Source organism: Tenrec ecaudatus, chromosome 3, assembly GCF_050624435.1.
Source record: "Tenrec ecaudatus isolate mTenEca1 chromosome 3, mTenEca1.hap1, whole genome shotgun sequence".
Lineage (NCBI taxonomy): Eukaryota > Metazoa > Chordata > Mammalia > Afrosoricida > Tenrecidae > Tenrec > Tenrec ecaudatus.
The window spans coordinates 3612504-3900861 of NC_134532.1; the positions used below are offsets into that span (position 1 = coordinate 3612504).

The window sequence follows — 288358 nt, forward strand, 5'->3', positions numbered from 1 at the left end:
GCGGCGCCAGGCTGCGGGGGACGCGGGGGCTGCGGGGATGCAGAAGGCCAAGGCCATCGGGGATGCGGAGGGCTGTGGTCCTCCTTTTGAAAAGGCTGGGCATGGAGGCAGAGCGGAGCCTTGGACGTCTTGGGCCCCGCCAACCTTCAGGACGACCGCCTGTGTCCTTGGGGAAGGAGGTGGAGGCGGGAGATGTCCCCGCCCGCCGCGATGGACTGGGGGGTGTGCACACAAGTGTCTGCACGCGGTGGGGGAGGGGAGCGTGCCAGGTTGTAAGAGAGACCCTCCTGCTATTACTGGGGTGTGCTGAGTCCACTCCCTGGGTCCCTCAGCACCCTCCCCCAGACAACTTTTACATTAAAGAGCTCAGGAAGAAGCCCTTCTTTCTGACCTGTCTTCCCTGTACAAAAGCTAAGAAGGAGGAAAAAGAAATCCCAGTAAAACGACCCCCGGAGACGCAAATTTATAAAGAAGGGTGAAGTGGGAATTAAGTTAGTATTGAGGAATATGACCGATGACTTGTTCTGCGGTAAACAAACGAGGAGAAACAATTCATAGGTTAGCAATGAGGGATGCAGAAGTGGTTAACTATTCCGTGGGCAGTAGACACATAAAGTTATTTTTTTCAATATTGTTTTGTTCTTTTGACGCTGGAGATTGTGGAAAGAATATAATTCTCCTTTGAGCATGAGCGATGTTATTAAAATGGGGCTAAGAAGATTATTTCAGAGTATGGCCACACTTGCTGATTATTTCACATAATGTTACCTTGGGTTTCTGGAGTAATCTTTTTGATGATAAATGGTCACATCACATACATAGGGAAACTAAAAATTACTCTTCATCCCCTTTGAGCAAAAGATAGTTTGCAAATTTAATACGTGCAACGGAAAACATGATGAATTTTGTGTTTGGAAGTCTATGATGCTGATATTTTCCTGTTATCTTTCATTACTTGAACGCTTATTTTTCCTTAAAGCAATTTAATTTCATTCGAAACATATGCATACAAAACTTAAACAGAAGAGAATTAAAAATAAAGCACACAAAAATATTCAAATGTGCTCGCCAGAGATAACCATTTGGAAACTATTTTAAACATTCTTCTAGGCAGGTTGGCTGATTGCAGTTCTATGTCGGTTTGCAGTTTTAGATGTCAGAAATGTTGTCTAGTTGCCTTTCGTACTCCTTTGGATCCTAATTTTTACGAAGCACTGTTTAAACTAACTTTCATTTCTATTCTAGTATAGGCAAACAAAAACAGGAACAAAAACCACCTTGCATTGTAGACATGTAACCATGTAGTGTTGAGCGATGAAGATTTGATACACCTGTACTTCCCTGATGGGTTGTAGTGATCCTGTTTCTAAAAGGAATAATCATAATTATCAATTGTCTCATGGATGTAATTAATTTTTCTCTCTTTTAGATCCATTTACTTTATCAAGATGAAGTTCATCTTGGCGATGGTCTTTTTCATTTTGCTTTCCTTGTGGGTTGAAGAAGCCTGTTCTAAAGAGAAGTCTTCGAAGAAAGGGAAGGGGAAAAAGAAGCATTATCTATGTCCATCGTATGTTCTTTGTGTCTTTTATTCTTATATGGAAAAAGATATTGTTGCATTTTAATCAATAGAGTAAGGTGCTTTTTACTGAACAGAGCAGTAAGACTTTTCACATTAAAATAAGCTCCCATTTGTTTGGTAAGTAGAAAAGGACAGGATAAAGGATAGTGTCGAGTCAGACAGTTACTAGTTTTAAAGGTCAAGTTTTATAAAGTTTTGTTCATATTGTGGGCTAAAGTAATTTTTACCATTCATTTGTAAACTTATAAGCAAAGTTACTATTTTTGTTTGTTATATGTGTGCAACTTTATTTGGATAGCAAGATTCCATGTTTTGAATAAAAACTGATAGTTCAAAGAATTGACCTTTAACAACTGAGCACTGAAAATATGGATCCCTAAAAAGTAAGATAGGCACACTATGACCTAGATCTAGTTAGCTAATATTAATGTATGCCAAAAGACAATTCACATAGTGGATAAAATTTCCACATATATGGAAATATATATATTATATATATTCCAAGGGTTTGTTGTGGGAAATTATGACGTCTCATTTTCCCACATCACACCAAAAATGAAAACAAAAAAGCAAATAAGGAAAAAAGTTTGTTACTGGGATGCTATATTTTTTATAGGAAAGTTTGATATCACTGGTGAATAATATAGTAAATAATATCCTATAAGTAGAGTAATTGTCTAGTATGTAAATAATAACTTTCACAAAATATAAGGGGCTCTTGCTTAATAATACAACAAATGCGGTGACTATGTAACAAAAGTTAAGTTGCTGCTATACAACATTTTGTTACTAAAATGTATATAAATGTCATATTGGCCGTGAGTTGGATATTATTCCAAATATCACCGTAATTTGAATGTAGGTTCTCCCACTTGTAAAGCTGTCTTGAGAAGTCTATCTTGTAAAAAAAGTTCATTTTGGAATTGGAATTTTGGACTGGGTATTTGTATGAAAATGGGAAGCTGCACATTGATACATATAAAGTCTAGCATTAAATGAAACCCAATAGTAAAGGATAGCTCCTGATTTCCAGCTTCCATGATCTTACATCTCCCTGTGTTTCACAATCCAAGGTCAAAGCCAAATTTCTGAGTGCTTGACGTGCTTTCCCTGAATGATATTCATGTGGCCTTGTTGGCCGTTGTCCCATTAGGCTATCTATCATCTGACTGGGGCCAGTTCAGGAATAACCACAATCCGCAACTACCACTAATCTGCTATGTTGCAGCTTTTGTAGGAGACCAACATTTTTAGTAACACAGATAGTGTGAAGCCAACTCTTCCCTAGAAAACAGACGCATTTTCATGTTTTAATTATACCCAGTATCTATATTTTATAATTACGGTGATCATTCTATCTGAGAAAGTCAAGCCATCTGCAGTCAGCCAGGTTTCTCTGCAGAGGGATGCCCAGAGCGCTCATGCGCTGCTGCTTCTTCTTATTTTCCTTATCAACTTTCATGAATTAAAGTATTCTGAAAATGAGAAAAGCAAATCTGATAACTACTATATAGATAAGGGTCTTTTCAAGAACTCTTCTGTCCTTTTCAAAGAACCCTGGTGGCATAGTGATTACACATTAGGCTGTGATCCACAGGGTCGGAAGTTCAAAACTGCTTTGTGGGGGGAAACGATGAGGCTTTCTACTCCCTTACAGGCTTAGAAACCCACAGGGGGCAGTTCTACCCTGTCCTGTATGGTTGCCATGAGTCAGAATCAACTTGTTGGCAGTGAGTGTGGTGTTTTAGGGGATTTTCTATTGCTTTTCAGAACATTCTAAGATTGTCTTATATACAAGCGGTTTCTGACATGCAGTGAATACATGAAACAGAATATAGTGAATATGTAAGACACTTGAGTATCTTTAGTTACCTAAGACTATTTTTAGTGAAATTTAATAGGTAACAAGTGAAACAATAAGGTTTTCTTGGTGACTAAGAAAATCTTGATGACAGAAAATGCATATATTGCTTAAGAGTATATAGCAGTTTAGATATGCAGAGTAGTTTATTACAATTTTATTAATAAAATTACCTATGGCAGCTTATCAATTTTATTTTTATATTTATGTATGTGACCTAAACTTACACAATTCTCCTTTCAAAATAGTAATATTTTCCATCATCCATTTCAAAACCTGTTCTTTCTACATAACCCCTTGGTATTAGCTCCTCATTTTGCCCCTCCTTCCCCACCCTCCCTCCCTCATGTACCCTTGATAAGTTATAAATTATTTTTTTTATATCTTCCATAGCCCACTGTCTCCTTTCACCCACGTTTCATTAGTTTGTCCCCTTGGGAGGGGGCGGGGAACGGCTATACATAGATCATTGTGATTGATTCTCCCTTTCCCCCCATACCTCTCCCTCCCCTCATGGTGTCTCTACTCCCATTATTGTTCCTGAGGGTTTTTCTGTTCTGGATTCCTTGTGTTGAGTGCTCTTATCCGTTCCAGCATCCATGCTCTGGTCTGGAATTGCGGTCATGATACTGGGGGGAGGAAGCATTAAAGAACTAGAGGAAAGTTGTATGTATATATTTATCGATATTCTTTTTACTCATATTATTGGGGACTCATAAAACTATTATCACAATCTATAATACATCAGTTATGAAAATATAAAGTACACCTGCACACTTGCTACCCTCATCATTCTCAAAACATTCACTCTCCACAAAAGCCCCTGGCATCAGCTCCTCACTTTTTCCCCTCCTGCCCCGCTCCCCCCTCCCTCATGAACCCTTGATAATATATAAATTATTACTTTGTCACATCTTATACCATCCAACGTCTCTTTTCACCCACTTTTCTAATGTAGATCCTTGTAATCAGTCCCCCATTTTTACCCCACCCTCCACCCACCCTTTTAGTATTGCCACTCTCACCACTGGGCCTGAAGGGATCATCTGTACTGGATTACCTGTGCTTCCAGTTCCTCTCTGTACCAGTGTACACCCTCCGGTCCAGCTAGATTTATAAGGTAGAATTGGGATCATAATAGTGGGGTAGGGGTAGGGGTGGGAAGGAAGTATTTAGGAACTAGTGGAAAGTTATATGTTTCATCATTGCTCCTGAAGAGTTGTATATTTTGTCGGTGCTATACTGCACCCTGACTGGCTTGTCTCTTCCTTGTGACCCTTCTGTGAGGGGATGTCCAATTATCTACAGGACTTTGGGTCTACATTCTACCTACCCCACTCATTCACATATATATGATTGTTTGTTCTGGGTCTCCTGATGCCTGGCACCTGATCAATATTAATATTTTCAATGGTAATGTTGCAAAAATTTATATTTATATATCTAATTTTATTTTCACAAGTAATATTAATAAATCTGCCATATTATAAATATTAATAAAAGCAGCATTTTATGAATAATTTTAATGATCATCGCTGAGTTATGAACTAAGTTTGTCCATGTCTGAAATTGGACCCTTGTATCAATTCTTCTTGGGATAATACTAAGTAATGTACTGCTATCATAGGTACTGTGAATGAATATGCAAATTATTTGCATCCTGGAAAATAACCCAGATGGTTTATCCTTATTATTATTATTATTATTAAATACTTTTATTGGGGGCTCTTACATCTCTTATCAAAATCAATACATTCATCCGTTGTGTCAAGCACATTTGCATATATACTGCCATCATCATTTTCAAAGCATTCTCTTCCCAATTGAGCCCCAGATACCAGCTTCCCATTTCTTCTCCCTCCCTCTCCCACCCACCCTCCCTCTTCAAACCTTGATAAGTTATAGATTATTATTTTCATATCTTACATCATCTTCCGTTGCCCCTCACCCACTTTTCCATTGATTGTCCCCCGAGAGGGGGTTATAGGTTGATCCTTGTGATTGATTACCCCTTTATCCCCCCACCCTCCTCTAATCCTCCTAGTATTTCTACTCTCATTGTTGGCCCTGGGGGGTTTATCTATACTGGATTCCTTGTGTTTGGGGCTCTAGTGTATAGCAGTGTGCATGTTCTGGTGTGATCCCATTTGTAAGGCAAGATTGAGGTCATGAGAGTGGGGTTAAGGAAGCATCAAAGAACTAGAGGAAAGTTGTGTGTTTCATCGGTGTGCTATACTGCACTCTGCCTCATCCCTGCTCTGTGACCCTTCTGTGAGGGGATGTCCTATTGTCTACAGATGGGCATTGGGTCTCCACTCCATGCCCCACTGCCCCATTAACCTTGGGAATAATTTTGTTCTGGATCTTAGATGCCTGGTACCTGATCCCATTGATAATTCATGATCACACAGGATGTTGTGCTTCTTCCATGTGGGCTTTGTTGCTGCTCAGCTAGATGGTCACTTGTTTATCTTCAAGCCTTTAAGACTCCAGACACTATATATTTTGATAGCTGGGCACCATCAGCTTTCTTCACTACATTTGCTATGCACCCATTTTGTCTTTAGCGATTGTGTCGGGTAGGTGAGCATCACAGAATACTGGATTGTTAGAATAAAGTGTTCTGTGTTGAGGGAGTACTTGAGTTGAGGCCCAGCATCTATCTGCAACCTTAATTCTTAACATACAGATATGAGTACATAGTTCTATCCCTCTCTCGTTCGTTATATATATATTCAATTCAGGAATATCATCCTCGAAGCTTGGTGGGACAGGATGTCCTCCCCTCCCTCTCCATCCTGTTTCATTTCTCCCATGTGCTCGGATAAGATGCACCACTCTCCCCAAGGTGTCTTCCCAGTACAGCCCTCTGAAGCGCATCTTCTCCGCGGGTAAGGGGTATCCATATATTTGGGATTAGGCCAGCCCCACAAACCTCTCTATTGGTTCCCTTGTACATGCTGGTATGCTTTATTAATGTCTTGCTGCATCGAGTTGAAGCTTGGTCTCTCTCCCTCGCCTATGGAGAAATAAACAATACTCTCCCCTAGGGTGGATTAGTGTCCTGCTCCCCACCCCCGCTACCCATGACATTTCTTCTCTTACTTTCCCCTTCCTATTTAGTTGGCTGTCATATATACCCTGGATTGGGTTTGGCCCCTGCCACAGTTGCTGGACCTCACCCCAGGGATATATGTATATAGTAGCTTTTCCCCAATGCCTCGCTTTTTGTTGTTGTTGCTGTGTTTTTAAAAGCTTACATCAGTGGACTCAGGTTTTATTTGTCCTTTTGTTATTGCTTACTTCACTAAGCATGATTTCCTCCAGTTCTTCCCATGTGGCAATGTGTATCATGCATTCATCGCGGCTTTTTTAGGGATGCGTAGCACTCCATTGCATGTATGTACCAAAGTTTTTGATTCATCCATCAGTTGATTTTTGGGTTGTTTCCAACTCCTTGCAATTGTGACCTATGCTGCAATGAACATTGGAGCACAGATGTTTGGCCGTCGTTTATTTCTTGCCTCTTCTGGGTATGTGTCCATTAGGGGGATTGTTGGGTTGTATGGTAGCCCAATCTCTATCTGTTGTAGATATCACCAAATCGATTTTCATAGTGGTTGCACACACCTACAGGTCCGCCAGCAGTGGACCAGTGTCCTACCTCTCCATATCCCTTCCAACACTTGTTACTTTCTGATTTTTTGAATTGGGCTACCGTTGAGGGTGTTAGGTAATATCTCATAATTTATTTTCATTTGCATTTCTCTTATGGATAATGATCGGGAACATTTTTTCATATGTTTATTGGACATTTGGATTTCAGCCTCTGTGAAACTTTTATTCAGGTCCTTTGCCAACTTAACTTAGTGGGCAGTTAGTTTTTTCTTATTGTAAGCTTGCAAAGTATTGTAGATTTTAGTAATAAGGCCTTTGTCTGATGTGTCATTGCTAAAAATGTTTTCCCAGTTTGTGGATCTCTTATTACTCTCTGGTGAATTCTTTGAATGTACACAGATGTTTTACCTTCAGTATATCCCACTTGTCAATTTGTGACTCTCCTGATTTTGTATCCTTCCCTATTTCTGATCACCTACGTTCTTATTAATGGCCCTAATAGTTTGGAGTTTTACCTCAAGATCTGTGATTCACCTTGAGTTTATTGTTGTGTGTGGAGTAAAAGTAAGGGTCTTGCTTCATTTTTCTTCAGGTAGATAATCAATTTTTTCCAAAACACCATATATTGAAGAAGGCATCTGCTTCCCATTTGGCATTTTTGGGACCCTTTCAAATATCTGTTGACTGTATGCTGATGTTTTTATTTCTGGGTTTTCAGTTGGTTTCCATTGGTCTGCATATCTATTGTTATACCAGTACCACACTGTTTTGACTACTGTGGCTGTATAATAGGTGCTAAAGTTAGGTAGAGAAAGCCCTCCCACTTTGTCATTCTTCTTGAGTAGTCCTCTGCTAATTCTGGACTTCTTCCCTCTCCATATAAAGTTTTAATCAGTTTTTCCAATTCATTGAAGAAGGATGATGTTATTAGTATCAGGATAGCATTAAAATCATATTGTAACTTTGGGAAGAACTGATATCTTCACTATATTGAGTCTTCCAATCCACGAGCATGGGATATTATTCCATTAGTTGAGGTCACTCTTGATTTCTTTTAATAGTGTTCTGTAGTTTTTCTCATAAAATTTTTTTTAAAGTCAGGTATATCCCTAGATATTTCCACGTGTGCTTGGCTATTGTATGGGGTACTACCTTTTTAATTGCCCCTTCTGTGATCTTGTCTGATGTGTAGAGCAGTATGATAGGCTTCTGTTTGTTGATATTGTATTCTGCCACTCTGCAATATCCCTCTATCACTTCCAACACTCCACTTGTGGAGTTTAGGGGATTTTAAATATATGAAAACATTGTCTCTGAATAACGATAGTTTTGCATTTTCCTTTCCCAGACGAATACCTTTGATGTCTTTTCTATGTCTTATGTTGTTAGCTAGGATCTCAAGTACGATGTTAAATAGGAGTGGGGATAAGGGGCATTCTTGTCTGGTCCCCTTTTTCAGTGAGATTGTTTTCATTTTTTCTCCATTGATTACCATGTTTGCTGTTGGTTTTTCATATATAGCTTGTATAGTATTGAGGAATTTTCCTTCCATTCCTATCTTCTTAAGAGTCTTAAACAAAAACGGTTGTTGGATTTTGTGGAATGCTTTTTCGGCATATATCGATATTATCATATGGTTCTTATAATTTTTCATGTCAATGTGGTGAAAATACTAATGGTCTTTCGTATGTTGAACCATCCCTGCATCCCTGGTATGAATTCCACTTGGTAATGATGAATTATTTTTTTTATATGCTTTTGTATTCTATTTGCCAGTATTTTGTGATGGATTTTTGCATTGATATTCAATAGGATAATGAATTGTGGTCCTTAATTCTTGTGGGATCGTTGCTTGATTTAGGTATCAGAATTACACTGGCTTCATAGAAAGAGATTGGGAGTTTGCCATCTTTTTCTATGTTCTGGAAGAGTGTGTGTAGGATAGATGTCAGCTCTTCCCTGAATACTTGATATAATTCTCCTGTGAAGCCATCTGGACTGGAGATTTTTTTGTTGGTAATCCCTTCATAACCTTTTCTATTTCTTCTATTGCTATGGGTCTGTTGAAGTTCTTGATATCCATCTGGGATAGTTTAGGGATGGATTCTTTTTCCAAGGATTTGTCCATGTGTCCCAAGTTGTTTAATTTGTTAGAGTATGGGTATTCATAGCACTGTGTAATAATCCTTTTGATTTAATAAAGGTCTGTTGAATTTGTCCCCTGTTCCATTCCTCATCTTTGGTATTGAAATTCATTCCTTTCTTTCTTAGCTGCATTAAAATTTCCCATAGTTTTCTTGTTATATAGTGCTCCTCCTTATCTCTTATTGTGGCCTATACCTTGAGATCAATTTTGTCAGAGATCAAGATTGATACCCTCCTTTTTTGCTTTGATATTTGCTTAGTATTCTTGTCTCCAGGCTTTAATTCTCAACCAGTTTCTGTCTGTAAGCTTGAGATGTGTGTCCTATAGGCAGCAGATCGATGAGTTGTTTTCCAAGTCAGTTTGTTAGCCTCTGACTTTTAATGCCTGAGTTTAGTCAATTGATATTCAGTGTTATTACATCCATCTGTGGACTCTGTGATGTCATCTTGTACCGTTCTTGGTGCGTGTTTTCCTATTTAGTGACCGTATCTTTTTGTGGTGTGTGTGTGTGTGTGTGTGTGTGTTATTTCTCCCGCTTCTCTGATTTTCCTATTTGATTGCTTTTTCCATTTGTTGCCTGGTTATCCTCTAGGTCACTGGTGCAATTCTCTGCCTCCTCAAGTCAGTTGGCCTAGTCCATTCTTTTTCTACTAGATTTTGTTATTTCATCCCTTAGATCTTTTATTTCCATTTGGTGTAATGCTTTTATCTCCTCTGTCATTTCATCCCTTTTCTGTATTGTTTCCCTCATATCCTGTATGACTCCAAGCAGCATTCTGAAGATTTCTTTCCGTGGTAGGTCAATGTTGTTTTCTTCTATTTATGTCGTTAGGTTCATGACTTCTTCCATCATCATTATCTTCATTTTATCCTGCTTTTTTGTTGGGGCTGGTTGTTGTTTTAAAGGAGCCCAACACCGTCTTCCAAAGTCAAAGAGAAGTGGGCTCTCTCTTGAAGGACTCATATTCATGCTTCTTCAAACTACCTGCAGGTAGCTGCCCTGGTTGGTCAGGCTACCGCTGTATCTTTCTATGGTTTCACTCTTACCCTAGCCATCCAGTATTCCATTCTTTGGAATGTAAGTTGGATAGTCCTCTCATGGGACATTGGTTGTGTGGTTTTGGGGCCCAGGAGGGTGGCGTTTCACTGGCTGATCTCTCAGCAAGCCATAGTTGTGTGTCTCAAGGGGCTTGGAGTGCCTCAGATACCCTGTAGTGTTTCCTTCTGTAACTGCAGGGTCATGGAGGGCGGGTAGGTATACTTCCTTGGTGTAGACTGCCATAGATCACAGGTGATATTACCCTAGTCAGAGAAATCACCATGGAGTTTGGGCAGATGTTCCCGCAGTAGCATGGAGCATCACAAACAGCAGGCAAGAGTTCCCCCAGTCACTTGTAGGGCCTTGGGTTGTAGGCAGGAGTTTCCCCCGCTGTTTGAAGGGGAGACAAGACAGCTACTTTGGAGAGCGGGCTAGATTTTCCCAGCTGCCTGTAAAGCCAACAAGTGCAGGCGGCAGCTTCCCAACTGGGCCATCAGACTACACTAGGAGGAGGGGAGAAGCCTCGAGGCCAATAGTGGTGTGTGAAGGGAAAGTGAGGCAGAAGAGTAGAAAAAGAGAGAAAGGAGAAACCGAAGACAAGAAGAAAATTTTTTTTAAAAAAACAAAATAATAAATACACACACACGCAAAGAAAAATAATAAAACCAAAGAGTAAAAAAGCAACAACTGAATCTGCTGAGACTGTGCCTGGAAAGCAAGAAGAGACAGAAAAGGAAAATTGAAGTAAATGAAAAAGAAGAAGAAAAGAAAGAAAAAAATAGAGACAATTGAGCCCCGTGCTGTACCATGTGTAGAAGTGCCACAGGAAGCAGGCTGGAGCTTCTCCTGGAGGTGGTTGTGTGGGGTTTCCCGAGGTAGCGGATAGTGGGCTGGAAGCTAGTAGTGACATGTGAAAGGAAAGAGAGGGAGAGGAAACAGAAAAGAAGGGGAAAAGAGGGTGAAAAAGAGAGAGAAAAAAGAGAAAGAAGTGGGGGAGACCACAACTATGCTCATCAAGACTTAATGTGGTGGCAAAAGAGAGAAGAAAAAAATAAAGAGTAAAGAAATAGCTCATCCCTGGTCCCCTTAATGTTGTGCTTGCATGGGTTTAAACCCTGCCCCATGGTCGCAGGCAGGTGTGCCTTTTTGGTGTAGGGTTCCACGCATGCTGGCCAGAATTGCCCTAGTCGACAAGATTACTGTAGAGTCCAGATGGAGCTTTCCTCAGCAGTGTGAAGTGCTGTAGAGGGCTGTCACGGCTGCCTGGTGTGGTGTGTAGCACTCCTACAGAGGGACAGCTGGAGTTCCCCCTTTCGTTTGGGCAGTTTCCCCAGGCAGAAGGTAGCGGTCTGGAAGCCAGCAGTAGCGATTTAAAGGAATGAGAGGGACAGAAGAGGAAAAAGAAAGACAAAGAAGAAAAAAGAATGAAAAAGAGAAAAATCCAGAACAGACCTGGGCCCACTGAGACCACCTGCAGTGGGAAAGATAGAAGGGAGAGGGAATAAAGTGGGAAGAAAAAGAGTAGTAATAAGGAGATAGCTGAGGCATGATCACCTGACCGTGGGGCTGGAGGAGTTCCAGCCCTGTCTCAAGGTAGTAGGATGGTGTGCCTGCTTGGTGTAGGGTCCCTCAGATGCTGGGTGAAATTAACCTCTAAGGTAAGATCACAGTGGAGGCTAGGCAGCAGTTCCTGCAGCGGTGTTGAGCACTGGAGATCTGTGGTATAGTCGCCTTGTGCTGTATGCAGCACTGCATGGGTGGGGGAGTTCCTTTAGCCACACGTAGGGCCACAGGACCAGCAGGGTATCCCAAGCCTCATGAGGACAGGCTGGACCACACCTGCTGCATGTGGGATGACTGAGGGCAGATAGTAGCTCTCCCCATTTCAGCTTGTGGAGTTGGCCCAGCTTGTGCCAAGACTGTAGATGTCCCAACAGCTCAGAGCGGGCCCCCGCCAGCTTGAATTGAATTAAATTGAAATCCTCTGGGCTCTGTAGCTAACTTCTAGCATTCCTTAGCATTGGATCCCTTATTGCGCCAATGCATGTTAAAAGACTCTTTATGCCAGTTTATCTTGGAGTTAAACAATGAGCCTGGGATTTTGAGGGTTTTTTTGTTTTTAAAAATTTTATTAGGGGCTCATAGAACTCTTATCACAATCCATACATATACATACATCAATTATATAAAGCACATCCGTACATTCTTTGCCCTAATCATTTTCAAAGCTTTGCTCCCCACTTAAGCCCTTTGCATCAGGTTCTCTTTTTTTCCCCCTCCCTCCCCGCTCCCCCCTCCCTCATGAGCCCTTGATAATTTATAGATTGTTATTTTGTCCTATCTTGCCCAATCTGGAGGCTCCCTTCCCCCCTTCTCTGCCATCCATCTCTAGGGAGGAGGTTACATGTGGATCCTTGTAATCAGTACCCCCTTTTCAACCCACTCACCCTACACTCTCCCAGCATCGCCCCTCACACCCCTGGTCCCAAAGGTATCGTCCACCCTGGATTCCCTGTGCCTCCAGCTCCCATAAGCACCAGTGTACAACCTCTTCCCTATCCAGTCCTGCAAGGTAGAATTCGGATCATGGTAGTTGGGGGAGGAAGCATCCAGGATCTGGGGGAAAGCTGTGTTCTTCATCGGTACTACATCGCACACTGACTGACCCATCTCCTCTCCTAAACCCCTCTATGAGGGGATCTCCAGTGGCCAACAAATGGGCCTTGGGTCTCCACTCTGCACCTCCCCCTTCATTCACTATGGTATATATATATTTTGCATGATGCCTTATACCTGGTCCCTTTGGCACCTCGTGATCGCACAGGCTGGTGTGCTTCTTCCTTCAAGCCTTTAACACCCCAGACACTATCTCTTTCGATAGCTGGGCACCATCCGCTTTCTTTGCCACATTTGCTTATGAACCCATTTGTCTTCAGCGATCCTATCATGGAGGTGTGCTGCTAATGATATGATTTTTGTTCTTTGATGCCTGATAACTGATCCCTTCGGATGCCTGATAACTGATCACACAGGCTGGTGTGTTCTTCCATGTGGGCTTTGTTGCTTCTGAGCTAGATGGCCGCTTGTTTATCTTCAAGCCTTTAAGACCCCAGACACTATCTCTTTTAATAGCCGGGCACCATCAGCTTTCTTCACCACATTTACTTGTTTACCCGCTTTGGTTTCAGCAGTTGTGTCGGGAGGGTGAGCATTGTAGAGTGCCAATTGAATAAAAGAAAGTATTCATGCATTGTGGAAGTGCTTGCGTAGACGCCCAAGGTCCTTCCGCCACCTTAATACTAGACCTATAAATATAGACACATAGATCTATTTCCCCATCCTCATATATATATTTGCATGTACATGTCTTTGTCTAGACCTCTATAAATGCCCTTTGACTCCTAGCTCTTTCCTCCATCTCCCTTGACTTTCCTCCTACCCTACTATCATGCTCCGCCCCGACCTGGGTTACAGCTATACCTCTTCTTTACGTAACCTTACCCTTGATCATTCCCTACCAGGCCTGCCACTCCCACCTCACTACCATTTTGGGTTCTATGTTGTTCCCTTGTCCCTGTGTTTGCTAACACCATTTCCTTACCACCCCCTCCACATTCCCCATTCCATGTTCCCCCGGAACTGTCGGTCCCGTTGTTTTTCCTCCAGATAGTTCATCCAACCTGTCCTATTCAGACAGACCTGTGGAGACAATAACATGCACAAAAACAAGGCAGAGTAAAACAAAGCAACAGTATACAACCAGACAACAAAACAACAAAAACAAACCACTGACAAAGAACAAAACAAAATGCATCACGAAACTAACTACAAGCTTTTCTTTCGGGATTTTCAGTTTTTACTGAGAAAATGTTTTCCCTTTTTCATATTGGGATTGTGGGGTGCCCTGATTTCCGGGCTGTCATGCTGACCCCTAGAGGAGGAGCTCTAGCTTATCGGAGAGGTTATTTTTCTTCTTGGCCAACTGGAACTGAATTCCACCCCCAGGCTATGGCTACCCCGTTATGCCCTGGCACTGCCACACCACGATCTCGCTCAGGTAAATTTCCAGACATCTTTTCAATTGCTCCAAATCTGTGGTTGCCAGCTCCGACCCTGCCTCACAGGCTATGAGGGCAAAGCAGCTAACAGAGCGGGGGCTCTGGTGAGGCGCCCTGCGACTAGCTTTCATTGGTTCTCCTCCAGTCTGGACTTATGAACCCTTTTGGATGTGAACCTGGGGAAATCGCTACTTGCTGCTGGAATAGAGCGCTGGTAGCTGCTCTGACTGGAGCCCAGACCCTGCTCAATGAACCTAGAGCATTTCAGTGCATCCTCGGTTCACTTTTTGATTGAGATTTTTTTTTAAAAAAGTAGGGCTCAAGTCAGACCCTACTACCCTGATTCTAATTTTAGGACTCTGCCTCCCAGTCTCCTTCACCTTACCTCTCAGCTTTCTGGTCTGGCAGCAGGAGCTCAGGGAGGGTAAATCTAACTGGACTCTATCTTCTTACCTCTTCTAGATTGTTTATGCTGTATAAGCTGATTAAGCATAACATTTTTTCACTAAGAGGTATAATTGATATTTTCAAATATTATAAAAATCTAAATTAGTGGTATTTTGATGTTTAAGCTTTTTTATTTTTTGGTAGCCTGGAGAGGTCAGTGGGGGTTATATAGTCATGTGAGGTTATTATGCAGCAAATACAAATAAAACCATCAAATTTTACTGTTATAATATTTCCCGGCCCACCCCCTTAAATATTATGGATTTAATGCTATTTTAAGACTTTTTATTGTGATTTGGGTGGTTTACTGAGCAAATCAATTTTCCATTCAATAGTGTGTACATATTTTGTTTCTTGTCTCTTTTGCAATCCCCACAATATTGCTCTACCTCTTCTACTTCCTTCATGTAGTTCCAATTCTCCTGCATTCCTAACCCTTTTCCATTTCGTCTAGGAATAAATGTAGTCCTTTTGATCGTATGTGGTTGATGATGCTGGAGTTGGTACCTCTTTTGTGTTATTGTTGTCTTTAAAGGCCTGTGTCTTTGCCTGAAAATTAGTCCACAGAGTGAGTTCATTTTAGATCTGAAGGGTGACTAAGAGCTGTAATCTCATGGGTTTCACCAGCCTCACACTGATTTTTTTGCACATTTCAAACCTAATCTATCCAGAATTTTCTGTGAACCTATTCAAAGCTGTTGGTCAAATCTCCACACTCAAACTCACTGCATTAAGTTGACTCCAATTCATAGTGACCCTATAGGACTGAATAGAACTGTCCCTGTAAGATGCCAAGCTTGTAAATGTGTTTAGGAGTAGAAAGCCTCATCTTTCTCCTGCATATGGATAATGGTTCTGAAATGATGACCTTATGATTATCAACCTAACAATGAGTGGATCACAGTGGTAACCAAACGCCATCTTGTTCTTTTAGTCTGAGGATCATCAACATTGATGCTCATATGGCCTGTTAGTCCACTGGACTCTGTTTCTACATACAGTTACGTTTCTTCACTTTTCTTTGCTGTGGGTAGAGAGAGACTAATAGTTGCTCAGCAGCTTCTAAGACCCAGTGGCTACTCACTAGTGTAGGATGTAGGACATTGTCTTTGTGGCTGATGTTGTGGACATTGACCTTGGTGTCTTTTGAGACTGTGGTCTGGAGTCCCATCCACCAGTGACTTATTCCCTCAGTCTGAGAACATATAAGAAGTTTTAAATGATTTTAAAAGTAAGAGGGGGAAAAAACTTACTATTCAAGGGTATAATTTTTATGTTCAATTTCAGTCATATCGTAACAGTTTCTGGCTTATACTTTTATTTTAAAATCCACATTGTTTTGACATTCTGGAAAATTATAAATTTGAAATTGGTTGTATTTATAGTATTTTAGTGGCATTTGTATGAAGCTGTGATAACAAGCTGATAAGCTATACAAAATTTATTCGTAAAATTTAACATGCATTAATAACTAAGAAATAATATTTAAATTAGGAGAAGTATCATTAAAAAGGCCATGGATATAGTTATCTCTTTTTTGTAGCTTGAATTTAGCTTTGACCTTAATTTGTGAGTCATTTACATAGTATTGTATATATTCTATTTGAGTGCTCTGGTCAAAACCCACAGCTGCCACACTTGCTCTTGATGCTGTTTTTGGGTGTCAACCTGCTTGTTCTGACTCTCAATGAATCCAGGTGACAGAGGAGAATGGCTCTCCTTATAGGATATTTTTGGCTTTAATATTTAGGGAAACAGCTTGCCAGAGTTTTTCCATGTTTTGCTTTACACAAAGCTACCGAGTTGGCTCAAAACTCCAACGTTCCTGTTAGCAGCTGAACACTTAACCATCTGTGCCTCCTGGGCATTTGCTCACTGCAAACTCTTAGATTTTATGTCCATTCCAAATCTTGTTAAAGAGCTTCAGAGCCAGACATTTAATATTCCAACCAGGCTGCTAACCACAAGTTGGACAGTTCAAACACATCACCATCTGTGCAGGAAAGAGGTGAGCTTATCTCTTCCTATAAAGGGTCGCAGCCTCAGAAACCCCAAGAAATGGTTCTTAGAGGATTTATGAGTCAGAATCAACTCAATGGTAGTGGGTTGGTTCCCATGATGACCTAAATTCCCACGATTATAAAACCTCAATTCAGAACTTGCCTCCCCAAAGACTGTTTCCTGCCTTTGAAAAGGCCAGCATCTAATTTGCTAGGCAAGCTGCAAACAGAGGCAGCAAGAGCCTCATATAGATTTCTTTCCTCGTGAGCTTGTGTAATTCAGGAATGACTGAGACATGTCACTTCAGAGTCTTTACTCTCTCTGGGACCTCTGAGCTAGGACCGCCTGCTCCTTGACATTCTTCCTTGAATTTATAGTTCACACTGACCTGAGAATGCATTTTGTTAATTGTAAGCCTAGTTAATCATTACAATGCCTTTGCTTTTTAGGGAACTCCATAGCTTTCTGAATAATATTCTAATTTTTTGGCTCAGCACACAAGACATGTGCTAAATTTGTCTTTGAAGCCTCTAGCGCAGTGGTTCTCAACTTAGGGTTCCATTCTTAACAGTAGCAAAATTATGGTTATGAAGTAGCAATGAAAATAATTCTGTGGTTGGGGGGGGGTCACCACAACATGAGGAACTGTATTAAAGGGTCACGGAATTAGGAAGGTTGAAAACCCCTTCTCCAGCAGTATCTTTCCCATCCCAGCCCCCACCTGAATTCAATCCACACCTAGGTGAAAACCAAATCAAACTCACTTCCACTGAGTTAGTTCTGACTCATAGTGACCCTATAGAACACTTTTTGTGGGTTTCCAAAGCTGTAACTCTTTCAGGAATAGATGGCCTCATCTTTCCCCTGCAGAGTGGCTGGTGGTTTCAAACTGCTAACCGTACAGCCCAGCATGTAACTACTACAACACCAGGCTCCTATATACGTAGGAGAAGCGCTCACATATTGCTCTTTTATACCACTGCATGTGTTTTTATATAAAACAGTAATTTGGAGTAGTCTGGTACAAAACCCTGGCTTTATCTACCATTTCATCGTTATGAAGTCCAGCCCAGGCAACCTTAAAACTCGCCACAGCCAACATTTCAGCCTAGCTGTTTTATAACAACCCAAAATGCAACTTAAACTTTATTACAATAAAACCTGCAAAAGTCAGAACTTGTTTAAGTTGGAAACCTCTCAGAAAAGGAAAATGAATGCATTTTCCATTAAAATAAGTGATAGAAAAATGTGAGACCACACCCTGTCAAAAGCAGAAAATGTGTGATATCTGAAAAACAACGCAACCCCGTTGAATTCTGGCTCTCACCGATTTCACTCTATGTTCTCTCCGCTGAGAAATTTCTCCTGATTACGGCTATCTCACTTAAGCAATGCTGTTCTGTGCCCTCAGCCCAGTTTTCGTTCATGATTACACCATAGACTAATCCTCAATGGTAATGGCTTCTTATACTTAATGGATTGTAAACTCTTTAAAAGAAATGTCTTATTTGACTCAATCACCAAGGTTCAGCATAGTGCTTAGTGTAATATAGCCATATGATACAAATTTGTATAAATAATAAAACCCAAGAATCGGGGGCTCCTAGAAGTCATACTGTGTGGAGTTTAAAATGAAAAGTAGCTTCCCTGGTCTCTATGGGGAGTATTCAGAAATAATGATTGCCGTAAAAGGAAAACTAAGCTAATAACTACGGGGTCATTATCAGAATATTTTTGACTCATGATGATTCTTTTGAGATTTTGGCCTCATCATGTCTGACATTCTGTCAATAACTAAGGTAAGACAGAACAGTCAGGAGCCCAACTTGTGTGCGATGTGATATTGTGAACATAGATGAGTAGATGAGACAGACTTAGGACCCAATATCACCTTGAAGAGCTACCATGACTGATAGAATCTAACAAAGTTAAATCTTAAATTGCGCTTTGTTCCAGAAATCAAGTGTGCAAGTCATTACTAGCTAAAAGGTGTATAACTTGTTAGAAGCACATTTATAAAATGTTAGACAGTAAATATAATGAGGAATATTAGAGGGTATTATACTCATGCTAGGGTTAAATATAGATATGACAATTATCTAAGAACAAAATGAGTATTTTTATTTATTTATTATCTGTCAACTCTATTATTTAAGGCAAGGGCTACAGGGATTTTTGTACTCTGCTACACTACGCAGTACTGTTTCAGCAAGAGGATAAGGACAGTCGAGGGAACTGAGATCATGTTCTGTCAGGAAGAGGTGAAGGAACCGAGGTATTTGAGAGCTATCTTAACATTTGTGAATAACTGTGATGTAGATGAGAAAGTATACATTGTTACTGGGCATGTCTCCATTATTGTTGGTTTTGCCTACCTATATAAGATAGGCATAGGAAGCCAGCTTGAAGAGAAAACAACTGGACCGATGGCTAAGTGGGGAGGATGAGGCAGGGGAAGGGAGCAGTTAGCAAACAATGCATCGACAGGGACACAGCTAGGGAATTAAAACCAACAACAAGGAGAACATAGATATCCTGGGGGGTGTTAGAACAACAGCGATCTAGCTGTGAGGAATTACTAAGAGCCAAAAGAAGGGCAAGTGTGATGGTGGGGCAGGAGGAAGGTAAAGGGAAACAGAGGAAAGATTTAGGAAGCAAAGCTATGGACAGAAGTATAAACATAGGTATGTACATATGCAAATTCATTAAATCAAACTAAGAGAGGTATTGTGCTATGTACATATATTTATATGGCAATACACTAGGTAGTGGATGATGGTCTTTGGGCCTCTGCTCAAACTCTGCCTCAATGCAATAATACTTTGTTCTAACAACCTTGCATTCTGTGAACCTGGAATGATTGCTGAAGACAAAATAGGTGCATGAGCAAATGTGGTGAAGAAAGCAGATGGTATCTGGCTTTCAAAAGATTTAGTGCCTGGGGTCTTAAGAACTTGAAGTTAAACAGGTGGCCATCTAGCAGAGAAGTAACAAATCCACTTGGAAGAAGCACAGCAGCCTGTGCAATTACGAGATGTCACTGGATCGGATAACAGGCATCAAAGACCCAACACAAACAAACAAAACATATTGTTGAAAATGAGGGAGGTCAGAGCAGAAACTCCAAATTCACCTTTAGACAATGGGACATCCCCTTACAGAAATGTCACAAGGAAGGGATGAGTCAACCAGGGTACAATATAGCACCAATGAAACACACAACATTCCTCTGGTTTCTTGAGGCTACTCACACCCCACTATCATGACCCCAGTCCTGCCTTTCACTTTGGGCTGGACCAGAGCATGTACACAGGTACAGATAAGAGATAAGAGCTAATGGCACATGGAATCCAGGAACAGGAATGAAAGTAGTGATACCAGGAGAGTAGAGGGAAGGTGGGGGAAAGAGAAGAGGAGGGGGGAACCCATTCCAATCATCTGCACAGAACCACCCCCACCCCCAGGGGGATGGACAACAGAAATCATAGGGGAAGGGAGACAGTGGTCGGTGTAAGGTAAAAAAATAGTTATAATTTATCAAGTGGACACGAGAATGGGAGGAGGGGATAGAGGGTAAAAAGAGGAGCTGATACCAAGGGCTCAAATAGATTGTGATAAGAATTGTACCATCCCCCAATAAAAAGATTTGAAACAATAATTAAAATCAAGACTAATGAGTAGCAGCTTTGGAGAGGAATCTTTTTTATTCCAAGTTGGGAAAAACTTTGTAATAGCATCTGCCTGTGTATAACTGGTTGAAGAAGGGTAGTGGAGTTCTCTAACTGGAGGCATTCAGGCATGCAGTATAATTGCTTGGCAGACGTATGTTAGAAAATTTTTGAGCATAGGATATGTGGTTAGACCAGATGGTGATATTAATGGTCATTTTAAGCTATGAGGTTTCTTGGAGTTTTTAATTCTAATTCATTACATATGATTATAATTTTCTGAGTGTCTAGTAGCAGAACAACCCAGAGAATGAATTTTTCAAACAAAATCTTCTCAGTGTGACTTCTTTTTATTAGTTGTTTTGTTAATATCAAAACTTATGTGTGTGTATATGAACGTGCTTGTTATGTTTTATGAAAAAAATCATTTTGTCTTCTTGAGAGAGAGATCATCCTGTTTGATGATAGCATTTCTGCATGTCATTTAGTATCGTAAGAGGAGTTGCAATACTACTAATAACCTATTGTAACGTAATAATTTTATAATGTAATAATTCAATATTCACAAGAACATCTTTAATTATTATTCTAAACATCTTATTCCAATTCTATTTCTTCTACCTACTTATAACTAATGGAGTAGATTGATTTTAGTTCCATACCTGTAACTTTCTTCCTTGTGAAAATATTCATGACAATGCTAAACCAAAGATGAATGGTTTATTGGAAAAGGATATGGATAATCTATAAAAGGGATACAATTGAAAGTTGTCCCTATTATTAATGTAACATATTCAGAACTAACATTGATCTTTAGTCTGGTATTTTCTAATTAAAATTTCATTGACAATTTGCCTTTAATGACATGCTTTTATTTTACAATGTATTGAATTCATGATATCTCCTCTCCAAATAATTTCACAGTTTTGAAATTGACAACCTCATTATTCCAGTTACTCAGGCATACAACTTAAATGGAATCTGCCTTTCTCTCTGTTAAAATGATCTCCTCTACCTGTCATATTCAAGTTTCTCTTCATTTGCATTCCCTTTTACCATCACTTCCAACATTCCTGTAATAATCGTTTCCTAATTATTGACGATTTTCCTGGAGTCATTAAAATCCATTTTAACATGCAGTTTCCAGTCATTTCACATACTTATGTTGAAGAATCTGCAATGACTCATTGAAAACTCTTTGCCCTAAATTTCAAGGTTCTCCCTAATTAGGTTCTATTTCTTATTTCAAACTTTATTTGACACGATTCCTTTTGTTTAGAAATGCTGATCTGTCCTTTGCTTAAATGTCTACTTCTATTGTTCATGCTTCCAGAAACCAAGCCAAATCACGGCCCTCGAGTTAATTCTGACTCATAGCAACCCAAAAGGACAGGGTACAACTGTACTTGTGGATTTCCAAGACTATAACTTTTTATGTTAATAATCTATGCAGATTTTGCCTGACCTTCGGGTTTCATTTTATGAACTTAAAAAAATAGAAATATCAGTTGAGAATCAGAGCAATAAGAATAAGTAATGTTTAAAACATTAAGGCCTTGGACATTGGTAACAATACTACGTCCAGATAGCCAAAAAGACTTGGTCTCCTGTAGGGGATACTATAATTGGAGTATCTTGTTAAATTTTGGCAGTTCTAGTTTATGACAGAGCTACCTCAGAGTTTGGTCAGAGAATCATGAACATGATTTAAAGGAAATTAAAAAGCAGTCATTATTGTTTGATTGATGGCATTGTGGTTGTTTTCTTTGAAGAATAGAAAAGCAATCAGCTGAGGGTTGTAACATAAGGTGGATTAGCCTTTCTCTGTCTAAAGTAGCCTATAAACTCCAAAGCATAGAACCAAGACCAAGAAATGTTGAGTAAGGCAGGTTCAAATATACAGACTATGATAGAATATTTCAGATAAAACACATTTTCTTGATAAATTATCTGTCTCCAAACTGTTTGAACTGGTTTGAGTAGACACATTTAGAAAGAATGGAAGCATCCATGGGAAACTGGCAAATTTAAAAATCCTTTGTACCCCAAGATTTTATTAGTATGTGTTTAGTTAACATCTTTTTGGGTTTCCCAAAATCCTTTATGGTTCATATGGGATGTTTTGCTACTTGATGTCTTTTGCTTTCCAGTTAAACCATATAGGAAATGATAACTCTAGAAAATAATGTAAATATTTCAGATGAATTAAGCATGCATACATCTATATCCTTCTTTTAAACCCTTTGAATAAGGATGAGCTCCACTTATGCTTGCTAAATCAAATAGAATTAAATGAGAGATTTATTACAAAGGAAAATTTTCTTTTTGTAGGTCGGTGGCCTAAATTCCTCCTGACATACTGTTTGAAATTTACTCTGTATTTCTTCTGAATCACAAACAAACAACTGGAATGGGAGAAAGAAACAGATACTTTGCTGTTGTTAGGCACTGTCAAATGGCTTTAGACTCTCAGAGACCCTAAGTCAGAGGTTCTCAACCTATGGGTCGTGACCCCTTTCGTAACAGTTGTGAAATTACAGTGATGTAGTAGCAAGGGAAATAATTTTATGGTTGGGAGTCACTACAGCATGAGGACCTTTATTAAAGGGTCACGGCATTAGGAAGGTTGAGAACCACTGCCCTAAGTAGAAAGGAATGAAAGTCTACCCAGTCCTGCATCAGCCTCCCAATCATTTTCCTCATTTATATAAAGTATAGTAAATATACCTTTAATGCCAAATAAAGATTTGTTTAGGATTATTTTCATATGTCTTCTATTTAGTGTTACTTTTAATCAAAGGAACCTAGTGGTGCCGTGAGTTAAGTGTTGGACTGCTAATAGCATATTTGGTAGTTCAAACCCATGAGCCATTCCCTGGGAGAAAGATGAGGCTGACTATACCATATTGATAACCTTGAAAACTCCGCATAGGTTGTTCCTAGTGGCATTGACTTGGTAGCGGTCAATTTTGTTTTTCATTTCTTATATTTTCACGGATCTTATTTGTGTTGTTTTTAATCAATCAGGCCTCCCATCCCAATACAAAATTCTTTTCATAACCAAATAAATTATGGGAAATCTAATTTCAGCGTTCACTTATAAAATATAGATACTTAACTGTATACAATAGAGGAGACAAAATTTAAGGAAAGTTATTTTTCCTATATTCTCAACAAATCTTCAAGATAAAGGAATTTGAAAGTAGAAAGTGAAGAAGTTAAGGGATGTAGCACACAGGAAGGTGCCTTTCTTCTCTTTGGGAGATGAATGCCACCTAGATTCTCTCCTTGCATTGCTATTTGAAATAGGCATATTATTGCTCTCACCCAGATATCAGAGAGACCAGCAGAAATATTTTTTGTAATTTAGTGTCTTTAGCAGGGACTTTTAATTGAAATTTATACTTAGAATTCATATATTTAGTTAGTCAAATTTATGCACATATTAATAAATCCTCTGAAAAATGATGTCAATATGAAAAAATATTTCTAGAGCTCTGATTAGAATAATAGCAAAACACTGATTAAATCACTAATAGAATTTGTTGAATAACTTGGAAAGCCTGACCTTTATTAATCTCCATGTGAGAAGACAATAAAAGAAATGCATGATTATTCTGACAAGCTTACTACTCAGATTTTTGAGAATAATCTACTAGTAACTCAATGGGTATGTAGGGTTCTTTGCATTAATCCTTAACTCACATGGAACTGTAGATATGTCTGATAAGATGACTCAAGTGTCTTATTATTGCAGCACTATTTAATATCATCTTTAATCTATAATGAAAATTCAATTTTCATTGGTTCAGACATCAGTGGTGTTTTTTTGTAGATGATTTCAATTATTCTGAATTTTGGTTAATTTAGTTTGTTGATCCATCCTCAACTGGACCTTCAAGGTGTCTCCTCAATTTGTTTACCTGCTCATTGTTGTGTGCCATTGAGTCAATTCCAACTCAAAGTAACCTTATAAGATAAATAGGGATTCATACACTGTCATGCTTTTTAAAATCATTTTATTGGGGGCTCGTACAATTCTTATCACAATCCATACATATATGCATTGTGTCAAGCACATATGTACATTTGTTGCCATCATCATTCTCAAAACATTTGCCTTCTACTTGAGCCCTTAATATCGGCTGCTCATATTCCCCCTCCCTCCCCACTCTCCCCTACCTCATGAACCCTTCATCATTCATAAATTATTATTATTTTGTCATATGTTACACTGTCCGAGATCTCCTCCGGCCCTCTTCTCTGCTGTCTATCCCTCAGGAAGGAGATTATACATAGATTCTTGTAATTGGTACCCCCTTTCTACCCCACATGCCCTCCACCCTCCAGACATCGCCACTTTCACCACTGGTCCCAGAGGGGTTATCTGTCTTGAATTCCATGTGTTTCCAGTTGCTATCTGTACCAATATACATCTCTGGTATAGCCAGATTTATAAGGTAGAATGGGATCATGATAGTGGGGGTGGGAGGGGTGGGAGGAAGCATTTTAGAACTAGAGGAAAGTTATATGTTTCATTGTTGCTACCCTGCACCCTGACTGGCTGGTCTCCTCCCCACAACCCTTCAGGGAGGGGGTGTCCATTTGCTCATCGATGGGCTTTGAGTTTCTGCTCTGCACTCACCCACATTTACAATGATATGTTTTTTTGTTCTTTGATGCTTGATACCTAATCCCTTCAACGGCTCATGGTCACACAGGCTGGTGTGTTTCTTCCATGTGGGCTTTGTTGCTTCTGAGCTAGATGGCCGCTTGCTTATCTTCAAGCCTTTAAGACCCCAGATGGTATATCTTTTGGCTGGGCACCATCAGCTTTCTTCACCACATTTGCTTATGCACATGTTTGTCTTCATTGATCATATCAGGGAGGTGCACACCCACTGATATAATTTTTAATTCTTTGATGTCTGATAACTGGTCCCTTCCACATCTTGTGGTCAGACAGGCTGGTGTGCTTCCTCCATGTGGGCTTTGATGTGTCATGTTTACAGAAGCAGATATGTAGGTCTTCGCTCCCACCGAGTGGCTGCTGGATTGAAAATACTAAATGTCCATTTAGTGACCAGGTATTTAAGCATTTCACTATGATGGATTCTTCTTTTTAGCAGATGTTTTACTCTTTCCCAAATAACCAATTCAGTCCTCTACTCTTTTCATTTTTGGCATAAAATTTTAAATTTCACTTTATAGAATAAAATAAAGGTCACTGAAAAGAGATCTCCCCAATATCTCTGTTTCTTCACACTAAGATGACCTATCACATCATTCATTCTTTTCTTCCCTTTTCCTGTGGTAGAGGTACAGAGTCTCCTTTGTTGAGGCCATGCATCCCATCTCCTCCGTTGTCCACTGAGAATATGTCTATCACTGTACTTCAGCTTTGCCATATTTTTAGTTTCTTTTTCTTTGGCTCAATTTTTCCCCGTAGAATTCTCAAACATACCGAAAATATCCCACTTGATAAAAAATCCCTATTGTGTTACATTTATCTTTTCCTTTCTGCTAATTGTCATATATTTTAAACTAAAACTTACTTACAATGGCCTACACCACCTTAGTTCTGATTCACAATTTTTTCCTTTCCTTCACATGAATTTCTTTCAGTTACACAACTAAGACATTATTGTTGTTGTTAGTTGCTATTGAGTGATTTTAATCAGAATGACCCTCAGGGAACAACAGGACAACAAAACTGCCCTGTCCAGTCCCAATCTCACAATCATTGCTATACAGTAGCTCTTTGTTGTGTCAATTTATATACTTTTTATCAGTGAAATTATTTTTTTAAACTGCGGCAAAAATATATACAACAAAATATTCTCCAAGTCAGCAACTTCTTCTCCATGTAGAATTCAGTACCGTTGATTATCATCTTCGTGTTGTGCAACTGTTATTGATATCATTTCCCAAATTATTTCACTGCCATTAACATAAACTCAAGGCCCCCTATGCAAAAATTCTTTCTCTTTTAACCATGGTTACTGTTGGTCAGCTTTGATTTCTTTCTCATTTTTTTAGTAGTTTCTTGATACAAAATTCATCTTTTTTGAGGTCTTCCTCTTCTTTATTGACCTTCTACTTTACTGAGCATGATGTCCTCCTCCAGGGACTGGCCCCTTCCTGATAACATGCCCAAAGTAAGCGAGATGAAATATCTTACTTCTTAGGGACATACTAAGCGTACATCTTCTTATACCGATTTGTTCATTCTTCTGTAGCCCAGGGAATATTCAACATTCTTCACCAACTCCATAATTCAAAGGCATTGTTTATTCTTCTGTATTTCTTATTCATTGTCCAGCTGTCCTGTGCATAAGAGACATAAGAATGCAAATAATTGAACTGCTATGGCTAAAGTCAAGAGGTACAGTAGAATTATGGTGGTGGCAAAGAATATTGAAAATGAATAAGCATATGTCTTTGATAACGTAGAGTCAGAATGTTCCTTGAGAAATAGGATAGAAACATTTTGACATAATTTGGACATGATCAGGAAAGTCCATTCCCTGAAAACAGACATTATGATTGGTAAAGAAGAAGATCAGTGAGATAGAGGAAAACTCAATGAGATGGGTTGACACAGTGACTGACACAATGGGCTCACAGCTTAGGAACGTGGAGGAAAGTCAGATGCGAATGTAGCTTTTTGGAATTTGAAACATAATACAAAAAGGGAAATTATGGTAAACAAAAGGAGTGGATGGGAATGTACTACAGCTAAATCATCCATGCAAATAACTATGGGCCTTGAAAGCCAACTCTGGTGGAGGAATACTCTCATGGTGATGAGATATAAATAAATCTTAGTACACATTCTCATGACTGGACACAATCCCCCAATTGACCCCCCATAAAAGAACTGTCATAAAGGAGCTACCATATAAGATGAATCATTTCTGTGTCTGGCTAAAGGTTATCTGTAGATAATGCCAAAAGGTTATCTGGAGATAAAAGCAATCAGGTTCTTTAGCCAACCCACCTGTAGAATGTAGCAAACTGTGTTTTAATATCTCTTGTTGACACTGATCAGAGATTAGTCCCCCTGGGAAGGGCTAAGGGGAGTTTGAGGTCAACTAGCACTAGGTAAAGACACTGACTCATATTATTGTTTATTATGTTACCTGATTATGATATTACCTGTTGATTATGTCTGGTGTTAGCTGTATGAGGTGCATGATTTATGAAAGATTTGTATGTCCCATTATGTGTACCCATTGGAAAATACATTTATTCTCTCAGTCCTGACATGGGACGAGCAGCCCCTGTGCCTGCTGTCTGTCTGTCTTTAATGTTTTCCACAATTGTAAAGTTGCTCCTGGGAGCATGTTAAAGTCTTGAGGACCCCTTAACCTCGGCATAAGACCTGTTGTGAGGATGGCGCAGGACAAGGTAATATACAGTTATACTGGACAGAGGGTCACTGTGAATTGGAACCAACTCAACAGCTCTGACACTAATAATTGTCAAGTGAATTAATAATAGAGCCGTGCGACATCTTTGCTCTTCAACACCCTGATGAGGTCTTTTGGCAACAAATTTTCCCAGTCAAATATATTTGATTTCTTCACTGCTGTCTCCATAGCCGTTCATTGTGAATGCAAGTGAATCGAAAGCCTTGAAAAGTTCGCCCTTTTCTCCACTTAGCATCATAATGCTTTTTGGTCTACTGGTGAGAAATCATTTTTCTTTATAAGGATGTGTAAACCATACCGATTAATTGTCATCAGTCAGTGCTCCAAGTTTTCTTTGCTTTTGTGTCGTCTCCATTAACCTTCCTTCAGTTCTGATGCCCAGTTCTAATGCATTATTTTATTAAAAAAGAAACAATGTGTGCCATTTACTCATGTTTGAGATTGACTTGTTTTGTCACTATCTACTAAAATATATCTTGAAATACATGTATTATATTCATTTTAGTGATTTAAGTATATTTTCTTGAAAATAAACTACTGGCCTCCTTCTATATCCTAAAGTAGTGGTTCTCAATCTTCCTCATGCCGTGACACTTTAATACAGTTCTTCATGTTGTGGTGACCCCCCGCCCCCCCACCATAAAATGGATACTTCATAACTGTAATTTTGCTACGGTTATGAATTGGGCAACCCCTGTGAAAGGGTCGTTCGATCCCCAAAGGGGTCGTAACCGTCAAGTTGAGAACCGCTGTCCTAAAGTAACCTCCTCCAAAGATCTCCCCACATGACTACCTTTGGGATCCAGAACTTTACTAATATTTGGGTCTTTTGCTTTTCTTTTTGACCTCTTTTGATTACAGCTTGTGAACCACTTTCACTGTTCCATTTTTATCTTACCTGAAATTTTAGGATTTAACAGGTAATATATTTTACCCAATATTCATCCTTGTGTTTGCAAGCTTCTTACTCATTAGTTTTCCTTGAGCAATTTCTTCTTATTATACTAATAGATACTCACACATCTTCATTTCTAGATATCAGTACTATCATAAACTCCAGGTAACTCCTTTCAACTTCTTCCAAGACATTATAGACCAGGTGGTCCATTTAATCCTCAAAAGTAGCTTGTCTAATGTATTAAGCTAGCTTTACCATGTGACCTTCCTGAACTCTGCATCCAACTTTATAAATGTGAGGAGTCATAAAGCTTTTTCATTCCTGACCTGAAACCGGTTGATTTTTGCTCAGAAATGACCCTTGGATATAGCTGTTTCGCCTGATCACTGCTGATCTGATCTTTGCCAGCTTATGATCATTTCTCTTTAACTTGTTAATTACAATTAATTATTGACATGCTTGCACTCAGTTGTCCTTTATCCTTAAGGTGGCCCTAGTGGCTCAAATAGGTAAACAAAAGATCACTATTCTGAAGGTTGGTGGTTCAAAACCATCTAGAGGTACCTTGAGGACAAGCCTACCAAATTGCTTCCAAACACTCAGCCTTGAAAACCCTGTGGAGTAGTCTTACTCTGTACACATGAGTTGCCATGAATTTCAAGTGACTCGATGGCAGCTAATAAGTTTAGTACATACCATTCATTGCACAATGATTCTCAACCAGTTGGCCTCTGGGACCCCTTTACAACCCTAACATGTTGAAGAACCCAAAGAGCTTTAGTTTATGTGAGGCTGCATCCTTTATGCAAGACATATATGAATGGAACTGGTCCATAATCCCTAGCTTACAAACAAACTACATTCCTAAATCTTTAAATAAATTACATAAGTTACAACAGTTAGGTACGGTATGTTTGTACCTAAGATTAGTTAATCAAATATTTGCTTTAGTATGTAGTACATTATAAGCTTTCTATATCTTTAAACTCTTAGGGAACCATTTCTAGATACACCAAAATGTCTTTACCATACTGTAACAATGATAAGAGTATTGTGATGCATGTCACAGAGTAGCACCTGTTTGATAATACAAACCACTGTATCTTTCCTGTAATGGTCTTTAGAGGACTTGATCTGTAACTATGGAGTGTACTGAGGAACTGCCATTTTCTATATAAAATATTACTAGAAATTAAAATAAAAAAATTTGAAGAACTAAAAAATGCCCATTGTATGTTAATAAAAACCTCATATCTTATGAAAATTAACTCTAGTTCTCAACAAAAAATAGAATGCATGCTTTATTTATTGAAAGATTTCCTTTTCCTTTTCTTTAAAATAGTTTTATTGGCATATAATTCATATAGAATACAATTTAATCATTTAACCTTACTTAGAAGAGTTGCCCAACCACCACCACAATTTATTTTGGAACATTTTCTTCTACTTCTATTCATTGTTGTTAAGCCCCTCATTTCCCCGCAACCTTCCCTGCTATGCCTCTGGACAATTATTAATCCAGTTACTATGTCTATAGATTAACTTATCCTTGATTTAATATGCAGAAAATCATACAGAACAAAATGAAAAAACAAATAAACAGCAAGACAAATGACAATGACAAAACAAAACAGGAGAAAAACCCCAATAGAAAAGAAAGCAGAAGTATTAAAAACCGAAACAACCGTAAAATAGGTCAAAAAGGAGATCATATGATAAAGTGTTGTATTTTAACATAATTACCTCTGCTGTAATCGACTTTACACTACTCTTTGGTAGCAAAACTGTTCCCATTCTTGGACGATGGTCTGAGGGGATTCACTCGGGCCTTAATTTATATGGGGACCCCGAAATTTGATTTGGAGCTTCCTCTGTCTTCCCTAGCCTTCTGCAAACTGGGTATTCAGAATTTAAGCTCTGATACCATTTCCGTCTCCAGATGATGATTTTATTATTAGCGATCCTTGGATCATACAGGCTGATGTACTTCTTCTTTGGGAACTTAATGAAGGCCTCACTTAGAGGCTTAAGAATGGCATGTTCTACATATCAGCTAGGTTCTAACATCTGCATGTTTTCAGTATCTTGTCATTTATTGTTCGGGTTGCAGTATATGAAGAACGCACAATCCCACACAGACATATTATTGGAAAAAGTAATAGTGTTTTAATAACCTTTACATATAATTGTGAATTTCCTTTAATGTCATGCCAAAACCATACAAATAGTAAATAGTTTCTTAAAATTTATTTGCAACCACTGTGAAATCTGACAACCACTGTTCCAATCAGTGAACATTTTGTTCTCTATTGCATAGAGTCTATTTGTCTGTCTTGTATGTTGCATGGATCTTTTGCCCAAATGTAATTTTGTAATGACTTGCACTGATAACTTGGATAATATTGGTTATATTCATATGTGCATATAACTCTTCATCCATGAACATTATTTCCAATCTCATCATAACATTCAAGTATTCAGAAGCTGTCACTCTGTGGTGGTGACTGCAATTTTTGTAAAGTCAAAATATCCATTAGAAAGTTCAAGTTTTATATTGGCAATAAATATTGCCAATAATTTTTTCAAGAAGTTACATGATTACTTCATTGATTTTTATTTTTAAAATCTGCCTAATATTGTATTCTGAATTCTTGTAGTTGCTTCAGCCATTATTCCTCTTAAATGCAAATAATGATCCATGGAAAGCATCCAGTTTAGTTGGATGTTAGACAATCACCTAGTATTTTTTCTAGATACAGCAATCATAGTTTGCGGTCATAGTAGCGAAAGAGTGTTTGGCATAGATCCCCCTTTGTCTTAATAAGTTTCAAATTTTGAAATTGAATAACATTATTTTTTAGTCCTTGTTTTGAGTACATTCCTAAAGAAACCATCTTATTATCCTTCTGTTCCCTGTCTCCCTCCCTTCTTCCTTCTCCCTCATTCTTTCTGCTAGACCAGAGTAGTGAGGCATTCAGTGCCTATTAATGCAGTTTAATATTTCTGCTAGATTTGCACTAGGACACCAGCAGTCTTACTTTTGCATCATTAGTGCAACTATCAGCACAGGGACATAGGAACTAATATTTCCTAACGTTTATAAAAATAACTTTAATTCTGTGGGCTTAATGACAGAATTTATGGACTATACTTTGAAAACTGCTGGTCTATCATGTCAACACATTCATGGTCCTCAGGATGGGTCCAACGTTTCCTTCTGTGCTGTGGCTAACCTCTGATCTTTTCAGTGCTGCTTGCTACTTTTCAGCTTCTTTAGCCAATTTGCACAATTCCTCAGAGCGCTTGGGTGCCCAAATCCGTTTATGAGTCTGTTCTGTTCTGTAGGCTGCAAGCTCTTCCTTCAGTTTTCCCTCTTCTTTTTCCCTATACCTGTGTTGGAGTCCAGAATCAATGCTCATGAAAGCATGGGCCAAGAAAGAAAATGACTTATTTCATTAGACAAATATGCTGTGTAAGTGTCCTTTAAAATGTCGAAGAGCAAGGATGTCACTTTAAAGACTAAGGTGGGCCTATCCCACGCCGTGGTATTTTCTATTACCTTATAGCTGGACAATGAATAAGACTGAAAAATAAATGATGCATATGGCTTAGTTTTGGCAAAGAATATTGAAAGTACCGTGGATGTCCATAAGAACAAACAGACCTACCTTCAAAAATGTACAACCAGAATGATCATTAGAAGCAAGAATGGCAAGGATTCGTTTCACATGCTTTAAGGGAAATAATTCCCTGAAAAAGGACATCATACTTGGTAAAGCAGAAGGGCAATGAAAAGGAGACAGTCCAGATGCATTGACTCAGTGTTTGCAAAGGGTTGTAGGGTGATGCGGGACCAGGCAGTATTTCTTTCTGTTGTACATAGCGACACTGTGAGTCAGAACCAATTCCATGACACCCAACAGCGCACAGCTGACATCCTCTCTTTTCTTCTGTTCCCAGTCTGAAAGTCACCTACCCCATGATTCCTAGTCTGTGGACAATTAAGTAAATGTAATATATTCAAGACACTGAGAAATAAAATAATAAGAAAATTTAAATGAAATTCTGTAGATTGATACCAAAACAAACCACAAAACACACCGCCGTTTAGTCAATTCTCACTCACAGTGACGCTGTAGGACACAGTACAACTACCTTTTGGGTTTCCTAGGCTGTAAATTTTTATGGAAGCAGAAGTCTCATCTTCATGGAGTAGCTGGTGGGTTTGAACTGTGGAACTTGTGGTTAGCAGCCCCATACATAGCCCACTATGCCACCGGGGTTACTTGAATTAAGAAACATAGTGTTAGATTGAAAATTAGGAGAGAAACTTGGTTCTAATTTACTCTGTTTCTAACCCATTGTGGGTCCTCAGCAAAGCGCCTCCAGACTGCCCTGTTCTGCCCTGGAAAGTAAAGGCACCAACAGTAATATTTTATTAATATGTCAGAGTAATTAAGGGGAAATGTCATGTTAGAATATATAGAAACAGACTTTCTTGGGCCATAAGACTCGTTTTAATCTAGTATCCAAACTCAAAACCATACTCACTGCCATTGAGTCGAAGTTGACTGATAGTTGCTGTGACTCTAGCATCCATTACCAACTAAATATGTGTCTTGAATAAGCCATCACATTATCTCTGTAGACCTCAATGGGTTTATCTGTAATGTGAAAATAAGCTCTATTTCATTTTTTTCCAACTTGAAATTTAATATAAAAACATGTTTTGAAATTTAATGTAAAAGTGTTTTCTCAACTGTAAAAATTCTGCAAAGTGGATGGTACATACGTGTTGTATCACAGTTTCCTTATAAGATTTCAAAGGCATTTCACATATGAGGGGTCTCTAAAAAGTTCATGGAAAATTGAACCAAAAGATAATGGAGTTTTTCTTAAATAATCTGAAGTCCTTTTGTATTTAAAAAATTTATCCAAAGGCTACAATTGATCTAACACACATAATATGTGCGAAATGATATTATTTACTGAGGGGATGCATATAATATTGAAAAACTACAAGCAACCTAAATATTTAACAAAATTATTTATCTAGATAAATTATGCTACATGTATGAATATGTAATTATCTTTAGCTATCAAAACCAATGTTCTATAAATAGGCAACTAATGGAAAAAAGCCAAAGGCCCAGATTTATATCTAAATATATGTAAGAATCTGGAGTAATATAAATATCAAGTCAGTAAGGCAATGACAAACTTTTTAGTAACTGGTGTTTGACTAGATAGAAAAAGACAGAAATGTAGACAGACCTACACTTAATATAGCACACTAGAATTAACTTCAATAGACCAAAGACTTCAAGGTAGAAATTAAAACCATAAAATTACCATAACGAAAATAATGAAATGCTATAAACTTGGAATGATGAAAATATTTTTGATCCTTTGTGAAATGAGTTGCAAAATTTATTTCTAATTAGTCATTTGTATCTGTATTTTTTTTGTCATACAGGTATTAACCATTTTGTATGTCATAGTCTTTTCTCTCATGAATTCTGTATTTTGAACCAGCCCTTTTATTTGGTATCCTTCTTTTTGTCTTGCAAAATTATTACATAAGCTAATTTGTATAGATTGAGGCTCAAATTCTGAGCATCATTTCTAAATCACCGGAATATACACAGCAACTCTCTTCACAGATCCCGGATGCTAGTGCGTCCCTTTTCTGCATGAGGGAACCTAACAGGTACTCCACACAGAGGACCTCATTCCGTTTTCACAGTGAGTCTGTGCAGAAGGAAGACGTATTCACTCCTTCTATATTAGGGATTTGGGGAGTGGAGGGTTTTTATGTAGCTTCTCTCAGATTATAAATTTAGTCAGTAATAGCTAGTTATTTCACGTAGGTATTGTAGGCTAACCATGGCCGCATAAGGAGGCCTGGTTTTATAGTGGTTGGCCTGCATCCACAGGTTAGCAGTTTCAAATTACCAGCCGTTCAGTGAGAGAAAGGCTGAGCTTTCTTCTCCCGTGAACAATTACAGTCTCTGAAACTTACCAGGGGCAGTTCTACTCTGTCCTATAGATCACTATGAGACAGCATCCACTGAGTGGTCATGTAGTACCTGCCACACCCCCTCCTGTTCATTTGGAAGATTAAAAAATGTATGACACAAGTGGGAAAGGTGCTGTCAAGAGTACCCAGTTGACTAGTGACAGCTGCAAGTAAATCTTAGAACTATGGATTACCAACCCCAAATCTTTACTTTTTGCTGTTATTATTTACAGATCACTCAATATTTGCCAATTCAGCATTTTTTTGTGTACAATTCTTTGACAGTAATCACATCAATCTCATTTATTAACAATCTGGCCACTGGGTTTTTCCAGTTACTATCCTCCGTAGTAAGAACACATTTTTTCTTTGTCATTCACTCTTAGTGTATGTTTATTGTCTCCCAGCACCATATTCAGTGTAAGCCTTACTAGAGAAGACTTCTGTTGAAATCCAAAACTCATTGAAATTCCTTCCTAATTAATAATACCTGGTGTTATTTTTCATAATACATGTCTGTCTCTTGTTTGACTGAAAATTGAACCCAGAACTCTACTCTGGAGGAGTTTTAAGGGTCCCAGTCTGGGAAGTCCCCCCAGTCGCTTTCAGCCTGGCACAGCCACGGAGTCAATTCCAACTCATGATGATGCTGCAGCATATCCCGTATCTTTCTCCCACGGAGGGATGGCTGGGTTTGAACAACCAGTCTTGTGATGAGTAGCCTAACTCTTAATCCACACTGCCAACACGGCTACTTTTCAGATCTAAAAACCTGGGGATTTTGTGTTTTGTTGTTCAATTCTTCCCCCAACTCTGTTTAGAAAGTGTTGTGATCCTTAATAGAGTGAGTGATAGTAGTAGCCAGGCATGATCTAATTCTTCTTGTCTTAGGTTCGTGGAGGCCCGGGTGGCATAGTCGTTACAGCTGGGCTGATAACTTCAAGGTCAGTAGTTCCAAACCGCCCACTGCTCTGTGGAGGAAAGACAGTACATTCTACGGCAGTAAAGAGTTATACTCTCAGAAACCCACAGGGGCATCGTACCCTTAACCATAGGGTTACTATGAGTTAGCATCAACTCCATGGCAATAAGCTTGATTTTTAATTTTTATTAGTTTTATGGTTCACATGGTTCATTGGCCCTTTGGACCATTTGTGTCCTTGAATCTTTTAAAAAATGTTCACTCTTTGATACGGATGGAAAGAGACCAAAAGTTGCATGATGGGTAGCTACTCACCAAAGTATGGTGTAGAACACTGTCATTGTGGATTAATATCTATTGATCTAGATGTCTTGAGACTGTGATCTTAAGCTCTAATATTAATGACTCATTCCCTGAAGCGGTTTGGTTGTTATTAACGATTTCTCAGAACTTTATCTACTGCATATGCTTCTACATGTGGTTATATTTGCAACAGGTACAAATAGATACGTAAAACTATACACTGCCATTCTTACATATACTCATGGATATGTGCTTTCTCACATCGGTCCAGCGTTCACATTTACTTATATATCTACTCATGGATCACTGCTTGTTATTGCTGATATTACAGATGCATATATGTAATAATAAATTAAGTTGTTTGGATTTTGCTCTTGTGGAACTACAAATGTCTTCTTTTGCTTTATTCATGCTGTACTGACCCCCCCCTCCCCCGGCCGATTACATATTACCTCTGACTTCACCCAAATTATTATGGGTCTATTATTTACTTAGAGATTTTCTTTCACATCTTCTTCCATCCTTAGTACCCATCAAAGCACATTTTTTGTTTAAATCTTTCCTTTGCTTTTTACAACTATGATTTCCTTGTAATGTTAGTCCTTTTGTGAGTATATTTCACTCACCATAATGCCTTCTATTTTTATCCATATTATGTGTTATGTTGCAGATTATTATTCTTTAATATTGCATAGCATTCCATTGTTTCTATGTATTATACTTTGCCCACTCATTGTTGAGGCTCACTTACATTGTTTCTACCTTTTGCTATTATGAATATGGCTGTAATAAATATAGGTGTGCATAAATCTATAAATCCACTTCATGGTTCTTATTTCTAAAGGATACCTAGTAATATTATTGCTAGATCAAATAAGATTTCTAGTTTCAAGTTTATTTATTTATCTAAAACTTAATCATTTTATTGAGAGCTCTTACTGATAGCATAACATTCCATAGTTCAGTCACATCAAGCACTAATGTGCAATTGCTACCACAGTACAATTAGTTTCTATTTTCAACTTTTAAAAGCAGCAACATATGCTTTTTCACAGTGGCTGTACCCTTTTAAAGGCCAATGATGTATGAGAGTTTTAATCTTTCCATGTCTCTAATACTATATTTTAGTAATTTTTCCTGTTATTGATCTTTTCTGTTATTGCTGAGGTTAGATAGTATCTCTTTGCTGCTTTAATTTGCATCTCTATAGTGGCTAACAATACTACCTTTCTGTCTGTGTGTCCAACTGTGGAGACCTGTGGGTTTCTGTGAGGATGGACAGTAATCCATCAATCTTTGACATACCAACAGGGTCACCCATGGTGGAAAGTTATTGATGGAGCTTTCAGAATAAGGCAAATTAAGAAGAAGGAAATGGTCTAATATTGAAGCAATGTTATCAGACCACCTTATGAGTAACTGTGGAGCGTTGTCTGCAGAGTGCGGGAAGATAAGCCCTGGGGCAGGAAGGCACTCACAACATGACTGGGAAAGAGCTGCCTCCTCAAAGGGGAGTAGGCCTTCATGACCTGGCCAGGGCCAAGCTCTGGGGATCTTCATTTGCTCATACGGCACCATTCAACTGCGAAGAAATAGCTGTAAATACCTGCTAATAATTGGAATGTGGATATACAAATTTACTAACCTAGGAAATTTGTAAGTCATAGAAAATGAAATGAAGTATGTAAAGATCAATATACAGGACATTAGTGAGCTGAAATAGGTTGGTATTGGCCAATTTGAATCTGATAATCAAATGATCTAAGTATCCTGATAATGACACATTGTGTAGCAATTATATTCCATTTATCATTATAAAGAATGATTCATGATCACTATGACTCAATACTGTCAGTGATAGGATAATATTCATATTCTTAGAAGGAAGACCAGTTTATATATGACTATTATTTAAATACAGGCACTAATGTTAATAAAACTATGATTAAATTGGAGATTTTCTCAACTTTTGTAGTCTGAAATTTATCAAATATGCAATCAAGGTGCTAGTGATTAGATCACACTTTTGAAATCACAGTGAATCTTTGTTTCAAATTTTTGAAATCTAATCACTAGCAATTGTCAATGCATCTTGATTACATATCGATAAATTTCAGACTGAAGAGGACCTGATGCCAAGGGCTTAAATGGAGAGCAAATGCCTTGAAAATGATGAGGGAAATGAATGTACAGATGTGCTTTACACAATTGATGTGTTTATGGATTGTGATAAGAGTTGCATGAGCCCATAATAAAATGTTTTTTTAAAAAGGCGATCTAACAGAATGTAAGAGTACCAAGCAAAATCATTAGTATAATGAGCAAGTAAAATTTTACGTCACATAATTCATAAATGTTTGCAGCATCATATCAAGACAGAGCTGCCAGAAATTCAAGCAGGATTCTGAAGGAGACCTGGGACGAGGAATATCATTGCTGAGCTCAGAGATAAGAATGAGTGTGAGGAGGGTGCACTACTGGGCAGTGTGTAGTCAGAGCCAACTGGAGGGCCACCCAACAACAATAGGTGATGATCACTGGCATTTCTTCATGTGTCTTTTAGCCACCGAAATGTTACCTGTCCATAACTTCTGCCCATTTCTGACTTTGGTTGTTTGCCTTTTTGTTGAGGTGTTGAGTTTTGTTATTGAGGTGCTAACATAGTTATCATTGTAGACGTTAATCCTTTGTCAATATTTTATCTCAATAGTTGGTTTTCAGTGTGTAGGTTCTCCTGTTCTTTGGAGAATTCTATTCATGTACATAAGTGCTACATTTTTAGAAGTCCCAGTAATCATATTTATCTTCTACTGTTTGTGCACTTTATTGATTTTTGATATTATTGTAAAAATATGATTTATTCCTGTTCAAGTACATGTAATATCCAGTAGACTCTACAGAGACAAATAAAAATGAAATAAAATATAAACACTGATTATCCTTGGCTCTGCTTCCAAAGGATAAACAGCTACCTTCAGCCCTCCACCACGGGGTTATTTTTTGTTTTGTTTTCTAGAGATAGAAAAGAAAGTTAAGTGGTCCTGGTGGCATCGCGGGCCATGCTTTGGGTGACAAAATGCAAGGTCAGCTGTTTGGAACCAACAGCTGCTCCTAGGGAGAAAGATAGAGCTTCTATTCTACTCTAAAGATGTACAGTATTGGAAATCCACAGGGGCAGTTCGAGTCTGTCTTATAGGGCCTCTGTACGTTAAAACGGACTCTTTGCCAGTGAATGAGAAGATAAAATTATATTTTAAACAATCATAACTCATGTAGATACTTGCATAACACATGTAGATACTTCCTCTCTGATATAGGACATTAGATATCATAGTCTTGACTGTCGGAGCTGCATCGTTCATGCTTCTGCAAGCTTGTGTGTGCACGTGTATATATAAACATGTATATATGTGCATATAACTTTATGTAAGAATTGTTCTTGTTTGTATGTGCTTTTAAATATTTTTAGTATGGTATGCATAAAACAGTGCACAGATCATAAAGACATAGCTCTTTTAAGAGTGTACCTGTAACATGTAAAGTGTACCCAGATCTAGATCTAGAAGAGCATAAGAAGTCACTTTAGGTGCCCTACCAGTTACTTTTTGCTTTCTCTCAAAGTTAGTATAAGGTAAATTAGTATAGGATAAATTAAATTTTCCATTGATGAAGTGCATCGACTCATCTCAACTCACTGCCAGGGAGTCAGTGCTGACTCATAGCGACCTTATCAGGCAGGGTCTGCCCCTGTGGGCTTCTGAGTCTGTAACTCTTTACAGGATAGAAAATGTCATGTTTCTCCCACAGAGCAGATTACAACTGCTGACCTTGCAGTTAGCAGCAAGTAACCACTACCATGTAGTAACCCCTACTATGCCGGGGTTTATGAAGTACATATATACTAAAAAAAATCCCATATATGGGTTTTATGATTGACTTCTTTGTATTTACAAAATTTATCCACATGGTCAGATACAACATTAGCTCCTTCATGGTCATTGCTGTATGTTGTTATGTACAACAGAACGGAGCACTACCGTCCTCACAATTGTCAGGTTCAAGTCCAGCATTGCAGCCACGGTGTTAGTTGATTTTGTCGAGTCTTCCTCTTTTCCTCTACTTTACCAAGCATGATGCCCGTTTCAAGGGACGGTCTCTCCTGATAACATACCCAATGTACTTGAGACAGAGTCTTGTGATTCTTGCTTCCAAGGAGCATTCTGGTCGCACTTCTCTCAAGATAGATTTGTTTGTTCTCTTGAAGGCCATGGTACTTCTTCACCAGCACCCTAATTCAAGCACATTGATTCTTCTTCACTCTTCCTCATTCAGTGTCCAACTTTCATATGCATACGAGGCCATTGAAAATGTCATAGCTTGGGTCAGGCTCACCTTACTACTCAAAGTAATAGCCTTGCTCTTTGGCATTTTTTTTTTAGTTTAAATGCATCTTATTTTAGACAACCTACACGACTTTTTTTTCCTTAAAAAAAGCCTCCGCTCCAAATAAATCAAGGTCAAACTTAAATGAAGAGCTCACGATGGTATCAGTTCCGTCTGTCTAAGTCCTGGTGTCGTGTGGATGAACAGCAGCCAGTCGGGATGAGGCATCGGTCGTGAGTTGCCCATGGTGTTAACATGTCTCCATCTCTAAGCCATCCTTAAAGAAGATCATATATAGGGTGACACCATCTTCATGGCAGTCCAGCAGAGCAACCATGCCCTCTGGATTCATGTTCTCACCAATGAAGAACTGGTAGTTTTTGAAATTTGCAAGGATGTTCTTGATTTGTTTTGCAGCACCTGTCATAAAAGGCTTTACTCTTTCTGGTTTCTGTTCTTCAAGTTTGCCTTTGATTGATTTCATGTAGTCTTTGATGTACTTCTTGTAGGCTTCTTTTGTGAAGCTGGTTTCCTGCAAGTGAGGGTTCATGACAATATCAACACCAGTGACCACGGTGCTTTCTGCTGCATCACCATCGGGGCCTTCAGCTGAGGCGTTACCCCCAATGAGGGAGTCATCGATGGCACCTTCGGTCCTACTGACCATCTTCCCCTCCACTTCCAGACACAGCCCGTCTGCGATCTCCCGGATCTTGTAGCTGTCAGAGAACATCTCATCATGGCTGATGAGGTCCCGGTAGATGATCATGATGGCGGCTGAAGGGAGACAGCGGCGGAGGCGGTGCTAGCTTAGCAGGAGCCCGGAGCTCTGAGCGAGCGGTGCGGCCGGAGAGGCACTCGGGGAATTGGGGGGAGTGGGGAGCGCGCGGAAAGGGCTCTCTTTGGCATTTTATAGAAGTCTTGAGCAGCAGCCTTATCCAGTGTTATGTGCCCTTTGGTCTCTCCACTGCTCCTTCCAAGAGCATTGCTCCAAGCAAGGTGACATTCTCAACAACCTCAATCTTATCATGATGTTGCCTATTGGACCAGTTGTGAGGATTTTTGTTTTCTTTACATTAAATTATAATCCTAGATGGTAGGCTGCAATGCTAGATCTTCAAGTCGTCTTTACTTTCAGCAAGTTAGGCTGTGTTGTTTGCAGTCTTCATATATATATATATATATATATATATGCCACACTTTATTTTTCTATTACATAGTTGCTAGATATTTGAGGTGTTTCTAAATAAATATATGACTACACAAGTACTTGTAGAACAAAATCTCATATGCAGATTGTATAAAGAATTTTTAGAAATCATTAAGCAAATATATGCACTTGCAAAAAGAAGAAAGCTATAGGCCAATAGATATCTGAAAAGGTGATTAGCTATATTATTACTAATGAAATCATTAGTGTTTAGAATTATTATAACTTAAAGTTCTGTGATTTAATAACCTTTAAGCAAAATTTCTGCTTAAAAGTAATAGAAAATGGTTTTTCTGGCCCTGAACCATTTTGTTGTTAGCTGCTGGCAATGAATGACAAGTTCGTGCAAAGACTGAACTGTTGTGATCCATGGGATTTGAGTAGATTGCCCAGTCTTTTTTCTTGAAATGTTTAGTCTGTTTTCGTCTAGAATCTCTGCAGCAACTTGTCCAGCTCTCATAACAATCCATACATCAATTGCATCAGGCATATTTGTACATATGTTGCCATCATTCTTTTCTTTTTCTTTTTAGTAAAGGGGAAGAAATGTATGGGAACCTATATGGGAAACTCCAGAGGGGCCCAGCATACCCTACTGTGTAGGCATGCCCAAAAAGGGTCACACCATTCACTGTACCCCCATGTCCCAGAGGGACTCTCCTTGAGCCAAGCCCCAACGTCCCAGGAGTGGCCAGGGGTGGTGACGACCATCATTATTTTCTAAGTATTTACCCTCCCTCGCCCCTCCCACTCTTGTTACCCCTTGATATATCATACATTATTATTATTTTCATAACTTCACCAACCGCTGTCTCCCTTCCCTCAAGGCTTCTGTTGTTCATCCCACTGGGGGTGGAGGTGGTGCTTATGTGTCAGTCATTGCAATTGGTCCCCCCTTTCTCTCCTCCTCTCCCCACCTTCCCCCTACCCTCCGGGTATCATTACTCCAAATCCTATTCCTGGGTTATATGTGTTGTGAGCTCTTATCTCTCTCTCTTTTTAAAAATTATTTTATTGGGGGCTCTTACAGGTCTTATCACAATCTACACATCCATCCATTGAATTGAGCACATTTGTACATATGTTGCCATCATCATTTCAAAACATTTTTTTCTACTTGAACCCTTGGTATCAGCTCATTTTCCCTCCTCCCCTGCCTCCTTCCCTCATGCACCCTTGATAATATATATATATATATTCATGTCTTACATAATCTGCTGTCTTCCTTTACCCACTTTTCTGTTGTCGGTCCCCCTGGGAGTGGGTTATATGTAGATCATGTGATAGGTTCCCCCCGTTCTCCCTGCACCTTCCCCTTCCCCTCCTGGCATCACTACTCTCATTATTGGTCCTGAGGGGTTTATCTGTCCTGGATTCTCTGTGTTGCAAGCTATTGTCTGTATTAGTGTACATGCTCTGGTCTAGCCAGACTTGTAAGGTAGAATTTGGATCATGATAGTGGGAGGGTTGGGGGGGAGGAAGAAGCATTAAAGAACTAGAGGAAATTTGTATGTTTTATCAATGCTATATTGCACCCTGACTTGCTCGTCTCTTCCTTGTGACCCTTCTGTAAGAGGATGTCCAATTGTTTACAGATAAGCTTTGGGTCTCCATGCTGTGCTACCCCTCATTCATACTGATATGATTTTTTTGTTCTGGATCTTTGATGCCTGATAACCGATCCCATCTATACCTCATGATCACACAAGCTGGTGTGCTTCTTCCATGTGGACTCTGTTGCTTCTGAGCTAGATGGCCACCTGCTTACCTTCAAGCCTTTAAGACCAGATGCTATATCTTTTGAGAGCTGGGCACCATCAGCTTTGTTCACCACATTTGCTTATGCACCCATTTTGTCTTCAGCAATTGTGTCGGGAAGGTGAGCATCACAGAATGCCAGGTTATTAGAACAAAGTGTTCTTGCGTTGAGGGAGTACTTGAGTAAAGGCCCAATATCTGTCCGCTACCTTCATACTTTCCAGAGGTACATAGATCTATTCCCCTCTCATCATACATAAATATATTTACATATGTACATGCCGGTTTCAGACCTCTGTAAATGTCATTTGCCTCCTCGTTCCTTCCTTTATTCCCTTTACTTTCCTCTTATCCCACTAACATGTTTGACCTTCATTCAGCTTTCAGTAACTCCTCTCGGTTACATTGCCCTTCTCAAGCCCCACCAGGCTTCCTATGCCCTCCTTGCCTTCAACTTTATAGCACTTGTTGTTGCCTTCTCTCTGAGTTTGTTGGCACTCCTCTTCCTTTCCCCCTTTCCCATGTCCCGTGGAATGGTTGGTACTGTTGCTTTCTCCTCCAAATTGTTTATCCTGCCTATCTTATCTAGATCACAAACAAGACAGAGCACATTTTTAAAAAAAAAAAAAAGAAAAAACAAACAAAACAACAATAAGAAAACCCACGACAAAAAAAAGAAAAGCCTATAGATAGTTCCAGGTCTGGTTGTTGACCTTTAGGAGTGTTCTCTGGTTGAGTCTGATGTGGTGCCATGCCTGGCCCCATAGTCTGTTTTTGGTATTCCCTGGAGACTTCATTGCTTTGCCTCCCTTGCTGTTCTGTTGCACGCCCTTAGTGTTTTGCCATGGTGTGGTGGGGTCAGCTCGAACACTATTCTCACACTGTGTCTCCAGTGTTGTCCCCTGTAGCACTATGGGTCAGTGAGGGAGAATGCAAGCAATGCAAGCAATAGTCAAGTGATCAAAAGACACATTGCACTGAGTGAATCTACCACACAAGATCTCGTTAAAGTTCTGAAAAGCAAGTATGTTACTTTGAAGACTAAGCTGCTCCTTACTCAAACATGGCAGTTTTCATTGCTTCACACGCATGTGAAATTTGTACATTGAATAAGGAAAACTTATAGAGAATTCATGCACTTGTATTGTGGCGCTAGAGAAGAATATTTAAAGTACCATGGACTGCTAAACAGTCAAACCATCTGTCTTGGAATAAGTAGATCCAGAATGCTCTTCAATAGGCAAGGATGAGGAGACTTAGTCTCAAGTATTTGGGATATGTTAGCAGTCCCTGGGGGAGGTCATCACGCTGTGCAAAGCGGATGGAAATTGAAGGGGGAAAAATAGCAAATTCAGAGGAAGCCTTTGCAAGATGGATTGACACGGTGATTACAGCAATGAACTACAACATAAGAGTCCTTGTTGTGGGGGGGGGGCGGGTGTTAGGGGGTCAGGACCACACAGAGATTTATTCTTTTGTGGACAAGGTTGCTATGGATCGCAATCGAGAGTATGGCACCTAACAACAACAATCATCTTGGCTAAGGATCCCTGGTGGTATAGCGAGTTATGCATTGGGCTGATAACGGAAAGGTCAGTAGTTTGGACCTACCAACTGCTCTGTGGAAGAAAGATGAGACATTTTGCTCCTATAAAAATTTACAACATCGGTAAACTGACAGGGCCAGATCTACTCTGTTCTATACGGTCATCCTGAGTCAGAATCAGATCTACTCTGTTCTATACGGTCATCGGTCATCCTGAGTCAGAATCGGTCCAATGGAAGGGTGTTTGGTGTTTGGATTACTACGGCCAAGGTGTCTCGGTGACGCAGTAGTTACGTGCTCAGCTGCTATCAGAAAAGCTAGCTGTTTGAAACCACCGTCAGCTCCGTGAGAGAAAACTACCGAAAGCCGCTGTGGAAAAAGAGCAGGCCAGACCAGCCTCGTCCCTAACACAATAGAGCAATTCTACTCTGTACTCCGGGAGCTGCAGTACATCCACTCCCCAGTGCACGGTACCCGCAGTAGTCTACCATCGATTCTATTAGTCATGATTGGAATTGTTATATTGATCATGTATATTCATGGCTCGCATAATGTCTGATTGGACAATAGCTGACCACATACACAAAAGCGCTTCATAAAGTTCACCCCCCAAAATTCATTATCTTTTCATTCCATTTTCCCATGAACTTTATGAAGCTACATTTATGCCTTTGATCTCTACCTCTGTAAAGACAACTACATTAAAAGCTTAGGATACATACTCAATGGTTTGTAGTAAAAAAATGGGTAATGTTTTGTAAAATTTATCATAACATTATTATTATTATTATCAGTGTAATATTATGCTAAGGATGTTTTGTTTTCTCTGGAAATCTTCATGTCATGTATACTAACATGTAAGATCCTATTTCACAGAATGGATCATAAATGTTAAGTGATGCATGATTAAATATTTTAAAAATGGAGAAAAGCTTAGCAATGTTCCAGTTGCAGTGGGTAGCCGAGTCCCAGGTATTACTGAGTGGAATCTCAGTTCTGCATAGTACAGAAAGTAATTGTACAGTAAATATTATGAATGTATTGAAGTCTAAGCTTAAATTATTGCATCGTGTGCATTTTATTTCATTCATAAAATAAGAATGAGAATATGTGCTTTATCCTTTTTGAAAACAAGATAAAAAATAGCATACATTAGTAGTATGCAAAAAGAATAAATGTTCACACCTGTGATATAAAGTTAAAAGTGACCATTCTAAGTAAGGATTTAGAAATTATTGGCATATAAATTCCAGGACCTCTTCAAGTAGATGCTCCTACTTTGCGAAAAATATTTTTCTCTCAGTTATGAATGATGTAACCACATAGCTTGAAATAGACAAGATTTCAAATATTGCCGCAGACTCCAACAGTTCCTTATGTCCAATTGAGAGGCTAAATAAAGTGAATGTCTGGAACGTTGTTCTTAATTATGATTCTTGGCCCCTAATTACACGGCAGACTTTGCCACACACATACACAAATGCCTATGACCGCATTCTTTTCAAGTAAGTATAAACTAATTAATTTCAACTAATCATGCAAAAGGCAACACTGTGTTCACAAACCCTTTGCTCACAGATTCATCTGTAAAAACACAGATGGAAAATAAATACAGAAACTGTCAAAAGGTGATACTAAATTAAACTGTTGTTTAAAAATATGAAACAAATAAAAAGACCCCTTGCCCATTACTGTGGGTCGAATTTAACTCTTGGTGATCCACATATTGCAGTAGAACTAGGCTGTGCTTTTCTGAAGTAGACCAGCAGACCTTTCTTCAGAGGTACCTCTAGTTGGATTCAAACTAGCAAACTTTAGCTTAGTAGTCAAGTGTTTTAAGCAGTCACACTACCCAGGGACTCCTAAATAATCCATAAATCCCTCACAATTACCTGAATTTATAAATAACTTCTGATTTAATTTATTACTTTAATACAAACTGTATTTGTTTATCTGTTTCTCTCTCTGATCAGCCATCTGTATGATTACTTAGTTTTTCCACACACATGGAAATGGAGGCTTACATTTAATAAGTTGATAGGCACAGACTTGCAGCAGTGTTTTCTCACAAGCCACAGCCTTGGCATACAACCAAGGTGTGGATTTGGCATCATCATCTGCGACTTGTTTCTGGTTCAAGCAATGGGCTCTAGAGTGAGGAGAACGAGTCTCTCTTGTGATTCTTCAACCTTCTTTGCTCCTCCTCTCTGTTTCCAGAGGGAATATTTCATTTTGGAACAACTTTATTTTTACAGAAAAATGGCAGTGATAGTTGAGGGTTTCTCTACATACCGTACACCCAGTTTTCTTTGTCATTGTTGTTCATGTCGCTGTTACTCGCAATTGAGTCCATTCTGACCCATAGTCATTCTACGAACAGCCGAATGAAACACTTCAGGGTCCTGTGGCATCCTTGTAATTGTTCTTCTGCCTGATGTTGTAGCCACGGCATCAATATACATCCTCTTTCCTGCTGCTCCTCCACTTTACCAAGCATTATGTCCTTCTCCAGGATCTGGCCCCACCTGAAATGATGTCCAAAATATGCAATGCGAGTGTTGCCATTCTTGCCTCTAAGGAGCCCTCTGGCTGTTCTTCTTTCAAGACAGATCTGTTTGTCCTTGCAGCAGCCCACGGTCCTTTCAATATCCCCCCCACCCCCAGCACCATGCAAATGCATCACTTCTTTTTTGGTTTTCCTTCTTCAATGTGTAACTTTCACATGCATATGCATATGAGACAATTGAAAATATGATGGCTTGGCTCAGGCACAACTTATTCCTCAAATGAACGTTTCTGCTTTACAATACTCTATGAAGGGGTACCCTCCAAAGCCCCCATTTTTTTCCAAAGGTGTGTATTTAACTTTTTTTTTACAACCCAAGGAAATCCCTTTCAAATTAGTCTTCATTACATATTTGTCTGCAATTCCATTCTTGGAAACATTTTTCAAGCTCGTCTATTTGGATGGCTGACAGCATCTTCCTTGTTTTCCTCTTCACCTCTTCTATGCCATCAAATCACTGTCCTTTCATGACTCTCTTCATTGACAAAAACAAAAAGAAGTTACACGGAGCAAGGTCAGGTGAGTAAGGTGCATGGGATAAGACAGGCATTCAGTTTTGGGCCAAAAACTGGCACACTGAGATGGCTGTGTGAGAAGGTGCATTGTCGTGGTGGCAAAACCAGTCCCCCATCTGCCACAAAGCAGGCCTTTTTTGTTGCACACTGTAACACCATCTTTTAAGAACCTCTAAATAGAAAGCTTGATTAGCAGTCTGACCTGGTGGAACCAACTCCAAATGCACTACAAGTGGGCATTTACATCTGTTCTGGAAGTTGATGAATGTCCAGAACAGGCTATGTCCTCAATGGACATTTTACCTCTTTTGAAACGAGAAAACCACTCATACTCTCAGGATTTTTCCCATAGCGCTGCCCTTATAAGTTGTGTTCAACATCACAACAGTTTCTGCAGTGTTTTTCCTGAGCAGGAAACAAGATGTCGCAGCTTCATGCTGTTGTCTTAAATCGGCCATCATAAAAAAAAAAAACGAGGTTCAAGCAAAACTGCTCTCATGAAAAAATTCTCTGTGACCAGACTTCCCAAGCAATGGCACTTGGAGCACTTCCTCCGAGCAAGTTGCTTGCTGTTCACCTAGTAAGAAAATGCATTCTATGAAAGTTCTGCCCAGCAGTCTTTGCCCATCTTTGCGGGTGGTGGTTGTGGGGGTGCACCCCTTCATAAAGAGATCTGTGCAGCAGACTTAACCTCATGCAAGAACACATCTCTGATCGCTTGATCCATGAGCCTGGATTGTGGCTCCAAGCAAGACAACATCCTTATACCTTGGATTTTACAACTTCAACCTTTTCTCTATTTATCATGATGCTACCTGTTAGTTCAACTGTGAGGATTTGGGTCTTCCTTACATTGAGTTGTAATTCATACTAAAGACTGTAATCTTTGATATTCATTAGGAAGTGCTTCAAATCTTCCTCACTTTGAGCAAGCAAGGTTGTGTCTTCTGTATATCCCTGGTCGTTAATAAGCCTTCCTCTAAGCTTGATGCCACACTCTTCTTCATATAAGCCAGCTTTTCTGATTTTTCTCTCAGCATACAACTCAATCAAGTATGTTGACAAGGTACAGCCTTGAGGCAACTGTTCCTGATTGTGAACTATGCAGTATATCCTTTATCGTTAGCATCTCACATTCCTCTAGTTTGTCACATTTGAACTGGTAGTGGTGCATTGAGATGACCTAACGTTTGTTGGTTACTTGTGTTTCTATAGTTTCTGCCTCATGCCATTTTTCTTTTCCAGGATTCCTTTTAAGAGAACCCATTGCACAAACACTGGTCCTTTATTTAATTAAATTTTTCTTGTATCTTGGTTATATCTGTAAGGGAAAAGTATCCGTAATCAAAGCATTGCAGTGTCTAGGCATCTTTTTTCCTAGTATGAAGAATGTTTCCATTTGTTTTTATGAGGATACATTTCCTAACTTGGAGTGAACAGTTCCAGGAACACTCAAAATTATAAATGTGTACTTTTTAATGGAAGGATGTTCTATAATCGAAGGATGTTCTATAATCTTTACAGAGCTGACTGCCAGGTCTTTCTACCTCAGCGTGGTTGATAAATTTGGCCCGCTGATTTTTCATTTACCAGCAGAGTTCTTTACCCCTGTGTCCCCTAGAACTTTTTAAAGAATTGTTGCCATAGAGACAAGAGAAGTAAGGTAACCTACACATTTTCCACCCCTTGCTCTTCCATCGCGCCTGCTCCTTGATGTCTGCCTCCATTTGTGTAAAGCTCAATGCTGTACTGTGCCCACACCTGGATGACACATGTTGGCACGTAACAAATGACGTTCAGGTCTGAGAAGACTTCTGACCATTGTTCTTGCATTTTCAACCCTATGTGAAAAATAAACAATCCCTTTGGACACAGATTCCTGATTCAAAGCAGGAAAGTAAGACAATATTTTTAAATAGTTTTACAGTGGAACTCGCTGTGCTTATGCTGACAGTGTGGTCTCTGAAGGTTTATGTAAAAGTAAAAACTATATCTTACAATGAATGGAAACTGAGACATTGCTGGATTTTTCTTTTAGTGCTGAAAAACATTACATCATACAGCTATACAGACTGCTACATTCCTTGCATAACTTCACATATTAGTAATGACATTGGTTCAAGTTTAGGCAAGTGAACAAAAGAGAACTAGTTGTAAAAACCTTTTGATATAAAACATTATCATGTCATTAGATCACTAGGCCTAAGTTGAGTGAGTTATTTTCTTAATATCATATTTCCAAGAAATAAATCCCATTTTGTAGTGTATTTGAATTGTTGATAGCTTTCTGGAACCAAAAATAGTATAATAAAATATACAGAACCTTGAAGAGATTCAACATAGAACATATCTAGTATTGATCCTGACATTAAGTCCTCGACCTGATTAACACCATATAAACTTCCTGATCCTTACTTTGTGTAAATAATTGCCCTTCTAAATAGTAAAGTTATATACTATAAAGTACACTTATAGAAAATATGCTATATGTTAATTGTTTTAGTTATTTGAAACAAAGTGACTCTAAGTTTAAAATATATTTTAATGTGAATCAAATGAGCTCAACTATATATGTTTGGTGTGAAAATCTTCTAATTCTACCATATGAGCATAAACCATGTAGAGTGTTGTTAACATTTTTCATGTCTCTGCATCCCCAAAACAAAGAAACATAAACCATCAATCAAATACTGATATCAGGTCATCTGCCAGATTGACATAAAAATACACAGTGGAACAAATAAAACCTGAAATGAGACTAAAACATGTGTGGAGTCTTCCCCATCTTCTGTTTGCTTTTCCTGTGCGTTTTGTCACAATCACACAGTGTTTGTTATTGTTAACAAGGGAGTTTGGTTGTTTTTATTTATTTGGGGCTCTTACAGCTCTTATCACAATCCATACATATGTCCATGGTGTCGAACACATCTGTACATTTGTTGTCATCATCTTTTTCAAAACATTTTCTTTCTACTTGAGTCCTTGGTATCAGCTCCTCATTTTTCTGCCCCATGTCCCCTTGATAATTGATAAATACTTCTTCCTCTTTTTGCTTCATGTCTTACACTGAGCACTGTCTCCTTTCACCCACTTTTCTGCTGTCCGTCCCCTGGGAGGGGACCATATGTTTATTATTATGACCGGCTCCCCCTGACAGGGCCCCCCTTCCCTTACCCTCCTGGTATTGCTGCTATGCTTATTGGTCCTGAGGGGTTTATGTGTTCTGGATTCCCTGTGTTGCAAGCTCTTATCTGTACTAGTGTGTATGTTCTGGTCTAGCCAGATTTGCCTGGCAGAATTGGGATCATGATGGTGGAGCTGGCAGGGGGAGGGGAGGCAGGAAGCATTAAGAATTAGAGGAAAGTTGTGTGTTTTGTTGTTGCTTTACTGCTTCCTGACTGGCTAGTCTCTTCCTTGTGGCTCTTCTGACAGGGGGTGTCCAATTGACTACTGATGGGCTTTGGGTCTCCAATCTGCCCTCCCCCTTACTCCCATTGATATGATTTTTTCTTTGTTTATTTTGCTTTGGGTCTTTGATGTCTGGTACCTGATCCCAATGACACCTCATGATCACACAGGCTGGTGTGCTTCTTCCATGTGGGCTTTGTTTCTTCTCAGCTAGATCACTGCATATTTATCTTCAAGCTTTTAAGACCCCAGACACTATACCTGTTGAAAGCTGGGCACCAACTTCACCACATTTGTTTATGCACCCATTTTGTCCTCAGTGATCATGTTATGGAAGGTGAACATCACAAAGTGTCATGTGTTGAATTGAAGGAGTACTTGAGTGGAGGCCCAATGTCCATCTGCTGTGATAATACTTAGTAAATAAATATATGTACATAGATCTGTTTCCCTATCATTATATATACACATATTTACATATATACATGCCTGTATTTAGACCTCTATACTTTTTTTTAAACTACAGAAAGAAATAACAACGGGGAGATGGTTAGAGGACACTTGTTAATGCTTGGTGCTATTCATTCAGTTACAATTCATAGTAATCCTATGTACAACAGAATCAAACACTATCTGGCCGTACACTAACTTCACAGTCATTGCTCTATTGGAGTCAAGGTTGCAGCCAATTCATCTTAATGTCTTCCTGCTCTTTGATGACAGCCTACCTTACCAAGAATGATGTCATTTCCCAGGGACTGGTCCTTTCTAATAATATATCCAGAGTACATGGGATGAAGTCTCACCATCCTCACTTCTGAGGAGTATTCTGGCAATATGTTTTCCAAGACACAATGTTTGTTTTTTTGTTTTCTAGTGATTAGTGCTATAGTCGAAGGGTCAGCAAACTTTTTAGCCAATCATGTCCTTCGCAACAATTTAAAAATGATTTGAGAGCCATAAATATATTTTTACAAACAAATGACATCACAATTACTTGAAAAACATCCTTAAATTTTTTTCAATTTTACTTTAGAGCCACAGGTGTGCCTCAAAAGCGTGCATGTTGTTCAAGAGCTGCAGTTTGCCTCCCAGTGGTATAGTCAGTATTCTTTGCTAATGTCGTAATTCAAGTGTATTCATTGTTCTTTGATCTTCCTTTTCATTTTCCAAGTTTAATTCCAATCGTACAGTTGAAATTCCCATGACCTGGGTCAGGAGTATCTCAGCTTCAAAGTGACATCTGTGCTCTTTAACACTTGCAAAAGATTTTGTTGCAGTTGATTTGTCCAATGCGGTGATACATCCATTGATTTCTTGACTGCTGCTTCCATAATATTACATTAAGATGTGATATTAATGGATCCAAGTAAAATGAAATTTTTGATAACTTGAATATTTTCTACAGTTGTCATGTTGTTGCTTATTGAGCTATGAAATATACATTTTTCATTGTATTGAGGTGCAATTCATACTGAAAGCTCTAGTCTTGGATATTCTTTAATAAATCCTCAAGTCCTCCTTGTGTTCATCAAGCAAGTTTGTATCACCTCAAGTTGCAGATAAATAATAAGCCTTCTTACAACCCTGATGTTACATTTTTCTTCAAAAGTTCAATTTATCTGTCCAGCTTATAGGATATATCTAGAAAAACAGATATATCCCTGACACATTTCTGAGTTTGATCCTATGTTGGACTGCAAGCCACAAGATCAGCAGTTTGAACTCACCTGCCACTCCTTGGGAGAAAGATGATGTTCTCTGCTCCTGTAAAGATTTCGAACTCTGAAAACTCAGAGGGCTAGTTCGACTCTGTCCATAGCGTCCCTAGGAGTCCGAATTGACATGGGCAGTGAGAGGAATATCCACTTGTTCTGTTCAAATGATAGCCTTGTGGTCTATTGCCTTTAGTTTCTGCAGGAGCACAGGGAAGCGTTCTAAAGTTCTCATTCTTCTCAATGTTACCCATGGTGTTTTAGGATGCACACAGTCAGACACATCACAATCAACATCAACAATTTATTCTCTCTCGTACTTATTGTTGCTAGCTCCCCCTTTCCCCCAACCTCCCCTGTCATGCCTGTCGGTAATAGACAATAAAACACAAATGATCATCTTTCCAGTAGCCTCTGATTTTAGCAAGATCCATCCGAGTCAGTAATGATATTCCTTGTTCAACAACCACTTCAGAATCCAGCTTGAGTTTCTGGTAGTTCCCTGTTGATGTTCTGGTGCATTCATTTTTAAAAATTATCTTTAATAAAAATTTACTTACATGTGATACTAATTATATTGTTAGAAAATTTCCAAATTTTAGTGGATTACCTTTCTTTGGATTGGGTACATATGTGGTTGTTGGGTGGCCAATTTTCTGTGTCTCAAATTTCTTGGCATAAAATAGTAATTGTTTTCAGTGCAGTATCAGCTTGTTGAAACAAAAATTATTTTTTTCAACATTTTATTAGGGGCTCATACAACTCTTATCACAATCCATACATATACATACATCAATTGTATAAAGCACATCCGTACATTCTTTGCCCTAAACATTTTCAAAGCATTTGCTCTCCACTTAAGCCCTTTGTATCAGGTCCTCTTTTTCCCTCCTCCCTCCCCACTCCCCGCTCCCTCATGAGCCCTTGATAATTTATAGATTATTATTTGAAACAAATTATTTAAAACACAATTTTTCTTAATCTATGCTGTTCTTAATGTCATAACATAGTTTTATAGGTCTTCTGCATTCGATCTGTTCTTGAGTTCTTCTATAAATTTAGATGTGGTTTACTGAAACTTCAACCTTCATTGACATATGAGCAGTTGTTAGCCTGTCCCACAGTTACCCCCTGACCTTGCTTTTGGTGACGATAGTGAACTTCATCATCTCTTCACACAGATGTAGTTAATTTGATTTTTGTTTTTCTATCAGGTATCTCCACCTAGATACTCACCACTTATGCTGTTGAAAAGGGTGTAGTGATGAAGTTGTAGTCTTGCAAAGTGATACCCAACTGTTTTTCTATCATCTAGGATGCATTTTCTAATGATGGATCCTTCATCTTCTCTTCCAGCTCTCTAGTTCTAATCTCTCATAATTATCAGTGAATCGAAATTATGTGTTTGATATATTGCACTGAAGATATTGGTGTAATTATTCAATTTCTTCATCACTAACTTTTGTGGTTGGTATGAAACTTTGAATAATAGTTTCATTAACTAGACTTCCTTACTATAATAGTAGGATAGATATTATTCTATCACAGACAACATTATACTTAAAGATAGATATTGAAATGGTTTTTGACCACGAGTGTGATTCATTCCTTGTGAATTGTTCATTCCCAGAATAGTAAAGCTATGATTGTCTGGTTCCCAATGGCCAAAGCCAACCCATTTCAGTTCATTGATGCCTATGATATTGATTTTCATGCATTTTATTTCATTTTTGATGACTTCAAAAATTTCCCGGATGTATTCTTAGCCTATTCAATATCCTGATTATTGATAGATGTTTTCAGCTTTCCCCCCTGCCTTTGAGTAATGTCCACCAGCAAATGAATGTCCTGAAAGCTTTGCTCCATGTATCTGGGCTATTCAGGTGGGTTGCATTTTGAGGAGATGGCTCTCCTCTTGTTTGTTGAATGCATTCCACCCAGCAGGGCTCCTCCTTTGGCTCATATCTGCCAGTGTTCCACTGCTACTCATCATCTTCTCAATGGCTAATCCAGGCAAGATGGACAGTCTGTTCCTTCTTCCTACCCTGCTTTTATTTCTGGAAGCTCTGCTGGAATCTGTTCTCTGCAGGTGACACTGCTGGCTTTTGAAACAGGCAGGCCACTCTGGTACTACAAGCTGATTAGTCGGAGTTGGGAAAATAATGGTAGGTTATTTCCCCTTTCAAGTAATTTATTATGCAATTGCTAACACTGAGAAAATTTTGAGGGGCAAAAAAAATCTGAAATTCCCCTCATGTACTCTTTTTTTCCATTAGAAATGATTCATGGAACTGATGCCACCACAGCACAAGCGACACGAGACTATAATTCACTTGGACTAGCAGTCAAATGAAATATACTTGAAACAGTGTGCATTTGATTATACACAAGCAGTTATTAGGACCCTCAATAAGACAGAAGGTATTATTCCCTAAAGAATCCTGCCATCTACATGCAGTTTGGTTGGAAACATACACATAAATATAAATATGAAATAGTTTCTAAACTGTGTTTACTAGCTTGTGTTCAATAGAGCAAGGTGGGGTTTTTGAGACAATATTTTTGACAGAAGATAAGCTATAAATAAAAGTTTAAAGGACTGCTTGGGTTTCAAGTAGTCGAATGAGATGTGAACATTAGAAATTTCACTGGATGACGTTTTGAAAAAATTTGGTTTGAAATATAGAAGACTGGTTTGACGGACATATCTCATAGCTGAAAGAGAGAAATGACAATTAGTGTTAACTGTCATTGTGTTATCATTCTGTTACTTGTTGTTGTTGTGTCTCATCAAGTTGGTTCTGACTCATAGCAACCTTATATAGAACAGAACAAAACACTGCCTGATCCTCTGCTATTAACACAATTGTTATGTTAAAGCTCATTGTGGAAGCACCATGCCCATCCATCTTGCTGAAGTTCTTTTTTGCTGCCTTGCTGCATTATGAAGCATGATGCCCTTCTCCAGGAAGTGGTCTCTCCTGATGAGATTCCAAAGAATACGAGACAAAGTCTCGCCTTTATTGCTTCTAAGAAATGTTCGGGTTATAAATATTCAAGATATATTTGTGTGTTCTTTTTTCAGTCCATGTTACTTTCCATATTTTTCACCAGCACCATAATTCAAATGCATTAAAGAGAATATACTTGTAGTCTCTATCAAGAAACACAGCAATGGGAGTTCTTAATTGATCCAAGAAAGTGGATTTTCTAATCAGTCAATTCTACTTTCTTCACTTAGATGAACAATGCTGTGATAGGTTTGAACACGATTTTTCATCCTAGTAACTAAATTATCCCACTTCGGGGTAGTCATATTACTGATTTTCATCTTTTGGAAGGGATAAGGGTGGACTATCTGGAAGCCACAATTTCACCTGCAATGAAAGGGAAAGTCTCATGAGCATTCTGCAAAGTCTCTGCAGCTGTAGGAGCAGAGCTGATAGTATCAGGAGAAGCAATTTTAAAAATCTACACCATCGTCTGCACCTTAGGAAGATTCAACTAATTGATTTTCATTTTATTCTTCAATGTCTTGGACGTTGACTTATGTGTTAGTCCAGGTTGTCTAGAGAAACAAATTCATAGATCCTCATATGTGTATAAGAAAGAACTTTGTATACCATAACAATTGAATGCTGAGAAAACATTCCAGCCCAGTCCAGATCAAGTCCATAAGTCTGATATTAGCCCATATGTTAGATACCAATTTATAAATTCTTCTTCAGACCCATGAAACACATGCAATGATGCTGAGTCTTCGAAGATCACAGGCCCATAGGTGGAAAGGCTTATGGGTCCAGTGGCAGTGAAAACATCTCAACACTAGCAGGGGGCTCCACGTGGTTCCTCCAGCTGTATGACTCTGGCTGCATCCGTGTAGCTCCATCAGGCTAATCATCCCTCATGTCTGGCAAGGAGTCAGCTAGTATCCTGCCTCCAGCAAGCTATTTATCTCCTTAGGGCCTCCAAATGAGGTCATCAAGCTGTAACCTGATTGACAAGCTAAACCCACCCCTTCACTCTTAAATCTCAAATTGACAACAGTTTATGTAACTACCACAACTGATTTCTATTTGAAAGGGGTTCAGTATCCATTCAGACTATTTACTTTTTTTTCTTGAACTTCTCACTCTTGAACATACCTTACAGCTGTGTTCTATCAACGGTGTATGATGCTTAACGCAAAACACATTGACCAGTAGAGGAGGGTTGTGAGTGCACTGTGGTTCCTAGCCTGCTCCATCTAAATTTCCTGTGTATTCAATGAATATTGGTGAAATGGAGACTTTCCCTATATTGATGCATAATAGATAGTTTTTGACTAAGGGCTTATGTGTACTTTTAGTGTTCTTTATCATTGTGATGGACTTTTGTTTAATATTCCAGAAAACAATTCTTGATAAGGCTTTATGCGTAATAAAATAAACTAAGCCAAAGCAAGCAAACCAAAGATGAGAAAATGTGTTGATTCAACTTTCAAAAAAGTGTCTTTCAAGAAATAAAATAAACCTCTTAACCAACTACCACTTTATTCAAAATTCATTATTCAACATTAAATAAAATGAAACACGGCAGATTTTCATTTTGTTGATAAAAACTTACAACAAATATATATTTAAAAAAAAAAACTAAAAACAAATTCACTGCCACCAAGTAGAAGCCAACTCCTAGCAACCGTATAGGAATGGGTAGAATGCCCCTGTGAGTTTTCGAAACTGTAACTCTTTACAGGGGTAGCAAGCCGTGACTTTCTAGCATGGAGCATGTGCTGGTTTCGAACTGCTGAGCTTGGGTTGGCAGCCGAATGTCTAGCCATGATGCCCCCAGGGCTCCTTTAACAAAGATAAAATGGCTTTAACAATTTGTGGGAGAATGGAATGAAAAGATAAGGGTTTGGTTTTTTGTTTGTTTTTGTTCCCCGCGCCCTTTTGTGTCCGCTAAAGGTGTTCTGCTGGTACAGCAAATAACTCCAAGATCAGTGGTTCCAACGTGCCAATCTCTCTGCATCCGAAACATGAGGCTGTCAGCTCTCATACACATTTCAAAGGCTCAGAAACTCAGACAGGCGGTTCTACTTCTTCCCACAGGGTGACTATGAGTCAACTGATTCCATGCCAGTGAGTTTTTATATACTGAATATTTTTTATCTTTATTTTTTGCTAAGGAATTGTTTTTTGGTGTAATTCAGCTATTTAGAGAAATACTTTCTATTCCTTACTGCCACCCAGCAGCCCCTCCCCCTCATCTTAATTTTTCTTCTGAGTGACGAGAGAATTCAACTGTTTCTTGGGGGAGAAAATCATTCTATAAATATCACCCTAATGGTATGGATTTTTAGCCTCTCAGGCCACGTCATTTAGTGTCCACATACTCCTTTGCACAATGTTAACATCATACACACATCCATCATACAAACAATGATCTTAGCTTTTTCTGCAAATATATATATAAACAATTTTCCTTGAAATTAGGTGAAGGTTTAAATTGAATATAATTTATTTTGTATTCAACAGTTTAAAATACGGATCAAACTCTCTAATAGTTTAAGCTTCTAATGCAAGCTGTTTCAGGACAAGTTTGTTTTATTCAAAAGAAATAATAAATAATAAGTAGTTTTATTTATTCCTTAGTTTTATTTAAAAGAAATGTATGTGGACAATTTAGGACTATTTCTCTCTTCCATTTGGTAAAATTTAAGTGTTAAAGACCACTTTTGTGTGTCTGTATTTATTTTTTTAACAATAAATATCTCTTAGGCTTCAGACAGTGTCTGAAAAACATTAAACTTTTTTCACTTAATTCCATTTGGAAATACTCTTATGAAATTTTGTGTTTGTCTCAAAATACATAGTCTTTTCCAACAAGGGGATCCTGATGGCATCGTGGTTACACATTGGGCTGTGATCCCCAAGTCTGGCAGTTTAAGAACACCAGGTGTTGCATGGGAGAAAGACAGAGCTTTCTATTACCATACATGATTACAGCTTCAGAACTCAGAGGCAGTTCTACCTGGTCCTACTGAGTCACTCTGAGTCAGCACGGCCTTGATGGCAATGAGTTGGGCTTTTTTTCCTAACAATGGAAATGACTCATTTCTTTTCTATGTACTTCACAAGCTTTCCTTTTCTCTTATAGCCAGCAGTCAGCAGAGGATCTTGCTCGGGTACCTGCCAACTCCACCAGCAATATTTTGAATCGGCTATTGGTCAGTTATGATCCTAGGATAAGACCCAATTTCAAAGGTTGGTTTTCCTCTCCTCCCTAATAGCTTCATTCTCTGAGGTTTAAAAACAAATTTTATCTGTTTAAAATAATTTCTTATTGCTATTATAAACCGAAAGAGAGAAGTAGCAATGCAGATTGATATATGATCATATTATATTGCCCTTCAGTTTAAATTGCTGTGAATTAATCAAATGCCCAACATGCCAAAATACTAAATCCAAGACTTTGATATGGCTCCCAGTTTTAAAATTAAAATATCTTCTATGAATTAATGGGCTAAGTTCTGTGATGGGTGTTTTCCATACTGGGCATTCTTGAACTTAGTGGTTTAAAATGTAGGCATATCTGAATTTCATTCATAGGAAAAACATGTTACCATTTGCAGCTAAACAGCCATTTACTCATTTAAGGATAAAGAACTGTGGGGATATGTCCTAGATTCCCCCCCCCCCCCGCTTCATGTTAACATTTCACATGAAAAAACATTTCCTTCCACACACTGATTGAAAAAAAAAAAAAGAAAGAAACAAAACCAAGCCCATAGCCACATGGTTTTTAAAGCTATGTTAACTTTGAAAATAAAAGCAACCATGTTTTCTGTGATGTAGATTGTTTCTGCTCCAATAACACATTACCATTTATCATACCTTTCAGAACCCAAACCATACTTGCAATAAAATAAAAGCCACAAAGCAGGTTGTGCAGAGCCCCCTGCCCCCTTCCTTCTGGGTGAGTTAGAAAAGCTCTCTGAAAGCTCTCCTCTGGAAAGCGGTAATCCCCGCTGCATGGTTAAAAGACAGGTATTAATGTACATCAGATTAACAGGCAGGATTTTTTTTTTGCTTTACAGAAAAAAAGGTCTGCAGCTGCTTCTAGTCAACTAAAGTTATACAACGATGTTGTAAAAACAGAGGTTTTTGTTCATTACCAGAACCTATTCAGTTACTTTCAACAACAGCCGTCCTCTGGGCTGTCACATGTCGACCATATATTGATTCGCCACCTGTTTTCCATCAGTCAGTGGTTATGTGACTAAAAGGCTAACTTCACATTTTTTCCCTTTGTTGCCCAGCAAGCAGCCCACAATGAATTAAAGAAAGAAATTTGCAACACTATACATTCGTTCTCACTCCATGAACTTTCAAAATATTTTCCAAAGGGTCAGGCAAAACCTTTTTAATGATCCTCTTACATGTTTGATTAACTTGCATTTTCACGAAATCAAAATAAAAATCTAATGTTCTAGAGTACCGTTAAGTACAATTTACTGAATGCAGTTTTACCCACAAAAGAATGTAAAATCTGAACAGAGACATGTAAGGCAAAAAAAATTGTCTGAAGTTTCTTCTTAAAAGCATAGCTTACATTTTCTGATGAAGGTCGCAATAGACGCATCTGTACAACTAAACATTCTTTAAAAAGCAAACCTATGATTAGCAAGTTTCTACAGTTTAAAAACATTTTTGAATAGAGAAATATATCAATAGCAATTATTAAAATGGCATACTGATGCCGTAGTTAAGAATTTTACACTCAGTGTGTATAGTGGAAATCATATCAAATAAAACACATAAGGCATAGAAATGTGCATGCTTTGATCATGATTCTTTCTGCTACTGTAGATATTCTTTAATTTTTACTTTTAGGCATCCCGGTTGATGTTGTTGTCAACATATTTATTAACAGTTTTGGGTCTATTCAAGAGACAACAATGGTAAGATTGCAATTAATTTAATATTTTCAGTTTTCAAAATGGTTAAATGACAAGGTATCAAAGATAACATTAAAACTGAAAAATAATCATTATCTCGTGCTATCCACATACAAAATACCCCAATTTTAATATTGTATAAAATCAATACTCTCTAGTGTGTATATTTTTCAATTCAAATTTAATATTAATTCTACATTTAAACTTACAGTTTTCTAAGAAATAATGTACTACATTTGAACATCTAATTGGATATTACCCAAGGGAAATATATGTAGTGAGGACTCTTAAATGACTTTTTGTCCCTTAATATGTTCATGTATATGGGCATTCAAAATGTTCAAGTATTCACATTTTTTTCTCTTCCTTCAATTTTCCACGGCGATGCTTTATATTCTGCGTCATGCTAATTCTGTGATATGAGGAACAGAGAACTGCAAAAAGCAAGGGTTTTGTTTATTTGTTTGTTTTGTTTTGTTTTTTAACAAGGCTGTGTCCTTTAGGATGTCAATCACCAGGATTTCTTTCAAAGCATTTCTGATTGGGTTTGAACTGCGAACTTTTCAGTTAGTAATTGAATACTGTACAACTTGTGCCACTGAGGTAGTTACTTTACTGTGTCAACCTGGCCGATAAACACATGTGGGGTTAATTGAAGGGCTGAGGGATAAATCGCTCAGTGAGCCTCACCTTTCAAGTCCTCGGATCTCTTCTTTTGTAATGATTGGTCCAGGGTGCAGTTGCCTTGGTCAGTTCCCTGCTTCAGCTGGCAAGGCTCACTTCCTGCAAGACATCCCCAAGGAGAAGCTGCATGGACCTATCCTGATGCAGCCCTGTGTGCTGGAGCAGCCGTATGGAGACCCCCACCAGTGCTGAGAGGCTTACACGTTCACTGACTTGGCTTTTCTCCTGCAGTCGGCATCATTGCGTCTGTTTCATGAGGTGCAGGAGGACTTTGTGGATTGGTGTTGGACATATGGGTTAATGTTGGACTTGTGGGTTTGGGCAGCATTGGATTGGGATGTTTTCTTGATGTGCACTTAACTTTTATATAAAATTCTCTCTTATACATGAGTTGCTGTGGATTTGTTTCTCTAAAGCACCCAGACTAACACAGCCACTTAAGAGATCCTATGTATCATTTTATACACCTTATAAAATGTCAGTAGATTGCATGACTGACTTATGATCCTAATTACCTTTCTCAGCTTCTCCAAAAGATATTCAATAAAATCAACTTGCTATAATATTAGATTTGAACCCTTTTGGACAAGTCACATACTGAAATATTATTTCAAGTTGGAGAAAGAAGACCCAATTTAAAAATTTATTTGCTATATTGAAATACATTCTTATTAAGTAGATATTTAGATTTATATTTCAATACTAGTAAAAACTTTAATAGCACGGTATAATTTCTCAAAATATTTGTTGTTTGGTCTCTAGTAACAGCATAGTATATTATAAAAGCAACTGTAGAGCATATTTAATTTTTGACATGCTTCTTTATACCTAGGAGTCCTGGTGGTATAGTGGTTATGCATTAGTCTGCGATTCACATGGTTGCCAGTTTGAAACCATCAGCAGTTCCTTGGTACAAAGACTTGGCTTTCTCCTCCCGTAAACAGTTCCATTCTCGGAAAGTCACAGGGTCACTATGAGTCAGTATTGACTCAATGGCAACACGTTTGGTTTTGGTGTCTTCATATCTCATTGTGATGAAAATATTCTTGTATTCATTTGACCATGTATATAATCACATATATGTATGTGAGTGAGAAACCACTCTTGGCAAGGAGTTTCAATTTCTATTATATAGATGTATGTATGCTGTTGTTAGGCCATCAAGCCAGTTTTGACTCATAGTAACCATAGATACAACAAAATGGAATGTTATTCAGTCAGTGGCCATCCTCACAATCATTGCTATGCTCAAGTCCATTGTTAGAAGCCAACATGTCAGCCCATCCCATGGAAGCTTTTTCTTTCTTTTGGCTAATGCTATACTTTACCAAGCAGGATATCCTGGTCCCTCATGATAGCATGACCTAAGCATGTGAAATGAAATTTTGTCATGCTCATATCTAAGGACTATTCTGACTATACTTCTTCCAAGACAGACTTGCTAGTTCTTCTGGAAGTCCATGGTATTTTCCATATTCTTCACCAACACCGTAATTCAAATGCATCAATACTTTTGTGGTCCTCAAATTGAAATCTTTGTTTTTGGTTTTGTTTTTTTTTTTAACACTTTGAAAAGATCTCTGTAACAGGTTTGCTGAGTGCAGTGTCATTTGACTTTTCAATTGCTGCTTTGAGGGACCTTGACTGTGGATCCAATTAAAATGAAATCCTTGACAATTCCAATCTTTTCTTTACTTATCATATTGTGGCTTATTGATCCAGTTGTGATGATTTTTGCTTTCTTTATATTGAGTTGTCATCTACACTGAAAACTGTAGTCTTTGATCTAATCCTTATGGTGTTCAGTAATCAAGTATGTGCCATGTGTGTATATATATGTATATGTATATATGTATATGTGTGTGTGTGTGTGTAACAATACGAGTTTTTCCAGTCAGTATGCAGTCTTTTTAGTGAATTTTCTAAAGGAAGATTTGTGGCTTCCCATTGCTAATGACCTTTTAGTTTATCTACATGCTATTTATGTCACATAGATTACTACAAGCCTGCTCTTTAGTAGATATGTTGCTATTGCTAATTGCCATCATGTGAATTCCAACTCATGGTGAGCATATGTGTGCAAAATGCAGCTTTTCCATAGTGCTTTCAAGGTTGTGCCATTTTGGAAACCCCGGCACTCTCTCCCCAGGGTAGCTCTGGCTAGGTTTGAACCATTAACCTTTCGGCTAGTAGTTGAAAGCTAGTAGAGACAGACTACCATATATCACCCCAAGTGATACAAGTGTTGGTGTTGCTCTATGCAATTAAGTGCATGCTGTAGGCCGGTGTCGGGTTTCGTAGTCGGTATTTTCACAGGCGACGTGCCACATGTTTTATTTTGCTGAGCCTGTGGCAGGTTAGAACTGCTGACCTTTTCTTCAGCAGTCAACTGCTTAACCATTGTACCACCAGGGCTGCACTTAACTTGAACATGTGATTAGGCTTTAATAAAAGCCTAATAAAAGACATCATTTTCTAAGGTAAAACGTAAAGGAATCTAGGTGACTTCTATAGTCTTGTCTGTATCCAGTTTATTCTTCATAACACCACTAAATTAATTTATTTACCCTAAAAGCTCTCCGTCAAGAGGGTAGAAACACTGCAATTCTCTTTTTTGCATTCAATGCCCTCTGTTAACTGACCTAAACCTCAGAGAGTTTTGGGTCAACTAACACAATTTTCTTTTAGCTCTTTTATTTCCTTTGTTCAAATAAAGGAATCCTGATGGTGATATTGGTTTGCCATTGGGCCACTAAGTGCATGGTTAGTGATTCTAACCCACTTGCTATGCTCCAGGGAAAGCTTTCACCTATAAGCTGAAAGGTAAATGATTCAAACCTAGCCAGAGGTACCTTGGGGAGACAGTACTGGGGTTTCCGAAATGTCACAGCCTTGAAAATAAACTATGGAAAAGCTGTACTTTGCACACACATGCTCACCATGAGTTGGAATCCACATGATGGCAATTAGGAATAGCAACATATCTACTAAAGAGCAGTCTTCTGGTGTCTGCACCCTGAAAGATTTACAGCCTTTGAACCCCCGTGTAGGGTTGCTTTGAGTTAGACTCATCTTGATGGCAGAGTTTTTTTAAAAAATATTATTATTTCGTTTAAATAAAAGTCACACACATTTCCTAGCCTAGTTTAGTTAATATGAAATGCCTTCCAAATATGAGACACATAAATTTCTGTAGGTCTCACCAGTAGTTGCTTAATTGTATTGAGTTGAAAACACTGAGAAAAAGGATGTTTTATTATAAAGGGTAAAAAACCCAATAGATTATTCAAAGTTATGGTGAAATATTTAATCATTTTCAACTGTAACCAATTGTAATTCCCCTACACTAGCTTAATACTCAGCTTTCAAGTCAACGTACTGCCATCAAGTCAGTTCTGACTCACAGCAACCCTATTAGGACAGAGTAGAACTGTTCCTGTGGATTTCTGAGATGGAGATATATCTATCTCTATCTCTATCTACATCTACACCTATATCTACCTATATCTCTATCTATATCTACGTCTATATCTATCTATATCTATATCTCTATCTATCTCTATCTACATCTACATCTCTATCTAAATCTCTATCTAAATCTATATCTATCTATATCTCTATCTACATCTACATCTCTATCTAAATCTCTATCTAAATCTACATCTATATCTATCTCTGTCTCTATCTCTATCTACATCTACATCTCTATCTAAATCTCTATCTACATCTATATCCATATCTATATCTATCTATATCTCTATCTACATCTACATCTATATCTATATCTAATCTATCTATATACTTGCTTGGTAGTTAATACATATATCATGCCATAGTTTAATCACATCAAGGAAAATTGTACAATTGTTACCAGTTTCCAAACATTGTCTTTTTTCCTGGACTCATTTTCTGACATCATATGCCTTATAACTCCCACCACCACTGTACTCCCCTCCCCCTGAAGCCCTTATTCTACTTGCTATCCTTATAGGCTCCTCAATCCTGGGTTTCATATAATGAAATTCAGAAAACCATATAACACAACTTCATGAGGGTGACCTCCTGTGACATAACAGCTCTGAGATACACTATAACTTGAACAAACAAAAATAAACCAAACCAAAGATACAGCAAATGTTGCAAAACAAATCAGGTCCAGCAGGCATCAGAGGGGGAATGAAGTGACAAAGTTTAAACTGTTCAAGTCACATTTATGCCTTTGATGTTCTATACTCATCTTTCCGATGCACTCTGTTTGGCAACCACTTTCCTCCCACCCCTCAATTGTGGATAGAGGCAGTTCACCAGAAGTTTATTTCCTAGAAATGAAAACAACAACAACACAGATCCAGTGTGAGGTTTGGGCTCACACTAACTCCAGTTCCAACTTACGAACAATTAGTTCTTACATCACGGCCCTATTCGACACTCGCCCTCGGGAAGGGAACACAGAAGATCCGGGTGCCCTCGCAAAGTGTGGTGAAGAAATTGGATGGTGCCCGACTATCAGATAAACAAGTGTCTGGGGTCTTAAAGGCTTGTCTCCCAACGAGCAGCCATCTAAGTGAGATGTCAACCAAGTCCCCATGGAAGACGCCCATCATCCCCATTCACTGAAGGATTGTAAATCATATAATCAAAGTCTAAAGTATCAGAGCCTAAATTGTGAAAGTCTGGTAGCACAAGGCTGCGGATGACAGTGGGAACCCACAATATATTTGTGGAACTGCTTTGGAGACTGTAACTCTTTACAGGAGTAGAAAGTCTTTTCTTTCTCCATCAGAGCAGCTGGTGGTTTCAAACTACTGACACTGAGGTTAGCAGCCCAACACATAAAAATTCCTAGAATCTAATTCAATCAATTGTTTCCACTAGTTTTTGACATTGCTATCTCTTCCTTTTTCCTGGGACATAGGTAGGAGTATAGAAATCATCCAGCTCCCTTATTTTCTAATAGGAGGCACTTATGGGGACAGATTGGCTCTTTTCAGCCTGAGTCTTTCATCACTATCATTTGCTTGGCCCTTAATTCTAATAGCATCTATAATGTTGCTATGAGTCAGAACTGACTTGAGGGCAACAGGATGACATCTTCAGTGTAATTTATCTCTTTTTGTGTATATATATATATGTATTCCTTTTATTTGCTAATGGAATTTAAAGTCCTTAAAGTAAGGAGTGATATATTCTGCCTCCTAATCTTCCATAAAACACAAAAGAAAATAAGCACTCAATAAATAATTAATGTTTATTATATTAGCTAATATTGAATGAATAAATGAACAAATAACTCTATTAGCTTAGTTAATGATTAGGATCGGCAGAAGAAATGTAAAGAAACTAATGTAGAGTATTCATTTGTTTGGAAAACATATTGAAGCATGTTATTGGAGAGTGTTAATTTGGAACATTTTAGAGGACTTTGTTTAGAGGATCTAAATGATTTCTATTTGCCATTTCTTTTGATCAAGCAACCTGGATGAACCTATCTACACTTGATGTTTTGCCATGTTGACATAGCCTAAATGTTCAGACTACAAACCACACTCACCAACTTACTTATGTATTCTTTTTAAATTTTGTGTTGCATACACCGATGTTTATTTCCTATGCCCCTATAAAGAAGAAGCTTATCAACATGTCTTTGGAGGATATCATATTTTATAGATTTGATCAGCAATGTCATAGGCAAATACCAAAATACTTTGTTGTTTAATAGCTAAGAAAGACAAGAATCTATTAGAGACCTATAGATATCCTTAACATCAGATTTTGGAATGGCAAACAGCTCCCTAGGAGAAGAGACCTGGCAATCTGCTCCCATCAACAGTAGAGTTTCAGAAACCCTGCGGAGTAGTTCTGCTCTGTGTTATAAAGGTGCTGTGAACTCGAGTCCCCTTGAATGGCACACCACCACCACCACCACAACTAACCCTAGCATAAAAACTCAGTGATGGTTACTCTTTGGTTGCTGTGTATTTTCAGTCTAATATAATATCTGAAAGATGGACTTTTTTACATTAGAAAATCATGGTTAAAATGACACATTTGTAAGTTTATTAATATTATGCTTTTGTGGATTATGAGCTTCCTGGAAATTTACCCTACAGTAATTATGACAGTCTAAAAGTTTTAGAAGATTGAACAATATTCAACACTTTCTCCATGCCCCCCTTGCCTCCATTTGAGGCCCCTAAACTAGCAGCTGCCTATTCCAGAAAGCACAGAGCACAAAGTAGAACACAGAGCCGGAAGACAGATTTAACAGGACTAGCTGGGAGTCATGTGGCAGACAGATGTAAAGCGGTTCCTGAGGGAGCAGGCAATTCATTCTTTCAGTGTAAAACACTGATTATCAGATGGAGAAATGGTCCCAATTATTATCATTAGCATCATGACAATATTTAGTTATCAAGACACTAAACCTGTTCTATTTGGAAAACATTACTTCCTGCTTTTTCATGATGATAAATGCTGGTAGCTAAACTAAAAGTAATCTCATAGTTCCTGACGTCATAATTGCTTCATTGAAGAAAATGATAGCCGTATTAATATTCCCTAAGCTCCTCTGCATCTCTGTAGGTATGTGTCCACCCTTTCAGCTTGTCTTATAGCTTGATAGCCCCTTGCTGTCTTATCTGTGTACTCATTTGCATTCTGCTCTTATGTTTGTATAAGATGTTATTTTTTATAGGATAAGTGATATTTACTGACATTAATGGAAGTGTCACCAAAATTGCCAAATAAATACAGTCATCCTAATTTGAAGCTGCTAGACCGGTGCCTTCTAATTTTACCTTAAAAGTTTGGTAGTTTAAAGGCTACTGCGTGTGGCATCTGAAATAAGACATGGAACACAGTGAGAAAAATGACTGGAGGCCAGATGGCTTCAGCTTTTCCATGATGCTTATCTTTGTTGATATGTTTTCATGCACTGTCTGTCCTTGGCTTAAATCAAGTGGATTTTCGTAATTGAAAATGTGAAGTCTTACACTCAGGGAGGAAAGTAGATACTATGGTTTATTGTAGTGATGTAGACACAGTCATTTTGTCTCATGAGAATTACAGAAGAGCTCCCTTATGAAAATAAAAGCTTCCGTTATACAATCCATTTTTTCCCTTTGGTTCAGGCATGCTTTATAATTATATTGAATTACTATTTCATACAATTCAAGATCCTGTCTGTTATGCTATATGGCTTTCTGCTCCATGACCATTTGGCTGTCTTAATAATAGACATAAACTCCCTCTGGAGAATATATCTGTGCTTGGGTCAAAGATAATGAATTAACATTACTTATCAGCTAAAGAGCCCAATTCTAGTTCTTGAAAATTATGCATCTGTGCTGTTTTAAAGCAATCTTATCTATAGATTTGGAATCTCTTTATTAAAACTTAGCTTAGTTTATTAATCTTTGGATCTCCTTGTTTATGATATCAATGATTCCAAGTCATAGCAACATTATGTGAAGTAGTAGAATTGTTTCAGGATTTCTGATACTCTGAATCTTTATAGGAGCAGACAGCCTTATTTTCCTCCCATGGAGACGCTGGTGGATTTCAACAGCCCAAGATTTTGATTAACAGTCCAATGCTTAAATCGCAGCACTTCTATGGCTCCTTAGTGAAAGTAGATAGTTAAATAATTACTTAAAGTAATATTAAGATAAAATTGGATGGGAGGGTAGAGGAAAGGTGGGATAGAAAGAGGGAACCAATTACAAGGATCTACATATAACGTCCTCCCTGGGGGATGGACAACAGAAACGTGGGGGAAGGGAGACGTCGGACAGTGTAAGATATGACAAAATAATAATAATTATTAAATTACCAAGGGTTCACGAGGGAAGGGGGATCAGAGACGGAGGAGAAAATGAGGAGCTGATACCAAGGGCTCAAGTAGAAAGCAAATGTTTTGAGAATGATGAGCGCAACAAATGTACAAATGTGCTTGACACTCAATGGATATATGTATGGATTGTGATAAGAGTTGTACGAGCCCCCAATAAAATGATTTAAAAAATAGAATTTGCTAAGAACTACATGGTACTTCATAGCATATATTTTTAATAAAAAGGGATAGGTATGATAACATTTAAATATCCATAAAGTGTTCTTAATATTTAACTTAAAGTTTTATTGAATGACATATTGGTAAAAATATATAAAATACAACCCAGGAGCTTTTGTTGTGTTTTAGTTTTTTGCTTTTACTTTGGTTATTATTGTTAATTTACAATTCTTACAAAAATTTGCTAGCCTCACTGAAGGCTAAGTTATAAAATCTTTTACAGGCTTATATTAGCACTGCTGACAGAACCTTAATTGCCATGCTACCGCACGCTATGAGAACTGAAATATTTAGTTTCCCTGCATGCTAATTTTTTGAATAAACATCATGTAAAAACAAATAAACTAAATATTCCACAGGTGTAATTGTTAGGTAAAAATGACCACCAGTCAAGAGCTATCCTAACAACATTATACGGTATTAATATACAGCTCTTAATATGAAAATATCATGAATAGAACTTAACTGGTGGTAATGTCTTGTGAAATGCTTTATTGAATAATTAAATTTGAATCTTCCTTGTTACTGAAAGTTTTGGAGACCATCCATTTTACAAATAATGACTAATAGTGTGCTTTTGGAATGAATAATGAATAGTATTAGTCACTGAGTACGTTAAAGACAATTAAGTAATTTCCCACTGATAAAAATAAGTCTATCTGAGATAGGATTTGCTCATTGCAAAATAAAAGACAGGGTTATAATTACTGTAATTAAAATGAAAATAAATGGAGTTCAAAGATGGTAATCTTAATATAGAACATTTGAAAATCCAATAATTAGCTATTGCTTGGAAACACTCATAAAATCAGAGTGTGTTAATTAGTGGACTTTAATCTTTTAATGAATATTGAAATGGATGTATTAATTTGAATTGCAAAATTTTAAAAAATTCTTTAATTACAAGATGTATACGTTTGCTGCAATTTTATGACATCATCAAAATACATGAACATATATTGGCAAAGAAATAATAGAAAAGCAATCCTTGAAGCCTTAGCACTCATGAACTAATAAGACATAATGATCACTTTTGCACTGATACCCGAGTGAATTACAACTCATAGAGACTCGGTATATACTCATAATTCCGATTGAATTTCATTTTTAAGAAATACATCAGACTTTGGACACTTACGTGGTTCATTGAGCTTATGTAGTGCAAGAGAAATGGAAAGATGAGTAAATAAGAGATTAAAAATAAAAGTATGCTGGCACTGTTTCAAGATTTGTGACCTAGAAATGCATTGTTTAACATAATGCAAACCCAACAGAATGAACTATGGTGTATGCAGAATTTTTTTAAAAAGCAAAAGTCACATTAGTTTATATTATAATCATTTTAAAGAAATACAGGCCAATGACATAAAACTAAATACCTGCTTAGCATTTCTTATTACCTGGTATCGTTTGTGAATTTGACATATATCACCTCATTTATTTTTTTTCAGAAAAACTGTGTTTGAGATGTATTGTAGTATTCTTATTCTCAATATGTTACAAATAACAAAACTGTTGCTCTCTGTTCACTCCTAAATCTTTGGAGAGCTTGATTTTGATGTGTGCTTTTGCAACAAGAGTTTATGCTAACATCTTCCATGATTTCTGCACTCACCTAAAGCATTTTGGCCATACTCAATCCTGTGTGGCTATGGATTCTGTGACCATCTCAACACCTTTTTGGTCTGTGATTTGGGGAATCACCTCATTGGGACTTCACTTCCTTTTCTCAGCCTTCAGGTCACTACTTACCTTCTCTAGGATTCTGTCTTCCCTCTAATCTTCTCCAGTCCTAACTCTGGAGGACCTCCTTGGTGGTCTTGATTGAATTCCCATTTCCCCAGTTATCACTTCTAAGCATTTGTACCTTTCCGAGCCCTCCTTTTTAGTGATGACTTCAACTAACTATCACTGGCTTTATCCTGATATTGAATACAATTATTTTGCACTGTTGAGGAAAGTGCTTAAGAAACAATAGCTTCCTGTTTCTTTAAACCCGCCTTTCTCTTACATAGAGCCCTGGTGGCTAAGTGGGTGCTAACATACAGATCAGCAACTTGAACCTACCAGTCACTTACTGTGAGACAGCTGTGGCTTCCTGCGACAAAGCTGCGGCTGTCTCCTTCCTTGAGCAGCGCAAATCAACTCAGTTGTTGTGGGTTCTCTCACATCACTTGCTACCATTTGTCTAGATTCTCCTCAGACTCCAGTTCCACAGCCTTCCCTAATACTTGGAATAAGCCATCACTTATGCTTTCACAAATTTATCACTTTGTTTGTTCTTGTCTTCATAGTTCTTGTCAATTACATTCTTGCTTGAATTGCTCCCTGAAAGTCAGCCTGTTTCTTTCTCTGTTGCTGTTATTAGTTGCTGTCTAGAAGGTTTCAACACAGAGATGCAGAGCGACTCTGTGTACAACAAAATGAAACATTGCTGAATCCGTGCTTTCATAAGCCCTTAAGGAATAATTATAAATGAACAAATGAATACTTATCTACCCGAACCAATTGATAACTGAACCTCTTTGGTAGCCATTAAATTCAGTGTAGAACAATTACCTATTATATTGTTTGTCCATAGGAGAAGTTTGCCTTTATTAGTCAATGCATTTATCTATATACAATGGAATTTGTATAGCAATCTCAGATGTTTCTAATAACATAGTATGTTGATTTCTATATATCAAGATTGATATATAGTGCTCGATATCTAGTGAAACAAAGAAAATGTTTTAAAATATCTTTTGAAGGACTTGTAAAATTAGTGTTTTACATTAATTAATGTAACATTATTATGTTATTATTTAAAACTTCTAGGTAACATTGTTTTGTAGAAGCAGAAAATGAATGTCAATAGAAATTATTCATATTTTCAAAGTAATGATAATAGATATAACCAATAATAATATTCATAATGCACACAGTTAATTTTTTAGTATTCATTTTGTACCAGGTGTATTGCTTTAGTTGTTTAACTTTTATGAGTATCTTTAAAAATTAAATGTGTTTTGGCAAACATTTGACAATATGTCTAGCAATATGTCCTCAAGGAGATGGATTGACCCACTTGCTGAAACAATGGGTCAGAACAGACTCAATAGTACGTAACACAACTAGCATATCATAAATGGCTTCCTAACGATATGAAAATATATTAACAAATGAATGAGTGAATACAAAAGTTAAACAAGGACAATCTGTATTTAAATACACGGGTCACTGATTTAATGTGGGGCAATTGCTTCAACAGAAAAAGTGTTACGGATACATATGCATCTTCATGTGGTTATTTCCTATACTAATCCTTAAAAATGTGTATTATATCATTTTACTATGAATTCATATCTTAAAATAATACAGTCATATAAGACAGTAATTTTGGATGATCTAACTTGATGAATGTATAACACTGAATGAAAGTAATGAAATAAGTCTTAATTTTAGAAAGCGAATACTTCTCACAGATTATTTCCAGGGCTTTGGAGCAAATAATTTAAAACTAACTACTATTGAATTCTCAAAGAGATATCAAGTGTAAATCACTATGTGCTTTCCATAACCTGGATTAAGGGGTAAATTATCAGAAAATCATCTAACCTAATTTCAGGTCCTTCATAAGTGGCAGGATATGCATGCCTACATGAGATAGAAAAACAAAAAGCAACATGAAAATTAAAGCACAAAACCTTGTGATAGGGAGCAGCATTGTGTCCTGACAGCCTCAATGCTTTGTGTCAGAGTCGACAGACTTTTGTCATGGGTTTTGAATAGACAATAATATTTTATTATCAACCTGAAATATGTATATTGATATGAAGTTCATGGAATTATGTAATGTGAGTTTTCCTTTTTCTAGGAGCATAGCACTCCTTTGCTCTCTCCTCGATTGTAAATTCACGGATCAGGAACATGTGATCTTTCTTTTCATTGGTGCTACTCTGTTCTCCCCCATCGGTGCTATATTTTCCTTGATGGGGGTGGCAGATATGGACAGTGCCCGTAAATAAATTCTTAATGTATTTCCTGTGGAATTTTTAAACTGCGCACATATATGGTATCTAAAGCAATTAGTATTGTAGGTTAAAGTTTTGAAAAACATTTAATATAAAGAGGCTCCAAAATGTATGTAAATTAAATCAATTTTTGATGTAATTCAGTAACTTCAAATTGTTATTCTGTTTTCACATCTCTATTTATTATACAGAATCTGTGGGTAACCACAAGAATATGTGAGCAAGAGTAAATTTCTCAATTTTTGTACACTCATCGCTCATAGTTTCTGCTTATTTATATTTAATTCATAGACAAAGCATGTGTATGTATGTCCTCTCGAGAAGTACTGGGTCATACTACATGTTAGAGGAATCCCCGTGACACAGTAGTAAAACTGCTCACCGTTGAATCAGAGAGCAGCAGGGATGTGGCTGCAGTCTGATTCTGTGAAGATTGTCAGTCTAAGACACGAGAGGAGCAGGTCTTTCTTTGCCTCACTGTGAGTAAGCTCACTTCAACTACAGTGAGTAGTAAACAAAAGGTGATCTGTCCTCCTTGTCTAATTACTTAGATTTTGGTTAGACATTTGTGATTTAAATCATTTTGATGTTGTCAGAAGGTTGAAGAATAATTCTTTAGGTGGCTTGTTAGCACAGATGTTTTTAGGTGGCTTGTTAGCACAGATGTTTTGGATAATTGAAAATAAAGTTGGAGGTATAATTTTTTTAAAATCATTTTATTGGGGGCTCGTACAATTCTTATCACAATCCACACTTCCATCTATTGTGTCAAGCACATTTGTACATTTGTTGCCATCATCATTCTCAAAACGTTCTCTTTCCACCTGAGCCCCTGAAATAAGCTCCTCATTTTCTTCCCCACTCCCCGTTCTTGCCCTTGATAATTTATAAGTGATTATTTTGTCATATCTTACACTGTCTGACATCTCCCTTCACCCTATTTTCTTTTGTCCGTCCCCTAGGGAGTAGGTTATATATAGATACTTCTAATCGGCTTCCCCTTTCTACTCCACCTTCCTCCACCCTCCTGGTATCACCCCTCTCAGCACTGGTTCTGAAGGGATCATCTCTCCTGGATTCCCTGTGTTTCCAGTTCCTATCTGTACCAGTGTACATCCTCTGCTCTAGTCAGATTTGTAAGGTATAATTGGGATCGTGATAGTGGGGGGAGGACGTATTTAAGAAATAGAGCAAAGTTGTATGTTTCATCCTTGATTCCCTGCACCCTGACTGACTCGTCTCTTCCCTGCGACCCTTCTGTAAGAGGGTGTCCAGTTGCCTACAGATGGGCTTCTAATTTTTAAGCCATTGAATACTTTCATGCATAGTTTGACTTCAGTTGAAAAACATTAAATCAAAATGCCTGAGTACGATGCTTCATGGGTAGGTTTTACTCTATAATTGATGATTCAATTTATACCAAACCACATTTTTCCTGGCAAATTTATAATGAATACTTTAATTGAGAATCTCTCTAATGATTTTAGGAGTTCTGATACATTGACAGTGTCTGTGGAAGCCTAATTTATTTGTTGCAGGTGGAAAATGTGCCAATTTTCAATTTTATCACTACCTATATTGATTCTTAGAAAGTGTGTTTGATGCAATTCTATTTTTCCAATTAAAAACTTAAACTTTTAGAACATTGATGTTATTGGAGATAGGCAAATACATTAGGTCAAATTATCAGTCATTTAATGCATTTTAAAATATATTTTATACTTGAACAATGATAACATTTCATATTTTGCATGGACTTTGAAACCGTTTGAATAATCAAAAATCTTATTTGATAATCTCAAACTGTATTCATTTACATGGATGAGTAGTCAAAAACCATTTTTTTCCTTGTCAAGTATCTACATAAATATCTTATTTTTATAGTTTGTCTGCTGAGTTGTAAAAATTACATAGAACTATTTTCCCTTCAAATGTATTTTCTGAAATGCGAAGTCATTTCTTCTGAATTTGTCCTGCTTTGTAATTTCCATGCTCTACGTTTTAATAGATGTGTCTCTCATTTTGAGTGCTATCCAGTCCGTAAATGAATGCCCCCCAAACTTCACTCTATCCATGATTTCATTTATGACCCAGTAACTTTCAAGTGATGTGCTATTTCATTTCCATGTATTTAATTTATTTGCCTGTTTTTCCTACCATTGATTTCTTCTTTTAGTTTTTAAAATATGTTTTAAACAAAGTGTTATGATACCTGTTTGCATAGAATAATGGTGTGATTATAAATTGTCAAGCTTTTAAAATACCAATACCAACACCTAATCAGGTGGGCTAATTGGTGTGCCTCTAAAGGTAATGCTATTGTTTATAAGGTTATATTCTGGCATTTGAGCTAGTAAGTGTTATGGAAATTTCTAGATGGTATATACAGACACCTTTAAAAATGTTACTGATGGAGCTCTTAGTGATTGATCTATTATGATCCTGATTCATATTAGAGGAATACAACTATGTGTGCTACTAATCTTTGAAACTCTTTAAATTTTGATGCTGAACACTTACTTAAAAATAACAATCAACACACATTTCTTCCCCCACCCAGGACTACAGAGTTAACATATTTCTGAGACAAAAGTGGAATGACCCGAGGCTGAAGCTCCCCAGTGATTTTAGGGGTTCTGATGCATTAACAGTGGACCCCACCATGTTCAAGTGTCTGTGGAAGCCTGATTTATTTTTTGCCAATGAAAAAAGTGCCAATTTCCATGACGTAACCCAGGAGAATATCCTCCTGTTTATTTTCCGAGATGGAGATGTCCTTGTCAGCATGAGGTACTCTTTGATATTTAAGATTTTTCACATTTCTGTTTTCCCTTTAAAGTAAGCAGATGACAGAGAGGTATTTTAAGGGTTTCTAACACACCCATTTCTGCTTTCAGGTTATCGATTACTCTTTCCTGCCCTTTGGACTTGACTTTGTTTCCCATGGATACACAACGTTGCAAGATGCAACTTGAGAGCTGTATGTAAGGAGTGGCCATAAAAACACAAATGCTTAAAATTTTAGGCAATACATTCTACATGTACAGTATCTTAGATAACAATATTTAAACTAACCCACTTGAGTACAGACAGTCATTGCAATATATTTTAAGGAAAATCATAGCTATTCTTTTACCATTTTACTTTGTATTATGGTAGACAACTCCTTTTTGCACTGTTACTTGATTTCAGTTCAGTTGATGTAGGTGTACTTTTCTAACTTATTTACAATTGTTGTACACATTTGAATTCATTACGTAGGCAAGTTAAAGGAGAAATGACCTAACAAGCAATTTTAATGATGTTAAAAATAATTTTTAATTGTAGAAGATTTGAAAAAAATAAGCTGCATATCCTACTAATAAGGCATTTGTATGTACAGAATTTTTAAGGGAATGTGCTACTGTTTAAATATTAGATATTTTCTTATTAGTTTATAAAAAGTATACTTGATATATTAGCTTTTACTGTTTTCTATGAAACAAATATATTAGTTAATTTTCTATCATGTTTATCTTTCAAAAATAGGAAATAAACCTTGAAAATTAATACTGGTGTTACAGGAAATCTTTTGCCTGGATATCTATATACCATTACCTAAGTCTTCAAACACTAAAAAATAATTTCTTATAAAATGTTTTCTACATGCTTGTTAGTAGTCATTTTTGTTTTTCTGAAATTTACTGGTATGCATTTTAAATGATAACCATACTAATTATTTCCTAACTGTAAAATGAGTCTAAAATGTATATGTGTGCATGTTATATATGTGCATATATACATACATACATATGTGTGTGCATGTGTGTGTGCATGAATATGAACCCTGGAGGTATAATGGATTACCCATTGGTCTGTGTGTTAGTCTTGGTTGACTTGAGACACAAATTCATTGACACATATATGTGTAAGACAGAACATTATATCAAAGAGTAATTGCATATTAAGAAAACATCCCAGCCCAGTCCAGATCAAGTCCATAAGTCTGATATTAGCCCATATGCCTAACACCAATCTATAAGTTGCCCTTCAGACTCATGCAAAACATGTGATGACACTGAATACAGGAAGACCACAGGCCAGTGGGTGGAAAGTCTTGTGGATCAAGTGGCAGGGGAAGCATCTCAGCACTGGCGGGTCTCCATGTGGGTCCTCCAACTCCGGGGCTTTAGCATAGCTCCCTGGGTCTTATCAACAGGAAGCTGAAGCAGCGAGTGTGTCCTGCCTCCAGGGAGGAAAACAGGAGCTCCCAGAATCCTCAGGAGAAGGTCATGACCCAACAGAGGCCTCATGGGCTATGAGTGACCTTACTGACAGGCTAGACTCCACTCCTTCCCAAGTTGACATGAGATTATGTTACTGCCACAGGCTGCTAACTGCAAGGTCAGCAGTTGAAATCCACCAGCTGCTCCTCAAAAGAAAGACGAGACTATTTATTCCTGTAAAAATTTACGGTTTTGGAAACCTATAGGGACAGTTCTACTCTGTCCTATAGAGTTTCTAAGACTCAGAATCAGCTCAGTGGCAGTGAGTTTCTATGTTTGTCTGATATTACATATTATTCTATTACCGGATGCAGTCAAATATCACTTTACAAAATGTATCTTAGACTTGAGTAGTGCATTACTGCATGTCTCCAAGTCACATCAGACTGCAGAGTTGTAGCCGCATGCGTGCTCCTGATGATGAAATGACATTGTAACGCCATGCATTCGAGTAATTCTCTTACTGCTCTTCTGTGGTCATGCAATTCCTACAAAGCAGTTTGCAGTTATTTCTTCAACATAATCTAAATTTTACAAAATTTGATAGCATGCTGCACTGGTTTATGAAAATGTATGTTTAGAAATAGATGACTTGTCTGCTAGTATTTTTATTCACGGCCACAGAGCACTTTGACATTGATGCATGGACTCCTGCACGTGACACCATAGGATTTTACCTGTTTGCAATAAGCTAATTATTTGAACTTTACCTTATCTTTTTTGAGACACTGATGTATAACTCTTGGGGTACTATATTTTCATTAGTAGCTATGGAATTTTATCTACCTCTTTATATTATCTTAGCAAATATCTTATAGAAAGAGGTCCTATTTGATCACTTTTACGATGTTTAATATTTGTATTAGCACAATGCTAAGAAAGTAACATCCCATATTTCAAACTAACAGTTTTACTTGTATATATGTCTTATTTATAGTTGGCTATACAACTGATGATTTACGGTTTATCTGGCAGTCAGGAGATCCTGTTCAGTTAGAAAAAATTGCCTTGCCTCAATTTGATATTAAAAAGGAGGATATTGAATATGGCAACTGTACAAAATATTATAAAGGTACCGGTAAGTAACATTTGAATTAAATAAAACTAAATTCTATTTTAAAGATTCAGTGTTAATCTTGATATCTACTGGGAACAGAGTAAAAAACTAAATCAAGTTCAGTATGTCTACAAAGTTGATATTTATGCTCATGTAGTTAAGTGTTTTACATAGTTAGCATTAACTAACAGTTTATGAACATTTTGTCAGTAGTTATGTTTTTCTGTGTTATTCTTGCAACCAGAGACTTCACCTGCTTTATTTTCATAATGTGACTTGCACAGGACTCTTCTAGTCTTTCTTAAATGGTACCTTTGCAGGATTCAGTTTGGGAACAAACACTATGTAGATGAACTATGCAATACATAAATATATAGCAAGAGCCTTTGGGTCAGATTATAGATGGTTGGTGACTCAATCTACTAGGGTTGGCAGCAACCATGCAGTAATTTGTGATCATACTGCCCCTCCTGAGATCTCTTCCTGTACCAGACCACAGATAATGCACTACATGCATATCCCACAATACTTAGGTCTTACTAGTCATAATAGATACCTATGCTACCATTGCATTGGGTAAGTCGGCTGCATAAGATGTATTCAAAGAGTTGAAAAGCAAGAATATTACTTTGAGGACTAAGGGCTGCCTGACGCAAGGAATGGTATTTTCAGTCGCCTCATAAGCAAGTGAAAGTTGGACACTGCATATGAAAGACTGACAAAGGACTGCTGCATTTGAATTGTGGTGCTCCTCAAGCATACCCTGGACTTCCAAGGGAACTAACTAATCTGTCTTGGAAGAAATACAGCCAGAATCCTGCTTAGAAGCAAGGCGGGTGAGACTTGGCCGAGTGGACTTCAACAGGAGAGGTGAGCCTTGAACAAGGACATCATGCTGGGTAAAGTAGAGGGGCAGTGGAAACGTAGAAGATTCTCTGCAAGATGGTGACACAGTGGCTGCAAGGAAGGACTCAAGTGTAACGCGTGTGAGGATGGCGCAGCGCTGGGCAGTGCTTCGTTCTGTCGTATGCAGGGTCACTGAGAGCCGGGATCGACTCCGTGGCACCCAACACCTAACAGCCTGTTTCTGTCTTATGTGTATAACATACTGTACTTTCTATTACCGTTTTCATAAGGACTTGTCATATAAAGAAAAACTTCACTGTGTAAAAGTGTACACTTCAACTGATAGAAAGCAATGTCCAATTTTATATGCCATGCACCTGTGCATACTTAGAATGTTGTCATATAATCTATCAAATTTTTTTGTTGAAAATATTACAGTAAAGTGCATTATGGCTTCCAAACACAGCAAAACTAGTGCTACTGATGGCAGTAATAAGAAACAAAGCACTATTAATTTGGAAGTGAAAGGAAAGATTACTAAACAAAAAGATGGAAAATGGATGCTAGTGCTCACTATTTAGGCACATCTATTTGCTAAATTAGTGACACTCTGGTGGAGATGCTGAGTAAGCATTGAATTGTTCATCTCAAGTTCAGAGGTTCAAGCCTGCCAGCAGCTCCACTGGAAAAAGATGAGACTATTTGCTCCTTAACGATTTACAAAGCCTTGGAACACGTGTGAGTCAAAATTAATTTGATGACAGTACGTTCGGTTTTTGTGTTTGTTTTCTAAACAGAAAACCTAGTGTATCAGTGGTTAAGCAACGAGAAGGCTGATGGTTCAAACCCAGCAGGAGATCCATGAGAGAACTATGTGAGAGTATTTTCTCATAAAGATTACTATCTCTTACACAGGGCAATTGTAATCTGATATATGTTTGCAATTGGCTCAACACTAACAGGCTTGTTTTGGTTTTCTAAGAATATAATACGGTCTATGTACAATGTCCAAATCACATCATATTTCACAGAATATTGTGATTTATGATACACACACATATATGTACATGAGGGTCAGTCAAAATGATTATCACTAGAATTCCTGTTCATACATCAACTCAGCATCAGCTCAACTCACTGTCAGTAAGTCAATACCGATTCAACATGCCCTATAGAACTGTCCTTATGGATTATAAATCTATATGGGAGTAGAAAACCTCATCTTCTTCCCATAGTATACTTGGTAGTTTCAAACTGCTGATCTTTCAGTTAGCAACCCAGTGCATAGCCCACTACCTCATCGGGGCTTCTTTGTTCATATGTACACAGATGTATTCCAAACAAAAAGCGTGTCAACAGTTCGCAGCACTCAGTAGATAGTTACAGACAATTTCTCTTGGTTGATACAGTTGTGTTAATCTAATTAGGGTCTAATGAACAACTAAAAAAATGATACCCTTTTTTGCTTCAAGGAGGATAGGAGTGGGGCTAGTTGAAGTCAAGGACAGATCCTTTAAATTTTACAGAAAGTTTATAGGAATTCCTACTTCCAAAAGCCAACAATTTTTAGATGGGTTTCACATTTTGATGTCTAGAAGACATAACAAATGTCAACCTAGAAGAATTAAGTATGAGTAAGTCTAATAAGTGATGCAAGAAGACCATAAAATACCATTTATGTCATAGCTAATGAAGTTGAGATATTACATGATTTGTCATTTTAAATTTTAAGGGAAAGTCCTGGCTTCAGAAAACTTTCAACTAGAGGAGGTCCAAAGCATTGGATGAAAAAACTGATCATTCCATTGGTATTTTAAAGCAAATCAAAGCAAATGAAGGCAATTTTGTGGACTGCACTGTAACCAAGTAAACGTCTTGTTAGCAATGCTGCCATCTAGAGAACAGAGTCTAATCAAAGCAATGACATCTGAGAGAATCAGCAGGGCCAGTTAACTTCAAGGCAGAGGGGGCAGTTCAGAAGGTTCTAGAGACTCTGTCTTGAGTCTCCACGGGGATAATTCTGATACGTTTTCTGAAAAGTCAGAGGATGATCATGGAAACTGATTATGAAGATATTGAACAATCTTCATGGAGGCTGAAGAAGAATGTGGTAACAGGAGTGAAGGGAGGCTCATTAACCACCTGGGATATGCAGCGCCACAACCTTGCTTGTAAGGAGGCCTGGAAGCACTTGCTGTTGAAGATCAAGCGTGGCAGCTTTAAATATGGAGACAACTCAATATGAAGAAGACCCAAATGCTCACAACTGGACCAATAGATAATATCATGCTAAATGGAGAAAAGATTGACATTATCAAAGCTTTGATCTTGCTTGGATCCACCAACAATGCTCATGGAAGCATCAGTCAAGGTATCCACAGATGTGCTGCATTAGGTAACTCTGCCTCATGAGATCTCTTTAAGATATCATTACATAGTTCAGTCACATCAAGCAGTACTGTATAATTGCTATTACAATCAATCAATGCATTTTAATTTTTCTTGAACTCCTTGATATAAGCCCCGCCCCTTTGTCCCCTCCCTCACCCACCATACCCCTTAGGAGCCCTCTGAATCTCTGAATTTCTGAAAACGCTTGGGCACTATTGTGACCTCGTCTAAGAGTCTCCCTCATCCAGGTGATGTCTGTTTTGTCTCATCCAGTTTAAGACAATAAATGTTATCTGTAAATTATATTTAATAGTTGGTGTCTCCTTTGTACTCTACAACACCAAAAACTTTTTGAAGCCCCTTGTTTTCTATAAAATTCATACTATTCCCTGTACTGATGTCTCTTAGCAAAATACACACTATTGCCTGCCCACCCCTGCCTTATCTGTGTGGCAAGATTCCTACTTACCTTTTAAATGGGTCAGTTTTACATGTGAATTATATGTCAATAAACTGAAAAAAATAGCTCAGTTACCTCCTTTAATTAGTTTCCCAAGACCCCTACCTCTCCCTTCACCCACAGTATTTCAATTTTTTTAAAAGTTTCACAAATAATACAATTCCATTCTTCGTTAATATTAAGAGTTGCACAATCATCGCCATAATCAATTTTAGAATTTTTTTCATCCTGTGCTTATCTTTATTAGCTTCCCATTTCCCCCAAACCTCCCCTGTCATATCCCAAAGAAACCACTAATTGAGTTACATTCTCTATAGATTTACCTATCCTGGATTTCATAAATGGGAAAACAGACAGAGCAAAGTAACTAACCAGAGCAATATCAAAGTAAACCTGAGAAAAACTTCAACAAAAAACAACAACACCAGAATAAATTAAAAGCCAAAACAAGTTTAAATTTAGTCAAAAGGAAGTCCAAATAACATGTTAAATTTTAACCTAACTACATCTGCAATAACCCACTTTCTCATACATGCTGTATGAGAGCAAGAGAATTCACCTCCCCGGTTTCTCCTTACGGGAATCGCACAAAGGTCAATCCATGTGTATTTTCCTTCACTTTTCTTTTCAAAACTGAGACACTTTTAAAATGGGTCAATGGGGAGATAAAATGATAAGAGTTTACATTTTAACCTGGAATACATCTACCTCAATCACCCCACATTGTTTTGTGTCCAGCAACAAGGCCATCCATATCTCTCAACTATGGTCAGAGGGCATTGCCGGGAGGCGTAATTCATGTGGACACCCTGCAAATGGATTTTGGGCTTCCGCTGCAAAGTTAGCAATTCGAAAGAGGCGGCTGCTCTGAGGGAAGGAGACGAGGTTTTCAACTGCCATCGAGACACGGTCCTGTAAACCCGTAAGAGTGATGTATCCTGTCCTACAGGGTCACTCGGAGTCAGAACTGACTCGGTGGTAATGAATGAGATTTTTATGTTACCAAATCTTTTTGCAGGGACTTGTCTCTCCAGATAGCATTTCTAAAATACCTGAGAGGAAGTGTCGCCATCTTTGCTTGTAAGATTGTGTTTGTCTTTTTGGCCACCCATGGCACTTTCAATATTCTTTCCCAGCACCGTAATTCAAATGCGTTTATTCTCCTTTGGTCTTTTTAGTCAATGTCCAACTTTCATGGTCATCTGAGGTGACTGAAAATACCATGACCTGGGCCAGGCACAGCATAATTCTCAAAATAACATCCTTGCTTTTCAGCACTTTAGAAGAGCCTTCTGCTGATTTGCCCCGTGGAATGGGTCATTTGATTTCTTGCCTGCTGTTTCCACGGGCAGTGCTTGTAGACCCAAGGAAGATGCCATCTTTAATAACTTCTATCTTGTCTCTGTGTAGCATGATATTCTGCGCATTGAGCTGTGAGCCATACTGGAGGCTGCAATACTTGATCTTTGTCAGCAAGTGCTTTAAGCGCTCCTTGCTTTCAGCAGGCAAGGTGATGTCATCTGCACATCCCACATTGTTAATGAGCCTTCCTCTAATCATAATACTGCATTCTTCTTCACGTAGTCCAGCTTCTCCAATTGTTTGCTTAGCATTCAGATTGAATGAATGCCATGTGAGTACACAGCCCTGGCACTCCCCTTTCCTCATTTAACCATGCAGTATCCCCTTGATCTGTTCACACATCTCCCTCTTGGCTGCTGTGCAGGTCCTGAATGAACACAGTGTTCTGGAATTCCCGTTCTTCTCAAGGCCATCCATGGTTTATTATGACACAGACGGTATAATACCTTTGTATCGTCAATGAAACACATGTAAACTTCTTTCTGGTAGCCTCTGCTTTCAGCAAAGATCCATCTGATAGCAGCAACGATATCCTTTGTTTTATGAAGGATTCAGCCTGAATTGCAGGCAGCTCCCTCTCAATGTACTACCAAACCATCGCTGGGTGATCTTAGCAAGCTATTACCTGCATATAATACTAATGATACAGTGTGTAATTTGACCAGTCTGTTGGGTCATCTTCCTCTGGAGTAGGTATAAATAGATATCTCTTCTATTCATTTGGCAAGTAGCTATCTTCCAAATCTCCTGGCATAGACGAGGGAGTGCTTCTGGTGTTTCCTCAGCTTGTTGAAACATTTCAGTTGGTGTTACAATTGGGCCTTGCGTTTCGCTGATGCCTTCGGTACAGCTTAGCGTCTTTCTTTCAATGCCATTGATTCTGGGCCATATGCTACCTCTTGTACTGGGTGACTGTCAGCCAGTTACTTGTGTAGAAGGATTATGTGCTCTTTCCATCTTCTTTTGATGTTTCCTGTATGGTTCAATATTTGGCCCATTGAAATCGCTCAGAATTGGTTTGAGGCTTGATTTTTCCCTTTCGTTCTTTCAGTTAAAATAGACTCGGCATGTTTTGATTTTCTTACTCCAAGTCTTTGCACATTTCAGGATAATATTTTACCTTGTCTTCTGGAGATATGTCTTTTTATATCTAATGTCATGGAATGGCATGAAGTTGTGTAACATGAAAGCCTGGGTGGGGGCGGGCGGGGGGGGAAAGGTTGTTCTCTTTAGTTGTACTTTCAAGTCCATGTTTTAAAAAACTCCATCCAGGAATTCAGCAATGACTGAAAGGCCACTGCACTTTACAAAACTCTATTATAGATCATTAGTGACAAATAAGTAAACAAGTGAAGCACATATAAGATATTATGGGTCTAATAAAGAAATACGTTGGAATGTTGCACAAGAATGTACTTGAGTGTTTACCAAGAGTTGTAATATGCAATTTTTTTTGTTTTTATTGAGTGACATTTTTTGTTTTCCAAGGGGCATTTATAACTCCTTTGCTACAGTAAATAACAACATAATATTTATTGGGCATTCAGTATATTTCAGGTATTTTATTAATTCTTACATAAATCATCATATGAATGAAGTAAAACACATTTTTTATTTCTGGATAATATTTATGAACCTAATTAGAAAATTTAACATGAAAAATATATTGAATGTCTAAAAATATAAAATAGGAGAGAGTTATATAGGGCAATATATAAAACTATGACCAGGATGTTCTTTAATTGTATGGAAATAAGGAATCAGCTTAACTGTATTAAAAATGATGCTTTTCTGTGATTGGGGAAATGGAGAATGTAGAGAAAAACAAGGCTACAAAAGTAAATTGGAAACCTGAGTAATAATGAAATAAAACCTTACAGGAAATAGAAAGTAAATTGAATTTGCCCAATGCACATTTATATCAATTAGCTGCTCACCTGTCTCTCATAACTGTAACAGTACTAGGAAAAGATCAAAAAGATCAAGAAATGTTTCTCATAAAAGTTTATAGAGCAAATCACTATAATATTCAAGCATGTATTTTACTACTAAATGCATCCATGTCTTCCAAAGTCCCCCCAATGGGTCCCTCAATAAACGGGAAGCATTTGAGACCTGCCCCAGAGCACAGGGCACATGCTCTATAGGCTGTCACTGAAGCATCATGGGACGGAGTACAGACATTCATTTTAATGTGGAAAACGTTATGGTAATGATTGTAATATCTGACCCAGGGAGACTGCATAAAATACGTAATTTTCTTCGGAGCACACATCTCTTGTTCTCCATTGCATATGGACCTTGTGCATATGCTTGAATAAGAGATACTATTAGTAAACTCAGTACTCAGTGCTACTTTCAGTAAATATTACGCATTTTTTAGTAATAACAATTGGAGTTTTGAAAGGCTATTTTGAAACCACTGCAGATGAATGTTAGTTACAAATATATGTTCTTATTTGCCCAGGCAGGAAGTGAAGATGGGTGTCAGGGGATTAAAAAAAAGAATATTTTTGTGGTTTTGCCTTTTGTAACTTTTAAAACCCTTTAATGACTTAAATGAATTACACAGTTTTGATGAAATGAAAATAAAATGACAAACTTCGCACATTTCTTGTTTTTGATATAATACTGATGTACATGACAATTTAGTATTTATTTCTCCTTGAATACATTATTTTGTCACATATTAGACATAGAATCTTTTTAATTTCTCAGAGGCAGTTACGATCATAACTCACATTGGGACTTTTAAGTTATTTGATAAAAAGCTATTTATTTTTTCAAAATTTAATAAGACACTATTTTATGTAAGTACTACACTAAGTCTCATTGATGAATAATTAAATAGGAATACTGCTCTAGTGTCAAGTGTATCTATGTACAATTTTTTAAATAAGGAAAAATACACATCTAACCTCTAACAGAGTGGGGAAGTAATATTGTCTTTATCTCCATAATGATTTTACTATATTCATCCTTCACTTGTATTTGCTTCTTTTGAAATGATTTTACGTAGTTAACACTGACCCCAAAGAATGCACTTTAAATTCTGATACTTACTAATCATCTTTGTTAAATAGTACATGAGGTACATTCTTATCTAAGCTCAGTATTTGGTCATTATATTTCATTTCAAATTGCTCACCAAAAGGAAACACACTTAAAAACTAATCACAATCATCTGGGAATGCCTTTTGTTTATGAGTGCTTGAAGAATATTTGTGTCACATCTTTTATCTCAAATCACCGATGGCTATTGTGAAGCTTTCTATAACTTGTGGTTACTTTTAAAATGTATCGATCTCCGTAGGGACAAATTGATCTCTTCGCAGCTCTTGAATTACTTTGTAAAGCAATTTCTTCATTTCTCTCAATTTGTGAAAAATCAAAGTCTTCCCTCTTATCCCCCAATTATAGTATATTAAAGGGTCTGGATTCGGGGATGGGAGATAATTGAGGAATGTCAGATTTTCACACTGGAAGATCCTTTATGTAAATACACAGAAAACACTTCATTATTATGCTAGCAAATATTTACTTCCAGAACTTGTGTAATTTCCAAGGTCTAAATATACGTCAGTGGTATTATAGACTGCCATCCTTTCTAGATCACAAGTGGTTTCTGCAACTGAAGAATCATGCTGGTGATGCTGCGTCCAGGCGTGTTTCTCTTAGACGTGTTCCACCTGGAATTATTGCTCCCTCCATGACTCCTGTAGATCATTTTCCCAGAGAATACCCATGAGTAGTGAAAAGTTAGCGTCTATTGCAAAATCTCTGAATAAAGACATAAAAACCTAGATACTGATATACATAATGGAACAGCATGTGGTATCTATTTCTCAATGTCATAATGAAGCTGTGAAAGATCAGTGAAGCAGGTTCCATAATATCACCCTTTGAGAGCATATAAATTATACCTATTGAGGGGCAAGACGTTTCTTCTTTTTCATTTTTGCTGAATTTATTTTATGAAATTGCCTCAGAGAGGAGCGACTTAAATTGCGTAGATGCACTACTGATTTTGAAACATGTTAGTGAGTGAGGACCTCATACTATTTCTGTGTTTGTTTCCCAAAGGCTATTACACATGTGTGGAAGTCATCTTCACCCTACGGAGACAGGTGGGGTTTTACATGATGGGCGTCTATGCCCCAACGCTGCTGATTGTGGTCCTTTCCTGGCTCTCCTTCTGGATCAACCCCGATGCCAGTGCTGCTAGAGTGCCCCTAGGTAAAATGCCTGGAATGTAACCCTCTCCGGTGGGAGTATCTTTTATCTCTGGCCTATCAAATCCATTATGGTTTATGCCTGGGCAACATTTCTTTCTGCTATAAATGGGGTTGCCATGAGTCATAGCTGACTTGAAGGCAAGCAAAATATAGTAAATTATTCTAAAGCAATGACTTTTGAAAATTGATGGCAACCTATTATTATTTGTGAGGTTTTCTTAAATGCTTGCTGTAGAACAAATATCCCCAATGTTTAGGCACTCTATAATTAAGGCACATTTTCTTGGGGGCATCCTTGGGATATTTTAATTCCTTGCACTTAACTTTCCTTCCTTTTGTGTCGTGCAATAACTAATACGCGATATTTACAGATAAAGGAAAATTTCCAGTGGTAAGGCCAAAGTTAAAAATGGAGTAGTGATTTGGATGAAATATTTCTATATATTACATGCTACCCTATTCTTGTAATCGAGGAATACTTAATATAATTCACCTTTATAAAATTATCCAGCATTTTTTCTTAAACATCAATGATTGTGTAGTGGCTCATGTGAGTACGGCTCGTACTTCCTTACCCCTTTAGACCATGCTATTGGTTTGTTATTTTTCATGATCTGTGACATATAAATGCCATTAGCTCTGTTTTGAACTATTGGATGTATAAAGGCTAAAAAGTCTTTGCGTGGGATATAATAAAGAAACCTTCCCTTAGGTTAAAGTAAACTTCAAAATAAGAACATCGTGACAATTTAGATTATTTGGAATTTCAGATATTTTATGACTGTGTGTGTCTGAATGTGCGTGTTTTCTGAATATCACCTGGAACTCATATAGATAAAGACCTGATATAGTTGACCTTTTTGTGAGTGATTGGTGGCTGAATTTTATTTATTTTTTCTTCCTTCAAAAAGGCTTTGTGCAAACTCCCTCCAGACTTATTAGTGGCATTTAATGAAACACAGGTTTTAAAAGAGTCAGACACCAGCAAAGAAGCACGAAGGTGCCCATTTTACCTAAATAAGCAATCTGGCGTTTTACATCTAGTCAAAATCACAAAGAACAAATGTCTATTTGCATGGAAGTCTCAGATTGGCGCTTCTCACACCAAACCGTGTTATTTAATGCAAATCCTCTTGCTGTCTATTCTGTTTCGGATGCCGGCAACCTGTGGAGCACTCTTCCACTGACCTTCACCACCCAGAAGAGGTCAGATCATAGGTGGAAGGGTTCAGTACTCAAGGCTGCTAAGCCAGTCCATGACACCCACACTTTTGACATGTGGGCTACAAATTTGGAGTTTTCAGACTGCCTCTTCAATATACCAGCTGTAACTTGAAAGTCTTCTGTCCCTTCTCACGTCCGACCCGCTGGCTCCCACTAGTCTTTCAGGTTTTCGAATTCACTAGAATTACCTAGAGAACGCATGGAAAGTGCTCATCTTGGCTATGTTGTCTTCACTAGCCTTCTCTACATTTATATCTGGGTTCTAATAATTGTTTCAGTGGCTGCACAGGGCTCACAGACAATATGAATCATTAAAGAGTTTATTAAAGTAGCTAACAGGTTTTAATACAAGTGACAAATGCTCCGGATATAGTTGTTCATCAAGACATGTTCCAAAGCGCTGTCAGGGCTGTTAATAAATGCCAAAAGGCATCCCACTCCTCTGCAAGCCACATTCAACCCAAGCTTAATGGGTCAGCAAGCACAGCTCCCTTAATTAAGTGCCTGGGGAAATCCCACTACACAAACCAGCCTCCGACCCTAAGCGCTTAGTTTTATGTGCTCTGTGGACTGAGAAGCCTACCACTTTGTTTCATTCGCCGGCTTCTGGACCTACTGCTTCTCCTGTGATGTTACAGCTGTCTTCTGGATCCAGGAGGTCCCGTGCACAAGGATTGCATGGTCTAAATGCGCTCTATCTCTGGCTCTTGCTGGTAGTAACTTTCTCTTCTGCTTCTCAGTGGCTCATTTTAGAAGCAGTCGGATGGCAATCATAATGTATCCTGCTAGCAGTTGGGCATAGGTGAATCCTGTAAGTGCTTCCCCACACCTTCTTCCCCAGACCCATATGGGAAAAGGTTCTCTGGTGGGAGCGACAGAGACATTGTCTAAAAGAGCCACATTAAATAATTCATCTCTCCTGTATAGCATGACAACATTGTTATACGTCTCATTATAATGAATATCAATCCTCATCAGCATAAATAAAAGATGTACAGGACAAGGTCTGGAAAGGTCCTCTGAAGGAAACGTCCTTGTCTCAAAAGAAAGTCACCCTTCTGAGAACAAAATTCTCTTATCAACCAGGAAGTTCACGAAACTTTGGTGTCCAGAGCATTTATGAGAAAGACCTACTTGATTAAAGTGTCCCTCTCCTCCTCTTCTTCCAACACCCTTTCCCCAGGGAAGGCTTCTCTGAGAAAGTTGATCCTCCTGTTCTGACCAGATTCAGTCAGCAGTCATCAATAAACTTGACTTTCCAAGTGTGGTCCAGGCATATAGGCGATTAAAAGAAGAAGAAAAACGCTCTGTCATCAAGTAGATTTCCCAAGTATAGTGATCCTGTGCGGGGTTTCTGAGGCTGTAAATCTTTACAGAAGCCGATTGGCTCCTCTTTCTTCTAAAAAGCAGTTGGTGAGGTAGAAGTTCCACTGTACCGAACAGCTCCACACACCACCACTGCTCTTTGCACACAACTCATTCTCTCCCAAAACGCCCACGGTTGAGAGTGATTACTTTGCGGGTCCTGTGGGTGGTGTGTGCGGCTGCTGGAAGGAAGCATAGGGACCGGCTCTTAGCTTGCATTACTAATGGATTCAAGAGGCGTATGATCCGCAATAAAAAACACATACAAAAGGGGCAGGCAAAAGTCGAAGTGCAAGACTACCTGCAATATATAAACCCCAAGGTCCCAAACTTTATTAGGGCGGGCTGATAAGCATTCCCCGTGTGCAGTTTGCAGCACGTGACAGACAGGCTTTAGACAAAGGGACAGTGCAAAATTCCAAGGGTTACAAAGAAAGATAACACAGCAGCCACGTTAGTCACAGGCAGGACGGGGTTGAGCCTGGGAAGATGAGATACCCGAGTTTGCATCCTGCTGCCTTCTGCAACGTTAGTCCGGGAACAAGAGGCCAGTGCCCTTTTAGCTCGAGCGGATGGCTTAGTCTGCTCCCATGGCTGAGCCAGAAACTTTCTCCCACAGGCCGCGAACCGTGGAACGTGGTGGCCCTATCCTGTTTGCCTAAAGAGTCAAAAGCTTGTACCGCACAGGTTTCTACCCTGTTTCCCCGAATAGAAGAAAGTGTCTTATGTTAATTTTTGCTCCCAAAGATGCGCTAGGTCTTATTTTCAGGGGATGTCTTATTTTTCCATGAAGAAGAATACGGTACACATTTATCGTTTATAGTTTTATTAAAAGAGACCTCGTACTTCCTGTCTACTCCGGCTGCACTGCAGCCACGAGTGAGCAGCACGGCGGCCCCTGCCATTGCAGTCCAGAGTCCAGAGTTGCAGTAGCTTCGGGAACCTTATTTTGGGGGTGGCCTTATTTTCGGGGGATGCCTTATATTTCAGTGAGAGGCAAAACTGTAGGTAGGTCTTATTTTCGGTGATGTCTTACTTTCGGGAAAACAGGGTAGCTGCAAAGTCAGTGGTTGGAATCCACCAACGTCTCGGAGGGAGAAAAATGAAGCTGTCTGCTCCCATAAAGATTTATAGCCTCGGGAACCTTATACAGGGTCATTATTCATTACAACCAACTCGATGGCACTGGGTTTGGTTTTTGAAATTTCAGTGTAAGCATTGGTTGATGAAAAATATCAAGTTGTAAAGTAAAAATACTCAGAAAAAGGGGGAAAATCTAGTTGCTGTATCACTGAGTCAAGAAGAAGGGAGGAAATCCACAAAGTGGAGAGATTGACCATTTTAGGAGCGTAGTAAATTTGTCCCGGGTCAGCATATCCCTTCTGTAAAGGGAGATAGCCAATATGTCTTTGGTGGGGCATGTGGGTTTTTTTGGTCAGAACTACTCCATTCTGCTTTGTTGGCACTAATGCAGCACAAAGAGGTATGGATGTGATCTCATTAGACTATACAAACAGGTGGCACATGAGATTGATCCCCTGGGCTAAATGGGTAGATATGGTGGTGGGGACGTGTACTTGATGCTGTTTGTCAAATAGGAAGTAAGGTCGTGAGCGTCAAATGAGATGGAGTAGATTGTTATGTGTTTGGAGAGATAAAAGGGAATGACTGGACCAGGGAAATAGCACTCCACATGCAAGGCAGCGTTGTGGGGTTCTTGAAGTTAGTGGTTGTATATTTAAAGTAATACAAGCCATCTAGCGGTGTGTTTTTCTCTAGCCACTCTGCAGAAAAATGCTAAAGGGGAGGGCATATTGTAATTTTTATATTTATCTGTGTTCTGTTTGTTGCTGAGTACTGTTACATCATTTCATATACCATCGTTTGTTTCCATTAAACTATTTATGAACATGAAGAGTTTGCCATATTTTGGCCACTGTAAATAATGTTAAGAATATGTGTGTTCAGTTCTTTATGTGGACCTGCACTTTCATTTACCAAAAAAACAAACAGTTGTCATGTTGCTTCTGACCCATCCCAGCACCAGAAATGCCAGAAAAGAACTATATTCCAGAGTTTCTTAATGGCTAATTTTTTCAGGAACCTATTTCCTCATTTTTATTATGTGATATCTCTGGTTCCACTTGCACCTTCATTCTTTCACTTAGCAGCAAATGTGCTAATCATTTGGATGAGCCCGAGACTGTATTTTCAAGACTTTTAATATATACCTGTGCACGATAATTGGGGGTTATATGAAAAAACATGTTTAATTTTTATTTATTTTATTTTTTATTTTTAAAAATATAATTTTATTGGGGCAAGTACAATTCTTATCATAATCCATGTATGCATCCATTGTGTCAAGCACATTTGTACATTTGTTGCCATCATCAATATCAAAACATTTGTTTTCTACTTGAGCCCTTAATAGTAGCTCCTCATTTTCCCCCTCCCTCCCCACTCACCTCTCCTTCATGAACCCTTCATAATTCATAAATTATTATTTTGTCATATCTTACACTCTCCGACGTCTCCCTTCCCCCACTTTTCTGTTGTCCATCCCCTAGGGAGGAGGTTATATTTAGATCCTTGTAATCCGTTCCTCCTTTCTACTCCACATTCACTCCACCCTCCAGGTATCACCACTCTCACCAGTGATCCTGAAGGAGTCATGTGTCCTGGATTCCCTGTGTTTCCAGTTCCCATCGGCACCAGTGAACATCCTCTGGTCTAGCCAGATTTTTAAGGTAGAATTGGGATCATGATAGTAGGGGGAGGAAGCATTTAAGAACAAGAGGACAGTTGTATGTTTCATCATTGCTACCCTGCACACTGACTGGCTCATCTCCTCCCCGCAACCCTTCAGTAAGGTGGTGTTCAGTTGCCTACCGCTGGGATTGGGTCTCCACTCTCCACTCCCCCTCATTTACAATGATATGATGTTTTGTTCTTTGATGCCCGATAACTGATCCCTTTGACACCTTGTGGTCACACAGGCTGGTGTGCTTCTTCCATGTGAACTTTGTTGCTTCTGAGCTAGATGGCCGCTTGTTTATCTTCAAGCCTTTGAGACCCCAGGCGCTATATCTTTTGATAGCTGGGCACCATCAGCTTTCTTCACCACATTAGTTTATGCACACATTTGTCTTCAGTGATCGTGTCAGGAAGGTGTGCTTCCTGGAATGCCAATTTAATAGAATAAAGTGTTCTTACATTGAGTATGTACTTGACTGGAGGTCCAACGTCCATCTGCTGCCTTAATACTAAACCTATAAATATATGCTCATAGATCTATTTCCCCACTATCCTATATAAATATATTTACATATGTATATACCTGTATTTAGACCTCTATAAATACCCTTTGTCTCCTAGTTCTTTCCTCTATTTCCTTTTCCTTTCCTCTTATCCCATTATCACGCTTAGTCTTCATTTGGGTTTCAGTAATTTCTCTCGGTTACATTGCCTTTGCTGAATCCATCTCACATCCTCCTTGCCACTAATTTTGGATGGCTTGTTGCTCCCCTGTTCCTGGGTTGGTCAACACCACCTCCTCACCCCTGCTTCTCCCTCTCCCATGTATCCTCGGCACCATTGGTCCCATTGTTTTCTCCTCTAGACTGTTGATCCTGCCTATCCTATCTAGATAGATCTGCAGAGATAATAATATGCACCAAAAAACAAGGCATAGCAGGACAAAGCGACAAAAGAGAACACAATGATGACAACAAAAAAGAAAACCAATACCCATAAAAGAATAAATTAAAAAGAGAGAAAAAATTTAGAAAGAAATACAAACTGTAAATAGATCAAGGTTTGAAATTTGAACTCTAGGCGTGTCCTCCAGTCAAGTCCGATGGGGTGCCACCCTCTGGCCCCAGAGTATATCCTTTGCACTCCCTTGGGAGCTCCCTGCTCTTCTCCCCCTGTTGCTCTGCTGCAGCCTTTTGTGTTTTGCCTCAGTGTCGCAGGGTCAGATGGGGCCAATCCGACACTGAGTCTCCAGTGTTGTCCACCATATGGCCATGGATCAGCGAGGGACGTCGTGTCTCATAGTGGGATTAGCCATATGAACCACTCTGTGCTTTGGCTGTTCAGAGTGGGATATCGTCTTCCAGGCCTGGGGTAGGATGTGCTCCACTCTCTCTTTTTCCCCCTTCATTTGCTCCCGTGTGCTCTGATCAGACATGTCCCTCTCCCCTAGCTGCAGCTTCAGTGCTGTCCTCTAAAGTAAATTCTTCTGGGGGGAGAGGAAGTTGTCCACGTAGCTGGTATGGGGACCAAGCTCTCAACCCCCTCCACTGGCTCCCCTCTCCATGCCGGCTCATTTTTATTTCTACATTCCCTTATCCAAAAGATCCCTTTTCATTCCTATCACTTGTTAAATAGCTTCTCCAACACTGAATTTTCTTGCATTATTGTAGAGGATGGAAACTTTAAAGCAGTGGTCAATAAAATTGTTAAAAGTTGTCTGGTTCCTATTAGTAGGTATAAATCTTTGAACTATTTAAATACTCTTGAGTGTGAGGATAGTTGTACCAATAGTTTGAAGACAGTTTTACCCAGTTGGTCTGGTCCAGTCCTATTCCTGGCTTGCTGAGGGTTGTTGTCACAACTGAGTGTTGAGTTTTACTTTTCTTGAATATATTTAAATGACCTAGTAAATTATGCTGACTTATTTCCAGACGTTAATCTACCCTTGTTGCTTAAGTAAACTACAGTTTGTTGTGATATATTTAGATATGTTTGCATATTACTGGATTTGATATGCTACAGTTTTGCTCAGGGTTTGGGGTGTGTATTCATGGGGGGGTGTTGGTATGTGGTTTTGTGGTGCTGTCTTTGGCTGATTTTGGTTTCAAGAGGATAGTAACTTCATAATTTCATGAAATGAATTAGGAAACTTATTAACACAGAGCTGTCAATCATAATATGGTGATAGCCCATCTTTGATTTCTTATATTACTTATGAATTATAGATTTTAGTATTATTTATAGTTTATTTTATTGATTTTTCTCTATTTGATATTTTTCCCAGTGGTTGTAACTCTTGTCTGTTCTACTTATCTTGGATTTACTTCACACTCAGTTTTTAGTCCTAAAAGGAGAGCTCACATTATTGGCTTTAGATATTTTTGCTTTTCTAATATGAGACTTTAAAACTACAAATACCGCTGTGAGCACTCTTTAGTTGTAATTTACATATTTAATTACCTCTCAATTAAAAATGCTTTCTAATTTCACTTGCGATTTCTTCTCTAGACTGTGGATACTTTAGAACTCTGAAGATGTCCTTAAGTGTCTAGGCTTCCCAGTGACTTATCAATTAATTATTGCTTGCTACTGTATTTGTCTGGTCAGAGGAAATGCTAATAAGTTATCTTTTGCATAGAACTTGTATGACTCTTTTCATCCATTAACCTTTTTTTTCAATGACCCGGCTTTCGGTGTTTCTTGGTATGCCCATTTGCGAATAATGCGCAATTTGCCGTTGATGACCATAAATGCCTCAGTAGAGTCAAATGGGTTGATACTGTTGTTGATATTTTTTATGTCTTTTGTTAATTAATTTGTCTAGTTTTTCAAGTTATTGGAGAGAAAGGTTAAAATATTCCTTTGTAATTGATATTTCCTTTGAATCATGTCAATTATTATGCTCCAAGTGTTTTGAAACTCCTATACATTTATATATATGAGAGGGTTGCAAAAGTTCCATGGAAAAATCTCATTATTTTTATTTCATTTTCCATGAATGTCTTGAAGCCTTTCTTTTAATTTTACTTAAAAAGAAATAATTTTCTTGGCTCTGATTAAATACTAGCATATCCAGGTGAAATGACTGAGTTGGCTCAACATTTCTTTTTTAGCTTCTTGTTCCAAAGTATTAAAGAAAAACCACTTTGTCAATGTCCTTTTGTTTTGATCCATATTCTATAATAACTAAAAGAAATAAATAGCACAAAGTATTTTAATTTGACCTAGGTTTAAATATATTAATTAGTTTGTATCTCAGGGTATTTTTTTTGTCTCCCAGTTGTTTTTATTTAATTTCTTCATTTTTAACAAACTTAAAACACCCTCTGTGAATTGCACATAAAATTTTTTACTTTGGTTATGTATCTATGTTTTGGAAGTATTTATACAAGCAAATAAGCATGCAACTTTTAGTAATTATTTCACTCTACTATTTATTTAAAATATTTAAGATATTGAGTATTTTATTATTATTTAAAATATTCTTCTTCATGTACTTAAGTTATTTTAGTTTTTGCTAAAAGGGAATACAACTGTTTTTTAAACAAGTACTTTTAAATAATACATTAAAATATGAATAACTCAGGCCATAATAAAGATCTAATAGTGGGTCACACATTCTTTCTATTGGTATATAATTTATTAAAATACAGAATGGTTTTCAGTATCTGTACATATCTGACCTCCTCCGACTTCCCCGTCACCACTAGGAAGGAGTTAGACAAGTCTTCATGGTCCATCCTTCTCTGCCTATTTCGCCACCAACTTACGAATCTTCCCACAATGCTCTAGATCTATGCTGCATTTGATAATTTGTTGCAATGGCCACATAGAACTTACAGATGATACAAGGAAGGGAGTTGGCTAGGGACATTAATAGGCTCCCAGTAGTCAGGATCTACGAATAGTAAAGATACAGTCTTTGGTCTCCCCAACCAACAGCCCTGTCATCCTGGGTTCTCAACCTGTCAGCCACATGGCAGCCAGGTCTCCAATTTTTAGTCTCACAGTTGCATGGTCTCTAGGCTTGGGCCAGGAAGCCAGCCCACTTGTCACTCTGTCCCACAGTTGCATAGTGTTGGGCCAGATAAGGAAAAAGTTATCCCATAATCTCCATGCCACAGCCCGTGATGCATCCAATCTCAGTGGCCTCCGCCACTGCAGACAGAGATGATCTTGAACTTGGTCTTCCAATGTCCTCCTGGGTTTCATCTTCTCTGCTGCTGCTTCCATGATGACTCATCAAAGATGGCTCACGCCTCTTAAGGCAGGGGACAGGTAATGAAAGCTGATCACTCCTCTCTTAGTGTTACACAAGTCCTTATTTGCATAGATCCACCCCATCATTTGATGCGAGTTACAGAGATTTAAGAAATTCCATCCCACCACGATTACTGTAATAATAAACCAATCCTTACAAAGTCGTTTACCTTAAAGTAATGTTGTTCAGTCTATAGTAGTTATTGTCTTTGCGCAGTTGTTCTTTCTAGCAGTCACTTAGGCTGTTGAATAGTTGCACGAGTTGACACCTTTGAGAAGCTGTGCTGCCTCCCACATGATGTAATTAATAGACTCTATCCTCATTATTGTTTGAATTCTGATTTGTTAATCGTAATACAGGGTTTATTATTTCAGTGGAAGGGTGAAGGTGGAGATATAAGGTTCTAATTGTTAGTTCAACATTTTCATTCATTCTCAGAGGTGGTTAAAGCCAAGAATGAAAACACATATTTAGCCCTGTAAGTGAAATGCATTTATACAGCCAATGCAAACCTGTTTCCTACTTGACTTAATGTGAGGTTCCATTGACATCGTATGAAATATCTCTCTGACTGGCATTTAACTGGTACATAACTGGCTTATATACCTCTGTCTCCTTCTCTGAAAATAGGGAGAAATTGAGGTTAAAAAAGGAAAGGAAGAAAGTTAAGTGGGAACTAAACGAGAGACAGATGATTGCAATTTTCTCTTTTGAGACGTTATCACTATTTTACCTAAATTGATATATAAATTACTAACTTTCCATATGTAGCAAAATCCATCCTTAAAGAGGAAAGAATCATTTATTTTCCATGAAATAATTAGGTATGTTCCCTATTATATTCTATTTTTATTCTGATTTAGTTATCTAGTTATTTTAGGGACAAAACTCAGATCTGTAACTCAAATATGTCTAAAACAACCTGGAAAATGAAATATTTCCCTCTAAGCAGGGAACTCTGTGGCTTCCTGCCCTATAAAATAATTTTAGAGATCTGTAAAATTTAAACTAGATCCAAATTGTTCTCAGCCCTTCATTTTAATTTCCATTGATTTTAAAAGCATTTCTAAACATCCCTAAATCAAAATAAATAATCTTTACACTAATACAAGTATTTATTATTTATCTACTATTTTTGAGCTTTAGAGAAGCCTGATGAATTATTTATGGTCCATTGGAAACTACTGTAAAGTTAATTAGTAAAAACAAGTAATGAATGTATTCATTTTTAAAGAAGCAAAAGCTACTTTATAACTCTCTCTCTCTCTCTCTCTCTCTCTCTCTCTCTCTCTCTCTCTCTCTCTCTCTCTCTCTCTCTCTCTCTGTAGGTATCTTTTCAGTCCTGAGTTTGGCCTCTGAGTGCACAACTCTTGCTGCTGAACTTCCCAAAGTGTCCTATGTGAAGGCTCTTGATGTCTGGCTCATTGCATGTCTTCTCTTTGGATTTGCATCACTGGTCGAGTATGCCGTTGTCCAGGTGATGCTGAACAACCCTAAAAGAGTCGAAGCCGAAAAAGCCAGAATTGCCAAAGCTGAGCAAGCAGATGGGAAAAACATAAATGCAGCTAAAAAGAACACCGTGAACGGCACAGGGACTCCTGTTCATATAAGCACTTTGCAGGTAAGAATTAAAATATCCACCTGTGTCATTGCCACTCTCTTCTCTGCAGTGCCAGGGACAGACAAGTACTCAGAGTGTGAGGCCTTGATGCAAGTGGTAGATATGCTTATATCTCTTTCCCATATCAATTATGTTCTCTATGAAAAATGAAAAAAAGCCAAACAACGTATTTTGGAAAGGTAATAGAACTCATGAAATGCACTTAGCTCAAATATTTCTTTAGAAAAAAGGAAAACACAACAACTACGAATTTCCTGATGATTTTCTATTGAGTTGGAGCACACAGCTTGACTAGTGTGGTCAACTTTGACTATGGTGCTCTTGCCAGAAAAGCCTGTCTTCCATTTCTTTCGCATCTGAAAAGTCTTCGTGATGGGATAGAAAACTCCTGGGGAAGTAGCGATTTCTGCAAACGCTGAGGATGTGGGAAGAGCCTGTGCTCTTCATTAAACGACCCGCCTATTACTCGCCAGGATAGAGAGCTGCACACGAATGAATTCACACATGAGGCAGACTAGTTATTTATTAGATACCTGGTGAGAAGAAGATTAGAGCTTTAGTTAGAACTCAGTCCATCGTGCATGGGGGTGACCGGAGAGTGGGCTTGCCATGTTCATGTAGTTATAAGAACAGTGGACCGTGCCTTTAGACCTACCGTATATACTCGTGTATAAGCCGAGTTTTTCAGCACAAAAAATGTGCTGAAAAGCTGGGGTTCAGCTTATACACGGGTCAGTGGTACCCCAGCAAGGTGTAACATCTCATTCCCCCCCTCCCCCCAACGCCAGAGGTAACGGGATGAGTGTCCGTTATCCCGCGGGCCATTGCCATTTCTCCACTATTCATTCAAAGCCCCGCTAACACTACAGGACTTTGAATGTTTGTTTAGTCACATCTAACCAATCAGAGCCGTCCTATGACGTGGACGGCTCCAATGCGCAGAAGCAACCGTAGTGATTCATTTTATGCCAGCAGCTGAACTGGTAAAGATGTGTCTGTGGCTACCCTCAGTCTCTCCCCTCTGGTCTCTGTGTTAATTCACATCCTGCATCCCCCGCCCACATAGAATCCCCCCACCTCCTCCTGGCTAACAAGTCAAGGGGGTCGGGTTAGAGGGGGGCAATACCATGAAAGTTCCTTTTCAAAGTCTTGTTTTTTTGTCCTATTAGAAATGGATACTCTTGAACCAAAACAAAAACGCCGGTCATATGAGGCTGCTTTCAGAATGAAAGGGGTGTCAAGAGAAGAAGAGAGCAATAGCATTATTGCAAGTAGGGAATTCTGTGTTGACAAAAAGCAAGTGAGGGAGTGGCGGAAAATGAAGACTGACTTGGAATAGATACCCAAAGCTAAAAAAGCTCATCACAGTTTAATATCTTTTTATGGGGCTCTAGAGAGTGAATTGCATAAATGGGTTATGGAGTGTTGTCAAAATGGTTACTGCTTAACATGCATGGGAATCCACATATGTGTTCTACAAATGGCAAAGGATGACAAATATAAAGCACCAGGCATTGAAAAATTTGCTGCGTCAGCAGTATGGTGTATCCGCTTTATGAATAGGTTTGGCCTACGATGTTTGAGACAAAGAACAAAGATTTCCCAGAAATTGGCACGAGACTTTGAAGAAAAAATTATGCCATTCTAGTCATTTATTATAAAACAAAGAAGAACTTATAATTATGACCTGGCAGATATTGGGAATACGGATGAAACTGCCATGACTTTTGATCTTGCAGAACTGTGGGAAGTTTAGGAGAAAAAAACATTTTCCTCAAAACCACAGGAAATGACAAAAAACACTTTACGGTTGTTCTATCATGTTTGGCTAATGGAACTATACTGCGTTCTGTCATTATTTTTTAAAAGAAAGACCTTGCCTAAAAAGATCCATTTCCCACCAAGAATTACTGTACATGAACATGTTAAAGGCTGGGTGGATGAAGACGGAACAAAAAAAATGGCTGGAAGAAATTTGGAACCGATGACTAGGAGCAACCTTAAAGAAAAGGCCATCGTTACTTGTTTGGGATATGTTCAGAGCCCACCTATTGGATGACATAAAAAAATTGTCAAAATCTAGTAAAGTTACTTTAGCCGTTATTCCAGGTGAACTTACATCTGTACTGCAGCCTCTGGATGTATCTTTGAATAAGCCTTTTAAAGATCGTGTGCAAAGGATGTGGCATGAATGGATGTCATCTGGTCAAGCCCAACTAACAAAAGGAGGCAATCTCGTGAAGTCTGACATAGAGATAATAGCAAAGTGAGTTCAAGATGCATGGAAAGACATTCCAGAAGACCTAGTGTAACGTGCCTTCCAGAAATGTAGTATTAGTAATGCTATGGATGGCAGTGAAGACTGCGCTTTGTATGAAAATGACAGCAGTGATGGTGATGACAGCGATCTCATTGAGGACAGCGTCTATGATGACCTCCCACCAACTGAAGCTCTGCATTGGGATATGGATATTGATGAGGAATCCCGTTTTGAAGGATTTTAGCTCTTTACATTTTAGCTTGGTTGCTGATTGAGCTCAGGGAATAGTACTCTTAAGGTATCATTGTTGATACCTTATAGTTTTTGTTGAACCTATTTTCCACTTACTGTGCTGGTTTACTAATGTTAAATGATTTGCTGTCCTTTTATTTATGTTTATTATTTAAAATAAATATAAATACATTACCCCACTGATGTCTCAATTTTTTAGTAATTTTATTTTCCTTTGTTTTGATTATTGAAACTCACCAACATCTTCTGCATTTTCCACCCTAGGCTTATACTCGAGTCAATCCGTTTTTCTGGTTCCCCAGGTAATAAATAGGTACCTCGGCTTATACTCGGGTTGGCTTATATTTGAGTATATATGGTAATTTATGGTGAATTGTGGACCAAGAGGCTGCTTGGTGGATTCAGATAGCTGTGATTGACCCCAAGAAAGCCCCTGATTAATGCCCTCTTGCTTGAAAATCCAGTAAACCAGAGTATCATTTTTACTGTGCTCATGCTGAGTATCACAAGGGAGCAGGAGGCCCATCGTGTTATATAATCGTGAGCATGTTGCCTCGTCCGCTTAGATCCATGTCCCACACTACTCTTATCAGTGCATGAGCTACCACTTCCCACTCTCCAAGAGTGTGGCACAAAAGTACCAAACGTGGATATTAAGTAGAGAACAACCAAACTCTTATATGGTGATGTCTAGGTATTCATTTTACAACACTTGCTCTTGGCCAAAAGGCTGAGAAGTGATTGGGACTTTCTTTTTTCTGCTGAGTGATTAAACTCATTTTCTGCCCTTATACCAGCAACCCCCTGCACATCCTTAATTGTTACTTTGTGGGAAGTTTTTTACTTGTGCTCTCTTATATACTCATGTACTTCATGAAGGATAGCTATAACATTTATATTAATGAACAGCAATTGTAGTTAAGGAAGCTAGGTTTGAAACTTGTACATGCTAGCAGTGTTTCCAAGCATTCCAAACCAGCTCTTTGGACTCTCCGTGTTCAGAAGCTAGACCTCTTTCCATACTCTTACCCAAACTATGCAAGATGTACAACCAAGAGGGGAGGCCACCCTGTTGCAAAGGGCAATCTTGTATGCCTGGTTTTCCTTCTCCAGGGGTTTGTTCTATCAAAAGAAACGGTCAGTTATTGGAGTAAAATGATCAGTTCATAATGGTTTTGTTATGTGCAGAAAATTATTTTAAGGGGTGCCAGCCTAAATCTGGATATTCAACCCACCCCAATTAAGACTGAGTTTACTATTCACTTCATACTGTCCACTTCATTGCCAGACACTAGCAAGGAGTGCATCCTAAGCAATCTTGCATGTGCAAGCATCATGTAGAGCCTAACCGAGCTCTTTAGCCATCTTGCAGGAACTGAAGACCATGCAGTTTCTCAGTGGGACAGTGGTGCCTGAAAAGCCAAAGCTCTACTCCTGTGTCCGCTGCCATTAAAATAACTTGAAGATGCTCAACATAGACTTTTTGTGGTTTTCATGCACATAGCTTCCTTTACTCTCATTAAATCCTTGTTAAATGCCCAATCGATACTCCACCAAGGCTCCAACTCTAATAATATCAACACAGTGTTACAGTGGTTAAGAATTTGGCTGCTAATCAGAAGGTCAGAAGTACTAAACCACCTGCTTCTCTGTGGAAGAAAGGTGACATTTTCTACTCTCATAAAAAATTACATCCCAAGACATTCACAGGCACACTTCTACCCTATCCTCTAGGATCACTATAAATTCTAATAATAGTATGATAAAAGTAGGCACTGCTATAAATTTTAGAATATTGTTGAAATAGGAGAATATTGATCTATGGGAAAGCCTTATTAGACTAAATCATATGAGGTGTTCCATCATACATCTTGAAAACTTAAGTGATTGGATCTTATTTAGGAAAAATATAAGGATAAGACACAGGACAGAACATTCAGTAACAGTCATCCACTCCGGCAGAACTAGGTCTGCAGAGCTTAGAAATCTAAGAAAACATGAAAGTGTTGGGTATATGGTCGTATTAGTCTGCCCATGTTTGGACAACCTCAAAAGCAAGGTTTGAACTGCAGTCCAATAACTTCCAATACCCGCATGATCCTGCAGAAGCAGTCTTCTTGTCCTCTCACTGGACCATTACAGCTTTAAGGTCAGGGACATAGATAGATTCCTTTAATCTGCAGCAAGTAAGTTTAAGGTAAAGTCTGATTCACTTAATGGGCTTTCTGACTCTGATCTTTGTGGTGTGGCCAATGTAGTATGTTGTACACCGTCAGAGGACAAGCTCTATAAAGTACAGGTAGCCTCTAGTATGGGGCCTGGGTTACCAAGGACCGAAAAGAAACTCAGAGCATTCATGACTAGTCACATGGTACTGGAAGAGTCTTACCCTTGGCGGACCACAAAGATGTCAAGCATATCCCAGGGGAAGCCACCCATTCTCCCCAAGCCTATGGGTAAGGTCATCTTCTCTGAGGCAGACCCATCCCCCACTCTTGTTGGTCATGAATCTCTACTAGATGTATTGAACATCATTGTACGCATGTCCACCCCATTGGGATGACATTTAGGCATGGGCTATTTGGTATTCAACTACCCTACTTGCAAAGAGGTGTCCCCAAGGTGTGGTGAGGTGTCCTCTAGAGAAGTGGTCTTATGATGTACAAACAAGGGAGTGACAGATGGGTTATAAACCTAACCCACTTGATAGCACTACCATTCCACTGCTCATGAGGTCAGATGGAGGGATTGGTTGACCTAAGAACCACTGCCTCTCTTTGTCTTGATGTTTTCTGTTACAGAAATTGTCTCATACATTGTTTGTTTGTTTTTTTAAAAACCCAAATCCTTACAACTGGACCAATAGGTAACATTATGATACATGGAAAAAGATTGACATCAAGGATTTCACTGTGCTTGGAGCCATAATCAATGCTCATGGAAACAGCAGTCAAGAGATCAAACTATATATTGCATTGGGCCTACCTACTTCACAAGACCACCTTAAAGTGATAAAAACCAAGGTGGTAACTTTGAGGATTAAGGCGTGCCGACCCAAGCCATGGTATTTTCATTTGTTTCATATGCATGTGAAAGTTAGGTACTGAACAAGGAAAACGGAAGAAAACGTGATGCATTTGAATTATGGTGCTGGTGAAGAATATTGAAAGTACCATGGACTGTTGAAAGACCCAACACATCCATCTTAGAGGAAGTACAGCCAGAATACTTCTTAAAGGCAAGGATAGTGAGACTTCATTTTCCATATTTTGGACATGTTACCGAAGACCGTTCCCTAGAAAGGACATTCTGCTTGGTAAAGTAGAGGGGCAGTGAAAAAGAGAATTGACACAGCAGCTGACACAATGGGAGGATGGTGCACGACCTAGCAGTGTTTCATTTGGTCGTTAATAGGGTCTCTATGAGTCAGAACCAACTGGATGATCAACAACAGCCTACATCTGTCTTTACGCCTATTGTAGATATTTCATGGAAGTTGAGGTATATAATAGGTGTCCTCTTGTGCCTATCTTGTTTTATTTAGCATAACATTTTCAAGGTTCTCCATGTAGCAAGTAGAAAGTGGCAGATCCTCATTCCCCTATGGATGAATAATACACCCATAGATATATAAAGACATATATGAAGGAGTTTCAACCAGTTTGTGGAAAACTAAATGGAGAGATAATGGAATTTTTCATGAACATTTAAAAAAAATTTATTGGGAGCTCTTACAGCCCCTGTCACAATCCATATATATATCCATTGTGTCAAGTACATTTGTACATATGTTGCCATCAGCATTTTCAAAACATTTTCTTTCTACTTGAGCCCTTGGTATCAGCTCATTTCCACTCCCCACCCTCCCTCCCTCATGAACCCTTGATAATTTATAAATTATTATTTTTTTAATGTCTTGAACCAACTGCTGTCTCCTTTCATCCACTTTTCAGTTGTACTTCGCCCTGGGAGAGGGTTATATGTCGATCATTGTGATTGGTTCTCCCTTTATCCCCCCACCTTTCCTTTTTCTTCCTGGTATCACTACTCTCATTATTGGTCCTGAGGGGTTTATCTGTCCTGGATTCCCTGTGTAGTGAGCTCTTATTTCACAAACTTTCTGAAAACCCCCTCGTGTGTGTGCATGTGTGTGTGTGTGTGTGTGTGTGTGTGTATGCCAAATGCATTTGTTGATGATCATTTGGGAATTTTTCAACTTTTGTCTATTGTTAATAATGCTGCTAAGAATAGAAATATACAAATATTTGTTTGAGTGTTTCTTAAGAATTTTGTATATATACCTAGTACTAAAATTGCTTGCGCATATGGTAGTTCTGTTTAATTCTTTTAGGACCATTACATTTTCTAGCTGTACAGTTATATTTTAGTTAATGAGAGGTGAGAGTTCTAATTTCACTACATGCTTGCCAATGCTCTTTTTATTATGCATATATAATATTTACTATATAAAGATAAATTGCAAATAGCAACCCTAGTGTGTCTAAAGTGGTGTCTTGTGGTTTTGATCTGCATGTTTCTAATGGCTAATTGTGTTGATTCTTTTCATGTGCTTCTTGTCCATTTGTGTATCTTTACAGAAATGTCTATTTATGTACTTTGCTCATTTTAAAATAAAACTATCTTTTATTGTTATGTTTTAGGAGTTTTAAACATTTTTAAGATTAAACACTTCTCTGATAAAATAGCTTCCAAATAATTTTTGTACATTATGTGGGTTGTTTTATAGTTTTCTTCATAATGGCCCTTAAACAAAAATTTTGGTTAGATGAAGTGCCACTTGCCCATTTTTTCTTTTATTGCTCATGTTTTTGGTGTCAAAAGGAGCCATACCAAAATAGGACTTAACGCTTTGCTGCTGTTTTATTCCAATAGGGCTTGTGTGTGTGTGTGGTAGGGCTTATATTTAGGTCATTGATCCGCTTTCAGGCAGTTTTTGTGTCTGCTATACAGTGTGAATTTATCTTCAATCCTGCCTGTAGAGATCTGATTGTCCCTGTGCTATTTGTTGAACAGACAATTCTTTACTCAGTTAATGGAATTGCCATTCTTGTCAAAAAAAAAAATTAGCCGTAGCTGTATGAACTTACTTCTGGACATTCAATTATATTGACTTAGTCTATTTGACTACTTGAGTACCAGCACTGCATTTTGTATTCTTCTTTGCAGGATATGAAATTCCATTTCCTTTCTATATAACTATATTTAAACCGACTTTCTTTTTTTACCCCAAACCATTTTATCAGAAGCTAATCCAGTCATCACACCATTCTATAGTTCAATCGCTACCACAATAAATTCCAAACATTTTCTTCCTTCTTGAACTCCTTGATATTATTTCCCCTTCAGTCCCTAGCTCCCCCACCTTTTTCCCAGGAACCTTTATTCCAGTTATTTTCTCTGTAGATTCACCTTTCTGGGATTTCATAAACCAGAAAACATAGAAAACCACATAGCTGATAGTCAAGAAGGCTACCAACAAAGATACAATAGAATAGAGACAACCCCTAGTATGAAAAAAAAATCTACAGACAATATTAAAAACCAGATCAAGCACAAAGTTTATCAAAAGTGACAAGGGTTTGACCGTTCAAATCAGATTTATCATTTTAATCTATTATAGTCATCTCTCCAGTGCTCTCTGTCTGATCACCAGATTATTCCCATCCCTCAATGATGGCTAGAGGGAAATCACCGGAGGCTTATTCCCTGTGTAGATCCTGGAAAGGCTTCTGCTGTCATTCATAGCCTTCTGTAAACCATAAGCTCGCAAATTAGACTCTGATACTATTCTCTCTTTCAGATTTGGATGATATAATTTACAATCCTTGGATCACAGATGAGGTGTGCTTCTTCCATGTGGCCTTAGTTAGCATCTCACTTAGATGACACTTTGTTTGGAAGCAAATGCTTAGGACCCCAGACCCTATTATTTCTGCTAGCCGGACATCATCTCATTTCTTTACCACATATTTCTATTGCACCCGTATCTTCTGTGTTCCCTTCATGAGGGCAAATATCAAACAGAGCCATGGTGTAAGAACTAATTGTTCTTAGGTTGGAGATAGGATTAAGTACAATCTGAAAATCCATTCCTGAGTTTATGTGTTTTATCTGCATTTGATTCACTTGAGAGACATCCTGGTTAATTTATGGTAAAGAATTTTATCAATCATCTACCTGCAGCATAAGAACTTTCTATTTGTAATGTCATTGATTAGCTCATGTTAATTGATTAGCCCATAGCACTAATTTAAAAACCCTAATTGAGAACGGGAGATTGAACAAGTGTGGGCTAACTATATATCGCAATCCCTGTATTATAAACTTGTACAGCATAAACCCTCGCATGACTGGATGCCATGTGTACAAACAATGGGAACTGATCATCAGGAAAATGTTACAATACTGTTCACTGACAACATCAGACACAGGTCTATCGGAATAATACATGTCTGAACACAACAAGTAAGGCATAGAAGTAGTGAGCAACTGTTAGTTCAACCCTCTTTGTAGAGCTGCCTGCTGTTCCCTCACATACCATGTAGTTCTAGTCTTAAATACTCGGGTTACAGGTGTGTTTGATCTAGATACCAGTTTACCTACTGGCATTTCTACAATGTTTCCCTCTGCTATGGTTCTTAGAGGTATTGTGAGCCTTGACGAGCCAGGATTCAATGCCCCAGTGTTCTATGGCACAAGGGCACATGGTCTGGGTTTCAGGGACGTATAGACACTCAGACCAACGTGTCTTATGAAGAGCATGGTAGCAGACATGCCTCCACTAAGGGTCCTTAAAAGTATTGTTAGCCATTTCCCCCCTGGTAGGAATTTGGTCCTCCCACATTTTTTACCAACAGAAATGCACTTGTCTTCTCCAAGACATGTGTGCTCCCTGCTGCAAACCCCAACTTGATTTTTCCATCATAAACGGAGTTTCTTATGTTTCTAATCTACTCTAAATTGCTTGGCTTTTAAGTAGTATATTTAGATCTTTTAAATTTAAGAGTTGTCTTGATATAACAAAAACCAAAGGTTGCATCGGTTCTATATCAATTCGTAGAAACCCTATATAGAGTTTCTAAGAATGTAAAACTGAAACAAAGAGCCTCCTTATTACCCAGTGAAGAGACTGGTGTGTTTGAAATGTCAACCTTGCAGTTAGTAGTCTAATATCTATAGGGCAGTTCCACTTGAGACCTTTACAGAACCATCAGGACTCAATTATTGATATGTTAGGGCTTACATCTACCATTTCATTTTTCAATTTCAGCTTGTACTGTTTTTCATTCCTCTAATTTAGTTTCTCCTACCTCCATGTCTCTTAGAATGTCATTTTGAGTGATCGATGTTGTATTTTAGGAACCTGGTGACTTTATGGCTTATAAGTTGGGCTGATAAGCACAAGGTCAGCAGTTCGACACCCCCAACCACAATGCGGGAGAAAGACAAGGCTTTATTTCTCTAAAGATTTCCAGTCTCAGAAACCCACAGGGGCAGGTCTATGCTGCCTTTTAGAGTGGTTATACGTCAGAGTCAACTTTATGACAGTGACTGTGATTTTCAGTCATAATTGCATATTGCTTTTTATCTGTTTGTGTATATGAGTCTATTGCTTTGGGGTATGCACTTGTGCCTATATTTTACAGTGGTTTCTCTAGGTATTATGTTATAAATGTGTATATATCTCTGTCTTCTTTACATCTATTTTCATTTAATCATCCATAATATTTAGAATTGGAATCATAATATGCCTTTGCATAGATTTTCTTAGGTTTAGCTTGTTTGGGATTTGTTTGGCTTGTTGAAAAATGTAGGTTTCAGGTCTATGTCTAAATTTGGAAAGTCTCCATCTATTATCTCCTGAGTCCTTCCCACCCCCCCTACCCCCCACCCAGTTCCGCATCTCCCTTCTCTTTTACTAGGACTGCACTGACACAAGTGGTACATCCTTCATTACAGCCTCACAAGTCCCCAAGGCACCGTTAATTTTTTCCAGTCTATTTTCACTCTATCTTTCAGAGTGGGTCATTTATATTGTTATATTTTCTAGTTCACTGATTCTTTGCTCTTTACACTCCATTTTCACTTTGAGCTCATCCACTGAAATTTTTTAGTATCCGGTATTATAGTTTATAGTTTTAAGGTTTACTTTTGGTTTTTCTTTATATCTTTCTTTATTTGCTGAAACTTTGTTTCTCTGCTCAGGCTTTCTACTTTTTCATTTGTTTTATTCATTTCCAATTGCTTGAGGACTGGCGTGTTTTTATTATACATGTTTAAAACCACTACTAGGTAATTATAGCATCTCTGTTATCTTGATATTTATGTTTGGTAATTTGTATCCATTCACTTTGAAATCTTCTCAGGTTCTTTGCAATGAATGAATTTTTAAAATTGAAATTTGAGCACTTTCTTATTATAGGAATAATTCTTGCTTGACCCCTCTATTCCATTTTGCTGCTTCATCTCTCCTAGGTGGAACTAGAAATCCAGCCCCCCTGGGCTCTTCACTACTCCTGGGAAAGAGTAATTGGCACTTGGCAGGTCCCTGTATGACCTCAGGGTCAATGGTAATAGTGAAAGTTCTGACTGCCCTAATTCTGTTAATCGTGACAGAGACTGAAGAAGAGTGGGCACGAGGTCTCTGAAAATGGGAGAAATCCAGAAAGCAATATCTACTTTATCTTTCTGGAAGGAAACGTCCCATCTGTATGCTTTCCAAGGCCCACGGGTCCTCTGTAGCTATGCCTACCACATTCCAGCAGTCAAGTAGACACAAAGGTTCTGAGTGTGCAACAATTAAAAATTAATTCAAATCAAGCATGTGAGGAGTCGGAGCCTGGTTATGGCAGTATTCACTCGTGTGACAAATTTTGGATGCCAAAAAGGTGTCACGAAAAGAACATATTTTAAGCCTAGCAACAACCTACACTTAGCACTTCTGCTATGCAATGTTGCAACTGATCTTTGTCCTAGATGACATCTGACCCATTGCAGTAATCTTTTAGGAATAAACACTTTCAGAGGCATTGTGCCTTCTTTTTTGAGATTTTTCTTTCATCTCTGTTAGCATTAAGATTATAGAACCCAAAGAGTAGCTCTATTTATATCTTCCTTTTCCATGGTCCATTGTCCTACAGTTACGTAGTACAGCCATAACAAAAAACTTCACAAATGGTTGGCTTCAAATAACAGAATTTCGTTTTCTCACAGTTACAGAGCCCAGAGTCTCAATCCAGGATTACATTCACAGGTGCAGGGGTTAGGACAGGTGTCTTTTGGGGGGTTGATAATTCAATCCATAACAAACAACTCCTCCGTTTTCTGGACCATAGTTCTCCACTTGAAAAGAGTGGCCTAGGGACAGAAATCATGAGTCTTTATTCTTGTGTGTTACGGGTTCTGATAACTGGGGAAGCTTTTGAATAACAGGAAACATCAATGAAAACATTACCTTGGACTCTTCTAAGATATTCCATGAAGTCAAGTAAGAATGGAAAGAGACTCATAGAATCAACTTTTCAGAACATCGCAGAACACATTAAGAATAATCATGAACAGGATTACAAAGTGCAAATAGGCTCTATGAAATATTAGACTCCTTTCTGTTATAAAAAATTGCACAATGAAGAAAAGGTCAACATATTATAAATTCTAATTCTTAACATTTTATTGCTAGTATTCAGCTGTGCTATAAAATATGCAAGGACATTTTGCTTTAGAAGTAACAGAATAATGCCTAACATTTTTAAGAGTTGAACAGAAGTTAAAAAGAAATAATATTGTACCCTTGTAGCATTTGTATACTGAGACAGTCCTCAAAATGAAAACATTAGTCCAAAAAATAGCTTTAATGTATCTATGAGACCAGCATTACCTTTATAAGGTTGGTAAGTTTAAAACATTCTTACATACTCACATGTGAAAGGAAATAAAAACCCTTAAAATTTTGATATATGAGAAAGTTTCAAAAAGTTTGTGGAAAAATTAAATTAGAAGATACTGCATTTTTTTCATGAACTTTTTGAAGCCAGCTTATATATTTTGAAAGTTTCATTGTTTGGCCCTAAAAAATGTAGTCATATTTGTTGGTTTCAAACTGCATTTGTGACAGCATATGTTGCCATTCTAAATATAATATCTCGCTGAGTAATTGTTTTGTAGAATATATTTAATTTGTTTTGAGATAAAATAGTAATAATAATTAATGAGGAATTAATATTTTGATAAGGCTGTGTTTACCGAAGAACACAATCATAGAAAAATTACAATGAAACTCAGTAGTAATTTAATTCATTTATGTGTGAAATGTGAATGATTTGTGGTCTACATGCAAAAATGTTAACTCGTCTGTCAGTTTGTTGTACTGGGAGGCTTGAGTGTTGCTAGTATACTGAGTTATACCACTGGCATCTCGAATACTAGCAAGTGAACAGCTTTTACCAGAATTTCCAGACTAACAATAGGGTAGGATGAAGGCACTGGTAGAGAATACCTCTGAAAAATTACCGCTGGATACTTTGTTTTGTGAATATTATATATGTAGTATCAGGGTATTGTCTATTGTATTGCAGGAAGATGACCCTTTCAGGTTGGTCAGCATTCAAAGTGCTGCTGGCAAAGCTGCCTTCTAAGGAAGTCAGTCTTTCTTAATGATGTGGTTGCAGCCACGCTTTGGGACCTTCGTTTGCTGCGGTGATATGGGTCAAAATGAGAAGAAGCAGCTCTTTCTTCTTAATAATTATTAATAAACAGAATAAACACTCATCAAGAATTAGAATGTGGAATCTGTCATTTCTGAATCTAGGAAAATTCAAAGATGTCAAGAATAAAACGGGATGCATAAAGATTCATATCCTGGGTAGTAGTGAATTGAAATGGATTAGTATTCGCTATTTTGAATCAGACAATTACCTGATTTACTATATAGACAATGACAAATTACAGAGGAATAGAATTGCATTCTTCATCAAAGAGAACAGTTCAATGTCAGTAGTGACATAGGATAATACATGGAAGGCCAGTGAATACAACTAGTATTCACATTCATACATAGACCACTAAAGCAAACGATGAAGAAAGTGAAGAGGTCTACCAATTTCTGTGGTGTGAAATTGATCAGATATGTAATCAAGATGCATAGGTAATTATGATTATTGGAATGCAAATGTTGAAAACAACACAAAAGATCGAATTGGAAAATAGATCGTTGTTGAAGGAACCAAAGACAGACACGTGTGATAGGATTTTAGAAGACTAATTACTTCTTCACTGCAGATACCTTTTTTTTCTGCAACATGAACAGTGTCTATTCACATGGGCTTTGACATTTGGAATAAACAGGAATCAAGTTGTCATTTGGGAAGAGACCATGGAGAAGCTTAGTATCATCCGCCAAAATAAGTCCAACAGACTATTAATTGTCCATATGCAAGTTAAGTTTGAAGCTGAAAAATAATGAAAACAAGTGCATGAGATACAAAATACACATTTGGGTATATTGCACCCTGTTTAGTGAGCATCTCAAGCACACATGTGATGTATAAGCAGTAATGACTGAAGATCATGTGAATGCTGTGATGACATCCAACATAAAGAAAGCAAGAGGTGATTAAGAAGTCAAGAATAAAAGAAAACCGGAGTGAACTGCCATGCAAAGTCATGACCATGTTCCCCTGGACAGGGAGCCCTCCCTACCAGAGGGATGAGAGGGACTGTTGAGAAAGTCAAGTCAGGGAGAGTCAAGGGAGCAGGCTCATCTGAAGACACCCAAGTGCATGACTGCTGGTACGAAAAGGAGAGGACCTATCTCCAAGTGTGGTGGGGGGAGTGGGGTGGATGACTTAAGGACTCTAAGTGGGGAGTATCCCTGGTAATGTACATATTTGAAGAAGCCACATTGGCCTGCATTTCTGGGTACTGGTGGGACTCCCAGGCCAAATGCCACTGAATATTGGGGCATTGACCCCTGGACCTTCAAGGCACACGATATGCTCCACAGACTGCACCAGAGAGATCCGATGCGGAGACTCCACCAGGTGAACTGATGAACTCTACCCCAAACACACTTGTAGGCTGAGGACTTGAGATTGAAACTTCATGATGTTTGAAGAAGCAGAAGACAACTCTAGGCAGATAATCATAGACTCACCATCTCAATGCCCTATATGCTGTATTAAGATGTATATTCTTCTGGCAAACCTGTGACTGTTATTCTCACTGATTATTATGGAAAAATTTCCCTGACAACCAACTGCCATTGTTTGTGTGTATAGCATCCAGACACAAAAGGATTGATTTGGTCCAAGTGAATAATTCAGGTAGTGTGATATGAAGTTAGCCTACATTAGCCCAATATCCCTCTCTCAACAGTGCTTTTCTTTTTTAAAAAAGTACCATTGTTAATATGACAATATTAACAGAAGATCATTATGCCCCAGGGAGATGATGTATAAGACTCCCTACCACAAATTAACAAGGTCTCTGAATGGAGCAAAAGGAGGTAAGAGAAGAAGACGAAAAAGAAGAACCATGAATGGGTTGGGGTTTGTGCTAAATCCTAGCTCCAATTTAAGAGCAATTAGTTCTTACATCATGGCCCTGCTTGATCCTCACCCTCCAAAAGGGAACACGGAATATATGGGTGCTATTGCAAAGTGTGGTGAAGCAAGTAGATGGTCCCCGGCTATCAGATAAAATAACATCCGGGTTTTTAAAGGCTTGTTTCCAAACAAGCAGCCATCTAAGTGAGATGTCAGCTAAGTCCACACGGATGAAGCACGCCAACATCAGTGACCGGATTGTGAGTCATAATCCGAAGCCAACGGAACGAATAGTAGCAGAGCCTAACTTGTGATACTTTGATGTGCAGACGGTTATGAATGACCGAGGAAGCCCAAGATACACCTGTGGGAATGTTGATAGGAAATAAGCCCCTGGTGATTTCCCTCTACCCATAATACAAGGATGGGAAGAGGTTGGTTACCAAACCGAGTGCACTGGGACACCGATGATATGAGATCAAAATGCTAAGTCTGACGTGAATGGTGAAAATCTTCTCAGCTGATCACCCTCTGGTGCATGCTGGGCCTGATCTGTCTTTGATATTTTCTGATTCTTTGTTTTTAATTTTGGGGTTTATCTCATATATTTTGTCATTGGGGTAACCCTCTTGAATTTTTGTTGCATGCTTTCCAGTTTTTCAGGATATGAAATGGAGGGTTAATGAACCAGCAAATAGGATAAGGGTTTCTGAGTGGTATAGTGGGCGGGGCGGGGTGGGTGGGGGGTAAATCATAGGAGCTGAGGTCAAGGAGTCAGAAAGGAAGAGAATGCTTTGAAAGTGATTGTGGTGGAAATTGTACAGTACTACTTGATATGATTGAACTATCGATCGGTATGATATCTGTATTAGCTCCCAACTAAATGGTGTGTTTTTTTGGAGGGGGGGGTTGGGAAGAATAAAAGAAAAGGATGTCAGAGGAGACTCTGAAATCTGTTCTTAAATTCTGTTCGTGCGGTTGTTAGTTAGTTGACGTCAACTTGGTGCTGACTCGTAGTGAGCCTGTGTACAACAGAATGGAGCACTGCTCGGTTCTGTAGCACCTTCACAAGAATTGACCTTATTGTAGGCACCGTGTCAATCTATCGTGTCAAGGGTTGTCCCCTTTTTCACTACCCCTCCTTTATTAAGCATGATTTTGTTCTTCAGAGACTGGTTTCTCCTGATAACATGTCTTAAATGTATGAAAAGTTTCACCATCATTACCTTTCACATGTATCCTGGCTGCATTTCTTCCAAGACAGACCTCTTTGTTCTTTAGACAGTCAACAGTATTTTCAACATTCTTTGCTAATACCGCAATTCAAATGCATTGATTTTTCTTCACTCTTCCTTATTCAATGTCCAACCTACACATGCGTATAAAGTCATTTAACATAACCATGCCTCAGACCACAAGCAGGTTAGTTCTCAAAGTGAGCTCCTTGCTTCTCAACACTTTAAAGCAGTCTTGTGCAGCAGATTTATCTAATGCAAGGTGTCATTTAATTTCTTGACTGCTCTTGAACATGGAGTAGCTAAGGAAGTGAAAGAAATGATGAAGCAAAGGAATTCACGAGGAAATATCTGAAGGCAGCTTGAGGAAAAGAAGTACAATATGATAAAGAAATGTGAAAAGACCTGGAGCACAACTGAAAGAACTGAACAGAACACTCAAGCTTCCAGTGGTGATGTTGAAGAATTCTGTGGGTAAAATAGTGAAGGATGCAGGAAGCATCAAAAAATGATGGAAAGACTATACAGCGACTCTGTACTAAAGATAACTGGTCAACATTCCATTTCTAGTGGAGCATCTGATCAAAAACTGATATTGAAGGAAGAAGTTAACAAAAACCAAGGCTACAGCATTTAGTAAAACACTAATTGACATGTTTCAAGAAATGGATGCAATGCTGGAAGCATTCACTAATCTATGACAAGAAATTCAGAAGATGATCTTGGCCCACCAAGTGGCGAACTCATTATTTTTGCCCATTCCAAAAAAAGATGGCCCTATGCAATGCGTAGTGTTGAGCAATATCATTAATATCACAGGCAAGTGCATCACACATTGAGCATGTCAAATTTTACAAACGTAATTCAAAAATGGATGCAGAAATACATTGAGAAGAACTACCAAAACTTCAAGGCAGACACAAAAGAAGTATGGAATGATGACTATCATTGCTGATGGCAAATGGCTCTTGGCTGAAAGCAGAGAAACATATACTGTGATTTTTTTGTTTTTGAACATACAAACCATTAGACTGTGTGTCCTAGCAGAATGTGGATAATATTTTTAAGTGGAAATTCCAGAGCGCCTAGCTGTGCTCATGAAAAATCTATAAATAGACCAGGAGGCAATCCTCCAAACACAACATAAGTTCTCAAACTTATTTGGCCTACCATCTCCTTTAAAAAAAAAAAATGAAACGAAGCAAGAAAATTACTCAGCGCTCTTGTGGTAGATTTTATGTCAACTTGATTGTACCTGTGTGAAAGAGGGGGTGGAGTCCTACCTGTCAATCAGCTGGTAGGCTGGTGATGCATCCCAAGGAGGCCTCTTTTTATCAAAGAGACGCTCCTGTCGCTCTTCCCCTTGCCTTCCCACTTGCTGGGACTCTGCCTGCCTCCACAGGTGGCTAATGTCGGCTGCCGGACCCTGAAAATTGTCAGCACCCTGTCATGTGTCCACTGACTGCTGATCCAAGATATTGCACCCACAGGCCTCTGATCTTCCTTCATCCTACCTCACCTTTGATGCAAAGTTTAGAAGTACAGGAGAGTTATATATTAAAGCAATATGGTGTTTAACATGGTTAGCTCTTAGAGGATGAATGGATTTTTAGTGGGGGCATCTGGTATAAATGTTGTTTGCTGCTTTTATCCCGCACATAAAATTGCATTTCCAAAGTGTGTTCTAGTTCAGGGGTCGGCAAATTTTTGAGACGGAAGGCACCATTCTGTCCCTCACAAAAACTGAAGTGGTATTCGAGAGCCATAACTAAACTTTTACAAACAAAGGAAATCACCATGGTCTGAATCCTATCCTTTCAACTTTTTCAATTGTGCTTCAGAGCCACAAGTTCTTACAGAAAGGGCCGCATTTGGCCCTGGGCGCCAGTTTGCCAACTGTTTGTCAGCTTTATTACATAGGCGTCATTTACAGTCCTGAGTGTTCAGGCAATCTGATGGTTTAATTGGTTAATAATTTCTGCAGCGCTAACAAATACCCTCTTGTAGGTATGAGTAATTTTTAAGATGTCCTTTGGAAGAAATATATTCTGTAAATATATTAGAATATAAAAAATATATAAAAATAGAAAAAACTTTAAATATACACAGTCTTTCCTTTTCTTTCTTAGGTTGGTGAAACAAGATGCAAAAAAGTCTGCACTTCTAAGTCTGATCTGCGATCCAATGACTTCAGCATTGTTGGAAGCTTACCAAGAGATTTTGAATTATCCAATTATGACTGCTATGGGAAACCCATTGAAGTCAATAATGGGCTTGGGAAATCTCAGGCAAAGAACAACAAGAAGCCCCCTCCTGCCAAACCTGTTATTCCAACTGCAGCAAAGCGAATTGATCTTTATGCAAGAGCCTTATTTCCCTTTTGCTTCTTGTTCTTCAATGTTATATATTGGTCTGTCTATTTATGATAAACTTTTTCAACTTGTATAAAAGAATATCCCATTTCATGGTGACCAATTGTATTCATAAATGTCACACTATGACAAAGGTTGCATTTGCATAGCAATATATTGAATTTTGGATGTCATTTTATTGTCATAAAATGCAGACTCTTAATTTTGAATGACAGCATGACCCTGTACTGTCTGTGCTTTATTGATGATGTATGCATGCGTAGCATACATGATGCTCTATGCATAAATGAAGGATAAGCATAACGCATAAATAAATTCAAACACTCATCTACAAGTAGTGTAAACTGTAAATACTTAACATAGCTCAGATTATAAAATGACATGCATGCTGCGTCTTGGTATAGTCACCAGTATGTATGTAATACTGCAAATTTCCCTCTTTGGTAACTCTCTAGATAAGGCATTTTATTATTCTGTTATTCAAAAGAAGCATCCTCATTTAAGCAAAGTTGCATTACAAATGGTATTACAAACCCTATTAAACGTTGCTTCCAGTTTTTAAGGAGAATGAGATCAGCTTTAGCTGTGGGGCTCTGTGGAGAAATAAAGATTCGAAAATCACTATTTTGTAAAATGATCTCATTTTAAAGTGTACCATGCTGTCAAGATGTCACATAATAATAAAAAATTAAAAACCTACTAAGCATGTTTGAAACAAGGGAAAATTAGATTTGTATAAATGTAAACTGGCTTCTGATAAAATGAAAATAAAGAATAGATGCATTGGTTGAATATTTAGGTAAAGGGAATTCTTTTTAATTTCTTTAAAGAACTGAATACGTTTTTATGGATTTCATTGTGCTGATACAGAGTGTACAAAAGCATAGTGCCTTAAGAGTCATAAATATTTTAATTTGAAAGATAGTACTAGATTTATGCTTTCACACGATTTTTAAGACACAAAGAAAAAATACCCTGTTACTAAAATAACTTGATTTAGAAAAAATATCCATTGTCATGGAAGGACTTTAACTTCTCTATTTTACTAAAATGCTTACATAATTGCAAGTAAAATTTAAACCTTTTCCCTCTGAATTCTCATTTCTTTTTTCTATGTATTTGAATATTTTGGCCTTTATTGCAAAACATTTAAAGAATAATTAAATAATGACCTTCTGTTCTTCTTGCCTAGGAAGAAACAAAAGGAATAGTGTTAGACTTCACTTCACTTGTATTTTCTTTTTTGCTTAAATTCTTGACAACTGAGATTTACTTTGATCTGGTTCCAATCTGAAAATAAGCACTTTTTTAGTCTATGAGACCTCTAGATGCCAGTAGATATCACAGTCAATGAGCCTTTTTATTCTTGCCATAGCTGAAGTTACAATTATCTGTCATTTATATAACATAAACACCAAAAGCTAACAATAAGCATATTTATGATACTTGGAGTATTTTTGTTGCAGGAGAAAATTTGTATGGCCAACTCAATAATAAAATGTGTTAAAAATATTATTTCTGCTAATTGCTATATGTGATTGAATTTATTGAAGACCAAAAAATTTAAAGATTCTCACTGTGCTCATTAAAATATCTAATGGAATGCAATCTAACCCTCTATGGTCCTTCAGCACCCTCTAGTTACAAACATATAGCCATCCAAAGAGTAACCCAATTCTATATTCCATTAATGACAAAAGAATGCTGGGCAGTAACATTTTATAGCAAGGAAAAGGAGATCTTAAACATCCCTTAATTAATTTAACATTTTCATATGTAACGATTGCATTTGCTTCGAATCCTTTTTCTTTACACTGTCAGGTTCCAGGAATTATTAGGAGATTTGACTAACTATAGATTTTAAATGGAAAATATACTTCATAGAAAAAAGGGCACATTCTATGGGAATTTACTTGTGGAAAATAATGTGAGCGAAATATTTTCCTTTATTATAATAGCATAGATTCTTAGGGCTAATTTTAATCACCAAGTCTGTATAAATAACTGTCCCAAGATTAAGTGTGTATTTAACTAGAAATGAAATTCTGAACAATGATTGTATCAGTGAAGCACAATCATAGTCCACTATTCGTTGGTTCGTAATTCTTCTCTCAAGAATTTGTTCATTTAGGCCCAGGATGGTTTTGATCTACGTATTTTGAACGTCATCTATTTCAAAGTGACATATGACTTATCTAGCTGGATGGAATTCTAATGTTTAAAGCCCGGTGTCTCTTAAACCAAGAGTGCCCCTTCGTCACAGAGGAGCTCCTGAGAATTCACTGCCATTGAGTAGAGTCAGACGCAGAGCACCTTTTCAAAGCAGCGTAGAACTCTCTGCATTGGTTCTGAGACTGCAGCTCTTTACAGGAGTGCAGAGCCCTGTCTTTCTCTGGTGGAGTGTCTACAGGTTTCAAAATGCTGACCATTCAAATCACAGACAAACATGTAAGCATGATAGCACTAGGGCTCCCCATTTAGATCCTCTTAATTTTCTAATTCATTTAAAGTCATCACGATTGAAGTCACATATATTGTACCTTCTTTCTTTTCGCACACAGCATTTTCAAATACCAAGCCAAACAATCCAAGTACCAGACAATTTCCTTACCACTTCCACACCATTTGTGTCTAAAGCATCCCAATTCAGTTTCCCATTCTTCTTAATCAGACTCTTGCAGCGGTACACAATCTTACTCCAATATAATGCGGTATACAAGTATGTGTTACTTAACAATCACTAATGCTTTGTGACATAGAATGTTATTTTATTGGGGTGTTTCAAGAACTCTGTATTATATAACCTTTGAAAACCCCCTGCCTATTGATCTCCCTGCTGCTTGAGCTGTGGGCAGAGGGAGGAGAAATGGATAGTGATGGCAAGAGTCAGGGGAAGCCAGCAAGGAGAGAATCAAGTGTGCCCAGAAGGCTTGACGAAGGCCAACAGCCCATGTCTAGCGCGCATGCCTTGATTCTACCAGTGGTGCAGTTGTACAAGAGCCTGGGGTGGTTGGTCATTGACGCCACTTTTTTTTTAGTTCTATTGAGTTGCTTGTTGTGACCTTCTATACAACAAAATGAAACACTGTTCAGTCCTGCACAATGCTCTCCATCCTACCTATTGTTAGACCCACTGTGCCCATTGCTGGACCCACTCTGCCAGTCCACATTTTTGCTAACCTTCCTTTTCCTTTGTTAGCTATAGCCCGGGGGCTTGCAGATGGTTGTGATCCTGGGACTGATGCCTACAAGAGTGCAAACTGGGAGTGTAGGAAAATCTGATGTTTTCAAAACTTAAATGGATCCTACGGACTGATGTTGCCCGTTTTAGGTCATGTTATTTTACTGCGTATGGCAACTTCAAGAGGCAAGACAGGGCACTCATTGTCAGAAAAACAACATTTTGAGATCTGCCTTTGAGTGCAATGCTGTGTGTGATATCAGTTAATATAATGAAAACCTTAGAGAACTTTACCAAATTCTTTAGTTTCAAAATAATAAAGCAGGCAATCAAGATGCATTGATAATTACTGGAAATTGGAATGCAGAATCTGGAAACAGTCGATGGGAAAATATGGTCTTATTGATAGAAACGAAGTGGAAGAGCATATATGATTTTATAAGCTCAATATCTTTATTGAAAATACCCCTTTTTCAGCAACATGACCAGTGGGTGGGCCCATGGACCTCACCAAATGGAATACACAAGAATCAAATCTTTGGCAAGAAGAGATGCTAGAGAAGATCAATATCAGTAACCAAAGCTAAGCCGTAGCTGACTTTGGATTTCCATCTGTTCCCTATTGACGCAGGGCAATTAACAAGGACACCACTTATTTTTTGTGTAAGTTCAGGTTGAAGTTGAAGACAACATAAATCAATTCCATGAGTGGCAAAATATAACTTTGAATATATCACAACTGAAAGAAAAAAAACAAAATTGATATCAGAAATGCCTCTGAAACTTGCCTTTAAACATAGAGCAGGTAAAGCAAAATAGATGAAATGATGCAATAAAACTGCTGAGCAAAAGAGTTCACAGCGTAGCATGAAAAAACAAAATGTTAGCATGCAATGTGCAAAGACGTAGAGTTAGAAAACTAACACTCATTATTTTTAAGCTGAAAACAACTGAAAGTAAAAGAAACAAGCCCAAAATTGCAATATTTGAAGATTATATTGGCAAAATGTTGAATGGCATGGAAAGCTCCAAAAGAAGATAGAAGGAATACACAGAGTCACTCCCTACCCTAAACATAGTCGATCGGTTGATGTTCACCAGCTGCAGAAGGTAACATCTGAACAAGAACCTATGGTATTGAAGGGGGAATGGAAAGCTGCACTGAAGACACTGGGGGAAATTAGGCTCCAGATTTTTTAAGTGTATGTCAGGTCATATCCTTTCACTCTTCTTTTCAGTCTGAATATTGAGCAAATAAACTGAGAAGCCGGACTACTTGAAGAAGAATGTGGCATCAGGGTGGAAGAAGACCACCTGAGATATGCAAATGTCACAACCTTGTTTCCTAAAAGCAAGGATTAAAAGCACGTACTGAGGTAACTCAAAATTAGAATGCTTAATATACTGTAATTGTTAAATAAGTTACAAGCAATATCTATTTATGCCCCCAAATTCACCCACAGTTTATTTAGAAGAATTCAATTGATTTATGAAATCTTTTTTTCAAAATAGCATCTACGGGCACTGGAAATTGTCCATATACTTGAGGAATAAATGTAAGCATAACAAATGATGTATAACATTGTCCATTGAATTTATTGTCACCGCTTTTTCTTACAATAGCAAGAGGGTACTGAAGCATTCAACAGAGACTTCTATCCATCTGCACTTGTTTTCATTAAACCGTATATTATGTCAAAACCATTTATGTTCAAGTCTAACATGAATCATGTTATATGCCTTGAATATAATAAAATATTTCTGAACATCTAAAAAAAAAAAGCACGTACTGAGGAAGATCAATGACTCTAGTCTTCAATATGGGTTACACGTAAATATTTTTAAAAAATTAACTCCTCACTGCTGGACCAAATTGTTTCAGGCTTGTTTCAGAAGAGGACATGGAACAAGGAATATCATTGCTAGTGTCAAATGGATCTTGACTGAAGGTAGAGAATACCAGAGTGATGTTTACTTGGGTTTTTTTTAATAAATATTTTAAACATAGCTTTATGGTGTATATATCTCCCATATTATACAGCTTAAGCATACAATCATATTACAATTTGTGCAATCATTACCACAATCAATTTGGGAGTATATTTACTCACTATGCAAAGGAATTCAACTGTGCGGATCCTAACAAATGGTGGGTAACCTGGAGAACAGGAATTGCCGAACATTTCATTGTGCTCATGAGGAATATACACGATTCAGAGGCAGTGGTGCTAACAGAACAGGGGAATGCTGCCTGGTTTAAAATTAGGAAAAGTATGTGTCAGTGTTGTGTCCTGTCAACATAGCTCTTCAATCTGTGTGCTGGTTTATATGAAGCTGGTTTGTATGAAGAATAATGCAGCACCAGGATTGGAGGAAGTCTTATTAACAACCTGCTATATGCAGATGACACAACCTTTGATGAAAGCAAGGGGGATTTGAAGCACTGGTTGCTGAAGATGAAGAATTGGAGCCTTCCGTGTGGATTATAACTCAATGTCAACAAGACCAAAATCCTCACAACTGGACTCATAGGTAACACCATGATGAATGGAGAAAAGATTGAAGCTGTCAGGGGTTTTGTCTTGCTCGGATCCACAATTGATGCTCATGGAAACAGCAATCAAGAGACTGAAAGATGCACTGAATAGATCTTGCTGCACAAGATTTCTTTAGCGTATTAAAAAAGCAAGGATGTTATTTTGAGGCCTAAAATGCGCCTGACCTAAGTAATGGTGCTTTCAATTGCCTCAGATGCCTGTGGTAGCTGGACGTTGAATAGGGACGACTGAAGAATTGATATGTGTGTGCTGTGGTGATGGAGAAGAATATTTAAAGTAACAAGGAGTCCTGAAAGGACAAGTATATCTGTCTTGGAAGTAGTATGATGGTATGATAGGCAAGGATGGTATGATCGTATTAGTTTGTCTTACATATTGTGGGCATATTCTCAGGAGAGACCAGTCCCTGGAGAAGGACATCATAATTGGCTAAGTAGAGGGGCAGAGAAAAAGTGGAAGACCCTTGATAAGATTGGTTTAACTGGTGTGTGTGTGTGTGTGTGTGTGTGTGTGTGTGTGTGTGTGTGTGTTGGGACCGGGATTCTCTTGTCCCATCCCTAGGGTTAAGAGGTGACACAAGGGTTACCACATTTGGCAGTACAACTCCTAGAGATGCCACTGATTAATTGATTGATATAACTAAAGAACAGCCATTTTTTAACAATTCCTCCAATTTTACCTAAAATTCAGCTAAAAGTATAACAAATATAACATGTAAAGTACAGACATTTTGTAATAGAAAATATTCAAATTGTATTTCCAAGTTAACATTACTGAGAAAATAATCAAATATTTCCTCAGGTGATGATGTAATGCGTGTGAGCTAATTAATACTTGTTTAACTAAAGCCCCCTTCCCATTTTATGCCTATCGCTTGAAACCCCTTTCAGTAAATTCCAAACTGCAGACTGAGTAAATGGCACTTTAATTAATATCATTGACAGTGAGGTGGCCTTAGGCAGTACCCTCAGTTGTTTAGAAAGAAATGCAGTCAAATTACAGACCCTTTGGCAATTACCTCCCTGAATATGAATTTTCGTGGTCAGTTAGCATTATTCCACCCCTTACTCTGGATGACACATAGAAGAAATCCCTTTTTGTGAAATAACAAACAGTTTGAAGAGGCAGGCTGATTTTGAAAATTCCCCATAGTTGGTTCTATGTTCCTATGTCATTGTCTTTAAAAAAAATAGTGTTATTGGCATATACTTCACCTATCCTACGATTTAATCATTTAATCATATTAAGATTTGTGCATTCACCACCACAATCCATTTCAGAACATTTTCTTCTCATGTTCGTTGTTGTGAACTCCTCATTTCCAGCAATCCTGGGATGCTTTTTCACGTGTTTGTTAGAGTTGGTAATGTAGCAGGGGTATATACCAGCTAAGCATAATCACATCATCCGTTTCCCTCCAGGGACTGTGATTTCCCACCCAAGAGCTTTTAGGAACTGTCTCTGTAGGAGAGAACTGGGCCCGGAGCAGCAGCATCGTGTCTGCTTGTTTTTCCAATCAACTCCAGTATTTGAATTTGTTTTATTTTGTTTTGAGCCAGAACTTCTAGAGTTGTCAGCCAAAAATATAATTTTCAATTCATTAACTGGAAAATATAAGGCAGACTTATTAAGAGGGAGTGTCTAATGTGTTAGTCCGGGTAGACTAGAGAAACAAATTCATAGGCAACTCATATGTATATAAGAGAGAGCTATATATACAAGAGCAATGGAATATTGAGAAAAATATCGCAGCCCAGTCCAGATCAAGTCCCTAAGACCGATATTAGCCTATGTCCGACACCAATCTATAACGTCCTCTTCAGACTCATGAAACACATGCAATAATACCGAATGCAGGAAGACCACAGGCCAGTGGGTGGGGAGTCTCGTGGGCCCAGTGGGTCTATTGTAAGCACCTCAGGACTGGCAGGGGGTTCCATGTGGTTCCTCCAGTTCCCAGGGCACGGGGTCTATCAGTGTAGTTCCATGTGTCTTGTCTGTAGGGAGTAAGCAGAGAGAAGTGTCTGCTGACTCCAAGGAGGAAATACCAGAGTTCCCAGAATCCTCAGGAGAAGGCCATATCCACAAAGAGGTCTCATCTTGATTGACAGGTCAGATTCCACCCCTTCCCTCATAATCCTTTCAAATTGACACCAGATGATGTAATGACCACACCTAAAAATTCTGCCTCAGAAAATTTTAAATCTCTTTATAAACATAGCTAAAGGTTTTTCTTGCGTTTGGTTCATTTATTTGCACATTTGAAAGCCACTTCACTTAAACATCAATTCGTCCACGGCCATTTTGTGGCTGCTTTTGGTGTTGGATGCAACCCAATAAGTTCTAATAGTGACTCGTTTATACTAGAAGGAAACATTGCCTGGCCCTGCATCATCCTCAGAATTGTCATGTTTTAACCCATTGTTGCAACTGCTCTGTCACCTTAGCTGGCCATCCACTTGCCTTCCTTGCCTCTAAGGAACATTCAGGCTGTCCTTATTTTGAGACAGGTTTGTTTACTTTTCTTGCACCCACTAATATTTAATGTATGTGTTTTTGAGTTATCTTAAGCAAAATTTTACTTGAATATAGTGTTAATTATATTGTTTGATAATTTTTGAATTTTACGGAACCATCTCTGTGTGGATTTCTTCCAGTCTGTTGGTCAGGTGTCTTCTAAATTTTGGAATAGGCTAGTGAGTGATTCCATTTTTTTGTAACATTATAATTGGTATTCCATTAATTCCTGGAACCCTCATTTAACGAATGTTGTCAGTGCACCTTAGATTTCCTTTCCAAAGAAACTGGCAGACAAAATGAAATTGAGGGACATTCTACCAAAGGACTAACCAATGATCTACAAAAATATATTGTGTGACAAATGAAAGAACCAATGAAAGCAGGCATCTAAGAAGACATGTTGACTAAATGCAGCCATTTATGTTGAATGGGCTGCTGGACAAAATAAGTGAAGTAGCTGAATTTGTAAAAGGTGAGGTTGTGGGCGGGATGGGAATTATGTTGCTCGAGATCTCTTAAAGTAGACAAAAGTAAAGGTGTACGAAGTGACTTGACACCATATTTTCAATTGTGTCCAATGCATGAAAGTTGGAAATGAATAATGAAGCCTGCAGGAGAACTGATACATCTGAATTATGGTGTTGGTGACGAATATGAAAAGCTGTATGGACTGCCAAAAGAACAAAACATCTGTTTTGGAAGAAGTACAACCATCTTGCTCCTTTGAAGCAAGGATGATGAATTAGACTTTGGCTCACATACGTTGCCCTTGCTCTCGGGAGAGACAAGTAACTAGAAAAGAACATTATGCTCAGTAAAGGTAAGAACTAAAAGTGGAGACCTTTGACAAGATGGATTGACACAGTGGCTGCAGCAATGAGTTCAAACATGACAATTGTGAGGATGGCACAGGACCATCAGTGTTTTGTTCTGTTGTACTTCAGGTCAGTATGAGTCAGGATCAACTGGATAGCACCTGACAGCAATATTAATATCTTAGTTTGGGTACATGTACCGTGGTTATGTGACATAGTAATGACAGAAAGTTGAGCAAAGGTTATTCAAGAAATATAAGAATTTTCTGTAAATGTACCTCTTCTAAAAATTCAAAATAAGAGCTTAAAATATTATTGATGTGCTCTATTAATAGGTATAGTTAATCTGTTTATAATTATTGTTTTTAGTGGTATAATTGGGCCTATTTATGTCATTCAATGCACTTTCTTGCCACTGTATCTCTTTCTTTATTCTGATCCCTATTGTTTCAATCAAATATGCACAGTTCTCTCTTTTCTTTGCTAGACATATATGTATACATTTAATCATTTAAAAAAATTTAAAGACATCTACTTAAATTTTCTACAATATTTAAGTATATTTAATACCTTTGTTGATTTTGAATACCATAAAATTAACAAGTATTTCCTTCTTTTGACATGTTAACTTGTCCTGACTCTGATATTCCATGAATATGGATCTAAAAATTTAATTATTAATGACTATTTCATTAATAAACTTTATTATTAAATTTGATTTGTTCTTCCATTTTACTGATCTATTTGATTAACCTTTCTATTATGTTCAATTTCTGCCTGGTTTTATTATGATTATTCATTGTTATGCTGTTGTTAGGTTCCTTCAAGTCAGTTCTGATTTTGCACAACAGAATAAAACACTGCAGGATACTGATTAACCACCAAACTCTAGTCATGTTTGCAGCATCATTGTGGATGTCTCTCTCTCTCTCAATTGGATAGTTTAACAACACTTAAATCCTGCTTGATATACCTGGTCTTACCTTTATCTGGCCAATTAGGTGGTGGGCACAGTTTTGATCAGGACCCAACACCAAGCCAGCAATTTTCTTTCAAGCATGCTACAAATATCAGCTCTATAAGGCAGTTTTCAGTCATAAAACTGGAGAGGTTTGTGCTGAGTAATCTTATAAACATTTTGCCAGAAAATCTGCGTATGTTCACATTATAGAAACTTCTGAGCTAATTTCAGTCATCAGGCCTTAGGGGATCAGTGGAATTGCTTGTAACATCCTTCTCTATGACTCTGTTAAAGTTTGTTTCAGCCCAACACTCAACTCAAATTCAGAGTTACTTTTCTGTGTGTGACTTTGTGACTAAGAGTCAAGAGAAATCCTAGACAAGGTGCATGGTTTTGCCAAAAGCTCCGTAGCTCTGCTGATCAGTGAGTTCTTTGTTATTGACTGAGTGTGAGAAATAGCCATATACTTCTTAAGATTTTTAGGAATTTCTCAAGATTTCCACATGCCAAATGAGATCAGAATGGATCAATTAGTCTCTGTTAGTCATATGGATAATCACAGTCCTTAATTCCTCCCTGAAATTCCATGTACAATTGTAATGTGCTGGTGAATTATTCTGATGGCAAAACTGAAAGCATAAATAGATATGCATCACTTAATTTTCACTACAGGTTAAATATGATATCATATGATTTGGATGTTGTGTGAAGAACACACACACACACACACGCACACAGCAGTCTATGGATAACAAACCAATTGAGTTTTACTTCTAAACATATCTGTAAATAAAATGTTGGCTTCTCTGCCAGCCAGTCCTTGGGCTTTGGGGCTCAGCTCAAGGGGAGTCCCTCTGGGACATGGGGGTACAGTGAATGATGTGACCCTTTGCTGGGCATGTCTACACAGTAGGGTAGTCTGGGACCTTCTAGGGTTTCCCGTATGGACTCCAACAAATCTCTTCCCTTTTTCTTAATAAATAGATGAAAAATAAATAAAATTTCTCTGTAAAATGTGTAAATAATTAGGTATATCTCATATGTAACATCAGTTAACTAAATATTTATGTATAGAGTATTCTATCTATGCGTAAAAACATTAAAGAAAAATTTTCATGAGCATAATGATTAAAAATAGCGTGAATGGGATTAAAATCTCCCACTCACTTCAAGTATTTCCTTAATTAGAACAGTCATGTCTTACTGCACTTCTGAAGTGCTATATTGCTTAATGTTTACTACAACGAAGAGTTCAGTCTCTTCTAAAGTTCATGATTCTTGCGGACAATTAAAATTGAGCAAAGGCAACTTAGCTGGATTATGTTGTGAAAAGTATCATGATGTCTCATGCACATATAGTATTAATTCCACTTATGTATCCAAAGTAAAAGAAAAGTGGTCACGGAATAATCTAAGTAGGGATACTCCCTGGTGTGTAGATTTATTCTTACCTTGATTTTCCTCAGTCAACCTCTTCTCACCCTTCCAGTTTCAATCTTGGACCTTTCTGAGAGTCATACCCATTTCCCACAGGGTTTACCATACTTGGGGAGCCTTCAGTGTATGTGCTTCAACATCTTGCTCTAGATATATTCCTTTATTGTTAATCTCTTTCCTTGTTGACATATATTGGTCTCTGATTCACTTATATTCATAAAAGGAATTGTTAACCCTATTTGTGCTTTCTACAAGTATCATTTATCCTTTCCCCATGCGAGCTTGTCCTTCAGATCTTGTTGACTGATTTCTAAAACATAGTTTCTGAAATTTTCACGGGTTGAATCTTCAACAGTGGTATGATTTGGAGTGATGCAAGTATGTTAACTTTATCTTACTTTCTAACTCAGAGGACTCTGAAGCCAGTGACTGATGATGTGGAATGGCAGAAGTCCAAAACCTTTGCACCACGGTGAAATTTATGTTCTCCAAATGATCGGCTGAATCTAGAACTTCAACTGAAATTTTATCTTATATTTCTCTCCTGGGAATCTTTAATAGATTGAATTGTGTCACCACAAAGATATTTTCAAGTACTAGCTCCAGATATCTATGAATGTAGCCTGTCGTGGAAGTAGACCTTGAAGATAGGATCAGTTATTATGAGACCGTAATAGAACAGTGTAGTTGCTAATGCAATCTGTGTGGTTCCTTGTAAACGAGGAGAGTAGACACAGAGAAACACACACGGGGAAGGTGGTCCCATGAAGACAGAGCAGGCATTGAAGTGAAGCATCTAAACACCAATGAACACTAAGAAGTGCTAGTTGTCTATAGAGGAGATGTGTGGGAGAGATTCCCAAAGTCATCAGAAGGAATCAATACAACAAACATCCTCATTGTGAACTGCTCACCTATAAAATTGTGAAACAATGTTTGTTTGTTTTATAAGTTGATAAGATCCACATCCAAACTCAATACTGCCTTTCTCCTCATCAAAAATTACAAGCAGGGAAGGAGTCATGATGGCGCACAAGTAAGCGACACACACTGAGCTGCTTGGCTTACAGTGGACCAGGTGTGCAGGAGGAGGAGTGGGAGGACTCTGGTAAGTGAGGGGACCCCCATGACAAACTGGGCTCCCTCTAGCGTTCATGTTTGGACCCTCGTGTGCATTTTCCCTGCACTGAAGGTTGGAGATCTGAGATCTGATCCCTGGGACACCTCGGCTCAGCTGATTGGACGGATCCTGCGCCCCACTGCTGCCGCCATATTTGGCACACACCATTTGCCCCACTCATCCCCCAGAACTGGTCAGGAGCTGCTTGGCTGCCCTCTCAAGACTCACACAGCCCCCGTGCAGCAGCTGCCCACTCACCACACTCCCCTAGGAGAGCTGCTTCATTCTGTGGTTCCCTTCTCTCCACATGGCAGCGATCCACTGTGGTCTTTCCCTCCGCTCATTCAGGGCCCCAGGAACTGACCTGCAGACTACCTGTAACAGGCTGGATGATCTGTGATTGAGGGGGCCCCTCCCGACGCACTGTTTCCTGACAGCCCTCTACCCCTGTGGAGGTCACGTCTCCCACCTATGGTGGTCTGCATCCCCGTCCATGGTAGTCTGTGTGCCTATGGTAGCTCAGCACTTCCCTAGCATCTCAGACCCGCGGGGATAATGGGGAGTGCATCCTTGGTCCAAAAGGCATACATCCCCCACTTATAGCCTGGCTCCTGAGCCAGGGAATAAGCAACTCAGGCCCTGAGGCCTTCCTGGCCCACAACAGACATATTACCCCAGACCCCAGTGTAGCCAATGCCCACCTATTGGCCACCCTCAGCCTTATCATTGCACACACACAGTTCCTCCCCTCCTGCCACCCACAACAGCAGTGGCCTGACCCATGCCAGAGTGGTCCTCTATGCCAGTGACTGCAACAGCTGCCCACAACAGAGTCAGGCACCTCCACCCTGTGAAGGATCTCCCCAGGAACCCACACCAGAGCAGTGGGGTTGTTCCCGCCTTTGATCAGCAACCCCTCCCAGGGCAGTGAGGCTTCCCCAACCATGGTCTTCTTTTAGGCACCTTTAAAAATTGAATAATAAAATAATGTAAAAGTCTGAAAATCGTGGTCTGATAGTCCAGTTCAAAGCAGTCCAGGGCATAGATACAGGCTCCAGCCCCACTCCACTCACTGAGACTCCCCACAGCCATTGGTCACTAAATAGCCATGGAACCCTGCCTACACAGCTGTCCAACCTCCCTCCATAGTGGGTCACAGAGAGCCCCTGAAGACACCCTTATCAGTAACACCGAGAAAGAGCTCAGAAACATGGTGACCACCTCTACAAATGTGTCAGGGAAGCAGAAGCATACTGCATCACTCTCAACAGAAAAACCAGAAAGACAAAACACAACAGCAGAGTGAATGATGCTCATAGAAGGATCAGACATGGATCTGGCACAAAAACGAATTTTCAGAAGGCTGCTTGGAGTAATACAGTAGTTGAGGGAAGCAACACAGAATAAAGACATAATGATAGAGGAGCTGAAGCCCACAATTGAGGAGTTGAAGTCCACTCACCAAATACAGGTGCTAATGGATGAGCTAACAGAAGCCACACACAAGATCACAGATTTTATGAATAGAGTAGAGGAGGCAGAGAACTGTATCAGAGATCTCAAAGACACTTAGGTATACTTTAGCAAATGAGAGAGACAGTCAAATAAGATAATAAAAGAGCAGAAGAAAACCTGAGATCAATGACAGGTACTATGAAGAGGAACAACATTCGAATAAATGGTCTACCGGTGCAGGATACAATGAACAAGTCAACAGCTAAATTACTGAGGGAATTTCTGGAAGCAAACTTTCCCACCTTAATGAACAAGAATCAAATACTCATACATGAAGCAGAGAGGACACCAATTACACTAAACCCCAGGAAGAACTCACCAAGGCATATAATAGTTAAAATATCCAACTTCAAGGAAAATGAGAAAATTTTAAGAGCAGCAAGAGAAAGGAATATGGTCACATACAAGGGAATATGTTTACATACAAGAGTTCTCAGGTAAGACCTATCAGCAGAAACCATGAAGAGGAGGAGAGAATGGAGTAACATCTTCCAAAAGCTGAAAGACATAAAAAAAAACAACACAGCTGTCCAAGAATCCTCTGCCCTGCCAAATTATCGATTAAGATAGATAGGGAGATAAGGGTCTTTCAGGAAAAGGTAAAATTCAAAGAATGCCCTGTAAGACATTCAGCCCTGTGGAAGCTACTGACTGACTCTCTATGGTCAGAAGACCAACATCTACCAAGCACAAGCAGAAGACCACCATATAGCCCAACACCAACCAGAAGTCAGTGTGTTAAAAACAATTACCAAGATAATATGGCCTCAGCAGATAAAGAAGGCAAAAATGAAGTCCCACACATAAACACTACTCTCAAATTTGAAAGGGGACTGGGAAACACCCACAACAAAAGGGATGAGATGACAGCAATGAATATACAGATTGTGATAATAACTCTGAATTCCAATGGCCTCACTTCATACATTAAAAGGAAAGGCTAGAAGACTGGATTAGAAAACAACTCAACAATCTGTTGCCTGCAAGAGACACATCTTAAAGTGCACAAATAACAATAAACTAAGAATAAAGGGCCTACAGAATATATACCAGACAAACGGAAACTTAAAAAAACAGGGGCTCCAATTCTATTCTCTGACAAAATTGACCTCAAAGTTCAAATCATAAAAAGAGACAAAGAGGGGCATTATAATGCTCAAAAGATCAGTAAACCAGTAACCAGCGAACATATTAAATATGTATGCCCCGAACAAGTGACTGGGGAAATTTGTCAAGCTTTTCAAAAGATGAATTAAGAAATCACAGATGAAACAATCACAGTAGGTGACATTAATACACCACCATCAGAGAAAGATAAATTACTAGGAAAGAAGCTCAGCAAGGAGGCTATAGAGTTAAACACTACAATTAGGCAACTGGATCTGATAGATATTTATAGAGCTTGCCATTCAAATGCAAAAAACTCACATTCTTTTCAAGCACACATGACTTATTTTTGAGAATAGACCACATGCTGGAACACAAGTCAAGTCTTAGTAAATTCAAACACATAGAAATGACTCAGACATTGTTTTCTGATTACCACACCATAAAGGTGGAGATTAATGAAACGACAAACAGAAAAACAAGGGCAAATAATTGGAGGATGAACCACAGTCTTCTGTGACATGACTGGCTCTGGCCCCGATTAGAAAGAAGGTTAGAAAGTTTATAGAAACGATTGAGAATATGAATATAACATATATGAGAACACAAATACAACATATTGAAACTCATGGAATACTGTCAAGGCAGTTATCAGAGGTAGCTCAATAGCAATACATGCATATATGAAAAAGAAGAGAGACTTATGACTTATACGCTATTACAAAACCTCCAACAACTTGAACAGAGTCAACAGAACAACCCCTCCAACAGCAAAAGAAATAATAAAAATCAGAGCAGAGTTAAACCAGTGGAAAGACAAAAGAACGATGTAAAAGATTAATGCAGCTAGGCGCTGGTTCTATGAAAGGATCAACAGAATTGGCAGATCGCTGATGAACTTAACCAAGAAAAGGAAGGAGAAAACATCAATAGCCAGGATGAGGGATGAAACAGGGATGAGGGATGAAACAGAGAAATTACAACAGACCCCAATGAGATTAAAAGGATGATCTTAAAGTTCTCTGAAAGACTGTATTCTAATGTATTCAAAAACATGGAAGACATGGATAAATACTTGGAAAAACAATCCCTCCCTAGATTATAGAGGGAGGTCAAGGACCTCAACAAACACAAAGCAAATAAAGAAGCTACCAACAAAAACACCCTCTGGTCCAGACAGCTTCACAAGGGAATTCTGTCAAGCATTCAGGAAAGAGCTGACACTGACCCTTCAAAAATTATTCCAGAGCATAGAGAAGGATAGCAAACTCCAAAACTCATTCTATGAAGCCAGCATAACTTTGATATCCAAACAGGGCAAGGATCCCATAGGTATAGAGAACTACAGACCGATATCGCTAATGAACATAGATGTAAAAATCCTTAGAAAGATATTGGCCAATAGAAAGAAAAAGTATATAAAACATATAACCCACCATGATGAGGCAGAATTCATCTGAAAATCCAACAATATTATGCACCACATTGATAAGAAAAAATACACAAACCATAGGACCCAGGAAAAGCATTTGCCAACATCCAACACCCATTCCTAATTAAAACACTCAACAAGATCAGAAACTTCCTCAAGTTATTACAAACTATCTATGGAAAGTCCGCAGCTTTTCATCACAGTAAATGGAGAAAAGGCAAAAACAATCCCATTGGAAAAGGGGACCAGACATGGATGCCCCTTGTCCCCACTTCTATTCAATATTGTAGTGGTGGTTCTAGCTAACAATATAGGAGAGCGGACGGACATTAAAGGTATCCAACTGGGTGAGGAGGAGGTGACATGATTGCTATTTAAAGATAACATGATTCTGCACATTGAAAATACCAAAAGCTCCACAACAGGAGTACTGACAGTGATAGAGGAATGTGGAAGAGTGGCAGGATATAAGATTAACAAGCAGAAGTAATCAGTTTGCTATATCCATTGGAAAGGACCATGGAAGAGGAGATCAAGATCACAATAGGCAATAACAAATTGAAATACTTAGGAATATATTTAACTTATTTAACTAAAAAAAACCCAAAAGATTTATACAAGGAAAACTACAAGTCCCTACTACAGGAAACCAAAAGCAACCTCTACTAATGCCTGGATTGGAAGACTCAACATAGTAAAGATGTCAATCTTATCCAAAGCACATTGTACATTTAACATTATTCCGATTCAAATACCAACAACCTTCTTCAATGAATTGGAAAACCTGACCACCGATTTTCCTATGGAGAGGGAAGAAGCCCAAAATTAGCAGACAACTTTTCAAGAGTGACAAAATCAGAGGCCTGGCTTTACCTGATTTTAACACTTACTACACAGCCACAGTGCTCAAAAGAGCATGGTACTGGTGAATTAACAGGTACTCAGACCAATGGAAAGAACAGAAATAAAACCATTAGCAGATAGACAACTGTTCTTCGATAAGGGCGCCAAAAGCATGAAGTGGGAGTTGGACGTCCTCTTTAACAAGTGGTGCTGCAAACAATGGATAGCCATGTGTAGTAAAATGAAATAAGACGCTTACCTCACCCCATGCACAAGAACAAACTCAACGTGGATCAAAGACCTAGAAATAAAATCCCAGACTATCAAGACCATCAATGAAGGAATCTGGACAAAACTAAGAACCTGGCCCAGGGAATACAAAGGCTGACTGTGCAATAGGGCAGGGTACACACACAGGTGAACTTGAAATTGACAAGTGGGATTTACTAAGAATAAAACACCTGTGTGCATCAAAAGACTTCACCAAGAGGATAACAAGACAACCCATAGTCTGGGAGAGCATTTTTAGCAATGACACAACAGACAAAGGGTTTATTACTAAAATCGACAATACTGTCTTGTCCTGCAAAAAGAGGAAAACACATAACCCCTGAGGAAGTGGGAGAAAGAACCAAAAACAAATTTCACTAGAGAGGAGACACATATGGTCAATAAACACATGAGACAATGATCATTAGCCATCAGAGAAATCCAAATGAAACAACCATGAGATACCATGTACCACTCTTGAGGTTAGCCCAAATCAGAAAATCAGAAAGCAACAAATGTTGGAGGGGATGTGAAATAGAAACTCTCCTCCATTGCTGGTGCTTGTGTAGATATGTACAGCCTCTATGGAATGGGATCTGGCGATATTTAAAGAAAATGGAAATTGATCTACTTTATGACCCAGCTAATCCACTACTTGGCATATACTCCGAATAGGTAAGAAATAAAACATGATCAGTCGTCTGCACCTCAATTTTTATTGCGGTGCAATTCACAATTGCAAAGAGTTGGAAACACCTACATTTTCATCAATAAACAATTGGATTTGTAAATTCTGGCACATACACACAATGAAGTAGTATGCAGCACTAAAAAAGCATCACATGAAACATGTCACCTGAAACAAGTCATTTCATGGCAAGAGCTGGAGGAAATTATGCTAAGTGAGGTCAGCCAATCCTAAAAGGACAAGTATAACATGAGGTAAGTATAATGAGAACAGTAGGTATAGAGGAAAAGCCACTTATCTCACAGTATATGGGTAGAGGCATAGACAGTCGGGTGGAGGTCACACTAAACCAAAGGAGGTAAATGTGAATCCAACATAAAGAAGGGGAAAGGTGGGAAGGAGGAGGGAGAAAAAGGAGGCAGAGAAACTGAGATGATGACACGGGGAGAGTAGGACACTAACCCACCCAGTGGGAGAGTACTTGTTATGTCTCCACAGAATCGGGAGTGTGCATAGAGACCCTACCACAGCACAGCAAACCAGGAAGGTAACATAACCACGTAAAGGATTTCATGAAAAGATTGGGTTACAGGTCGAGCCCCATTCAGGGAGTACTTGAGTGGAGGCCTAATGTCCACCTGCTACCTTAGTACTAAGTCTATAAATATATGCACATAGATCTGTTTCCCCACCATCCTATATAAATATATTTACATATGTACATGCCTGTTTTTAGACCTCTATAAATGCCCTTTGCCTCCTAGTTCTTTCCTCTATTTCCTTTTACTTTCCTCTTGTCCCACTATCATGCTCAGCCTTCATTTGGGCTTCATTAATTTTTCTCTGTTACATTGCCCTTGATCAATCCCTACCAGGCCTCTTACACCCTCCTTGCTACTGATTTTTGGATCATTTGTTGTTCTCCTGTCCCTGAGTTGGTTAACACCACTTCCTTTTCCCCCGCCTCCTCCTCTCCCATGTCCTCCTGGAACCATCGTTCTGGCTGTTTTCTCCTCCAGATTGTTATACAGTCTATCTTATCTAGATAGACTTGCAATATTTACCGGAGATTTTTACCCCCCTGTTTTTCTCCCAGGGAGCAACTGGTAGTTTAGAACTGCTGACCTTCCAGATTGCAGCCCAACTTGTAACCACTATGCCACATGGCTTGTATAGAACTACCCTATGAACCAGAAATCCCCTCATAGGGGTATACCAAGACCAAACCAAAAGAAATTCATTGCCATCTAGTCAGTTTTGATCATAGTGACCCTATATGGCACAGTAGAGCAAATTTTTCTAAGATTGTAAATCTTTAAAGGGAACAGAGCACCTCATCCTTCTCTCACAGGGCAGCCTGGTGGGTTTGAGTTAGGGACCTTGCAATTTGCATCCAATTCTCAACCCACCAGGCTGCCATCAGGGTTCCTTATCACCAATACCTAATAAAATGGTATGGGCATACCTAGGCACATCTGTTTAGTGTAGCCTTAGTCACAAAACAATCAAGATAAGAGTGAATAAAAAAAAAAACCTGTAAATTGAGGTTGGAGGGAAGGTGTGATAGAAAGAGGGAACCGATTACAAGTATCTACATATAACCTCCTCCCTGGGGGGTGGACAACAGAAAAGTGGGGGAAAGGAGGCATCGGATAGTGTAAGATATGACAAAATAATAATTTATAAATTATCAAGGGTCCATGAGGGAGGGTGCAGTGGGGAGGGCGAGGAAAAAAACGAGGTGCTGATACCAAGGGCTCAAGTAGAATGCAAATATTTTGAGAATGATGAGGGCAACAAATGTACAAATGCACTTCACACAATGGATGTGTGCATGGATTCTGATATGAGTTGTACGAGCCCCCCAAAAAATGTTCAGAAACTCAAAGGGGCAGTTCTACCCTGTCCTATAGGGTCCCTGTGAGTCAGTCTCAACTTGGTGGCAATGAAAGGGAAGTTCTATTTTGAGTTTTGTTTTATGTTTTGGAAGCACATACAATTTTAATGGTCGACCCATTTTACAGTCCCACCTGCAGTGGAGAAGAATTTGGGCCTGTATTTTCTTTTTGTCTTTTCATCAATGATATTTTAGCCAAAGCTAGACAGACATCTCATTGTTAATTTTGAGTTGTGTTTTTCTAAGGTCAGAACAAGGACTTCTGGTTCTCTTTGCTGGTAACTGAAAGTCTGGCTGAATCTGCCAGCAGCTTTACAGGAGATGTAGAAGGTTCCAGGGCACGATTCCGTCCTGGAAGGTCGCTATGCTTTCATTTTTGTTTGACTTGTAGTTTTGTTTTGTGATGACTAAAAGTTATGAGCATCTTTTAGAGTGCTTATTAACTTCTTGGATATCCTGTCTGGTGGCACTTCTGTTCATGTCCATTGCCCCTTTTTAAAGTTAGACTATTTGCTGAGTTTTTCTATAATCCCAAGAGACTACACCTTTCTTGGATATGCTGTTTGTGAAGACTTTGCCCCAAAGCTTGGAAGTTTTTTCGTTACTCCTGTAATATTTTTAAATGAGCATAGGTGATTTATTTTTATGATATTCCATGGATCTATTTTGTTTTGCTATTTTTACATTTGTTGTGTTTGTTATCCTACTATTATCAAAGTCAAAACTCATCATTTCTGCCCTATATCTACTTACAGGAGTGTTCTCGTGTTGGGTTTAACAGAGTGATGCATTTTCAGTTAGTTTTCTTGCATGTGGTATGATCTTAAGAAATTTCTTTTAAAATGATATGTTTTAGTTCTTTAAACACTAGAACAATTAATGAATAAACTTACCGAAAAAAGCCAAAACAAGTAATGAGTAAATACATTCCATATATTTTCCAAGGAAATTATTTCTAAAACCTAGGCGCCTAGTCTTTAGTTCTTGTTGCAAAAAAATATTCACACATATTATCTCGGTTTATTCCACAAAATACTGCTAATTCTTTAATGCCCCTTTTCTTCTTTGTTGAAAGCAATGTCAAGTACATGGTGTTTCTAGCTACTTAACTAGGATGGCATCTGTATTGATATAATTATAAAGTAAGTAATTCAGAAGGTCAGGCACATTTCTAGCTTCGGTTTGTAAGAAATGCAGCTAGCACTTTGAAGACTGACCCCAACAGGACAAATCGAGTTCCTCCAGGTCTCCTCAGGTGGTAGATAAAACGATACATTTGAATAATAATGTCAAATGTTTAGTGACTCTTGACCCATCGTACATACTATAGCCTTTTAAATGTGCACACATTCCTAGGAGTGTCTGGACTTGTTTCAAATTTGTGCACTAATAGTCCTTGTTTTTCAGTTCTGGCTCCCTCATCCATATCTGATTCATATTAAGGCATTGTAGAAGAGCATCTTACCTGCTCCTACTACTGGTAGCATCTATGAGAACATCGATGTATGTGACAAAGTACTTCCGTAGTGGCAAAGTGTCAAGTTGCCAAAGAATCGTATAATTCCTTGGATCATCTTTCTGGCACTCTCATACTAAGGTCCAAGTAGGTGTGTGGGGCAGGTGGGGGGGGGGGTGTTCCATATTGGAATTAATTTTATCATCATGTCTGTCAGGGACCCTTGTGAAATAAGTTTTTCATCTTTCTCTCTGTAAATGATTATCAATGATCATAAACCCAAGTCAGACACACACCATACTACCCTTCTCCTCTCTTGCTTTCCTCTAAATATGTTCCAAAAAATAATAAAATAATCAATCTACCAACCCATCAGTGACGATGAAAAACAACCTTCTCTCCAACTTATAGTTGTTATTTATTTCAATTCTGGATATTTTTACCTAGCAGTCGGTCTTGTTGATAGGTGCTATCAAGTGAGTTTTGCCCCATAATGACTCGATGCACAACAGAACAAAATATTGGCTGGTTGTGCACGATCTCACCATGTTCCTATGCCTTATCCCATTGTGGTAGCCACTGTGTCTGATCCATTTCACTGAGAGCTTGTTAAGGGGGGCGGGGGGGGGGGGGATCGCATGGCCTGAGGGACTTACTGGGCAGAAACACATGGTGGGGGTGGGGGACACAGAGGCTTGGGGTGGATCACCACAGGCCGGGGTGCACACTCCAGACTTGGGCACTAGGCTAGGGTGAGGCTGTAAAGGCAGAAGTTGCCCTGGGGCCCAGGCAGGCCAATGGGGACAACTCATGCAGTATGTGGACCGGCAGCCCCAGGACAGCCCTGCCCGCGGGCAGTTGGGTGTCGTTGGCCTTGTGCCCCAGATGAGAAGGGAACCAGCAGATCTGGGCCCAGCAGAGTGAGTGGGGCCCCCAATGCTCATGGCGTGCTGGCTTGGCCTCGGAGGCCCTGGGAATGAATCCGAACACAGGACGACAGGACCTTTTCAGACAAACCGCAAGACGAGCCCCACGTCTCTCCCAAGTAACCCCGACGGCCATTCCAGTTCTGGGAAGGGGTTGGGGGCGGGGTTGCAGGGGTGGGGGGAGAGGGGCGGCAGCTCGGCCACTCCCGGACAGCCGGTGCCCGCCACCACGGGCCTAGTGTTGAAGATGATTCCAGGGGATCTGCCCGTCCTCCACCGACGTGCGCCGTTGTTGTCGTCGTCGTCGTCGTCGTCGTTGTTGTTGCTGGTCACGTAGCAGAAGGTAAAGCAGGTCTTGGGGCCCGTCGTGGGCGACTTGTGGGTCACCTTGCGCAGACTTTACTAAACACGATGCCCTTCTCTAGGGACTGGTGTCTCCTGACAGCACGTGCAAAGTCTGTAAGCCGAAGCCTTGCCATCCTTGCTTCTAAGGATCACGCTGGCTGTACTTTTCCAGAACAGATCTGTTTGGAATCAATACCATGGACTTTCAGCGGTCCCTACTCCTTTCAATATTTTTCTTTAGCACGCAATTCAAATGCAGTTTGTCTTACGTTCTACCATTTATCTGAAACTTAGCTTAGACTGAGAGAAGAGTTTTCATATAGATGAGGTCGAGTCCATGTCTTTTAGAAACCACTGTCTGTTCTGCGCTGCAGGGCTTTCTCCCCAGAGACTGAGAGCCTACATCAATGGGATTCCTTCGCTGTAACATTTAGGTGACTGTCATCCCTAAGAAGCCTACTCAGGAGGGGTATTGCAGAGTGAAGTAAGGACATTCATTCCTTCTAGCTTCCTCCTTGATAGGTCACCTCATGTGATCTGTATGAGGCAAACAAAAATGACTGCATCTTTCAACCTGACCTTCTTTACACGATTTTATTATTCTGGATTCAGGCAACTAGTGCATCTCTCATCCTTTTCAGCCCAAGGATGTCTGCAACGTTGCTGCCCATCTCCCTGTGTTACGGCAACATCTCTTGTGGTCCCTCTGACTCCTGCTCGGTTTTGTAAGTAAACTCTCCTTGGATCATCATTATTAACGTGCTGTTTTCTTCTGGGAACGTAGGGCAACGAGCGTGCAGAGTAGCCTGAGGAAACATGGCCTGACGAGTAAGTGTAGGAATGTGAAGAGCACAGAGGGATATGGGACCTGGGCAATCTGTGGCAGACGGTGGCTGCATGATCACACACATTTTTTACTGATGGTCGTAGGGAATGAAATGGAGCTGGAGGGAAATCAGGAATCCTTGGCAATTAGTTACTATGACAACAGGAGCAATGCAAAATCTTGCAGCTATCTGGCTTCTTCGTGAGGCCCCAGAGGAAAGAAAAGCAAAACAGGAAAAAAAAAAAAAAAAGAAACAGAATATGAGAAATTAAAAACTCTGAACATAGAATGCAAACTATGGAGGATCAGAAAGCCTCCTTTGAATGCCTTGAATGAGCATTTTCTCTCTGGTAGTTGTACAAAATTCATTACATAGGGGTAAACCTAAGCTCTGATTTGAAGAGAACAGAGTTTGCAGTGTCAGGTAAATGCTTATTCATCCCCCCACCCCCACCCCTCCTCACCTCTAATGTAAGGGTCTTAGTCGGGATGGAGTAAGCTCTTTTATTGAATTAGTGCATTTGGATGACTTGAAATAAGATGAGAGCTTTGACACCCCAAATTCTCTAAATTTCACTGTGCAAGACGAGGCAAATCATTGAGCACATCCCATTACTGAAAAACATAATCGCTATCTGTGGAACATTTGCCCTTAGAGTTGAAGCTAATATTTTCCCATGCCAACCTTGACTCTCCATATATAAGAGTTAGATCCCAACAAATCTTCCAAAGATGTATGAAAACTACTATAGAGAATATATAGCAAATATTCTACAGAAACATAAACTAATGCATTATATTGAAGACATTGGACTTAATGAGACAGCAGTAACAAACCCATTAGAAGCCTTAGAAAAACATGTGTGAAAGAAGGTGAGAGATAAACTCCTTGGCCACTTTGCCTAGTCAGCACCTAGTTGTACCTGACACCACCCACCCTCAAGAAAGAGGCACAATAATTTAGGGCCTTTTCTGAATTTGCTAACAATATCCACCATGTTTGAACCTGTGTCGCTGACTCATTTATTAGTATTCATCTGTTTTTAGGGTGACAGTGGGACCCAAAAGAATAAAATGAGCAGCAGCATATCTAGCCATATTAGCCTATAACTTAGACCTTGAGGTGAAGTAAATTCAGTGACAATGGAAGTGTGCGGGGAAGGTCCAGATGCTATCCAGACTATATGCAAGGCTCTAATAATAGAATCAATACACAGATATCTAGGGATTGAAGGAAGATAATGTTCTTCTCTGTTGAACATTCTTTTCTATTTCAAGAGCAGATTTTTGACTTGCCACTCAGCCTTGGTTTATACTGAGTTTCCGATCATAAAGACACTTCATGGCTCTGCAAGTTGATATTCTAATCCTGAATAAACAAACATTGCCTGGTCAAGTGAACCACGAAACTGCACAGGCAGAATAGCATTCCATTATAAAATAACCCCACTGTCACCAAGTAGATCCTGACTCCCAGTGATCCCTGTAGAGGGCTTTTAAGACTGAAAATATTTAAAGGAACAGGCAGCCTGGTCTTTCTCCTGTGGAGCAGCTGGTGAATTTGAACTACTGGCCTCGTGGTAAGCAGTTCAATGCTTACCCTATAGTAGCACCAAGACTATCATTCAAAAATTAGAAGTGGTGTGTATATATGAGGCTAGATACTAGCATGTAAATTATGAACAAGTAAATTGCATGAACAGGTAGGTATCTCAAACTCTCACTTGCAAATGTGTTACCTACCTATGTGGACCAGATGGTCAGTTGTTGTTGTTGTTCTTAGGAACCACGGAGTTGGTCCACCCATAGCAAAAAACTGCTTGCCCATTTCTTGCTGCCACTGTGGTGATGCATCTTGTTGAGAGTTTCCCTCTTTTTTACTGACTCCTCTAGTTTACACATCAAACAGCTATTTTTCAAGGACTGCTATATACTGGTAGATACATGTCCAATGTATGTGAAATAAAGTCCTCAACTCTGAGAAAAATTCTGACTGTACTTCTTGCGAGGCAGATTTGTTTGTTCTAGAAGTCCATCACATATTTAATATTTTCCAATGCTATATTTCAAATGTATCAATTAAGAGCAGACCCCTTATACCTATTTATTCTAGAAGAAAAATTTACAACTTAGATTACAAATGGTTTTACCTGTTAGGTGCGTACCAGCTGGAAGTGGATGGCTACTGTATCACATCCTAGGCACAGGTGGTCCTGAAAGATGCTGGCAAACCTGGTGGGAAGTACTTTCAATGATATATCGTGCTTAACAACTTTATATGACATGAAAGATGTCCTGGAATTTAGAATTTTACTAATTTCTGGTTAACAGCTAATGAGTTTCTCAACTGCCAAGAATTTAAATGAACCAAACAGGAACAAACAGATGTATGCATGTATATATATATATGTGTGTGTGTGTGTATTTATACATATATACATATATCTATAAATATATGTATATATTTATATATATGAGAGAGAGAGAACACCAGGAGAGGACATAACATAGTAGAAGAGATGCTCAATAATTAGAGGGACAAGGTAGCCAATCCTGTGGTTGACAGTGAAATTTTTAGATGTCACCATATTGTTCTATCTTTGAGATTGTATACAAAGTTGTCATGATGGCAATGACAGACTCTATGCATAAGATCAATAATGTGTTGATTGTGCCAACAATCAACTACTATCACAGAATACCATTGCTGTTAAACTACTATCACTGAATGACCTTCCAATAGTAAAGGTCAATCATTTCTTATGGAGAAAAAAAATTGCTACCTGATAAATTTGGAGTGACTTTTTTTTCCTCACAAGATAAACACAGCTTCTGGATATTAAGTTGTATTTTCTACATTCAGTATTTCTTCAAATACTACCACTAGTAGAGAAATACAGAATATTTCCTCTATTACCATAGACTCACACACATTGCTTCCCACAAGAAAAGGCATTTTATGGTAATGTACGTGTAGCAATGGACCCCAGCCCCTGATGCACTAGGCTTTATCAGTCTGAAGCACTTTGCTTTGTACAATTGTTGAAGAGCCTGCCAAAGTCTAGTTTGGACACCAGCTTACCAGTTATTCTCTGAAAGGATGGAGAACTTGAAGTAGAGGATATGCTTTATAGAGAAGACAGCGCTGTATTTCTCTAAGCCAGTGGTTCTCAACCTTCCTGATGTCACGACCCTTTAATACAGTTCCTCATGTTGTGGTGACCACCAACCATAAAATTATTTTTGTTGCTGCTTCAAAACTAATTTTGCTAATTTTTCTACTGTTATGAGTCATAATGTAAATATCTGATATGCAGGATGTGTTTTCATTGTTACAAATTGAACATAATTAAAGCATAGTGATTAATCACAAAACAATATGTAATTATATATTGTGAAATATTTATTTCTACTGACAAATAAATGAAATTTGTCTTGAAGCATAGTGTAGCATGGGTAACAGTCTTCACGCAGGGTACTCTTCTGTGGGCGAATCTGCATGTGGGCGGACCTGCCTGGGGACAGATAGAGGAGCGGTGTCTTGGTTCCTAAGACCATCGGAAATATGTGTTTTCTGATGGTCTTAGGCGACCCCTGTGAAAGGGTCGTTCAATCCCCAAAGGGGTGGTGGCCCACAAGTTGAGAACTACTGCTCTGAGGCATAATTTAACAGGTATGGAAACCAAGAAGTGCAAAGGGGAGTTGTCCCATTCTCTTATTACACCCAAGAAACCACTTGAAGTATTTTTGCTTCGTGACCCTAAAGCATACCTGTGGTTGATCTGGTTGTCCTAGGCCCCCAAGGAAACAATATTCCCATGAGGGAATATAAATTAGAAGCTGAGATGATTGTTTAGTAGTGTGGGGCTCTTGCTGATACTAAACCAACAAGGAAAAGATATATCTTTCTATTGCTTGGATGATTCATTTTGATTGTTGCTGTTCGGTGCTGTTGAGACCATTCTGACTCACAGCATCCTGATGTATAGTAGACTGAGCCCAGTACTAACTTCTTCCTCCTTGACACACATCACAGTGTTTGAGGCTATTGTTTTAGCTGCTATATCAGTGCATTTCACTGAGGGTCTTCCTTTCTTGATGATGCTTTGCTTACCAAGCATAACGATGATCTCCAGGGACAGGCCCAAAGTATATGAGGTAATGGACTGCCATTTTGCTTCTAAGCAACATACTGGCTACACTTCTTCAAAGACAGATCTGATCATTCTTCTGGCAAGCCAAGGAATATTTAATAATCTTCACCAGAACCATAATTCAATTCAGCATCAAATCATCCTCCATCTTCTTCATTCCTCATCCAGCATTGCTTTATAAGATCATTTTATCGAGGGCTCTTCTAGCTCTTCTAGCAATCCATACATCAGCTGTTTCAAACATATTTGTACATATGCTGCCATCATCATTTTCTAAAAGTTACCTTCTATTTGAGCCCTTGGTATCAACTCCCCCCCACACACACCTCTCACAATCCCTGCATAAATTATAAATTATTTTTATTTTTTCATATCTTACACCTACCACTGTCTCCCTTCACCCACGTTTCTTTGGCTCAACCACCTGGGGGTAGGGTTATGCATAGATCATTATGATCAGTTCCCCCTTCCTCCCTCCTCTCTCCATCTTCCCTCGACTTTCCTGGAATCCCTACTCCCATTTTTGTTCCTGAGGTGTTTATCTGACCTGGATTCCATGTGTTGTGAGCTCTTATCTGTACCAGTGTACATGCTCCAGTCTACCCGGAACTAAAAGACAGGACTGGGACATGATAGTGGGGGGTAAGGAGCCTCAAATAACCAGAGAAATATTGTTTCATTGGGATTGTACTGTGCCCAGGTTGACTCATCCTTTCCTGTGACCCTTCTGTGAGGGGATGTCCTGTTATCTTCAGATGGGTTTTGGGTCTCTGCTCTGACCCTCCTTGTTCTCAACAATATGTTTTTTGTTTTGTTATGGATCTTCTGGTGCCTGCTACCTGATGTCATCAACACCTCATAATCTCACAGGCTGGTTTGCTTCTTTCATGTGGGCTTCATGCTTCTCTGGCTGCTTGTTTAACTTCAAGCCTTTAAGACCCCAGATGATATATCTTTTGATAGATGGGCACCATCAGCTTTCTTCACGACATTTGCTGATGCACCCATTTGTCTTTAGCAATCGTGTCAGGAAGGTGAGCATCTGAGAAGGCCACGTTGTTAGAATAGAGTGTTCTTGCATTGAGGGGGTGGAGGGGGGTGTGCTTGAGCAGAGGCCCAAAGTTAGCCCACTCACTACTTCAACATATTGCCATATAAATATATATATAGGTCAATCACTCTATTTTTATGAATTAATATACTTACATACATACACACCTATATTTATACCTCTACTCATAGCCTTGCTTCCTAGATCTGTCCACTGTTTCCTTTTACCTTCCTTCTACCCTACCATCTGCCTCTAAGTAATTCCTCTCAGCTAGATTGTTGTTGCTCCAACACCACCAGGGTCTCTACATCCTACTCCTCATTCCAACACAAAGAAGGGGAATGGGGAGGGCGAGAAAATTGGGGGAGAGGGATAAAATGGTACTGGGGGAGCAGGGCATTAATCCATCCAGGGGGAGATTATTGTTTGTTTCTCCAAATAAATGAGAGGGTGAGTGCAGACCCCACTCACCACAATGTCCCAAACCTCAGGGCAGTGGTTCTCAACCTTCCTAATGCAGCAACCCTTTCATAGAGTGCCTCGTGTTGTGGTGTCTCCCCAACCATGGAAGTATTTTCGTTTCTATTTCAAAACTGTAATTTTGCAACTGTTATGAATCATAATGAAAATACCTGATATGCAGGATATATTTTCATTGTTACAAATTGAACATAATTAAAGCATAGTGATTCATCACAAAACAATAAGAATATATTATATAATAACAATAATATATAAATAAATATTGTGAAATATTTATTTCTAATGACAAATAAATGAAACGTTGTCTTGAAGCATGGTGTAGCTCAGTTAACAGTCTTCAGGCTGGGTACTCGTATGTGGGCGTATCTGCATGGGAGTGGACTAGCCTTTTGACGGATAGAGCAGCGGTGTCTCGGTTCCTAAGACCATCGGAAATATGTGTTTTCTGATGGTCTTAGGCGACCCCTGTGAAAGGGTCTTTCGACCCCCCCAGGGGTCGCGACCCACAGGTTGAGAACTACTGATATAACACTTCAAGATATAAAGATATAATACCTTTGAGATACACCCTAATATAAACAGACAAAAACAAAACAAAAATTTACCTCTTAGGTACAGTCTTAGTCGTTTGTTGCCTTGAAGTATGGCAACTCTTTCACGAAGGCAGCTGTTTTGTACACCTTTTTAATTTATTATGTAAAGCACAGTAGATATAACAAATATATGATGAATAAAAAAATAAAATAAAATTTTTGTGTTCCAGTAATTATTTCTGGTACTATGTCACTGTCATTGAGTCCATTGCGATTCATAGCAACCCTATAGGACAGGGTAAAAATCCTACTGTGGGTTTCTGAAATTTTAAATCCTTAAAGAAGAAAGCTTCATTTTTCTTTCCTGGTGCTGCTGGTAGGCTTGAACCACCAACCTTGTGGTTATCAGCCCAACTGTAACCGACAGGCATCCAGGCTTTCTTTTTTTTCCATGCAAGATCGTTAATAATGGGGAACAGTAATTAAAGATCCATATCATATAATCATAGCCTCTAAACAAACCAAACTGAAAATCCTGAGTATATTCCTATTTATAGCCTTTATTTTAAATTCATTTAAAAAACCCAGAAAGTCCAAGCAGCTTTCATGTTCTATGATCCTATAACTGATTTCATAAAAATCAAATAATCTTTTGCAAATGAAACCCATTAAAATTGATTCAAAGAATTAAAATTTGGATATCTCAACAAAGAAAAGTATAATCAGCATTATCCCAATCTCAGGAATTCTCTCTATTAATAGGATGTTTTATGTAAAATGAACACTTAAACTTCTTCAGAATGAAAATACTTTGAAGTATTGTTAGCCCTGAGTGCTTAAAGCTCTCCTGTTTTTCTCTTCTGCTCTGCCCCAGCCAATAAAGTCTCAAGTTTGGAACTTGAGTTTCTTCTGGAGGGATTGCTACCTTTGGCAATTTTGACGCAACTAGGATGGGCATTCTTTCTCTCCATCCTGTTACATCAAGCCTTTCAGATGCCCTACATTTCAACTGATGAGTCGAATCAAAGTCAAGGGGGAGGGGAGCTCTACTTGATCAGACCCCAGAAGGAGAAAAAATGGCAGTGACTTCTATAATCCAATTGTGAGATCAAGTCCACTAAAAGTTTGTCTGCCGGTCATTTAAAAATTATCTCACGCCCACCTCTTTTTTGTGAACTTCATTTTGGAACACAACTTAAAACTGTATGTAATGGGTATATGTATTTTAAAATCTTTTAAATATATGAAAGTAAGAAAATTCTTTGCGAAATTAAAAATTAAGGTAGCTTGAAGGAGAAAAATATTTTTACATAAAATGTTTAGTTCTAACATTAATGATAAAATATCTTCATTATTTAAACACATATACATATACAATATCAACAATTAACCAAATAAACAACCAAGTAATGAGGCAGATAGTATGATTCTGCTATTTTTATTTTTTTATCGCAATTTATCAATCTTTTTACAAAACCAGTAACAACGTTAGAGATAATTGCCAAAATTGAACAGCAGAGGGCAGAAAACAGCAAATTGTTTCTCAGAGTACACTACTCAACTGTAGTCCTATGAGTTTCACATTCTTAAAACTGTTAGGCCCTGAATCAAGACCAATGGTTTGCAGTAGCTTTTGGTTTCAAACCGGAGCCAAGAGCCATGTCTTCCTATGGTCTGTTGGCTATTCCGTACCCGAGAGGGGAGTGGCCAGTTCAGTTGGAAGAAACATAGTCTATAGACTAAATGCCTTTTTGTTTGTTTAAAAAAATAACAACTGATTTTATGACTGATGAATTATACACATATGTGTACTTATAAATTAATTTAAAATATAATTGTATGTACTTTTATATATAATATAGTTCCTTAACAGTTGCAGTATTATAACAGAGCAATAGAGCTTCACACAAAAACACGCGCATGCACGCGCACACACACAAATCCAGAAATATCCTGTTTATTTGTGTAACCTCTTTACTTTAAATTTATTTAATTAATTAATAAAAATGTATTGCATGTAAGTCGAAGCTTTTTATGCTTGAGAATTATATGCTATTTAAACATTGCATTTGAAGAGTTTTAAGAACGAGAGTAGTAATAAAAATGATGTTATTGCAGATAAGATATGCATAGGAGGCATGACTTACTTTATGATAGGCAATTAATAGATTCCTGAGTAAATTGAAAGTAATATCAGCTAAACATTTTTATTTTCATATTAATTAAAATTAGTTACCAGACACTAACATTTTCCATGACTTCTTATAGTTATGGTTGGGGGCAATTCTCTATGATTCATCAAATTCTATTTGCTTTAGTACACCACAGTTTCGTCCGTTTTAAGTTTATTTGTCCCTGTCTTTGAAATCAGGTAAGATTAAAAGTTTATAGAATCACCCTGACATTTTTAACTCATGTACCTTAATCAGCACTTACCACTTCTCTATATTCAAGTGGCTTTCTCTTTCTCACATTCCTATCTCTTTAATTCCAAGTTATTTTATAGGAAAGTGAAGTTTAAAAAAGAAGTGAAGTTTTTCTTGTGGAAAATTTCAATAAGAAAAAAATATAAGAACAATTGAAGAAAGTTTTTCTTTTCATCATTTGTTGCAAACTGCAAATTAAAAGGACACATTTTCAAGTCAATTTTTGCTCCTATGTCAACAGTAATGATTAAATAGGAGCTATCTAATGACTTTATGCATTGAAAATTGAATATATATATTTAAGTTGCATCTCTTATTATTTTAATACTTTTCTTTTTTTAATATTCTTTTTTAAACTCGCTATATTAGGGGCTCATACAACTCTTATCACACTCCATATATACATCAATTGTGTAAAGCCCATTTGTACAATTATTACCCTCATCATTTTCAAAACATTTGCTCTCCACTGAAGCCCCTGGCATCAGCTCTTCATTTTTCCCCTCCCGCCCCACTCCCCACTCCCTCATGAGCCCTTGATAATTTATAAATTATTATTTTGTCATATCTTTCCCTGTCCAACGATTTCTTTTATATATAATGTGTTGTATCTAATAATAGACTGAAGTAACTCTTTTTAAAAAATCATTTTATTGGGGGCACATACAACTCTTATCACAATCAATTGTGTAGAGCACATTTGTACATTCGTTGCCCTCATCATTCTCAACATATTTGTTCTCTGAACTCTTAGCGATAGCATTAGGAGACAGTGCTTTATCTGTGGTATGTAAATACAGATCACAGTTGTTCTTACTGTTTAAATTTAGGGATCTATATTTACAAACAAAAATGAGATACTATCACTGGAAATCACATAACTAGAGGATTTGAGTGTCAGAGAAGACACCATTCACAACCTGCTCATTCTGCTCATTTTTGGAATGTAGAATTTGAGACCTAGCATGGTTTGGGGACAAGTAGAGATGATTTAAGTAATGAGAAGGTTGCAAGCCTGGTATTCATAAGACAATTGCACAAGAAGGCAATATGATAGACATTCAGGAATATGAACATATCTTTGCTGTTGTGGACTTCAATCTCTTGCCTCTTACAATGAGCCCCTTGCACTCAGTCCTCTTTCCTATATTTGTTTAAGCCACAAAAATCATAAAACATGATGAGGAATTTCTGAGACAGTTGAGGGGCATTGCCAAAGTGGTGGGGAAAGCCAATCTTCAATCCAAATCTCTTCCCACCAACTTTTCATACCTAATTTCATTTCTCTGTGATCTCAAGCTCCTATTTTCAGCATATCGGGTAGCTTGCATTTTGTGGGCAGTCATTTTTCAAAATTTACAAGCCAGACGTGATGTGGGTAGCCGGTTTCTAACTAAGTCTCTGGGAGAGATTCTGCTGCTCTGTGTCCTTTCTAGACCAGCTCCTTCTAATCTCCTCCTTCAACTAGCCTTTCCAGAAACCATCACAGGCTTTCAATCCATACGAAGAACGGGTTTCTCAGGGACAAATTCACATGTCACTACAAGGAAAAGAAGTCTGCCCTGAAGGCTGTGAGAGAGACTGGCAGGAATTTTGCCTCTGCAAGTCCGCGTGACAGTCTTCATGGGGTTCACTCTAAAGATGGGAATCCTGTACAAAGTGTTTCAAAGATTCCACCATTGATTGCCTCCTATCTAGCTGTATGTAACCTTTAAAGACGGAGTGTTACATTTCTCTTGGATCATGGCTATATCATACGGAGCTAAAATTCACAATTCTGTAATACTTCTTCAATTGATGTTTTGTTAGCTGGTTTGCCTTTTTACTGAGTCAGAGGGCGTGGATGTGGCATGCCTCTCTAGGTGGATTTCTAGATAGAAGATGAAAATCAGAATTGCTTGTAGCTTAGTACAGTAGAGCCTTAGGTGCGAACACTCTACGCAGAGCAATTCTTCACTCGGCTTCTCTTGCACAGAAGCCTGCAATCAGCTTTGCTGCATTTAGTTCAGGGTCAGAGCTTCTCCATCCGGCAGAGGCAGCCATAGCAAGGCTTCGCCTTGGTAGGAGCCAGGCGCTGTCCTCGGTGCTGAAAGGCTCAGGGGCTCCTTAGGGGCTCCCGGGAGCTGTAGCTTCGGAGCCCAAGTATCTCCTTTCCCAGGCAGCTTCCGACTGGTCCTGAGGCTCGCGCGCCCCGCCGCTGGAGGGGTGCGGAGAGACGGACACGGGCCCGGGGAGGGTTGAGTGCGCGTTCTCGCCGCCTTCCTGGAGTCGCGCACGCGCGTCGAGAACTGCCCGTCCCTCTCTATGACTTGCTTTCCTGTATGTGCGTCTGTGTGTGTCCCTGTGTGTGTGTGTCCCTGTGTGTGTGTGTATGTGTGCGCGTGCGGGCACGCAGGCGCGCGCGCGCGCGTGTGTGTGTGGTGTGTGAGCGAGAGAGAGAGAGAGAGAGAGAGAGAGAGAGAGAGAGAGAGAGAGGAGAGGAGGAGAGCGCGATCGAGAGTGAGTGTGTGAGAGTGCATGCGAAGGTGCTGAACATCCGGAGTCACTGGGACCACAGCAGCCACGCGGCTGAAAACTGCATCCAGCCAGTCCTCCGGACTCCAGCGGCCGCAGCCACCAGCAGGACCTGGAAAATCAGGCTTATTCTGCCTGAGCCCAAGGCTTTTCTAAGCAGCTTGATGCAAAATTGTTTCCTTAACATGCAGAGGATCTAATTTGCTGAGGAAAACAGCCAAAGAAGGAAGAGGAGGAAAAGGAAAAAAAGAAAAAGGAGGCATTTTGTGGATGCTCTACTTTTCTTGGAAATGCAAAAGATTATGCATATTTCTGTCTTCCTTTCTCCTGTTTTTTGGGGACTGATTTTTGGTGTCTCTTCTAACAGCATACAGATAGGTAGGTACAGTTTGTGCTATGATTTTGAATTGTGCATAATTTGGTGATAATCTTTGTTCACAGTGGACAAATTAATTCATGTCATGTAGACTTATGTCATACCTTGACTGCATTCCAGATTTAAACTGCCTGGAAGAAGCATGCCTTGGGCTTTGATTTTGTTTTTTAGGATGAAGCCAAGGAAAAAGGCTTCATACACACAGGCAAAGGTTTCTGACTCCTAGATTGGATCCATTCTGATTTAATATTTTTGCGGGGTCTGAATGCAAAGATTCTGATGACAAGGAAAGACCAGTATCCCTGCCCACCTACCTGGCCCCTCGGGTTCTCACCACCTTGACCCGTTGACTGACATGTGAACCACGGACCCCATGCCCGTGTCCGGTGTTTATCCGGCTTATTGAATGAGAGACTAGGCGGCAGGCACTCTGCTCCCTCTTGGTCACTGACACTGTTCTTTCGCTTGGTGTTTGTTCTTTGCAGGGGGGCTGTTTCCAAGGGGCGCAGATCAGGAATACAGTGCATTTCGGGTAGGGATGGTTCAGTTTTCCACTTCGGAGTTCAGACTGACACCTCACATCGACAATTTGGAGGTAGCAAACAGCTTCGCAGTCACCAATGCTTGTAAGTAATGAATATTCATGCTTTTCCAGTGCTGCACGAGGAAAGCCTGCGAGGGGGAGTGCGGAGTGGTGTGTACGTGTGTGCGCGCGCGCGTGTCAGTGACTGCACACGCGCGTGCATGTGATGGAGAGGAAGCATGTGGCTGCAGTCTCTGGGACCCCAGCTGGCTTGGCGGGGGTGGTGAAGAGGAGGCGAGGAGCACTGAAGAGTGCTCACTGGGGAGCCAGCACCAGGGTGGGAGGTGGGGGAGGCTTCCTTGATCATTGCCTATGCTTCCAGAGAAGCCCTGCCCACTTCCGCCCCTCACCCCTTGCGCGCCCATTGGCACCCTGCCTCGACGAACACGCTATTCCCCAGGGCTGGCTGCCTTGCTGTTGGACAGGTCCCCAGAGGGCCCACCGCCTCCCGCCCTGGCAGCTGCAGGCCCAGTTAGGGGCTATTCCTGCAGCTTCGTGGTGTCCACGTTCTCCTCCCCAACGGGACAAGTTATTAAGACGGCCCTGAAGTTGGCATAGGGTTGTTACATAACGCCCACCCAAGAACGACAGCGAGTGGGGAGGCTGACGCAGGTCCGGGCCTGGCTGGGGGGGGGGGGGTAGGACTGGGGGCGTGTGCTGTCAATTTCCTGCTCCTCCAAGGAGCATCTGCTTCTCAAATCCAAAGGGAAGATGCAACGGTCTGTGGGCCAGCCCGGCTTTGTTCTCAGGGAGGGGAGGCCCCCAGCATTCCGAGCAATAAGGAAAAGATCCGATCCAAATGCACCGGGATCCAGCCGAGTTTGACAATCCCAAGTCTCTGATCAGCCATTTTAATCTTTGCAGTTCTCCATGTTAGCCCTACCACCCCCACCCCCTGCTTCGTCGTGCTCTGGGATCCCGGAGGAAGCTCCATCCAGCTTCCCGAAAAAGTAACAGAACACTAGCCATTAGGTATCTCCTTCTAGGCGAGGCTTGTGAGACTGGCTGTGGCCCAAGGCCCCTCCGCTGCGCTGGCGTGGGTAGTGCAGCACAGCTCCGGGACTGCCCCTCCTGCCCTCTTGGCAGCCGCTGCCATCATTTTCTGCCGCCTGGCTGGGTGATTCTCTCCGCTGCGATGTTCTCAGCTTTAATTTTATAGTTATCATTGGGGGGGGGGGGGGTGTCGAAGACGGCTCACCCAACCACCTGGCTACAGTGCAAAGAAGCGAGCAGAAAATCACCGCAGGAAATGCCCAACTGCGGTGTTCTCACATTAGACAGACAGCTGGGAGCCCTCCCACTTATCCAGATTAAGCCCTAATATATTGGATGGTTAGCTTGATTGTGATAGTCCGGGTCACCGTCAACTCCTTTTGAAACGAGAGTCGTTCTAACAAATGGAGAATGGAAACGCGGTTCTCCGAACAGGGCCATGGCTTGCGGTCACTTTATAAGTCTACCAATTCATTGTTTATGGAGAGTAGATATAAGAAATCGTTGGGGCTATAGTCTTCAAATGATAATATCAACAGCGAAAAGGAGAAAGGAGAAGAAAGGACAGGAGATGAGCGGAGAGGGGAGGGGAGGAGAGCAGAGGAGAAGAGGGGAGAGAGAGTCTGTAAAATTATTTTGGAAAATTGTAATTATACACACACACACACAAAGCAACACGTGTAGGTTATTTTCTGAAGGTTCTCATGTTTGATTAATTTACCTACTTGATTTAGACAATTTGCTTGATAACAAGTAGTTTTCTTTTTTCCCCCTCTTGAATCCAAAGTTTGATAAGCCACTGTAGCACATTTCGCGGTCTATAATTGCACATTCGAATCAACATGCTTTGAAAGTCAGAGGATCTGAAGAAAGACACCCTCATGTCAATATGAACGAGGAAGATTCAAAAAAGTAAAGTGCAAACATTTGCAAGTTTTGCTTTGGTTTGAAAAATGGTCAGTGATTGAAAAGATCATCCATTGGTGCAACGAGAGGAGCTTACTGAGGAATAATATCTTCACTTAAACAAACAAACAAACAAACAGTGCTTTCCACATTAACACCTTTTCAATGTTGGAGCTTGCAACGTTGAAGATTATGGCGAGTTTATGTTAAGTGATTTCTTAGTCTCTTAATCACAACATGCGTGGATAGATTAATTTCTTAACGTAACTGGTAGAATAAGATATTCAGATGAAATGTGCTGTATATGTATATTTGATATATGTGTGTTATTGTGAAGTTGTTACTAGGTACCATCGAGCCAGTTCTGATGCATATTGAATATTCATGTATATATATATATATATATATGAATTTTCACGGAAGGAACATAGTTATATATACATGTTTGATTTAAAAATAGAGTAAAACTACCAACTAATTTATCAGTAGTTCTGAGAAGTTAGAAGTCATCAAATATTCTTGTTGCATAGATTTCATAAGCTTATTTTTTTTGTTTGCTTTTGCCCCTCAGAAAATTTACTTAAAATTAAAACATGTGTGTGTGTTCAGACTCCAGAATTATTCCTTCATGGATTATAAGACACTAACGCTAATTATAAGATGATTTTAAGACGCTAACAGAAATTCTTCTAAAGAACTGAAAATGTTTTACAATTGTGGATATTGAGATTCAGAATAATGATGTTGTGAATTTCCCATGTCACAAGTAGTCCTGTAGATGGCTGAAGAGAACTGGTCAGGTACATTGTTACAGAAGAAATAGCCATTAGTTAGACTCTTCTGGGGTTAACATTGACTCATTAACCGGGCAAATCACTTAACTTTTGTGACTCAGTTGCTTCATTGTGGTAGGGATTTTCCAATTTAGAGATTATATACATAAACTGGGACATTTATAGTCTTACTGATTTGGTTATGTATTGCTAAGAGTAATAGAACATACAAAATTATTTTCTCTGCAGAGAGAAAGATATTCTAGAATAACACCCACAGAGGCAAGAGTAAATGGACATCTTTAATGGAAAAATAAGAAAATTGGTCATTTAAAATTTAAATTTTAAATTATACTCAAGGTTTTATTCCAACATTTTAATCTATTTATTTATTTTTATATTTTCCTCTAGCAGAGTCTGTACTGCTTTCCTGTATGAAGCGGGAGCAGAAGGATGAAATATTTTGCTAGATAAGGCCAAAACAGTTTTATCCCACAGTTCCAATAAATCGAAGTGATTTTGCTCTTTAATTCCATTATTAAAATAATACGCATCACCAACCTACACATATAGTATGGCCTATTGGGTTAAGTTTGTGTATTAAGAACATGGAGTTTTACAGCTCAATTGTTGTTTTTTTTCAAAAGGGAAATGGTATTGGTTTACTAATTTAATCGCCTTTATCAGATGGAAGAATTATTTGGAATTGCCAAGCTTGACTTTGCTTTAAGGACCCAGTGACTAGGTTAAGATTATGCAAACCACATGCAGCCATTATATTCCGCAAGCATCACTCAGAACGCCCACAGCCTTCGCTTTCACAGTCACAGTGGGATAAAGGAAGTACCTGTTTGTTCCCATTTGTTTCCATGGGTACCTGAGAATTCTAATTCCTTCCTCTCTTTCCCTCCCCTCCCCTTCAGGCCCTCTTTCCCTCCCTCCTCTCTGTTCCTCTTAAGAGGGAGATCTACAATGCATGCATGTTTTTCTTTCTTTCAGGAAGGTTATTAAAAGAAATAAGGCTTCATCATGAGAAACCACAAAGCATAAACCTAGGAACAAATTGAAACTAAAATCTGATATATTGAGCATTTGAAAAAAATTACTAATTCATACATTCCTTCAATAAATATTTCTACAGTACTATGTTAGTGTCAGAGAATAAATGACTGGTAATTAATTTTTTAATAAATAATTTTATTGGGGATTATACAACTCATCACAATCCATACATATATCAATTGAGTAAAGCACTCTTATACATTCGTTGCCCTCATCATTCTCAAAATCATTTTATAACCCTTTTCCCCTGTTCTTTCAAATACCTCCCATGCCTGGTAGCGCTGACACCTTCAGCGCACACTGTTTAGAGTTAAACACTTCCATGTGTGATGTGATGCTCTTCTAGTTTTTGTTTATTATAATACTCAAGTCATTTATAAAGTAACTTAAAAAGTCCCTATTGTGAAAATAAATTATAATTGGCACATTTGCATATACCGCATATTTACATTATAGGAAAAAAGGCAAATTTTAAGGAAAACAGTTTTTTCCTATTTAAAAAGTAATAATATTTACACTATTTTTGATATTAAAATTTGTTTAAAACAAAATTGTCTGATAGGGTTATACACAGTGATTTAACAAGGATTGGGGATTTAAATGTTAAAAATTTAATTATTCTTCAAAGTCTTTTATTTATTTATTTTTTTGGAGAATGATTTTGAAAAATAGTTATGACCTTATTATTTTGGATAATTTAGTAGCATTGTATTTCAAGTTCATAATACAAGATAAATAATAAAAATTTTGAATTCAAAGACACGGTTAAGGAAATATCTATTTCCCTCTAAACCAGCAGATGGAGATGTTGGAGAAAATATTGTCTCATAAAACTGTTGCGCACACTGAATACCTTTTGAAATACTGTGAGCAACTTTATTTGGAAAAGCTGAGAAACAGAGATGACATCTAATTTAAAAATATGTTTAATGTCATGTTTGAATAAAAATGATTTCCAAATTTTACAAACATCTTGGATTTTTGATAGCCTATTTTAAAATACTTTTGTAAACTTGGTTTATAAAGATATTCAGGAATAGCATAGATTGTAAATGGTCTTGGGAAAGAGAGTGCTTAATAATAAATGTTCTCAGCTTTTAAAGCTTAATACCATTTTTGAGATGTATTTCATATTATTGAATTTTATTTATGAATAATTAAGATTATGTTTCTACGTTCATCAGATTAGGTGATGTTTGCTCTCCCTATTGCACTTTATGTATTTGACATTATAAGTATATAACACATACACATGCATCTAGGTGATTGCTGTAGATTTTGAGTAGTTAGAGGTTGCTAGTTATTTTTGTTAAATTAATTACTGAAACCTAGAGTGATTTACCTTAGCATGCAAAAAACTGCTAAAGCACAAATCAACTTGGACTCTAGAAAGCAATGATAAGGGCTCATGGTGTGAAGAAACCCAGGAGCATACTTATTAAGCACAATGCCTTATGACCTAGTATAAATCTCATTGCACTGAACTGAAGATTCCAAAGAAACAAGAAGTGTTTTATATGACAGACTGTCATTAGGTTTTTGTAATTAAATTCTAAAATTTAACTTATCACAAGAACATTTCAGGAAAATGATTGACTAAATAGGATCATAGGATCAATGAATAGCATTCCTTGACATGTATTTATTTTGGGATATAAAAAAGCAAGCATGTATACAAAATACTGTAGGAAACTCTAAGAGCTTAATATCATTTAAAAAAAATTAGCCCAAAGATGTTTCTACACAAGGCTTTGAAACTTCTGTCTGTTGACTAGAGTGTTTCAGTTTCTGATCAAGTCTTCCAAGAGCAAGGCAAAATGTACTGTAACATGGCTGGAGGCTGCTGCTGATTCACGCCTAGCTATCAGATGCATCCATGTTCCTTTCCAAAAAGACTTTGCCAACTTTGAACCTTCTCCTAGGCCTGAAGAATTTCTCAAAAAGTGAAATACATGGTTGTTTCTTCAGTACACTCTATGCTGCTATGTAATTGAATTTCACAAGATTGTGTGTGTATGTTTCCCCTCCTCCATCTCTCCTTCCTTTTTCTTCAATTTTGTGGTCAGTCGAAGGATTTAATTTGCAGAGCAAATCTTTTGCAGGAAACAACTAGATCAGGATAGATAACTTTTATTATTTTTTTTATGAACAGTGAGTACATTAAACTAAAATCTTAGAGATGATTTAATTTTTTATTTGAATAGTAATAGACATCGGGCTCATTATTTCCTTTATATATTTAAATATTATATATTAAACATATATAAATATAAATTTATAGACTAGGTTTAATAGATAACTATTATAGTTATATATAATAAATTGTATTATAAATATTATATTTATATAGTTAAATATTTATATCATTAATACTATATATAAATATGAGTTATCCTATTTATGCTATATATTTAATATATAAATATTATATGATAGAGTATGTTAAAGTGTATATTTTTATATTTAAATATCATATTTAAATAGTATACATTTATTAAATAATACATAGTTCCTTTCTCCTTTCTTAACCATAGTTTACCAAAGATTCCCTCAAACCCCTTGCCATCTATGACACTTACCCATAGTGCAGCTGTCAATGAAGTGCTTCACCTTTGTGCCGCAGGGCAGCTACATCTACACGGCAGTGTCACCAGAGTTCCTTCCAGATTCCCTTGCAAAGTTCAGTCAAATTCCCTGAAAATATTTTTCTAAAGATCTTAAGAACTAGATGTCAGATCAGTTCAACTCATATATCTGTGCCTCTTACATACAATAGAAAATTGTACTGAATTCAAATGGCACTGAATTTAAGTTTCAACTCAAAGTTAAAATTTCTACACAGTGAGTTTACAAATTTCAAAAATCTCTTCAAGGCAGGTGCAATTAATTTGAAAAACTAAAAAAAAAAACACCCCAAAAATGGGGAAATCAGTGTGATTCATATAATGGTGTTACTTAAGTGTTAAAACAATGATGGCTGGCTGTTCAAACCCATTATCTGGTCCCCAGGAAGCAAGAGAAGACTGTCTGTTCAGATAAAGACTTAAAGCACTGAGAATCCAATATTGGGTTACTCTGAGTCAATCCACTGGATGACGCTTGGTTTTTCTCTTGCTTTAACAACTCGGAAGTATTAGTTTCCAGTATGATTCAGTTTTTTAGACAGAATAATTTTTTTATACAATGGGATATCTCTACATTTAAAAGATCAAAAGATGTTAATTTTGTATTCTCTCTATGTTTAATTCCCCGGATATGAGGATTTTTTAGCTATTAAACACGTATGTTTTTATAGTAGAATTTTTATCCATGTGTCATATTTTATAAAGTTAAAAATTCTTCCTATTTAATTCATTTGGATTTTTAAGTAAGCAATTTTCTTGTTATCCATCTCAAGTCTTAAAATAGAAATATGTAATATTTTTACTTGAGAGATAATTTTAAAATTATTATCTTTAAATCTACATTGATATGTGTCAAAATCATTTGTTGAATGTATGTATAAACCTGGCATTCTATGATGCTCACCTTCCCAGCACACCGCTGAAGGCAAAATGGGTTCATGAGTAAATGTGGTGAAGAAAGCTGATGGTGCTCAGCTATCAAAAGATATAGTGTCTGAGGTATTAAAGGTTTGAAGGTAAACAAGTGGCCATCTAGCTGAGAAGCAACAAAGCCCACAAGGAAGAAGCATTCCAGCCTGTGCAATTAGGAGGCATCAAAGGAATAGTATAAGAGGCATCAGAAGACCACAAACAAAAGAAAACATATTGTTGTGAATGAGGGGGGTGAAGTACAGTTACCAAACCCATCTGTGGACAATAGAGCATCCCCTCACAGAGGGTCACAAGGAAGGTACGAGTCAACCAGGGCGCAGTGTAGGATGGATGATACACAATTTTCCTCTGATTCTTTGAGACTTCCTTAACCCCAGCCCCCCCACCCCCACTATCATGACCCCAGTCCTGCCGTCAGTTCTGGCTAGACTGGAGCTTGTGCACTGGTACAGATAAGAACTCAGGACACACAGAATTCAGGTCAGATAAAGCCTTCAGGAAGAGAAAAGGGAGTAGTGATTACAGGAGGCTAGGGTGGGAGAGGAGGGGAGGAAGAGGGAAATGATTACAATGATCCACACTAACCACCAGCACCACCCTCCCCCAGGGGGATGAGCAACAGAAACCATGGAAGAAGGGAGACAGCAGTGGGTGTAAGATATGATAGTAATAATAATTTATAATATATCAAAGGGTCATGGGGGGAGGGAGGGAAATAGAAGAGATGATGCCAAGGGCTCAAATAGAAAGTAAATGCTTAGAAAATAATGATGGCAACATATGTATGAATATGCTTGATGCATATGGATTATTAAAAGAGTCCAATAAATGATCTTTGAAAAAAATTAAGGAGAATTTAAAAATGCTATTTTTAGGATGATATATAATTTATATCACAAGTGATTAGAATATTAGATGTCTTTATACAGAATCTGGCAGTTATTAGTTGCCTGCAGCTTCCATTTCATGTGGAGTTTTTCCTCACAAAGTGCCTGTACATAGTCCTGTGTCACAAAATTGATACTACAATCATTTCATCATTGGGTTTCATGAACCAACTATTCTGAGTTAATTATTTTGCTTTCTTTTTTTAGAAAAAATTACTGAATTATCAAAAAAAGTGAGAAAACAAGTTATCACCAGACTCTCATAGTGGACCATTCTATTGTGTGCACTAATTTTTGTATAATTTATTTTGCTTTCATGATTTATTTTTTCCCTTTTCTAATGTCTTCAGTTTATTTTTGGAGTTTGCTTTATGATTATTTACCTTTGTCTTTCATTCTATTGATGATTTGCTTGAGCAAAATTATACTCTTTTTTATGATATTATTTATCACACATAACTACAGGTAGTTTCAGGTACATTTAAAATTAGGGTCTTGACATTTATGTACATCTTCAGATATATAGGACACATAAAATTAAGAGACCTAAATTTTTTATGGAACCCAGTTGCTTAGCGGTTACAAACTGAGCTGTCAGCAGTTAAGGTTATCTGCTCTCTTATCTCAAGGTTATCTTAAGTTAAGGTTATCTGCTATCTTATCTTATCTCAAGGTCAAAACCACCAGCCACTCTTCATCAGTGTTCTCTTCCCGTAAAGAGGTACAGTCTTGGAAAACAGGGCAGTCTTACCTGTCCTATAAGAATCAACTCAATGACACTAAGTTAAATTTATTATAGTCAAGGAATTTGTGAGAAGAGAACATTTTAACTTTGCATCTTTGTATCTCTTCATCTCTTAGAACCAGTGCCATTTTCCTGATATCTTTTTATTTTGATTATTTTTTCAGATTTAAATTTCACAATTTTATGTATTTTTATATAGAGATTGTTCTGTGGTCCCATCATATTGGTTCTGACTTACAAGGGGGTACCCACCCCCCAAAAATTGGAAAAGAGCTCCCACTAGGTGGAGCTTTTGGAGTACTTCCTGTTAGGCGAACATCATTGAGCAGCTCATTTTGAGTTAGTGTACCCAGTGGTGTCTCCTGGGGGAAATTCTTTCTGGTCATTGTTCATGTCATTTTGCTCGAACCTAGTTTTTTGTGATGGACGATTTAAGAGAACAGTGTGTGGCTGTGAAATTTTGTTTCCTCCTCAGGAAAAATGCCACATAAACCGTTGTGATGTTGAACACAGCTTACAAGGATAGCACTATGGGAAAAACTCAAGTGTACACATGGTTTTCCCATTTCAAAAATGGTGAAATGTCCAATGATGACAAACCTCTTTCTGGATGTCTGTCAACTTCCAGAACGGACAAAATGTACACTTGTAGTGCATTTGTAGCTCGTTCCACCAGGTCAGACTTATTCAAGTTTTCTTTTTTTTTAAAAAATCATTTTATTGGGGCTCATACAACTCTTATCACAATCCATACATATATCAATTGTGTAAAGCACACTAATATATTCATTGCCCTCATCATTCTCAAAACTCTCCTTCTGCTTGGGTTCCTGGAATCAGCTCCTCATTTTCCATTTTCCCTTCCTCTCCCCTCCCTCCCCATCCCCCACCTCCTGAACCCCTACTTATTTATAACTTATTATTTTATCTTATCTTACACTGCCGGGCGTCCCCCTTCACCCACTTTTCTGTTGCTCATCTCACAGAAAGGAGGTTATATGCAAATCCCCGTGATCGGTTCCCAATTTCTACCCCCACTTCCCTCCCGGTATCACCACTCTCACCTTTGGTCCTGAGGGTTTCATTTGCCCTAGATTCTCTGTGTTTCCAGATCCCATCTGTACTGCTGTGCATCCTCTGGTCTAACCAGGTTTGCAAGGAAGAATTGGGATCATGATAGTTGGGGGGAGGAAGCATTTAAGAACTGGAGGAAGGTTGTGAGTTTCATTATTGCTACACTGAACCCTGAGTGACTCATCTCCTCCCCACTACCCCTCTGCAAGGGATGTCCAGTTGTCTACAGATGGGCATTGGGTCCCCATGGTGCACTCCCCTCATTCACGGTGATATGATTTTATTCCCCCTGCCTTTGTTGCTTGAAACCTGGTCCCCTTGGCCCTTCATGATCACACATGTTGGTGTGTTGCTTCCATGTTGGCTTTGTTGCTTCTGGGCTAGATGGCCTCTTGTTTACTTTCAAGCCTTTAAGCCCCCAGATGCTATTATCTCTCTATAGCCAAGCACCATCAGCCTTCTTCACCACACTTACTTATGCACACATTCGTCTTCAGCCTTTATGTGGGGAAGGTGATCACACAGTGATGGTTTTTGTTCTTTGGTGTCTCCTACCTGATCCCTTCAGCACCCCGTGTTCACTTAGGCTTGTGTGCTTCTTCTCTGTGGACTTTGTTGCTTCTGAGCTAGATGGCCGCTTGTTTGCTTTCAAGACTTTAAGACATCAGACGCTATATCTTTTGATAGCCAGGCACCATTTAGAGGTTCTGAAAAGATTGTATAGCAGTTTGTGACAAAAAAAAGACCTGATTTGTGGCAGAGGGGGCACTGATTTTGCTACCACGACAATGCACCTGTTCATGCAGCCATCTCAGGGCACCATTTTTGGCAAAATATAGAATGCCTCTTTTGCCCGTGCACCTTACTCAGTTATCCTCACTCCATGTGACTTCTTTTTGTTTCCACGAATGAAGAGGGGCATAAAAGGATAGCAGTTTGATGACATAGAAGAAGGGAAGCAAAAACTGAGGGAGGTGCTATCAACTATCCAAAGAGACAAGTCTGAAAGTTTCCCAGAATGGAATCACAGATTTGACCAATATGTTAAGTGTGATGCAGAGTGATAAGATTGTTTTGTAAAAAAATTAAAATACTTAGCTCTGAAAGAAAATTCTGTTTTTTTTTTGGGGGGGGGTACCCCCTTGAAGAGTGATACTATGCATAACACTCTGTAGAGTTGGCTGGTCCTTTGCAGTTCTCGCAGCTGTTGTTGTTAAGTCCTGTGTTAATAGTCACTGTGGACATTCTTCTAATAAAGGATCTTCCCCTTTATCCATGACCCTCTACTTTCCCAAGTGTGATGTGGCTCCTGCTCCTCCACTTCTCTCTCCTAACAACATGTCCAGAGTATGTGAGTAGTCTCTCAAACCTCAGTTCCTTTTTTCCCCAAAACTCATTCCTAAGGAAACTTCTGGCTACACTTTTCCCAACTATTCGTCTCCTCTTCTGATAATGCAGAGTCCTTTAAATACTCTTTACCAACCCCGTATTTGAAATGCATCAATTCTCCTTGGTCTTCCTTACTCCATGCCCAACATTCATGTGCATGAAACAACAGAGAATATCATGGATTGGGGCAGGTGTATCTTAGTACAAAGTGTCATTCTTGTCGTTCAACTTTACAAAGAGATCCTGGGAGCAGATTTGCTTAATGCAATATAGCTTCTGATTTCTGACTATAAGATGAGATGTCTGCGAGCATCAATCTTTTCTCCATGTATCATGATGTTTTATATTTGTCAGTTTGGAAGGATTTTGGTTTTCTTTACATTTGGAAGCAGTCCTCACTGAAGGCTCCCGCCCTTGATCTTCATCAACAATTGCTTCAAACCCCCCTTGCTTTCAGCAAGCAAGGATGTCTGTCCTCTGCATACCGCAGCTTCCACTAATCCTCTTGCCTGATTCTTCTTCATATAATTTTGATTTGGGGATCATTTTCCCAACATAAAAATTGAATAAATATGGTAAAAAAAATTCTGACAGACACATTTCCCGATTTTCAGCTAAGATTCACCTGATGTCAACAACGATTGTGCTCCTACTGCACGACCCTCCGAATTCAACGTGAGTTTCCATGTACTGCTATAACAGCTGTTGAGTGCTGTGCAGCACAATTTTACTTGCACGTGATATTAGTGATATTGTCCTCTCTTTGGATAGATGCATTGCACTTCATTGGATCGCCTTATATAGGGTGGTGATCAGGAATATCGGTCTTCCCCAGCTTGGGGCTAGGTAGCTGTCTACCACCTTTTAGAGAAGAATGACGCTTCATGTGCTGCATCAACCTTTGAAACCTTTCAATTTCTGGTCCCTTAATTCAGGTGGCATCGTGGGGCTGATAACCACAAGGTCAGCAGTTAGAAACCACCAACCACTCTGCAGGAGAAAGCAAAGACCTTCTAACTCTGTAAAGACCCACAGGGCAGTTCTACATTGTCCTATAGGGTCCTTTAGGGCAGTGTTTCTTTCTGTTGTGCTATGGGTCACTATGGGTTGGAAATGAAAGCACCCAGCAACAACACACACTATGTAGATTGTGTCATAGAAAACTCGGTCTTATGTTTGAGATCCCTAATACTCAACAAATAGTTGATAAGATAGGTTTTAAAGGAACATAGATTTTTAAAATGTGCGGTGATAATTTCATCAGTATATCTTAATATATTGTTAGAAACATTTTAATGATGACAATTTGGAAGAGTCTTAAGATATCCTGAAAGTTTCATGGGCACAATTTAGTGTGACATTCTTACTTTTAAAGAGACTATTAGTTTTCACCAATCCCACTCCTAAAAGAAACAATTCTTAGAAGTTCACAGTCAAAGCCCAGTTTCTAATAACAAAGCACAGTTACACATGGAATATCCTTAGCAAAGGCGGTTCTGCAAGACATCTTTCAGGGTGATGTGAGCGGCCTGGGGGTTGAAGGTTTTTCAAGTTGTCATGTTGTCATTGTCTCCTACATTTTTTACGTTGTTTGTAAAGAACTGAAGGTTTTGGTCTTATTTTTAGTTTATGTGGGAAATGGAGACATTGGACTTTATACTTTCCAATCTCTTTTCTTTCACATGTATAATTTTACTTGTTTTAGTGAGGTTTTTTTTTATTTTACTTTTAGTAGTGTAAAATATTGGTAATCTACATATCCCATTGCCATCAAGTTAATTTCGACTCAGAGCCAACCAGTGGCTCAGAATAAGCTTTTGTAAATCCTTACAGAAGTAGATGGTTACAGCTTTCTTCCTGCAGAGTAACTTGTACATTTGACCGATGGATTTTTCAGTTGGTAGCTCAGGCTTTCACTACTGGGCAACCAGGATGCCATAGAGAGGGGAAATTTTAGGAACCTAGGAGTCCTGGAAGCATAGCGGTTAACTCATTGGGGTTTGATTAGCAAGATCAGCAGTTCAAAACCACCGTCTGCTCTGTGGTAGAAAGACAGGACTTTCTATTTCAGCAAAGAATTACAGTTTTGATAATCTTACCTTGTAATAAAGGAGTATAAGATGCTTGCTATGACAAGGGTCAGCTTTGTCTTTGTTACTGTCCATTGCCGATTGTTAGGAAGATGTACAATATTCGTAAAACACTATGTTTTGTTTGGTGCACGTAAGCTCATGGAGATTAACTGCCTTTTATTGTTACTAAACATGCTGAAATCTTTGGAAAGCTTTGGTGAGCATTGTTAGAGAAGCAGACGACCCCCCAAGAAATGATTTTCTATTTTCTGGTTGGTATCGTTATATATTGTTTGTCTGTGTACCTTGGCAGGACATATACTAACTGGTGATAAAAAGAAACTAAACTCAACTGTCATCGAGTCCATGAAGGCTCATAGTGACCCACCCAACAAGACTGGGTAGAAGTCCCCCGGCGAGTTTCTGAGACTGTAACTCTTTACAGGAAACGAAAGCCAGATCTTTCTCCTGTGGAGCAGCTGGTGGCGCCCACTGCAGACCTTACAGTTAGCAACCCAGTGTGTAGCCTCTTTGGAGAGCAATAACAGATCACACAAACCACTTCAAGGATGAGCTTCTTCCTTTTAAAGCTGAGGTGCTGAAAGTCGAGTAGTGTTCCGTCTGTCCTGCTGCGTATCGCTTACATTCAGGTTGTTGAACAACTTGGCACCCTTTACCACTGGTGCATCTTTCAAGCATGTAATTAAGATATCAGCACACTTTGTCCAGCTGTGCATATTATAGATTTGTAATGATTCAGTTTATTTAATTTATTAAATCAGATTTACTTACGTGAAAAGCAGTAAAGAGAGCACATGGTTCAGAATCTGGCAAGTCTGGGTTTCAACGTAGTTAGTAATATTCTGTTAACTCTATGTAGTTCATTGCTCAGTTTCTTTATCATGTCTGAGAATATAAGTGGGGTATAAAAGGAGGGGGGAAATGGCTAGCATGGTGTGCCATAAGTGATCCAAATAAACTTTAGCTTCCTGTGTCACAACCTCTTACTGTGGACTAAATAGCATTATCAGAGAACTAGACTAAAAGGGAGGTACTTCTTTTGGAAAAGGAACCCTGGCGGCTGAGTGGGTTACTCTTTGGGCTGGTCAGCAGTTCGAACCCACCACCTATTCTTTGGGAAAAAGGAGAGGCTTTCTGCTCCTGTAGTGATTTACAGGCTCAGAAGCCCAAAGGGAAGCTCTGCTCTGTCTCACAGGGCCACTCTGTGAGGGAACCCACTCCTTGGCAATGAGTTAACCCTTTCAGGATGCTAGTATATTTATACCATTTATGTAAAACGTCATCATTTTAGCCTAATTTCTTATCTACTTGATATGCACTCCTGTTATGCAAATTCTGAAGGACAATGAAATTATAATTATACCCATTCCCAAATGAGAAAACAAAAATTTAACTGATATGGTCAATGGTTCTCTAAACTATTGAGGAATTCCCAACTAGAAATCAAGTGCTTTGGATTAGAGTAGGCCCCTTTCATAATTTCAGGTGACAATGTAATATGTTCAAACAAAAAGCCCAACTCACTATCCTTTTGTGTTTCCAAGACTGGAACTCTTTAGGGGAGTGGAAAGTCTCAAGGTGGTTTTGAACTGCTGACCTTGCAGTAGCCGCCCAACTGTAACAAACTATACCTTCAGGGCTAGAAGACTGTTTTCAAAGGGCCATCCAGCAGATTTGCGCTCAGAATAACCCTATGATAGCACAACGGAAGGCCACCTGGTCCTGCAGCAGCCTCACAATTGTTCAGCTTGAAGGTTTTGTTGGAGCTACTGTGGCAATTCATCTGATGGAGGGTCTTCCTCCCTGTCATTGACCCTCTACCAAGGACCTGGTCTCTCCTGATAACAGCCCAAAGTATGCGAGACCACGTTGGTCAAAATTTTAATTGATATCTATTTACCTCAATTACTATATATACCTGTTCAACACCAATGTCTGTGGTGATTAAAAAAACAAAGAACAAAAAGAAAACTAAAATAAAAAACCCAACCAAGATAAATATTCTGTATTGGAAATATTTCCACTGGTAAAAAAAATCATTGTTTAAAAAATCATTGCAAAGGGAGAACTTAAACGTAGACAGCCTTATTACTATGTTAAAAGGTGTGCAGCCGTTGTGGCTACCTCATTCATAAATATTATCCTAGACTTTCAAAGTAGATCTCTAAAAAATTAGTTTCAGAGCAGAAATTATCATTCCAAAAATGTTGAACAAAAAGAAGAAATATAAAACTCAAAAGTCAATGACGAGATTTCTATTAAACCCAGTTTGGTGCGCTTCTCACTTACGGCAAGTGCACGCAGCTCCCTGAATTTCTTCCCAGAAGGACGCAAGGCACCCTAGTGCATTCACCATAAGCAAAAAGAGCACTGGACTGGACTTACTAGAAATCTCAAGTGTTTGTGCTCAGAGGACAGCACCAGGACAGGGAACAAACACAATCTGCCCGGTGACCCACAGCCTGAGAGGCTTTCAAGACATCCCCAGGAAATTTTTTAACTCCATTGTTCCACAAATTGTTTGAAGTGCCCTCATACACTGAAGAGAACTGGGCCCAAGAAGAAGCTGTCATTGATTGCTCAGAGCACAATGACTAAAAAGTACAAACAACCCAGATATATGGTCATTAGCTGACGAATGGACAACCGAAATGGGTGATGCTCCTGCCAACGGGAAGACATTTGGCCACAAACACGAATAAAGTTCGGAACTTTACGACCGCATGGACGAACCTCAAAAACAATATGCTAAGTGAAAGACTCCAGTTACCCCAAACTACCTCTTGCACGATACCATTTATATGAAATGCTCAGAATAGGCAAATCCCGAGAGACAGAAAGCAAATTAGTGCCTGCTCAGGGCTGGGAGTGGGACAGAAGGGTGGGGGAGGAGTACTAATAACTGCTAACTTTTCTTGTCGGGATGATAAAAATGAAATGTTTTAAGATTAGAGTATAGCGATGTTTGGACAGCTCAGTATATCTACTAAAACCCATTGAATTATATGCTTTCAGTGGGTAAGCTTTATGATATGTACATTATATTCAATAAAACTGTTTTCAAAAGGAAAAAAACAATGACTTATATATTGATGCATTATGTTGGAAAGCTAGGTGGATGAATGAGAAACTACATGAATAATTTTGTGACTTTCCAATGTATCAAACATAATTTCATATTTTGCATCAAATGTTGGAGAGGGCAATTTATCTTTTATTGACATACGTTTTTTTCATATTTCCATCTTTTGTTATAAACTCATCAGTGCCAGGTTGTATTAATATATATTACAGAAATCACTAAATGATGTTTTTAGAAAAATAAATCTGATAAATGCAATGTGAATTAATTAAGGAGACTGGTTGCACTTTATGGTAAACATTGGCATGCTAGCCTTACAGTCAGTGGTTCAAACCCACCAGCCACTCCATGGAGAGAGTTGAAACTGTTTGCTCCTATGTAGATATACAAAGCTTTGGAAACCTGAAATAAGGTCACTAGAAGTCAATATTGACTCAATTCAAAAAGTGTTTTTTTATTAACTATAATGAAATTTATTTAGTGTTCTTTAAAGAAGAAGCAAGTTGCAACCTTTACCATTACAAGTTTCATAAAGATATTTAGAAATACTAAACCACACAGCTATTTTGAAGTAGCTAAGAGACGGTTATGTAAGAAGTCAGTGAAAAAGAGAAAGGCGGTTAATGAGATGGATTGACACGGTGGAGGAAACAGGGTCTCCAACACAACAATGTGGGGCTGGCACAGGACCAGGCGGGGCTTTCTTCTGTTTTACATAGGGTTGCAATGGACTGAAAGCAGACTCAAGCATTCCCTGTTAGTCTTTCGTAATGTTTCCAACTGCTGACCATGCAGATCACAGCCCCAGCCCCATGCATAACCACTATGCCCCCAGGGATCTTACTTCTATGATGTTGATAGATTTATGTGATCTAACCTTGCTTCATAAAACAATTTGAGCATTTCAGTGGAAAATTTAAGAAGATCAATACAGGTGTTTCCAGTTGTCCTTGAGTCAACTCCAAATCACAGTGTCTCCGTACATGTTGTATTACAGCTCTGTTCCAATACGATTTTAAAGAATTGATTTTTCAGGACTTTTTTCTGAGGTATCTCTGGGGGATCCAAATCACCTTCACTACCCTTAGCAGCCAAGAACATTAACTTTGTATCATACAGAGACTCTAACGACAGCTTGAATATATCAAAATTATGTACAAGAATTACAGTGTTTGTTAGGATTGAATTTTGGTATTGAGGTTTGAATTTTTAATTAACATTTAAAAATTAGATTTAAAATATATTTGATATTAAACTATGCAAAGATTTCTAGCTTAGATCATTAATTTGTTATAATAATTTACATATTGAAATTTATATTTGTTAAAATGGTTCATGAAGATATTAAAATTTAAAGCACTCAAAAAGAGTATCTAATAGAAAAATAAGTCTTCCTCCCATTTCTCTTACATATTCCCCTTCCTTGCTTTCCAGACATCCTCATATAACACATATACTATCCTGTACCTTAATGTCTGTTTGGAGAACTTCTCATAGAAATGTTCTTCCTTTTGCGTATGTGTGTAGTTATTGCATAGTACACAGGGAGGTGCTCCCGAGCATTTGTGCAAACATGGAATTAAAATATCATGTGCTTCTTCATGAGCATTGTAAAGCCCCCCTCCCATTAAAGATTGCTTTCAGCTTGTCTTTGGTCCCACAGACCAGGCATTGGGGGGGCCAACTGGAAGGTCAGTCTTCCAAACTCCCCAGCCATTCGGAAGGGGAAAGATGGAAGGTTCATCGTGGAAACCCTCGTTATGCTTTTGATTCCGTGGCAGTGAGTCTGGTTGAAGAGACCGTGCTCGTGGTTATTTTGCTGTTTAAATTGATCACTATCCATTTTGGTTGTTAAGCATCCCCCCAACCCCATCCCCCATTTTTAAATCGTAAAAACACAAATAACACATTTGCCAAGTCAACCATTTTTTTTCTGGGTCTGATGGTGTTGAGAGCTGCTCATGTAGGCACATGACGATTGCTAGCTCCATGGCGAGCCAGGGCAAGTGAACCCCAGGAAACCAGCAAAGAAACCAGGTTCACACAAAGTAATGTCAAGTTGATACGGCATGGTCCACTGCTCCAGTGTATATAACATAATCATCAGCCATTACATGGAGAACATTCTGAAAACCGCATGCCCAGAGGTTGGACAAAGATCCATCAGAATTCAACTTCTGTTGGAGACACGCAAGGACTAAACATTTTAGGTGTAAAAATTCAGTAAGATCAAAGATGCTATGTAGCTATCCCTAATATCAGTTGCCCAATTAGTAATGAAGTATTTGCATTTCTCTGTACATTTTCTCATGTGTGTTTGCATCTCTCTATGGCTGTATGTGTCTGTCTGTTCACAGTTTTGCTCACTTTTCTACTGGGTTATGCTTATTTACTTTAATCCATACATCAAAGCAACACACCATCACACATGTTCCAGCTATTATACCATTATTATTATTGGCGTGTTTATATCTTTTCTTGCACACATATTCTCAAATTTTATTTAGTCCATGGACTCTGTATACTTTTTTAGGTTCAGGATTGATACAATTTTCTCAGAAATTCTTTGCCCACTATAGGTTTCTTTAAAATAATCATTCGGCCCATATTTTAATTTAAATACTCTTGCTATTTTAGTTCATTAATTCAATGTTAAACTTTGGTTGGTATAACTTATTTCTTGTAAATATTAAAATAGGAATACTTATATTTTTTCTCATAGGGTTCCGTAGTTGTGATACAGCTTTTGAAAAATTCATTATTTTACTCGTTGTCTTGAAATGACATCAAATTTATTTATTTCTTGATTAAATAGCCCTCAAGGAATAGGATTTATCAAGAAGATAAGATAATTGAGAATTATTTTACAGGCAAAGGAATGTTTCTGGGGCTGTGTTCCCTTCCTCTGCAAGTTGACACAAAATCTAACTATCACAGCACGTAAGGTCATGCAAGAGACTTGGTCCCTGAGCAAAGTGCTAGCATTATAAATTACACTTGTGCGTAACTGGGGTCTGAAAAAACAAAAGAAGGTATTATAATTTGAATATGAACTGATCCTAGAGGAATAAATGAAAGATTATTTTGCTTTGTTTTGTGTCAGAGCAGTAATATCACTTAAACGGATGGCCCATTTTGCTTGTTTCTTATCATATTTTAAGGGTTAAATAATGGATTGTTGTAATTTATTGGCTTTTGAATATCACGTTCATGTTATTTCAACGTAGCAGTTCATAATGGCACAGTGTTAAAAATGGAATATTAAAATGAAAGCTGCATTAATAAAACAATAGAAATAAAGAATCTTGGGTACACATAGATCTACTAACCAGTAAATCCTTTCAATTCCATGTTGAAGCCCAGCTTCATGCTCTTGGAAACCAAATAGCAAGGTACTTACAATGCAAATCTGATTTAGACTGAAATATGAAATAAAATACTAAAACGTTACTTGTCTCAACAAAAATTTCCAACGTGTCCAATGGATGTGACATGTACTATATACGTTTGCTTTAATATCAGGGAAATTGAGACATTCTTAATCACCTTGCTTTGTGGACTTATTGTGGGCATACTGAAGCTGACAAAAATCTACAAGCACCTTTTGTAGCATCCTGCTTTTCCATGAGCGGGATGGCAGACAGACATTTGAACTTACAAGGTTGTTGTTTTTTTTAATCAAGATGCATTGTATCAAACTTCTTCAAGACTAGTCGTTTAAAAAAACATTTATAATGTCTCATTTGCTGAACAGAGAACTGAAGTCTTAAAACTTTTTATGCCAAGATTTTCCTTTTACAATCAAATTAAAGGTTTTTCTGACATTGATTAGTTACCTTTCCTCAATCTTCATAAAGTTATAGGACAACGAACAAGAAAAATGAACAAAAATGGATATTATTCTACTCAAGATAGGTTATGCACAACTACCGCATGCCCTTACCAGAGGCTTGTTGGCAGCCGAGCCGGATGATGCAGATTTTGTGAGGAGACTCATGGACCACAGGTCTTTCAAGAAATGACTTTGGATTTCCTCGTGCAATACTTTGACTTGTGTAATTGATATTATATTGGCTCTAATAGTATTTCGTATTGATATAAAACTGCAAAGTTTAAATGCAGCTTTACATTTCCCTTTCTTATGTTGATTTTTTAACAAATTTTGGTAAATTTATGTTACAGATGAATTGGGTTTTTTTAGGTTACTTTTTGCATATTCAAATTCCAAACCACTTCTTAATCATACCTCCATTTATGTCCATTTCTGTTTATGTTAACCTTTTTCAGAGACTTTGTTCATATTAAATTTTAATGAACTTGGCATACACATTTATTTAAATTTTATTCCAATTTGATTGCAAAAATTTCCTCAACTTCTGATTATAATATTTTTCCTAGTTATAAAAGTAGCATATTAAAGTAGAAAATTAGGACAAGACAGGAGGAAATAACAGCTATCAGCAATTTTGCCTAAAATAACACTTGCTGATATTTAAATATTTTCTTTGCCATAAAATTTATACTTAATATTATTCAAAGCTATAAATCTAATTTTAATTAATTCATGATATTAATGTTCAAAATTCAATTAATCACATCCTAGCCTACATACATATTTAAGTAACCATTTGTTTCCTGGGTGTTCTTCTCTATATTATAAAATATTTCTGAAAATAAAAATCCCATTAGGTGTTTTTTTCATTCCTGTATAATTACTGAGTCTAAAGCTATATTGATGTTAGTCAGGTGGCTCTGACCAGGAGATAATGCAGTGTGAATATGTCAAGGGAATTCACACTGATTTATAATCTTATCAACCGTCCATGAAAATTTTAACTCAGAGACCCTCATTACTGTTGTCATTCAAATATTGCTCACTCATGTGATTTCTAAAGAACCCTTTCTGATATATGAAATATTTCATGTTCATTATACATTTGTATTTTTTATATCATAAAATTTTCATTAAGGTCGTTTATACAATTTTCATTGCTGTGTCAGGGTTGTTTTTTTCCTACTTAGTTGTTTGAATTGTTATCTAAGATCACTGTGGAAGGACAAGGTGGAGTTACTTAAGCATAGAGCAATTAAATGCAGTCGACAGACAAGAATCATGTCACGTTTGCTCCTAGGTCATTAATTGCGAAAGTTTGCGTGGCCCTCCTCACACAAAAGGAATGGAGACCCGATCCTCATTCTGTTAGTGAGGAGAGAGCTGTACACGTGTCTATTGCTCATGTCTACCATGGATGCTTTACCTATTGTCATCCCGTCAATTATTTTCCCTACTCTGTTATCGATTCTTAAGTTTAAAAATGCATAATTATCTATTCGAAGGGACTTATTGCAATGATGTGCAGTTTCGGTATATTTTGGCAAATTCTTTGCTTTTTAGTATGTGCATACATGCTGAAGTATACCCAATACTACACAAGGCTTTAGAATGAAAAAGCATTTGCTATTGCCTTAGTTTGATCTACTGCCAATCTATTGGTTTTGCTTTCCAAAGAGATAACCACTATTAATAATACCTGCTATTCTTATGGTGAGTGATTCTATTAATTAAATGATTCTATTTTAATTGGATAGCTTTCTATGTTTTTAATTATAATTCTCAGTACTATAAGGTATATATAATATTTCTTAACTCATGAATTTTCAATAACATTTCTCAACTATCTAGTTTATGAATTGATAATATGAGTAAAGATGGAAAATCTTTGCATTTAATACTATATATAATTTATTCTAATGCACATATATTATTTATGCAACATTTATAATAAAATAAGAAAATCAGTATGTATTATTGACACAATTATAGCTATACAAGAGGGAATGCCCCCAAATGAAATTTTTTTTCAAACCTCTGTTTTTACACTTTTTACAAAAAGGCTTTCAAAGTACTCTTCCTTACACTTAATAAATTTGTCAAATATACTATTCCATTCTTGGAAACATTTTTCAAACTCATCTGCTTAGATGGCTGACAGCACCTCCCACAGTTTTTTCTTCACCTCTTCTATGTCATCAAAACACTGTCCTTTCATGCCCCTCTTCATTTGTTAACTCTAAAAGAAGTCACACCGAGTGAGGTGAGGCGAGTGAGTTACATGGCGCAAGAAAGGCATGCTGTTTTTTGCCCAAACCTGGTGCACTGAGATGGCTCTGAGAGCAGGTGCATCATCGTGGTGGTAAAATCAGTCTCCTGTCACAAATCAGGCCTTTTTTTTGTCTCACACTAGTATACAACAGTCTGAGCTCGTGGAATGAACTCTAAATAAATGCACTAGGAGTAGACATTTTTGTCTGTTCAGGAAGTTGCTGACGTCCAAACGAGGTTTGTCATCCATTGATATTTCACCTTTTTTGAAACGAGAAAACCAGTCGTACACTTGAGTTTTTCCCAGAGTGCTGTCTTCCAAGCTGCATTCAACATCACAACAGTTTATGTGGCATTTGTCCCAAGCAGGAAACAAAATTCCACAGTTCTCTTAAATTGGCCATCACAAGAAAACGAGGTTCAAGTGAAACAGCTTTTATTAAAAATTCTCTGTAACCAGAGAACACCTTCTGACATGACACCACTGGGTGCACTAATTCAGAGCTAGATGCTCAATGGAGTACTATGAAAGCTCCACCCAGTGGAGCTGTTCTATGTTTTTTTGGGGGTGGGTGGGTGGGGGGGTACACCCCTTTGTATTACTGTTAACTCACTATCGAGTCAAGTACTGGGCTATAATTATGTTTTCCTTTTCTTACATGAATACTTACATTTTCCAAATTTCTTCTTCCATTATATGACTTTACCATATCTCTAAGCCCTGAATAGTATATAGCTATTACATACATTTTATGGATTCTCGTCTTTCCTAAAGAAATTCTGGTTTTTCAATAATTACACTCATGATTGCTAATTGACAGGTGGGCAGTGGAACCCAAAGGAAGGCTTTACAGGAGAACAGATATGGCAATCTGGTACCATAGGAAAACCTATCGAAAGCTTTCTTCTGTTGCATGGAGTTGCTCTAATCTGAAATCAACATGATGGCATCCAAGAATAGAAGTCTTTTACAGGAATTAACTGTCTATCCTCTTTTTCCCTTCTGGATTGAATGCTCTTGAAGTCTCATTAAGATGAATACCCTGGGAAGGCACTGTATTACAATGATAATCTATCTTTCTAAATCTTCATTTCTTCATGCTTTAAATCCAGTTATCTTTTTTTTTTTAAACATTTTATTCGGGGCTCATACAACACTTATCACAATCCATACATAGACATACATCAATTGTATAAAGCACATCTGTACATATTTTGCCCTAATCATTTTCTTTTTTTTTTTTTCTTCTTTTACATTTTATTAGGGACTCCAACAACTCTTACCACAATCCATACATATACATACATCAATTGTACAAAGCACACCCATACACTCCCTGTCCCAATCACTCTCAAGGCATTTGCTCTTCACCTAAGCCCCTTGCATCAGGTCCTCCTTTTTTTCCCCCCCTCCCTCCCTTTTCCCCCCTCCCTCATATGCCCTTGGTAATTTATACCTCGTTATTTTGTCATATCTTGCCCTATTCGGGGTCTCCCTTCCCCCCTTCTCTGCTGTCCCTCTCCCAGGGAAGAGGTCACATGTGGCTCCTTGTAATCAGTTCCCCCTTTCCAACCCACTCACCCTCCACTCTCCCAGCATCGTCCCTCACTCCCTTGGTCCTGGAGGTATCATCCACCCTGGATTCCCTGTATCTCCAACCCTCCTATGTACCAGTGTACAGCCTCTGTCCTATCCAGCCCTGCAAGGTAGAATTCAGATCATGGTAGTTGGGGGGAGGAAGCATCCAGGATCTGGGGGAAAGCTGTGTTCTTCATCGATACTACCTCACACCCTAATTAACCCATCTCCTCTCCTAAGCCCCTCTATGAGGGGATCTCCATTGGCTGACACTTGGGCCTTGGGTCTCCACTCTGCACTTCCCCCTTCATTTAATATAATATATATATACACATACATATATACATATACACATAAATACACATACATACACACACTTATATCTTTTTTTTTTTTTTGCATGATGCCTTATACCTGGTCCCTTGGGCACCTCGTGATCGCACTGGCCGGTGTGCTTCTTCCATGTGGGCTTATTTGTTTCTGAGCGAGATGGCCGCTTGTTCACCTTCAAGCCTTTAAGACCCCAGACACTATCTCTTTTGATAGCCGGGCACCATCAGCTTTCTTCACCACATTTGCTTATGCACCCATTTGTCTTCAGCAATCCTATCATGGAGGTGTGCAGTCAATGATATGATTTTTTGTTCTTTGATGCCTGGTAACTGATCCCTTTGGGACCACTCGATCACACAGGCTGGTGTGTTCTTCCATGTGGACTTTGTTGCTTCTGAGCTAGATGGCCGCTTGTTTATCTTCAAGCCTTTAAGACCCCAGTCACTATCTCTTTTGATAGCCGGGCACCATCAGCTTTCTTCACCACATTTACTTGTTCACCCATGTTGGCTCCAGCTGTTGTGTCGGGAGAGTGAGCATCATAGAGTTCCAATTTAATAAAAGAAGGTATTCATGCATAGAGGGAGTGTTTGAGTAGAGGCCCAAGGTCCTTCCGCCACCTTAATACTTGACCTATAAATATAGACACAAAGATCTATTTCCCCAACCTCCTATATATATTTGCATGTACATGTCTTTGTCTAGACCTCCATGAATGCCCTTTGACTCCTAGCTCTTTCCTCCATCTCCCTTGACCTTCCTCCTGCCCTACTACCATGCTTCATTGCCACCTGGGCTAGAGTATACCTCTTCTCTAAGCAACCTTACCCTTGATCATTTCCCACCAGGCCTGCCACTCCCCCTTCTCTACCCTTTGGGGTCCCATGTTTTTCCCTTGTCCCTGGGTTTGTTAACACCACTTCCTTACCCCCCCTACCCCCCACCCCAAGTCCCCCGGAACTGTCGGTCCCGTTGTTTTTCCTCCAGATAGTTCATCCAGCCTGTCCTATTCAGACAGACCTGTGGAGTCACTAACATGCACGAAAACTAGACAGAGGAACACAAAGCAACAGTATATAACCGGACAACAAAACAACCAAAACAAACCACTGAAAAAGAACAGAACAAAACAGTTCACAAGAGAAAAGCTTGTAGTTAGTTCAGGGATCTTTGCTGGCCCTTAGGAGCGTTTTCCAGTCCAGTCTGTTGGGGCACCACGCCCTGGCCCCAAAGTCCACTTTCAGCATTCCCTGGGGACCTTGCCACTCCATTCCCTTGCTGTTCCGCTGCACTCCCCCAGTGCATTGCCTCGGTGTGGTGGGATCAGGTCAGGTGCAATTCCCACACTGTGTCTCCGGTGCTGTCCCCTGTATCGCCCTTAGTCACTGAGGGGCATCATGTCTCATAGTAGGGCCAGCCATGTTGTTCTCTCTGTGGACTGGCTGCTCTACTCAGGAACATCATCATCACGGCCTGGTGGGCCAGACTGTGCTCCACTCTCTCCTCCTGCCCCTTCATCTGCTCCCGTGTGCTCTGGTCAAATATGACCATCTCCCATAGCTGCAGGGTCAATGTCGTCCTTTGGAACAAGTTCTTTTCGGGGGAGGGGCAGGAATCCACTTAATTTATGGTGCTGGGGCCTGCCTCCCAGACCTCTCCACCGGTTCCGTCCTCCACGCCGGGATAATGCATTCACACCTTGCGACACTGGGTTGAAGTCTGGTCCCACTTTCCCTGTGGAGATATAAACAATACCCTCCCCTTGGGTGGATTAATGCCCCATTTCTGTCATGCTGATTGTACTTACCTCAGGGGACTCATGTTGTACCTGTCCCTTTGGGACTGGCTTACCTCGCTTAGCATAATTCCTTCCAGCTCTTCCCATGAAATAACGTGTTTCATGTGCTCATCGGTGCTTTTCAATGCTGCATAATACTCCATTGTGTGTATGTGCCAAAGTTTGCTAATCCACTAAATCCAGTTATCTTTACAATAAATTTTTTCAAACGATTTTGTAAAAAATAAATAAACCTTCCTCCATCCTTCTCTCCTTTCCCTTCTTTTTTTCTTTCCTTCCTTTCTCCTAGTGATAAATGATGTCACTTTCTATTGTTGATAATGCATTACATTTTTCCAAGCTTAGCTGTGTTCCAATTTGGGCTAACTTGTCTTTGTGTATTTTATATATCTTCTTGGAATTCCTAGTCATTGTGTTTTCCTTGTTCTGAGACATTATAACATTACTACTCTCTTTAAAATTTAATTGTGTATTATATAAAGTTTTATATATCAGATTATCAATTTTACATAATTCAAACAAATTCTGTGGCTACTCACTAATGCTAATCCTCTCAATGAACCATCGCGTATTCCATTTCTTCTCTGTGTTTGTTTCTCTTTTTCCCCTTTGTTCTTAACCCTAAGGGTTTTATCCTTGGGTCAATGCTACCCCCTTTCTCTTAAATGCTTGATTCATTTCCTCACCCATAGGGTAAAATCCATAATCATAGAGGTTCTACCAATCTCCATTAAACTAATAAGCCTGGTCTAATTTTATCATATCCTAATTTTCTAGGTTTTTTGTTCCTTCATTTTAATCCACTGGAGCGTTCCCTTCTACTACAATTTGAAAACTGGATTCTCTAAGCTGACCCCAGTGTAGTCTACCTGGGGCTTCCCTTTACTCTTAAGAGTTGAAGCTTGGTTCTTGAACTTCTAGACTTTTGCTTTTATTGGTTTCTACTCATTTCCCCCCTCATGCACTACAAGGGAAATATTAATTGGTACATAGTAAAGGATCTCTGGTTGCAGATTGGGCTGCTAATTGCATGGTCAGCAGTTCAAAACCATCAGCACCTCTGAGAGAGAAAGGCGAGGCTTTCTTCTCCCATGAAGATAGACAGCCTAATTATTCTCAGGAGGGGCTGATCTGTTCTCCCCTAGAGGGTTGCTCTGAGTCTGAATCTGCTTGATGGTAATTTGGAGGTGTTTTGTTTTTGTTTTTAAATATACCATACAACAGTGGCTTCCTTTTGGCTACATACATGGTGTTTTCAAATTAAACTTTCTAAGCTTCTACACGTTTGAATACATTTTAATTACCTTCCTTTATATGATTAAGAGCACTAAGGTAGTGAGGTAAGTGTTCTTCTAACCACAGGAGGAAGAAGCAACTGTCTGCTTGCATGTAGATTTATAGTCCAGGAAATCCTAAGGAGCAGTTCTGTTCTCACAGGGCTGCTATGGGTCAGAATCACTTTGGTAGCAGTGGATTTGCTTTGATTATTTGGTTTTATATGTGATGGACGGCTTGCCTAGATATTGTTTTCTAGAATTGAAATACTTTTTCCAAAGAACTTGTAAGAAATTAAGCATCTGTCTTCTGTTAGTAGATGTTGCTGTTGTGACCTATGAACTATATATTTTTTGCTTCCTCTTGCATGTATTATTTATTCTTGGGAACTTTCAAGATACTCTTTATCTTTAGTCTCCTAAAAGATGACAGTGATTTGCTCAGATGCAATTTTTAAAAGTGTTCCATATATAATACACAATTTGAAAACCGATTACTCCTTAATATTGGAGAAATTCTTATCCATTACTTAGAGAGTTTCCCTGCTTACACTTTCTTTATAGTTCTGCTTAGCTGTTGAATTAACTTTAATTTTACTTCTTTAATAGCACGAACATTTGCATGTAGACCCACTATCAATTTCCTAAGAGATATTATGACTTCAAAATTATTTATTCTAATATTACACAATTAAAATAAATTACATTAATATTTAAAAGCATGTACACAAATGGACCAATAAACTGCATAGTGATAAATGGAGAAGAGACTGAAGCTATGGAGGTAACAGTCAGGAAATCTGACTCAAGAATTTTTTTTCCCCAATTGCCTCATGAACATGTAGAATTTGGTCAATGAGACAGGAAACCAAAGAATAACTTACACATGTGGATGTGGAATTGATGAAGAATATTCAATATACAGCTTATTGCCAGAAGAAAGGACACACTTGTCTTGAGAGGAGTAGAGTCAGAATGACCCTTACAAGTGCGAATGGTGAGACTGTCACTTTTACTTTTGACATGTGACCAAAAGGGAGCATTCCCTTTGTATGGATACCAGGCTTGGTATAAAGTACAGGGAAAAAAACAAAACAAAAATGAGAAACAAAGATGAATTGACAGGGTAGCTTCAACAAGAGGATCAAGCATGGTAACAGTGGTGAGGATCATCCAGGACTGGACCATGATTTATTTCATTGGACCTATTTGTAAGAACAACAACAGCAACCAATTTTGAGATAATTGATTTGGAATGATCATAACTAATTAATAGTTGATTGAATATGAGAGGGCTTCACAAAGTTGATGGAAAATATTTAATGCTAGTAGAATTTTCCCATGAACACTTAAAGCCTCCTGGTATTTATTCCTAGTCATTGCAGGGCAATTTAAAAACATTTTTTGTGGATTTTAGAACAAAGAATAATTGAAACAAGAAAAACGTGTTTCTAAATGATAATAAACTTGATATAAGAAAATCTTAACCTGAAAATGAGGAAAACAGATGGGTAGGAAATGTGAGCAATAACACAAATTGTAAGAAGTATTTGGTTTCTGACTTACCTAGTAGTAACTATTATTTTGTCTTTCCAGTTCCCTTTCTTGTGTTAAACCTTGAGTTGCTTTCTTTTATCTTTGGAACAGTTATGTAAAATATATTCATAACATTTTACAATCTCATTTTGGAAGACTTTTCTGTTATGTTGACACTGTAGATGAATATTTCATCTTTTTGATATTTCAGCTCTAGCATACAGAATTTGAATTTTTAATGTGAAGATCATGGCAATCTTCATTTCTGGGCTTTTAATTCTGAAAACCAGTCAATTTAAGTCTTTCCTTAAATTTTAACAGCTATATCATTATAATGGGACTCCCCAGTGAGGAAAATAAAAATGACAGAAGCATTGCTCTGAAGAATTAGACATTTTATTTCTTGTATTGCCTCTTTAACCTTCTTCTTTTTAATGAAGAAGATTATGTCTAACCTAAAAAATGCAATGACATTAATGAGATAGATACTTCCTTGAATAGTAAACTGTAATTTAGAAAGTAATTTTTTCTGTAACTTTAAAAAAATCTGTTCATGTTCTGATAATAGTGGCACTAATGTTATTAAGAACATTATATAATTCCTTGGGAAATTTTAGCATCTTTTTCCCTAAAAACAATGTTATGCTATTGATGAGACTGGGTCTAATCAATCAGTCTCATCAATAGCATAACTTTTTTTTGAATTTTGCAGTCTAATAGATATTAAAATCCAGTTTAAAAAAGGAAATGTATGTTAGGATTTTTCACCATATTTATTCAATCTGTATCTGAACAAATGCTCTGAGAAGCTGGACTACATGAAAACAACAGCATTGAGATCAGAGGAAGACTCAATAACAACTTTTGATGTACAGGTAACGTAACCTTGCTGACTGAAAGTGAAGGAGTTTTGAAGCACATCTGATGAAGATCAAAGACTGTAGCCATCACTATGGATTACACATTGACATTTTTTAAAATCTTCACAGGGAACAAGTGATCTAACATCGATGGCGAGGAGGGTGAGGGAGGGCTGTTAGGTCTTGATCAAGGGCAATGTAACCGAGATGAATTACTGAAGGCCAAATGAAGGCTGAGCATGATAGTGGGACAAAAGTAAAAGGAAATAAAGTAAAGAGCTAGGAGGCAAAGGACATCTATAGAGGTCTAAATACAGGCAGGTTCATAAGTAAATCTATATGATGATAGGGAAATATATATATATATATATATCTTTATAGGTTTAGTATTCAGGTAACAGATGTGGGCCTCTACTCAAATACTCCCTCAATGCAAGAACACTTTGTTCTAATAATGTGGCATTCCATGATGATCACCTTCCCAACAAGATCGCTGAAGACAAAGTGGGTGCATAAGCAAATGTGGTGAAGAAAGCTGATGGTGCCTGGCTATTAAAAGATATATCACCTGGGATCTTAAAGGCTTAAAGATAAATAACCACCCATCTAGCTGAGAAGCAACAAAGCCCACATGGAAGAAGCATACCAGCCTCTGTGATCATGAGGTGTAGATGGGATTAGGTATCAGTCATCAAAGACCCAGAACAAAAAATCATGTCATTGTGAATGACGAGATTGCAGAGTGGAGATGCAAAGCCCATTTGTAGGCAATTGGACATCCCCTTACAGAAGGGTTTTGGGGAGGAGATGGGCCAGTCAGTGTGCAATATAGCACCGTTGAAACACAAATTTCCTCTAGATTTTTTAAATGCTTCTCCTCCACCACTATTATGAGCCCATTTCTACCTTATAAATCCGGCTAGAGCAGAGCATGTACATGGGTACAGATAAGAGCTGGAAATACAAGGAATCCAGGGCAAATAAACCCCTCAGGACCAATATTGAGAGTACCATTACCAGGAGGGCAAGGTGAAAGTGGAGGTTGAAGGGGGAACTGATCACAATGATCTAGATATAACCCCTTCCCAGGAAATGACAACAGAAAAGTGGGTAAAGGGAAACATCAGTCAGTGTAAGAAATGAAAAATTAATAATGATTTATAAATTATCAAGGCTTCATGAGGGACAGAATGTGGAGGAGGGAGGGGGAAAATCCGAAGCTGATACCATGGGTTCAAATAGAAAGAAAAATGATGACGGCAACAAATGTACAACTGTGCTTGACACAATGGATGGATATATGGATTGTGAGAAGAGTTGTACGTGACCCCAATAAAATGATTAAAATAAAGGGATAAACAAAAATTCTCACAACTGTTTCACTAAGCAACATCAGAACTGGAGAAAATTTGAATTATCATGGTTTTATTTTAGATCAAGGAAGCAGCAGTAAAAATATGAAACAATACATAACACTCAGCAAATCTGCAAAATGCCTCTTTAATGTATTAAAACACAAAATGTCACTTGGAGGACTAAGATATGTCTGACCCATACCGTGATATTTTTAGCTACCTCATTTGCATGTGAAACTGGACAATGAGCAAGTGTTACTGGATAAGAACAGATGTCTTTGAGTTATGGTGCTAACAAGAACACTATATTGTGGAGTGCCAGCACAATGTGTCTTGAAAGAAATATAGCCAGAAAGCACCTTAGAAGCAAGGTTGACATTGCTGTTAGAATGTGTGACATTCTATCCGTAGGGACCAGTCTCTGGAGGACATGATGCTTCATAAAGTAGAGGTTCCGCACAAAAGAGGAAGACACTTGACAAGATGGATGGACACAATGGCTGCAGCAATAGGCTAAAACTTAGGCACTATTATTGGGATGGTGCGGGACTAGAACTAATGTCTTGTTGCTCTGAAATGCTCATAATGACCTGTGCTGAAGAAGCATCTTGAATGTAAAAAGATGCAAAGCCATTCTTACACTCTGCAGATGGAACTGAAGGGGATGAAAATGATGATTCTTACAAATTCAGTGACAGCATTGCTGAAGGACAAAACTTTCCATTGTACTTTCTGTTCTTCACTGGATGCCCTCTGAGTTAAAGAGGCCTAAAAACACCAAAGGGAAATAAGCTCATTTGAAGCGTCATTTTCTTTTACAAATTGTATCCGCTAAGGTGTATTTTTTTAAACTTTTGTTTTGTCAGTCTTCTCACCTGTGAAACATGAAAGTGCCAGTATCACAAAGAAAAAGAGAGTGAGGAGGACCAGTGTGTGCAAAATGTGAACATTGTTTAGCTGGGCTTTGCAGTAGAGGGAGGCTTTCCCTGCTGAACAGAGTCCAGGGGTAATTCTTCCTTGCATCAGGGATTGTTACAAAGACTGAGGAGATGGTGGTGAAGAAGTCTGGAAAGGACATGCTGTTCCGGAGCTACAAGAGACTAGGGGCCTGGTCACAGTCAAACAGCAAGCAGACTATGGTAGGTTGAGAATGAGTTCCCAAGAGAACCAATAGGAACAGTTAATGGCAGAACTAGGTGAAGACACTTCATACCATGTGCGTGAGGAAGACCACTTGCAGGAAGTGAGATTTGACATGAAACTAGGCAGATGAGAATTGGCTTGGCAAGTGAAGCGTAAAAGAACGTGCCTTACTTGGGGAAAAGGACGTACAGAACATGTAAATGAGGAAAGTTTCGGGGTTTTTTACTACCAGGAAGCACTTCTGTGCAGTGGTAGCCTAGTGAGAGACCAGGAGAGTCATACAGAAAATTGAAGAGTAGTCTAGAGGAGGCAAAGCACAGCATTATGTGGGAGCCAGGGTCATTAGGATCCGTTTCCGTTTATGTATATTCACAGTTCAGAATAGCCAAGGCTCACATCGATCTCAGCATGAACGATAAACAATGAATAGATCTTAACCCTTTAACTACTTTGTTCCATAAGAGAAACGCTTAGCAAACATGTATGTTTTGGGGGGTGGGGGAAGATGCAAACGTGGTGTGCATTCTTACAACACTGACCAATCCTGTCCTAGCGTCACAAAAAACATTTTAGAATGACAGACTTTCGTGGTTTGATTGGAATTGTCTATTTTTTCATATCTGCTCAGTATGAACAAACAAATAAAAGCAAAAATGCGTTATCATTGCGTCTATTCTGTTTCCGTATGTTTCAAAGTAGAATTCTGGTTCATAGAGATTTTGAAGGTTGGTCAAGGAAGCAAATCACTATACTTTTCCTCCCAAAGCCACTCTGGGTGGATTTAACTGCCAACCTTTTGGCTAGTAACTCTGTACTTAAATATTTCCTGAGACAAATAGTTGTAAACCAAGAGGCATGCAACACATATTACATTATAAATTGTGTTGTATAAATTCTATAGATCTAGAATTGGTTCATGGTGGAATTCCCATTTCTTGCTTGGGAGACTTGATTTCAATTCCTGGCCTTTATGCCTGAAGTACAGTCACCACCTGTCCAGTGCTAAACAGGATTCAAGAGAACCTCCAGACAAAGACGGATTCAAACGAAGTGTCTGGTGATCTATTTACACAGAGTCAGCCCATCACAACCCTATGGAGTTCAATGGTATGAATGCAACTAATTGTGAAGTTTCCGACTAGGTAGCCTTTCTCTTCATTGCGCACGGAGTCACCGTTAATCAGGAGCCAATGTGACAGCAGCCGCCAACAACTACAACATGGGTGTTATAGTGAAATTATGATTCGGGTTCTTCAAAAGTTCTCCCTCAGGAGGTACTGATTCCAATTTTTGAAGAATACATCTGCCAGGTTTGACTTCCAAACTTCTTCACTGTGAACCATGTAAGAGAGAGATGTCTGAGCTGGCCTGGTTTAGAACACGCTAGTTTCTTTCTTAAGGTCCTAGGATTGCGGCTCTGGCTAGTTGTCAGAATGAATGATGTTTTCTTTAGTCATATATATTTTTATGTGAATAGTTCCCACTCAGAAAACTAGGGTGAAAATAGACACAAAGTTGGAGTTTTTCAACTTCTGGTCTGTCTTCATTGTCTTGACCAGAGCATGGTTATATTTGATTAGCTGAAATGTTTGCCACTTATACTTTGGGGCCAGGGTGTGGCACCCCATCAGACTGGACCAGAAAATACGCATAAAGGTCAACACACAGACCTGGAACTATTTATAGGCTTTTATTTTTCAGTTGTTGGGTTTTTGTTGTTGATAATGCTTTGGTTTTGGTTTTCTGTTGTTTTATTTTCCTTTGTCTTGTTTTTGTTCTTATTATTGTTTCTGTATGTCTATCTAGATAAGATAGGTGGGATACTCTGTGTTTCCAGTTCCTATCTGTACCAGTGTACATCCTCTGGTCCAGCCAGATTTTGTAAGGTAGAATTGGGATCATGATGGTAAGTAGGGAGGAAGCCTTTAGGAACTAGAGGAAAGTTGTATGTTTCGTCTTTGCTACATCGTACCCTCACTGGCCCTCTTTTCAGGACCAGTGGTTTGAGGGGCGATACTGGGAGAGTGGAGGTAGGGTGGGTTGAAAAGGGGGAACCGATTACAAGGATCTACATATAACCCCCTTTCTGGGGGACAGACAACAGAAAATTGGGTGAAGGTAGACATCGGACAGTGCAAGATATGACAAAATAATTATTTATAAATTATCAAGGGTTCCTGAGGGAGCGGGGAGCATGGAGGGAGGGGGAAAATAAGAAGCTGATGCCAGGGGCTTAAGTGGAGAACAAATGTTTTGAGAATGATGAGGGCAATGAATGTAAAAATGTGCTTTCCACAATGGATGTATGTATGGATTGTGATGAGAGTTGTATGAGCCCCTAGTAAAATGATTTAAATAAAAAAAGATAGGTGGGATAAACAATGCAGAAGAGAAAATGGTTCTGGGGGACTATGGGAGAGGGGGAGGCAGGGGAAAGAAGAGGTGTGTCAACAAACCCAGGGACAAGGGAGCAACAAGTTATCTAAAATCGATGGTTAGGAGAACGTAGGATGCCTGATGGGGCTTAATCAAGGGCAATATAACCCAGAGGAATTACTGAAACCTGAATGAAGGCCAAATATGATAGTGGGACAAGAGGAAAGTAAAATGAAATAGAGTAAAGGAGTAGTAGGCAAAGGACATTTATAGAGGTCTCAATACAGATTTATATACATATAAGTATTAAGGTAGCAGGTGGACATTGGGCCTCTACTCAAGTACTCCCTCAATTCAAGAACACTTCATTTTAATAACCAGGCATTCTGTGATGCTTACCTTCCCGACATGATCGCTGAAGGCAAAGTGGGTGCATAAGCAAAAGTGGTGAAGGGAGCTGATGGTGCCTGTCTATCAAAAGATATAGCTTCTGAGGTTTTAGAGGCTTGAAGATAAATAAACGGTGATCTAGTTGAGAAGCAACCAAGGCCACATGGAAGAAGCACACCAGCCTGTGTGATTATGAGGTGTTGATAGGATTAGGTATCAGGCATCAAAGATCCAGAACAAAAAATCATATCAATGTGAATGAGGGGGAGGGCTGAGTGGAGACCCAAAGTCCACCTGTAGACTATTGAATATACCCTTCCAGAAGGGTCACAAAAAACAGAGGCCTGTACCCAACCGGTTGTATAGCACTGATGAAACATACAACTTTCCTCTACTTCTTTAATGCTTCCCCCTCCCCTCACTATCATGATCACAACTCTATCTCACAAATCTGGCTAGACCAGAGCATGTACACTAGTACAGATAAGAGCCTGAAACACAGGGAATCCAGGACAGATAACTCCTTCTGGACCAATAATGGGAGTGGTGATACCAAGAGGGTAAGAGGAAGTTGGGGGAAGAAAGGAGGAACCGATCACAATGATCTACATATAACCCACTCCCAGTGGGATGGACAACAGAAAAGTGGGTGATGGGAGACAGAGGTCGGTGTAAGATATGAAAAATTTTAAAAATAAATGATCAAGGATTCATGAGTGGGGGAGAACTGAGCTGATACCAAGGACTCAAGTAGAAAGAAAATGTTTTGAAAATGATGATGGCAACATATTTATGAATGTGCCTGACACAATGGATGTACCATATATACTTGCGTATAAGTCGACCTGAGTATCAGCCAAGGTATCTAATTTAACCACAAAACTGCATTAAAAATGTGCTGAAAAATTTGGCTTATACACAGTATGTATGGACTGTGATGAGATGTAAGAGCCCCTAATAAAATGATTTTTCAAAAATGTTTGCCACTCTTATAAAATAAGTGTAGACTGATTGTCATTGTCAAAAAGTTTAGGTTTTACCTAATGTATTTGTCACATGAATAATAATAGGCATCTAATCATAGTGAACATGCATTTGTGAATCTCATTAGTAGCTGGCTTACACTGAAGTTTCTGCTTTGAATAGGTAAGCTGCTAAGTTCAAGGTCAGCAGTCCAGGACCACCAGCAACTCTATGGGAGAAAGATGCAGCTTTCTCTAGTAGCGTTACAGTCTCAGAATCTCACAGGGGCAGTTCGACCCCATCTTAAAGGGTCATCGTGAATTGGCATAGACTCAAGGGCAGTGAGTTTCTTTTTTAAAAATATTTTATTGTGCTTTTACTTCCACATAATCTTAAAGTGGCCTTCTATACGGCCTTCTATATGGCCGTCTTTGTTAAGGCTGTACACTGATACATATGAGGGCTGGAGGTACAGGGAATTCAGGGTGGATGATACCTTCAGGACCAAGGGTGTGAGGGATGATGCTGGGAGAGTGGAGGGTGAGTGGGTTGGAAAGGGGGAACTGATTACAAGGATCCACATGTGACCTCTTCCCTGGGAGAGGGACAGCAGAGAAGGGGGGAAGGGAGACTCCGGATAGGGCAAGATATGACAAAATAATGAGGTATAAATTACCAAGGGCACATGAGGGAGGGGGGAAAGGGGAGGGAGGGGAAAAAAAAAAGAGGACCTGATGCAAGGGGCTTAAGTGGAGAGCAAATGCCTTGAGAATGATTGGGGCAGGGAATGTATGGATGTGCTTTATACAATTGATGTATGTATATGTATGGATGGTGATAAGAGTTGTATGAGTCCCTAATAAAATGTAAAAAAAGAAAAGAGGAGAAAAAAATGATTAGGGCAAAGACTGTACAGATGTGCTTTATACAATTGATGTATGTATATGTATGAACCGTGATAAGAATTGTATGAGCCCCTAATAAATTGTTAAAATTTAAAAAAAAAAAGGAAAAAAAAGATTTGTTTATACTGCCAGGTTCAAGCTACATCTGCGGAAAAATCTCTGCTTCCTTGAATAAGAGACCATCTACTTTGTATTCCCCTTACTCTGAGTGATAATAGACTTGGGCTTAAATGAATGGGGTACCCCCCAATAAACAGAATCCTCCCCCAAGCTATGTATTTAACTCTTTTTTTTAAACAAAGCAACCTATCACTTTCAAAGTGCTCTCCATTACACTTAATACATTTGTCAAATCCGCAATTCCATTCTTGGAAGCATTTTCCAAACTCATCTCTTTCGATGGCTGACAGCACTTCTCACATTTTTCTTTACTTCTTATACACCATGAATCGCCCTGTCATGCCTTTCTTCATTCACAGAAAAAAAAACAAAGTTGCATGGAGCAAGGACAGGTGAGTGAGCATGCTTTTTTTCTTTTGCCAAAAAACAGGCACACTGAGAGGACTGCATGATCATATGCACTGTCGTGATGACAAAACCAGTCTCCTGTCTGCCACAAATCAGACCTTTCTTTGTCACACACTGTTATGAAATCTCTCCAGAACCTCTAAACAGAAAGCTTGATTAACATTCTGCCCTGGTGGAATGAACTCCTAATGCACTATCCCCTCACATAAAAAACAAAACAAAAAGAGCATCATCTTGATCTGTGATTTCCCTTAAGGAGCTTTTTTTGGCGAGATGACGATGGCGTCTTCCACTGGCTTGCTTGATGTTTGATTTCAGGGGCCAAACAAGAGCATTGTGGCTCATTACAAGTAAAGATCTTGGGAAAAAGAAGTCCAGGACGCTTCCGAGCTGCTCTTCAAAGCCTGGCAAGTTTCCACTCGTTGCTTTTTCCATAGTCACTCAGAACCCAAGGCACAGATTTCTTAGTGACCCTTCTTGTTTCCAGATCTTCGGTTAAAATTCACTGAGCTGAGTCCAGATAACTTCCCCATCTCCGCAATGGTCCATCCTTGGTCTTGAGAACTAGTGCACAAGAAAACCAAGGAATATCTTTTATTTCACTCTAGTTTTTAAATTTTTATTTAAATTTTATTGGAGGCTCTTACAACTCTTATCACAATACATACTTATATCCATTGTGTCAAACACATCTGTACACATGCTGTCATCATCTTTTCCCAAACATTTTCTTTCTACTTGAGCCCCTGACATCAGCTCCTCATTTTCCCTTTCCTTCCCCTACCCCTCTCCCCCATGTCCATATATACATATACATACACATATTTCATATCTTACACCAAATGCTGTTTCATTTCACCCACTTTTCTGCTGTCTGTCCCCCTGGGATGTACATTGATAATTGTGACCATTTCCCCCTTACTCTCCCTCACCTTTACCCTCCAAGTATCACTGCTCTCCTTATTGGTCCTGAGAGGCTTATCTGTTCTGGATTCCCAGTGATGAAAGCTCTTCTCTGTACCAGTAAACATGTTCTGGTCTAGCCAGATTTGTAAGATAAAATTGGGGTCATGGTAGAGTGTGTGTGGGATCATTAAAGAACTAGAGGAAGGTTGTACATTTCATCAGTGCTACACTGCACCCTGACTGGCTCTTCTCTTCCTTATGGCCTGTCTCACAGGGGGTGTCCAATTAACTACTGATGGGCTTTGAGTCTCCACTCTGCCCTTCTCCTCATGCCCATTGTTTTGTTATGGGTCTTTGATGCCTGATATCTGATCCCATGGACACCTCGTGATCCCACAGGCTGGAGTGCTTCTTCCATGTGGGCTTTGTTGCTTCACAGCTGAATGGCCACTTGTTTATCTTCAAGCCTTCCAGATCCCAGAAGATGTATCTTTTTGATAGCTGGGCACCATCAGCTTTCTTTACCACATTTGCTTATGCACCCAATTTGTCTTCAGTGGTCATATCAAGGAAGGTGAACATCACAGAGTGCAGTGTTAGGAGAACAAACTGTTCTTGCATTGAGGGAGTACTGGAGTGGAGACCCAATGGCCATCTGCTATCATAATACTTTGTAAATAAACATATGTGCATAGATCTCTTTCCCTGACATTGTATATAAATGTACTTATGAATAGACATGCCTGTATTTAGACCTCTATAAATGTCCTTTACCTTACAATTCTTTCCTCTATTATTTCCTTTTACTTTCCTCCTATCCCACTATCATGTCAGCCTTCATTCAGGTTTTCATAATTCCTTTTGGCTACATTATCCTTGATTGAGCCCCACCAAGCATCCTATGCCCTCCTCCCATCAATTTTAGATCACTTATTCTTCCCTTGTCCCTGGGTTTGTTGGCACACCTTTTCCCCATCTTCCCCTCTCCCTGAGCTGCAGCTTTGGTGCTGTCATCTGAAAGCAAGTGCGCAAATTGTGTTGACATTTTCATCCGTTCAAGAAGTTGACACATGTCCAGAATGAGGTTTGCCCTCTTATATCAATCATCACCAAAAATGAGGTTGAAGCAAAACTTCTTTCACAAAAAAAAAAAATCACTGTGACCAAAGAGAACCTTCCCAAACCACGCCACTGGGTGCACTAACTCAGAGGGAGTTGCATGATGCTCCCCTACTGAGAAGAATGCAGTACTATCAAAGTTCCGCCCAGTTTGGCTTTTCCCAGTTGTTTAGAGAAGTACCCCTTTGTATGTCGTTTAAAGGAATAGAATCCAGCCTAATGTCTGGGCTCTTATATCTTCTGATCTCCTTCCTTAGGTTATTTATGTGTACTGAATGGGGTAAGAAAAGGATCTTTTTGAGGGAGACTTAAAATGCAATAACTGTTCTAGCTCCCAACAAAATGATTTTTAAAAAATCCAACGACTTTGCAGAATTGAAAAACTATGAAATTAGATTGTATTGATGGAAACGTTAAGAATTTCCCTTTAGCTAGGAGATATTGGACAGAGTAGTTGGCTTCTTTATTCCTGTCTCTAAAAAAATTTAATAACATACTTGGTGAATAAAAAGTGTACACTAAATGCAGGTTTATTTAGTCAGCGTACTTGATTTCTTGACATGTATTATTAGCAATGAATATATTTTTTCCTATATGAAATGCAATGCCTGGTAAATCTCATCCTATATTTAATACTAATTTCAATGACATGATAATGGTTATCTTTATTTCAGCTTCTTTTTTATGTAACATCAATCTCTTCCAACATATGAACTCTGGAATGTAAACCATGCTCCTAGGGTTTTGTTTACTTTTTACAACTCCACACTGGAAGCTACTCAGGATTTGCCTTTCTCAGTGGGATTGAGCTGTATGACATATTCTGTGTTCCGATATGTCAGATATCAAAGTTGAGATGTTGTGTATACAGTTATTATGCTCTTTCATCATTCTCTTGAGATTTATCTTCTTTTCTGAGTTTACACTCTTCTGATTCATTTCAACCCTGTACGACAGATGCTCCATAGGACCCCAGGCTACAATTTTTGTAGAAACAGGTCATCACCTCTCTCTCCAGAGGAGCCATCGATGAGTTTGAACCATCAACTATTAGTTTAGCAGCAAAGGACTTGACCTCTGTACCACAAGGCTTCTTTTACCTAGATAGACTACTTTTTCATTCCAGAGATAACGAGGAGTCAATTTTTATATCCAGAAAGGGTGTTAAGAAATTTCACTGTGGAATACACCATACTCTTATTTAAATGACATAAAGTATATTTTGTTTTCCCTCCATTTTAATTTTGGATTTCCAACTTCTTATTTTAAATGTAGTGGTGAAACTTGAATAGGACTTCCTTTTGTCTGCTTTCTTTCTTTCTCCTTTGCTCAGAAAGAGGAATATTTTGCTTGGTATTCCTTTTATTTTTGCCTGTAGGCGAAAGGAGTTCTGGAGGTTCTGTCCCATGAAAGTGTTAAAATCCACCAGCTGCTCTGCAGGACAAAAGTGATGCCATCTTCCCCTGTCAAGTTTTGTCGCCTCAGAGACACTACATATAAAGTCACTAAGACATGCTATATAAAGTCACAACGCCAACACCAAGAGCTGCAGTGGACTCTATGACCATAGACAGGAGGCTACTTTATTTTGTTTTACAAAAAGATGAAATGCTTCCCCTCAAGCACAATGTCATTGCATCAGTTCTGACTCAAAAATAATCTAAAGAAAGGATAGAACTGGCCTCTTAGGCTTCTGTTTACTGGAGTAGAAAGTCATATCTTCCTCCTGTGTAGAATGGAACCCATTATCTGACAAGGGTTCCATATTATAATCATCCTTGCCAAACAGCTGTTTCTATAACATCAGCTAAACAGATTGTGACATTCATAATCATAATCTGCAATGACTTTCCACGTGGGTCCCCTGTGCTTAGACTCTTTTTAAACATTCTGGGGAAACATAACCTGCAGCCACCTTCTCTGGGCATACTCAATTTAAGATTTACAGAGAGAATGTTGTACTTCACAAAATATGTGTGATAAATGGATTTAGAAAATGAAGGAGTCATTGTGATCGGTGAAACTGGTAAAAATGTGATCGTAGAAGAAAACCAAACTGGTTAGATGGTGACACTTAAATTTGTAAGCGATCCGGTAATTACCTGGCCAATAGACAATAACCGATGAAGGGCGTGTGATAAGCAAGCCCCTTGGAATGGTTACTTTTAGCCATGTGGACACACAGTCACAGCTCATGTCTTGTCACAATAGCCTACATGGCAGATGGAACAATGTGCAGTGATGGCTTCTGGCGACCGGGTTGCTAAGCAGAAAGCAGAGCACATGCGCTTCTTGTGAGCCCTGATGGGGAGTTGTGATCATTCACAAAAGAACATGGTTTTAGTTCTAATTTAGAGGGCATTTCAAGGTTGTAAAATAGAATTGGTGCATAGGGAGGCATATGCACAGAAGTTGGAGTCCAGGGATCAGAGTCAGTGATCAAGTAGAGTCATGTGTATATCAGTTACTCTTATTTGAAGGAAACTGTTACAGATGACTTTGGATTAAAAGGCAGACATGGCTGATCTCTGCTTCTATTACACTTACCAAGAAATCATTTGTTATTGTTTTAGCAAAGATAAATTCTGTCAAATCTGTCCGTTCTTCCATTAACATTATATAAATTCTGGTTAATAAACAATCTGACCTAATCCATATGCATTTCTTTTTTCCCCTCTTTTCTCAAAGATTTCAATACTTTACACATGCCAAACATTGTGCTAAGTGGTACCATACGTCCTCAAAGGTTTGTATTATTGGGAAGGGGTAGTGTAACCTGTAAAACTTTATGTTGCTGTGACTCTCCTAAATGAAGGAAGGGCCTTAAACATTCCTCTCCCTACCCAAGAACTTAGATTCATTCTTCAACATCACACTTGACGTTCTCATCCACTAGAAAGCATTTTTATAGCCATAGTGTGGAAGTATAGAGCCATCAGAGCTTCAAGAATCTTGATTCTGACACGTGGTGACCCCATGAATACAGAGTAGAAGTGGGCCATAGGATTTTGCAAACTGTGAAACCTTAAACAGGACTGTCTTCCACAGGATTTCTGGATGGGTATGACCCTATACCATTTCAACTAGAAATCATATGCTTAACTATTTGCAACACCCAGAGGGTCTAGAAGAAATTCAATGATCATCTATTTTAGCAACTTGGTAACATATAAAGAAATTAGCTTAATGTGGCGTGGAGGGAACAGGAGCTGATACCAAGGGCTCAAAAGAAAGTAAATGTTTAGAAAAGAATGATGGCAACATATGTACAAATATGCTTGATACAATTGATGTATGGACTGCTATAATAGCTGTAGGAGATCCCAATAAAATATGATAGCAACTGGAAACATGGAATCCAGAGCAGATGACCCCTTCAGGAGCAGTGGTGAGGGTGACGAAACCTGAAGGGTGGAGGGAATGTGGGGTGGAAAGGGGGAACGAATTACAAGAATCTACATATAACCTCCTTCCTAGGGGATGGACAACAGAGAAGTGGGCGAGGGGAGACATCAGACAGTGTAAAATATGACAAAATAATAATATTTTATGAATTATGAAGGATTCATGAAGGAGGGGTGAGTGGGGAGGGATGGGAAAAACTACGGAGCTGATATTAAGGGCTCAAGTAGAAAGTAAATGTTTTGAGAATGATGATGGCAACATATGTACAAATGTGCTTGACATAATGTACGTACGTATGGATTGTGATAAGAATTGTACGTGCCCCAATAAAATGATTTTTTAAATAGCTGCAAGATCCCCCAATAAAATAAACTTTTAATAAAATAAAAGTATGAATACCAAAGAAAGAAATTAGCCTGCAAAAGAAAAGTTTGCTTATATTTCAGGGTCAAACATCTATTTGTAGAAAGACCCAGAATTTTTTTACTTCTAAGTTAGTCAAATATGAGTTCTTAGTAATGTACCTTGAGTAAGGTTCACTATTCAGTAAGTATTAGTTACTCTTCCAATTTCAATTTCTGCCTAGACAAGGTAATTTTTAAAACTTCCAGTCCGTGTCAGTGTTCTAGTACAGAGATGAGGCCCTTGAGATGCTAGGGTTGTATTTTCTGGTTGACTGTCATCACAGACTTCTTGTCTCCTTGCTCCCACACACGGAAGCAGTGGAAATTTGGAAGACAGACCATTGTGTGACCGTTAAAACCAACTGTCCGTGTCTTTGTTGTAGAGACCACCTAGGGTCCCTGAATCAAACAGCAAGTCTGAGTTGCGGTCAATAGTGTAGTTAAAAAAAAAAAGATTATTTACTCCAAGAACTGTTATGATCTGCTTATAGTGTTAATGCTATCACTATACAGACCTTCTTTACATTGGAATTAATGGGACTGTTCAAATCTTCATTGCAGAAATCAAAGGAAAATGCCTCTTTTTTTAAAAAACGGGCAATTATAGCTCCAATATTTAAGTTCAAGTCACAAGTTTCATTGTTTTGACACTCTATTTTATGAGGACAGTCTACATGAAAAACAAAAATAGAAATACAAAACCATATGATATTCATATTTAATTTGCTAGGAAACTTAATGAGTAGATATACATCTGAACTTAAAGCAACTTACTGTATTTCAGGAGAAAATGGCTTGGGAAAGTGGCTTTGTTTGGGGGATCGGGCTTTGTTTTATCCCTATCACTGAGGTACAAGGAAGTTTATTATTACATCACAGAGTCATGTTAGAGCTTCTGAAAGATGCAAACTGTTTATATGATTGACTACTAACTGAGAGGTAAAGCGTTCAGGCCCACCTACAAACCCCTGAAAGAAAGGCCTGATGACCTAGTTCCAAAAACATAATAATTGAAACTCATGGTGAACTGATGTGCATCATAGAAAACTGCGCCCCACTGCAATAGAGCTATAATGATTGGTCCTTGCTTCTCATGCACACAGCGCATGTGTTCAATAAATCATTAACAGCCTTCTTCCTCATTCTGAAACAAGGCTGTATTTAGTTTTGAAGACTTTAGTGGACTTAGCTGTTTTGAATGTTCCCAAGATACTGATTTACATAGAAGGCAAAGGTGATAAGTATATAAAAGCACAAACACACTTATTCCAAAATTAAAACACACTATTAAATCAAGAAGACACTCTTGCTTACCAGGAAAAATAACAGCCAGGGAAAAAAGATACAATAATCTATGTGCATAATAAAAATACATTTCCTACATTCTTTCACAAACACAAAATCTTTTGCATTTATTTCAAAATGCCTATGTGTTAGTCTGGGTATACTAGAGAAACAAAATTCACAGACACTCATATATGTATAAGAAAGAAGTTTCTCTACAAGAGCAATTGAATATTGAGAAAACATTCCAGAGCTGTCCAGATCAAGTCTATAAGTCCAATATTAAACTATATGTCTGATACCCATCTATAAATTCTTCTTCAGTCTCAAGAAACACATGCAGTGACAGAATTCAGGATGAGCACAGGCCAGTGGGTGGGAGGTCTTGTGGATCGAGTGGCAATGGAGGCATCTCGGCACTGACAGGTTTCTGTGTGGCTCCTTCAGCTCCAGGACTCTAGTGTAGCTCCATGTGTCTTCTCCACGGGAATGTCTCATTCGGAGTGTGTCCTACTGCCAGCAGGCTGTTTATATCCTTAGTGCCTCCAAAGAAGGTCATCAAGCTGCGACCTGATTGACAGGCTAAACCCCATCCCTTTACTCTTAAATCTCAAATTGACAATAGATTATGTAACTACCACAAACCATTTGAGAACCCTTTTGGCCTAATACATTTTTATGATTTATTTAAAGTATAAATCATTTTATGAGGCCTAGGATGATGACCAGCAGTTTATTATTCACTTGTGAAAAATCTCCTATTATGTCTCATGTCTTAGGTGAAAGAGGTTGCGCTAATATCCCTAATCCTGTCTGATATCGTTGTAGTTCTTAAACATTTGGGCTTTGTGAATGAAAGCTAGACTATTTCCCAGGAATGTAGGAAACATTTTGAAGCAAACATTTTTCTATATATATATATATATATATATTCCCTGCTGTCATACTGGCAATGTCCCTATAGAAAACTTACACAGATAGCCTGATGTGTACTGAGCACTCTTATCAGGTGCTATCTTCTTTTAGACTCATGGAAACACCCGCTTAGGCGTTGCCATCTTTATTTTATGACCGAAGCTCAGAGAGAGTAACTTCCCTCATGTCGGATGGTTTACAAAAGTTGGGATTGAGTCCATCAATCTCTTACCCCAAACCCTCTGATCTTTTTACTACGCAGTACTAGTTTCAGATATAGCTTATGCTTTCTTCCTTCTGGGGTTGAACCTCCCTCTGAGGTTGTTATGAGTTCATAGATTTATTGTATTCTTTCGCACACTGAAGGCCAATTTTACCTTTGCTGCTTTGCGGCTCAAAGGAATAAATGTGCCTTAGAAACGTGGGTCTAACTGCTTACCAAGCTCAATAAGCCCTTGAATGCTTTCCCTAAATATTACTTATAGCAGATGTGTCTTGACAGAAATGTGAGGGATAGCAGTGTGGAAATCGATTACATTTGTGAAAATTTCCATGGCGAATCTAAAAAATAATGTTATCCATAACCCATATTTTCCTAACTAAACATCAATGTGACTGATTCTTGAGAAAGAATGGCAGGGTCAGGAATTTATAACGCATCAAGAAAGTGAAAGGAGTGTTTTTGTTGCTAGATGCCGCTGAGCCAGCTCCTACTCATAGTGAAGTCTAGTTCTCTCTGCTTCTTAGGAGCATTCTGCTTGTACTTCATGCTGTTGCTTGTCTAGACCACTGCTACTTTACTTTATGTAACTAAATCAATATTTTGATGGGCTACTTTTATATTGTATGTCTCATGCTTGCTCACAAACCCCTTTCCCTTATTAAACTCACTCACGGGCACAAATTTATCAGTTTGATTCCCATATTGGCATATTTTCATTCACCCTTAATTCTATTCCAATGGTTATAAATCTATGTCATGCAGCTGTTACAAAATAGATTTCATTATTTTGACATAATCTCATGTTTTGTCCTAATAAACGACACACTGTTTATGTCCCATCTATTTATTTATTCCCTAAAGTGCATATGTGACCATGCCATGCTCTATTCAAAGATTGTCTGTGGCTTTCCATTAAGAAAGAAAACTGACAAATGTGCATGACACAACGGATGGATGTAGGATTATGATAAGAGTTGTATGAGCCCCCAATAAAATGATTTTTTTAAAGAAAAGGAAAGAAAACTAAATACAGTCCTCTCAGCCTAGCTTTTCAGCATCTTTCCAAGTACTTTCTGCCAAGATTATTTCATTTCATCTATGTCTAGTACACATATCTTCCATTGCTCCCATATCAAGACTACTTATATTTTTTGAATTCATGCCATTAATTTCAAATAGATCTATCTTTGTACAAAAGAAACCCCAGGTAACTCATAGACCAATATAAATACTAAATCTGTATCACTCTGCTTTTCTTAAATACGACCTTAGCAAAAATATCAACAGTAGGTGGCTTTGAAAAACAGACATTTTTTGCACCAAAAATTTGCAAGCTAGAATTTCAAATTAAGGCATCGTCTTTCTGTTTTTCCAGGTCAGTAACCCCAGGTGTTTCTTGGCTTGTAGATGCATCTCATAATTTCTTCCCTCTCTGTGTGTTTCTACATATTGGTAGAAACATTTTAGAAGACCTCACTCAAAATGGATTAGATTTGAATTCCCCCTACTACTGTATGACATTATTAATGTAGCAAAAGAAAAACATATTTCTAAGCAGGGCAACATTCCGAAATTATGACTTGTTTCTTTCGGAGAACAATGCAATCTATAACCCTGTCACATTAATTTTCATTTCATTGTTCAGAACTCAATTGTGACTGAAGGCTTGAAATGAGTCAGAATCGACCTTATGGCAGGGAATTTGGTTTAGTTTTATTCCTTGCCTTAGGAATCTTGGTAGTATAAATGGTTTAGTACTTGGTTACTAACCACATTCATCGGCTAGGTCACCCCACCACCCTCCAGGTGTTCAATTAGCAAAAGATGTCATGTTCTGCTTCTACAAAAATTAGAGCCTTGAAAACCCAAAGGGACAGTTTTATAGGGTTGTGATTAGTCAAGACAGATGAATGACAATGGCTTTCATCCTGGTTTGGTATTCCATATCTGTCTCATCATTTGAGTTTACCTTTCATTTTTATTTGGATTAGCGTATTCATATTCATTTACAATTTTTATTATGAAACCGATGGAGGGCTTACCTTTCAGATAATAAATTTGTGTTTAATAATTTAAAATACTTATCACCGCCCTCAATAACTTCCCCACCCCGCCTCCTTGAGTTATCTTGTGGATTGCTCTTTATCCTTCACCCAAGTCAATAGCTCTCAAGCCTTTAGCTTATTGCTTCTTTTCCGCTCCCTATCCTCTCTTGCTTCGGAACCTCCAAAGTCTGTTCTGTTTGGTAGGACATCTGGGTTGTGGTTTTCCTTTACAGCAGTGGGCTCCTACAATATTTATCCTTTTGTATGGATTAATGTTATTCAGTCAAATATCCTCCGGGTCAATTCATCAGAGGGGGACTTGGTGGTTTTGTTGGTTTTCCGCCACGCCTAATATGCAGTCGTGTGTGGGAACCACGGGTTCTCTATGCATTCTCTTCTGATAGACATTGAGGTAGTCTCCATCGTTTTGCTATTTGCAACAATGATGTATTGAACATGGATGTACATATGTTGATTTGTCCTATGGCTTTTCCCTCTTTAGGGTAAGAGTATTAGCTGAGCCATAGGGAATTGGGATTGGCAGAGGAATTGCTGGGTCATATGGAGTAGGTCCTGCCATATCACTTTACAGAAGGGCTACACATTTTTACCAGCAGCATACGAGGGCTCCCATCTGTGTTCACCTATTCCAGCATTAAAAAATAATTCCATCTCCCAGATTTGCATCTCCCAGATGTGATCATGCACTTGCTTCTTATGTTTCTCCATCATTTGGGTGTAATATTTGTGATATTTGCTCTAGTTATTAGAAAAACTAGAGTGATGTACAACTCTAAACATTTATTATACCTTGCTGGCTCATTGGTAATGTGCTCAAAAGATTTGTTGAATTACGTTTAAACCCTTGCTAATTACTTGTTGGCAAGCAGAGTATTTTGATCGCTCATTAATATGCAGCAAGATGAGGCCTTACTCTCCCATAAAGGTATAGACTCAGAAATCCACAGGGGCGATTCTGTCCTGCCTTGCTGCGGGTCAGAATGGACTCAATGGCAATGAGTTGGGCTTTATGTTTGCTTGTTTGTTTGTTGCTTTTGTTTAGTACCTCTGATGGATAACTATCTTTCAACACTCTTTGTTTTTGTGGCCAAAACAATGCCATTATTTTTTAAATCATTTTATTGGAGACTCGTACCATTCTTATCACAATCCATACATTCATCCATTGTGTCAAGCACATTTGTACATTTGTTGCCTTCATCATTCTCAAAACATTTGCCTTCTACTTGAGCCCTTAATATAAGCTGCTCATTCCCCCCCCCATCCCCACTGCCCTCTCCCTCACGAACCCTCCAATGCACAAATTATTATTATTTTGTCATATATTACTCTGTCCAATGTCTCCACCCGCCCTCTGCTGTCCATCCTCCAGGGAGGAGGCTATATGTAGATTCTTGTAGTCAGTTTCCCCTTTCTACCCCACAATCCCTCCACCCTCCAGGATCGCCACTCTCACCACTGGTCCTGAAGGAGTCATCTTCCCTGGATTCCCTGTGTTTCCTGTTGCTATCTGTACCAGGGTGCATCCTCTGGTCTAGCCAGATTTGTAAGGTAGAATTGGGCTCATGATAGTGGGGGAGGAGGAAGCATTCAAGAACTAGAGGAAAGTTATATGTTTCATTGTTGCTACCCTGAACCCTGACTGGCTCATCTCCTCCCCAAAACCCTTCAGTAAGAGAGTGTCCAGTTGCCTACTGATGGGCTTTGAGTCTCCACTCTGCACTCACCCACATTTACTATGATATGATTTTTTGTTCTTTAATGCTTGATAGATGATCCCTTCGACAGCTCGTGGTCACACAGGCTGGCGTGCTTCCTCAGTGCCACTATTTTTAGTCTATATTGGAGACAACTGGACATAGCAGTTTGCCCAAGTCAAAAGATTTGTGTTGCAGGTGCCTCCCTTAGGATGTTCACAAATACGGAGATCTGGTGACCATGTTGTCAAGATAACCTTCACTTGGAAGTTTAGAGAAGACACAAAATTTACACTTAATAGTAAACATCAAACCAGTATTTCCCGCCTCTTACTTCACAGTTTGAAATCACCAGCCACTCTACAGAAGAAAGATGGTCATTCTACTTCAGTAAAGGGTTAAATCTTGGAAACTCATTGGGGAGTTGTATCCTACCTTATATAGTCACTACGAGTCAGCATTGACTCAAAGGCAGTGAGTTTGGGTCTCATCTTTCTGAAATATTGATAGTGTTTGCTTGGGGATGGGCTCTAACTTAAGACTGAAGTCTATGCTAGTTTCTGAGTTAATCTTAAAGTGAGAATTTAAGATGATTAATTTCTGCCCAAGACCCATGGCCAACTTCTAACAAAGTTATACTGCTTTGATATTTGAGGGTGTCAGGAGTGAACTCTGAGGGGCCATGTGACACAGAGTTCCAGCCTAGCCTTCCTCTAGGTCTTGCCCTCAATGTTGATTAAATCATAGGGCTATGGCATCCTACCACCTTTCCGTTGACTGTCCTTAGTTTTCCTTCCAACAAAAAACTTGATTATTTATCGATCTTTCAATCATCCCCGAAAACTCAATATATTCTTCTTCATGTTTGCTCAATATTCCTCTTATCCCACTGTGCTGACTAGCCTTAAAAGGAATCAATAACATGGTGCAGAATCTACCAAAGATATTCTTAGGAAAACCTTTCAATTTCTGGTTTTCGTTTACACTGCTACTTTTTAATGAGTTTCCCCTGAGGAGAGAATGCTCTTTAAGTAGAACTAGAATAGGAAATACAAAACTGAGTCCCCCATTAGTAGCCAAGTCTCACTTTAATGCAAAGGAAAAATCATGTAAACTGTTACTTATTTAATTAGCCCACAGCAGTTAACACGTGCTTATTTAAAATGTGACTTTTCTGGCTGTCATTTAAGTTTGTCAAGGTAGGCTAAAAATAGATGAATTTCCATAAACTAGGTCACAATCTTAAACAGTTATTTCTTTTGAGTGGAGAAGTAGGACATACATTATATCCTTGTATCTTGCAACTCATTCCCTTTTCTGTTCCTCTAATTTCCTGATGAATACTCACAGAAATAGGCAGACATTCGTATTGTACTATGAAGATCGCTGGTTCATATTTGCATATTAGGAATAGCAAATATTTAGACTGCTTCGGGTTAAATAATGTCTACTTTGGGGGTAATCTTTATCTGGAGAGTTCTCTCTGTAGTGGTTCAAGTATTTTGTAAGTGGTTTAAGAGCCTAATATACCAAAATAACCTCTTGACATTCTTATCGCCATTTAAGGAATGCATACCCCATGGTTTAAAATTCTTTTCCAATTCACAAAAGATGCCCAGCTCAGGGGTACCAGAGGACTTCGCTGTTTCTGAATAGATATAATGTGCTTAGCATAGAAAGCACATCATAACCCATGGCTAAAGGGTCATTTAATCAATTTAGTCAGTGTTTTGGGAATGGTACCTTTGTAGAGGTATTGTCTTATCTAAAAATACATATATGTATATCTATCTAGAGTATATATTCAGTAAATGTAGTGAATGTACTACGATTACAATCAATTCATCTTACACCCTCACTGAAAGGTATGGAGAGCAACGTTTCTCGAAGGAACGTGAAAGCCATCATTGCTGAATTCCACGTGGGCAATGCTGATCATAAATCTTTGGATTATAAAAGCAAACTTAATTGTTCTTTTCAAATACTTGTCCTCTCGGACATTTCCCTCTCCTTGAATTTACTGTTTCAAAAGCTTGATTATTGTCTATCTAATTAGTAAATATATTAATAATCGAGGAAAATGGAAGAATCTTAATGGTCCAAATGGAAAGAGCTGAAGGATATACCATAATTTCAAAGATCATTGAAGAAATGTATCATGTATTGATTCTTCAAATTGCCTGGAAGCTTATACATTCACATAGTATTTTAGACAGTGTCCTCTAGGGAAACAAAACCAGACCACTAATAGTTCTATAAATATTTATATAGATGGATAGATAACATAAGAAATAAACAATTAATTGATCTATAAAGCAGTACAGATGACTCAGTGCAACTCGCTTCCGTGAGACAGCTGTGAGACATTGGCAGTCCTTCAAGTCTTGAGGGCTGCTGGTTGTCCTCTGTAGAGCAATTCTGGCTCTCCGGGCACAGGCAGCAAACAGCAAGGCAGGTCACCAACAGTCAGCCACATGACAGGGTCTGACAGTCCTCAGCTCAAGAGATGTAAGTTCCAATGGTGTGGCAAAGCAGATCTTGAAGGAACCTCAAATTACAGAGACACAGTCCATGGGCTAGGTGTCCCACAGGTAGTGTAACTTGCAAATTGAGGCACAGATCAAGCAAGGCAGTCGCACGCTGGTCCGATCATCAAAGAACAAGAGACCAGAAAGGCGAGGTTTGCGGAGCCATTTGCCTCTCCGCCCTTTAATTGATCCCACATGTGTTCATTGGCCCTGTTGGCACCAAAACATTAATTATCTCACAGAGTGTTGATTGAATAATTTGCTATTGCTGCTGTAGAAGGTTGCCACAGACTTAAGGATTGAAGCAGCACAACTCTTACAGTTGTAGAGGTGAGATAACCACAATGGGTTTGGCTGGATTGAAAGGAAAGGATGGCCAATGTTTGTTTGTTTGATTTCTTCCCTTCCTGGAAGTCCTAGGGGAAGATTATTTTTCTTATCCTGCCCACCTTCCATAAACTGCCTGCATCCATTGTCTTCATTCTATTTCCATCTGGAAAACCAACAACTACAGGCCACGTCACATTTCATCACTCCGACACTGTTCTCCTCCACCGTCCATTCCACTTAAAAAGATTGTGATTAGACTGGAGCATCCAGGATAATCTATTTCAAGGTCATTTGACTGACAACCTGAATTTATCAGGAACCTTCATTTCTCTTTGCTTTGCAACCAAAGATATACACAGGCTCCTCCTCTCCTTCAGCGAGGAGTCCCTCTGGGGGACAATCCTTCAGACTGCCACCTACCCTGAAGACACAGTCATAACAACAAAAAAGAATGATGAGAGTAAGAGAGAGGAAGGTGGCAGGAAAGAAACCGATGAAAACTACCAAAGTGGGCCCCCCAAACCTCTTCTGTCTCTCTCTTCCAGTTTCAACAATAAATACTGATGACTAACTTTCCATTAGATGAGGAGCCCTGGTGGCATAATAGCTATGGATTCTGGGCTGCGATCTGCTAGGTCAGCAGTTCGAAACCACTCACTGCCTTGCAGGAGACAACCAGGCCTTTCTACCCCGGGAAATAGTTACAGTCTCAGAAACTCACAGGGGCAGTTCTTACCTGCCCTGTAGGGTGGCCATGAGTCAGCATCAACTGGATAGCAATGAGTGTGTTTTGGAATATTCCATAATTGCTCCTGGAAGCAGTAGTCAAGAAATCAAATGACATATTACTTTGGACAAATCTACTGCAAAAGACTTCTATGACGTGTTAAAAAGCAAAGATACCACTTTGAGGACTAAAGTGATCTTGACCCAAACCATGGCGTTTTTAATTGCTTCATATGCATGTGGAGATAGACAATAAACAGGAAATAAAATTGGTGCATTTGTATAGTAGTCTTCGAAGACTTGACTGTACCATGGACTGCCAGAGAAACAAATGAATCTATCTTGGAACAAGTACAACCAGATGCTCTTTAGACTAGAAGGTAATGTGACTTCATCTCCTGGATTTTGTACATGTTATCGGGAGATAACGGTACTTGGAAAAAGACACCACGGTTGGCAATGTGGTGAATCAGCAGAAAAGAGGAAGAACCTTCAATGAATTAGATTCAGGCTGAAACGATAGGCTCAGAAATGACAAAAATTGAGAGGATGATGCAGGAGCAAATTGTATTTAGTTCTGTTACACAGAGACTTGACAATAACTAAGTACAAGAATATTCACTAGGAATCTTCTGTATGCCATTAATTAATTTGTATATGTGCTCTCTAATATATCCTCAAAATAACACTACCACCATGTAGCAGGTGATCATAATAAGGCACCAAAGCCCACAAAACCGTAAACTAAACTCACAGTCATTGAGTCAATGCTGACTCAGAGTGACCCTACAGGACAGGGTGGAACTGCCCCTATAGGTTTCTGCAACTAGCTCTTTAGGGGAATCAGAAGTATCAGATTTCTCCCACGGAGCAGCCATGGTTTCAAACTGTCAACCTCGGGATTCACAGCCCAGTGTGTAACCAAATCACCACCAAGGCACCACAGTGTAAGGCACAGAGAGTTTACATATCATCACTAGGCCTCTCAGCAGTGAGTAGGAGAGGCGTGATTTTTACCTGAAATCTAGCATAAAAGCCCCAAGGACTTAGGTAATTGGCTCCCCTGCCTTGGGTGAAGTGGGATATTAATCTATAATCTTATTTGTAGATTATAGGAAAACAAAGCAAAATGAAAGCAAAATCCTAAAACCTAGGCTTTTAACCCTAAAACTTAGAATTTTATGATCTCACTGTAGATTTTAGGATTAGGTGGACAATTATGCTCCATGGAGATGCATGCACCTGAAACAGTCAAGATGGCTTATTTTGATGTCTCGCAATGGTGCCAGCTGTCAGGGAGTGCTCTCTGTGTCGCTGAGGCTTCTTCCTGAATGATGGCTACTTTCCAAGTGGGAATATTTCAAGAGTGACTGTTCTAAGAGGGTGACGCTGATGCTGCCAGTCCTCTTAGAGATTCTGCCAGGGATGGGCACAGTGTGAATTTCTCACTTCTGCTGCATGCTATTGGCTCAGATATGAGAGTGAGTTCAGATTCAATTAGATGGGAATTACACTCCAGATTTTGATAGGGAGAGTGACAAAAAAAAAAAGCACTGCTAATTTTAATGCAACACAGGCAAGCACATGAAAAAAACATGTTGTAATTTTATGATCTGAGTTTGGGAGAGGAAATAAGGGAACAAATTTTTCAAGGCCTCATGGATTATTGGAATTTTAAATAATTATGAAAGTTGTTAGCTGGGCCATTTGAAACAGGAGAGTGCAATTTTCAAAATCTAATTCTTGAGAAACTTATCTTTGGATGTATTGCAAAACATTAAAGGCAAGTCCAGATTAGAAATATAATGGGTCTTGGACTAGGCAGGGGGGTGGAGAGGAAAAGAAATCATAATTGATTGATATTTAAAGGCACATTTTACAAGATGAGGTAATTGATTGGATGCAGACAGCGAAGAAGACAAACATGAACGACTTGTGTTTTCTGGGTTGAATAAAGCACTCACTGCCATGGAGTCGATGCCAATGCAGAGAGGTCTTGTAGTACATGGCAGATCTGCCCCTGTGAGTTTCTGAAACTGTGAGTCTCTGGACTTTTTACTGGAGTAGAAAGCCCCATCTTTCTCCCATGGAGTGACTAGTGGTTTCAAACTGTGGACCTTGTGGATCAGCTGAACACATAACCACGATGCCCATTCTCTGAACGCTTCCAGTAAGTCAATGCTGATGCATACTACTCTTATAGGACAGGGTAGAACTGCCCCTGTGAGTTTCTGGGATTGTAACTGTGCAGGAGTAGAAAGCCCCGTCCTTCTCCTGTGAAACTGCTTGTGGTTTCGAACTGTTGACCTTGAGAATATGCCTGACACATAATCACAACACCACGAAGAATCCTTAAATAACTTAAAGTATTGTTTATTAAATTAGAGAGCTATGGAAGAGAAAAAGACTGAAGGGAAAATGATGAATTCCGTTTTGGAATCAGGCTTTGAACCCCCAAATACGTATGAAGTATCCAAATGGAGTTGTATAGAAGGCAAAGGAACACATGGTGTGGGATTCTAGAGTTTAATCTTGGTTGGGGATAGAAATGTTCCGACATTCAGCGTGTATATAATAGGCGATTTGGCTGTGGGTGGGAGTGCCAAAGAGAGAATGTTGTTTAAAGAAACAGATGTTTGAGAAGAATCCTCTTGACACACAGGGTAATGAGTTTTAGAGTTCAGTTGAAATTTTAAGACTTTGAAATGGACTGGTGTTGGTCATTTTGAATAAGAAAATCATATACTTTATGATGCAGGGAATAACAGAATTAAAGGAAATGGTATTGCATTCATCTCCAAAAAGGGCATTCCAAGATCGAGGGTGAGGTGTAATGCTGTGTGCAGTAGTATCATATCTAACAATATACAAGGAAATCCAGCCAATCGAACTATTATTCAAATTTATGCACTAAAACTATTTAGTTATTTTTTTCAAATGTATGTACTAAAACACTAAAGTGAGTAGTGAAGAAGTTGAAGAATTCTGCCACTATGTTTAGTCTGAAACTGATCCAGCAATCAATTGAGATACATTGATAGCTATTAATGTTTAGAAGGCAAAAAGTTGGAAACAATGAATTTGGAAGAGTGGTTAGAACATATGCTCTTGATGATAAAAATTAGGCTGGATTTCATATTCTAGGATTTCATAAGACCAATGACTTCTTCCTATCAAATTCCATTTTCAACAATACAAATGACAACTACACACATGGACTTCTCCAGATGAAATACGCAGATATCAAATTGGCGGCATAGGGTAGTTACGAGTCAGAATCTACTAAATGGCAACGAGCTTGGCTTTTGGTTTTGTGGGAATGATGATTGGAGCAAAGTTTATTAACCTTGGATATAGAGATGCTATGACCTTGCATGCTGAAAGTGACCAGGTGTTGAAGCACTTGCTAATGAAGATCAAAGACTGCAGCCATCAGTTAGTGGATCACAACGCAGTATGAAGAAAATAAAAATCTTCAAACTGGACCAATAGAAGACAAGGTTGAAATTGTCAAGGATTTCATCTTGCTTGGATCCACAATCAATGCTCATGGAAGAGATCAAAGGATGCATTGCATTGGGCAAATCTACAGCTGAAGTGTTGAAAAGCAAGGCGTTGTTACCATGAGGACTAAAGTGGACCTGACCCAACCCAAGGTGTTTTCAACCACCTTATGTGCATGTGAACCTCGTAAAGAAGACAGAAGAAAAACAGATGAACTTGAATGATGGTGCTGGCAAACAGTATTGAAATTACCATAGACTGCCAATTCTATCTGTGTATAAGTCTGGACTCTGTGCTTGTGGCTATTATCAGTTTCAAGCTTAGCATGGGATGTATCTGTAAGAATACTTTACTGGAGGATATGTCTTAAAACACAATCTTTTGATTTTCCAGGGTTAAAAGACAAAATCTATACTTTCATCAGTGTCTTTATTTAGTGTACAAAAACCATCTCACACACACAGAGACATCCTAGGACTTATGACACGGATCCTAGATTCATGTCCCAAATCTCTCTCTAGTGGTCAAGGCTGTGAACAAGGTACCAGTTATAGTGGTGTAGAGTCTCAGAGGACCAGCACCCAGACTATGGACTACCTTCTCCTCACCTGACCCAAGATTTCTACATCCTCATTGTGTGCTTCCATCCCCGTAATTGTGACTATTGTCTGTGAGTCTGTGTAGCCACAGTAATGAACTATTCAAGCCAACATAGGAAGAAAGTTCTGAAGGGAAAACAGCTAGTGTCAGAATAGGCAAAGAAAGATGGAATGCGGAGACATGTCTGCCTCGTGGCAACAGGGAAGCCAGAGGAGGTTGGCTATGGCTCCCAGGCTGCTTACTGAAACCCGTTAATCACCAGCTACTAGTTTACATTGGCTAAGGCATAAGCAAGCAATGCAGTGGCTTTGGAATCCGTCTTTCTTTGCTCTTCCAAGTTGGCAAGTGAAGTGAAATTATTTTATATGACTCTTCTATCTTTGTCTTTGTAACTCCCACCAAATGATTGGGTGAGACCATAAAATAAGATGTGTGACACTCCCCTAGAAAGCTTGATCAGTTTGGTCATTCTACTGAGTCTAAAATAAGCCATGTAAAAAGCAAAAACCAGGAGATTTGAGATCCCTGGACTGAGGGTGGCAGAAAAGCAACACCAAGACTCTGAGGAGTAACAGAAGGAGCAGTGTTGAGACCGTGAAAGAGGGCAGTGGGATTCCCAGCCCACAGTGCAATCAGACAGGTAAGGCAGCTTGTAGAGTGGGGTACTCTGGGACCATTTTGCCTGAGCAGGGCAGAGTTCAAAGGACTATAGGTAGTTAAGAAGCACGGGTGCAGTGAGAGACATGCATGCAAACAAAAGAACTCTATCCTTACCATTTTATAACCTGTTATCTTCCTTAATAAGCCCCTTAATTAGGAGCATTGTCTGTGAATTCTATGTAGTTATTACATCGGTTTAGCAAACCCAGCAGAAAAGGCAACATGCCATGGGAGGGACAGTCGGTGTCATAGTGGACAAAGGAAGTTGGAGAATGGAGCCATATCTGACTTCTGTCCCACAGCAAGCATCTATGGGTAAATACGAAGTTTGATTCCCCTTCTGTAGCTGGAGAAGGTCGGAAGTGGCTTCCATGCCATTGCCTCGGAATTACGATGCAATGATGATAACAAGGCTTCTCTCTGGCTTTCACACTTCTTTCCTCCCCCATTCACGAGTCATCAGATAATTTGATCATATAAATTAAGGTGTAATGAGAGAATAGACTGGCCTAATTAAATCAACACATACCTTCCACTAATATTTTTTTAAATAGTCTATATTATATATGTGTGTGTGTATACCTAACTTTGTTATGTGTGTCTAGGTGGAATAAACCATTCTCATATCCATATTTTCCAAATTGAAAATGAGAAGTGTCCTATTTATATGACAATTGTACAATTTCCTGCTCTTTCTTTTTAATTATTTTCTTCCTTCTGTTTTAGAATATAATCAACTGCTTCATTGCTAACTGTAGTGGTTTAGTATATAAAGTTGAAATAAAATGAAATCTTTTTAGCGTATGAATTTGAATAGTAGTTCTATTGACTGGATTTCTTTATACATGGTTAGATATTATTCTATTGCAGATAATATATTCTATCGCAGATATTATTCTATTGCCCCTTTTAAAACAATAATTTTATTGGGGGCTCGTACATCTCTTATCACAACCACTGTGTCAAGTACTTTTGTACATTTGTTTCCCTCATCATTCTCAAAATATTTGCTTTCCACTTGAGCCCTTGGTATCAGCTCCTCATTTCCCCTCCCTCCTTCCCTGCTCCCCTCTCCCCCATAAACCCTTGATAATTTAGAAATTATTATTATTTTGTCATATCTTACACAGTCCGGTGTCTTCCTTCACCCACTTCTCCACTGTTCATCCCCCAAGGAGAAGGTGAAATGCCTTTTTGGAGATGAATGCAATGCCATTTCTCTTAATTATATTAATCCCTGCATTGTGAAGTAGATGAGTTTCTTATTCAAAATGATCAATACCAGTCCATTTCAGCTCATTAATGCCTAGAAATTTGATCTTTACGCCTTCCATTTCATTCTTGATAATTTCCAATTTTCTAGATTGAAACTTCATATATTACATGTCCCCATTATGAATTGATGTTTGCACCTGCTGCTTCTTAGTTGAACCCTGCCTTGCCCACAAGTGAGGTTTCCAAAGACTTTCCTCCCTAACCCTTTCCCCCGTCTGTGTCATCATGGTTGGCTCTATTGTGAGAAGGCAACACCTCCTGGGTCCTATTTTAATTCCTTCAGACTGGAGAGTTCTTTTGGCACTATCTCTGGCAGTATTGTTTCTATCCACGCAGTTTTCGGTATCTGACAATGTTTCTTTCGGTGCGAGCTACAAGATTTGCGGTTGCTAATTCCTCAGTAGTGGTGAACTTTCACCATCTTCAGAGTCTAGTCTTAGTCTGGAAACTCTGTTAAAACCTGTTCACTCTGGGTGACCCTGCTGGCATGTGACGTACCAGTGACGTAGCCTCCGGCGTCACAGCAACACACAAGCCAGCATGACGACTGTGTGACCAAATGACAGGCAACTTTAGCTGTTACTTTCCTAATAAACCCCATAATGGTGAGCAGTGTGTGTGAGTTTTGTTTGCCCGTTACAGAATCCAGCAGAAATGTAGAGAGTGTCGTGGGAGGGGTGTTTGGGGTCTGAATCGATGCAAAGTGTGAAGGGTAAAGTAATGCTTTATCTCTGCCTCCAATGAATCAGCCCTGGAAACCTAATCCTGATGCTCTTGATTGTCTCTTCTCCCCTAGAAATAAGAGGATGTCAGAGGCCTCTTCCGTACTGTTCTTGCAATGATATATTTGAGTTTTGCTTTATGCTTATGTGAAAAGAATTCGAACAGTGAGGTTATCAATATTTTACAAGTGAAGTAATAGTATTTACAGTTCTCATCAAATTCCCCTTGTAAGTAAAAACTCTTTCTGCAATTAGTTTTGATCATGCTCCGTAGTTTGCAAAACTTCTTTTTTCACACACGATATTGAGTCCCATGACTGTTTGAGAGCTCTGACTTCCTGAAGAGAGCTTCTAGTGAGCCATACCTGTCTGAGCTTGATTTGCTTCATGTTAATGGTGATGATCGCAATGATTGTACACACCAGATGCCCCTGTTTTGTCCACGTGAATAAAGGTTCTCTTTACTTATCAAGATACAAAGCACTTCAACCCTGCCCATCCTTTCCGTGTCTTTCACCCTCCCATACATACAGCTCGCATTTATTCTCTGTCAAGAGTCTCTTGAAGACATCTGGAGGTTTTGGTGTTCCAAAAAGGAATATGCCATGGGATGCAAGGCATTGAGTCATGCTGACAACCCATACCACCTGGCAACCTCCACAGCTTGTGATTTCTGGGTTCCATTTGGCAGGGAACTCAATCTGGTTTAGAAAATTGTGATGCTATAAGACATGTCAGAGGTTGGCTTATATTCACATTGATTATAAGGAGAACTTTAATATCATTTCTTTTTATTCATTCGTTATATATTCTTAAGCCTTTTCTAGTCACGTCAGCTGTTTTTCAGGGTGTGTGTGTGTGTGTGTGTGTGTGTGTGTGTGTGTGTGTGCTGCTGTCTCCCTAGGATTTGGAGATGGAGAGAAAAGCAGAGTCCTAGTCTGAAAAGACTGAATACAAATGAACTGACTATTACATTCGGACACTTTATGTGAACTGGTGAAGAACGACACAAAGTGCGGGGGTAGTCCCATATTGGATGTCAGGAAAGAATTTAGAAATGAATTCAAGTCTTAGTGTTAAGTTTGGAGGATAAGAAGTTAGTTTGTCCCTTGGTGTTGAATTTGTGGGAAATTGGAGGAACAACAGGATAATAGGGTTCATTTTTGAAAAATTGTATATATGGGAAAAGTAATTGATTTTCTCTTAAATTGTACACATAAAAAATAAACTATCACATGAAAAATTTTATTTTTAAACACCTCGATCAGTTAAACATATATTTGATTCATTTGCATACAATACTTAAATATATTATAACATAAACTATCAGTAATTAATACTGATTGTATAATTATATAGTAAAGTGCTCTATTGTGGCAAAAAATCATTTGGTACTGAAAAGAATGCTTTTGAGAGGACACATTTTGTTCTCTGTAAAACAAATATCTGTAGGTTGAATACCCAAAACTAAAATATGTGACATCGTATCAACTCTGACTTAGCAACTTAATGCCTTACCCTATACGAGTACACAGCCAGGACTCATTAAACGAAAAATCTGAATACCCAATAATGATAAGAATATTAGCATTTTTCTATTTAGGGCCAACATTTTTCATTATTTATAATGAGATCGTTGAAATTTACACAGCTAGTAAAAAACAAAGCTGATTTTTTTTAAATTCAAGTTTTGTGGCCTTAAACTTTTATCTTACACAATATAATACTCATCAATGTATTCACAATTAGGACGATGACAATTTCATCATTTATTATCATTGATAGTTGGTTTATTGTTGAACTAAGGTGCTCTATTTGTAAAAACTATGTGTCCCTTCAATAAATAGAATATTTGCATTGTTATTTGCTCAGAATATGGTATTCCTACAGTAACAGAAACCCTACAAGTGAATGCTCTCGTTAATCAGATAAAACTTGTGAATATAAGAGTCAAAGGAAAAAGAACCTATTGAAAAGCTGGAAGTAAGAAAGGAAACAGAAGACCAACAGTCAGCAGGACTCCGGGGACAAGAACGGTTCCGTTTGCTCACTGAAAGGCTGGCATTTGGAACCCACCCACAGGCAGTTCAGATGACAGGCCTGTTTCCAAAAGGTCACAATCTTGAAAACTTCACAGAGCTGTTACACAATGAAGTTTCCATGAAGCAGAATCAACTAGATGACAACCAACAACAATAGGATGCATAGCAGCCAGAGCGGTAATCCTCAAGGAAGATGTCTATGTGTCTTGGCAGATATTAGACAATAAATGATGGCAACAAGGAAGAGGTGACTATACCAATTATATATCCTCTCTCTAAAACAATCAAACACAACACATATATACGTACACAAAACTACATAGTTTAAAATAACCAACATTTTATTTTTCTTTATTTTATCGCGGTAGGGGGACATTCTTTAACTGGGCTCCCCCAGGAGTACTCAAACGAATGCATTCTGTTAGTCAGTCATCTAAGAGTTAAACTCTGCTGAGATGACTGGATATTTCTACTCTTGCTTGCATGCATTTTTTTTTTTTATTCTCAGGAAAGTAAACTGGACATACAGTCTCAGAATAGTGTTTCAATATATATGTATTATTATGCTTCTGTTTGCAATAGATGTTCTGATATTGAATCAAACCATGTGGCTTTTCTCCAAGTAAAGGAAGGAAGTACTGTATATTCTCATGTGTAAGCCGAGTGTTTCAGCACCAAAAAATGTGCTGGAAAATTGGGGTTCGGCTTATACACGGGTCGGTGGTACCCCAAGATTGCCGTTCCTCTGCTGTTCATTCAAAGCCCCGCTGGCACTGCAGGGCTTTGAATGTTTGTTTACTCACATCTAACCAATCAGAGCCGTCCTATGACGTGGACGGCTCCAACTCACAGAAGCACCCATAGTGATTCACTTACGCCGGCAGCTGAACTGGTAAGGATGTGTATTTGGCTGCGCTCTGTCTCTCCCCTCTGGTCTCTGTGTTAATTCACATCCTGCATTTCCCACCCTTGGCTTATACTCCAGTCAATCAGTTTTTCTGGTTTCCCAGGTAATAATAATTGTGTATCTCGGCCTATACTCAAGTCGGCTTATATTCGAGTATATACGGTAATTATGCACAGATCGCCAGGCATAGACCCCAAAAGTCTTTGTTCATAACCCCCCGCCCCTCTGGCCCTCAGTGACTCCTATGCAAAAATGTACTCGCCTCCTCGCAAGACCCTTAAAGCTTTCCTCATTCCTCAGCCTCACGAGCCATGATCTTATTACTTGCACAAGATATTTAAGCAAAGGAAACTCCTTGGGAACAGCTCCATATAATCCAGAAACCTGTGGACTAAGAAGATAACATCCCTTTTCTCAGGTTCCTCTCAAGAGATACTCAGTCATTCAACATAAAATTGTAAAATGGATAGAAAAACCCCTAAAATGCTTTTAGGCAATAATATGGAGGAATCTGAAGCACATAGATATATCTCTGGCCCAGCCAGAATATGCTCAAGGGTCAAGAATGTTCCTTTCCTAGAACAAGCTGTCTCCCAGAAGATCCCTTATGCAGTCCTTTCCTTTGCTCTTGATTCTACTGTTTTGGTTCTTGATGTGCCTTTCTTTTTCATAAGAAATAATAGCACTCTGACACATGGTACTTTTTCTAGCCTGTTTACTTTTTGTACAAAATTCATTTTGAATGGTATCTTTATGTTTTAACTCAAGCTGATGATGTACCCTTGAATTTTTGTAGATTTTCCTATTCTGATGGGGGTTCATTCTCTAACCCCAAATCTCTATCCATATTTTTTCAAACGATGTCTACAAATTCTTTTGTGACAATGCCCTCAATTGAAGTTCTTTGCATCCCAACTCAGGCATCTCCAGTGGCAGAGCCTTCATCCCTCTGTGGTTTTAACAGTGGTACATACATACAGCACACTTTTGATTTGTTCTTTATGCAGACACCGTGTCTTTCTTGCCCCGCTGGAGATACATGGAGTACAAAGCTGGTCACCTCCAACCCACAGGATCACGACTCCTGTATTTCCCCTTAAAAATACTGCTTAGAAATCGACAGGTCTTTCATTAATTCACTTCTCTCCACTACCTGATTACAGGCATACAGTTTTTCTATTGCTGCTGGGTCTTAGGTGAGTTGACGGCAATGCACAGAGACCTCTCTCATATTTTGCAGAGTAAACCTTCCTTCCATTGCTTTTCTTGGCTGGGATTTTTTTAATTAATCACTTTTGGCCGGGACTTTTATGGAAATGGGTCACTGGGTCTTTCTCTTGCAACGTGGCTGGTTGGGCTCAAACTGCCCACCTTTAGTGTAGCAGGTCTCCTCGCTTATATATGTTGTGCCTTTTTCTAAGGAACAGAAAGATGCAAAATTAACACATTTTTTATTCTGTCTCAAAATGTCCTTAAGGGTAGCCACTTAAAAGTTCAGTATACACATTTTCAACCTTCCAATTTAATAACTGTTAGTGATCTCTTAACCCTACACCAACAGCCCCATGCCGATTTCCTCATCCTTGCCTATTAATTACTGCCAAAACCAATGCCAAAGTTTTTAGATTTTTTGTTACGGCCATACCCTATTTCTCAATCTCAGTGGGAAATGTTCTAAGAGGGCAATATAAATTGTTACCAGATTTCTGTCTGTGCCAGATCTGTTGACAGCTTCTTGGACTATCAAGGAATATGGCTAAACACAGAGCCGGTACTGAGGCAACTGAGCACGATGTAAACACTAGGACACCTGACTTGTTGCGGAGCTTCTAAGAGGAAACAGCCTTGAAATCCCCAAGGATTTCAGTTCTACTCTTTATACGGAAGTTGAAATTGACTCCATGACAAATAAAAATCACACAGACACACACACACACACACACCAGTGAACCAACCTCCTGTGGTTTGTTGTGCTCTTCGATACATCAGTAAGGAGGAGGATATTAAGGGAAATTTTCTAGAAACGATGCAATTTACTCAAGACAAACAGCAAGACAGCATTGAGGAATTATAATATATTGCCAAAAACATTTGGAAAAATGTAAGAAGAAAGATAAATATGTCTTGACATCGGTGTTTGAGAGTCTGGTGAAAGAAATACCAGGATAATATTGCATTGAGATGAATTAATAATGAGTCAGAGAGAAGCAAACTATAGAGCGGGGGCTTACGTGCTTTGGATTCAGCAGGAATGAGAAGATGATTCATCGGGTTGCTTTAGTAAATTTTTTTTTAGGTAGGTTCTTATTTTTCTTGAAAACGTTTTGTGAAATTAATAAATACATATCTTTTGAAAACTTGTAAAATTTGAACTATAGTTAACATCCTTCAATATAGCAATATGAGGCCAAATCACTTTTTTCTTATAAAGTTACCCATTATTATCTTTAACCTGAGTTCAGAAAATATGTCTGAGTGGGAGCGAAAAAGAAAATGAACCAATTTCTCAAGTCACAGAACTAAACTAGGCCAACTACTTTATTCACTTCCTTACCGCTTGCTTATATAACTTATTGTACTCTCATTTACAACACCAAATATATGTCAGGAGAATGCTAAGGAAGAACCAATGTTTTAAAAAATGTTCCATCTTTTTTACTTTACTTGAGTAGTGAGAGGTTAGCTCATTACAGTACCTACAATCTAGACTTGCTTCCCCCCACACACACAGCAAAGCTCCACTAAAGTAACAGAGTAAACCATAACTTAAAGAAGAAATGTAGTGATTTAATTTTTTTATGCTCCATGTAATGATGGCGGTTTGCAGGAAGACTTTGTAGACCAGGGTAGTCATGTATACAGAAAGAGAAATTATTATAGCTTTACAGGAGCAGAAAGAAAAAGAAGGAAATAGAGGAAATAACGATGACTAATGTGCTATTTCTAAGAATTAAAATATTTAAAATACAGAGAGTATACATATTTTAATTCATAGTTCACTTAATTGAATGAAATAAAAATTTAATAAACAAATGTAAATTTATTTGGTACCATAAAATCATTGTCATCAATGGGATTATATTTGTATTAAATACATCTACTACATCTTTGTCAGTTTGACTGGATGTGAAAATTTACTTTCTATTATCTTTAAAGCCAATAACTGTATTCCAATTTTCCTATGCTGACTATTATTTTGCTTATATATTAATTTATCTGTACAGTTCTTTGTTACCTTTTATTTAATAAATTATTGAAAAGTGTTCTTTTTGAAATAAAACATGTTCATTGACAATTTTTATAGAAAAAACACAAGTCAAATCTTTACCTATAAAATTGCAGTAATATGATCAAAGAGGTATTAGATATAAATTCTTTCAAAAGGTCCAGTTTTGGAGTTGTTAGGTGCCATTAACATGACGTCATTGAGAGTCCTGGTGGCATAGTGGTTACAGATTGGGCTCCTAATTGTAAGGTCAAGAGTTCAAAATCACCAGCAAGCTTCACAGAAGATGAGACCTTCTACCCCTATAAAGATGTACAGTATCAGAAACACACAGTCCTATAGGGTCACTCTACGTCAGAATTTACCCAATGACAATGAGTTTGATTGTTTTTGGTTTGGGGTGACATTAAGTCATTTCTGTTCCCTCACCATCTCATCATTGTTATGGTTAAGCCCATATTTGCAACGATTGTGTCTGTCTTTCTCCTCAGGGTTTTCCTCTTCTAATTTACCAAGTATGGCATCCTCTTCTAGAAATTGGTCTCCCGTAATAACACAGGCAAAGTGTGTGAGATGAGTCTGGACATCCTGGATTCTAAGGAGCTTTCTAGCTGTACTTCTTCCAAGACATAGCTGTTTGGGTTGTTTTGTTGTTGTTTTTTTGAAGTCTATGATACTTTCAATATTCTTCTCCATAATAAAAAGTCTTCATGATGTGGTGTCCAACTTCCACATACGTATGAGGCTATTGAAAATACCATGGCTTGGATCAAGTGCACTGTAGTCTTCAAAGTAACCATTTTTTCTTTACAATGCTTTGAAGCCTCATGTAACAAATTTGCCAATGCAATGTGTCATTTAAGTTCTTGACTGCTGCTTCATGCAAGGTGAGATTCTTGACAACTTAGACATATTTCCTGTTTATCTTGATGCTACTTGGTGCTCCAGAGTCATTTTCATTAATTAATATTTAATGGCTATTTCATTGTTAGATGGTTCTGGAATATTTTTCAAATTACATCATTTAAAAAGTTCACAGTAAGTAGGAAACATTGAGATTTCTGAAAAAGAAGAGCACAGAGTTCCTTTACTATAATATAATAGTCCATGCCATTCGCCATTTTAACTGTTATAAGTGAAGTGACCCAAAAGAATGTTGACAAAAGTTATAATTCTTCTAAAGCATCAATATGCCAGCTTAATATTACAAAATCTACAATGTACTCTTTATGTACAAAATTACAAGTATTCTGTGAGTTAAGGTGTCCAATCAGTTATATATCTTGTTATAATAGCTTTAACTAAACTTGCATGTGCCTATGTCCACAATCACTTGCAGCTGAAATGAAGTATAAGCAAAAATGCACATAAACTAACACCCCCTCATTTTTGCTTTGCTACAGTGTTGTCTTCCACAGTAATTAAATAATCACTGCAATATGACGCTGAACTTCAGTTCTCCCTTTCCCTGCTTTCCTCCTTTAACACTAGCCTGCCATTGTCCACATCGCTCATTCCGCTCCATGGTTTTATGTTATATTCTGGCCCTTAGCAACAGAGAATTATTACTTGGCTAATTAGTGTCCCCTTTCCCTATTGCACCCATGTTATGCTGAGAATTATATATCAATAATTATAACACCATATTGGTGATGGCTCAATTTATTGATTTTGTATATTCTATTTCCTCCCACCTATTTTATTCTATCAAGACTAAGTAAAACAAAGTTCAGAATTGGAACAATTGTTCATGCACTACATGAACTTTTTAAAAGTCAGCCTATTGTAGCAAAGGAAGAATCATAGATGGGCAAAAGACTTTAATTATATGCATTGATCAAATATATCAGCTCATTATTCAAATTCTTATTTAATTTCCATTGAAAGGCTACTAGAGTAATAGTTTATATTTTAATGTATTATTTTTAAGAAATATAAATTTAAGAAAAAAAATATTTTTCAAAATAGAAAGGTCAAAAGGCAAGTTGAATAAAGTAAAATGCATGGAAATCAACTATTAAGTTTTTAGAACTATTAAGAGAGTCAATAAGGTCACTAGGAACAAAAATTCTCATTTGAAAGTTATATATTTCCTATGCCATAGAGATATCAAACTACAAAATATAAAGAAAAATATCTCATCAGAAGACATGAAATCTATGAAACATTTAAGGATAAACCTAACAAGAAATAGGAATATAATGGAGAATATTGTAAACCTTCACTCAAAGCCATAAAACAAGTCTGAGGCAACAGAGAGTAGTTATATAGTCAATGTTGTAAAGTTTAATGTCTAAAATAATAATGTTTAAAAATAAAACAAAATAATGTTTAAAAATAATTTGTATTTAAATCTAATTATCACCAAAATTTGAAATAAAATAAGACTTAAATAAGCTCTGTAAGAGGACAGTGAAGGAAATAGTTCCAAAATATGTAATAAGCAAAAGAGAGTTCACAAAGAAACCCATACACATAGAGAAATTTAACATATATACGTTCAAGGTGTTATTGGAAATCAAGGAGGAATCAATGATATTGCAAAAACAAACAACTTACTACCATTGAGACAATTCTGACGCATGGTGACCCTATAGTGCAAAGTAGAAGTGGTTTCAGAAACTGTTCATCTTTATAGCCTTAGCGGTAGCAATAAATCTTTAAGCTTTATAGTAGTAGAAAGCTTCCCCAGCTGAGCTAGTGGTTAGTAACACAATGCAGAACTCAATACACAGTGGAGCGCCTACTTAAATAGAGCAACTGGGAAAATCGGATATCTAATGGAAGTAGGTGAGATGGCTGTTGTTAGGTGTCCTCCAGTGTTTTCCATTCCATGCACCACAGAATGAGCCACTGCCCGGTCTTGCACCATGTTCTCAATTGTTCCTAGGCCAGAGCCAATTGCTGCAGTCACTGTGTCAACTCATCGCTTTGAAGGCCTTCTGCTTTTTCACTGCCCCTCCACTTTCCCAAATATGAGGCCCTGCTTCTCCTGACAGTATGTCCAAAGTGTGTAAGACAAAGCTTTGCCGTCCTTGCCTCTAAGGAGCTGTACTTCTTCCAAAACAGATTTTTTTTGTCCTTTTAGCTTACAATAGTCTTCTCCGGCACCAGAATTCAAATACGTAATTTCTTCTTCTACCTTCTGTATTCAAGATCCATCTTCCATACGCATATGAGGCAATGGAAAATCCCATGGCTTAGGCCAGACATACCCCAGTCCTCAAAATAGCATTCTTGCTTTTCAGCACTCTGAAAAAGCCTGTGCAACAGATCTACCTAAAGCAACACAGTCTTTTGATGTAGAGACAGTTGCTTCTATGAGTATTGGTTGTGGATACATGCAAGGCAATCTTTGAAAACTTCAATCTTTTCTCCATTCATCATGATGTAACCAGATGGTCAGTTGGGGTCTCCTCAGGGGCATATTTTGGCTCTCACTGAGTTGTTTCAATTTTCTTCATGTCAAACCTGAGTTTACATATGAACAATTGATGGTCTGTTCCACAGTCAGCTCCTGGCCTCCATTTGGCTGCTGCTATTGAGCTTCTCCATCATCTGTTCCCACAGATGGGGTCAACTTGATTTCTGTGTAGGACGCTTGGAAAGTCCATGAGTATAGTGATCGTTTATGTTGCTGGAAAAAAAAATATTTACAACGTACAAGCCATTGATCTTGTTAAATGCTGTCATGCAGTTTCCAGCTTCATTTCTGTAACCAAGGGCATATTTTCCAACTACTGTTCCTTCCTCTTTGTTTCCAACTTTTGAAGTTCAATTGCCAAAAATTAGCAATGCATCTTGATTGCATGCTTAATTGGTTTCAGACCTAGATGTTGGTAAAATTCCTCAATTTCTTCATCACCAGTGTTAACGGTTGATGTGTCCATTGGAATAATAGTTGTAGGGACTAGATTTCCTTGAATATGTGTATTTATCTTCTTACAGACAGCATTGTACTTCAAGATGGAGAGTGAGATGTTCTTTTCGGCAGTGAATAAAAGGTCATTCCTCTTGATTGTGCTCTTCCCAAAATATTACACCTATGATTTTCTGATTAAAAATGACCCAATGTCAGTCCATTACAGCTAACTAATTCCTTGGATATTGAATTTTATGTTGTCCATTGCATTTTTGATGACGTTCAATCTTCCTAGCATCATACTTTGTACAATCCATGTTCCAATTATTGATAGATATTTACAGCTCTTTCCTATTTAGTCATGCCCCACCGCCAAATGAGGGTCCAGAAAGCTTTAATGCCTCCACTCCATTATGTGGGACTCCACATCGAGAAGGCAGCTCTTCACAGTCAAATTCTGAGGGCTTCCAACCCAGGGAGCTCATTTCCTGTACTATAGTGGACAGTGTTCCACTGCTCTCCATGACGTTCAGTATCTGACAGCATTTGTCTGATGTTGACAAGGTTTTTAGTAACTAATTCTTTAGGAATTTACAGCCCATTCCCTTTTAAGAACCTGTTCTTACTCTGGAAGCTCTGCTGAAACCTAGGGTCAACTTGCTGCTATTTGAAATATCAATGACATAGTTTTCCAAATCACAGCAACATGCAAACTGCTGTAATATGAAAAACCGAGAGACAAATAATCATGATAATATTGAGATACTCAAGAAATAAATAATTGTCTTATGATCTTATTAATAAAACATAACAAAAATAAAACAGATAAAATTAATCCAAATTAAAACAACTTAGGAATTATTCAGAACAAATGGTTGCCTGTGATACAAGTAGGAGTGAAGGAAACGCATAGATTTTTGTATGGATATGCGGATTTAAAGGAGACCAAATAGCCCAGCAAGTTAAACATTGGGATGTGGGCCTCATCGTCAGCAGTTTGAATTCACCAATCCTCCATTGGAAACAGATGAAGCTTTCTGCTCCAGTAGAAGTTTACAGCCATGAATATCAAAAGGAGGTATTTTTCTCTGTCCTATCAGGTCTGCTATCAATCAAAATGGACTTCATCAAAGTGTGTTTGTTTTTTGATTTATGCTTGCTTAAATTTGTGCTACTTCTTCTTGTTATTTCTGAGTTATAATTTTTTCCCTCAAAAAATCATTTTATTGGGGGCTCTTACTTATCACAATACATATGTCCACCCATTGTGTCAAGCACATTTGTACATATGTATGTATACTAATAAAAATCAATATGAGACGAAAATGTGAGTTAATTTACTAATCCTTTCTAGAGTAAATTCATTTGAAATGTTTAATTCCTTGCTTTTATTATTGAAGAGGCTGTCACAATCAAACAACTACTGGAGCAAGGTGCTATGCTCCCTTAGCACCTGCTTGATTATCATTTCCCCAGGACTCAACGCATCAAGAGAACAGGAGATCAACATGTTGAGGCAAATTCCTCTGGGGAGTTTGGAATGTAGGGATGCATGTTCAATGGTCCAGAACATTTCAAAGTACAAAGATTTCATTTACATAATTGCTTGTTATATTAAAATAAAATCTGCCTTCTAAAATATTTATGTAGAGCTAAACCTAAGTGCAGCAGCATACGGGTAAGAATCCGCCCCCCCCCCCCCCCCACTTGACAAGAAGCATAATAAGCGAGAAGTTTCTGTGAAAGCTTTAGAAATGTTTTGAGTTGTTCAAAGAGGTCATCAGCTCTGCGATCTCGAATTAACCTGATAGCGCACAAACAGCCGGCAGAGAAGGGGCAGCTGGTCTCATGTCAGCTAGGCTACTAACCAAATTGTTACCAGTTGCAACCCATCCACGAGCTCTGAAGGAGGGCTTGGCAGGTCTGCTCCTGTAAATACTGCAGGTGAGAAAGTTCTATGGGGCAGGTCTACTGGGTCACATTGACTTGCTGTGGGTTGGAATTGAGTCAATAATACCTAGCAACGACAGCCCAGAAAGGACGTCTAATTCTATCTGCATCACTTTTAAAGAAATATGTTTTAATTGGAAACCTTATGAATATTTGAATATACATCAGTTAGACATAAGAATAAATTTTTGTCTCAAGAGTTAAAAATGTGATTTTAGACTAAAAGCTAATCAATATTGATGAAATGCAGTTCTGCCAAACATACACCTCTTATCACAGTCCATACATATACATACATCAATTGTATAAAGCACATCTGTACATTCTTTGCCCTCATCATTTTAAAAACATTTGCTCTCCACTTAAGTCCTTTGCATCAGCTTCTGTTTTTTCCCCTCCCTCCCCGCTCCTCCCTGCTTCATGAGCCCTTGAAAATTTATAAATTATTATTTTGTCATATCTTGCCCTATCCGGCATCTCCCTTCACCCCCTTTTCTGTTGTCCGTCCCCCAGGGAGGCGGTCACATATAGATCCTTGTAATCGGTTACATTTTTTAAGATACTAAAGTCCAAGTGTTTCTATAGAGAATAGGAAGCCTATCGTAGGCTAAAGGTGGAAATAGGTATTTGCAAGCATTGAGAGAGAGAGAGAGAGGAGAGGAAAGGAGAAGATTTATACAGAAAAGGAAGAGGGAAAGGAAGCAAGTCTATTAGGACTTGTGGTGAACCATAGAACTTTGAAACAAAAGCAAAATATTGTCATTTACTGATAATCACTCTGCCCATCGGATTTCCAAAGTTGTGTTTTTTCTTTTAATACAATTTGATTTATTTTATTGTTGCGGTTGAGAATATGCGCAGCGAACTCCACACCAAGTCCATGGTTTTTACGTGTCTTGTTTACTAACCTTGTTTTCCTCCAGGTATATGACCATTTTCATTATCCTTTTCTGAATTGCTCCTTTCCCACTCACACACATGGGCTGCCCACTCTGGTTCCTATGTGCTATACGGGACACGCACTTTACAGGATTAAGTGTGTGTTGAATAATAAATAGCCGTGACCTTACATGTCTACATTTTCTCTTCAGTGTTTAACCAGAAGGGCCCTAGTCTGAGCTTAATGGGACCTCTGAGAACACTGAGACATTTGTAAACGATGACATGCCAGAGACACATATCGAGCTGGTGCTGGAGGCCATATGGGGATGCTCCACATCTGCAGAAACCCTGCCTGGCATTTTACCTGTAATATTCCATGAGTACGCCAAACTTATACAGAACATTAGTTGAGCGAGAAATTGCAAAAGGTAAAACTATGCATATTGATGAGGATAAAATGTGTGTCCAGGGAATGAAAAATGGGACTATCTTTTGTAAAATAGCGCCTTATATTAATGGAGGTAATTCTCTCTCATTTATGTGTCCAGAACTTATCATTAATATTCACAGGAGAGCTATTGCCCATTACTGCCAGTTCTACTATTGCTGCTATTTCGGATGATGAATAAAAGAAGACTAAATGTTATAGTTTTTTATTAAGCTGCATATTATATTGGCAGCAGCAATAAACTTAGGGCATTTCACCTTGCTCAACAAACATAACACAGTGGACAGGAAAAAATAAATGTTCATTAAAGTTGAAGAAAAATGTATTATTACAACTTCATAGTTTTCTCCTGAGTGATGATTCTGCATGCCATTTAATGTTTGGGTTAAAAATGGGATCAGAATGTGAGCGAAGGAGAAGTGATTGATCACAGCATGGCTATAGGAACATCAGTGAAATGTTCTTTAGAAAATGACATTGTGGTGGACGCTTACTAATCTCCCCATTTTCTTTGGATCAATGAATGGCTATCTGCTTGGAATATCTATGCTTGGAATTTGGGGGTGGGGTGGCGCTCTTCCGAACATGAGTATCGGGCATTTAAAGAAATAAGAGGTTAGGAAGAGATACTGTTAGTTCCCAAGTAGAATAACCCTTCTTGTCAATAGACACGAAAAGAAAATGCCTTAGTAAATGCTGGGTTACAGACTTTAAAATGCTGGTGGTACCAAGGTAACCACGGGGCTGCTAACTGAGCTATTGGGGGTTAAGTGTATCCAATGATGACCTGCTTCTGTAAAGACCAACAACTGGAATACTCAGGTTGTTGCCAGGGCAGGGGGTAGGAGCTTGTGGCTGGGGGTGGGGATGAGGTCCTACTCTGTCACATGGGGTCACGATGAGTTGGTGACCTAACAACAAGCACCTAATTTATCTCAGTATGGAAAGCACAGTAGTTTTACTTTATTTTGAAGCTAGAATAAGTATCTAAATTCTTCAGCAATAAGAAATTAAAAAAATATTTCCTCCAATGTTTACATGGAAACCTAAAATAATAGTTTTATATATTAAAGCAATAGCTTAAATTTAAAGGGCTGTATGGGGCTCTTGGTAATTTTTGTTTTAAGTGCTGGTATTTTCTATATATTTTAGAGATTAGTCTCTTGTCAGATCTATCATTGTTTAAAAAACCCCTAGTCTGAAGGTTCTCCATTTGATTCCTTTGGAGGTTTAGATGTACATGTGTCTAAACTTGGGTGTCACACTATCGCCTTTATCTTTTTCTGTGTGTATACTTGTAGTTATATTTGAACACCTATTTATGCTTTAACGAAGGCACCCAATTTACCTATTTTTTTCTTTATGATCCTTAGAATATACATTTAAGTCTTTGATCTATATTAAGTTTGTTTTTGGATATGGTGTGAAGCAATGAGTTTTTGAGTTTTTTTAGTTTCTTCCTCCGTTTAATGATTATTTTTCTATTTCTTCAATCTCAGTTGTCCACACTGGATGGATGTACTCTGAGTGCTCAATTTTGTTCCATTTGTTCATGTACCTGTCATTGACCTCTATAAGGTCATTTCTTTTTGCTTCTTTGTTTACAGCGCTTTCCTTTTCATGAAACTGGTAATTTTCTCTCATCTCTTTCAAAATGTTGATGGAATCTGGATCTGGCTTGCTTTTTATCTACAGATTGCTTGGTTCAATATTGACATTTCCCCAGTTTAACTATTCCGATCCTTAAGCATGACTTATGTAAGTCTGTTTGGTTGCTTGCAGTAGGTACTTGTAGTTTATTTAAGTCTTTTGTATTCCAAGTTAGGTTTACTTCAAAGTAGTTAATATTTTTGGTAGCTACTGTAGATAGCATTATATACTGGATTTCTTTTTCATAATTTCTCTTGTTAGTAGAGAAGACTACGATTTATTTTGTGCTTTTCTTGTTCTTTTCCACTTTGCCGATTAATGCTATTAATTACAGTAGTTTTCCTGTGATATCTCTGGAATTTTCTATGTATAGGGTCACCTCACTTGCCCATAGGGATAGATTTACCCATTCCATAGACATTGTGATGCCTTTCCCCATCTTATCTATCTATCTATCTATCTATCTATCTATCTATCTATCTATCTATCTATCATTTATCTGTCATCATCTATCTATCATCAGCTATCTATCTATCATCTATCTATCTATCTATCTATCTATCTATCTATCTATCTATCTATCTATCTATCTATCTATTCTATCTTATTGCTCTAGTTAGGATGACCAACACCATATTGAATATAAATGGTAGTAAATAATGCCTGAGTCTGATTACCATTCTTAAGGGGAATGCTTTGTGTTTCTCTCCATTCAGGACAATGCTGAATGTTGGTTCCATGTAGATGCCTTTAATTCAGTTGAAAAAATATTTTGCTTAGAGCTTTTATGAGGGAATGAGTATTGAATTTTGTAAATTGTCTTTTCTGCATCGATTTAGATAATCATGTAATTCTTTTCCTTTGTTTTATTCATAGGATGGGTTAATTTGATGGCATTTATAATGCTTGGCCATCCTTCTTGCTGGATGGATTATGAATTTTAGTTGACCATGATGTATTATTTTTGATCTAATACCTGATTCTGTGGACTAGGATTTTGTTGAGAATTTTTGCATGTATACTTATGAGGAATATTGGATCTATGCTTTACAGTAGTATTTTTCCTGGCTTTGGAATAACACTTACGTTTGCTTCATAGAATGCAAATTGTCATCTATTAGGAAATTGTCATCATTTTCTATGTTCTAGAATGGTTGTGATTGTATGATGTATGAATATATGCCAATAGTTATAGAATGATATCAGCTCTTTTTCTGAAAGGTTATTAAGTTCTGCAGCGAAGTGATGCTCTTTATGTCAGGGGTTTGGGTTTGGGGGAGATTTCTTATCACATATTCAATCCTTTCTTTTGTTAAGTTTCTGTTGGACTTTTCCTTGACTCGCAGAACCCAAGGTTATAAAGGGTTATACTCAAGAGGGTAGCGGAAGTAAAAATGGGGCAGAATAGCAACCTGGAAGAGTTGGACATTTGGAATATGTTTAATCTCCAACTTTAGGGGACTCACAATTATTTGTTCATTCCCTGCCCTGGACTCTCTACCGACTCATAGCAACCCAGTACACTGGATAGAACGTCACCTGTGGGCTTCCAAGAATAACCAGGAAAACCTCATCTTTCTACCTCCTTGGGACTAGTCTGATATTAATTCTTCTAAAAGAAATTTGTACTACAGTCAGTATATAATGCTCTCCTTGTCCCATTTGCTGGTAATCAATGTTGTCACTTCTGCTGTTTTTGATTTTTTGGTTTTGGTTGCCATTTGTTTGACCCCGTTTCCCATCTTTGATATTTGGTGTATTTTTATCTTTGTTTCTAAATTGTAGTCATCATTTTGATGGACTTTGTTTTTTAATATAACCCATCATTCTGCCTCTTAATGGATCTGTTTAATCCATCTCTATTCAGTGTAATTACTCCTGGGTCAGGAATGGGCTGCTGGGACTTTGCTATGCCTTCATTTGTGAAGACGATGACATATTTAGTCAGTATGCTTTGCTACACTGAGGCCATTTTCTTTGTACATTTTTTCTGTTTCTTTCATTGTTCTTAATTTGTGTTTAGTAAGACTTCCTGATTTTCTTCTTTTTAATTTTGGTGAGGGGATTTATTATGATTTGTGAGAGTGACTATCCAGTAGTTCCTTGTATAGTCTTATGCTTCTAACATTATAACAAGCAGAGAAAAATGGAAATTGTCAAGGATTTTATTTGCACTTGCATTCACAATCGACCATCATGGAAACTGTGCATTATTTAAGGAGTAGGCAGCTTAAGAACAAGACTGATAGTCGCCAAAAGCATTTCAAAGAGCATGCTTGTTTTTTCTTCTTAGGAGAAACTAAGACAACTTAATCTGAGAAGGAAATCAGTTTTTTAGTGACTAAGATAATTACTGCCAGATGATGTAACAATTTTAATAGTTATATCAGGGTCAATATCTATAAGGGTTAATGTGAGGAATTATGATGATGGCAGGAGGGAAATATTTTGTGACCAATTCATTTTGAAGTAAATATTGTTAGTGATATAACAGTCACCAGATTTTGCACTGAAAGGGACTATTGGCATAGATAGATGATAGATAGATAGATAGATGTTTATATAGCAAAAAAGAACATAACAGCAAATTAGATCACACAGCAGTACAGAGATCAGTCCAACTCGCTTTCATGGGTCAGTTAATATACTGAAGGTCTTTCCAACTCATGTGGTCACTAGGCCAAAGCCAAAGAAGCCAACAGATTAGACGCTGAGGTGTAACAGAGCAACAAATGCTACATTATTGAAGTGACTGGCAATTTGCATTTTAATAAGTAAAACAAAAGTAAGTCATATCTTGTTCCTCTCCTCTTCTACTGTGTAACCTGTTGAGGTTTTCCACAGTCTACTGAGTCTGCTACATTAGCAGCATCAATGAGCAGAACGACCCAAGAGAAAAAGATGTGCACAGGATGCAGCATCAGCATTGCTATTGGTTTATATCAGCTGGGCTTGTGATAAAAATGGAAGTAATCAGCAAGCTACTCACACCCAGGAGGTTATCATTTCTGCTGTTTGACCTACAGTGTCCTTTAAAAGTACTTGACTTTGCAGAGTTTGTCGAGAATTGATATTAAATATTTAATTAAAGCTAAACAAGTCAGCAGATACATCTTACCTATACATTTGCAGTAATGTACAAATGTCAATACATAGATACAATTATAACACATAATATTTATAATAGATACATTATAAATATTCTGAAATCATAATTGAAGGTACAGTTGGAACTGAGAGGCATTCTATTCCTTCCTCTGCCTTCAAAGGCACCACACACACACATTGATTATATGAGAAGCTTATATTACATTGTTTTATTATATTATACTATATAAATAGACTGTCCACTTCTGGCATGTGAAAGCCCTATGAACAGCAGTGAAAAATTGTCAGGTACTAAAGACTCCATGAACAGCAGCAGAACATTGTGAGATATAGTAAGAGCAGATGAGCCCCTCCAGTCGGAAAGCACTCAGTTCTTTGAGAAGGGCTGGCTTCTCAAAGTATAGTTGACCATAACACGGTAACTAGAGTAAAGCCTTCGATACTTTCATTTGATAACGGGGCATGATTCAAAGTGAGAAGAAAGAGTTGTAGACATTTATTAATAATTGGAACTTGAGGTGTACAAAGTATGCATCTAGGGAAATGAAGTGGAATGCAAAAGATCAAATCCATGGATTTACTGAGTTGAAATGATCTTGGCCACTTTGAGTCAGAAAGTCATATGGCTTACTATTCCAGGAATGAGTAATTCAAAAGGAAAGGTGTCACATTTGTTGACAAAATAAACATGTCAAGATGTATCTGGAAGTATAATGCTGTCTGTGATTCAATAATATCTATTCACAATCAAGGAAACCCACTCACTTAAACTATTGTTTAATTTCAAACACCAACCACTAAAGCTAGTGATTGAGAAATTGAATAATTTTACCAGTGTCCTCAGTCTGACACTCTACAACAATCCAATCAAGATGTATTGGTAATTGTTGGTCATTGGAATGCAAAAGTTGGAAACAAAGAGCAAGGAATAATAGTTGAAAAGCATGGCCTTGATGATAGAAAAGAAATTGGAGATAGAACATTAAAATTTTACAAGAAAAACAAGTTCTTCATCACAAACACTTTTTAGCAACATAAACAATGATTGTACCTGTGGACTCCTCCAGGCGGAGCACACAGAAATCAAATGGACTACATCGGTGGGAAGAGCTAAAATGAGGTCAGGTTTAAACTGGAACAGTCATAAATTTCTTAAATTTAGGTTCAGGTTGAAGTTAAATAAAATGATAATAACTATCCATGAGATAAAATATAACCTTGAGTCTATCCCATCTAAATCTTAAGAACATCTCAAGAACAGATTTGACGCACAAAACATAAATGATACAAGCCCTGTCAAGCTGTGGGGTGACATTAACAACATGATATACGAAGAAAGGAAAAGGTCACTAAAAAGACAGGAAAGAAAAGATGAAAGCTGATGACAGAATAGACTCTGAAACTTGTTCTTATTCAGAGATAGCTAAAGCAAGTGGAAACAAAATTAATTCAAAGAGCTGAACAGATGTTCAAAGGGCAGCTTAAGAAAATAAAGGAAAAAAGTGTAAAGAATTAGAGCTGTATAAACAAAAGGAGAACATAGTATATCATTACAATTAAATTCAAGTCTCAAGTTGTAATATTGAAAGATTCTATGAGCAAAATATTGAACAATGCAAGAAGCATTAAAAGAATATGTAAATATTACACAGAGTTCATTATTAAAAAATAACTAGCTGAAATTCTAATCTTTCACGAAGTAATATATAATCAAAAGCCAATAGTACTAAACAAGCTGAAAGGAAGGTATTAACCCAAAACAAGTATCCAAGAATTGATGGAATACCAAGAGAAATGTTTCAACAAGCTAATGAAGCACCAGAAGCTCACACTTATCTATATCAGGAAATTTGGAAGAAAACTAGTTGGCCAATTGACTGGGGGAGACCCATATAAGTATTCATTACAAAGAAATGTGATGTAACAGAATGTGCATATTATAAAAAAATAACATTAAATTCATATGCAAGGGAATTTTTGCTGAAGATAATTTAGCAATGTTTGCAGCAGTACATTAACAGGGTGCTTCCAAAAATTCAGGGAAGAGTCAGAAGAGGATACGGAACAAGGGATATCATTACTGATGTCAAATGGATCTTCGACTGGGTGGATATAATAATAAACTACAGGTAGCTTAGAGAAGAATGGGAATTCCAGAACACTTCATTATGATCACGTGGAAGAACACTGTATTTGGATTAAGAAGCAGTTGTGCAAACGGAACTAGGGAATATACTGAAGGGTATAAAAGTAAGAAAAGTTTATTTCGGGATTTTCTACTCTCACCATACTTATTCAATCCATATACTGAACAACAAATCAGAGGAGCTGGATTCGATGAAGAATAATGTAGCATCAGGATTGGAGGCAGACTTATTAACAAACTGAGACATGCAACGATACAACTTTGCTTGCTGAATACTAGGAGGGCTTAAAGCCCTTGTTGAAGATCAAGGATTGTACTCTTGGTTTAGATTACAACTCAATATAAAGCAAAAATAACAACATTAAGAAAAAGCAACCCACGTAAAACTCAAGATCCTCACAACTGGACCAATAGATAATATCAACGACAGACAGAGAAAAGATTGGAAGTTGTGAAGGCTTTTATCTTTCTTCGATCTGCAATATGTCCTCATTGAAGTGCCCACCATAAAATCAAAGACACATCACATTAGGCAAATCGGCTGTACAAGACCTCTTTAAGGTGTTGAGAAGCATAAGACTTTGAAGACTAGAGTGTGCCTGACCCAAGTCATGGTATTTTCAATTGCACCATATGCATGTGAAAGTTGGCCATTGAATAAGGAAGACAAAGGAAGAATGAATGCATTCGAGTTATGATGCTGGTGAATAATATTGAAAGTAACAGGAATTGCCGAAGAACAAACAGCTCTGTCTTGGAATAAATTTAGCCAAACTGCTTCTAAAAATAGGAAGACCTGCCACAAGATGGATTGGCATATAGTGGCTGCAACAACGGACCAGATTACAACAATGATTTTGTGGATGGGAAGAGATGAGGCAGTATTATGTTCTATTGTTCATAGGATTGCTGTACATTGAAAATGACTGAAAGTTACTTAAGAAGAAGAACAACATTATCTAACTTGCTTTATAAGGTTACCTTTGAATTGTTTTGACAGAGCTTCAGTCCTAAAGAATGGTGGTTCAAGCCCACCCATACCTACCTCTCAGGAAAAGCCTGATGATTGCTTCTGAAGTCAAAGCCTTGAAAACGCTACGGGGCAGTGTAGTTCTACACATTCAGAGTTGCCATGAATTGGAATTGAATACACAGCAGGGAACAAAAGCAGCAGATATTTCTGGATGTTCTTAGTCGACATTCTTCTTCATTTGAGAATGAATCACTTAGGGAATTGACTCAAGTTTGAAGTAATACCTAATTATCAATATGAGTAATTTATTTTTAATCAAATAAAGGGAAATTCAAAGCTACTGTAAATAATTTACTTCCACATTATGCCAATAAGCTCATTATCCAGGATATATTGGAGGAGGACTGTCAGTCATAGAAGACAAGAAATCTTGGGTATTCGGTGTTCAAATATATAACACTCTTTTTATTCATCTTGAAATCATCACTTAAACTGGGTAAGCAAATACTTAAACTCAGGTGGACAGCCTGACTAACTCCAGGTTATAAATTGCAATGACGTTCTTACTGGGCCTTAATTAAATAGGGACAGTGACTGACCTAAGATAAAGGGACTAAAAGGGGAAATGTTGGCCAAATGGCTATTAACTGCAGGTGTAATAAAGAATTAAAGTGGTGAAACCTCCAGGCAAATATGGCATTGCATATATGTCATGAAGAGAGAAAGGACAAGAAGAGTAGGCTGAGAAAGCCCAGGGTGTTAAGGAAGAGAAAAGCTACTGGGTAATTACATTCAATTGGAGAATTAGATGGATTGCCAGTTGGGGGAAAGTGAATTATGATTCTCTTCTGGGTTAGGTGAGTTGCGATTTTATGAAATCTAGTACCGATGATACCTGCTGTTGGATCAAAGCCAAGTGTTTCCAGATGGTCACGATAGCGAAGGGATTCCTTCACAACTCACTCCAGAGTATGAAACAAAAGGAAAATGAGAGGTATGCTTCCATATTAGGACTGTCAATGTATTCGCACAAAGATTCATGGTTCCTTATTAGGACTGCCTATGTATTCACACAGTGGCATCCTTTATCAAACATTCTGCTGATGCTGTGGCTTTTGTCTAAAACAAGTCTTGTTTATAAAACGTATTGCTCAATCCCAAATAGCTAGACGACATGCAGTGAAACAGGAAATGAAATGAAATAGATACAGAGAGAGTTTCATAGCAAACCCACTTTTTAGACCACATTAAACCATCAATTTCTTCCCCCCCCCCACCATCAATTTCTAAACAAACTTCAAGTTGTAAGATATCTATCAGCACACATATATCCACATACAAAATAATAAATCACTGCAAATTTTGTCTAGATAAATTTCACCAATGGAAGGCCTAAACGAGCGCAATCATCAAACACTTTAAAAAGTGTTTGCTTAGAAGACCCAAAAAACATGGTCCTGAATAAAAGACTTAAATTTCATCGTTTATATTATAAGGCAGGAAATAAACGTGAAACAATATATTCAGTTGTGTTTTAGATGCATCCATTTACTCCACAGATTTATAATTAAGGGACAAAAATCAATTTGCATAGTGCGCGGAGTAGAAATAGAAAGCTCAGAAAACATGTCATGTTACCTAAACCAAAGCACATCATTGGATGTCATCGAATAATTCAAAGAAAATGGACGTATGTGAAAAAGAAATTCTACTCAAGTAAACAATCTTGCTTTTTAAATTAATGTCACACAATATTAGTGAAAAACTGTTGCCTATAATGTATGCCTGTCTGGACTGGCGATAGGAGGACGAGCCCCCGTGGTGTGATGGTCATGCACTGATTGCAATCTGCGTAGTCGCAGTTCAAAACCGCCCGCAGCTCTCTGCGAGAAAGACTCAGGTGTCTACTCCTGTATACAGTTCCTGGTTCAGAACCTCACAGGGGGCTATGATGAGTCATCATTGCCTGGATGGCAGCGGGGTTTGGGGTTTGGGGAATTGCTATAAAAATCTTTATGTATTTTTTCAATGCTTTTAATTCTCAAATTATTTTTTCTACAAAGGATTCCTGCAAAGTTATTAAAATGACCTAAGATATTGTTCATATCATTAGCCCTCCAATGGGGTTAGTTAAATTAAATGTATTTGATATTATTGCTAGAGGTCGGCGTATTTTGTTTGGTTAATGGCTATTAGCTACAATTCATTCCATGGATCATAATGCATCTTGAGATTGAAAGTATATCCTGGTCATTCTCTCCAGGCCATGCAGTTTATCAGGATCGATGGCTCTAAGCATTGTACTATGGTCAGTTTGTAGGGAACATTGATAGATCCGTTTTGCATAGATTAACCCTTAGTTCCGACAGTAATATGCTCAACTACACCTTCTGTAAGTCATTCTTGCTACATTGTGGAGAGCTAAAACTAAATGTAAGGGACAAAGGTGGATGAGAAATGACAGTTGGAGATATATCCCATGAATACCAGTATGAGAGCAGTGTCGTCCATTCGTTAAGCATGCACTCTCAAAGCCGATGTCCTAGGTTTCAATCCAGCATCCATCATTCAGCCATTTGACCTGGCGCAAGTCACTCAATCTTCTTATTCGTCAGTAAAATGGTAATTAAATGAGCCTCCACCTCAAGGATCACTGTAAGGAATAAAATAGTTAACATACCATAGGAAGTCTGAGACAATGTCAAGCACTATTTGCAACTCAAGATCGTTTGGGTGGGGATAGAAATGAGTGAACTAAATTGAGTGCATTTAGGATATGTGGGAGTGTTGGGGATCTTCAAAGTAAATAATATTATTTGATTAATTATGACAGACGAGATAAAATGTGCTGATATCATACTTTCCTATTTTATTCAGTGTAAAAAGAGATGATAGTTTATAAGCAACAGTTTACCTATATTTTTATGGCTTTATTGTTAATTGCCATACAGTAGGTGATGACATGTGTACAGAGTAGAATTGTTCTAGAACCTTTCTGAAACAGTCACCAGACCTATCTTATATAGTACCTACGCATGAGTTCAAACTGCCAATCTTTTGACTAGTTGTCTGCCACTCGGAGATATTTACATTCTATTTTCAACTATTTCCAAATGATCAAAGTCATGTATAAGACAAGAACCTCAGTGATTATGCTATGATGGTTACAGTCAGTTTTTGAAGATGCTGAGAAGGTATAGCCATGGAACCCAGATAGTTTACTTTCCAGTTCAGTTTCATTGCTCTTCACCCTGCTCTCTGTTCTGTTTCCTTTGTTGATACGTGTATCGATGTTCCTGTCAGACAGACGTTGGTTTTCTGAAACTGCCCTGGATAGGAGAAAAATAATGCAAATCTGTCTGTTATTCTTCTTTTCTTTATAATATATACGTAATTGATACATTTCTAAGTGATTACCTGTCTTCCCTGGAATGCTTTCTCATTGTTCCTCCCACTATCCAAGTTGTAAGTTCTGCCCCATTCTCAACTTCATGGTACCTTTGTCTTCTCCCTCAGCTGGTCTACCCTTTCTCCAAATTCTAGGCAAAAATGTAGGGGCTAATGTTGCAGATTGAAAACAAAATTTTACAAAATATTTTCCTTCTCAGATTGTTATTTATTCTCACAAAGATTTGTTGAGCCCAAGCGCACAGTTCTATATTTTTTTAAATTCTCAAATAAAATTCTAGGTATATAATGCCCCTATATTTTGATGAATCGTTATAATAAATTCTATGTGTTTGCAACCTCACACTTACTTTGTCCTTTATATAAGTGGGCATTAGTTTTCAAGCACATCCTTGACTGTACACCAATTTACAGGATGTATCCTTTCTCCTTCCTCCTAGTCTGCTCCCAGTTTTCGAGAGGCGTCTATGCCATTTTTGGCTTTTATGACAAGAAGTCCGTCAATACCATCACATCGTTCTGCGGGACCCTGCATGTCTCCTTCATCACGCCCAGCTTCCCAACCGATGGCACACACCCATTTGTCATTCAGATGAGACCTGACCTCAAAGGAGCTCTTCTTAGCTTGATTGAGTACTATCAGTGGGACAAGTTTGCGTATCTTTACGACAGTGACAGAGGTAAGCAGCAGTCTTTCTATGTTTTTCGAATGGTATAAATTTCATGCTTATATGGTTATTTATAAGTGCTATTACAGATCTGTAAATGGGTATAAAATTCCAGCCTCACTTCATTTAATGTTGCTGTGTAAATGAGTAATGTGACTGGAAATTTAGAAATCCTATTTACATTATCACCAAAAAACTTTGAATATACAAGTTTTAGATCCAGATTATGCCCTCCTTATGTCCAAATGTGCTGTTTACCATGAAAACACAGTCTGGCACACCTTCATTCCCGTCCCCCCCCACCCTCCACCCCCCCAACAATAACTGAATCGCTAGTCTAAGTTAGTGAAGTCACTTTCTGAAAAAGAGGCTTACAAAACATTTAAATAAGCATAAGAAATGTTTTACTTATGCATAGTTCCTCAACATGTCATATGTGGAGGTTTTACGAGGCTCTTGCTTATAAATAAGATCTCTGGGTATCAGAGACGTTAAAGGTCTTGCCCCGACCAACCCATGTGTAGTATAGCCTGAACCCAGATACGCTGTCATCAGAAAAATGCTTGTGTATGGGAGGGGGGGGGGTCGCTTTCTCTCTCTCTTTTTTTTACAATTTTACGTAATGTCCCATAATCTGAAGGGACAAGCTTAATGAGTACAGCAGTTGATAGCCTGCGCTTCTTGCACTGAAGGTCTGAGAGGCGTGGCTGGCCTGGGTTTACTCTACTTTGTGCCTCCTTGATCCCAGAGTAGAAAGCTCAGCACTGACAAGCTGCCTGACTTATGTGCCAAAGAGTCCTTGATTTTCTGAACTATTCTTGGATCCATAATTAAGCTTCAGTGGGTTTCCAAAAACGAACTCACTCTCACCACGTTGATTCCGATATATAGTGACCCTGTAAGACAGAGTAGAGCTGTTCCTTTGGATTTTCGATATTTCAAATCTCTGCAGGTGTAGACAGCCTCATATTTCTTCCTAGGAGTTGCTAGTGGTTTTCAACCTTTGACCTCGAGGAGAGCACCTCACTGCATAAACGCTACACCAAACAGTAGAGGCTCTTTACTCCCATAAAGAAAACGGGGGAGGGGGGCGGTGACTAAGCCTACAAGGGTCCCTGAACTTGTATTCAATCATTTTGTGCAAGTTTATATATGCATCTTGTAAAGAGAAGATTCATGATCAAACCCAAAATGATTAAGACTACCTAAGTATCAAGCCGTGTTCCTTCAGCAATTTGCTTACTGGAATATTTAACAGTTCAAATGAATGCTAGAAATATGTGTAGACCAAGATAAGGAACCGTGAGAGCCTGCTAGGGCAGACAGGAAGCACGCTGACCATCAGTTAATTTTCCGTTGGTCAGTGTGTAGCCACTTGTGGCAGTGATTCCAAGTCAGAGTTCTCAAGGTAGCTGTCTGGTTTCCTGTCCTGCCATCCAAGGCCTGGGAATGAGATCGCTAACTGGAAAAATGAGTCAGCACGACACAAGATGTTAAAAAAAAGAAATAGTTCGGTCAACATGTTGTTCTTGTTTTGAGAACATAGATGTGCTAGTCTCATGGGAAATGCAACATGAAAACATAAAACTGTTTATAGTAAATGTGAATTGAAATGGGTTCAGTGATTCTAAAGTATACATTTTATTAATATTATAAAACTGATTGTGTAATTATACTTTTTCTTGATCTCAATGAACTCATTTAGTACTCTGTAATATTGATAAAGCTAACTAGAAATGTGCTAGTATTCTTAACACCCTCTCCCCCTTGCACCATGCTGACGCAATTTTAACCACCTAAGTAATTTTGGATCTATGCATTCTTTTTTATGGTTATTTTCCCCGCGCAAGCTACCTTTGTGTGTTCAATACATTGCTGCTCCGCTTCCACATTCGTCTCTCTTTATTTTTTCAAACACAGACAAAATGACGATTTAAAAATGTTTTTCTAACCTTTAACTCTCCCATTTAAAATAAGCCCATGGCTTCTCATTATAATAACGTTAAAATTTAAAACCAACAAATGAAAACTTACCATGGCTGTAACTTCCTTTCCAACTCTTCAGCATATAGCATGCACTCATTAAGGTAAGCCTATCTGGCTGTTGTGTTTTTCACTTTTTCAATTGCTCTAAAATTTTTCATCCTAAATTTCTGTATGTATGTATCTAACCCTCTCTCCTCGTCCATGCCTCTGTGTGTGTATCATTTCCTAAGAGATGCCTTTTATTTCATCCTCTCAAAGCAGTTTCTTCGACGTCTGCGTGGATTTTGTCTGACATTCTTACCACACGCCGTTTATTATTGTTGTGGTTCATTGTAGCGGCGGAGTGGGCTAAACACGCAATCTGTAGTGCGAACCCAGCGCGCATTCTCAGAGGAAAGATGAGGCGTTCTGCTCTTTGAAAGATTTATAGCCTCAGAAGCAAAGGAGAACCGCCTCTGTTTCATAGGCTCACTATGAGCCTCCACCAACTTGATGGGTGGGTTTGCAGTAGATTCTGACAGTTCACTATTTCATTCTGTAAATATTTATTGAGTCTCTTCTATGTTCCAGGGACTATTTTCATCCCGTGAGATAAACACTATATTTTTAAAACTTAAGATCTGGGTGTAAGTGTTATGTTGTGGTTACACTATGAATTCCGGTGAGGCAATGTCCACGCATGTTTTGCTTAGTAATTTGACTAAATGAATGAGTTAAACATGCATGCATTGTGAGCTAAAGTAGGCATTCAAACTTGATTCTTGCTTGCTAATTTGAAGACCAGAGGATGAATCCTCTCTGTTCTTCACTGTCTGACAAGGTAGAAGGTGGCATTTATAGACTAGGCGCCTATCACACCCTTAGACTCACCGCACTATTATGCCCTCCAGTGAAAATGGAACTTCTTGAGGAAATTCAAATGGACAGCAGTTGACCTCAACAGAAAGAGAAAACCTAGCATCTAAAAAGAACCAGGCTCAGGAGAACGATCAGGTGGAGATGGACAGATTTATGAGCTGATGCGGATTATCTGGGAAATTTTTTAATGGTTTTATTAAATGGTTTCATGAATAAAGACCAGAAGTGAAATTGAAGTAATTTGTTAACCTCCCATAATAAAATTATACAAGTTGATTTGACTTCAAGTGCATCTTCTGGAAGAACATTAATTTGATGACATTAAGCAATTATATGTTAAAGCTAAAAATGACCTTATGGATACAATTTCTAGGTGTTATAATGTAGTGCAGAGTTTTAATATGAAGAATAGGACCCTGGCTGGCATTTCATCTGAAATTATCTTCAGCGATAAATGTGGAGGAATCCCAAAATACTGGCTAGAGATATAACCTTATAAATAAGATTTAATTAAATATTAAATAACATGGCACAAAAAATAGCATCTTTGCTCTCTGATTTCTTTCTGCATTTGCATGTAATTTTCATAACTTTGCCATCATATTACTCTTAAAACATTTATTCATGCATTCATCATGGGAACTGATTTTTCCCTTAATTTTTAACCAATTTTGAACAATTCATAATGGCATACCCCCACTATTATGTGGACAATATGCATATGTCCCCTTTATCTATTTTATCCAGGTATTTAAATTAGATTCCATGATTCCATCTTTCAACTTATATTTCTCCTGCCTAATTCCAAACCATTTAGTCTGTCTTGATATGGTACCATCTCTACTTTCTTGTTTATATGATTTTGTTCAGTTTCTAACATTTTTCTGAGAGTGGTGCTCAGACAAAAGTATTGTTAGGTTTTAACTTCTAACTATATTTATTGTTGCTGGTTTGAATAGCATAGGGCCTAAGGTTAAAAAGCATCTCCCAACATTCTGCCTGATTATAAGTGGCACAAAAAGGACTTACAATTGTCCTATGTGTGTTCATTGCCCTGACCTTAACCATGAATTCAAGTAAACGATTCCTTCATCCCAACTATCCATGCAAATGCTGGACACCAGGTCCGAAGTCTTGTTGCATTCCTGTGTTTGTAGGAAAACTTCTTGGATGAATCTAAATTCCCTCGTGGGTGTGAAATGTTAAAACGATTCTCATCTGGTGCTTGTGACCTTTGAAGATTGCTGATGTCGGCATCATAGAATATGGGAAGCAGCCTATGAGTTTTGCATCCTTCCTCAAGCTCACTGACTCATAGAACCCCTATAGGACAGATACTACCTTGCCCTGTGGGTTTCTGAGACTGTAACTCTTTCTAGGAGTAGGAAGCTTCATCTTTCTCCTAAGGAGGAACTGGTGGTTTCAAACTGCTGACCATGTGAGCAATGTACTATACCTCCAGGGCTCCTGTCATACCTAAAAGCTGCATATTAAGTGTCAATAAAATTGTTTGAAAAAAAAGAAAAAGCTGCATATTATTGCTCCATGGACAGTAAATAGATAGATCTTTAGTATACTTTAGAACAGTAGTGTAATGGGTCTATATATCTCCATGCATTAAATAATATAGTTTATATTTGAATATATAGATGTATCAAATTTGATTCAAAATAATGTTTTCATTTGTTAGCTCACCATCAGCAAGGTAAAGTAATATATTCTACTGGCAAAAGGTAAAATTAGAATTAGTGCTTTGCATCTTTATGTCTTGGTTTTAAATTGAGTGCTATTATATTTCCTTAGAAAGAAAGGTGGTTTGATCAGGGCTTTGTGCGTAGAACAAAAATCCTTCCAAATGATAAATTTCTGATGTCCCAAAGAAAGCCCATGATGAAAACGTGTGTTAATCTAATCTGGCCTAGGCATGCTGCCGTGCTTTACTGATCCTAATTATTAACTTCTATGCCTCAAAGAATGAATACAGACATTGAATTTTAAATTGAGCAAAGAAAATATTTTTCAAAGGAAAGACATGATGTGAATGAAATATGCCTATTAGACGTATTCACTCTTCCTTTTACCACTCAGATGACAAACTAAACTTTTTCAATCCCACCTATTTTAGAGCTGGTGACTTTTCGATACTTCTTTCACAGTCTTACTCTCACTAGAACGAGCTGAAGATATGGACTACTGCTAATAATACACGACAAAATATTTAGAGGAACTGCTACGTTAAAAATGCTACAGAACGGAATACACAACATTCCTCCAGTTCTTTCATGCTCCCTCCCCACCGCTCCCCACTCTCATGATTCCAGCTCGACCTTACGATTCAGGCTAGACTGGAGCATGGGCACTGGTACGGATAAGAGCTCTCGACCGACACAGGGAATCCAGGACAGATAAACCCCTCAATAACAGTAATGAGAGTAGTGATACCATGAGGGTAGAGGGAAGGGTGGGGGAGAAGGAGGAGTAACGGGGAACTGACTACAATGATCGACATGTAACACACATACACACACACACCACCATCACCACTTCCATTATCTGGGGAATGAACAACAAAAATGTGGATGGAGAGAGCAGACGGTGTAAGATACGAAAATAATAATAATTTCTAAATTGTCAGGGCTTTGCAAGAGTGGGAGTGTAGGAAAGGGAGGGGAAAAGGGGGAGCTGATGATACCAAGGACTCAAGCAGAAAGAAAATATTTTGAAATGATGGCACCATATGCACAACTATGTTTGATACAATTGATGTATGGATTGTTATAGAAGCTGTAAGACCCCCCACTAACGTGACATATTGATTTACTAACTATGTTACAGAGCTATACTCAGTTTTAAAAATCAGACACACACAGAAGTGATATAATGTCATCATTCTGTATGTGTCGTAGAGGAGCCCTGGTGGAGCAGTGGCTATGCGCTGTGCTGGGAACTGTGAGATCGGCATTTTGAAACCAACAGCAGATCTGAAGAGGATGAGGCTTTCTTCTCCCATAAAGAATGTAGAATCAGAAACCAGCAGGGGCAGTTCTGCCCTGCTCCTCAGGGTCACCATGAGTCAAGGTCAACTCAATGACAGAGAGATTTTTGGTTTATGAGACATACTTTATTGAAGCCCAAAAGGTCGGCAATTCAAGAGAATATAGAAAATGTCATACTCTAGTATTCATGGTTGATGTGTTTTGAACACTTTGTTTTATAAGAGATAGAAACCATGCCTCCAGAAGTGGATAGGCCTAGATAAGGGCTAGGTGGAGAAAGATAGCTTCACATTTTGATATTTTTGTTTAATACATGTTTCTTTGTTTTCATAGTAATACTTTTTGATTTACCATCATGTGCATTTTCTGTGGATTGTAAATGATCTATTGGTTAGTGGTACAAATGATTAGCTGTCAACCGTTATCTTAAAAATTCAAAGCCATCCTGTGATACTATGGAAGATAGGCTTGGTGATACGGTTTTATTAAGATACCAGGCAAAAGGGCCTAAGTGGAGAGTAAGTGTTTTGAGAATGAAGAGGGCAATGAATGAACAAATGTGCTGTACACATTGATGTATGGATGGATTGTGATAAGAGTTGTATGAGCCCCTAATAAAATGATTAAAAAAGAAAAAAAACACAAGAAAGATCCCCGGCAAACATACCTGACAGAGCTGTGCTGTTCCGTGACACGTAAGGTCACTGTGATTTGGAGTCAACTCAAAGGCGGCTAACAACACAAATTAACAAGAAAAAAATCCTGAAAGTGCAACCAGACTTATAAACACGTCATTTTGTGTGGAACAGGAGGGTCAAGAGAGCATCTAAGAGAAGGTCAGTTACTATTACTAACAAAACAAAACAAAACATATAAGTGAATATAGATTGATGAGGCCTTTCAAGGCGGGTGAGGCAGTGATTAAGCACTTACTGAGATCTGATAGGTTGCCGGTTCCAACCCATCAGCCTCTCAGTAAAAGGGAGATGAGACAGTCTGCTTCAGTAGAGATTAGAAACCATTCTGCTTTCTCAGAGTTCTCCTACAGGGTCACAGTCAATCAGAATCCATGTGAGGCAACAGGTATTTGGGGGACTAGGGGGGTTATTGTGGGAAACAGAAAAAATGCTCCCAAGTCCTTTCCCCCAAATATGTAAGACTAGGACACTGCTTGCAGCTAATAATTGTCAAGTTACATCCCAGAAGGCCACCAGCTGCCAGACTACTATCTAGTCCCACATTGGGTAGACCTGTCCCTGCTGTTAAGGACAATGGGCTACTCCTCCCTAAAGGCTTGTAATCACAGATTTGGCTCCTGTAGGTGAAGTTCACTCTCGACTGTTAATGGTCTCTATAGTTGAGCCAGAGAACAGGTCATATGTGCTCGGGGACATCCAAAGTTAGGCTGCCATCCTGAATCTCGGATCCTCCCATCTTGCCACATGTATACCCCCAATCCCTCCTCTTCCTATTGCATGGATACCCCTAGATCACCCCCCCTCATTACTGTACTACGTATAGCACAACCCTTTCCTGTGATGTATGTCTTCAACTGTAATTAGGGGCTTGCGTGTCCCCAGAGAATAGAAAATCCTGGGCCAGCATTAAATATCTCTCTCTCTCTCCACGTGGAGCACCAATTGAGGCTGAGGGGAGCATTACTATAATGAATTGTGTCTGACTCCATTATTTCAATCTCTCCTCTATCTCTCATGCTACGACTCTACTATAATCTTTATTATTATCGCTGTACAATTGCGCCTACCAGACCCATGATGATGTGTTAGGGGCTGGATTACCCTGACAGGTGATAGGGAGTAACAGACTCTTTAAAATGAAAGCAAATGATCTGTGAATTACTTCTGACTGACTAAACCAAATTATTCAAGTCTCGTATAGCACAACATTGACAGTTTAGCCTCTTAATAAATAGAACTTAAAATGCACTGCCATGGAATTGATGCCATTGAGTAGATTCATAGTGACTCTAGAGAACAGGGGCAAACTTCCCCTGTGAGTTTCCAGGATGGTAAATTCTTATGTGAGTAGAAAGACTAATATAACTCTCTCCCAGTGCTTGGTAATTTTGAGCTCCTGAATTTGAGGGTAGCGGACCAATGTGTAACTGAACACAAAATGAGATCCTTCTAAGAAACAGACATAATTACTAATCCTGAGGGGTTTGTTACAGAGATTCTGCTAACTGTTAATGTGAGTTACTTTTGACACATAAATTGAATACATTAGAAAGTCTGCCTTTAAATGCATTCTTGATTGTGTATATTAATTCCATGTCCTCTGGAAAGGTGAATTGCCAGTAAATCTTAGATTTAGAATTATTTCTTGATTAATCCATTTACAGAATTCTTATAATACACGATGAGAGACGGACCATAACATCAAGAGCTTCACCACTTTAAGCTTTCATATGTTGTTGTTATTGTTGTTCGGTACCGTCAAGTTCGTTCAGAATGACCCTGTACACAACTGCCAGGTTTGGTGTGCCATGATCATGATTGGTATATTTCAGCCCATTGTTGGGATGCTGTGTCAGCCCATTTCTGAATGCCCTTCAATATGAGAGGTTCATCTCCTGGCACGATGACTGCCAATGTTCCCCTGCTAACATGAGGCTTTCAGTTTCTGAGAAAGATTTCCTATTGTTCACTAGGTTTTCAATGCCTAATTACTCAAAAGCGGACACCCTATCCCTTCATCATTGACTGGGAGTTCAGCTGAAATGGGTCACCTTGGGTGACCCTGCTGGCATTTGAAACACCAGTCACATAGCTTCCAGCAACTCAACACACAAGCCACCGCAGTACCGCAAACTGGCTGACACAAGTAGTGGAAACTTTACATAGGGTCTTTTGAATTTTTGTACTATGTAGTAAAGTTTGTAATCAAACAAAAAATAAAATGATTTATTGTGTAGAAGGAAGGAAGCTGACTGGCAATCGCTGTGTGATAATATGCGAGGAGCATTATAGAGCAAAACCATTGTATTTGACACGGTTCTCTAGAGAAACAAAACCAGGACACTTATGGTTTTATACACACACACACACACACACACACACACAAAGGAATATAACAGCTAATTAGTCCTCACTGCAATACAGAGGGCTGAGTTTAACTCACTTCCATGGAACAGTTAATATACTGGAAGTCTTTCAAATCACAAGGGCTACTGACTCCAAGGACCAGGTAGCAGACAGCTGAGTCTTCTGTAAGCAATGCAGGCAGTCTGGCCACAGGCAGAAAACAGGAGGACAGGTCACCAACAGTCAGTCAGACAACAGGATCCGACTGTCCCAAGCTCAAGTGATGTACATCCAGCAGCGTGGATAAGCAGGTTCCGAAGGGACCTCATGCTCTAGTGACACGATCCACAGGCTGGGTGTCCCACGGGTAGTGTCGCTCGTAAGTTAAGGCAGAGAACTAGCTAAGGCAGCTGCACGTTGGTCTGATCACCAGAGAGCAAGAAAGAGACTGGCAGGGCTTGCCGAGCCATTTATCTCGTTGTCCTCCAATCAAACTGTGACCTTATTAATCTCACATATTCCTATTGGCCAGGATAACACAATAAACCTACCTATCACAACCATACATGTGCTCAAGAGAGAATTGTATAATCCTTGGGATGTGAGAAATTGGGAGCAAGAGTGAAAGAGGTTGAGGAATTTAGTTCTTTTTCCTACTTGTTAGACAGGATAGACTGAATAGCTGTTTCCAAGCACATTGATAGCTGTTGAATTGATCGTGATGACCAGCTGTACATGTCCTGACTCCACTAAAGATAAAAACCAGGAAAAGGACTTGAATTGTATCGGAGAAAGATTTAATTTACTCATCATGAACAAACAATCATAGTTGATCACGCGTCTGTTTTGTTTTGTTTTTCTTAAGTTTTATTATTGAATGTTCTTCTCAGTAGTATACCTCCTCAGTTTAGATTATTTCCTGAGCAATATTATTTTGTCTCCATTTACATCTGTATATATATGAATCAATAATTTAATTTTTTATGTACTGGGGTCATTTACAGTTGTTATTATTCTTATTGATATTCAAGTTGTCTCCTCATAATTGAAAAGAATTCTTTTTAGATTGGGTGTTGAGTTCTTTGACTCAAAGCTGGTGGTTTTGGATAGCTTCGTTTTATCTGGTCTCATGAGATATTCTAGGCTCACCTTGTATACTCTTCAGAGTACAGAGAACTGAACATGCTTTCCAGGTTGAAAGGGCTAAAAGCAAAATTTAGTAAGACGTCAGTCTTACGGTGGTAAATATGTTAAAAATAAATTGTAGTTCCTGGCTATATATTATACATAGAGAGGTATCCTGTTGGGTAAATCTTGCATTCTATAGTAATCGGAACCTTTTGGGAAGAACATTGGACTTCCTGGGACTAAACACATGACCTGATGACTCCCGAAGTCCTTTGAGCCTTTATTTTGTGTTTGTTCGCTAAGCTGTCACGGGAAACCATGCATTGGCTTAGCGTAGTTGAGGTGCTGTGAAAGACAACGACTGGTTCTTTCACTAACTTTAGCTTTTAGAAATTAGAGTCATGGGTGGTTTTCCCTCTCAGGCTTTGATATGAGGTGTTACATAAATATTTAAAAATCGGAAGACGAAATTTCCAAGTCCTATGATTCTATAAGTAGCATAATAAAGTAGGAAGTAAGCAAAATGATTAGAAATACTACATCATAAGACGGCCTTATGTTTGAGCCGTAAGTGTAGCAACTCTGTTCTAGAGAATTGTCACTGTCTGGCATGCTGGTCCCCAGGGAATCAGTCCCAGTAACCGAAAACGAGACAGCAATAGGCCGCAAAAGAAAAGTGCTGAGGGCCCCAAATGATTTAAAAAAACTAAAAACAATAAATTTCAAGACCTGTAAAAAAAAAAGAAAAGTGCTGAGTAGAAAATACCAGGAAGACATAGAGTGGCCTCGTAGGGAGTTTTCTCTTATACTCACATCCACCTCTTCAGATTGGAACATCGATTAACAGCACATGAGCTGTTTTTCATTCACGAGGTAAAGGAAATTGTGTGACAAGGACTCTGGCTTTCCCATGAGCATTATTAAAGATATCACGCCATCAGCAACATCCAAAAAGAGATGACAGCGAGAGGCAGAAAGAGGACGATACTATTTTCCCTATCAAAAAAAGAGAGATTCATTTAGTCATAAAACTGACATTTAGATTAAAATAGTTTTCTTTTCTGATGTCAAGCGGGAATAAGCAGATGTTGATAAAGACAGAGCTGCCGTTGTCGTGAAGTCGTCCGCGTCCTGTTGGCTGCTCCAAAATATCGGCCTTGAAAATGTATTCAGTGACATTTCACCACATGATTCAGAACGCTTCGCGTGTCTTTATCTGCTGTCATTTTTCTCCACTTCCTCAGGCCTGTCAACACTGCAAGCTGTGCTGGACTCGGCTGCAGAGAAAAAATGGCAAGTGACTGCCATCAATGTGGGAAACATCAACAATGACAAGAAAGACGAGACCTACCGATCACTTTTTCAAGATCTGGAGTTAAAAAAAGAAAGGCGGGTCATCCTGGACTGTGAGCAGGATAAAGTCAACGACATTGTGGACCAGGTGTGCCATTCTCTGTTGTCTCCTGGACCAAATTTAGACCGTGTGTGCAGTGTCAGCATTTGGGGTGTGTATTTGTGTAGGAGTTGCTGGGACAGCAGTTCTTACTTTAGAGATTGTGTAGGATGCAGCACAGATCGGCAATTAACTTATCTCTGCTTTCAGTTAGCCGTGGCAGATGGCCTTCCAGGAAGCTGACACATCATGCTAGTCATTAAATATGTCTGATGTATAATTATTGGCTTTTATTTTTTTACATGATGAGCCTTGCCTAAAGTTTTATATGTTTCATATCAAATTTAAAAAATGGTTCTGGTTATTTTCTGGTTTGATTCTTTATAGCCAGGTGGTTCTTTCCAAAAAAGAACATTATATAGCGCACTAATCTATATTATTTTCTAAATAGACCTAGGTTTCCAGAAAAAGCATATATTTATTTTCCCAAGAAGTGAGTTTTTTACCCCTCACAAGGATGTGTGCCACCATAAAAACATTTATCTGCAAATTTAAAATACACAAGATACATCTAGGTTTTGTTGACAATCTGAGAAGTCAAGCACATTAATCCATTTGAAGTCTGTTTGGAAGAGTAACATGATTCCAAAGATGAAAATATTTTTACTCATGTTTCCCATACTCCCTGTTTCATTTAGCATCTTTCCGGATAGGCTTCACAGTGTTATTTTCTTGATTAAAAATAAAACAAATTGGGTTTTGCAGTCGGGGTTGGTTGCCAGGGATGATGGGCAAAGAGCATCATGATTTACTGAGTGAGGCTGCTTTCACTGAATGGCTTGGTCTTTCCCAAGTTTCTATAAAGATGTAGTTCTTCCTATTACAGCTATTTATGTATATTATGTTCACTGCTAGTTTTTTTGAGTAATGATGCAAGGATAGGATTGGAAGCAGGATGCATGGCTGGGTATGTATCCCTCCCTTGACCCTTCTAGCTTGAAGGGGAAAATGAAATTTATTAATTTGCACAACGCAAAACATTCTGAAAACATGAATTTTGATGATGCTTTAATCGATATATAATAATGCAGGCCGTAATACATAAAAAATGAATCACTCATAAAATATTGAAAAACTGAACAAAGCTAACTTGTTGTAAGAGAGACCTAAACGTTAAATGCAGAGGTGAACATTTCGACAGAAGCATCTTCATTCCAGTCTCAGGAGATGAAAGCAGGGTTGTTTTTAAACTGGAGGCGTCTTGTTCAAATATGAATGTTACATCCTCATTTACATTTCAAAGGAGAGTCTCATTAAGACTGAATTTTAATAACCAATGCTCATTAGTCTTGGCTTTAAAAACTTAAGTTTCCGTGGCACATCGTAATAAATCCCGGTGAAAGCCCCTATGAAAATAGCTCTATCTCCAAATCAAGAAGATACACACTACAAAAAAACAAGAATACCAGGGTAAGTAAAATAGTATTGCTATAGAATCATAGAATCCTTTATTAAACAGAACTACACAAAAAATGAAACCATCTTCCACTTGGGTCTGTACAGTTCTGAAAATGGCTTTACCATCGATATGACCTTTCTCAGAAGAATTCTGGGCTCTGGGATATTCACCACATCAAAATGACAAATTTGGCATCCTCTGGGAACTCAGTTGGTATTCCTTTTAAGTGATCAATTGGTATTCCTTTTAAATGCAGAGCACACACACATGCACACACAAATTGTGTGAAGGAACAAGATCATGAAGGTAGCATGGATAGGGTAAATTGGAAGACTAGGGGAAAAAAATTTGAATCCGATCACAATGATCGACACATATAACCCCCTCCCAGGGGGACAGACAACAGAAAAGTACCTGATGGGAAACATTGGTCAGTGTAAGACATGAAAAAAATTTTATAAATAATCATGGGTTCATAAGGGCAGGGTGGAATGAGAAGCTGATACCAAGGGCTCAAGTAGAAAGAAAATGTATTGAGAATGATGAGGGCAACAAATGTACAAATGTGCTTGACACAATGGGTGGATGGATGGATTGTGATAAGAACTGTATGAGCCCCCCAAAAATGATTTTTAAAAAGAATGAAATAACTTTATATATAAGAGCAATTGAATATTGGGCAAACATCCCAGCCAAGTTCACATCAAGTCCACAAGTCCGATATTAGCCCAAATGTCCAATATAAGTCCATAGATTCCTCTTTAGACTCACGGAATCATGCAATAATGCCGAGTGAAAGAAGATCACAAGCCAGTGGGTGGAAAGTCTTGTGGATCAAGTGGCAGTAGCAGCATCTCAATGCTGGCATGGGTCTACACGTAGATCCTCCAGCTCCAGGGCTCTGACTGTATCAGAGTAGCTCCATTAGGCTTGTAGTCAGTAATGTCTCACAGGGAGTGAGTGTGTCCCACCTCCAGTCAACTATTTATCTCGTTGTGCCTCCAAATGAAGTCATCAAGCTGTGACCTGATTGACAGGTCTGGCTCCACCCCTTCCTCAAGGTGACATGGAACTGCCACAATTTCCACACCAAATCCTCATAGGTCAGCCTTTTCTACCATAGAAACACGAGGAGGTACATTATTGAGATGGAAAAGCGAATCCTTGTTCCAACTTCCCTGCCCTTTTCCTTACCGAGACACGTTTCTGTTTCTGAAACTTTCTTTATAATAAGCCCCGTGATCTCCCTGCATCCGCCAAGAAAATATGTCAAGATTAGGAATCCCCTCAATCAATACTCATAACCGTCAGAGCAGATCTGTCTGACGTAAATTGAACTAGCCCAGCACAGCACAAGGACACCATTGTTTTGTTTGGACCCTTTTTATTTTTTATCTCACACGCAGTGAGACTAAGACAAGGGTGTGCCTGAGAGACCTTGTCTGTAGCCATTGACTGATTGCAGAAACATGTGAAATACTTTTTTATTATAAATAAATAAAGCTATGAATGTATTAATTAGAAATACTTTTAGCAATACTTTTGTACTTAACTCATCTAGCGAAAACAATAGGTTGAAGCAAAAGTAGTACATCCAAAAGGGATGCCTGTTCAAAATGCAGAAAACACATAATAATGCCTGGATTATTTGTATCGGTTCCTGAATCTACTAAATTAATGCAGACAAGGAATGACTGAATCATATCACAATTGGTTTTAGATGACATCCTCTGTCTGGAATAGTGGACGCAAGGAGAGGTTTCTATATGTGATCAAGTTACTCTTTAGAGGAGAAGAGAGTAATGTATACATATAATGTCACAGTATCAACAGTTGCACTATAATAGGTCTTAAAGAGAAGGGAGGAGTGAGATTTTGTAAGGAGTTCATGAAGGAAGTAGCATTTGAGTTGGTTTGGGTCATTCATTTGTTCAATAAATTATATGCGTGTCTATTGTTTACCAGAGAAGTGCTAGAATAGGTCCCAGGGAAGCAATATGAGCAAGTTCATATCTAGGTTAATATTAGTGATCAGTTGCATAAATTAATGTATCATGTTGAAAAGCAAGAATGTTACTTGGAGGACTAAGGGGCACCTGGCCCAAACCATGGTATCTTCAATCGCCTCCTATGTAAGTGAAAGTTGGACATTGACTAACGAAGACCAAATGAGAATGAATGAATTTGAAGGATGGTGCTGGTGAAGAACATTGAAAGGACCGTAGACTGCCAAAAGAACACATCGATCCATCTTGGAGGAAGCACAGGCAGAATGCTCCTTGGAGGCAAGGCTAGTGAGACTTCATCTCGTGTCCTTTAGATGTGCTGTCAGGAGAAAGCAGTCGCAGGAAAGGTCCTAGTACTTGGGAAATTGGAAAGGGAGGGAGAAAAGAGAAAGGCCCTTCACCAGATGGATTGACCAGGGGCGGCAAAAATGGACTCAAACGTGCTAATTCGAATGGTTTAACATTATACTTAAGATAACAAAATTAGAGAAAAATGCATTATTAGGAATCAAGGATGAACATTTTGTGGTCTCATTTGACTTGTGGGCCACAATTAAGTAATTATTTTTTATTGATTGGTTTCTTGATTTGAAAATTATAGAAGCGATTCTTACTCTTTTTTCTGTGTATTCTAGTCTCTAGAGTTGAAAATTATGTTTTATCAAATAAGACTAACTGTAAAACATTCAGAAACATAACAGGTGAACGTTTATTTTTATCAATACTTGTACATTTACATTAATTCAATTTATTAAATAATATTTTCTCCTTTTTAGGTTATTACCATTGGAAAACATGTTAAAGGATATCATTACATCATTGCAAATCTGGTAAGTGAATTCACTGGTATTTGGTGTTTTGCTACAGATGCTAATTTAAAGAGGTGCTTTGAGTGACCAATGTTTGTCACTGGTGTTTTAATAAATGACTGAATTATGCTCGTGTGTATTGTATTTTAAATTTAATTTTAACTTTACAATTTTGAATATTTTTTTTCCATTCTTACAAAGGTTGTACAAAATGTAGAAAAATATTTGGGAATTTGTAATAGGTTTCTTAGAATTTGTATTTTAGCAATGAGAAAAAAAATCTTAAACCATTCAATTTACTTGGCTATACTTTTCTGTTTCTCACTGTCACAAGATTTAAAAAACTCTGCCCTCTGCATATTTCTTTCAAATGTTTAACATATATCTAACATTTGAAATAAATGTACCCTCTGAGAAAACATATTAGTCAAAAATCAAATTGGGAGGAATTTAGAATACTGATAGCTGATATATTATTTATTTTTGATTCCTTACTTGCTGGTGATGCAGTGGGCTAAGCACTGACTGCTAAACCTGAGGTCAACAGTTCAAACATTGAACTGTTCTTTTTGAGAGAAAGATGAGGATTTTTGCTCCTGGGAAGAGTTACACCCTCGATAACCATAAAGGGCAGCTCTACTCTGTCCTGGATGGTTGCTTTGAGTCACAATCCGCTCAGCAGCTGTGGAGGAGCGAACCCACAGGAGCTCTATTAGTGCAGGGAATTAAGCAATGGGTTAACTGGGAGATGGGCAGGCCTCTGCCACTGCTCCCCAGGAGGGGGAGACAGTCTACTTCAATATAGATTTACAACCTGCAAAACCCTCGGGCGTAGTTCCATTCCATTCTATAGGATGTCTATGGGTCAGAATCAACTTGCAGAGGATGGTAAGTTTGGGTTGGTTTAGAGAATCAATTCAATGAAAATTGAGTTCCTCTAGATGGTCACCTTTTTCCTTTGGGTTCCAGGATAGGGTCACTCTACGTTGACATCGACTCAATGGCGGTGAGAGATCTAATTACTATCAGGATCCATTGAGAATCGTCATCAGTTATTATATTTCTTGAAGTAGTTTTACATCAGAAATAAGATCAGAGACGGAGTCTTTATTGGTGTAATATTTTAGTTTCTTAGGAATTAAGATCGTAGATGGTTGAGACGTTTTCCCAGCCCCACACTCAATCAAATGAAACTAACGCTCCGTGATGGAGTAGATTCCAACTCATCCGGACCCTGTATCCAAACACATACGAAATCAAATTCACCGCTAGCCAGTCCATTCCAACTCACAGCTTCTCTGGAGGATGCAGGAAAACCGCCCGTTGGTTCCCGCGGCTGTCGGCTTTGGAGTAGACAGCGCGGCTTTCTCTCACGGTGGGCCTGGGGAGTTGGAGTGACTTCGGGTGAGCCTCACACGGTCCCTCTTCCTTCTTTCTCGGGATTAAAAAAGGAAGAGGAGGGGAAAGAGATCAGAAGAATGAAGATGTAGTCTGTAAGCCAAATTGAAACACGGAACGTCTTTCAAATGTAGATATATTTCAGGGTTTCCAGAGGATCAGATTGTTTGCTCAAAAGACATTATTCATAGGAGTGATGGAAAGAGATCATAAAACAACCATTTACAATCTGATAACTGATAAATGCTATCATTACAGAGGTGGCATTAGAGACATAGCGTGTTAAATTTATAAGCAACATTCTATTGGGAAAATTTGGTCTTTTAAGATCCAGTTTCATTTGGCAATGAAATGGCTAGCAACTGTAAAATGTGTTTGAGGACTTAGCATTCTACTATGCGAAGGCGATTCTAAGTCACTTCTTGCAGGAGCAGTGAGGGTTAATAGAGACGCTGCCTGGTAGTTCGTCTCTTCAGCAACACATTGTGTGTGGGGAGCAGCCTGCACAGCGAGTCCCCGGTGTAAATTGTGCCATTTGAAGAACAGCACCGAGCCATCTTGAAAGCTGTGATCTTTAACAATGTCCAGACGGAGATCGTATTGGAACAGTGAGAAATAACGACAGAAGGTGGCTCATCCGTTTGAGAGCTGATATCTGATGTGATGGAAAAGGGGAGATGGTGTGAAATGACCACAGTGAACAGAAAAGCAGAGATCAAGCAAGTTTATAATGCCACCCGCTATTCAAGTTCTGTTATATATTTTTCTAAATACTTGATTTCCGCATCCTATGTAATTTCAAGTGAGTAATATGTGTCGAGTCCTACAGGGTGCTTCAATTTCTGAGAATTTGGAGAACACTTGGAAATGTTCATTGACATTTAAAATTGAAGAATGTCACCCAGAGTCGATGAGATTTCAATTCATACTCTTGATTAGGAATTCTCCTTTGCTCTCTGTCCAGTTTCTAGTGAGCGTTTACGTGGGTGCCTCGAAGAAGGAAAAGATCATGGTTTGGGGAGAATTTACTCAGTAATTGTCAAAGGCTTGATTAGGTTCCCAAATCCAAGGCTGTGATTAAGTCCCTGACCCAACATTTGAAAAGATAACCTTATACAGAAAGTCATGAAGAAATGTTCCTGATGAACTCTAATCCCTACTGCTTACCGTACTGTTTTCATACAATCTCAAAAAATGATCTCCATGTGTTCTTTGTCATATATAAAATAAGAACTTAGGACGCTGTCTGATAAATTTTCATCTCCATTTGGTTCACAATAGAAAGCATAACATAAATGTGTTTTACGTCTAGGGATTTACTGACGGAGACTTGTTAAAAATTCAGTTTGGAGGTGCCAATGTCTCTGGATTTCAGATAGTGGACTACGATGATTCCTTGGTATCGAAATTTATAGAGAGATGGTCAACACTGGAAGAGAAAGAATACCCCGGAGCACATACAACGACAATTAAGGTTGGTTTGCTGGGTTTTTGTTTTATTTCGTTTCTGCGACTGTCCCTTCTATGGGGTGAAAATGGGAGTCTTGCAAAAGACGACGATGAAGAAGAAAATAACAAAGAGAGGAGATGGCATAGTTCGAGATATGGCAGCTCTTGATTTCAAAATGATAGTCCTCATATTTTAGTTCTGAAACTGGGCCTCGGACTCAATGGTGATGAGTGGAATGGTTGAAGTTGTCTCCTTCCCTTGCATTATCAACATGTGGTCACTTATTTACCCGATTATCTCTGTTTGCTGTGTACTTTTGGTTGAGTGGCTTCTGAACGAGGCACTTGGAATTTGGTGGTAAACAAAAAGAAGCGATCTGGTCTCAGCTCACCGTCCAGTGAGGACAGAGTCCATTTGGAATGCTGAATGCTAGAAAGTAAATGGTCAAATGGAGATTATGTGCTCTGGGAAGACCTCTCTGCATGGGTGGTTTTTAAGCTGAAACCTAAAGGATTAGAAGTAAGACATCTACAAGCTCTTTAAAAAATAATGTGTGCAATAAATCAAACAACAATAATTTTCAAACACCGTTCTTGTAGCCAGTAGTCAGAAAATATTTGAATACATAAGAGAGAGAAAGATGGATAGGCTTGAGAGTCTCGGGAATATTTCAAGAAGATAAACCTTCTATTAGCTTTATGAATGAAGAAAAATCATTATAAAGTGTTATACATCAAATGAAAAGATTATGTTTTGTACTGCTTTAATATAAGTGATACACAGATGAGCTGTTTATTTTTAGGAATATGGGCACAGTGAAATCTTTACTTGTTTATTCATTAGTCTCTGCAGTATATTGAATATATTTGAATATACATATATTTAGCTCCAAATATTAAATATTTCCATTGTTAAAAGGATGGATTTTCCTTTTTTTTTTTGCTTGCTTTTGTTGGCACCCTTATTGGGAGCAGTGGTAAAAGTAAAGCAGGAGAATGGATGGAGGAGTGATGGGGATAAGATGACATCATCCTTCTTTATGGAACTTGGAGATGCAAGAAAATTAAGAGCCCATGTTGCAAAAAATAAACCCCAAAACATTGTTTATATTTGTTTTAGAAAAGCAAATACATATGAACCAACAAGGAATAGTGTTATTACAGTGGCTATCACAGTTAAACTAGATTGTACTTCATAGAGAGGTGCCCTGCTTTTGTATTTCATGAGAAAGAGATGATAGTCTTATTTTTGTTCTGTTTTTCTTTTTACATATGCATGTGTGTACAATCCAATATGAACCATATATATATATATATATGTATATGGTGTGTGCGTGTGAGATTGATCCTGGCTAAGGGGTGCATACCAACTTTGATGTTCTTTACTCCGGGATGTGTTGGTAGATGTTAATTTTAAATCAAATTCAAACGAATGTTCCACAGAATGTTTTCCTTTCTTTCTTTTGCAACATGCCAGATGATTTTGTGTTTGGTGGCCGAGATTCCACATTTGTAATGTTCACAATGTGGTTCTATGATGGCCTCTCTAGTTAGCAAGAGTCTCTCATTTTGTACTAATGGGATGTCTGCACCTGTGCTCAGTAGAAGTCCAAACGCTGATCCCCACCTGTGGAAACGTGGGCTTTCATCCACACGAAGCGGGTGCCGCTTAAATTCTCTGATACAGAGTGTATGTGGCATTCACACTCAAACGGAACCAGCGTGTTCCTTTTGAGCACTCCATTAGTCATCCTGCTGCCTCCCACTGTGGCCTGCTGTGGAAAGGATGAAAGGAAAATGAGGTTATTCCCTTTTTCTTCCTTTCCCTTGGAGGTCCTCTTACTGTTGAAGTTCTTGCGTGTCATACATCACAGCACAAATCAAATACTAGGTGTGAGAGTTCTTTGGCAATGCATTCTGCTAAAGGCTGCCGGAATCCGGTGCCAGAGTTCTCTCTGAAGAGCAGACCTGGTGACTGTTCTTTGATCCTTTCCCACTGTAGCCTTTTTGTTTCCAGAAATGCCTTTATTTTCATTGCTTCTGCGCATTTTTGGAGAGATCTTGATGGTACTTGTGTTCGTCTAGGCACTAAAGAGAATCAAATCCGCAGAAACTCATGTATAAGAGAGAGCTTTATAGAAAGGCTAAGTGCGCATCAAGAAAACATCCCAACCCAGTGCTGCCCAAGCCCACAAGTCCAACATTGACCCATATGTCTGACACCAATCCACAAAGCCCTCCTCCATCTCACTAAACAGACGCAATGATGAGAACTGCAGGAGGAAAGCTGAGTCAGTGAATGTGTAGTTATCTCAGCATTGGCAGCAGTCTCCACATGACTGCTCCAGCACCCAGGGCTGCATCGGGGTAGGTCCATGTGGCTTCTTGGAGATGTCTTGCCTTGCAAGCTGAAGCAGGGAACTGCTAAGGCAGCTGCACCCTGGTGCGACCATTATAAAGCAAGAGACCCGAGAACTAGAAAGGCGAGGCTCACGAAACCATTTCTCCCTCTGCCCTTCAATGAACCCTACATGTGTTTATCAGCCAGGTTAGCACAATAAACTAACTAACTCAGTCCTTATTGTGGGGAATTGCACAAAGTACAGATGATAAATTATAAAGCATAGGCTGAGAGCTGACTCAATCGCAGTGAGTCTGGATTTTGGTCTGGAGGCTCAGCATCACTGTATGGCCATGGGGTTAACCTCATATGTACAATGTATACAACAGAACACAATGCCGCCGGCCCTGCCCCAGGGAGCCGATCATATCTGTATGTCTAACTGATCGCCAGGCCTTTCTTTTTAGTCTGGAAACTTCCTTGAACCTGTGTCACTAGCATATTTGCAATGAGAAAACCTCAACTGACAGGCAGAAAAGGTAGGGACTGTGTGAGGAGAATTGACCAGGAATGGAACCTTGGGGCAACTGCTTGATATGCAAAACTTCTGCTGTGAACACATCATTGTCTGGTGTAATACAGCAAGATCCCTGAATTTCCTGATGGCTGTAAAGGTTAAAGAACACATTGCCTTAGTGCATCTTTAGAATCAATATGTGAGAATATTGGTGAATACATAGTTCCAACCCATTTCTAGGACAAGAAACTTGTAATTAATTGCAAATGTCTCTTTGTACTTTCAACATTGTATAATCTCCTCCTAAACTTGTTTATAAAGTCTTTGAAGGTTGAGAAAATAGAAAATCTATGTGAGCAAGTGTGCATGGGTGTGGGGGAGGAGGTATAGAATTCTGTGGGAATTAATCCTGATACAAACAGGTATTACTCATATACTGTAGGCTAGTACATGAAAATGAAAACATGAAAAAGCCATGAGTCCTGCCCTTGAAAACCCACAATTTAATGGAGGAGACATTTAGGTCATTACAGACATATAATAGAGAGTGATGTATCTATAATATACCAGATCCTTGCGTATAGGTAGGATAGGTGTGGGGAAGGGAGGCTGGGAAATCTTTCCGGAGAAGTGACAACTGATTAGAGGCTTGCACATGGTTAAACAAGAGGACAAGTATGGTAGGATGCTTGTGAAAGAGCCAAATGTAAGTAGACTCAGAGAGCTAAGTCAGCATGGCATATTTAGGGAGCTCTGTTTTTTGTTTCATTGTTGGTTTTTAAATTTTGCTTTTGTAAGAACTTAAATAATGGAACAGGTAGATCAAACATATTAAAGTGGCAAGAGGTAAAAACCAAACCCTTTGCTATTGAATTGATTCTGACTCTAGTGATCTTATACTGACAAGTAGGACTGCCCGCTTGAATTTCCAAGGTTCTAAAACAATTTTTTAATGAATTGAGATATTTTTACCAAATATACAGTTAAATAGTTCAGTCATATTAAGGTTTGTGCCTTCATCATTATAATCAACTTTAGAACATTTATCCATTTTTTTCATTTATTCATTTTTATACCCATGTTTTTTTACCTCCATTTATCCCCGACCTCTCCGTCCATGCCCCCAGGTAATGATTATGACATCCTACGGAGCCCTGGTTATGGTTATAACCGTATGCTGGTTATGCTTTGGGCTGTTGACTCAGAGGTCAGACATTTAAAACCACCAGCTGCTTCACAGGAGAAAAATGAAGCTTTCTGGCTCCTGGGGAAAATCGCAGACCCAGAAACCCACAGGGGCAATTTGGCCTTGCCATTCCTGGTCTGCATGACCCAGAATCGACTCCACAGCTGTGAGTTTGGTGTTTGGTCTGGCTGCTGTCCTCATAGCTCCACTCATCCTATCTGAGTTAGTTTATTGTGCCAACCTGGCCGATAAACCCATGTGGGTTTAATTGAAGGGCAGATAGATAAATGGCTCGGTGAGCCTCGCCTTTCTAGTTCTCAGGTCTCTTGCTTTCTGATGGTCGGACCAGGGTGCAGCTGCCTTAGCCAGTTGCCTGCTTCAGCTGGCAAGGCTGACTTCCTGCAAACATCCCTGAGGAGAAGCCACATGGACCTACTCCGATGCAGCCCTGGGTGCCGGAGCACCCATGTGGAGAGCCCTGCCTGCACTGAGATATTTACACATTCACTGACTCAGCTTTCCTCCTGCAGTTCTCATCATTGCGTCCGTTTAGTGAGATGGAGGAGGACTTTGTGGACTGGTGTTGGTCATATGGATTAATGGATTAATGTTGGACTTGTAGGCTTGGGCAGCACTGGGTTGGGATGTTTTCTTGATGCACAGTTAACCTTTATATAAAACTCTCGCTTAATTATTAGTTTCTATGGATTTGTTTCTCTAAAGGACCCAGAAAAACACTCTAATTTCCTTAGACAAAAAAAAAATTAAAAAAAAAAGACCAGCAGCTATGATGAAATACAAGAGCGAATGACATATAAAACAGAAAAAAAAAAACCCTCAATTGAAAAGAAAGCAGAAATAGTCTTAAGGAAATAAATTCAAAGTTCATCAAAAGCGATGTCTAATGACAAGGAATGTAAAACATTCTGATCTAACTACAGCTGTTAAAATACGTTTATTTGCCATATAATCAAATTATCTGATGTTTGACCAGCAAACAGATTGGTCAAGTTTGATGGGAGGATACAACCATGACGCTCACTTTGCCAGAAGCTAAGCCACGCTGTATTCTCTCATTCCATTCTGTTCATAAATGGACTTTTGATCCACGTACAAGTTCTTAGTGAGAACACGTGTATCCACAGTTTAGTATGATCCACGCAGTAGACTACCTTTGCATAGTCAATGAAACACAAGGAAACACCTTTTGGGTGTTCTCTGTTTGGGGCCAAGATCCCCCCGACATCAGCTATGACATCCCTTGTTCATCTTCTTCTTCTGAATGCAGCTGAAACTTCTGGCATTTTCCTGTCCATGTACTGCTCCAACCATGCTGAACAATCTTAAGGAAAACTTTACTGTGTGTGAAACCAATATATCACTCTACAGTTCAATTACTCTGTTGAGTCACCTTTCTTTGGAATGGGCACACCGTCAGTTTCCAAGTTCCATGGCATAGACAAGCGAGTGATTCCAGTGCTCTGCAGCTTTCTGAGACATGTCAGCGGCTAGTCTAGCAAATCCTAGCACCTTGATTTTGGCAAGTGCAACTTGAACTTCTTCCTTCAGCACCGTTGGTTCTTGCATGGTTGGACTTTAGAACTTACATAAAACATAGCGAGTTCTTAGAACATCAATCAGTTATTGTTTCAACGTTTCCTTTGAGTGTTAATAAAACTTATATATTTTCTTAACTAAATCAACTGATTCAATAAATATAAAGATGTAAAATCTTTAAAATAATAATAATATTATTTATACTAAAAATAATTTAGCATTCCATACTTAGTAAATACTAACTTAGTATTTAGCATTTTTAATAATCATCATATATAATTTTCAAATAGCTACGCTTCTTCCTTCTTATATACTATAAGGAACATCTCTCCAGAATCCCACAACTGAAATTCTAAATGTCAGTAATTTGCTACTTTGGGGCAACATTTCTTTATTCATTCCTGTTTTCATCTATCGATTAAATTCCTATTGAATTTTTCATCCACAGTAGATATTATTCTAGGAATTAAGAATGAGCTTAAAAAATAAATAAATAAATAATTTTTTAAAAATGAGCTAAAGCACTAGTGTGCAAGATTTTCTAGTCTTCCAACTGGAGACCAGCATTTACCTTGTAATATAAAAAGTAAGTTGACTTAAATTGTCTATTAACATCTGAGAACCAATGTGTTCCAAACTGAACTTCTGATTTCTCATCACCTTCTCAGCCCCTATAAACTACTCCTTCTATAATTTTTTATTATCTGAATCCCCGGAAACTCTATCTTCTCAGCTGTTGCTTAGGTTGAGCCCTTGCAGTTCTCTTTGACTTCTCTTTCTCCACATTAAATCTGGCAGTCAATCTTGTTGGGTATTTCTTATTTTTCTTGAATTTTTCTTTCTTTTTTTAAAAATCGTTTTATTAGGGGCACATACAACTCTTATCACAATCTATACATACATCAATTGTGTAAAGCACATCATTCTCAAAACATTTGCTCTCCACTTAAGCCCCTGGCATCAGGTCCTCATATTTTACACTCCCTCCCCATTCCCCGCTCCCTCATGAGCCCTTGATAATTTATAAATTATTAGTTTGTCATATCTTGCCCTGTCCCATGTCTCCCTGCACCCACTTTCCTCACCACTTCTCTGAGCACCATAAATGCAACCACCATTGTCTCTCTCTCAGGAGTATGCCCACAGTCTCCAAGCTGGCTCCGATGCTTCACCCACCCACTATGATGTGCTTCTGATGCTTATACATGGTAAAAATGAGATTGTGTTGCTGTTAAATATAAAATCATCCAATGTCTTTATTTCAACCTCTGTTACGTTGTCACATGTAATCTCGTACCATGATATTCTTCATCTTTCTAACTCTGCATTAATTAAACAAGCCTCCATGTAGAGGAAATATGTCTAGTCTCCAATGCAGGGAAAATTCAAATTTTCTCTTAAGGCTACCAGTTTAGTGGGATGTGTTCAGGAAAGTCTGAGCAATGATACTGTCAATAGAAACAGAATCTAAATCTTAGGGGATTTGATAATATACTACGGGCTTTTTTTTTTTTTGCCTTATTTTGTGATTGATAGGGAGTCATTAGTGGAGAGTGATATGGTTTGGGTTTTGATTTAGGAAGACCGCGATGGCTACCCTGGTCAGAACTTATTGGAGAGAGTGTGTGATAAGCCACAGATGATAGTGGTCAGAATTGTCCTTGTGGCAAATCGGTGGAGAAAAGTGCATGGATTTGTTAGATTCCTCAGTTATTTCTATGCCTTCATTTAAACATAAGTAATAATGCCAAATTATTTATATAGAGTATCAATTTATAAAATATATTCCATGTATATAAAATATGCTAGTATATATAAAGGTGAGAGGGATTTGCGTGTTAAAGAGCAGATCCTAATTCACAAGCTATGTTATTTGTACCTTATGATCGCAGATGCATGGTTTGCAGAGAGTAGGCACACCATAGGTATTTATTAAAATATCGAGTAATTCATTTGGTAAATTGAGCACGTTATGTATAAAATTCCAAAATACTAAGAAGGGGGAAATGCCATTACTATTATAGCAAAACATGGCTTCCATTTCTGCCAGAGCATGGCCGTGAAAGAAGAAACTCAAAATAAGCCTTGGCGTACAGTCAATTCCTACTCATGGCAGCGTCGTAGCTTACACAGTCAAACGGTTCCGTGGGGTTTTCTTGCTCATGTTCTTACCAAGGCACATCGCCAGACCTTTCTTACTCCGTGCTGTTGGGTGGGTTCAGATCGCTAAGCTTTAGCTTAACAACCAATAGGACACCACGGGCACCATTGAAGCATGTTTGTGGTGCCACCCAACACCATTTTGGCACTCTGGCAAAAGTGGAACAGGTTAGTGCATTTGATGACCTGAGCCATTCAAGCATCTATGTGGAAATAAGAATTTAATTCGTAGGCATTTTACTATCTTTAAAAACAAGAAAGACAAAAAAAAAAGAGATAAAGCTGATTTGCCACTGTTAAAGCTAGATCCCAGATCTTTCCACTGTTAGAGAGATGTGTAAATGTTCTGTGTCTCCAGCAACAACATGCAAGGCATGACCATCCATTCTGGCTTGTCACCCAATAGGTTCAGTTCTCCTGTGGTTGCTCCGCTGTCCTGGTGGTGGGAAGCAACTCAACACTAAGACACACGCAGAAACAATTATGTGGCACTTTACATAATATCTTTCCTGCAAGAATCTTATTTTACTCTGGAAAATATTTTACTTTGGAAAACACAGACTCAAACTTCATTAATTGCTTTGCTGAGCATTACTGGGCCCTTCTGAAAATGGTACAATCTTTTCAGTCCGGCAATTAGTGTCTTGCATTAAATAGTACCCTGGCTGCCAAGTAGAAGTAATTCTTCTTTTTCAGTCCAATGCTTCAACACAGTGGATGGACGAAACCTCAGCTGATACTTTGGCTCTCCAACTCCTAAGCCGAGAGCACTGTGCCACATGGCAGTAACTGACCACCCTCATCCTTTTTCAAAAAGTGTGTGTGGGACTGAAACGAACTCATCCATAACAATGCAACATTTATAAAATTCTATATATTCTGAATTTTATAAAGTAACAAAAATATACCCCTTGATATACATTGCACCATTTAATACATAATGAGACATTACTAATATTTTAAATGATCACACAGGCTATCTGCACCTATTTTTTATTTTCCCAATTCTATTTTGATTTTGACTCTACAATTCTTTATCTGTAAAAAGGAGCCCTGACAGCACGGTGGTTCAGCATGAAACTGTTCATCTCAAGACCAGTTCCAGCCTACCGGTTAATTCATAAGAAACAGATGAATCTGTCTGCTATTGTATACAATTATAATCAAATAAATTCTACATATTAAGTTGTTATGAGTCTGGCCTAAGTCAATGGTAGTGAAATTTGTTTGTGTGTGTGTTTGATTTTTTGTTGCTTGTTTTGATTAGATTTAAAGGGAACAAGTTGGAGATGATTTCAACAAAATCCATACTTCCATGAGAATATGAAATACTAATTTTGTTCACTAAAAAAATACATCTAATTTCACTGAATTTTTGCCACTTCCTGTGTGATTTCCAGGCAAAGATGCTAATGATTTTCAGGCAAACGCCTTTGATCTACATGTACTAAAGAGAAATCTTAATTCAGTCTGGACAAGACTTGTTTTGTTTTACGTAGATTAATTTTTTAAAATAAGGATTGGCTACTTAAAAAAAATATCCTAGGAAGTAGAGCAAGGCAGGGAGAGGGATTTATACTACAAACTAAAATGAAAGAGCCATAACTAAAAAAACCTTAACCTAAGCATGAATCAAAATGAGATCATGTACTGATGGAATTTCTTTTTTGATCTTGATTAACCTACCTTTGCAAAAACTCTGAATTCTTAGTAATTCAAAAAAATTTTTAATGAAATTCTGGCTCTTAAAGAGTTTTCAGTCAAGTTCTATAGACAGTCTGCATTATTTAAGCACAAATATTTTAAAATAAAGAAGGTTCAAAAAATAATTAAAAACTATTCAGATTATTCCTAGAAAATAATAAAGCATGTTAATTCTGGTTCCTTGCCAATGGAGCTCTCTTTTCTCCTTTGGAAAGTGTGATACTTCTGTCCTTTCAAAGGACATTGAGGAGGGTTATTTTTGAAGATTTTGTGCCTTTATGTAGTGAAGTTTCAAAGGGCAAATGTTCAAAATGCTTTACAGTAAATTAAAGATGATTATCACAGAGAGCTCTTTTCCAGAGGTGGACTACAGCTTAATTGAAAATTAAGATAAGTGAATAATATAAATTTATAATGTATTTCCCAGTACAGTTATTTTCTTTGCTTCTATTTCATCAGTAGTCATTGCTGAAAAATCTTAAAACAAAAAAGTTTTCTATATATTTGTTTATAAGCTTGCTTGTTTTTCCTAGAGTTCCTATTAATAATTATTATATACAAGAAAAAAGAGAAATAAATTGTTTAAAATTTTCTAGAGCAATATAATTCAATGTATACTAATTGTATTTAGCAAAATAATTTATGTGGTTTTCAACATGAATCTAAAATTTACCAGCCCATAAAAATTGTAACTTACACAAAACCCCATTTATAATGCAAAGTAACTTGTGCTCCAGAACATTTTAAAATGGCCATTAGTTTGGACAATGCTGAGTAAAGAAAGCTGGATATGAATTTCTACTGCAAGGTTTCTCAAGACCTTTAAAATGCCTTGAGGGTCATTTCCTGAACGTACTGAACCACAGGATTCTGCTTTTATGGAGCAGGATAATTTTTTTTTCAAAAACACAGCAAAATGCCATTTTAAACTAATAAAAGTAGGAATAAATGGAGAAAGAAACTTGCTAGTCAATAACTTATTTTACTAGAATGTTTTACAACTTAGCAGGATCCTAAGTTCCTATATATGGACATATTTGGTGTGATATTTTGCTAACTGGAGTGACCAATCATGTGGTTTCCTCAGACTGAGGGCTTTCCCAGGACTGGAGACTGTTCTAAAACCAGGACAGATCCAGGCAAACCAGGAGAATTTTCCGGACACATTACCTCTCATTTAAAAGAAACAAATAAAAAAACATACTACCGTGGAGTCGATGGAGATATATTGAATCTGTAGAACAGAATATACCTGCCCATTTTTACTTGGGAGGCTGTAAACCTTTACAGGAGCATAAAGGTTCCCTGTGCCCATGCCGTGTGTCTAATAGGGTTTACCAGCTGAATTTGTGGTTAGTAACCCAATGCATAATCTATTGTGTCACCAAGACTCCTTTCATGGTCTCAGGACCAGCGATTTAGATTTAAATGAAATATCTATTACAATATGTTTTGTAAGTTGGGTAAAACCAATTCTCATAACTAGGGCTCTTTGTGAGGTAGTTGGTTTATTGTGCCAACCTAACTGATACACACATGTGGACTTAATTGAAGGGCGGAGGGATAAATGGCTTGGTAAACCTCATCGTTCTAGTTCTCGGGTTTCTTGCTCTCTGATGATCGTACCAGGGTGCAGCTGACTTAGTAGTTCCCTGCTTCAGCTGGCAAGGCTGACTTCCTGCAAGACATCCCTATTAAGAAGCCACATGGACCTACCCCAGTGCAGCCCTGGGTGCAGAAGCAGCCATGTGGAGACCCTTGCCAGTGCTGAGATGCTTACACATTCACCGACACAGCTTTCCTCCTGCACCTGGCATCATTGCATCTGTTTTGTGAGATGGAGGAGGACTTTGTGGATTGGTGTTGGACATTTGGGTTAATGGGTTAATGTTGGACTTGTGGGTTTGGGCAGCACTGGGTTGGGATGTTTTCTTAATGCGCACTTAACCTTTATATAAAACTCCCTCTTATACATGAGTTTCTGTGGATGTGTTTCTCTGAAGGACCCAGACTAACACACTGTGTAAAGTTGTTGTTGTTGTTGCTGGGTGCCACTGGGTTGGTTCCACCCTGTAGCTATCCTGTAATACATAGTAGAAGGAAACTCTGTATGGTGCTGCGCCATTCTCAAAATTGTTCCTGTGCCTCAGCCCAGTGAAGTCGCTGTGTCAGTCAATCCATCTCCTCTAGAGCCTTCCTCTTTTTTGCCTTCTCTCCACTTTACCAAGCATATTGTACTAAACATGAAGGACTGGTCTCTCCTGACAACATGCCTGAAGAATATAAGACAGTCTTTTCAGATTCAAGGAAATCCAATCAATACAACTATCATTCAAATGTATGCAACAACCACATAAGCTAGTAATGAAAATAATTGAGAAATTCTACCAAGGATTTCAGTCTGAAATTGATCAAATGTGCAATCAAGATACATTGATGGTTATTCTTGATAGGAATGCAAAAGTTGGAAGCAGAAGAAGGAACAATAATTAGAAAATATGGACTTGGTCTTAGAAATGAAGCTAGAAAACCCATGGTAGAATTTTACAAAACAAATGACTTGTTCATAAAAAATATCTTTTTTCAACAACACAAATGGTGACTATATACATAGCCTTCTCAAAATACACAGAAATCAAATAATATATCTGTGAGAAGCTCAATATTAGCTGCTCAAATCATACTAGGGGCTGATTGTAGAACAGACTATCGGGCGATGGAAAACAGAAAAGTGGGTGAAGGGAAACCTAGGACAGTGCAAGCTATGACAAAATAATCATAATTTATGAAATATGAAGGGTTCATGAGGGAGTGGGGAGTGAGGGAGAAATGAGGAGCTGATATTAAGGGCTCAAGTAGAAAGCAAATATTTTGAAAATGATGATGGCAACAAATGTACACATGTGCTTGACACAATGGATGGATTGTGATAAGAATTGTATGAGCCCCCAATAATATGATTTAAAAGAATGAAAGAACAGACTATCAATTGCTCGTATAATATGATGTTGAGTCTATCCCAGCTGCTTTTCAAGAACAGAGAGGCTACGATGAACAGTAATGACAGAAACATGATGAGGTATGAGGGGCATTAAGACCATCTTTCATGAAAAGAAGCCAAAGAAAGAAAGGAAAGATCAAAGCAATTAACAAAAGAGACTCTGAAACTTGTTCTTAATTATAAAGTAGGCAAAGGAAATGGAAGAAAGTGTGAAGTCAAGAATCTGGATAGAAGTGTTCAAAGGACAGTTGAAGAAGACAAATCCAAATATCATGAAGTGAGCACGGAGCTAGCATTAGAAAACCCAAAGAGAAGACCATGCTCGGCATATCTGAACCTGAAAGGGCTCAGGAAAATAATGAAAGCGTTGACATGCTATTGTGAACGATGCTATGGCAACATACCGAATGTTACAGGAAACATCGCGAGAAGAGGGAAAGAACAGAGTTGCTTTACCAAAAGAAACTAGTTGACAGTGCACCATTTCGAGAGGCAGCATACGAGCAAGAACCAATGGTGCTGAAGGAAGTTCTAACTGCCCTGAACGTATTATCCAAAAACAAGGCTCCGGGAATGGAAGGCATAACCATTGAAATGTTTCAGAAAGCTAAAGAAGCGCTGCCACCGCTCCCTTGTCTGTGCCAGGACATTTGAAACACTGCTACCTCACCAACTGACTAGAATAGATCCACATGTGTGCCCACTCCAAAGCAAGGTTGCCCGACAGAATGTGAAGATATAGAATGGGGTCGCTATCGCACGCAAGTAAATCTTGCTTAATATCAACAGCAGTTGCAGCAGTATACTGACAGGGAGCTGCCAGAAGTCCAGGCCAGATTCAGAAGACATGGAACAAGGTATATCATTGCAGGTATCAGATGGATTTGGGCTCAAAGCAGAGAATACCAGGAGGATGTTTACTTGCATTTTATTGACTATTCCACGGCATTTGTCTATGTGGACCGGACAAATGAACTGTGAATGACCTTGAGAAATGGGAATTCCAGAACACTTCATTGTACTCATTCACAACTTCTACCTGGATTGAGAAACAATTGTGTGAACAGAGGAAGGAAATGTTGCATGGTTTTAAATCAGGAAAGGTGGGCATCTGGGTTGTAACCTCTCCCCATATGTTTAATCTATGTGCTGAGCAAATCATCAGAGAAGCTGGCCTTTATGAAGAGTGCAGCATCAGGATTGGAGAAAAGCTTATTAGCAATTTGTGATGTGCAGACGGCACAAGCTCGCTCGCTGCAAGTGGGGAGGAATGGCTTCACTTGCTGATGAAGCTCAAGGAAGGCAGCTTTCAGTATGGACGACAACTCCGTGTAAGGCAGTCCAGCATCCTCTCAACTGGCCCAATAGGTAGCATCATGATGAATGGAGAAAAGGTTGAAGGTGAAGGATCTATCTTCTTTGGATCCACAATCAATGCTCACGGAAGCAGTGGTTAAGAGATTAAAAAGACATATTGCACTGGGTGAATCTGCTGCACAGACCTCTGCAGATTATAGAAAATCAAAGATGTTACTTTGAGGACTGAGATGTGCCTGAACCAAGCGATGGTCTTCTCCATTGCCTCATATGCATGTGAAAATTGGACGACTGTAGAAGAATCAACGCATTTGAATTGTGGGCTGGAGAGGAATCTGTAAAGTTGGAATAAAAGCATTACTGCATAGGATATTTTTGAGAGAACTTACTAAGAAGCTATCAAGCTTTATACACCCAGAACTAGACAGACATGAAACTCTCTTCTTGCTATCTCTCCCCCTGTCATTTATTTCTGAAAGTCCCATGAGGTACACAAAATAGGTGTTGTGGTCCTTTTTTTACCATGGAAAATCCTTCACTCATTGATGTTGATTCAAATCCAACTCATAGCCACTCTGTGTTAGAGTGGAAATGTGTCTAAGATTTTCCTGGCCGGAATCTTTACAAAAGTAGATCATCAGGATTTTTTTCCCTGTAACATCAACGTGTGGGTTTGAACCAGTAATCTTTAGATTAGCTGCTGAGCACAAGCCAGTTATTCCATGGAGTGTCCTGTGAGAAATGTTAGGCTTCGATACTTCAGTTAACTTGCTCAAGGCGACAGAGCAGAGTGTCAGTCCTCCTTCAAGCCCCTGGAGGCTGCAATGATTAATGTGCTCGGCTAGTAACTGAAAATTGAAAGTTTGTGTTTACCCAGAAACACCTTAGAAGAGAGGCCTGAAGATATCGTTCTGTAGACTCCTCTCCAGCGTAATTCTGTAACAACACTTTCGGTTGTCATGAGTTTGAATCAATTTGATGGCACTTTTTCTCTCTTTCTTCTGATATTCTAAATGAAGAGCTTTCTTAACTATATTTAACTGAATGTCAATGGTCAAGGCAAAATTTTAAAGTGAATATCTGTAGGCATTATAAAACATTATTGGGGAGGGTGGGGGATGGGAGACTGGCACTGTACTCTGCTCTTTTCATGTGTTGCTCCACGTGGTTATGTTGCCCTCGAGGTATAAGACACTTATTTATAGATTAAAAAAATCATATTTGAAAGATTTTATTCTGCTATAGCATGACATGTGTAATATATGTTTTGTAATAGATGAAATCTTACAATACTCCAGCAATTTTTTTTTTTCACAAGAGAAAAGCTTGTTGTTAGTTCAGGGATCATTTGCTGGCCCTTAGGAGCGTTTTACAGTCCAGTCTGTTGGGGCACCACGCCCTGGCCCCAAAGTCCACTTTCAGCATTCCCTGGGGACCTTGCCATTCCATTCCCTTGCTGTTCCGCTGCACTCCCCCAGTGCTTTGCCTCGGTGTGGTGGGATCAGGTCAGGTGCAATTCCCACACTGAGTCTCCGGTGCAGTCCCCTGTATCGCCCTTAGTCACTGATTTACTCCAGCAATTTTAATATTAGTGCCTATTTATCCGCTATGATCATTTAAGTATGGTGTATACACATTGCTTCTTTACATCCTTTGTTTATTTTTTATCTACCACAGTACTGTTTTAAGTTATCTATGATTACAGAAATGTGTCATTGAATCATTTTTCTGATGACTACTGGAAATTCACTATAAATTTGCCTAAAGTTATTATTTTGCTTTACTTTTGAAAACAAATCTCCTTAAATATGCATTTAGAATGGAATAAAAATCACATTTGAAATATGAACCATAAAAATGTTTTCCCAGATTTATTCTTAAAATGTAGATACAGTGTGATAGTGACATGGCACTCTAAAACATAATGGTCCCCCACTGAAATATAAATTTCTAAAATCAGTGTAGGAATATCACTCATTATAAATATCAGGACAAAGGCAAAATCTTCATTTTCAAAGAATTATATTGCCACCCTTTCTTATCAAGTTAAGTGAATAGTAACACTGAAATACTTAACTATATAATTAGAAATGCAAATATGTTTTGTATAGAATAATAAACAAGCCATATGTGCAGAACATGAACCAAGAGGAACTGTGGATTCAAGAGAGTTTATTTTCTCACAACTTAGGATGGTGACTTTTAATTTAAAATGATGAGTTGAAAACTTGATTAGAGTTGAGCACATGAAAATAATAGAAAGTATTTTTAAAAATAAATCATTTTACTGGAGGTCCTTAGAGCTCTTTAACCAATCCCTACATCAATTGAATCAAGCACATTTTTACATACATTGCCATCATCATTTCAAAATGTTTTCATTCTTCTTGAGCCCTTGGTATCAGCTCCTTTTTAACCCCTCCCTCCCCTACTCTCCCACCCTCATGACTCCTTAATGAAATATAAATTACTATTATTTTCCTATCTTACACCATATACTGTCTCCCTTTACCCACATTTCTGGTGTTCATCTCCCTGGTGGGAGGGCTCATACATCAATCATTGTGATCATTTCTGCCTTTCTTCCCTTTCTCTCCCAACCTTCCCCCTCCCCTCATGGTATTGCTACTCCCATTACTTTTCCTGAGAAGTATATCTGTCCTGAATTCCATGTGTTGAGAGCTCTTATCTATACTAGTTGTACATGCTCTGCTGTAGCCAGATTTATAAGGTAAAACTGGGATCATGGTAGTGGAGTGGTAGGCGGATGGAGCATTAAGGAACTAGAGGAATGTTGCATGTTTCATCGGTGCTATACTGCACCCTGACTGACTCATCCCTTCCTTGTGACTGTTCTGTGAGGGGATGTCCAACTGTCTACAGATGGACTTTGCGTCTCCACTCTGCCCGCCCCCCTCATTTACCTTGATACAATTGTTTGTTTTGGGTCTTCTGGTCCCTGATACCTGATCCTTTCAACACCTTGTGGTCACACAGGCTGGTTTGTTTCTTCCATGTGGGTTTTGTTGATTCCTTGCTTGCTGGATGCTTGTTTATCTAAAAATCTTTAAGACCCCAGACACTACGTCTTTTAATAGCTGGGCACCACCAGCTTTCTTCACCACATTTACTTATGCACCCATTTTTGTCTTCAGTGATCATGTGGGGAAGGTGAGCATCACAGAATGCCAGGTTATTAGTAAAAAGAGTGCTTGTATTGAGGGAGTACTAGAGTAGAGGGCCATATCTGTCTGCTACCTTAATACTTAATATATAACTATATGCACATAGACTTATATCCCTATCATTATATATAAGTATATTTACATATATATATATATACATATATATATATAAATGTCTTTTGCCTCCTAGTTTAGAAAGGATTTTTTATCTTAGAGTGCACATGCTCTGAATTATAATTGTAATATGCTGCATGGATCTACGTGCTTGTTTTTACGGCTTTCAACTCAACCTCTTTTTAAAATGCAGTTCACCAATATTTACAGACCTCTAAATCATTTAGTAGATGGTTTCATAGATTTCTCATAGTAATGGAAGCAAAATGACTCAGTGAAAGTTTTAGATGTTAGAGATAATCATAATTAATTAATAAAAATGACAGTATTTATCTTTTATGGAGCCTATGTATTTAAATAAGGCTATGCTTCCTATTTAATTGCCTAGATTTTATTGAAGGGATTGCTTTGGCAAGGAACCGAGTGCTGCATAAGAAAGCATTTTCTCTTTTCATTTAGGAGAGCAGAAACAATTATAAGGATTTACATGTGACCTTATCCCTGGGGGACGGACAACAGAAAAGCGGGTGAAGGGAGACGTCGGACAGGGCAAGATATGACAAAATAATAATTTGTAAATTATCAGGGGTTCTTGAAGGAGGGGGAAAATGAGGAGCTGATGCCAGGGGCTTAAGTGGAGATCAAATGTTTTGAGAATGATGAGGGGGCAATGAATGTACAAATGTGGTTTCCACAATTGATGGATGTATGGATTGTGATAAGAGTTGTATGAGTCCCTAATAAAACAATGTTAAAAAGGGGGAAAAAGAGAGTAGAAACAAACACAAGATACATGTTGTTGTTGTTGTTGTTAAGTACTGTCAAATCTATTCTAACCCATAGTGACCTTTTGTACAAAAATGATATTCTCACAATCCTTCTGATGTTTGAGCCCATTGATGCAGTCACTGTACCCATCCATCTTGTCCAGGGCCTTCTCTTTACCCTTGCCTCTCCATTTCACCAAACATGATGACCAGTCTCACCTGATAACATGTCCAAAGTACATGAGATTAACTGTCACCGTCCTTAATTCTATGAACCATTCTGGCTGTAATTCTTCCAAGACAGATTTCTTTGTTCTGTTGGAAGACCATGATATCTTCAATATTCTTCAACAGTACATACACTAAATCAAATGCATCAATTTTTCTTTGGTTTACCTTATTGAATGTCCAACTTTCACATGCATATGAGGCAATCGAAAATACCATGGCTCGGGTCAGGTGTGTCTTAGTCCTCAAAGTAACATCCATATTTTTCTTTTTTTTTAGATATCCATAGTTTTCAACATTTAAAAAGATATGCAGTAGAGTTACTAAATGCAGTGCATTCATTGATCTTTTGACTACTGCTGCAATGAGCATCGATTATGGGTCCAAGCAAGTAGAATCATAGACACCCTCTACCTTTTCTCTGTCCATCATGATGTTACCAGTTGTAAGGATTTTGGTTTTCTTTTATACTGAGGTGTAATCCATACTGAAGACTGCCATCCTTGATCTTCATCAACAAGTGCTTCAAGCCTTCCTCCCTTTCAGTAAGCAAGATGGTGCCTTCTGTCTATCCAAGCTTGCAATGAGACTTCTTCCAATCCTGATGCCACAATCATCTTCATTTATTCCAATTTTCAGATATTTGTGTCCACATGGAGATTGAATAAGTATGGTGAGAGGAGACAAACCTGTAGCACACCTTTCCTGATTTTAATCCATGCAGTATTCCCTTGTTCTGTTTATGCAACTGCCTCTTAGTCCATGTACAAGTTTTGAATGAGCACAATTAAGCGTTCTGAAATTCCCTTTCTTCTCAAGGCTATGCGTAATTTTTATGGTCCGCATAGTTGAATATCTTCACATAATCAATAAGGCACAAAAAATAATTTTCGTATAATCTATGCTTTCACCCAGGATCCATTTGGCACTAGTACTGCCATCCCTTGTTCACCTTTCTCTTCTGAATCTCATCTGAATTTCTGGCAACTTCCTGCCAATGTACTGCTGCAACTGTTGTTGGATGGTAATCAGCAAACATTTTTTGCTTGACATTAATGATATTGTTCTATAATTTGCACATTCTGTTCAGACACCTTTTTTTGAAATAGGCTCAAATATGGATCTCTCTAGTCGGTTAGTCAATGGTTCCCCCCATACCACTTTGTGTGTATGCTGGGTGTGACCATTCATTGCTACGGCCAAACTAAACTCACAGACACTCCTCAGAAATTCCTTGGCCTAGACGAGTGAGCTCTTCCAATACTTCCTCAGAGCTGGATGTGTTCTGAGATATTTATTACTTGTGCTGAAAAGTCATTTGTTAACTTAATATGACTGAAAACAACGCCCTTACTATAATGCAATTTTGTAAAAGTAAAATGGCCTGTTGATATTATGAAATAATTAGGAAAAAATTGTACCTACCTATTGTGATAACTATTTTGATTTGTTCTTTTCTCTTTTGTGGAAAGGTTTTGATCATTATGTTTATTTCTATAATGTCTTTAGTATCACACTTATGTATCTATATTTTAATTGTAATGGGTTTTAATTTGTTGCATTATAAAAATTAAATTTATATTGTTAGATAATCTTTATGATTATCACCTTTAATGGCGGTGTGATCATTTTTTAAGGTGGGAAGCATAGTTTACTTAGACATTACTGCATTGTCGGATATATAGATTGCTTTAATTTTTGCATAGTATAGTAATATTCAAAATAAACAGATTGATATCTTTGCATGAAATTTTGTTTTATTAATATCAATTACCAATAATAAGATGTTGGATTCTGAAACATGGGCTGTTAAAGGGACCTGCAACATACTTTCTTCACTCTGTGGTGTTAAGGAAGGAGTAGTATGCCTGGGAAGCAATGGGAGTGGGTTTTACTTGAATCTGATCCATTTGACCTATCAATGGGAAATTCAAGTGAAACCATTCTGAAAATATTTAGATAGTAGAGAAGTACTGGGATGATACAGACCTTTAATGGCATTGGTTGGCCAGTAGCAGATGAGAAAATATTCAGAAAAAAATTAGAGGTAAATCTGAATATTTTATAGCAATTAAAACAGTCTCCCTGTAAGAAGCCTCATAATCATCTCTTCCTCTTCTTTCTTCCTCTCCAACTTTCCCTTCAAGTTTGACTCATTTATATGTTAAAATAAAAGCCATTTACCTAAATGAAACTAAATCATGCCAAGGATTAAATGAATAAAAACCTCACCTCATTCATCTTAGTATAAAAATGGCCACTTAAAGCAACATACAGGATATGAATCATATATACTATATTCCTATTCGATCTCTTAGAAAACACTTCTATTTAAAGGAAGGATCCCTGATAACGCAGAGGGTTATGCATTAGGCTGTTGACTGTGAGGTCAGATGTTTGAACCCACCAGATAATCTGCAGATAAAGACTAGGCTTTCTGTTCCTATAAAAATTTAAACCCTCAGAAATGCCAGGAACAGTGTCCTCTCGTCCTACAAAGTTATGTGAGTGTCCGTAGCAACGGAAGCTGACCAATCACCTCAATTAGTGTCGCACAAACTATGTTTGCCTGTTGTTGCTGTTAGGTGCAATTGTCTCAGTTCGGCCCATAGTCCCCCTGTGTACAACAGAAGGAAACAATCACCTGGTCCTACACTAGGCTCCATTGTTCCTGTGCTTGAGCCCATTGCTGCAGCCAATGTCTTAATCTGTCTTTGTGACGGCCTTCCTCTTTCTGGCTGCCTCTCTACACTACCGAGCATGATGTCCCTCTCCAGGGACTGGTCTCTCCTGGCAACATGTATGAAATATGTGAGACAAAGTCTCACCCTGCTCTTGATGCTAAGAAGCATTCTGGCTGTACTTCTTCCAAATCTAATATATTTTTCCTTTTGCCAGTCTTTCAATATTCTCCACCAGTACTAGAATTCAAATGCATTGATTCTTCTTCAGTTTTCCTTATTCAATGTCCAGTTTTTACATACATACGAATGATTGAAATCATGTGGTGGGCATTACAGAGATGGGCAGAAAAATCATATGAGATCATTTCACTGCACCACAAAAAGCAAGGAAGGCGAGACTTTGTCTCACATAAGTTGTACAAGTTGTCAAGAAGACCAATTGCTGAATAAGGACACCAGGCTTTGTAAAGTAGGTCAACATAAAGACAGGGTAAGTTTCAACACGATGGGTAGACACAGTGGCTACCACAATGAGAACAAAGATGACAATTTTGAGAATGACATGGGATCAGAAAGTGCTTGCTTCTGTCGGATAGCTGGTAGCTCTGAGTTAGAGCTGATGCGCTGGCACCTAACCACAGTTAAAAGGCATGCATGTATAGCTATTTTTTAAATGAGAAGGTTTTCGAAGGTTTATAGAAAATGGAATTAATTAATAGAACACAGACGTTTTCCACACGTATTGAAGCCCACTCATCAGCATGGTTCTATGAAGGAGAGGTCCTGTAAGTGAACTGGACTGGAAGGATATCACAGAGCACATCATATTTGAGCAGATGAGTGGAATATAAAATTATAGGTAGAATTAGATCACTGAAAGAGAAGGAAAATTCCTTTCAGATAATATTTCTCTGAAGGAAAAAAAAATATGAGCAGCTCCTGTATCATCTGTGGTGAAGAAGCAAACCGACCATGGGAAAAGTCAGGGATTCGTGGCTGAAATAAAAGTGGGTTCTTGTGCAAGACTACTACTTGCTTTGTTATATGGACGTCAGAGAACCAGCATGAATTCGTAGGAAGAGAACTGTGAGCAGGTACTGGAGTTTTGAGATTAAAGAAAATATGAAGTAGTCATTTTTGAAAGCTGATGAAATGATATATTGGGGAATGTAGGAGAATTAGTTGAAAATATTGAGCCATATCTTTGGATTTCTGGTCAAAATATCAGTAAGGAATTGAACTGTCCCCTTGATAACAACTCCACGGTACCGTGAATACTCACAGACTGAGAGTTAGTGATGTAAATATTTCAGCATTCAGAAATGATTTAAAGTCAACTACAATCTGTCATTCATGAGAGAAGAATCATGCATTTAATAGATTGACAACATACATAAGTATTACTACTTACCCACTGACAATTCTTGATATATGTTGCTTCCCCCCACCCCCCTTATTTGATGTTAAGCTTCAATAATAATGCTACTCTCGGAGCAGAATATCATATATTGGAACTGATATTATCATAGGCTGGTAAAGCGGGGACTTTATAGAGAAATTATGATGACCAAAATAATTTACAGAACTTACTTGGTTATCAGAATAACCCAGCAGAATTTAAAAACAAACAACCACTTCTAAGTCCATTGCAGATACATAAGAACATAACCGGTGGTGAATTCATGCTTTGGGATTCTGAACTAGACAGCATTCTTCCCATTTGCCAGGATAAATCTCTTACTAAGCAGTGAAGAAATACTTATGTCTTAATTTCTTCTTCATCAGAAACTCACTGCCATCCAATGGATGCATGGCCAATGCCATACTATAATTCTAGAAGAATCTGATTAGAAATACCATTGTCATAACAGTTATGGAATTGTCTCACTTAAGATAGTTGAGAGGTTAATTGATTAGAAAATACATGCTCAAGAGCCCAATTCATCCTTTCGCCGCTTTAAGCTATCTGTCTTACATTCTTAGGTTTCTAGGCGTCGAAATTGGTTTCGTTCTTGTGTGGTTGACGGCTGCACACCAAGGTGTTTCTGATTGCTTCCTTATTCTTAATGAAATACATGTGATCCTTTTCAGTATACGTCTGCTTTGACCTATGATGCAGTGCAAGTCATGACTGAAGCTTTCCGAAATCTTCGGAAACAGCGAATTGAAATCTCCCGAAGAGGGAATGCTGGAGATTGTCTAGCCAACCCAGCCGTGCCCTGGGGACAAGGTGTAGAGATAGAAAGGGCTCTGAAGCAGGTAAGTCACTCATGATGACTGGTCACACGAATTTAGCATGGCCACTCTTTGTTGTTGCTGTTGAACTATTTATCTCTTTTTAATCCTTGAGCTTGATATACACAGAATATTATTCCCTCCCTACAAGAAGGTAAGTGGCAGGCACGAAAGAATGCTTCCAGGCCAGTTTTCTTCAACTGAACACAGTGAGAGTGCCTGTGGTTGAAGTACATCCGCAGCTGTGACTCTTTCCCATTTCCTCTTAAGGTTCAAGTTGAAGGACTCTCCGGAAATATAAAGTTTGACCAGAATGGAAAACGAATAAACTATACAATTAACATCATGGAGTTGAAAACGAATGGGCCCCGGAAGGTAATCCTTTACAATTTTAAGGCGTTCTTTCTGTGACGAGGTGAGTTTGCTGAATGATCGTCTCCCTCGCCCAGGGATCCATGGATGTTGGCAGTCACGTACAATTCAATGCCTCCCAACACAGACATATATCTCTTTAATCTTTTCTAAATATGTTCAATTCTGGAAAGTTCTCCAGAAGTAGAATTTACATTAAGAGTATAAAGACTATTATTTTTAACACCTGGGATATGAAAATATGAGTTATTGTTGAAAGTTTTAAACAGCTGAAAATAATGTGGTGAAAAAGTGCTTGCAACTTCAAGTTCAGCATATCTCTCTTCACTGTTACAGCTGGTGTTTTTCCTTTACTAGTATCTCTCTATGATCGGTCGCCAACACATGAAACTCGGAGTTTATGAAAAGTGAACAGGAAGAGATGAACTATCTCAAAAATACTTTTTTATTTGTGTAATTCCTTTCTATTCTCGATAGACTTTCATACACAAAAGGCACGCCATTTTTTATTGTTTGGTTCTACTGCTCACACTCTTTTTTTGTTTAATTTTTAAAAATCATTTTATTGGGTGCTCTTACGTTGCTTATCACAATCCATCCATTGTGTCAAGCACATTTGTACATTTGTTGCCATCATCATCCTCAAAATATTTGCCTTCTACTTGAGCCCTTAATTTCGGTTCTTCATTTCCCCCCTTCCTTCCCCCCACCCCCCTCCCTCATGAATCCTTCATCATTCATAAATTATTATTATTTTGTCATATGTTACACTATCCAATGTCTCCCCCACCCACCCTCTTCTCTGCTGTCCATCCTCCAGGGAGGAGGCTATATGTAGATTCTTATAATAGGTTCCCCCTTTCTACCCCACATGCCATCCACCCTCCAGGCATCGCCACTCTCACCACTGGTCCTGAAGGAGTCATCTGTCCTGGATTCCCTGTGTTTCCAGTTCCTATCTGTACCAGTGTACATCCTTTGGTCTAGCCAGATTTGTAAGGTAGAATTGGGATCATGATAGTGGGTGGGGAAAGAAGCATTTAAGAACTAGAGGAAAGTTATATGTTTCATCGTTGCTACCCTGCACCCTGATTGGCTCATCTCCTCCCCACAACCCTTCTGTAAGGGGGTACAAAGACACATCTCTACTAAGATGGAAGCCAGGTTAATATGGGTGTAATTTGGAATTCAGATACCCAGTAAAAGTCATGGAATGCTTTGCTAAAAGAAGGATCATTTGTCCTTGTGTCGACCTGCCACTACCTTTTTCAGATTGGATACTGGAGTGAGGTCGACAAAATGGTTGTTACCCTCACGGAGCTCCCTTCTGGGAATGACACGTCCGGGCTTGAGAATAAGACAGTTGTCGTCACGACAATTTTGGTAAGTAGTTACATATGTTTGTGTTTCCTTTTTTCCTCAGAAAAAATTCTGTAAGAAAAGTTGCTCTTTCTATTTTAAGAGTCCTCTACAGTGTTGCTTTTTTCATGTTTTGTTAAAAATTATTGCATAATTACTCTCATAAAAGGACTTTTAAAAAGCTCCGGTTAAAATGTTTAAAAGTTCTACAAGGCCCTTCTCCTCTTCAGACGACACTGTAGGGTAGCTTGATTACCGTTTGTAACCTCAGTGCAGACAAAGAGAAGCATTTGGGGAAAATCGTTGAATATTCCCAGCCATTCTCAAGAGGGCTGCCTCTCGATTGTCATGCCAATCTGGGTCAACCTTGATCTTTACATCTGTAACACAGTTTAATAATGTTATCATTCCTCTTTCTTCCCACTAAAAAGGAAACTTCTCAAAAATGCCAGACAAATAACTAGCTTAAAATACATAAATGTTTAAGAAATGAGGCAAAACTGAACTGGTTCTTGTATGTCTAGACTTTAGATAGATGGAAGAGAAAGTATCTCTCATCATAACAAGCTTTGGATGAAAATTTAACGGGAAAATATTAAACTAATAGAACACAATTGTATGTCCTTTAAAAAAACAACATTGGAGAGTCCTAAACAAACAAACATTGTGTGAATGCTGACTCATAGTGACCCATTAGGGCAAGATAAAACTGTTGTTGTTGGTTTCCGGTCTGTAACTCTTTGTGGAAATAGAAAATCTTGTCTTTCTCCCAAGGAGTGGCTGATGGTCTGAGACTGTTGACCTTGCATTTATAAGCCAAGTGCATAAACGCTATGCAACTAGGGCTCCTCCAGAGTGCTATGCAGTGAGCATACATGTGGGAGTAAAAGTGGGTTGATGTTTATCCATGGTTTCTCTCTCTTACGTTGGCAGCTAACGCTGCCATGGGGCTATCCGTGGAGCATCATTCTATGAGCTTAGGTATAGGATAGAATCAGCACACCTCCCTGACAAGGACGCTTTCAGCCTGGTTGTAATCGGTCATGAACCTGATTTGTACATAAACTTTATCCCTTAAGTCAGCAATGACAGGGTGTGGAGTGGATGCTGGTTCTTGGATTTTTGCTTTAATCTAAAATAAGAAGTAGAGGACCAAGAATGTGGTCATGTATATTGTGGCGCATTCTTCATTCCTAAATGCTAGGAATTATAAACACGACAAGGGAGCATGCCAGTATTTTGTGCTTTGAATGCCATGGTCACCCTGGTGCAGCCAATTCCAGCCATTTTAATGACAAGCACTTTTTAATTAGACAATTGAAGATTTTCTTCAGAAGCATAATGATGAAACTCTCAATACTTTCTGTCATTTGTAATCAATAATGTTTCTGGCTGATGGGACATTATTGAATCAGAATGTTAGAGTCAGTGAGGTAAATAGTTATCACAGCTGTTTTGGCTTGCGAAAACACTGTCTGTCCACACAGGAATCCCCATACGTTATGATGAAGAAAAATCATGAAATGCTTGAAGGGAATGAACGCTATGAGGGCTACTGTGTTGACTTGGCCGCAGAAATCGCCAAACACTGTGGGTTCAAGTACAAGTTGACAATTGTTGGGGATGGCAAGTATGGGGCCAGGGACGCAGACACAAAAATTTGGAATGGGATGGTTGGAGAACTTGTCTATGGGGTAAGTATAGCTCTTTTCATCAATAAAACCATTACATTTGAAGCACTGTTGGCAGCATGTCTCCTTACCATGCAGAGTCTGTGTCTAATGCTCTTGGTTTCCTACAATACTCTAGGAATACTGTCTTATACCTTTGTGAGTATTTGAAGGATTAAAGGCTAAAGCCAGAAGCAAACATACAGTTTGGATCAGATAGGAAATTCCACCTTTCATCTACCTTAAAAACGATCGATTATTCCCATCGATTATTCAAAGGAAGAAAAAGTCATATATACAGTCGTATTTATCAAAAGCTGTAGTCAAATTAGATAGTGCACTACGTTCTTGCAGAAAGGAGGAATGCTTGGTGACTTCCTTTTTGTCATTTTTACTAGAAACCTACAATAATAATTATTTCTGTTTTCCATGAGCACCCTTTCTTCTGTTTTCATCCAATGACGTGATCAACATTTTTTTTCTGATATTGACTCCAGGTACGCTTACCTTTCTTTTTTCCCTTACAGAAAGCCGATATAGCCATTGCACCGTTAACTATCACCCTTGTGAGAGAAGAGGTGATCGACTTCTCAAAGCCCTTTATGAGCCTCGGGATCTCTATCATGATCAAGAAGCCTCAAAAGTCCAAACCAGGAGTGTTTTCCTTTCTTGATCCTTTAGCCTATGAGATCTGGATGTGCATTGTTTTTGCCTACATTGGGGTCAGTGTAGTTTTATTCCTGGTCAGCAGATTTAGCCCCTACGAGTGGCACACTGAGGAGTTTGAAGATGGACGAGAGACCCAAAGTAGTGAATCAACTAATGAATTTGGGATTTTTAATAGTCTCTGGTTTTCCTTGGGTGCCTTTATGCAGCAAGGATGCGATATTTCGCCAAGGTTGGTTACTCACTTGCTTCAACTTTGTGCATTTTAGGTCTCAAGTGGATATTCATGGTGTTTATAAATTCACTCAACAAAGTAATCAGCTGCCAACTTCCTGTCCAAGCAGTCCAAGACTCCTTGAAGGACATACTCTTAATGTTGGTGTAAGGCTGTGAAATATTTGAACAATGCTCTCTGAACATTGATCATGTATTTCCTGGGTGATATTATACACACCGTGGAGAGGCTATAAAATGCATAAGGCTCCGATTATTCCATGCCTTCTTGGAGGGTTACCGTGTTTTTGCTGCATATTCTCATTTTACAGACATCTGTGCATCAAGCCACAGACCTGTATATGGGAAAATGGGCAGTTTTATTTATTAGGTACAGAAATACCCACTTATTGGACAAAACTTCATTGAAAACATCTCATCTACTTTACTTTTTTTCATCATTAGTTCATGAGACTAGTATGGGAGAGAAACATGAAATTTAAATTTTTTAAGGTCAGTTTGCTAGATTAAAAGGAATGTATGCCTTTGCATTACAAACAGGAATGATAGCCATGAATGTGTGTTTCCTTCTCAGGAATAAGTTATATTCTTTCTAACATGATTACTTAAACACCTATAACCTAAAATGTTACCCGTTTACAAGCACTTTTTACATTGAGGCCCCATTGATCTATGTCAATATTATGATGCATTTTAGTAGCCAGTGAAAGAGTGGTCAGGTTCTAATATTATTTTATTACACTTTAGTTTTTAAGTAGTTTTAGGGATAGCATGTAATTCATTTCCAAAAATTACATGAGACAGTCAGCTCTATGGGTATATCTCTGCTGTCTTTTCTATATGTTCTATGCACTAAGATAATGTAACTATATCCTATAAGCAAAGATTATCAATGGCTTACTTCTGTGATGGTCTGGAAGTTTGAAAATAATTGATTAGATGGATCTAAAAGAATCTTAGTCCCAGCAGGTTGCCGCTGTCTTCCCGATGACAGTGCATCACATTATAACTGTGCTAAGGTATTTGGAAAACATTTTCTCTCATCTCAGTCTAATGATCGTCAAGAAAATATAAGACTTATCGTTCCATCTGTGTATTTAACTAATCTAATTCAAGACGGAGAACTTTTTTAATGCTGAGTAAAGAGAGAGAGAGAGAGACAGAGAGAGAGAGAGAGAGAGAGAGAGAGAGAGAGAGAGAGAGAGAGAGAACAAACCAAAACTAGATCTCAGGGAATGTTTTTGGTCTATAATACATTAAAAAAAAATAGTTCAATTGTAGCAAGAAGTTTATTGGCACTAGTGGTGGCCTAGTTCTGAGATGCATAGAAGTTATCTCGAAGTCTTTATATGCTTTCATTTGAGTAAGTAGAGGAAGGTGTTTAGGTTCATCATAAACCAAGCTATATTGACCAGGGTCCCATGGATATGTCCTCAGTACTGTTTACTCTGCTATCCATGCATCAGTGCATTGCAGGTACTTGTTTAGTAACCGTTGCTTGACAAAACATGGTGCACATAGGTACATTTAGCAGTATAAATATATTTTAAGTATGATAATATAAAAATGTCCACTATGACATACACATAGCAGATTGTTAACAAGCCTGCTATCAAATTTGGCCATTTTGTCTTTGTTTTTATTTCATTCTAAGTTAAAATCACTATAATTTTACATGAAGTAGCTTTTTAAAAAAAATCATTTTATTGGGGCTCATACAACTTGAAGTAGCTTTTATTTTCTGATTAGAAAATAGTTTTTTAGACAAAATGATTTGTTGTTTTTGTCATAATTGGTTTTTCTCTTTCTGAATACATTTAGACATTAAAAAATGAAGTGATACATATCATTATATCTTTAACTTTATGTTGTATGCATATTTAATAATGGATGATAATTCGCAATACTGACACATATTGCTATTCTTAAGGAACCAAACCTTCACTTTCAGAATGTAGTGATGGTTACATACGCCAGTTTAGAAATGAATTGTGTAGTAGTTTGCCATTTAAAACAAGCATAGAATACATAGATACCACGAAAGAAACGGTTTTAAAAATATTTTTAAATATTTGTCATGGTTTCCAAGAAAATACAATGTGGAATGATCTTAACAGTACTAACCAAGCACACTTTGAAATAGCATTATAAGTATGATGCTTTGTTAATACTGTTAATATCACTGTTAAAAGCAATGTGCTTAGAAAATTTATTCACAATCCTTAATCTGAATACCCCCCAATATTTTAAAGGAATTGAATAACCATGAAAGCATATGTAAATCTTAAGATAATCATTTGAGAGGAATTAAAGAGCTATGATAGTATATTTACATTTATATGCCTTTTTAAAATACAGAGGCTGCTAGTAAAAGTTTCGTTCTTTGATTTAAAAGACTTTTTGTCTACCTTCAAGATGTTAAATTGAATTTTCTGTTTTGTTCAAAGTCTCAGGAGCTCTTTCAGGGACATTAGTACGTGCTCTAGAAAACTAACAAATAAATAATAATTTAACTGGCTTTTTCATTTCTGAACAATTTTGCAGTCCAATAAAGTTCTCTTGAGATACTTTGTAAACTTTCAAGCAATCGACATATCAACTTCATTAAATTTCACTTCATTGAATTTGATTTAAGGACTGGAATAGAAGACATTATGTTTTTATTTGGAAGCTAAACAGAAGGGCTTACAAACATAATTGCTGCATGTAGTCTATATTAACAGACTGATTAAAGAGTCAAAAGCAAATATGACCTATTTTCTTTGAAGGGAATTCATCACTCAGGTACTCAACTTGCCCTCTTACACACAGAGCGCAGGTATCACACCTCCCATGGTCATGGAATAAATAG

General features: G+C 38.5%; 2 protein-coding genes and 1 non-coding gene across 5 annotated transcripts in view; all 3 read left to right on the top strand.

The window, feature by feature from the left end:
• Positions 1-1435: 1435 nt before the first annotated feature.
• GLRB (glycine receptor beta) lies at positions 1436-119798 on the top strand. Its single transcript, XM_075544733.1, has 9 exons — positions 1436-1570; positions 59235-59341; positions 60971-61038; positions 76364-76593; positions 76701-76783; positions 79006-79146; positions 88268-88420; positions 99355-99647; positions 118087-119798. Exons 1-9 carry the CDS (start codon positions 1449-1451, stop codon positions 118381-118383), a joined length of 1494 nt encoding a protein of 497 aa, XP_075400848.1. The 5' UTR covers positions 1436-1448; the 3' UTR covers positions 118384-119798.
• Positions 119799-150043: 30245 nt separating this feature from the next.
• Positions 150044-150178, top strand: LOC142444163 (small nucleolar RNA SNORA2/SNORA34 family). Its single transcript, XR_012783821.1, has one exon. It is a non-coding gene; the product is annotated as a small nucleolar RNA SNORA2/SNORA34 family (small nucleolar RNA).
• A 3484-nt stretch (positions 150179-153662) lies between these two features.
• Positions 153663-288358, top strand: part of GRIA2 (glutamate ionotropic receptor AMPA type subunit 2) — a 175645-nt gene continuing 40949 nt past the window's right edge. For 2 of the 3 annotated variants that reach the window (XM_075544734.1, XM_075544735.1), the window contains exons 1-11: positions 153678-153765; positions 154249-154389; positions 239457-239696; positions 250941-251137; positions 255331-255384; positions 258074-258235; positions 281063-281230; positions 281477-281581; positions 282851-282961; positions 284425-284631; positions 285135-285505. In XM_075544734.1, coding sequence (XP_075400849.1) covers positions 153678-153765; positions 154249-154389; positions 239457-239696; positions 250941-251137; positions 255331-255384; positions 258074-258235; positions 281063-281230; positions 281477-281581; positions 282851-282961; positions 284425-284631; positions 285135-285505 — 1844 coding nt within the window. Of the gene's footprint in view, positions 153766-154248; positions 154390-239456; positions 239697-250940; positions 251138-255330; positions 255385-258073; positions 258236-281062; positions 281231-281476; positions 281582-282850; positions 282962-284424; positions 284632-285134; positions 285506-288358 lie in introns of all 3 variants that reach the window. The other variant, XM_075544736.1, reaches the window with a different exon arrangement.

Excerpts from the sequence above, each read along its gene's own strand:
- GLRB (XM_075544733.1), top strand. The coding sequence starts at position 1,449 with ATGAAGTTCATCTTGGCGATGGTCTTTTTCATTTTGCTTTCCTTGTGG. Across the intron at positions 76,594-76,700 it reads GATGTCCTTGTCAGCATGAG|GTTATCGATTACTCTTTCCT; the intron begins GTACTCTTTGAT and ends TTCTGCTTTCAG. Across the intron at positions 76,784-79,005 it reads CAAGATGCAACTTGAGAGCT|TTGGCTATACAACTGATGAT; the intron begins GTATGTAAGGAG and ends TCTTATTTATAG.